General features: G+C 47.4%; 5 protein-coding genes, 1 non-coding gene and 2 pseudogenes across 8 annotated transcripts in view; 5 read left to right on the forward strand and 3 right to left on the reverse strand.

Annotated features, from left to right (window-relative positions):
• Window positions 1–4,013: 4,013 nt before the first annotated feature.
• On the forward strand, window positions 4,014–5,573 carry LOC142574536 (putative ATP-dependent RNA helicase DDX5 pseudogene; annotated as a pseudogene).
• Window positions 5,574–17,728: 12,155 nt separating this feature from the next.
• LOC142574537 (putative ATP-dependent RNA helicase DDX5 pseudogene) lies at window positions 17,729–19,177 on the forward strand (annotated as a pseudogene).
• Window positions 19,178–36,825: 17,648 nt separating this feature from the next.
• On the reverse strand, window positions 36,826–38,296 carry LOC142575702 (protein D3-like). Its single transcript, XM_075685267.1, has one exon. The coding sequence runs from the start codon at window positions 38,143–38,145 to the stop codon at window positions 37,477–37,479; it is 669 nt and encodes a 222-aa protein (XP_075541382.1). The 5' UTR covers window positions 38,146–38,296; the 3' UTR covers window positions 36,826–37,476.
• A 3,241-nt stretch (window positions 38,297–41,537) lies between these two features.
• Window positions 41,538–41,610, reverse strand: TRNAT-CGU (transfer RNA threonine (anticodon CGU)). The gene has a single exon. It is a non-coding gene; the product is annotated as a tRNA-Thr (tRNA).
• A 6,656-nt stretch (window positions 41,611–48,266) lies between these two features.
• Ssl1 (general transcription factor IIH subunit 2 Ssl1) lies at window positions 48,267–83,117 on the forward strand. Of its 2 annotated transcripts, none has more exons than XM_075685269.1 (15): window positions 48,267–48,358; window positions 49,664–49,775; window positions 51,231–51,317; window positions 53,878–53,983; window positions 59,009–59,114; window positions 61,419–61,509; window positions 66,691–66,778; window positions 67,185–67,261; window positions 72,187–72,217; window positions 72,304–72,355; window positions 73,165–73,271; window positions 77,048–77,156; window positions 79,041–79,080; window positions 80,018–80,175; window positions 82,900–83,117. In XM_075685269.1, the coding sequence occupies exons 1-14, from the start codon at window positions 48,285–48,287 to the stop codon at window positions 80,138–80,140; spliced, it is 1,203 nt and encodes a 400-aa protein (XP_075541384.1). In that variant the 5' UTR covers window positions 48,267–48,284; the 3' UTR covers window positions 80,141–80,175; window positions 82,900–83,117. The 2 variants fall into 2 exon arrangements, with proteins under 2 accessions (XP_075541384.1, XP_075541383.1); XM_075685268.1 differs by having other exon boundaries at window positions 80,018–80,169.
• A 16,072-nt stretch (window positions 83,118–99,189) lies between these two features.
• On the reverse strand, window positions 99,190–183,483 carry LOC142575704 (cationic amino acid transporter 2-like). 2 transcript variants are annotated; one of them, XR_012826704.1, is made up of 6 exons: window positions 182,854–183,483; window positions 112,077–112,285; window positions 104,018–104,257; window positions 102,356–103,481; window positions 100,285–100,600; window positions 99,190–99,327 (listed from the first exon to the last, which is right to left on the reverse strand). XR_012826704.1 is itself a non-coding variant. In XM_075685270.1 (6 exons), the coding sequence occupies exons 1-5, from the start codon at window positions 183,194–183,196 to the stop codon at window positions 100,368–100,370; spliced, it is 2,151 nt and encodes a 716-aa protein (XP_075541385.1). In that variant the 5' UTR covers window positions 183,197–183,483; the 3' UTR covers window positions 99,192–99,327; window positions 100,333–100,367. The 2 variants fall into 2 exon arrangements, 1 of the variants encoding a protein (XP_075541385.1); XM_075685270.1 differs by having other exon boundaries at window positions 99,192–99,327; window positions 100,333–100,600.
• On the forward strand, window positions 126,997–130,066 carry LOC142575705 (uncharacterized). Its single transcript, XM_075685271.1, has 3 exons — window positions 126,997–127,214; window positions 128,710–128,960; window positions 129,670–130,066. Exons 1-3 carry the CDS (start codon window positions 127,113–127,115, stop codon window positions 129,929–129,931), a joined length of 615 nt encoding a protein of 204 aa, XP_075541386.1. The 5' UTR covers window positions 126,997–127,112; the 3' UTR covers window positions 129,932–130,066.
• A 60,992-nt stretch (window positions 183,484–244,475) lies between the features above and the next one.
• Window positions 244,476–288,358, forward strand: part of LOC142575707 (putative cationic amino acid transporter) — a 164,895-nt gene continuing 121,012 nt past the window's right edge. Inside the window, exon 1 of the mRNA XM_075685272.1 lies at window positions 244,476–245,339. The gene's annotated coding sequence lies outside the window, so the exon portion shown is untranslated. The remainder of the gene's footprint in view (window positions 245,340–288,358) is intronic.

The raw sequence follows: 288,358 nt of genomic DNA on the forward strand, positions 1-288,358 counted from the left end.
CACTCTTAAAGACGAAGCTTAAAAGGAAGCTTTAGCTCGGGTGCAACTGTCTAAATACATGTACAAGGAGAATTCATTTTTCGTGGCAACCACAGCACCAAATTTGACGACGTTTGTAGCAATTAAAATAAAAACTTAAAACGCAGCGACTGTTGGCTTCGAATCTTAGATTTAGGTCGTCAATATTCTATTAAAGATTGGCAAAATTCGAAAATTTTCAAACAACAAAACTATCAAGTTCAGAACTCCGTAACTCAGCAACGAAAAATTATTATACAATTCTGTGAATTGCATATCATAGTACATCTAAAGTTATGCAGGGACAGAGGTCGCCTTATTTCAATTTGGAGAACACCGCGCACTTGAGGTCGATGTCATGGGTACGGCTCCCGCAGGTGGCAAACTTGCCTTTTTCTATCACTTTCATTCCTTCTTACTTCTAACAAAGCGAAGCCTTTGGCAAAGTTTTACCACACTTATTATTTACTATATAGTCACAAAACAAGGAAAGAATTTTCCCTCAGATTCGCTTGGTTTCCTTTCCTATCAAAAAATCTCATTTGACACGTATGCCATATATCCAACAATCTTGTATGATCATATGAGATAAGATGTTTGGTATGTATTCGCATATGGTCATACGAGATTACTGGATATGTGGTATACGTATCATATATTTCTTGATAGGGAATTGACGGAGAATGCGGGAGATGGAAATTCAAGACGATGAGCAAAACGTGAACAAGGTGAATGCAGGAGCCAACGTTTCGACAAGTGGACTTGTCTTCTTCAAGGCAGCCTTGAAGAAGACAAGTCCACTTGTCGAAACGTTGGCTCCTGCATTCACCTTGTTCACGTTTTGCTCATCGTCTTCATAGGGAATTGACACTTGAATTGGTTTAGTCGATCTTAAAGGAATGCCTTTCTTCACCTTCTTCCTCTGTTTTCGCCCTTCGCCAAAGTGCCGAACGATTGAGTACGGTCCCCCGATTCGGCACCACCGATACGTGACGCATGTCATCCACGCGGATCTCCACGGGTAGCGCCGGCCCGCGAAGCCACGGACCTCAGCATAGCGCCCTCCTGCACTGCTCACTCCTAAGAGGTGTAAGCAGGACCTCAGGACGTGGACCTATGTGAGTGCGACTTCGACCAGGGACCGCAACTGGCCACGCGGGTCTGGAAACGCTGCGAGCGACGTGTGACAGCAAGTTGCGGCGACGCGGAGACTCCTCGGAGCCCTCGGCGTCACAGCCGAGAGATCATGAGCTCGAAACATCTGGTGACCACGCGACGCACTGCGAAGCGTAAAATAAAGACCTGCGATCTTTGTGAAATTATTTATTGCCGAAGCTGAGAAGCCATGTGTAAATTTCTCATTCTTTTTTTTCCGCTGGAACTAAATGCATGATAGTTGACTCGCGAAAAGTCTGTAGACGTTTCTTCTGTTCATATAAAACTTCACGCCAACCTGTTCGAGAGCAGTGGTTCCTTCACTTGGTGTAGTAGTAGGCTATCATCTACACTGGAATGACACCATTGACGTCATACGTAGTAGACATTTAAACAGGTATCATTATTTATTGCAAGATCGGAATTACTTTCACGGCGAACCTCTGTAGCGACTATTTTGCAACCACTAAATCCTAAAGTCTGACTATTTTCTCCCGTCTGCTAAACAAATTGTTGCCAATTATGAGACGCAGGAAAACAACCAAAAGTTTTCGAAGCAACGCCGAAACAAAATGGGTAATGTAAACATTGTTTCCCGTCCAGCGACAGAGACCTGCACGCGCCGTGGTTGCTTAGTGGCTATGGTGTTGGGCTCGAAAGCACGAGGTCGCGTGATCAAATCCCGGGCACGGCGGCCGCATTACGATAGGAGGGGGGGGGAGGGGGAAGTATTTACACTGACTCCAGCGTAAATGCCATGTAAATAGTTTCTATTGTTTGTGTCTTTCCACACGTAACAATATCTTTACCAAGTCAAGTCTCTCGTCAGACCGACCGAAACATCTACGGGATTCATTCACCGGAGGAATTCTACCATGTGGTAACATATGTGCCCCACTTGTACTCCCTCACTGCTTCTTTGGCTCGGCGATTTTCTGAAAGCAATGAGAAGAGCTTCAAACTTCTGTAGCTGCCTCCAGCAAAAATGAAGTACTTGAGCCGTTTTGAGTTTGCTGCTCTTGCTGAAGAACTCCAAGGCTTTTACTGCATCACAAATTTCAAGCAAGCGGGCATCTCTTGGTACGAGATGTGGTCCAACGAAACTGGGGACACCCGCCGTGTTGGCTCAGTGGCTGTTATGTTGGGCTGCTGAGTGCGAGGTCGCGGGATCGAATCCCGGCCACGCAGGCCGCATTTCGATTGGGGCTAAATGCGAAAGCACCCGCGTGCTCAGATTTAGGTGCACGTTAAAGAACCCCAGGTGGTCGAAATTTCGCGAGTCCTCCACTACGGCGTGTCTCATAATCAGAAAGTGGTTTTGACACGCAAAACCCCATAATTTAGTTTTTTAAGTTTGTTTTCCTTTTTATTTTTTTAAGGGGTTTGCTAATGCAGGCGTTTCCGTGATTTATTGATATACGATGTATATAATGTTTTCACACTATTTCATTCATTAGTTACTTAGAGGACGTAAAAACTCGCTATAATAGATAGCAGTACGGAAAAGGCATGATAACGGAAGGAAATAAGGACGTTCTTTGTCACGCTTTTTCCGACACGCATGACATTGAGCAAAACAAACACATGAAGGGGACACTATGCCTAGTACTTCTGTATTTCGGATCCCGTCATTATTTACATGATTTGGGAGGAAGGTGTGAGTTGTGCAACTACTAAATAGCGTGAAAAAACACAACATATGCGGGACATTCGCAATAATGGAGGCCGCGAGGCTCTCGCTTCAACTTTATATACGGATAAGGAAGCCAATTGGAGATTAATTACAACGAAATTACTTAAGCCTAACGAATATTGACCTAATTAGGCTCTCAGGAGTAATTTAAGGTAAAATATTGTCTCATCAATAATTATTAAGGGCACTCGGGATTAAATAAGCCTAATTAATGATCTATTAATGCAGAAAACATCGTACTAACATCACTAATTAAACCTGCATATTGAAGTAAATATTTAAAAAAATAATCAATCATGTAAACGTCGTACGACCCGGCGGGTTCGCATACGTCAGAAACGTATGTGTAAGAAATGAAAAAATGGGAAGTATTTTTTCGCACTCTATGACATGTCCCACTAACGAGTTTCTGGCGTCATATATTTTTTGAAGTATCGGGATGCATGTTTCCAGAAAAGAACGCTGCTAAACCAAGCGGCGCCACCATCCGGATTATACGCTTAGTGTGAATTGGGCTTGTGGTTGTCTGCTGGGTAGCAGTGTGTATACGTGTACGGCGTGGGAATATTGAAATTCCAGTTCAGTGGTGGTAGCGCACTCATAGAAACCTTTAGACGCCCCTTTTTAACGATGAACTGTAGCTTTTAGCTTTCGGATACCATGTGTGTGCGCTGTAATACATTTCCTGTCTGTATCTGTAGCTCGCGCTTCCTATTACCACGCACGCTCCGTTGGCCACAGATCTTTCAGCTTTGTTGCCCCTCCGCGCATTAAGCATATCACGTAGGGCGTTTGTTCTCATTCTCAAGAAATGAAGTGTTTGCTGCGACTCTTTAGCTCATCCACTGATTCTTACTTACTAGAGAAAATCATGCTAGGTTTTATTCATGTAAATCACGACGTTTTCGTTTCAACCAGCATCCCACGACATGAGAAGGGCGGACGGTTCTCGTTCCCTTTAACAGAAACATTCAGCGTGAAATGGGCGCTGCTGCGAATTTTCTTCCTTTATTTCTTTTATCGAGCAATTAAAGTCTGTTCCGATAACGTATTTTCCTTTTCCGACCTCATTTTGTTTTTCAAGATTTAGATGCAGATGTAAATTCTTGGTCTATTGTTACCACTCAGTGGGTATGCGCCGCAGTCTATGACGTCATCATCATCAACACCAACGCTCCAACGACGACCGCCGGGCCCGTACGCCGCCGACGCCGAAATCATAGAAGACATCCTGTTGAAGGCGGGGAAAGAAATGATGTGGTTCTGGCCACCACCACCGCGTCTAGCGAGACCCCAAGGCGACTTTCTCTACAATAAGCTTTATAGTTTGCGTAATTCAGCCAATAACTACCGGAACAGCCAGGTTGGGTGGTTTTTACGCAAGCCTGACTGGACAAAGATCAGGCTGCAGCCGTTGGAGAAGAACCTGTACGAGGAACACCCGGCCACGACAAGCCGGTCGATGGCCAAAGTGAACGCCTACAGAAATGTCAACGGTATATTGGTGAACGGTAACAACGTCCCGAAGCCCATCCTTGCTCTGGAAGAGTCCAACTTCCCGGACTTCATTGTCAAGAGCATCGAGGCCTCACGTGACCACGCTTCGCCCACGTGCATCGAGGCACACTGCTGGCCCATCGCCCTCACGTGCAGGAACTTTCTGGGCATCGCGGAGACGGGATCACACAAGACGCTCGCCTACCTCCTACCGGCAGTCATCCACGTCAGCCGGCAGCCGCCCCTGCAACAGGAAGATGGGCCCATCGCTGTCGTGCTGGCTCCGACACGAGTGCTGGCCAAGCAGATTCACAACGTAGCCTTAGAATTCGGTGAACACGCCGCATTGCGCAGCGTCTGCGCCTCGAGCGGTGAGCCCAAGGAAGGTCAGTACGACGAGCTGAAAAAGGGCTGCCACATCTGCGTGGCCACGCCTCGACGTCTCATCGACTTCCTCGAAGAAGGCAAGCTGAATCTGCACCGCTGCACGTACCTCGTGCTGGACGAGGTAGACCGCATGCTTTCAATTGGTTTCAATCGCCATGTCCTCAAGATTGCCGAGCTCTGCCGGCCGGACCACCAGACGATAATGTGGGTCACATCCTGGCAAAACGAGCTCAGGCCCTTTGTCGACGATCTGCTCTACGACTACATCGAAATCGAGTTCGGAATGACACAGCTGCCCGCTGAAAACAGCGTGGAAATGACCGCCGACGTGTGCCAAGAGGCAGAGAAGGAAGCGAGGCTGGCCCAGCTCTTGGACGACGTGCTCAAGGAGAGGTCAAACAAAGCCGTTGTCTTCACCGACACGAAGAGGAAGGCAGACGAGCTTGCGTGGCAACTGCGACTCCGTGGCTGGTCCGCCATCGGCCTTCACGGCATGAAGACGAAAAAGGAGCGCGACTGGATCGTTTCCATGTTCCGGACTGGTGCGTCAAGCGTGCTCGTGACGACGGACAAGGTCGCGCAGGACTTGCTCCTCGAGAACGTGTGCTTGGTGGTGAACTACGACCGCCCGGACTGCTCGGAGCTCTACGCGCGCAGGTCGAGCCACGTCGCGCGCTCAGGTGAACCAGGCCTGGTTCACACGTTCATCATTCCGACCCAGCAGCTGTATGCCGCAGAACTGATAGCAATATTGGAGGAGGCCAAGCAGCCCGTTAAACCCGAGCTGTACGATACGGCAAAGAAAGCTCGTGCTAAACGATGACGCGTTTAACACCGGCGGTCGACGAGGTGCCCGGGGTGCCGGCGGCCCAGGGAATGAACTCCGTGTCTTGAAGAAAACCTTTAAAATTGCCAGCCTTTGCTCAACTGGTGCTAGAGGCAGTAGTCTTTCTGCTTAGCTTATGCGAAGTGAAAATTATGTTACAGCATATAAACTTCAGTCTTTTTGTTATAAGTGTAATTTTTATTATCTCTAATCATAGAAAGATTGTGTACTAATGTGAATAACAAAATTTAAATAAAAAATTTGCGCTGAAGTCGGTTGGAGTTTTCTCACAAAATAATTTATCGGGCTAGGGGAGTTCTAGCACGCTTGTTAAACGCGCTAGAGGAAAAAAACTTCGCGATACATGCCAGTGCTGCCACGAAAGATGAAGTTAAATATTTCTGTAGTGGTTGCAGTGATACTACACTTTTGGTAAAAAAAGAGTCTACAATGGCCTCCAGTTAGGAGGTCCTGGTAGCTCCTCAGGATTAAATAAAGTTCGTTGTCTGTCTCTCTGTCTGTCTGCTCCGTCCTTTAAGTCCACAAAACCCCCACAACAAAAAAGTGCGAAAAATTGCAACATAGATGTCATTAACTCGCGTTTGTTCCCTCACCCAATCTGCCCTTTTCTTAAACTTTAACTTTACACACATCATTCTTCTTTCCATAGAGTGTTGCGTGGTTCTCAATTTAAGTACAACCCTGTTCGTAAGCCTCCAGGTTTCTGCCCCGTTAGTGATTACTGGTAAGACACAGCTGTTATACACTTTTCTTTTGAGGGATAATGGCAACCTCCAGTTCATGACCTGAGAATGCCTGCCAAACACACCTCAGCCCATTCTTATTCTTCTGATCATTTCAGTCTCATGATCCGGATCTGCAGTCACTACCTGCCCTAAGTAAGCAACTATAATATGGATAGAATGCAACATGACCTCAGGAGCGGAGGAAGCATAAAAGCAGTGAAGACGAAACTAGGAATAGACAAAAATCAGATGTTTACGTTAAGAGACAAAGCCGGCAATATCATCACTAATATGGTTGAGATAGTTCAAGTGGCTGAGGAGTTCCATATATTTTATATAGTTTATGTAGTACCATTGACACCCACAACGGTAATGGAAGATAGAATAGTCTAGAGGAATTTGAAATCCCGCAAGTAACGTCGGAAGAAAGCCTTGGGAGCTATGCAAAGGGGGAAGGCAGCTGGGGAGGATCAAGTAACAGCAGATTTGTTGAAGGATGGTGGGCAGATTGTTGCAGAAAAACTCGCCACCCTGTATGCGCAATGCCTCATGACCTCGAGCGTACCGGAATCTTGGAAGAATGCCAACATAATCTTAATCCTAAGAAAGAGTACGCCAAAGACATGAAAAATTATAGACCGATCAGCTTACTGTCCGTTGCCTACAAAGTATTTACTAGGCTAATCGCAAATAGAATGAGGAACTCCTTGCTACTTTTGTCAACCAAAGGACCAGGCGGGATTTCGTAAAGGCTACTCAACAATAGACCATATTCACACTATCAATCAGATGATAGAGAAATGTGCGGAATATAACCAACCCTTATATAGAACTCTCAATGATTACGAGAAAGCGTTTGATTCAGTCGGAACCTCAGCAGTCATACAAGCATTACAGAATCAGGGTGTAGACGAGCCTTATGTGAAAATACTGAAAGATATATACAGCGGCCCCACAGCCACCGTAGTCATCCATAAAGAAAGCAACACAATACAAATAAAGAAGGGCATCAGGCAGGGAGATACGATCTTTTCAATGCTATTCACAGTATGTTTACAGGAGGTAATCAGAGACCTGGATTGGGAAGAATTGGTGATAAGAGATAATGGAGAATACCTTAGTAATTTGCGATTCGCTGATGACATTGCCTTCCTTAGTAACTCAGGGGACCAATTGCAATGCATGCTCTCTGGCCTGGAGAGGCAAATCAGAAGGGTGGGTCTAAAAATTATTCTGCAGAAACCTAAAGCAATGTTTAACAGTCTCGGAAGAGAACAGCAGTTTACGATAGGTAGTGAGGCACTGGAATTGGCAAGTGCATAGCTGCCACCTAAGCGGCTGCAGACGGATGAACAGTGACTTCTTGCTACAGCGAATTTGTTTTATTGTCAAATATTGATTCATGATTTTGTTGTTTAGCGAAATGGCGGAAACCACTCTGGGTGAGCGGTCACCAGTCTGGCGGTGAAAATACTTATTATCGTTATTTATTCTTGAGGAAAAAGCGAAACTATCTTCATTATGTGAAGTAAAATGTGTACTGCGACAGATATCAAGGCTCAAACATTTATATAATGCAGTACACATTATGTGAGCATAAAAGGTCAACAGAACAATGTTGGCAATGAATTATTTTTTGTCTCTCGCAGAAAATTGCAGAGGGCTTATGGACTTTAACGTTCCTGTTGCTATAAACTAGTACGGTAACCCCAAAGGAAGGAACTACTGGTGGAGTCGAATTTTATATTTATATTGTTTATATTACATGTTCTATAGTGTTCAGTATTATGAGTAATATGAAAGGTGGCGCAGACCCAGTGACACATACCGAGTGACCAAAGTTGGCATCAAAAGGTTAATTGAAGAGCAGCAAACACCCAATGGCAAATACCCAGTGATTTTAATTGCCGTGGATATGGTTATGAGGATTTGGGGAATTCGACGCGCCATTGCGCGGGGGCATTGAAGAGCAGAACATACCCAGTGTCACACACCCAGGAACACTCGTTCGTTGGATAGTGGATTTTCAATCCAGATCCGTCAGCCCAGCAGCCCGTTGCTGACTTTGCAACAAATTCCAGGAAGGTTTTTAAACATTTAGCAGCGTGTCAATAGTAACCTAGCTGCGAGTAGCCTGTCAACAGACATCAAAAACATCAGAGACTTAGGGCCAACACGCACTTACGAATGTCAAGTTTAGCTGGTGCAATATTACTTGCGCATACCACTCAATTGCGTTTACAGATATGTTCACGGAAAGTGACCAAATAGTCCTGGAATGCACTCCCACACGTTCATCCAGCCACTGCAGTGAGGCTCATTGAAGCTCTGGCATTAATTAACGTGACAGCGTTAAGGGCCCCAATCGCAGAACATCCGGTGTCGGCGTCGTCGGAGTTTTCTCTGAGCGAAAATTTCCCTACATAATTAGGTATACGCACGATTCATGCCGTGCTATATTGCATGCGGTATATGAGGGTTATATTGCCACACCAGTCCATCACTGAAGTTGCTCATATCCTGTCTTAGATTCTTGCTAGTGGTACTCCTCGTAATTTTGTGAAGGAGAGACCGGAAACAAATGTCACGAAAGAAAACACCGACAGCGCATGCTTGTTATGTTACATCTTCTCAGACTTAAATATTAAAAGTGCGAAGCATTAACGCAAACCTGCAAATGACGTAATTTTTTGAAGGGGCTGTGCACTACGTCCGGAATCGTCCCACGTAAGAGGCCGCGTTTCTACCAGGAAGCTCGCCATCGTTGATGGCTTTGGCTACTCCTTTTCACATAAGGGTGTTTATGAAAAGAATATATCATAACAAAAGTAGTGAAATCATAACAACAGAATTTCCGGTAACAAGCACACTAATGCCACATTAAAGCTGAAAGACAACTCCAAATCATAAAAACCAAAAGTCCAGCCACGTAAGTAGACTAATGCCACACTAGAACTGAAAGTAGACTGAGAAACATAGCAACACAAAGTCCGGTCATTTAGCTAGACTAAAGTAAGGGCACATAAGAAATCACGGATTAACTTCTTATCAATTTATAAAAAGGCAGGCATTGGATTGGCTTAAGTCGGGTAGAAAAACACAAGAGTGCGCTATCGCATTTAAACCCCCCCCCCCCATTCTACTCATTACTTTCCGAAAATATTGCTCGCTTCTAGAAATCTTTGAAGCGGCAGTAACGCTCGTCTTCGCAATGAGTATGTTGGCCAAGGACCCAAGATCTTCCCGAGGCTGCGATATAATGCCACTAAATCACGTGCTGAGCGTTGTCTCTATGTGTCTTGTCGCAGACATTGTAGCAGAATATGCTGTACATCTTCATCAGCGTGCCACAAGTACATAACGCACTATGAGCTCTTGAAATTGTATGTAGAAAGTGTTTTGTGTACGTGGTACCGAGCCGCAGACGGTAAATCAGCGTTTCAGAGGCTCTGGTTGTATTTAATGTGGGCGGGACTTTAAAATGTAGTCATGGGTCAATGTGAAATAAATCTGAAGATTCCAAGTTCGTATCAAACCGTGTCACTTTGCAACCACGGGCTGATATCTGTCTTAGTATGCGGTGCAATTTCGCTTGCGTTAGAGGGAGACCATGTGTGGCGTTATTAACATGCCTTATCTGCTGCAACATTCCCAGGAATATTGCAGTGGCCAGGTATCCATTGAAACGTTGCTGTGCGATTTTCTTCACTTGCCTTTGCGAGTTCTTTAGGTATTTCGTTAACTGACGCCATGATTTGTGAATTGCTGATGTCACTATGAAATGAAAACAAAGCTGCATGCGAGTCACAAAGGATGACCCATTGTTCCCCGTTTTGCAATGAATTTATGTAGTGAAACAAAGACAGTATTGCAAAAAAACTCTCCTGTGGTTGATGCTGTCGGATGAGATATTTTACACTTTTGTATTTGGTTCCATTCTGGAATGACAAAGGCAGCTGTAGGAGAATTTATTTGGCACTATCCATCTGTATACGCTTGAATATAGGCAGGGTATCGATAGTATATTTGGTATAACGCCAGTTGTTGTTCTGATAGCATTAACGTATATCGTTTGCGTATAATTCCCTCACTCGAAAGTTCAATTTTTGCGGCTACGAGTCGCCATGGAGGGTAAGAGATCGCTGAAAACTGCAATTCGTGATGAGGTAATAGATATTTCTGCACCTGAATCAGCGAATTGATGTTCGCCCTGTGTCTGTCAATTAGTGCACTTGCTAGTGGGTGCCTTTTGCGCTGCACTGAGACGCCAATGTAGTGTCGACAGGTTTCAACCATCCTCATAAAAGGAAATGGAGGATGACGTGCTTCTGCAATTACTGAGGAACTTGAATTTGCTCGAGGAATGCCTGAGCATACTCTAAGGCTCCTAGCTATTAATCGTTTGAATCTCTCTTCAGATGAGCGGGAGATTCCATGCAGAACAGGTGAAGAATATGCTATCTTTTGCTTTCATCTATATTTTAAGTAAATATGAAACCGACCCTCCCTTTGTAGTACCTGCAACGCGGCGAAGAACCTTTAATAATGAGTTTATTTGTTCGTCGAGGGCGTTAATGTGAGAATTCCGAAAAAGTTGCCTGTCTAATATAAGCCCCAGAAATTTGTGTTGTTTCGCTATGTCTAGAAATTGTTCCTCATGGCACAGCTAAGAATCGTTTAGATGTCCTCTGGTGAAAGGCAACACAGCGATCTTACTGAGAGATAGTTCCATTTCTCTTTCCTTTAAGGATTTGTCCGCAATGTTTAGGCGTTCCTGCAAAGTTGACTCAACAAGGCTGGTACTTGAACCAGAGGCCCAAATACAAGGATCATCCGCATATATAGAGTAGTGTAATGCAGGTGGAAATCTCCGCGGTAAATCCGCCATTACACAAGGAAAGAGAAACGGACTTAAGGCACTGCCTCGTGGGACTCCTTGAATTATAATTTGAGAAGAGCTTTTTCCTTCGCTTGTTTGAATAAATATTGAGCTGCCGTTCAAGAAGTTTGATACCCACCGCAGCGTCCTTTCAGAGACTGCCATTTCTAGCAGGCCATATAGTATGCCAGCATGGCTGACTGTGTCGGCGGCTCGCTTAATATCTGAAAAACTGCTATTGTGACATTTCCTCTAGCTCTTTGGTGTTCAACATACGTAACGATATTCAAAATTTCATCCATGGTGCATCGCCGACTTCGAGATCCTGTCATGTGTTCGGGAAGTGCTTCTGTTTGCTCACACCACCATTGTAGCCTAGTGTCAATAATTTTCTCCATGACCTTGCATAAGCAGCTCGTCAGACTCACAGGACGAAAAGATTCAAGAGAACGAGGTGTTTTTCCAGGTTTCAATATATTTATCACGCGTACCATTATCCAAGAGTCAGGGGCAGACTCATTTTTTTCACAAGTCATTGAGTAACTCCAAAAGTGCCAATCGATCATTAGGTCCCATGTTTTTGCAACGCACCGTATGTAATGAAATCCGGACCTGCAGCAGTCTTTGCTTTGCAAGACGCAAGCGCACATTTTTAGCTCCATCATGGAGAATTCGTTGTCCAGTTGTACATGCTGCGACTGAAAAAAATTGCAGGGTCTCTTAAGATCTCTCTTAAGAGAAGAACGGCGAAAGCCTACTCTTCCTCCTTTTATCATTTGCCTCTTTCGCTTTGGTTCTTTCTCTTCTTTCATGTTTAGTCATTTGTAATCAATTGTGGTCAATACAAGCCGTTGTTACACATGTTGGTCGTATCGTAGTCATTAGTAGTCATTACAAGTCATTTCAGTCGTTAGTCATTACTGGTCATTACTAAGCATTTTTAGTTATTTCTAATCAATTGTTGTCGTTACAAGTCGATAGACATATTGGTAATTTCATAGTCATTACTAGTCATTAAAAAGTCATTTCAGTCATTCTTATCCATTACTACTCACCAATAAGCATTTTGTGATTTGTAATCAATTGTGGTCTTTACAAGCCGTCGTTAGATATATTGGTCATTTCGTAGTCATTAGTAGTCACTACAAGTCATTAGCAGTCATTTTAGCCCTTACTACTCATTACTAGACATTTCTAGTCATTTCTAATAAATAATGGTCTTTACATGCCGTAGCTAGACATATTGGTCATTTCGGAGTCATTAGTAGTCATTACCAGTCATTAGTAATGAAGGGGGGAAATGAGACATCCACCCAATCGTAGCGATTTGTCTAGTTGTCGATAAATTCGACTTCGCCCTGCCATCTGCTAGCCGCCTGGTTAGCTCAGATCGTAGAGCGGCTGCCCCGGAAATGCGGTGGTCCCGGGGTCGAGTCCCGGACCAGGACGAATTGTTCAACTGCTAGGCTTTTCTTTCGAAGAAACCGTATGGGTTTCCTTTGTAGCGATTGCTGCGATTGGGTGGATGTCTCGTTTTCCCTTTATTAATTACTTGCCTCCACCTTGCGGGTTTCCGCAGAACTATTACGTCACAAGTCATTTCTAGTCATTATCAATCTACATTATAACGTTATCATTCGCTGTCAATCATTTTTCATTATTTAACCTGTCTTCATATGGCGTGATGACGCTTCGGCGGTCACTCCGGCGGTCAGCTCTGCTGACGCAAACTTCACCATGAGCCAAGAAAGGCTTTCGCCTTAAAACACTGAAGAACGTTTAGTTTTGCCATTTCAACCGAACATGGAAACTCAGCACTTGTAACAGATACGCTTCTTCTAGTTATATATTTGCACAATTACTCAGCAATCACTAATTCTGAAGTATTCTTGGCTATTGCGAGAGCACGAAATGGTTGTGTTTGAAAAGCAGTGCCCCTTAATGCACGAATAGTCATTCATACTTGTGGAACTGCCGTCAAGGGAGACAGCGTATCGCAATATTCACGCCATATTTTCCCCTAATTTTTATAGTCGTCTCCGCAAGACTAGGTGAATTTAATGCGAATTTCTTTATGCTTCTATATTTCCACTCCTGTGATAAGCTCTTTCTGCTTTCTTACAGCTCTCGAATGCTCATATTCTCCATCAACGGATGTGTACTAGTCAGTAATGGGCACTTGTTTCGTACACCATTTCATTGTTTCTTGTATCGCTGATGTGAGTTTTCCACGTCAGCTGCAAAATCCCCTCGACTGGACAAGTGTTGACGAAAGAGCTGCCAGTTTGTTATATCGACATATCTTCGTTTCGCAGTACGTTATAAACGCGCATATGATACAAGAATTGGGAACCGATCGCTCCCGCGTCTTTCTTCATCTGTCGTCCACGCAGCGTCGGGAACACGATCACTAGAGCACAGTGATACGCCTATGCAACTGGCGTAGCGATATCCCATCATAAATGTGGGATATACATCATTCAGTGCTGACAGGTTGCATCTTTCCGTGGTTCATTGAACGATATTCGCACGAGTATCACAGTGATTGCTCTCCCATGTTAAGTTGTGTACGTTAAAGTCCCCACATGTGATAATGTTTGATCTTGTGATGCTACAAATATTTACCAAATTATCAATGGTAATATGTCTCAATGCTTGCAGGTATGTGATTACGACTGTTAACATAGTTTAGCGAGATATACTTCGCAGGCTACATATGCAGAAAAATCTGAACTGTTTGATTGAATGAGGTGAAAGGGCAAGTCTTTTGGAACGCAGAGCATTTTTCTAGTGTTTTCAGCTGTACTAGAGGATTTATATATTATGTAATTAGCAAGACGGAAGTCGTCACGCACTACATCCTCTTGTATGTACAGCACAGACGTTTCATATAACTGCGCGAAAGAACGAGGACACGAGAAACACACACCACATCACGAGCGCAGGGTGGTGTTTGCTTCTTTCTTGTGTCCTCGTTTTTTCGCGCAGTTATAGGAAACGTCTAAAGCAATGAACCAACCTACACACCCCGAACGTCCTACTAAAGCACAGCACAGGGAAGCTGTACCGTGCAACCAACTTAGGAAAATCAGCATATTTGGACTGAAGGCTATCAGCGTTCCACTGAAATATTGCGACACTTTCGTAAAGACTATTCAGGATTGCCATACGATAGTACCGATGTGGACAGCTGGCTCATTAATGGCTCCATAGACAACAGTGCCTTTACCTCTAGAAGATTGTTCGCCTGAGGTAGAGCTGTGACAATTGCTCGAACTGCAGCTAACAGCATGGGTAGAATCATCTGTGCAACACTGAGGCGCGGCGTTATCCTGGAATTCCGATGCTTCAGTCGCCGTCTGCGGTGATCGCTGAGGGGTGTTCTGACAAGATCGCTGTGATTGTCCTAGGTTAGGTAGGTGATATTGTTTTCATGAGCGGCCTTCCGTGGCCATAGCAGAATGTTGACTCCGCGGTCTCTGGGACCCTTGCGCAGCTTGCTACTTTAATGCCGCCTAATACGATGATTGTTTTGATTGTTTTTGTTGAGTCGCTGTAAACTGGCGATTGTTCGCTGGTCTCACTGCTTTGAAATTTGGAAGGGGCTCTCTGTGTCGTGGTTGCTTCCAATGAATTAATTAATGTTTCCGTAGCATAGATGCGGCCTTGTTCTGTTGACATACTGAGAAAGAAGCCGTATCATTGCCGACACAATTTGGACATTTAGGCTGTCTCACAGACTTGCATTCAGCATGCTGATGGTTCTCGGGGAAGATTTTACATCGACGTGTCCCACGACAGCTTTTTGCCAGCTATCGAAACCATTGACAGTAATAACACCTCAAGGTAGGACCATGGTATTCTTCCACCGGGCGACTGGTGAAGCCCAAGCGGACTCTCTCAGGCATTGGCTTATCATCTCTGAAGTGAACGATTACACTATGCAAAGAGGGAGATTCAACTGTAGCATCATCCAGACGGTAGTATCTTGCTTGTCGGAGGACCTATATTACTCCAAAATCTTTCAGAAAATCGATCGGTTGCCCTTCAGTGTACTGAAGCGGCTCGTGACGAATCTTTGCGACATTTCGAGTGTACGAAGCCGGTATGTATACGGCTTAACGCTTAGTCCTGCGACTTTGTGCAGTAAAATAAGGTTTTTCGGAAACGCCACTGAGGAAACACTCAGTCAAAGACTGCCGTCTCTGTTTACTCTGAACGTTTGAACTTTTTCCTTTGCCGCCGAGACAATTTCTTATACAGCATGATTTGGATTCACTTGCCAAAAATTGTGTCCTTTTTCTGATGGTCGGAACACCACCGGGATTCGTTCACTTGTTTTCTTTTTGTAGGTGACGAATTTTAAAGGTTCTTCGTTACACTCAATGGCTTTATCATCACTCAGGTCATAGTTTGAATTACTGTCGTTTTCCTGATTGGGGTGTTTCATCAAGACGAGGTCGCTTGCCCTCATCTTCGCTGGGTTCCACCTTGGTCACCGGAGCATTGATGTTCAAAGACTAGCCGTGCCGGATTGATGAGGTCATGTACATGGTGTGTATTGGTAGAATCTTGGATGCGTTCCTGCGGTGCACTCATGTTCCTCAAGATAAGCTTGCGGTCATATGGGGCTTGTGCCGCCGTTCTCTGCTGCCGACCTCCGTAGCGGCTGGAGACACTCCGAGGGAAAAGGCAAAGATGGCTTCGTACCTGGCTTCAATACGCTCGCAGGTCGCTAAACCTCTTTTCCCTGAATTCCAGAGCAATGAAGTCCACGCACAATGTAAAGAAACTAGTTAAAACTGAAGTAAAAAGCGAACAGAGTGGAACAGGGCCACCGCCTCGGAGCACTTCTTCTTCTTCCTCCAGTATTTATTTGATTTTAATGTTTATGTATTTTAGTGTTTTATGTTACAACTTGTGATGTTTTATTTGCAACGCAACTTTCTTGATGAGTTCGGCACACAAGTTCATCAGCAGTCCTTCATTCTTTTTCTTAAACAACTCGGGATTTTTTTTCGCAGACATGCAAGTATTTGGCGTTATAGAAAAGCTAGTCATACAGCAACCGCGTTTTTTTTTCTCCAAGAGTTTGTTTGCAACCAGGCTCTATAGTTGTCGTGTGGCTATTCGAAAAGTCTTTTTCGATCAAGACTGATCCGGTGTCCCTGATTGTTCTTCTGATAGCCTTCTTTGCCCCAGTCACTACAGGCCTGATACCTGCATATATCTGCAGAAACTGCAGATATTGAAGGACAGAGAAGATATCTACAGGCATTCGCTTCACCGACAAGGTGGCAACCGATGCCTGCGTTCGAGAGCAATTTATGCAATTTGTACAGAAGGAGCAAGTGAACTCCGCTTGTATCGCCGCTATGATATTAAAGTTTTTGACGGATACCGGTTGGATTCTTTCGAACCTCCTTGGACAGGCGTAAGATGGACGCTCTACAATGGCTGGAAAAGAAGCTGGAATGAACAGAATAATAAGGAAACCGCTTCTAAAGGCACTGTTTTTCCACTGCGCAAGTCACAAACTCAATCTCGTGATCAAAGGTTTGAACGAAGTATCTGAATTTCTAAACAGAGTAGGGATCATCAAACAAATCACAAACTTCTTCCGTGAGAGCGTGCTGCGAAAGAAATTGGTGTACAACACTCTGGTGTTTTGTGAGACAAGATCGTCTGCAAAATTCAAGTCATTTAGCTCCTTCTGTCAACATTACGTGACCATAATATAAGCGCTCGCATCAATGGAATCAGTCTTGAATGCTGCACCTAGGCAACGAGCTCACATCCTCCACTTTGCAACAAGTTCATCTTTCAACGTCTGTTTACATATGTGCTAAGCTACAGCGCACGGCTGGAACCAGCTACGAACGTTCTGCGAAGTGAATCAGTGCGCTACCGTTTGGTAAACGACCACATCTGAATTACAGATTATTTTTTCGCGGCCACCGGATTAACGCTGAGGAGCTCTTCTTTGACATCATGAAAACAGCAAGTGAGACAGCGTATCGGTTAAACGTGTTGGCCTTCGTGAAAAACTACTCTCCTGTTACGTAGGCCCATATCGCGTGGTCCACCAAGTGACCAATGTCCCCTATAATATCGTTCTACGCATGCCCACTATGTCCCCTGCTGTGACAACCAGTGAGATCGTCCACATTTCCGGACTCAAGCCTTACTACTCTTACGCAACTTTAGATATTTAACAGCACTGGGATGGCGCTTTTACCGCCAGGGAGGGGGGGTCGGTGGGGGGAGGTCAGTTGTATTACGATACGATCCACAGATGCTCAAGGGAAGAGCCGCCGGGAGAAAAACCTCATTGTTTTTGGTTCTTCAAGATTTAGATGCACACGTAAATTCTTGGTCACTTGTTATCACTCAGTGGGTATGCGCCGCAGTCTATGACATCATAATCACCATCAACAACAACAACGCTCCTAGAACGACCGCCGGGCCCGTACGCCGCCGACGCCGAATGCGCAGAAGACATCCTGTTGAAGGCGGAGAACGAAAGGATGTTCTTCCATGTACCACGGCATGCAGCGAGATCCCGAGGAGACTATCCCGGCAATAAGCTTCGTGATTTCTTTAATGGAGCCAATGCCTACCGGGACAGCCAGGTTGAATGGTTCCTTCGCAAGCCTGACTGGACAAAGATCCGGCTGCAGCCGTTCGAGAAGAATCTGTACGAGGAACACCCGGCCACGACAAGCCGGTCAATGGCCAAAGTACACGCCTACAGAAATGTCAACGGTATATCGGTGAGCGGGAAGAACATTCCGAAGCCCATCCTTGCTCTGGAAGAGTCCAACTTCCCGGACTTCATCGTCAAGAGTATCTTGCGCTCACGCGACCACTCTTTGCCCACGTGCATCGAGGCACACTGCTGGCCCATTGCACTCAGGTGCAGAAACTTTCTGGGTATCGCGGAGACGGGATCACACAAGACGCTCGCCTACCTCCTGCCGGCAGTCATCCACGTCAGCAGGCAGCCGCCCCTGCAACATGGAGATGGGCCCATCGCCGTCGTGTTGGCTCCGACACGAGAGCTGGCCAAGCAGATTCATAACGTAGCCTTAGAATTCGGTGAACACGCCGCATTGCGCAGTGTCTGCGCCTCGAGCGGCGAGCCCAAGGAAGGTCAGTACGACGAGCTGAAGAAGGGCTGCCACATCTGCGTGACCACGCCTAGGCGCCTCATCGACTTCCTCGAGGAAGGCACGGTGAATCTGCGTCGCTGCACGTACCTCGTGCTGGAAGAGGTAGACCGCATGATGGCAATGGGTTTCAAGCCCTATGTCCTCAAGGTTGCCGAGCTCTGCCGTCCGGACCACCAGACGATAATGTGGGTCACATCCTGGCAAAACGAGCTAAGGCCTCTTGTCGAAGACCTGCTCGACGACTACATCGAAATAGAGTTCGGGACCTCGCAGCTACCCGCTGAAGAGAGCGTGGAGATGACTGTCGACCTTTGCCAGGAAGAAGAGAAGGAAGCGAAGCTAGCCCAGCTCTTCGACGACGTGCTCAAGGAGAAGTCAAATAAAGCCGTTGTTTTTACCCACACGAAGAGGAAGGCAGACGAGCTTGCGTGGAAACTGCGACTCCGTGGCTGGTCCGCCATTGGCCTTCACGGCATGAAGACGAAAAAAGAGCGTGACTGGATCCTTTCCATGTTCCGGACTGGTACGTCGAGCGTGCTCGTGACGACGGACAAAGTCGTCCAGGACGTGCTCCTCGAGAACGTGCGTCTGGTGGTGAACTACGACTGTCCGGACTGCTCGGAGCTCTACGCGCGCAGGTCGCGCCACGTCGCGCGTTCAGATGAACCAGGCCTGGTTCACACGTTCATCATTCCGACCCAGCAGCTGTATGCCGCAGAGCTGATAGCAATTTTGGAGGAGGCCAAGCAGCCCGTTAAACCAGAGCTGTACGATATGGTAAAGAAAGATTGTTCTAAACAATGACGCGTTGACGCTGGCGGTCGGCGAGGTGCCCGTGGTGACGGCGGCCCAAGGAAGGAACTCGGTGTCCTGAAGAACCCTCTTAAAATTCCCGCCTCTGCAGAACGGATGGAAGAATCAGCCGTCTATTCATTTAACTTGATGGGATTAAAACTGATATTTTATCAGTTTGTAATTTGTTAATAATGAATGATTGGGCAAGAAATGAAATAAAATTTAAATTTACCATCAAGTCCGAACTAGGTAGGAGTTTCCCCACCATGTAATTTATTGGGACATTGGAGTGTACGTGCTAATCGTGGTAGAAAAAAAAACATGCGCAATCAGACGCCAGTGCTGTCACGAATACCGAGTTAAATATTATTTCTGCAATCGTTCCATTGACACTTCAGTATTTCGAAAATTATGTGCTCCTTCCTTTGATCCCATGAAACCCCCTTCACTTTTCATATATATGGATGTCATGCAGGCTATAATGATGACACCTTTTTACTGCAAATCGGTTTTATTGTGAAATATTAATTACTTTTTGTACCTCGTGAAACGGTGCAACCGACTCGGGGGATCGGCCATGAATACGGTGGTGAAAAGACTCATGATTTTTCTTGAGGAAAATAAGGGCAAATGAAATAAGTGTCTTTCATATGTGAATTTGAAATCTCTACTGTTACTGATATGATGGCTCAAATATCTATATGTTACAGTAAAATTTACATGACCGTCAGAATAAAAAGAACAATTTTAGCATAAATTTTTTTTCCTCTTGCAGAAAGTTGCAGAGGTATTCACAGGCGTTCTTGTGAGTATGGTCCAGCACGGTAAACCCAAATTAACAAGTTACCGGAGGAGTCAAATTCAACTCAACGCTTCGGAAGGATTCTTCTGAAAATATTTTTCTTTTAATAATCAACCTTGGACATGTTTAAAAGGAAGGCTGCAGAGGTTCTCTCTCATTGCGTAAAGGACGCAAAGGTGATATAACCAGACCAGACCTGTGAAGGTGAAAGTTCAATGGGCCGACTCGGCATCGTGGTCTCGCAATCGGTACTTCAAGTTGTCCAGTGGAGCACCATTTGTAGTTTGAAGGAAAACAGAGATGCGAGAAATCTGATGTTGACAACGATGATGTGGCGAAGTTATCTGTAGTAGGATATTTCCCGAATCTTGCCGCAGTGATGATAGCCGACGTCGGTAAAATGTGAATTACAGGACCACAGTGCATCTGCATATTCGTTTAACGCTAAACCTCTGTGGCTTGGCACCTACTCTGAACGAACGAATCGTAAACGTCATGGGACGAGAGAATAGAGTGCTCCTAATGAATTTGACAAGTTGAACGTGGTTAGCAAAGAGGAGATAGACAATCGGTTAGAATTACGGCTGATGACAAAGATGGCGGTAATTTGCATAAAGCTCAAAACAAATGCCAGTAATTCAACTGGAAGGTAGGCGTCAATCCAAGTATAGTCAAATGAAAAAAGTCCGATTTTTCGGACTCCCTAGGGCCGCGAAAACGTCCGAAAAGTCGGGCAGTCCGAAAAATTGAATGGATGTCTTTTACTGCCTTTAAGGACTCAAATCGCCACAGGCACGTCCGAGAAAGCTCTGAAGACCTACCAGTACATTTATTAGGGATATCTGTGTTTGTACTGCGACAGGAGACGGCGGGGGCACGCGTGTATAATGAAGAAATACGTACTGTGCCCCGGGACAACTGCCCTCTTGCCTGTATTGCGGCGAAGCTTGTTAAGCTTCGCCGCAATACTTCGCGTATGCTTGACCGCATAACACTGCTGTATTGAGGCGAGGCTGACTTTTGGGGACCGGCATTTGGCAACGCGCCGTGCTGTCCGGGCTTCGAAGCCAACCGCGAAGATTACAAAAGCGGAGTCGGTGCCATTGCTGACGGCGGTGAATTTTTCCAATGAAAATACACGGCACCGAATGGCAAGAAGTTTAATAGCGAACGTCGAAGCAGTTTGGCCTAGCGCTGCTGCGGGGGTAGCTAATGCTGACAGCGGATCTGCGTTTGAGAACGCCGGTTCGAGGCGGCGAGATAATCAAAATGACGGCGTTGGTGGCTTTGATTAACGCCGTTTCGGACCTGCGGTCGCGGCAAAAAGTCCGGAAAACCGCACAGCGAAGGCTTCTTGAGTTCGAAACTTAAAATGTTCTTATACATTGACTCTATGGAGTGCATGGTGGTGCCGCGAAGCCGTCCGAATTATCGGGCATGTACCAAAAGTCGGGCATCCGGAAAATTGGTTGTTGACTGTACACTGGCAACTCCTCCAGCCGACGACGTGGCGTCAAAGACAATTCGTTATGACTCCTCTGTTACTTTAGCCAGCATTAGCACGAATTTAGTTCACTTTAAATAAAATTGCAGCTAATTTTCCCTGATAGAAAAACAATTTCCCTTAGCTGTCCCTGAGCGTTTCCAGACTATTCAACATTCCTAAGAAATCCCGGTTTTCCCAGTTTTCCCGGTTTCCAGGTTGGTGGACACCCTGTATCTAGGTGTGTAAGGAGCTCCTTCCAATACCATTCAGGTATTGGTATGGCAAAGGTGTAGCATTCCTAGAAAATTATTATGAAATTCAGTTTTAGTGACTGGAACAGAGTAGTTCAGTAAGACCACCTCGCATAGCTGAAGGTTTAATGGGTCCTATAGTTTTTGTACTAAAAACTTTCAGGGCAACATAAGCGACACAATTTATCGTTTCATCATCAATGATGGTATGATGCTACGGGGGTATGAGCCATTCCTTCCGCGGGTATGAACCATTGATGATCACAGTTCTCGATATGCTGTTATCTATGTTGTATGCGTGAATTAAAAGAATGTAAGCATTGTTCGCTTCACTTTGCTGAGTGCTTGTAGCCTCCGCCTTACGGGACTATGAACCACTTCACCCTTTGCATGCTTGTGGGGCTATGATCCGTTGCAGATGATGATAGTTTTTTGCTTTCGCACACACGAAAATTTCACGGAACCTTAACCATAAACAGCTTCACTGTAATAATAATAATAATAATAATAATAATAATAATAATAATAATAATAATAATAATAATAATAATAATGTTCAGGTGCCGTGGTGTTGGAGAAGCGTGCTCTTCTCGCGCTCTTGAGGCCCGTTTCGATTCCACCCAGACCGAATGATAATAATAGTAATAATAATAACTTCAGCGGTAACGTGGTGCTATAGACAGCTCGCAAGGCTAAAAAAGTCTCAGTTTCGCCCGAAAGACTCGGTTGCGATAGCAAATTAGTACGTAGCTATACGAAGTAACGAAAGTAGTTTTGTCGGCCGTATAAACTTGCAAGCTTTCGCTTACTAACTAAATTAACTAGCGTGGTAAACCCGCAGGTAAACGTCAAACCATCGTGCTCGATGACCGCGGAAACTCGCTGTGAGGGCACTAGAGTGAGGAACCATGTGCACGGCAGAAGCAAAGAGCGAATTGACCTTCGTGTATCTCTCGCTTCAACCCGAACGAAACGTCGAAAGCACAGCACATACGAAGCTACCGCCACTAAGCGTACTCTGCAAACCGCAGATCGCTTTGAAGGTGAGGCTGGCACGAGGAGCACTTTCGCCACGTCGCAGATCGATTTCAAGATACGGCGACCGCACGGCCGTGCCGCAAGCACCCCTCCCCCCGCCCCATTCTTCTCCTCACCCCCACGCGTCGCGCGTGACAGAATAAGGCGCGCTCCAACCACGCATTTCCCGCTCGCGCACTCAAGACTGAGACGCGTTCGCCGACTCATCCTCGCACGCATTCACTCACACACCCAGAATACGGCGCGCGGCGGCGATTTTATCGCCCTTGAAATTTATACGGAACCTTACGGCGACGGCAGAAATGCGCCTGGAGTGTCCATATAATTTCCATTGCAATAAAGAACTGAGGCCCATACGCTTGAGCCTCTGATAGCGAGCCATCTAGAGCAAAGGGGACGTTCATAACATCCGTCCATCCGAATTACTGTATGATCTCCCCGTCACGCGTTGGAGCTGTAGGAGTTGTCGGACGGTCTCGCCGCTGCTACCAGTCGTAAGGGTTGTAGGTCGTAGGGAGTAACTAGGCGTACAGGGTTTATTTACATGTATTTACATTAGAACAAGGGATACATTCGACAGTCTAGCGTGGCTCTCAAATGGAGCACGCAAGATGAAGCGTACAGCATACGAGCACGAAGCTCCAAACACGCTGCCTGTCGAGCACGAACACACAGCTCACGAGTGCAGTCCGAGCACGATGACGAGCACACCCTAGCAGCCGACAAACAGCTGCTTATAAACACTCCGTTCTCCCTAGATCCCTAGGTGAGGGAAAAACGGCAGTTTCACCGCCAGTTCGTAGCGTCCATCGTCATCGAAGCTGACCCGCCTTTTTGGAGGAGGAGGGCTCACACACACACGTACGCACTTTTGATTCCCAGAACCGGAGTTGAGCGCGTCCTCGTAGCCAGGTGGTCACGCCTGACCCCAGCCAGCCTCTAAATTCCAGAGCTGGCTTTGTACTGTAGTCGCCACGAGTGTCAGCAGTCTGGGACGAATCCTGGGGCCCGAGGAAAACGTACCGCAAAGCACTTTTGTTAGGGGAGCTCTTCTTGCTGCAGAGAGACCATGAAGACCCGGCAAATCAACCAACTATACACGGGGCGCCAAACGGGGCCAGCCCTGCTGCCGTCGCCGATTCTCCGAACGAGGCGCACGGTGGATTAACGCTGCCGTAGTCTCCAGTTCTCCGAAGGAAGTTCATGGTCGGCTAGCGCTGTCGTCCTCGCTGGTTCTCTGAAGGGCGCCACCACCGCGGGTCGATCGAAGCACCTGCAGCGGGCTGAAATAGTTTTGCAGAGCAGTGCCCCTGCAGGCCGATCCTAACAGAGCAGAATAACCACCTGCGGCCAATGACGGGCTCCCGCCTCTCACGGCGCAGCCAATCAGGGCAGGCGCGCACCGCGACAGCTGCAGCCAACAGGACGCTGCGCTAGGCCGCAGTTGCGGCCGGCTGGGCGAAGCAGCGTGCGCGGTTCTCCTCGTTTCACAGATTGTTTAGCAGCGCGTCGGAAGTTCAGCACAAGGCGTTTAGCAATTCTACGGAGACGGGCTATGGATGAGGCGGTGCGTCTATCAGGGTTGGTCGACGCGGAGCGCCGGGCTCGACGGAACGCACAACTACGGCTGAAACGACAGCGTGAGCGTGCGTCGACTGATCCTGACATTATTGCTAAACGAGAGAAGTTGGAAGCAGTCAGGTTGAAAAAAAAATGTAGTGAACGTGCAAATGGAACTCCTGCGTAGAGGAAGAGCTATGAGGAATCGACGGGCGGAAGAGACTGCTGAAGAGTACGCCGCGTACTAGGTCAGTTACGTTCGCTGAAGAGAGGCACACGCTTATACTGACACATACCCAATAACCCAAGTTGGCATCGACGAGGTTCACTGGCGACTAGCACCGACCGAGTAGCACATATTCATGGTAGGCAAAGACAAACTATGCAAAACTAGGGTTGGCGGGGCTAGAGCACACTAGTTCGGGCGAAGCCCGAAGCATAGCATAAGAAATCAATTCAGAACGACCTCCCCGCATACCTCCGCCAAATCATGGCGTCTTTCGGTGGGTACGAGATCGAGGTCTACTTTAAAGACGTTATATAAACGTAATTTATTTCTTTTTTAATTTACGCTGCGCCTGTACCCTCTGCTAATGAGGTATTCCCACGAGTGCTATAATGCATTTTAGAGTGCGTTTATCAAGGATACGCATCCGGGGGTGAGACGGCTTCTCATATCTCTTGGGCGGAACGCCAACATCCGCTTTCCGGACTGTTTTCTCTCAGACTTTCGCGAGCGTCGTTCCCTTTCACTGAATGCCATTGGGGTTTGTTACTCCGTCGCAGCCAAGGCTTTGTTGCCTGGACATATGCATGAGCACTTTGCCTTCCTTTAGGCGGACGCATTAGAGCAAGGAGTCAGTTTCAGACTAGTCGACCGTTATTCGATCAAAACTTAATTTGCATATATTTGGCGGAAAAAGGTTACCAGAGAATTCTAAGGTAAAACTTCCCGGTATACGGCTGGCATCTTTGATTAGCCATCGCGCAACTAAACAAAACAACGAAAGAGAAAACAATTATGTTTCCCAGTGCACTGCAGCGAGATCCGCATGCTCTTACAGTGTACACCGCCGCGATGATGACGACGACGACGATGAAGGTGAAGACTGTTGGGGGTACATATTAAATGCGCAACAACGCGGGTGAGAAAGAACAGACACAAGCGCGGCGGTTGTGACGCGCAGACGACCCTGCGCTTGTGTCGTTTGCCCCTCTTTAAAGCGAAGCTTTCTTTGCCTCTTCCTTCGACTTTCCCACTGCTGCTGCTGCTGCTGCTGTAGCTGCTGCTGTCTGGCACACCGCGTCGGGTGGTGGTTCAGAGCGTGTACGCACATGGAAGGAGCGTGGCAGAGAAGAAAGGAGACACGAGAAACTTGCTTGGACCGCACCGGGGGAGTAGAATGTGCACAATGTCCTCTGGATCTTCCTGGGCGTCGCCAATTAGCCTCTTGACAGGTGTAATTATCCGTGATCGCCCCCTCCCCCGTTCGCAACAGCAGTGCAGACATTACAGCGCTTACCTTTCTACCAACGTGCAAGTCCAGAGGGAAGCTAGTTCCCACACAAGGGGGACAGAGAAAAGGTAACGTGAGAACGGAAGGAAATGCTACCACTGTAAACACGACAGCGGTTGCGAGCAAAGGGAATAAATTGAAACTCAAGGTACGGCGCGCTGCGTTTCTGGTATTTCTGAAAAATGAACACCATGCAAATTTCTCAGACAACTTACGCGGGGCAGGCAGAAGCAGAGCCGCATTAAAGCGCACCATAGGGTCAAGGCGACACTACGGAAAGATTAGAACCCAGTGATTAACACAGGGGCCGCACGTCTCAGCTTCGCTGGTTAACCATCTGTACGGAGTGCTTGGGCGGTGATTTTTTTCTTTCTCTTGAGTGCAGATTTCTACGTGATTTCTACGATTTCTTGGGCTCATAACTAGCCATTCGGACGCACTGTTCATGTGATCACATTGCATGCTTTGTTAACTGAATCCGGAGTGAGTCGTTTCCCGGTGACCTGCACGCTAAGCAATGGACGGGTGTTTAATGACAAGTGAAGGGAACGGATTTGTTTCTAAGAATGCTTCGCACACCACTGATTTCCACATGACGTGGTACCTGCAGTCCTAAATTGTACAATTCTGGAATTTTACTTGCCACAACCACAATCTGATTAAGAGGCACGTCTCAGTGAAGGACTGCAGATTAATCTTGACCACCTGAGGTTTTTGAACGAGCATCTATAGCCGGCAACAACATAAGAATTACAAAAAAGCTAAAACAAAAAAGTCTTGAGCCATTCCACTGTGAAGGTGGATGATGAGCGAAGCTGTTAAGCACAGAGGTTGCATGTAATTTTGAAGAAAGGTACAAACTCATTTATCGTGTTGATCGGTGGTCATCGTGACGAAAGGTAAGCACACACATTTATTGTCTTGATCGGTGGTCATTATTTGTCTAACTATACGTGGTCTTCCCATAGCAACATAAGAACAAAAATGAAATGCGCTGTTCGGGGGTATACATTGCTTACAGGGTATGCTTGCGGGTGTATAAACCATTGCTTACGGGGCTATTAGTCATTGATGATGATAGTTTTCGACATGCCGTTTTGTATGTTTATGCGTGATTAGAAAGAATGTAAGCACTGCTCGCTTCACTTTGCTGAATACTTGTAGCCTCTGCCTTACGGGGCTATGAACCATTGTGTATTTTTTTTTTTTTTACGAAGGTATGGGTTCTTACGGGTGTATGAGCCATTGATGACGATATTTTTTTTGTTGACGCACACGAAAAAATACATGGAATCCTGTCGCTGTAAAAACTCAGTACACCTGGCCTTCACCTCTGAAAGAGAGGCGAGGCAGCTGGAGTCCGCTCATAGTTTACTGACTTTCCTCTTCAAATGTAAATGCTAGGCTAATTGGAATATAAAAGCTCGTTGTTCCAAGCTAAAATATTAAATTTGGCTTAAAATTGATAGCAGGATCATCCATAAAATATACCTAGACGTTGGTGTTTCATTCTGAACCAGTTACACAACGACAAATCTGCACGAAAAAAAAAAAAAGCAGCTGCTGTAAACCCGTAATACCGCTTGACGCCAGGGAAATGAGTGAACCTGATTGGCTGTGAATAATTTGTGTATAATCGTGAGTAGACTCCAGCTAGCTTGGCTCTCAGGGGTGAAGGGCAGGTGCAGTGTGTTTTGAGGGTGGAGGTCACGTTTACCGGAATACCGCACAATCATAAAGCTATCTGTGCCGCATGTGTGGAGGAGGAAGCGCAGTAAGGATAAATAGAAGTTTCGGTATTAGCAAACATACACAGCTTTGTGACCCATCGGGCTGTAAATTTCATGGAGCCGAATAGCTAGGTACTACCAATGTAGCTGTTCATCATTCCATGGTGAAAACCGTCACCACCTTCACGGAGCCGAATGCTTAGGTACGCCAATGTGGCTCTTTACCGTTTTAACAGCAGCAGTGACACAGGGTTCTTTTAAAACTTTTCTGATTATTCTCATCCAAGCTGCAAACATCTTGTGGTGGTAAGCAACGATGAAATTACTTTTTACAAAAAGCATTGAACCTTACTTTAAAATCTTGAATACAGGAAAGCAAAGTCGGGTTAAAATGCAACGATTACCGCATATAAAGGAAAGATTTTTTCGCAGTTTGTACCTTAGCCGCGCAACAGCGCACCGGTTAGGTTAGCGTGACGGGCTCCAAGCTACATGTTCTCCGATCGTCAGTGATAAGCCATGAGCTCCGAGATCGGGTGCGAACCTGCACGCGCAATCCCGGAGGCCATGGGTAGTGAAACACTCGTGTTTGCCGTACGAGGCTTGAGGCTAACGACCCGCCGCGGTTGCTTAGTGGCTGTGGTGTTGGACTGCTAAGCACGTCCTCGCGGGATCGTATCCCGGCCTCGGCAGCCGCATTTCGATGGGGGCGAAATGCGAAAACACCCGTATACTTAAATTTAGATGCACGTTAAATAGCCTTAGGTAGTCCTAATTTCCGGAGTCCCCCACTACAGCGTGCTTCATAATCAGAAAGTGGTTTTGGCACGTAAAACCCCATAATTTTTTTTAGGATAACGGTGGCGTAACGGAAAGGAAGGACGGATTGCGGACACGGCGTTGTAACTAACACAATAAAGTGTTAGAAAAACGTAAACATGTCACGCGTACCTTGTATTGCTTTTTTGCCGGTGAGTGTTTCTCACCCGACTATCACAGTTGTCATGTCATCGCTCGGTGCAAGACACGCCTGTGTATACGAAGCTGTTGAATGTCGTCGCCGATCCTGCATCGAAATAATACTGTCATATCAGATATCGTGCGCGACGTTTTGCTATCTTTCTGAGCAAAATTTTGCCGAATAAAGAGATACATTTTAAGTCACGCTCTTGGCAGGGTTTGGTTCTTCACGTTCACTACAACGTGACAATATACATAACAGAAGGCCAGAAAAAGTCATAATTTGGTTGTTATTATTATTATTATTAGTAGTAGTAGTAGTAGTAGCAGTAGTAGTAGTAGTAGTAGTAGTAGTAGTATTCAGTTTGAAAACGTAGAATGGAAAGAGAGGAAGATAAGGGGACAAGTACGCTGCATATGGAGTGCCTACATTTTCAGAAGGAGCGGCTGTACACATAATACATATAAATTTAAGAAGGGAAGAGAAAAGAAAAAACTGACAACCATTTCACTCTGTGAAGATGGAATGGCAGCGAAAGCTGATGACAGTCAAAGCTCTCAAACGAAAAGCAAAGTGATTTCGCTGCCATTCCACCTTCACAGAGTGGAATGGTTGCCCGGGCTCGCGATTGTCGCTTTCGTTCAGCATCGCGGGAACGTTCTTCATCGGTGGTCGTTTCGCGCCGGCGCCGTTTACATTTTCGTTGCTGTACCCTCCGGCACTCCTAGTACGCATGTTGTCCTTCAGGTGTAGGAACCATATGTGTCCGCCTCGTCGATAGCGCAGCTGTTTTTAGCACCGGTACCTCTCCTGCTTATATAATACGATAACCTTGACGTCACACTATTGTTCACGGCGAGCGTTCTAATCCGTTCCGCATTTTGACATCTGCGCTGACGCACTGCACCTGTGTAGGTTTGTTGGAAATCGCTAAGTCCGTTTCTGTTGCCGGGTGCCGAAATAACTACTGAAGGTTAGTCATATACAGCTTTCGCCGTAAAAAAACAAGAGTATAGTCCACGAAGACTAAATTAAAGCAACGAAAATGACTACAGTGGAAATAGGCACCCCCCCCCCCAAAAAAAAAAGAAAGAAAGATCACCGCAGATGTCGCAACGATTGCAAAAGAAACTGTAGGACTCGCGCGAGTCAGTCTTGTCCGTTCTTTATCTTGCCACCACCCGTGGCAAGATAAAGATATGCCCGTGGTTCTTGTCGATGTTTAGCTTATAGCGGTTAAGCGCGCTACCCAGAAGCGCTACCTTCTTGCGTTGCTCCATTTTGTTGCACTGATGTTCCCCACATGTCTCTCGCGCTCAAACTGCACGCAGCGACGTGTCATCAACGTGGCGTCATGGATTTTATGCTACATTCCCGCACGTGGGCTGTGCAACGCAATGCTGGAATCTAAACGAAGCAAGGCTTGCTTGTGTTAGCGAAATATAGCCTCGTCGCCTGTAGCCGCCACCGCTCACTCTGTCACGAGGTCGGAGACCACCTTGGCCGTGTATGACGCTTGTCGAAGGTACAATGTTCATGAAAGGTGTACGCACAGGGAAATACGATACAGACACGTAAATACATTTGAGGCTTTTTTTTTTGTTTTTGTTAACTAATGTTGTGCTAAAGGCACATACGCGTTCTGGAGGATTGGCCAAGAATGGGAAAAGACTGCAGTGGCCCTACTTCGTCTATTCGAGCTCGTATACTCAGTGGCACATAGCCAGAGGCACATAGCAAGTATCTCATGTTGTTTTCTCTAGTATAGATGTATAGGCGACGAAACGACGACGAACGGCAAAATCCGCTGGAAAGGCGAAGAAAGCTTCGCTGCAAAAGGATTGCGAATCTCGTTTTAGGTCGATGTCTTGGTTGTTTCCTTTAGAATGCGGTGTAATCCTTCTTTGTCGATAAGAAACTAACTGACCTCGTCGAAATCTCTGACGTCACGGGCAGCTGGCGCGGAGCTTCGAAGTGGTGTCGTCTCACTACTGCGTCCTTTCTGGCTTAGCAAGCCCCTGTATCACGCCATGACTTGCCTTCTAAACCAGTCTAAAAGTCTTCTTTACCATGCCAAAATGAAAGAGTGTTCCTCTTTGGTTGAGTGATATTTATTCATGGCGTTCAACGTTCCCGAAGCGTCATCCTGGATCGTGTGAGAAACGTCGTAGTGAAAGGCCCGGAATAATTTGGACCACCTGGGGTTCTTTATTGTGTATCTAAATTTAAGTAGACGAGCGTGTTTTCTTTTCCATTTCCCCCCCATCGAAATGCTGACGGGAATGGAACCTGCGACCTCCGCGCTGAGCAACAAAACGGCATATGTCACTGTTAAATTAATTTGTGCCCTTAAAAGGGAATAAGGGTGAAAATTATTTTACAGGGCTACTGCGGCTCGTTTTGCTATCCTTTAACATTTTACACTCATATATGTATACTGCCTCCGCAATACTTATCACGGTACACGCTTGAGCTTTCATTTCTTCAGAGTGTAATTTCCAGTGACAGTGCCGTGAAATTTTATGCCTGCCTCTTTCCGCCTTTTTTTTTTTTTCTGAAAGCTTTACCGTTAGCTTTTCGCCTTCTGTAATTGTTGACCAAAAGCCACCGCGAACAGTTTCTCGCGTGTCCCTGTTACAAGTCAGGCGGCGACTGCTTTCCGTGGTAGCTTAAGAGGAAGCTTTAGCTCGGGTGCCCCTATCTAAATACACGTAAAAGGAGAATTCGTTTTTCTCGGCAACCACTGCGCCAAATTTGACGAGGTTTGTTGCATTTCAAAGAAAAACTTAAATTCTAGTGACCGTTGGTTTCGAATTTTTCATTAAAGATGAGCAAAAATCGAAAATTTTCAGAAAATGATATTATTAAGTTTACGACTCTGTCACTCAGCAACGAAAAACGATATCACAATTCTATGAATTCCATCTGATACTACATATAAAGCGGAGAAAACTGATATGTTACACATGGAATCTGACAAAATTCAGTAATATGTAAGTACATCTTTTGCAGAACCCCCGTACACAACGTGACAAATTCATGTAAGATATAAATTGACCTATCGAATAGTCTGCTTTGAATGATCTAATGGATGCTGTTTACAGAACCGCGATATCTGTTCTTGATGCGGAGCTATTAATTTATGAACTTCATATGTCTACTTTTTTTTCGAGCTTGCGAAATTTTTAAAATTCTTGTAACAGAATTCAGGCCGTAAATCGAAATTCCACTTCCGACAGTCACTAGAATTGAACTTTCTCTCTCAAATGCAACAAATTTCGTTAGAATCGGTCCAGGGGTTATCTCATAAAAGCGTTCCTACGCGTTACATGTATTTGAATAGGCCGCGTCGGAGTTGGGCCCGAGCTAAAGCTTCCTCTTAATGGTGATGGCGTCGCGCTGCTGGGCTCTCGAGGTCGCAGGATAAAACCCGGCCGAGTCGGCCGCATTTCGATGGGGTCGAAATGGAAGAACGCACGTGTGTATACATTGATTTAGGTGCGCGTTAAGGAACCCCAGGTGGTCAAAACTAAACCGGAGTCTCCTCCCCCCCCCCCACCCCTACTTCCGTGTACATCGTAATCACATCGTGTGTTTCTGACACCGCATTCCTCCAGAACTTAAAACTTATATTAGAACTGTCACTCTTCAGCTCTGCACGAGTAAAAAAAAAGAAAAAAAAAGAAAACGAAAACGTGTCTCACGTGCTCGGGTTAAGTCTGACAGTGATGGCGCAGTCCTCAACGAATGACACGAGATAATCTCGGCGCGTGCCCTGATCCGTACACAGTTTGACCCGTTCTGAAGGGCACACAATTTGATCGACGGCAACAACAACAACAAAAAAAAAAAAAAGAGAACTCGCGAGCGCGTTTTCGTACATTCCACCATAATAGAAATGTTCGTATGCACGCAAGCCAGGTTATTGCGTCTGATTCCGTAAGAACCCGGATAAGCTGTCTGCGTTTCATTATCACGTTCTTCATGTCTGCACGCATTTCGCTTAATTTAATGCACACATACCCGCCTACCTTGGTCGTGCATGTTTCTATAGGCACACTCCGTTTCATACGTAACACGCAACGATGCGGGAGCTTCGCAAATACGTGCTGTGCGGCCATATATAAGTCCCACTATGCGCATTTCGCGATGGAGTTGTTCTTTAAGCGCGGCGCTCAATTTCTATCGAATAACTGGCTGCCTTGTACTCGAAAACTACAACTTGCGTGCGTAAGGGCACGTAGCATCAAGTATTATTTGCTCATCTCTCTCTCTCTCTCTCTCTCTCTCTCTCTCTCTCTCTCTCTCTCTCTCTCTCTCTCTCTCTTTTTTTTTATGCTTTCAATATGCGGCGTGATATATAGATTCGATGGCGAGCGTAAATCCGTGCGCTGAGGGTGCTGCTAGGTCGCAGAAGACATAAAGCGGGAAAAGTGCCAGTCTGCTCTTTCGGCTGTGAATAGTTTCAGATCAGGGGCGTCTTCTGTCTAAGATTTACGTCGTATTTGGCGACCTGAAGAAACGTGAAACTTAATGTTGCAACGAATCAAACGATGCGTAGCTTTGTCTCTTTTTGTTTTCATTATGTGACGTACTTATTTCTTAGTCGGGACTGCGAGCGCTGGGAGGAGTCTCTCTATATAGCCTTCGTACCGTTGCCTACTATACATGAAACCGCGTGTAAAGATTCCACCGGCTGATTCAAGTCGCAAGAGCCAATTTCTTGATGCATAAGCGTTCTGCAGCAAGAGTAGCGGCTCCCTGTAAACAAATTTACACCCTTAAAAGGGAACAAGGGCGTAAATATTTCTATATCTTACACCCTTAAACTCTTTTGTGTAACGGTGCAACTATTCTGCAGTGTGCTTCGCGATGGGGGTATACTAAAATAAACGCCTCTCCTATCTCGGTGTTGTGGAGAGTTAGGAGAGGGAGAGCGTTTCCGGCTTTCCTGTCAAAAACGCTATGTCACGCTGACGTGCGCATGATCCGTGCGCACGCGCGTCACTACAGTGTCATGGTAAATTACACTAGCTAGTAAATTAGACCGTGTACAATTGCTGTACTGTAGCTGCGAGGCGTTTACCAGTCGATCACTGAGCGCTCACTCAGATGCAACAATTTTCCAATTTCAATATGTCTCGCATACGAGCTACAGTTTACTTGGGGAATTATACTATTTTAAAGTTCAATAATTAATTAGGACTAAATATATAGTAAGGTAGAAGAAAAAAAAATGATCCGAGTATCTCCAAGCGACGGAAAACAACATTACCTTGGCTCTGTCCAGCTATACGTGACATTCGCATGTTTTTAAGCTCTGGCTAAAGTTAGCGGCGACACCATGTATAAATATCTTGGATCATCGGCAAGAGCTTTTGCGCACGGTGGAAAACCACGTGGCGGCTCGGGAAAGGCACACCATTGTACCACTTAGCGGCAAAACTTAATGCGAGGGAGGAGAGAAAAGGTGGGGGCGGGTCAGAAAAATCGATAACGCGGTTTCTTCGATTTCGGTTACTACGGCAACTCTATCTGACTGCGTAAAAAAGCGACCTTCAACGTTTCCGCGCGCCCCGGGGCACGAAAATCGCACAAAAAAAAAAAAGCGGCCTTCTCAGCGGCTGTTTTCCAGGCACTATTTGCTCTGCGAAGCATTTTTTGCTTGTTTAGCCTCGCGTTTCTTACGGCGCTTGATGATTGAAATAAATGGCCAATTCAACAGAATTGCCATTTTCGTTCGTAAAGGTTCAACTGCGGCTATTTCAGAATTAGAGTGATTACATTGCCTTGAACAACACTTCAGAACAATAACAGCTAGATTAAGTTTAACAGGTTATGCTCCCGTCACATATGCAATTATATCTGCATAGAAATTAATTTGCATCGATATTTCTTCGCGCAGTCGAATTGTGAAGCACGGCTGTCTATAGCAGGATCAAAGTCAAGCGCGCTTGAATTGACTGTGTGGAACTACTTTATCTGTATTGAGTTTTCTCATTTTCGCACGCTCACGTTTGATTCTCACTGAAGTCAACTTGCATTGGGATCTTCGAACGCGACCATAGCATTAGTTCAAGGGAATCGAATCATGCTTGAAAATAACAAACATCAGCACTCAGTCTGCATTGAAAATAAACTAGAGCGTGCTATAGAGTGCGCTCGCAACAGACGCATCATCTGCATTGACTCAAGCACGGTCTAAATCACCCCTAGAATGGAGGTATTGACCAGCGCCACACTGGCAGTTCCAAAATAGAAGTCTGCCTACGTATATTGAAATTTTCTGGGAGTGCAATAGAAGCGCGAAGCGTGATTGCCTTATAAGTGGGCAACATTGAAGCTTGCTTGAATTGGTCGTGTGGACGCGCTCTGCTTTCCTCTAGCCTAATCTTAATTGACTCAAGCACGCATGAAATTGCTTTTGCGGCAGTGGTTATTATGCGTCTGCCTTGTGGGCACTTTCGAGCCTCACTGAAGTTCATGTGCGTCGAGTTCTGCGAGCGATATTTAGCTCTAGATCTGCATTGACCCGAGCACAATTGAAAGTGTTCGTGTCGCAATCCGAGCATATCAGTGTAGAAGCCTAATGTTCGGAAGCCTTGGAGCTTCTTTTCTGCTAACCTACATGGGGAGAGGAAATCAGGAAATCTAGAAGAATGAATGAACCGCCTTTTATTATTATTATTATTATTATTATTATTATTATTATTATTATTATTATTATTATTATTATTATTATTATTATTATTATTATTATTATTATTATTATTATTATTATTATTCTGTAGTGATGTGAGAATATTAGAGATATCAAATACGGATCGAATAGTCCTTGCTATTCGATTCGGGAATGCACTATTCAAAATTACCGAATATTCGCTTGTGTTCGAACATTCGGAACCTCGAACAACACTTTCGAACTTTCGAGTGAGAGACACCGAAGGAAGTGGCGACTGTTCTGAATGACGTTTTCTGCAGGAGAGAGCGACGCGGCTGTTTTTTGCGAGATGCATCACTCGATCCTGAGCGAACGTACAGGGCAGATAACTACAGCCGAATAATTTGCAGTCATTCAATAACAATGCATGCTTTCACTTTTAAGCAGCCTATATACCAATTAGTTGCTTCAATTTAGGCAATGCAATTCATTGCTGGGTCTGCCTCACCGCATTTTCACACTGGTTAAACAATTTGAGGTGCTCCTCTCCTTCAACGAGCACACACGTCTACGTGCATCTACTGAAGGACTGATTCCTTGTTTCATTCCTGTCAGCGTCACGGTGATCCAGTTAGCTGAAAGCAGTTGTTCGTCATTTACTAGATCTAGTTGCGAACGGCCCCATTGCGCGCATTATACGAAATAAATGACTCTTGTTTGTCCTTCCTTTCTTTTCTTTCATTCGCTATTTCCCTCTCTCACTTTCTTCTTTTTCCCCAGTTGAATTTGACGCATACTTTGTATTTCACTTTGTTTAGAAATGAGAAAATATAATAATAATAATAATAATATTTGGGGTTTTACGTGCCAAAACCACTTTCTGATTATGAGGCACGCCGTAGTGGAGGACTCCGGAAATTTTGACCACCTGGGGTTCTTTAACGTGCACCTAAATCTAAGCACACGGGTGTTTTCGCATTTCGCCCCCATCGAAATGCGGCCGCCGTGGCCGGGATTCGATCCCGCGACCTCGTGCTCAGCAGCCCAACGCCATAGCCACTGAGCAACCACGGCAGGTGAGAAAATATTCGCAGGTTGTTTTGCTCGAACATTCCTATTCGATTCCAAATTTACAACACAGTATTCTATGACGTACATTATATTTTCTGTTTTTAAAAATCTTTATGTCTTAGTTTACGGCTATGTTTCCTAAACTATATCATATTTTGGTTTGTCAGTTCTCTAGTTGACTAGCGTCCGATGCTTTCACGGCTGATAAATGTTACAACTTTCGTAAGTATGTCGCTAACGTCGCACACGCTGATGTAATCTGTAAAAAAGACATTCACCACTCCTTGCTTGTATATTCCGCGACTAACCGTAGGCGCTAAAACAAAAAACATGGTTCGGGCAAACCGAAAAAAAAAAAAAAGAAGTAAGGTATAACGCAGTCTTCTGCCGATCGCTATTTCTTTTTTGTGTGTATGTGTTATTAATGAATATACGTTACCAAATAATAACCCGACCACGAACTCTATCGAAGACAACACGTAACAACCATATAGTTGAAGTCTTCATACCAAAATGTTTTTCACCGAAACCCTGCGACTTATGTTGAGTGCAGAAGAAACACACGTTGTCACGCTCATGCTCTCATTCGAAAATTATGTGCTCCAGCACTTTATTGACTTTTCGTTTTACAGCGTTATCCAAAACGCAATGACACAGCTTTTTCAAAAGTAGCACTTCGTTTCAAGCAAAGCGGAGAACAGGCTTTTTTTTATTAGTAGCACCTTGAAGTTGAACATGAAAGAAGAAGAAGAAGAAGAAGAAATGAAGACAGGCTGGTGTAGAATGATATCCTATCCTGGTGAATGACTCGAGGAGGCACACAACGTCTGCCTGTCTGGAATAGGAGTGTTTACAGAAGTGTTTGCAGGAAAGGAAACGCGTTTACGTGCGATTGTTTGAAACATAAAACAATAGTGCGTTCGGGGAAGCATGTAAACTGTACAGGTATAGTTATCACAGTGAGCGCTCTTGTGCTGTCCGTCCGCGTTTCTCGAAATTGTGCACGAAAAACGACGGGAAGCGTAATCTACGCCGAACGTAGATGGCTGACTATATACGAACTCGATGCACTGCTATAGCTTCTAAATACTTTTTTACATGACATCTTCGCTTGTCCGTTCATCGTTCAGCATTCGCATCGTAGCACCGCTTATGAGCACTTTCCAGAAAGAGAGGTCGGCGGGCGTTCGAAGCATGCGAAAAAAAAAAAATAAAATAATAAACACTCTCTTCACGGATTTTCGGCGAAAAAGAAGTTTCCGGCCAGAGGCGCCCCGAGCTCCGTCTTGTTGACGAAGTCGGCCAGGTTGAAGTTGTTCCGCTTCTCGGGCGCCAGCTCGGAGCCCTGAAGTCGTCTGCCGCGCTGACAGTACAGCAGGAACACGTACCGGTGAGGACCCGAGCCCTTGGGCGGAGCAGGGCCGTTGTACGGCGCGGCCTGGTCTCCCTCGTGAAGCTTGTCCGTGCCGTTGACGTTGACCACGATCCAGTGGAGCCAGCTGCGGAACTGCGGATTCTGGCGGCTCGTCGCGTCCGGGTCGACCATGAGCAGCGCGAACGGCGGCTCACACTCGACGCTGGCGTTCAGGCACACGGTCGGAGCGGCGCTGGCCTGCTGAGGCGTCAGCTTGTTGCCCAGCGTCACCTGGAGCGGCCCGTCGTACCTGACGTCGAGCGTCGCGTTCGGCGCACCGGGCAGCGAGAGGTCAGCGACCAGCTCCTCGGTCGTCCAGACGGACGACGGTTGCTGCTGCTCGGACGCGGCGGTCTGGTTCATCGGCATCGGCGCGGGCGGCGGCTGAGCCGCGGTCGCGTTCGTGATATTCGAGTCCTGCGCTCGAATGCTGTCGCACAGCGTCAGGAGAAGGAGCAGGGACGAAAGCCGCTGGACGAACTGCATCGTTGTGCGTGAACTCCGGCGAAGCGACACTGCGTGGCACAGGCAAAAGCGGGGGTTGAAGTGGAGCGCCAGAAACTCGAACACGACTCGCGGACTCTTCTCCGTCGATGCACAGAGCCGCGCGCGGACACACTCAGTGATTGCGACGCCCTCTCGCGTCTTTATATAAGCTCTTCCCTGCCCGCTGGCGAAGCGGTTGCCACGGCGATATCGCCGCCGGAAAAGCCGGTCCCCGGCGCGTTCCTCTTTTGTTTGTGTGTCGGTGCAATGGTCGGTGGCGGCCGTGCTTCTTTCTTTTTTTTTTCTTTACTTTCGGCCGTTCACGACTGACAACTCAACTGCGACGGCGCTGCAGCGGTGGGGATGGCTTGGGGCGGCTGTGTTAGCTGTATTTTTCCGTACGTCTAGACTACTCCTTCCACTGCCAGGTGACGCAAGAGGGAGAGGAGCGCTTGTTGGATCGTTCGCTTAATTTTCTATCGTCGGCTTCAGTGAGTGACTGGAACAGCTGTAATGTGCGGATGATTGGCAGTAAATGCTGGCTTCGAGGGCGTGTGCGGGAATTTCGTCCCGCCGTCTTCTTTTTTGCCGTCCTTGGCCGCGAATCTGTCGAGCATATATAGTGAAGATTGAATTAAGGATGCACGTGCCCTCTAAAGGATAACACGCAAAGAGATAGAGATAGATAGATAGATAGATAGAGAGAGAGAGAGAGAGAGAGAGAGAGAGACCCCTTCGTGACTTGGCAATCAAGCGGAGCGTGCGCGACCGTGTGTTTCAAAGTAGTCGTTGGGCGCACAGAAGTTGGGCGTTGTTGAAGCTTCCTTGCCATATTCATGTTTCTACCCTCATGTTCTAGACACTGCCAAAGTTATACTGAGTGGTCGACACACTCGACTTCTCGAATGGCGACTGCTGGTCCCGGGGAAGCAAATTATACCCGCCCTGATGGCAATTTTATAACAACCAGGGTCCACGAGTGAAACCTGTAAAAGGAAAAGCGAATAGGTCGACGCGGCAGTTTCGCTTGTGCATGTAAGGTAGCCAAACGTACGAGGAAGTTGTGCCTGCCGTGCAACGCGCAAAGCGACACGCGCGTCCTCTAGCTGTGCCATAGATTTAAAGGCTGCACCGTGCTGACCACTGCTGTTTAGTCTTATACGCTTGCTCATGCGGGTCGCTGTAAGCACCACGAGTCTGCAAATATGAAAAAGGGAGCATTTGTTTTTTTAATTTGTAGATCTTCAGAGCGCCATCATCGCTACAGAAGACTGTCTGCGCGTTCACAAGCACTTTCCATAACTGCAAGGATGTCCTTTAAACATAATGTAAACGAGTGGCCGTGACGGTCACCTTGGCAGCCTTCACGACAGAAGGCGGGCAGGGCCTGCTACTCAGCTTTCCGAAATCAACGGAGTGGTGCAAACGACTCCGGCCCACCGGCGTACCTTATTTCGTGCACCTACTCCCGTCTCCTCCTATTTGTCCAAGTCGATGTCTCCCCTTGCCCCTTCTCCAGTACAATGCACAGCAAACCGCATTTGATCTTCCGGTTAGCGTTGCTTCCTGAATTACGTCAGGAGCAGCTTCTCAACGGAGACGAATTTATGTGTGGCGCGATTCTGTGCTACTAAGCCACGTGAGGTTCAGCGCACGCAGCGTGTCGCCGAGTCTGCCGATCGTGTAAATCCAGTAAGGAGTGCATAAGCTTGCCGTTTGTCGGGCACTCCTCACTTCCGTGACGCAATCACCGAGTGCTCAACCGGCTGTCTCGAAACACATGTCACGAGGCTGTGTTGCGCACTGAAGCCGTGCGACACAAAACCCCGTCAAATTATTATTTTCGTCACATTTAGCTGAGGGTCAACTAATTCCAGTTACTCAAAATTCATGCCGCTGTGGCTTCAACAGAATTCATGCGTGCGCTTGCACGTAACAGCGTTCTTCAAAGCTGGCTTCTCCGCAATAAGGCTGCTTACGGGGAGAAGCCTGTTTCACAAGTTCTTTTTGCCTTGCGCCCATTGGAAACATGGGTGGGTGTGTGTGTGTGTGTGTGTGTGTGTGTGTGTGTGTGTGTGTGTGTGTGTGTGTGTGTGTGTGTGTGTGTGTGTGTGTGTGTGTGTGTGTGTGTGTGTGTGTGTGTGTGTGTGTGTGTGTGTGTGTGTGTGTGTGTGTGTGTGTGTGTGTGTGTGTGTGTGTGTGTGTGTGTGTGTGTGTGTGTGTGTGTGTGTGCGTGCGTGCGTTTTGATTTCTGATCTGCAGGTTAACCAATAAATTGAGCAATTGAGGTTTTATGCGTACAGGAAGCACGTACTCGAAAATGTGAACCAAATGAATTCGATTCTGGGGTTTTACCTGCCAGGACGGCGATCTGATTACGAGGCACGCCGTAGCGGGGTACTCTGGATTAGCTTGGAGCAATTGGGGTTCCTTCCGTAGGAATTAGGCCGCTGCGGCCGTGGTTCAACCACCGACCTCGATCTCAGCAATGCAACGCCATATCCACGCAGTTACCACGGCGGTTGTACATTAACGACCATCGTCGGTGGTGGTAGAGGACCTGCCGAAGGGGTGACCTTGTTTTGTTCGGCGAGGCGTGGTTTCCTAAATACGTCTCCCCGAGTTCAATGGCGCGTGGACAAGCGTCTTCATTTGATGATTGCACAGCGCGTGCTGCTTCCTTGGCGCATATATCCTGGGCGTTCCAATAAAAATGGTTTCTATCCTAGCATTCGGAGCTTTTGCCGTTGCTTGCATGCGTGGTTGCAACGACGCTGTTTTGCTCGCTGAGGTCCCGCGGTGACTCGTGGTTGTGATTGCGCACGCCCAGGTCCGCCGAGGAAGACGCTTGTCGGCTCGTGTGACCGTTTCTGCAGAAATATACCGGACGCTGTGACTGGCGCCGAGGCTAACCTGTTCTGTTCGCTGGGGCTCCCGCGAGAAGTGATACGTGCTTGAGCGATTTTGTTTCAGGTCTGCGGTCCCGCGTCCCACGATTTGAAGTGGCGCAGTGAAAGCATGAAAAATACCACGGCAATCTGTACCCACACGCTATTTCACTTGCGATTGTTTTCGCAATGGTTCGTGAAGCGCCATTTTTGAATCTTTTTGCCTGTCACGTCTGCCTCAAGGATGTCTGTGAACGAGAAGAAAAGGGATTAACTGAGGGGCCCGATTTTTATTAATCACATCATGAGAACGAAGACGGCGCCGAATAAAACAACACACGAAGAATCATGCTTAACCAACTAGCCCACCAACACATGCTCAGTTACATCATGAGAAGCCAACAAACAAAGAAAAAGGACAACATAGGGGAAATTACTTGCACTTACAAATTGAATTAAAGAAATGATCAGGTAATACCAGTGAAGGTGGATGAAAAAACAACTTGCCGCAGGTGGGGTACGATCCCACGTTTTCGCATTACGCGTGCGACGCTCTAACCGATTGAGCTACCGCGGCGCCGTTTTCCTATCCACTTTCCCCCCAAAAGATCACGTACTCGTGACGCCTGCGGCAGAAAGGACGTTCCACATTCGCCGCCAAGGTCTGCGAGCGGTGGCGCTGGCTAACACTCCCAAGGTTAGTTCTAATGGCAAAAAAAAATGTCCAAGTACACCTGGACTTGACATCACAAGTCCTTGCGGAATCGCGGAATGCGATTATTCACGTAAAGTTGGGGAGTAGGAATTACAAGAGATGTATACTTACAAAGGAGCTAGGTCCCGTAGTTATGCAGTACAAACTTAATTGGGAACTCTCGCGCATTATGACGAGAATTGTTTAAATAAAACAACAGTTATAACACCTGAAACTTGTAACTATAAAATCATATTTGAATGTAATGTAAAAAATGATCAAAATACAACGTATGGCGGCGAATAGATCTTTAGTAACGAAAAAAACCTCGAAGATATAACATTTCAATAAACCGCCAAAAAATATCAACGCAAAAAATGCAGGAAAGGAAAAAAGTTATTAAAGACGCGACGAATGAAATGTGCCACGCGATAACATGGGGAATACAGTGGTATAGAAGGCTAAATAGTTGTATGTAGTTAAAATAGTCGCAGTTTCTTGTGATAGTTTTTAGTTCCTTTAGGCTATCAAAATTATTTTTGACGGTTTTAACTCTACGAAAATTATCTAATTACATACCACCGCGTACGCGGCCTCGGGTAGGTGTAAATCTCTCCAGATATTTATTTATTTATTTATTTATTTATTTACTTATTTATTTATTTATTTATTTATTTAGTTAGTTAGTTAGTTAGTTAGTTAGTTAGTTCAATTTCTAATTTCGTTCTAAGTAAATTTGAATGGCGGCAACATAAACATTTAGTAGCACCAAAACGGCGTGATGTACAGTCAGCACCACGCGGCGCCAAGGAAATGGTTCATGGTTCGAAAATCACCAGCGTATACATGCTGCTGGTGCATAAGTGCTGCATGCATAACTTATTCTGCATATGCATGGCTAATACGGAAAACAAAAAAAGTTCAGGTTTACAGGAACGCTTTCGGATAACAACGAAGAACACTTCAGAATGACAAGAACGAAAGAAAAAATTCAGAGCCCTTCTACTATGTGAAGATGGAAGACCAGCGCAGCTGTTTTGCCCACGACACAAGAGGTGACCCAGAATACTGAACAAAGGTACGAACATAATTATTGTCCTAATCTGTGGTCGTCGTGGATATATAGGTACGCACACACATTCGCGTATCCCCTCTGTTGTTAAGTGCGTCCGTCAAGTAAGAAAATGAATGTCTCATACCCCCTTAAGCAACGGTTCATACCCCCTTAAGCAATGGCTCATACCCCCGTAAACGCGGCCTCCCCATTACGACGACAGAAGAGGAGTGAAATTCTGCGCTGGAATGGTGAGGGACAGCGGAGCCAGCTGTGGAAGACGATGATGCTCGAGTCATTGTTGATGATGATAGTTCCTTTTTTTTTTTTTTTTGCACAACGGGGCCAGCTGTGCAAGACGACGACGAAAGCCCGAGCAGGGGCACCATCGCGCTCCCGCTGTTGGCACCGAGAATTTTTTTAACAGTACTTTTTGAAAAAGTACAAAACAATTTTCTCAAAAACATCCGTTCTCTACCCTTGTGTCTGGGACCTCTTTAAGTCCCACGTGTGACAAGGGCAGTTAAAGGGCGCGTTACAGGTCCCCGAGCTCACAGGGATATATGTGCCGTTGTGTTTGAACCCTTTCTGCACTATCACCAGGATCGGCCCACATGAGGATTTGTTTTTATCAACATCTCGGAAACATTTTCTTTTTCTCTCCAGATCCTAGCCACAGACAGCTTCGCTGTAATGAAATCAGGAGTTCGACGAAAACTCGTCTGGTCAAGATTGCTCATAGTCAATGGTAAAACGGAGGACCACCAAAAACATTAAAAGAAAAGAAACCAAAGGCGTTTCGGCTCCCATTCGGCTCCCATGTTTACAGCTTCGCTGCAAAAAAAAAAAAGAAATAGAGAGAGAGAAAGGAAAGGAAACATCTAGACCGCGGGAACAGCAAAAAAACGTTTCAGCGCATTGGAAAATGCAGAATCACTCGGAAGTTACAGCAGCAGAGTCTGGCCGTACCATACCGACCTGCGAGCTTAACTTCGGTAGCGACGTGTAATCAGGCGCACAGAAACTCCGGAGAGCTGAGCACCACCGGTGCGTGATGGGCGACAGTTGGGCGGGCTGTATGGGGGGGGGGGGGGTGGGGGGGGGGGGGGGGGGGGGGGGGGGGCGTCCCGTAGTGCGTAAACACCGCGGCCAAACGCGCGTACACTCTTCTTGTTAGCACAACTTGCACTTCGAGCATTCGCGGGCAGCTGTTCACGCAGTGGATGCCACAGAACGAGGCTGAAAGCACGCCCACCAGTCTGCGCACACGCATAGTGCTTGGACATTCCGTCCGAAATTTCGCGCACATCCGCGCACGCTTGCGTACGTTCGTATTCACGTACGCGTCAATGCATAAACGTGTTTCGCGCATGTGTGCACGCTCATTCACTTTCTTTTTCAGGAAAAAAAACAACTAATTAGTATTCGAGCGCTCGCATAGCAGAATACGTTTGGAATGAGGGCCTGTCAAAGTAAATTTTTCCGTAGTAAATACATCTGCCTCCTACAGGCCACACTGGTGATTGCGTCTGCAGTTAAAAGAGCACGGAACTGGTTCTCTGTGTGTTATGGCCGCCCTTCCTACAGCTAAACCAGGCTTTATTAAAGTTCAGTGGACAAACACTACATTCGTCCGGAGGACGTCCTTTAGTTAACAGAAACTGTCGCATGGACAGCCTATAAGAAAGTTATATTAAATTGTGCCAGAGGACATGCCACGCACGTGGCCTATATTGTCTATGCACAAACACTTCGTCCGACTGCTTCTCCCCACCGGCACAGAGACAAACCTTAGTGCAGACTGGTTTTTGACCAGGCAGCTCTATCAGCTAGATTAAGTCTTAACTTTAACGTGTTGAACTTTAACGCGTTAAGCGTTATAATTCCGCGACTTCTTACTACTGTGCGATGAATTTGTTACATACACGTGTTTCAATGTTCATTAAAAATAAATTGTGTACCTATTTGGCTGTCGTCATGCTGAAACATGCCACAGTTTATATTCTCAATCGTTTAACTATTTCTGTTCCCATTCTGAAAGAGTAGCAGTATTGTAAATGAATGAATGAAATGAATGACGTTATTGGCGGTGCGCAAGTCTCAGTTAACTTTCCTCATAACGCGGAAGGTATATGAATCGGTATGATACTGTTCATTTTGTTATTCGAGTTCGTCAGAATTTAGAAAACACGTTTTTTTTTTTTCGTGTGGACGTGACTGACCCAGACTCGGAGTCGTTGCATCTATGCTATGTCTTCGGTGGCAGCCAGTTTCCTATCGAATTTATACACGCCCCATGCTGTCGGCGTCACATATAAGCTAATCATTGGTTGCTACATTCACGCATCTCCAGTCAACCATGGCACACAGGCTCTTCAGAAACCTGCGTGTACAGGTCAATGCCAAAGCGTTAGCGCTTGGTCACAGCTATGATTCCCCGGAAATATAGTCATCGATGATTTATTTACATATAAGCAGAAAACTTCGTGTGTGCATGCATGCATGCAAGAAAGTGAGCGGGAGATGATCGAGATGAAATTTCTTGCCAGGCGTATCTCGCTAAAATTAGACCTCCGAAGCACGTTTTGTTTCTCTTCGAGTAGCACACGTTTGACACGTGAACCTGGCGCACCCGCGAGCGAACTATTAGAGGGTTTTACATTAGGGGACGCAAGCGGCTTTCGTTCGCAAGAACTAGGGACGACGCTACTGCGCATGCGCAGACCATGACGTAGCGGTCTGCGCATGCGCAGTACCGTCCCCTCTAGTTCTTGCGCACGCAAGCCGCTTGCGTCCCCTAATGTAAAACTCTCAATTGGCAATCGGAGGTCCGGTGGCCTTTTTATAGACTCCCGCCAAGGACTCCGCGTCCATAGCATGTAGCACAGCACGCGACACGGACCACCGTGTACCTATATTTAGCGTCTCCCGAGTTCTGTGACGCGAGACCGCGGCAGCGGAAGTCGATAGAATACTTAATAAGCCTCGTTCCCCTTCGATGCTCCAGGACTATGCCCTAACATAAAGCACGCACTTACAGCACGCAGAAAGAATCGCGTCATCACGCTCCGCTGGATACCCGTTCGTCGCATCTTTGTTGCAACAACAAGCTTGACCCTCGACTTCGAGTAGAGTGGGACGTTCAAAAACATGTGTCGTTCCCTCACGCACGGCTTCTTAAAACCAAATACGCGTTTCTCAAAGTGGACATAGAAATTGCAATTAAGCACATTTGAAATATTTTGCGGTGCACTTAACTGTTCTCTACACCCTGCTGTCGCATGAACTAATAATAATAATAATAATAATAATAATAATAATAATAATAATAATAATAATAATAATGTTTATTTCCCATCAAGCAAGATGAGGATGGAGATGGCGGGAGAATCACTGTTTTCCAGCGGACATAGAAAGTTGTGGCACTAGCCTGGCGTGGCGTGAGCACTGACGTCGAGCAGCGCACAGAATTTCACTGCGAGCAAAGAGCGCAGTCTCACTACATGCTTCAGCGCAGCACGACTGGTGCGTGCGCATATAACCTGCTGAGTGTAGCACATCGCACGTGTATGTATAGCACACTGCGCGCGACCACAGCTATCATCATCGGCATCCGAGCTTTCTCTCGCTCCTTCCTCTTCTCCCTATACGTAGAGTAGCAGCCCAGGCATAGAGCTTCTCACTATAACACCTAGAGGGTAATCTGGCGCCACCGTCTATGGGAGTTTCTTAAGGGGGCACCGTGCCGTCATGGGAATGACGTCATATGTGTCTGCGAGGCTCGTGTTGGCTGGTGTTGTAAGAGGCTTCGTCTAAAACGTGGATATGGCTACGCAAATAACGCGTTCTCAAAGTAAAATCTTCATAAAATGTTTCCATTTCCGCATATTACATCTTTACTCACCTACAATGCATGACCATGCGAAGAAAAGCAAGAACAGACGACCAACTGTTTCAAAGCGAGCGCGAACCTTGTCATCTGTCCTCCAACTTTAGCGGCCCGCTGATACTTTTTACGTAACATGTAGTCGTACACACAATAACAAGTTCTCATAGTTAAACAAAACATGTTTTCGCGTAATAATAAAGCTAAAACAGCTTTTCACGTGCTGTTCTAGTAGAAAATGAATCATTGTGACAGACGGAACGGTGCTTGCCAAGCGCGTCTTCAAGGTGTCCTGTCTCTACGAGAACGATGCCAACCCGAATCCACAATATACCGGCATTCCCATGCATACCACAGCGCAGCAGCGTCAGATTTCCCTCTAGGTAATGTAGTGAGAAACTCCATGAGCCCAGGGACAAAGTTCCTCCGGCCGAACTCCGCTTGCACAAAGAAAAAAGTACGTCAAGGAACAGAGACGGCGACCGCGAACCGAGCGTGGTGAACAAAGTACATATGTTAAGAGGAACACTATATGACTAAAGAGAGCTACATATTCAGTCGTAAATTGCGCTTCTGCACTAGTAAAGTGGCCGTCCTTACCGTCCGAGCAGGCTGGATAAGCCAGAGAAATCGTAAAAACGAAAGACTGGTGTGGTGATCGATACCGCTTTGAATTTCCCGCACGCCCCACTGATGCTCGACGCGTGACGTCGTGGATTTGAGTTTTGACTGATTCTACTCGGGTTTATGTAATTAACTGTTTATCGGTGAATGACTGCATCGCATTCTAAATGAATTATGAAGGTTAAACCTGGTTTGAAATCTCTTACGTCACGTTTGTCGTACACCGTCGCTAAGATTTGGCGCGAAGCTCAGAAAATGGAAATTTGGCGCTCATTCCTTTTTTAGTAGTAATAAACCTTCTACCGTTGCATGAATGAAAATACAGTTATATGTGAGTCGGTCGTAGTCCTGCTGAAGAGACATGCATGCAAGTGGCGTAGACATTATTTTTTTTCGGAGGGGAGGCGGGGAGGGGGCTGCTTGGTAGGGCACATGCTAACACAGAAATATTGCAGGGGAAGGGGGGAGCAAGTACCCGGTAAAACACCTTAGTTCCCTGTGTTGCCCCTCCCCATCCCCCGGCCACGCCATTGGCATACACTGGGGTAGGGTGGCTAGAATGTCATTCTAGTCACCCTAACTGGGGCAAATGCTAACGGCGCCTAGTGCCAGGGGTGCTGTTCCATACGTTTCATCAAGGTGACACTTCAGAGATCGAAAATGTGCTTCCCATATGTTAGCAGAGTAAGGGTCCGTACTGTAAATGATCAACAACATATGCGCCTTGCGTTAGACACGACTCCACACGAAGGTTGTCGTGCGGCGATGGCAGTCGTGTGCCACAGACTGCCATCTAGTTGGTTGGTATGACTCTATATTTGTGTCTAACTTTACAAAAATGCCCGGTTTTCAATGGTACCTCGGTAAGCTCGAGCTAAAACTGAAATAACTGTAGAGATAACCAACAGCCAATTCAAACGTGCCGCTTCGTGACTTGACTGACATGTGGCGTCCTCTAGTGCTAATTTATAGAGGCCAGGCAGCGCTCCACTCATGTTTGGCGTCAAGATGGCGGACGAAGAAGAAGGCAAAGGTTATCGGTGGGAGACCGAATATGAGAGAACTTGGTGAGTTAATTTTTCTGCCTTCTTGTGTTTCACGTGGAAGAGGCGTTTTTGTCGCTGAGCACACATTAGACTCTAATACGAGCGTCTTGTCTTGGGATAATACGGCGAAAAAACTAAAAGCCGGTTCACGTGAGTGCCGGTGCGCATGTTTCATTGCGACTTCCTACATCTCTGCAAATTATTTTCTACATCCCATTTAGACGCACGCTTATGACGTTCTTTTATTCAGTAAGAGGACGTGTAAGGAAGATTTCTCGCTAGACAATAATAGTGAAGTTAACTCTAGCGTTGTTTTTCTTCAGAAAGTTGCCGGCAAGTGTCTCGCGCGCGCGCGGTCGCATGCAGTTTAACATACGCTTTATGAACCGAAAGCCGGTTCATTTAAATTTCTTCTCGGACCGGCGAAATAGTGAGCGTTGAATATTCTGCCCTTATGTTTACGTAGTATAATGCGTTGATGTATTCTCTGCTGTCCTTTGCAAATATATTAGCACCATCGCTCTGTTTATTAATATTTCTCGGCTCCCTTTTCACCTCAAACATGTAAAAGAATACACGACTTTCACGATTTGGCAGCACTGTGCTCTCTATTTTCTTAAAGAGAAGAAAAAAAAATTCATTTGTTGGTCACTATTGTGATGGTTTCATATCATTTCCCATGCGCGCATCTTCCGTGGTTATGTTTAAGTGAAACCGAACTTCAGCAGGCAAAAACAATCCTCAAATCAGATTCTTCTAATTCCTTGCCGGTAGTTATAGGGCACATCGCGAAGAAGAGAAGAAAAAGAAAAGCCATTTGTGAAGTTGCCCTTTTTAACTTTGGTAATGTGTGTAACATGTTTATGTTTAACTTCTTTTAGCAAGACAAAGTAAGTTTTCTTGTGTTTAGTCCTCTGCTCTGTATAACCTTAAAAAGAGTTCACTGGCCGTGTTGCAACTGAGCGCTCATTCTACTGTATCCTTATGTGTTTCTCTTGGTTATGAATAAATTTCATGATGGAACATACGTGTGTGCAAAGTTTTATGGTTGCCTGCTGCAAACATAAGCGTTAGTAACTTGAACCACTTACTGGGCTCATTTGCAACGTGCGTACCGTAATTTAATTTTGCAGGCCACATTAGCAGACTTACCTGCTTATGTGACAATCGAACTGAGTATAATTAAACATCAGGAGTGTCTTTCGTTGCACTTCTGACAGAGCATTTTCGTGATGTGTCGTGTTATTAGCTTTGCCGTTTGCGTATCTTTCATTTGACAAGTCTGAAGCCTGTGTTAACATCGAGAATGTTGTCTGTGCACTGCAGGGAAGCCATTCAGGAGGATGAGTCTGGCCTCCTGCAGCCCAGCGTGCTGGACTTTGTCCACAGGGCCAAGCGCAAACAGATGCTGGCCAAGAAAAATGTTCGACTCGGGATGGTCAGTCTTTGCCCAGGCGCCTGCTAAGTGCTTGCATTAATCTGAAAAATCCCTTGAGTGTTTTCCAATTTCTTAGTATCGTATATGTTTCTGGCTTCTGGGTGTTGGTCAGCCTGCATGTGATGCTACTAACTTGCGTACACATCATGTGCATAATAGTGCATAAAATTTAAGGCCAACCAGCTGGCCCTTGCTTTTTCCTGTGATTGGGTGATACACTATTATTAGGAATGAATTCGATGAGAGGTGTTCATGCTTTTTAGGCTAGCTCACATCTTTTACTACGTTCTGGCAGTTGACACATTGCATTTGTCCAGTACATGCTTCTGAGATGGTGGTAGAATGATCAACTCGTGTTCATATTATGTGAACCCTTTTGCAAAAAAGAGGCTGAGCAGCTATAGCTGGCAATGGCTAGCTGGTCCATACATATTTTGGTATGGGTGTGTCCGGTTATTAGGAATGAACTGCATGAAAAGTGTTACTACCTGCAAGGCTAGTTCACATTATTCATTACATGCAATATTGTAGCTGACATAGCTATTAATCAAAGTTGTGCTTCATGTTATTGACAAGCTTTTGTTTTCAATGTGTTGTTCAGTTTGTGCACTCGTGCACAGAGCCAGCAATTGATCAGAGTTTTGTAAACATCCAGACGATGGTCTGGTTGAAATGAACCAAGCACCAACAGCATATAATTTTGTCATCTGAACTTTGCCCAGCAGCTGCTATAGAAACTATAGTGTCAAAGGAATGCTTGCTTAAATCGTTTCCTAGCGTATGTTGTTGCACTTTGCATGCACTGCCTGTGTCAAATGTTTACAGGACATGACACCTGAGAAAGAGCTGTGTATGGAACCTGTGCACTCGGCCTGCTATTTGGATTTGGAGTGTGTACTAGTATATCTTCTAAATAATGCGCATTTAGGCAAGATCTTTTTAGATCCTTTGTCCACCACCGTGCATAACTGCTTTCATTCTTTTCATAGTTAAACCAGGAATGATGAGCTAGAATAATCTGGTGTAACGTAAAGCTAGGTGCAGGTGACACAATATGTCAAGAGTGTAATAACTTTGTAGCAGCTGGTTTTCGAGAACATTGATACTTTGTGTGAGGCGTTCTAGTGGCATCACCACCGACAACTAAGAATGCATGTGTTGTGCATTTCAAATGCCACCAGATGATGCGGCAATTCAGTATGAAAAGTGAAAGCGTGGAACCTGGCGTTTAACCTGTGTCTGTGGTTTTAGGAAAGCACAAGATGCTTTTATTTGAATGAACTGGAGAAATTGACTCTCTATTCACATGTATAGAGGTGCTGATGCGGGCATGCTATTCAGAAATTAAACTTTTTCGTAGAACGCTAGCCCTGTAAACATTTGCCATTGTCTATACCTCGGAGTGCACAGTGCCGGCAGGCAAAAATTATGTGTGTGCTTTTTTCTCATTTGCAGATGAGACACTTGTATGTTGTTGTAGACTTCTCTGAATCCATGTCTGAACCGGATCTAAAGCCTACACGCCTCATCAGCACACTGAAGGTAGTGCTTTGTTATCAGAGTTCCCAGATAACATTTCTCACAAAAGCTGAATGCTGAAAATGTTTCCACTGCCTCTGGTGATTCTCATCAACTGCCAGTAACATTTATTTTGATTCCTTTAATGCTTCTTCTCGAGTTATGGCTGAGAAGTGATTCATACCTGCTTCCACCTGCTGTGTTTTTCTTAAGGCAGTTCAGTATTGTAACATTACAAATGGAATTGTAAAAACATTTTGGCGACACTGCACTGTTCTTAGTGTTTGAAATTTATATGTATTACATCTAAAAATAAATTCAGGGGCTTTATGTGCCAAAACGTCAATCTCAAGACGACAATATGATGATGAGACACGCTGTAAAGGAGGGGCTTCAGATTAATCTTTACCACCTAGGGTTCTTTAATATGCCCCTATATCTAAGTGCACGAGCATTTTTGCATTCTGGCCCCGTCAAAATATGGCCGCTGCAGCTGGGATGGACCTTGCGGCCTCGAGCTCAGCACTGCAATGTCATAGCAACCGGGTATATTCTTCACATCTCATTGATATTGATAACACATGGGATTTGTTATACCCTACATAGCCACTTCGGTGTACACGGAGTGGTGGTGCTTGTCACTGCTTAGCAAAAGCCAGACAAAGATCTTGCCATGTACACTTTCATACTGCCTTGCTTTTAACGTTTGGCCACTTCTGCTTGACCACTCAATTTTGCCCGGTTGTGTTAACCTGCGATGTACCGCATGCCATAGTTGCGGTTTCCAAATTAATTTTGGCTGCTTGGTTATTCCAGGTTACAAAAATTATTTTGGAGATGTTCGTTTTGGCGCCTCTCATATTCTACCAGATTAATAGCGATCAAGAAACATGTGATCACTGTTTAGACATTCCCAAATAGCTGCAGGTGCAAGAGCATCTTTAGTGCCTTGTAAGTTATTTCCGGTCCACTTCACTTCTAATCACCCTTTCTTTTTAAACTTTTTCAAAGTCAACTCCATATCTGCTTTAAAGGAGCCCTGAACTGCACCTCAGGATTGGTCAGAAAACACACTTCACGCATAGTCCATGCAACTATGAACATCTCAGCCAAATTTTACAGCTGTGCACGGGGCATGCAGTTCACAAGCGGAGTGCTATGTTTTGCTCTCTCCAAACTCCCTTTTTTCACACAGAGGCCTGCTGCTCACCCTTTTCGAAGCTGCCGGCAGCTGTCGTGCATTGTCATGGAGCATATTTCTATAAAGAGTCGACATAAAGCAAGCCAGATGTTTGGACCAGTGTGCTTCTTCCTACTCTTACTCCATACATATTAATTGATGCAATTAACTAAACAGGCTCAAGTAATTGAAAATCTTTGTTTTGGATTTTGTATAAGAAATGCACACTAATGGGAAAAACTGCTGCCGTCTTCTCGCTCTTGGCTGTCCCCACCTACGTAGGAATGAAATGTGATGCAATAGGAGGGGCCCTGCCTCGCTACATTTAGAACGGAGGATGTTGAGGGGGAATGGGAAAGGTAAATACTTCGCTCATAATTGCTCTGCTCGTCATCATCATCATCAGCCTGGTTACACCCACTGCAGGGCAAAGGCCTCTCCCATGCTCCGCTCATGCTGGGTATTTAAAAAAAAAGATTGTTTTAGTAATATATTCCTAGGAAGCACATCACTGGTTCCAAAGCATTCTTAAGGCTTCAAAGAAAGGGGGTTCTGGGCCCCTTTGATACACTGGACAGGCAGTTGCGATTATCTTGCTGGATTTTGCTAAGGCGTTTATGCACGCAATATTTAGCTTGCTAATGTACTTTCATTATTCTGTTTATTCCCTACTGCACTGAAGTGGAGCTTCTGTCCACTCCTGCTACCAAAATGTGGTGCACACAAAACAACTCCCAAACAGCAGAAGAAAAAAAGTGGGTTTTGAAATACATTCAACGACGCATTAACTGGGGTTATGGTGTGACATAATTTGGTTTAGTGCGCTGGTATTTTTATGCAAAAGACAACAAAATGAACAAGGGCATTTGCACGTGTTTGCCCTTATCCTTTTCATTGTACTTTGGGTGAAATACTAGTGCACTAAACCAAATGTTGAGTACTACATACTGACATGTATATATTGTTTATCTTTTTCGGTGACCGTTTTTCACCATCTAACCACTGTTACAAGTTTGCCGCTTGGTGCAAGACGCGCCTTCTTGTATAGGAACTTCCTTGAATGTTGTTGCCAATTATATATGAAAGAATCTTGTTTAATCAGATCATATGGTTGAAGCGCTTAGTGGTTAACGTTTTGACACATACACTGCGCCAGTGATTGCACTGGAATATACAGGAAGCCATGTACAAATAGTTGGTGCACTTGAACTGAAGACCAGGTTTCAATGGCTGAGTTCTGGGCTCTTTGATTGTGCTTTGAGTGTTTCACTGGACACAAGATTGCCCCATAAAGAGTTTGGTTTGTGACTCACCACCTTGGCTCTGCCTTGTTCTTCACCATCACCACAATGTGTCAATAAGTTGCAATTTCTAAAAAAATATGCATTGCCGCTTTGTTTGCAGATGCTGGAGCTGTTCGTGGAGGAGTTCTTTGACCAGAATCCCATCAGTAATGTTGGTGTCATTTCAACATGTAACAAGAGGGCACAGAAACTTTGTGAATTGGCAGGTTAGTCTGTTTTCTTCAATATATGGATGGGCCTTCGTCAGAACCTATTGCTGCTGTTGTGCCTTGTTTCTTTTGTACGATCCATAAATAACAGTAATTGAAGCTTTGTTTTAAATTTTTTTTGTTAATGGAGAGTTTGTTATGATTTTAAATTGTTTCACAGTTAGGTACTTGCTTTTGGAATGGTATGTATGAGTTTAATAAATGCTTTATTTCTTTGTCTTGTAAAATGCTGTTATTGAAAAAATTTCCTTAATGCTGTAGCGGGTAAACATTGCTGCTAAATGTTTTGTGGGAGCAGTTGTACCGATATACGCATTGGGCATGGTGCATGCATAACATTTTATTACGCATGCAAGTGCCTGTACAGGGCTAACCAACCCTTTCAGGCACTATGTACACGGGGGAGGAGGAGGAGGAGATTTTAATGAAGAGAAAGGAGGAGTGGTCGGTCTGGAGAGCATGTCTAGCCTGCTACTCCTAACTGGGGAAAGGGGAAGTGGGAATGTAGGGAAAGGTAGGTGGCAGGTGATTATGTTATGGTACAATGAGATACTATATACATGTTGTCCAATATGGGGATGCGCACTGTAGACACAATGCACTCAAAAGTAACCTTGCCCACACAAAAAGTTATCGCGTAAAGACATTTCCCACTGTCTGCACATCTCACAGGTTCTAGAGGCGATCGTTTAAACCACTCTCACATAGAAAGTACAAAAGTGACTTTATGGCTTATTGGGCATAGTCAACTCTTCTCCATGCGCCCAAAATCTTTTCTTCCGAAAAGGGGTGGGAGTCCAAGCAGTCAACACTAGACCTAAGTGTTCTTCGTTTGGCCGCATATTGAGGGCACACGCAAAGTATGTGAGCTATTGTCTCGGGAGTGTGACAGACGCTACAGTCAGGGTCCCGTGCTTGTCCAATCTTGTGAAGGTATCCGTTAGTGTAGGCCACACCCAGCCGCAATCGATGGATGAGTGTTTCCTGGCCTCTCCGCAACCAAAGTGGAAGCCGGAATAGTAAACCAGCGTCAAGTCTATGGAGGCACTCTTGCTGATGTTCGGGGTTGTCCCTTTGTTGTGCCATAGAGCTTTTGATGGAGTTATGGAGCAAAGTGTTAATGTCATACCGGGAAAAATGAATTTTTATAATGTTTCCATCAGTGTGCGCCTTTTTTGCTTCCACGTCAGCTTGTTCATTTCCAGCTATTCCACAATGGCTAGGAATCCACTGCAGCACGATGGTATGCCCGGATTGAGATGCCTCAGCTAGCAGAGACATGATATCATAAACCAGAGGACTATATGCTGTTCTGTGATTCATATAATTGCTGAGTAGTTGCAGTGCTAGTTTTAAGTCACAGAACACTGTCCACTTCTCGAGGCTTTGTTGCACTTGTGCAGTGAATTGCTTCACGAACTCCAGTCAACTTGGCTGCTGTAGACGACGTTCTGTATGCTATCTTGAACCATTGTGCGATGCCCATTCCAGGTACCATGTAAGCCGCCGTGGAAGAGGTCTGCGTTATAGAACCATCTGCAAAAACATGGTCGGTGTATCCATACATGTACCGTAAAAACCTGCATATAATACGAACCCGCATATAGTACGAGGTGAAATTTTTGGGACGCGAAATGGAAAAAAATATACCCGCATACGAGTTATGAAAACTCGAGGAAACATTTATTTATCACTCCGCGCTTCAATCGCTGTTTTCCTCTGCTGCGCTCTCTTCGGATAGTTCCTTGTCAGACATATCTTCCCAGAGGTACTCATCCTCTGTGCCAACAAGCGCGTTTGAGATGCCGCACTTCTTGAATGCGCGAGGCACAAGGTCCTCTGGTATGCTGGCCCATGCATCCACAATCCACTTGCATAGTGTGGCTGGCGAAGCCCGCTTCAGCCACCCGGTTGGCGTCACTGCAGGCTCACCTGAGTGCATCCAATATGCGTAACACCGCTTGACCACATTCTTGAACGACTTTTTCATGCAAACATCTAAAGGCTGCAGTTGAGGCGTCATCTCACCTGGGATAACGACGAGTTCAGTGCCGGATTCGCGCAATAGCCTCTTCACTGTGTCGGCCAAATGGCAACGAAATGCAACCGGCACGAGGATGGACAGGAATGATAACAGTGTGCCGGGCCGCCTACACCAGACGGACTTTATCCAGTCGTGCAAAAGATTCTCGTTCGTCCAGCCTTTCTGATCGCATCTCACAACCACATTTTTTTGGCAGCTCCTCACCTCTAGGCACTGTCTTGTGTTTGAAGACAACATAGCAACATAGGGCGGGAGCTTGCATCCGTCTGCCATGCACAACAACATGTCGGTAACTCGCGTTTTCTCATTGCCAGTGGACCAGACATAAACTTGTTTATAGCCCTTTTTGTGCACGGGGAGGGGCGATGGCATGCCCAGATAAACCGGCGTTTGGTCAGCATTGCCGATTTGCCCTAGCTGGAAGTTCTTGGACTTGCACAGCGAAATAATCTGGGGCTGGAAAGCCACAAGCAGCTCTTCAAACGATTCGGGCAGCTTTTGCGAAATCGAAGTTCGGTGGCGTAAGGAAAATTCAGCACGGCACATGTGATAAATCCAGTGCTTGCTTGCTTTGAAGGCAGAGCTCGGTAGCTCTTTCTCTCTTGCAAGCTCCTTAGCTTTTGCCTGCATAAGCTCCACATTCGCAGCTAGATGCGCGGCTTGATGTTGGCATACGAACTCCGTCAGGGCGAGTTCGATTTCCGGGAATGTCCCACTCTTCGGGCTGCGAGAGTTTCTTTGCGTTTCACTGCACGCGAAAAGGGCTTCCTTCTGTCGACGCCGTCGCAAATGCTTGCCTCGTTGACGCAAAACTGCCTCCCGGCCACACTCTTGCCGATGTCCTGTGCGGCTAAAGTAACCTTTCTCTTGAAAGCAGCTGAACACTGTTTTTGTGGTCCGGACATCTTGGTCCTTCAATGTGGAATAAAAAAGATGCACTTCGCGAAGTGTGGTTTGGATGTGTGCTGCCAAGGTGCACACTCAATAGTAAAGAAAGGGTGCTGTAGTCGCGCAGCAATAACGAAACCAAGCCGTAGCCATGCAGCAAAAAGGAAGCCAAGCCATATCCATGCAGCACTAACGAAACCAAAACTTCTAGCCCAAATTTCTGACTTGAAATTATTGTTCGGATCCACATATAGTACGAAGCGAAAATTTGGGACGCTAATAATAGGAAAAAAACCTCGTATTATACATGGGTTTTTACGGTAAGCAATGTAGGATAACGCAAAATGCTTGAGTCCTGCAAGTGGCATTTTCGACTTCTTCGTTATTCCGTTGGCTTTGCCATCGTCCAGAGTGGAACTTCTGGTATGTCATGCGGTTCGAAATTCGATGGCAATAAGTCTTGCTGCGACAATACGGCTTCTGAGTAGGCGGCAACAGGCTGTATGCTTGTGATGTTTGTCAGTGGATGATTCCTGTGTCTAGTCAGTAGCCTTAGATGCACTCGCAATGGCTCATGTTGCAGATAAACTCGAGCTGGGCATGCGCATGCCTCTGCTATAGTGCCCCAAGTAGACGCACTTCGTGGGAGTCCTAGGCAAATTCTCAGTTCACGAGCCTGAGCACTTTCAAGTGTGTGTACAGCAGTTGTACTAACCCGAGAAAGTACAGGCGCACTGTAGCGGAGGTAGCCAACAAAAAGTGCCTGGTAGAGCTGCAGAAGAGATGATTTGGATGGCCCCCACGATTTTTCAGGCATATGTCGAATGATTTGAGTAAAGCTGTCCAGCTTTTTATTAATGCAGAGATGTGCTTCGACCAAGATAAGTCACGGTCGATGATGACTCCGAGAAACTTGTAGTGGGTTACCGAAGGTATAATCTTCCCATGAATCATAACCGGGTACCAGGCCATTGACCTCCATGTAAATTCCATGGTTACACTTTTTGTCGGTGAGAGCTGCAGTCCTCGACTGTTTAGGTATGCTGACCTTATTGACACCCCACACTGCAGCTTCGTTTGTACTTACAAATGCGTTAAGCTCATGGTCCATATACATATGTCATCTGCATACACAGAGACCGAGACTGCGCCTGCAACTTCTTTGACGAGTCCAACAAGAATGACATGAAATAAAGTTGGGCTCAGTACACCTCCTTCAGGCACCCCACGATAGACTGGATGCTTCCTTGTTTCACCGTTTAGAGTTGTCACGAAAATCGTTCTCTCTTGAAGATAGCTGGCTATCCACTGATAAATACGGCCACTGATGCCATGTTCTTCAAGGGCATTTAAAATGATGTACACTACTGTGTACACCAATATAGTGCATCAACAGCGAAAGCATTGATGAAAGCAAATATATTTAAAATCTGTCGCATACATTTTAAAACACTTATTATTGGCATTGTGCTGCAGTTTTGTAGAACACGTGCAAAATGTTTTGACAAAATGAGTGGGAAGGTAGGTGGTTGGGTGTTCTTACTTGGTGTCATTATGCTGTACGTATGTGGTGGGTTTACTTCTTTCATTGTTTTTCACAATGTCATGCACCAGGCATAATTTTCAACTGGCTGGATAAGTGCTTTTCAAGCTTTTCGAAACACAAAATATTTGATGTTCCTGTAGTGAGTTCTCACGGGGAGGCCACATTGTGTAACCTCGACAAAACTCGCTAAACAATTGAAAATTCTTAAGCTTTTCTGCAGCTGTACGATTTCTGTGATTCTGAAGATAAATGCGGTGAAAGTAAGTTTTAAATCAACAGGATAAAATGACATCTGAAAGGGTTAACTTGAGCTGCAAGGTTTCCAACCTGCTTCAGGGAAGCCTTCTTTCAGTGAATGCACATTGTAGATGTGCCAAGCATTGCACAGTAAGAGTTCTTGCTGTTATTCATAGCTGTTAAGATTTGTTACACCAGTGTTTGATGCCTTGTGCTGGCAGTCCAGTGCTTCTGAAGGCAGTGCCCTGTCACCAGAACCCAAATCATTTGCATTCTGAGCTGCTGCTTTCATCTTGTCTAACAACAGGGAATGCTGGGAAGGTGGTAGAAGCGCTACAGTCTAGCAAGACGCAGGTTCCTTCAGGAGAACCCTCTCTGCAGAATTCTCTCGAGCTTGCAGCTGATGTCCTACGGTGAGTGTAAATGCACTTACCATTAACTGAAATTGGCGGTTGTTTGACTTGTGGAGTCTAATGTCCCAAAGTGACAGTTAAGCTTCGAGAAAGGCTGTAGTTGAAATACAAGTTCAACAAATTAATGATGATTCATTGATTAATGTCTAAATTAATTATGTTGCAGCACATATTGCAATTTACAAATTTACATTTCACCAATTCAAAACAGGATGTCTTACATCATGGAATAATGTGCAGGCGCTAATTCTGTGGTTGCCATTTTCTTGCCTACAAAAGGTTTGTTTTTAGTGAAAGTGATGCTTTGGGTTCCCTTGAACACTTATCTACTGCTTTACCTTTACCTCGTATTTGTCTTTTGTGACCTCTGAAGGGTAGGCTCCACAGTGGTGGAACAGTTGCGCCAATTGCGCCAAACTGCACTGAGAGCGGGTCTTTGTGCCATCCTATGCGAAAACGACATTTTAGCGTAAAATTGCGCCGAGCCTCTGCCAAAGCACGCATAAGAGCGAAATCTCCTTGTGTCGATGCGTCGCAGCTAGCGCAACTGAAATCGAAACCCACAGCATGGTGTCATCATCGTCATAGAAGGAAGCAGAGGGCCACTCTTAGAGCTTCTCATTATATAGCGAGAAACTCTGTGGGCCCACCGCAGTCGTCCGGTTCGTCATTCACACATTTCTGATGCGATAGCGATAAGGGCCCCGTGTCTGGGGCCCTTATCTGGTGTTGGCGCCTTGCGTCAACTGTCTTTTGAGCGAAACATCGTTCTGAACCATGCATGCCTAACGGCGCAGGCCCTTTGTGTAGTGCAGAAGCGTTACTGAACTAACTTAATTTCCCAAATAAATTGCTTCAGAAAAATCGTAAAGTAGGACTTACACACAACCTACAGACATGATAGTGTCGGATTGTAATTTGAATATACAAGAAAACATAATTCTGTTACGCGGACGCTCAAGCACAAACGCCTTTTCCTGCATTTCTACTATACATGGAGTGGCGCGCCCGGATTTTCGCAACGCCTTCCAGATGGCACTCGCTTCGATGGCGCAGGCAAGAGGCCTCATTTCTACCAGAAAGCTTGCCTTCGTGCATAGCATTACGATTACGTAAGCTGCAGTTGCCGGGAATCATGAGAAGCAGTCGGGAATCTTTGGATGCTATCGCATTCCACTCTTAAAGGTGAAGCTTAAGCGTGTTCCGAATTTTTCTCTGACGTACGTGCAATGTAGTGCCGCTGCGCCATCTTGCTGGTACTTTATTAATGCAATAGTGTTGAGGGCCCTGTGTTGCACAACTTTGCCCCCATGAGCCATGACTGTCGCACTGTGTTGCATCCTGGGTTAATAAACACGCATTTGTTGACGATCTGTCTGTGGAGTCTTCTCTGCGCTGTATCGTGGAACCCGGCCATAGCGCCCTTTGTGCGTTGCAGTGTGGAGGAGTGTCTTGTCCTTTCCTGGCTGTGCTTGCAGGGTAGGCCTCGCGCAGGCCTGTCTTCACAACATATAGACTATGTCAGTTAAAATTTGCATGGTATATGGTAAGCACACTTACATTGGACTCTGCACCAATAGTACTTGCTGCTGTGCCAGGACCTGTGCCGAAAGGTGAAATGGCTGTTCCACCACTGGTTCCGTTAAGCCAAGTCCTAGCTTTGTAAAATGTGCTGTTCTTCCGCAGTGGCTTTGCTATAACTCCTAGTTTTCTCTTGGATACCAGTATGACCACTACCAAACCTATTGCGAACCATATATTTTTGCTTTCTTTTGGCACATTTGTGATTATTGTACAATGCTCAAACACTGAAACATGAACAGCAACAAACATTTGTTATGTGCAACTACATGAAAGTGGGGCATGTAAACGCTCTGTAGCCAGTTTCTAAGCATGGAGTAGTCCGAAGCATACATTTTGGGGTCTGAATTAGGCCACTGTTACAAATATAGGTGAACCTATAAATTAAACAAAGCATTGGAGTAGTTTAGGAATTGTTCACATTTCAAGTTTTGAGCCCTGCACATATGGCACCATGTCACATACATATCATAAGAAGCCAACAAACACTGACACCAAGGACAACATAGGGGAAATTACTTGTGCTTAATAGATGAATCTCTCCAGGTCACATTCAGTGTGCTATGCATTAGCATAATAGCTAGTCCCTTCTTTATGTGTGCATATAAGCAGTAAGGATACGGATGTATTGCAGATTTTGAGGAAAGTTTTTCAAGGGACTGGCATAATGCCATCCGTGCAGATGTCAGCTGTTTTGTTAATGGTGCAACAACCCTCTCCCAGGCACCTGCCCGTGCACACCAGTCGGGAAGTATTGGTCATCTTTGGAAGCTTGACCACTTGTGATCCTGGCAACATTCATACAACCATTGAGGTAGGTTGTCTTGCTCACTGGCATCTCTCTTTCGTGGTGGCAAAAGCTGTAGGATATCTTGCTGGCATATGTTCAAGTAGTGAAAATTTGTCAAATGTCGTATAGTAGATTACGAATATTCCAGAAGGTAGATTATCGAATGCCAGTCACTCATTTATTCCCTGAACACAATTGTTGGGAACATTGGTTATAAGTCCCCAACTCACTGATAAGTTTCAAACACACTCATGTAATCTTCACGACGACGTCCTCGTTCCTCCTTAAAAACTTTGAGAAAGTTCTAGCGCCACCTGAAGAACTTCTGGAAAGTCTAGGTCTACACTATGAGGCTCTTTCGCAATCTAAGAAGGCATTCAGCTTGCATGGAGCAGCATGTATGCTCCGTCTGCCACACCATCCATTGGCAAGCTCCTAGGACATCAAGACACATCTCAGTTAAAGAGCCTGCTATGAGGTGGCCTCTAGTGACTTTTCCTTTTACTCTTGGCACAGTTAAGTGTTCTTACGCAATGGCTTCACGAATGCAAATATTATTGCAGGTAATAATAGTAGTAGTAGTAGTAGTTGTAGTAGTACAGTCAAACCCGGCTATATAAAACTCGCAAAAAAATGCCTATCAGTTTGATGTAGGGCATAATTCGATATACGCCTGCTAGACAATTGGACGTCATAAAAGCACATGCCATTTATAAAATCTCTTTATTGATGGAATTAGCTTAGTTTCGCATGAAATAGTCCTGTATTTTCTTTTGCTTGGGCAATTTCGCAGCCTACGATGCATGCACTTCTTCACATTGTCTAAAGAGTCTCAGCAGATGAGGCCACAACCTTCCACGTTCGCACAGAAGCGCCAGTCTTGTGCGAGTCCACCAATCACCTCGCATGATGTGGGCAAAGGATCGTCGTTGCTTTCCTAATTGTGCCCGCTTTCACTGGTGCTCGGTACGATGTTGGCAATGTAATCTTCGTTTTTGGGCTCTCGTGTGGTCACGACACCATCATCCGCACTCACAAACTCATCAGCTGTTGATTCGTCAACAGCTTCCGGAAATTCTGACAGCTCGCTCCAAACTTCGGCAACACCTGCAACAGCTTCGTTGCACACATCAGAATTTTCAGTCACCACCAGGTACGTGGAATCTGGCACGTCTGAAGCAATTTCGAATGAACCATTTGTACACGGCCGTGCGTATGCGTTGAGCGCCACAGGCACCAGGTCGCGAATTTGTCTGCTTTAGCACTATAATCTCCCCCTTATTCTTCAAGATTGTGCTGAGAGTGCTGCTCAGAATCTTGCATGCTGTGGCGACATCCGACTTCTCACCGCGTTTGGTTCGATTCATGATTTCGAGTCTCGCGGCAAAAGGCAAATTCTGCTGCTACATCACGGCAACACTACAGGAAAACGCCTTCAAGGCACAAACACAATGAATCAGAAAAGCAGCGAGACAACTCACACTTGAGCCGTCTTGCATGACCAGGGCACAGGAGCCTCTGATTGGCTATTTGAGCAAGCGGTTTGGGCAGGCCACAATCATTTTTTGCAGGGGGGTGTTGACGGCTCGCCCGACGCAGCGTGTTCACAGTAGGGAGAGCGGTTGGATGGAGCCGTGTCGCCGGGTTTCCCCACCGTCGTGAAGGAAAGCCAACTTCTGGGGGCACTTTTGCACAGCTTGATGTTCGATATATAGGGAGTCGCAGCTATTTTTTGTTCGATGTAAGTGTAACTTTTGCTGTATATACTCCTTGTAGCTATACCGTGTTCATAAATTGTTCGATATACAGAATAATTCGATGTAAATGGGTTCGATATAGTCGGGTACGATTGTAATAATAATACATTTATTAACAAAAATACAAAAGTTCGTCCTACCAAAGCCACACAGGGCTTGAACTGGCAGCGCCTGGCAGACAGTGAAAAAGCAAAGGGATATTTGTGAAAAATTGCAACACATTTATCAGCAGAACAATGAATGAAGGGACACAATACAAGAGTGTGTGTGCCAATGTTCACAAAAAGACAGAGTGAGCAATGCAAACTCCACTGGCTTGAAGAAAGAGTACAGTGTAGTCCACATGCACCAACGTCGCAGGCACAGTGTCCCTGTCAGCAATGTGGGTACTGTGCATCTCTCAACGGCAAAAAATTCAGCGATTGCATAATTGCAGCATTTCTACCGGTATTTCAATAGGGAATGCGGCCTTACACTAAAGCTTCCTCTAAAGCCAAGTCTAGGTAATGTCACTGCATGTAAAAAATGCTGTTGAGTGCATTATTCTGGCAATCAGCTTCTTCGTTGCTGTTTTGCTGTAGTCAGCACCTGCTTGCTCAGGTGCTTGCTGCCCCTCACATCTTGCCAGCAATGTAACCTAAAGGGGTGCTAAAGAGTGGTGTTAAGTTAAGCTGGATTGCTAAATTAAATTTCCAGTATGCAGTCAACGTCCGTTTTTTGGACTCCATAGGGTCTGCAACAACATCCAAAAAATCGGGCAGTCTGAAAAAATGAATGCATGCCTTTTACTGCCGCCAATGGCTTGTATCGCCATAGGCACGTTCGGAATAGCTCTGAAGGCTTGCCAGTACACATATTAGGCGCATCGAAGCTCGTACTGCGACAGGAGACGGCGAGTGCACACGTCTATAATTAAGGAATACATACCGTGTCCCGTGACAATTGCCCCTTCACGCTCTTGATATGGTACACTGCAATACCTTTGTGTATGCCTCACCGCGCATAACACTCCTGGAAGCTGACTTTCGGGAACCGGCATTATGCAACTCGTGCTTTCCAAGCTTTGAAGCCATTGGGTAAAATTACAGAGGCGGAGTCGGCGCCATTGCCGACAGCAGTCAATCCTTTCAATTAAAAACATGGCACCGAACAGCAAGCTTGGTAGCGAACATAGAAATAGCCAGGCCTAGCACTGCTGCAGTGGTGGTTACGGCTGCCAGTGGATCTGCTTGCGAGAGCACCGGTTTGAGGCGGCAAAATAGGATGGCAGCAGTGATGGCGTCGATTAATGTCGTTTCGGACTTGCGGTCATGGCAAAAGTCAGGAAAATCGGATGGAGAAGGTCTTTTGCGTCCGAAATTTTAGACATTCTTGTACATTGACTCTATGGGGTACATGGTGCTGCTGCGAAGGTATCTAAATTATGAGGGAAGGCTCTCAAGTTCCTGCCCTAGTTCGTTGTGAGGTCAAAAAATTTGGTTGCCTATGTGCGACTGGTTGCGAAGGCACCTAAATTATTAGGGAAGGCTCCAAAGTTCCCGCCCTAGTTCGTTGTGAGGTCAAAAAATTTGGTTGCCTATGTGGGACTGGTTAATTTCATATCGATAAATATGGGCTACATTGCATTGCAAAGGGTCTAATTATTGCACCTAGTGAACTTTAAAAGCTTTTTCTCAGAACAAGAGTGGCTTAAACATGTGAAAGAAACTTTGAAATCTGTGTTGTCGTACTACAGTGAAACCTCGTTAAACCGTAGCTGGCTGGAGCTCGAAAAAAGTACGTACTAAACGGTAGTACTGCTTAACCGAAATAGCATGAGATCACCCACTTACCTGTCAAAAACGGAAGAGAGATTGCGATGAAAGGGGAAAAAACATGTAGTATTTATTTATTTCATGCGACAAAAGTGTTATTTTCATTTGATGCCGCGGCAGCCTAGCAGCGACAACAGCAGCCTGAAGCTTACTGAAGCTGCGAGCCAGCTTTTCAACCAGCCCCCTCTTCTCGGCAAACACTCGCATTGCAGATTCCTCGTTGTTGTTGCATATTCCCCATGTGTGGGCGTGGTAGCGGTGCAGAAGTCGCGGGGCACCTTTTCATTTACGGGGTGCTGTTCTCGTCGCGACGATTGCATTCGTGAGTCTGATGTAACACCGAGCTTCTGCCACTGTCAGGCCTGAATCACCCGTGCTGTCGCTTTCCGTGTCATCCTTATCACTGTCACTAGGCGAAACTTCGCCAAAACAGAGGCAACGATGGCGAAAAGTCGAACCTCGCAGCTGAAATCACTTCGTGGTCGCAGCAGCGCTGCTGAGCAACTTCTTCACAAACCAAGTGCCACACACCGTAGTCAACAGTAGGCCCTGACTTCTTCGGGTCACAGCGCTGACTTATTTGGGTCACGTTTAACAGCATGAACAATGTCTAATTTTTCTTCTATGTTGAGCACCTGGCATCTTTTTTATCAGAGCTTCGGCATGACGCGAGTCCTCGCATACACGATGCCACAACGCTCTCTGGAGACGGTGCCGAAATGATGTTGATGTTGATGTGGCTTCACGCGCAAACGCACAGGGCGCTTGGAGGCCATTGTTCAGATCTCTGAGGCTTGTTCTGCCAGGCCGCCCGATGGAGACGAAGTACCGCCGTGTTTGCGCGATGAAAAGTGGAAATGCTACGTGTTAACTGATACGTATGAAATAGGCTGGTATGGTCTATGTGGATACAGAACGCATTATGTTCAATGGGCGCTGAGTTGGGGATTTGACTTTACTACTTTTGAAGCGAAACTACTGTTTAAGCGGGTACAGTTTAACGAGGTTTTACTGTAATGTCTCGGCGGTGGGGCTCAGACACAGAATCCAATGAGGGGAACTCTGCCCTTCAGCTTCTCCGCTAGTAGCCAACCTTTTCCTACAATATAAATGCATGTCGAGCCTTGAAAAAAAGCACTTTACCAAACTTTGTCCCTTTAACACACATTGTACTTTTGCACATGCTGGTGTCTATGGGAGCTGCAAGCATGACAATTCAACTAGCATGGGAATGATGGGTAATACCTGGATTTGTCTAAACTTGATATTTCTTTCTGTCTTCAAACGGCCTTGTGACTTTGCGAATTGATCACTTTCAGCAAAATGCTATTGTATTATAAATGCAACAATTTGCAGTAAATATGGATGTGCACAGAAACTTCGGACCACGGTGCATTTAGAAAAGTAGGATTTCTTGGAAATGTAGGAACATAACTTGTAGTGAATACTACTAATGCCACAAGGAAGTCGTAAGTCACAAGTGCCAGGATTAGAAAAATACATATATGTATCCATGCTAGGTAAATTATTGCAGTGCCACAGTTCTCTGTAGTAGTAATTTCAAAGCAACTTCTACACCCTGTAGCCACTGCCTACAGTGCACTTTAACGATTTGTTCTTTTGTCATTCCACAGACCATGCGCAAATGCAACATTCGTTGCAGTGTTGTTGGCTTGGCAGCTGAAGTTCATGTGTGCTGCAAACTTACCAAAATCACTGGAGGTACGTTGCCAACAGAATGTCTGTTCCCCTTGATACATTACCCTTGTTCCTGGTAATTACCCTTTAGCCTAAATAGAAAACTGTTTGGCTACAGTTAAGAATTGATGAAATATATACGCTTTTTTGACAATCAATGTTGGAGCTCAAAAGGCTTTGGCAGTGTGTTTTTACTGTTGCTGCCTCGTTACCGATTCTACTTTGTTCTACATTTGATTTGTGGCATATTGCAGTATATTGAAGTGCCTGGTTTCATGCTGTTAGTGCAAATGACTCAGCATTTGTGAGAACCTATCTTACCAACTCGTTAGTTTGTAGAATATACTTAGCTCTCGCAAATAAGTTGTTGCCTTTTAATTAATTTGCCTATTTATTATTATCTTTCTTTTTTTGTTGCTGCTTCTTTCAGGCACATACAATGTTATCTTGGACGAGAACCATTTCAAGGACATTCTCTTCCAGCATGCCATTCCTCCACCAGTCACGGTAATTAAGTTTTGTATTTTGGCCGCGCTTTGGCGATTGAATGGAATGTGAGAATGTGTGAGCACTATTGGTTGTTTAATGTGTGTCGCTAGTCGTCGGTGAGTTCTCCTAGGTGACTCGCCAAGCACACTTGAGTAACCTTTTGGAGGTTGGAATGTTGGTTGAAGGCCTGTACAGTAGGACCTTAATGATACGATCCTGTTTCATATATTTTCTCAGTGCCAACGTTTGGGGCTGAGAACACGGAAGAATCACCTAATACAGTTACACTTTATTTTTTTACTGCTTCATACGTTGCCAGAAAACATGATGCTAGCGCCAACATCACCACACTATGATTGTATGATACGCTTTCTGGCCGAGAGATCTCGTGTGAACAAGAAAAGGCGCGAGGCAAGTGCGATTGAGAGCAGTAAGCGCCCGTCACGGCCACTTCCCCGCAGTAACTGCCCGCCCGTGCCACGTGAAAATGCCGGCACACACTCAATCCTCGCGGGTCATCACATGTCACATTCATAGCTATTCAGTAAGCATCCTTACTTATCTATTTCACGGTGCATGTGGCGCAGTGACACTGGTAGCGAATTCCACACCTTCAATAGGCGATAACCCAAACACGCTGCCATTCCCTGCTGCAGGCAGCTGAAGTGAGCATCATGTTTCTCTCTGGCAGCATTGTGTTCCGGCACCAATTGGGAGCTCGATTTCGTTTCGGTTTCCCATCACCATCTCAAAACGCTACACGATAGGAAAACGACAACATGCGTTTCGGGCCGCTTGACCCTCACCAACTCGACGTGAGTTGGCATCTCGTGCCATAATAATTTTCGCTGAGGGAGCATCTCAAAACTTCCTGCCCAAGGAAGCTGCTGACTCGAGCTGAATTCGAGGAGTGCGAACATAAGCTTGTCGAAGCTGCAAATACGACAATAGAGTCGAACCCACTTATAACGATGCCAGTTTTAACAATATATCATTTATAACGATGAAAAGCTGCTGCACCGTCAGCTTTTGTATGTTTTCTATGAGAAAATAACCTGCTTACTACAATGTCCCCATGCCGCATTATCGGTTATAGCGATGAAGTCTGGCTGCTGGGTGTCCGTGCCGAAAAGTAATGGAATGCGAAATCCTTGAAAAGAAAAAAGAAAAAGTGAAATGCGAGCCGCTGCACGATCTCCCGCCACCCCAACTGCCGCCGCGTGCTTCTCTCCGTGAGAGACGCACGCCAGCCTCACGTGTATCTCTCTCGTCGCCCTTCAGTCCCTCTGAAACTCGAATAGGCTGCGTCCATAGCTCTGCACCACACCACCCTCTGAAACACGAATGGACTGCACCAACTACGCTGATAACGCTGCCGGCAGTGCTCCCAGATTGCTCGCTCGGCCAACACAGTTGGTTCTTTATTCTCTGGCCCTCATTCTGTACAATTCTGCTAACAGGTTAAGTCACTCGTGCTTCTCCTTGTTCATTGCTTTGAAGTCATTCCTGGCCACGTTGTTTCTCAGCCTCGTTTGACTTGCCACCGAAATGGAAGATGGCTGATCCACCCACTGATCACCGGCAATGCACGATGTTGCCGGTGAAAAGAAAGCACATAAATATAGATGTGAAAGCGATAGTGACAGTGATAGCAACAGTGACAGCCACAATGGCAGCACTGATGCGGTAGGGCAGGCTGCCTCAATTTTGTCTCCGTGGGAGATCCTGTCGATAATTCAGTCCCTCGTGGGCTTGTTTTCGCGAGGGACATTCCCCTTCAGTATGTGGAGCACCTGGATGCCTTGGAGAAGGATGTCAGCAAGCGTCGCATAAAGCAAGCAAGGCTGACGGACGTACAATTTTTTCGTGCAAGCCAGTGGGAGGTACATACGTGGTGAGATGCTTGTGGTGATCTCGCTCCAGCGTTTCTTCTAGATTTCTCAAGCTGAGATGCTGCCGTGGCAACCTTGCCACATTTTTTAAAAGGCACCTTTTGGGGCCACCAAAGCAATGCCTCGGCATAGCTCGTATGTCACTTGCCGCGCGTGACCCTTCTTTACAGTTGTTATGGCAGTGCCATTCTTGAACGTCGACAGCCACAGCTTGTTAACAACACGCGATCGGAGCGCACAGGCAGCAGAGTTCAACAGTTACACGAGTCAACTCAATCAGAAGCTGGATGGAGGAAGGTGGTGGGGAGAAGAACTGACTTCCCCACCATTATAGTTTTTTCAGAACATTTACGTCTCCCCCATTCTGATAGCAACCCGCTGTTAACAGTTATCGGTTATAACAATGGAATTTTTGTGGCACTTGAATATTGTTATAAGTGGGTTCGACTGCATGAGCACGTCTTGGGCCTCCCGGGCCCCGCGCTCATTGGCATCTCGTGTTGCAATGATTCACACACTGCTTTGCATTACAGAGATATAAGCTGTAGTTGAGTCTGCCAAATTTTTTAGTAACCTCGGATTGTACATTTTCCTCACATTTTTTCCCCCCTGAGACGTATGAACAAGGTTCTACTGTACTTGGTGACTGTTGGGATTGCTGTGATCTGAGCGATGCGAGCCAGTTGAATTTCCAGCGAAGCAATCCAGTGCTTCTGCTTATTGTTTCTTTATCCAGCGCCCAAGAATTTAGTGCAAGCTGTGCTCACAAGCCATACTGCTTGCTGTCACTGTCTCTGTGCTCCAAAACGTAATTGCCTAGAAATGCCAGTATCGAAAGAACTTTGCATCTGTCATGGCATTATGAAAATGAATTAATGTAATTAGCAGGCACTTCTGCAGAAATTTTTCTATTGTTGGACTGAAAATTTGCCTTTGCATATTTAGGTTGTCGCTGACGGTGGTCATTTGCAGCTTTCTTTGCTTTCATTTTCTTTCTTTTTTTCGCATTGAATTGCAGAAAGGTCACTGCCCGAGAAGGAGCTTGGCAAGAAATTCTTTAAGCTATCATGTCAAAATCTCTTTTTCCTCCTGATTGGTTTTCACTTCAATTTCATGTTGCAGTTGGCACACTACCTAGCTTTAATGACTGGTTAAACAGCAACACTCTTAAGCATTCGGTGTTAATTGTGCAGTCTCAAGAATATGGTGATGCCTTGATGCTTATCCCTGCCTGCTGCCCATGTACATGTGCAAGCTTTTTTGCCTGCTGTGTGCATCATAGAATTCATATTTGTGTACACTAATGTATCTATGCATCTGAAGTGAAATGTCAGTGGCACTAGAGTTTGTTATTAAGGAAACTACACCATGTTGTTATGCAATGCAAGCGTTGTTGCATTGTCCTTTACTCATTTTTGAATTCCCTGTGGCGATTTACAACTGGTCTCTTCCTGGGCAGTACACTTGGGTGGAAACAAAATCAATTCTGCATTTGAAGCATTTTTGCTTGTCTAACATAGTGCTCATGCTGTAAAAAACCATATAATTTTGTACTTCAGATAATATTTTTACAAAATAGTCATATACAGTATATTTTTGACTACTAAACCTTGCTTTCTTTTTCTCATTTGAACTCATAAGATTCTTTGCTTAAAGGGACACTAAAGGTTAATATTAAGTCAACGTGGACTGTTGAAATACCATCCCAGAAACCCCAAAATGCTTGTTTCGTGCGATGAAGAGACTTATTTTAAGAGAAAATGCATTCTGAAGCGTCCGCATACCTCTAGCGCAGTTCAAATCACCCGCCCTCCGATCGAGGAGTATTGACGTCATGGTCTCATAGTGACGTTGCGCCGTCGGTGAGTAAAACAGCTCCCGCAGATGGCACTACGGCTTTTCTGCACAAAACGCAAACGCATGGCCAGAAACAGAGCCGAGACAGAGCCGACAGCAGCGCGAAAGCGGAACTATGGTGGCTAGCGGAAGGGAAAGCGCATGACGATAAGCTGGTTCTTTATTTTATGACGCAAACTTCGACGCTCGTTACAATGGATGACCCTGACAACGACACATTAGCTCGCGATGCTCGGCTCTAGTTCAGCGATTTAAGCACTCATGAACGTGACCTGCTGTTGAGGGCTCGTGCTGCCAGCGTCGTTGCGTACTACTACGACGACGGCCTGCTTTGAAAGGCACTTCACGCGACTTCAGTAGGTCGGCGTTGAACTCGTAATCCTCTGGACAAAAGTGCAGCGAGCACGCTGCGTGATTTTTGGCTCTTTGCCAGCGCGCTGTGGCAGAGGTACGGCACTTAACCACTTCGAACGGAGAGGTTCACTCGTTGGCACACAGTGATAAGTAACACTGGATTCGCCGCTGCAACTGCCCTTGGCCAAGTTCCGCGGACCGTTCGCACATCCCATGACATCACATGGACGTGGCATTCTCGCCACTTGTTCCAAATGCAAGATTTGCGAGCCAGCAGGACCACCGCAGCACGACGCGATAAAGAAACAACTGAAACTCCAAAGCGCGCGCGGGGCAAAGTCAAGCGCGCAAAGTCGAGTGAAAACAAAACCTTTCGATCACCCATACTACTCAAGGTTAACGTCAAAATGTTATTTTTTTTCTTAGAATCGAATAGAAGTAGACAAGTAGCATTTTCTTCCATCTTATAATCTAATGAAATGATCTTTTTAATACGAGTTGTTGAGTACTAGTGACATAAATTATGATGAGGAGTGCTTTCGTCATCGGGCTAGTACCGGAATGTCGCTGGGGGGTCTCAAATCGTGTTGTGCGTTTACCTCAATTTCTCGGTTACTAAAGCTCTGTTTGCGATTATATTGACACCTTAGACGTTCTAGAGCATTGCTTTATCACTGTAACTTGACTTTCTGGTAACCTTTAGTGTCCCTTTAAGAATTTTTGCTTGTCTTCATTAAGTTCTGCCAAATATTAGAATTGCATATATTGAGGGGAGATGAAAAAGAATGATGTTGCATAAGTTGGCGCTGATTTTTACTAATCACACTCTTCTTGTTATAGGGCAATGCAGAGTCATCACTGATAAGAATGGGTAAGGTCACAACTATCAAGCGGCCATCTGCTTGTTATGAACATTGCTTCTTGGTGTGCTTGAAACGCATTTTGTCACTTTCTCAGGATTTCCTTACCACCGGACGGAGACTGAAGGCAAACCATCTCTTTGTTTCTGGTAAGCGTACCTTGTCTTGGAACAAAGTGGTAGTAATCTGTAGTGCTAGCCATGTTATCCTAGCCATGTGATTACACTTATGATTTGGTTGTCATGACGGATTTGTGCTTCCTTTGATACCGATCACTCTTTGTGAAATGCTTACCAATAACAGTGATTGGTATTGTCTACAACATGTTGTATCGAGTGTTGTTATTGATTGCATCGTATAGTATTCAAGGTCTACCACAGAGTTTTGTTTTCTGAGTGTTGTATTACATCATTGTTGCTGATTAACACAACCTTTGTATGATGCTAGCTGCTACTGTTTGCCGCAATTGTTCCAACCTCCATTTGTTTCTTGTGAGGAGGTCCCCCCAACAGTTCCTGCTTCGGGACCTCCGATGATGTATTTATACTCCACCTTGGCGTGTTTACACTCCACCTGTGTTTTACGTATCGTACTAATAAAAATAATTGGCAGTGAAAGTATATAGGATAACCTTGTATTCAACATTGTACCGATATGACTAAAGGATTTTCCAACTCTTTCATCGTATAGGTAAGGGTTCTCAAACTTGTGCCTGGCTGCGTATATGGCACAGATCTCCCTGTGGGATGCACTGTGACATGTTAGGCTAAGGGGTTGAAAGTGAGGAGTCTAGATAAGTTAGTCGAGAGGAGAAGAACACAGACAAGAGCTCTGTGGGTATATATTTGAGACTTCCGTTAAACATCAACTACAATGGATACTCACATATTAATGGCTCATGATTGACAGTCATGTCTGTAGATTTGGTTTAATAACTTGATTATGCATCTGTTGACAGCCACCTGGACAGTGAAAACCCTTCGGATGGACTGAGCAAGGGCGGCTACTTCTGTCCGCAGTGCAATGGAAAATACTGCTCTCTACCTGTGGAATGCAAAGTCTGCAGTAAGTTCAGGATACTACTGGATGAATTTTTCTCACATGTAGTCTGTGTTGGCAGAAGCAACATTCTGCACTGGCATCAAATACATACCTGCCAGCTCTCCCAAATTTTCCATAATCGTTAACAGATTCGGACTCATTCTACAATTTTACTATTGTTATGTCAAATTTTATAGAAAGTAAATTTGTGCACGAAAAAAATTCAGTCTTCAACCATTTCTCTGCAGTATTCCAATTGTGAAAAGACACCAAAGCAAGCTCAGGCTTGCTTGGAGCAGATTTATGTAGACAATTTTCTGAAGGAGGCGAAATCGGAACAACAGAATCATTGAAGAAGTGACTGTGAACTAAAAACAATGTATTACTTGTTGGTTTGTGCTGTCCCAAGCTTGCTACTGCTGGTGTTCCGTCAAGACGTAATTCATCACTAATAACATGTTATGTACACTGCAAAATGTAAGTGCTTAGAGCACACTTCAAAATAATGTTTGCTACTCCCTCCCTTCCAGTATTGCGTCCATGGGATTTTTAACAGTTTGAAAGCTTAACAGTTTGAAAGTTTGGTAATTAAATTATCAGGTATGATAATTAATATCTTTCCTTCTACAATAGGCCCTTATGAAATCTGATTAATTGAAAAGAGACCTTGAAGCTACTTCATAGAGTGCTGTCCTGTCCTTGTATAAGTCCGAGACTGTGGTTGTAATCGCTTTATGAGCATGGATTGCAGAGTAGTTGGAGTTAGCGTTAACACCAACCGTGGTGTTTTACTACCTGTGTTAAGCTTTTGCAGACCCAAGTTTGGTTATAGTAGACCATAATGTGTGCTAAGAGTTTCGTTTTGCCAGCTTCCTGTAGGCAGTGTAGAAGTAATCTGAATGCTTTGTCTGCTAATAATCATTCACCTGACAAGGTCATGTAATGTGTGCAAAAAGTGACAAATTCTTAAATGGTGCAGAATTATCTAAAAAGTGTCAAAGCTCTTGTTATGTTATTGCTGGTATTTGCTTTTGGGGCTGCTTTCATGTTGTTCCTGGATTAGTTTGCTTTATTGATGGCAAAGTCATACTACCTATGCCAGTGAGCGTGATATGGGAACCAACCCTGGCCAGAAGGCGCTACGGCACATTTAGTGTCCTACTAAAATATTCTGATGCCATCCGATAGCTACACCATGAAAATGGTAGGACTCGCCTCTGTATCAACATCTGATAGTGCCCGACGTCTCTGGCCATACTCTGTCTCTTGCAATGCACGTCTCAAAGAGCGATTCTATGTTCGTCGAAGCCGATGTAAAGTCAGGTCAGATGCTGGACACATGGACCTCAAGAACAGCAGGGAACTTGCTGATGTGAAATCTAAACATGTCCAACTAAAAACTGTTTTCTATACCTACTAAGCTTTGTGTGTTGGCACTGCTGTTGGCACGCAAAGTTTATGTAATGGTTGCCTATTATAAAGGCTTGTACAGTGTACGGATAAGTGATTGGCATAGTCCAATAGAAGTAGAATAAAAGGTAGACCAGTATAGTCATCCCATTGCCTCGCTATACGCGTAGTGCACTGCCTATAGAAGCACCACTGATAGCCACCTAGCGGGCGCTTCCAACAGTATGCTCGGGAGCAGTAGCAGACGACAACCCTTTGCAGCAAGGATGGCTGAAATTTACAGTTGCAATTTCTCCGTTGTTCGGGTGCCTGATCGCTTCTTCTGCAGTGACAGCTGTAGGGAAGACGCTGGCCTCTGTGGGAGCAGGTATAAACACGATGTTACCAGTGTTTCAGACAACCCAGTCCACATACGTGCTAGGTGCGGCCCGCAGACAAACACCATGAACCCCATTTACATGAAGTGGAGCTCATGTTAACTAGCCGCTAAATTTTGTTGAGTGATGCAATGTCTCGATAATACTTTTTATTAAATTCTACCCTTGCCGCCATGCTGCTGCTGTACCTCAATAATAAGCACCCGTCGTTAATGCAGACTTATATCTCAAACAAATCCGCAAGGTGCGATGTCTGCATATGCCGTTATGATCTTTCTGCCGATGAATACATGTGACATCGCCAAATAAGTGCAGTCAAAGTCGCCTCAAGAAGAGTAATTGCGAATTTATTGATGGAAACGCGTACACTAGTCAAGGAAGTTACCAGATGCACGGGTTAATAAGAGCGCATGTTAGCGCTATACCGCCGATGCAATTCTGCTGCAGACGCCGATGAACTGCCGTTCCCGCTGCAGTTTTTGCAATTTTAAATTCCCTGAGAGAGCTGCTTGGAAACGTACTAAGCTAAAGTCTGACCAACGTTTCACTACTTTTTTTTAATGTTACTAGAGAGAGATGGGACACAATATATTTAAAGGCAGAGCAGTGCCAGTCAAAGTAGATGAGCGCTGGCGGCAAGGCCGGGTTTAGTCCTCTGCGGCATAAGCATAATAAGAAAGAATTCAGTTGAGTACAAAATTCGCATGCAAAAAGGGACTACGTTGTGAAACAAACAAATCACTCGGCTTGGTAAGTCTTCTCAGGCAGCATCGAGGTGTGATGACTTCCTAAACGTGACGTAAACTTTTGAGTGAAAATGGAACAAAATACCATATGCAGCAACTACTAGCAATTCTCATCCTGAACTACCTATTTTCTAAGGACACTTCCCAAGAAACACAATGTCTAAGATGCCCTCAGGTGAAAGACTAAAGCTGTTAAAGAAGCAGTTGCTTGGTATCATTCCGATAAGACAAAGCGTGATTTAGACCCTTTACCAACGAGGCAGGGTGAAAACCTCACACCTCAAAAAAATCAACAATAGTTATGCATGAAGCAACAGTTCGTCATGCGTGAAGCCACACATAAGATAGATGCAAAAACATGAAGTGCACAACAGCTAGTGCGAGGATTTACCAGGCCGCATAAAACCAACAATTTCAGTTCTTGCAAGCTTCAGTACCGTTAACACACAACACAATGCATTCATGCAGTCGTTCTACCTAGCTAGCGCAACGTGGTAAAGTGGAAAACAGTAGAAGTAGCAAACGGCATTCAGAACTTTAGCGAAATGCCTTTAAACCGCATGCTGCACTGTAGATGAACTTCGTCGCTTGCCTGTCTAAATATGATCGATTGTAAAAAACACCAACAAGACAAAGGAAAGGACGAGAACAAGAAATTTCCCGCTGAATGGCGGCGATCCATCATTACCGTTGCTCTCGCTAATGAGGCTTTCTGAGTAATGATTAGAACCGTATCGCTGGCACGTTTTTGCCGGTATTGGAGCCCTCTGCCGTGCAAGAATTCTTCTTCGACATTCTTTGAAGCCTTGGCTACCCCACACATGTGAAGGGCGTTGCTTATTTTGCTCTGAAAACGTGAATAAGATAGAGAAGCACGATCAATGACGCAGCAAACAACGGCGCGTGGCTGGCTGCTTTCCTGAGGTCAATGTCAAGCCCTTCCCAAGGCCAATGGTGTGTCCATCGGCGCGCACTACGCGCAGAGCTCTCTAGTTAGCTTTGGTATGTTGCCTTTTAGAGCCACAATTCCCTTTTTTAGTACAATGATGCATTCTTTAATTTTGTTCAGACAGTGAGAGAAGAAAACTAAATGCTGTCTTGCAGTTTTCTTGTTCTTTCTGTGTGACCTGTTTACATAGTTTCTTTTGCATCAAGAAGGCTGTTCGCGTGCAACCTCTGCTCAAATTATAATTTGTAGTCGCTTCCTGTTCAGTACGCTTACATAATGCTAAAAAAAAAGAACCTGTCATATTTTCTTCCTGTGCAGACTTGACTTTGGTGTCGGCACCGCACCTTGCACGTTCCTACCACCATCTTTTTGCCCTGGAGGCCTTTGAAGAGGTACCCTGGGACTCGCTACCAGCAGACACACCTGTGTAAGTTTTTCCTCGTGACTCAGCATTTTATTTACTGTCGAGCGAAGCTTTCTCAGAGAACCCTCCTGAACTTCCCTGGCCGTGGCTGCTGTTGCTGGTGTCTTGCAAAATAGGCACGTGCCTCAAGTCGCATAGCATGTGTGCGTGAGGCCATGTGCTCGCTCCAGTTTCCGTTAGGCCGTGGACTCAGGAATAAAACAGGAAAAGTAATTGCCAATGTTACCTCTCTTTTTCGTGTTGTACTACTCTCAGCGTTCATCTGTCCTCACCATTCTTCCCTCGACAAACGTCACCTCTTCACCCATGTGACGTCACTGCGTCGATGTCTTGCCTTCACGTGAACTGCTGTTTGCATTTCAGCTTAGATTGCTAAGCATGAACATAAGCGTTGCAAAAGTTTACTTGTTGCGTAGATGACAATAAAGACAATTATAGTAGAACCTCGTTCATACATTTCTAAAGAAGAATGCAGAAAAAAGAACATACCATAAAGAAGAAAGCGCACGATCGGAAATTGTTAAAAAATTGATAGGCTCAACTGTAACTGAAAGCTACATCATGGGAAGCATTGCACTAATCGTTGCAGTGTGAGACGCCCACGCAAGAAAAGCTGTTGGGGCTCGACTGGCATCGTGGCACACATTGTTATTTTTACGCCTTCGATAAGCTTGTGTCTGTGCTCCTCGAATTCAGCCTGGGTCAGCAGCTTCTTCGAGCAGGGCATATTGGCGGGAAGTTTTGACTCGCTCACTCGGCTTGAGTCGTTGCGGCATGAGATGTGGACACGTGTTGAGCTGTTAGGGCCCAAGCAACCCTGAAGTGCACATTGTCGTTTTCTTATTGCGTAGTAATGAGAAACAGAAGCGAACTCTAGCTGGTGGGCAGCACCAGAATGCGATGCCGCCAGAGCAATACATGATTATCCCTTTGTGCTGCCTGGAACAGGGAACGTCAGGACGTTTTGATTATGGCCTGATAAAAGTCTGCAGTATGCTTCCCATGGCACTACGGCCCATGTGCCGTGAAGCAGGTAAATGAAGATGCTTAACTCAATAGGGTTGGCAGCGATATCTGTGAATGCGATGTGCGACGACCTTGGAGGAGATGATGTGTTTCAGGAATAAGAAAATTGGTGCACACCAGCGTTTTCACATGAAACGGCTGGGCGAGTGTGGTGAGGAAGCTGCAGCGGCAGGCGGCTACTGCTCTCAGTCGCATGCACCTCATGCCTTTCTTTGTTTACGTGGGATCTAGTGGCTGGAAAATCCCAGTTTGAGAATCTGCTGAACGTGCTGATCACGTTTTCCGGGATCATATGAAGCAGGAAAAAAATAAGCATAAGTGTATTGCTTCATTTTTAGTTCTCGATTGTGAACATTGGCACTGGCAAATCGTACATAATGGGATCATATCTACAAGGCTCCACTTTATATGCATCGCATTTAGTTTTGCAGCATTGAAGTAACCGCTTCAACAAATTCCAACATCTGTGTTAAATTGGCTTAATTTTTTTGTTTGTGACCATTGTTATTTCATAATGACTGTGGCATTCTACTGCAACGATGTTGAGTAGTAGACTGGATTTCAAGCCACGGTGGCCATGATCTGACGTGTTCGACTTGGTCGGGTGATTGCGGCTGGAGGTCTGTCACCGATCATACAAGCTCGACGGGCCTTCAAGTTAATCTGTAGTCCTCACCTGCAACATTCTCTTAGGTGTAGCTTTGAAGCAGGGAGATCAGTCAGAACTTTCCTTTTTTTTCTTCTTCTTTTTTGTAGAATTTCAGCATTTTGCGCTTTGCTCAGAATAGTAGCATCGATAGTTTGTCAGAGCCCTGTGTTGCTGGCTTATTTACTATAATAACCTGACCTTTCTGTTTCCAGAATCTGCTCTTCCTGTCAATTGACCATATCAGACAAACATGTAAGTGTTGGGGCATCTGTAATCTGCTCTGAAATCATAGAATGTTACACATTGTGTACATCTTTTATCACATGACTGAACTTGTGGCAGCTCAAGTGCATTGATCTCGCTAAAAATGTCTGTATTCATGAGTTACATCTAACAAAGACTCTGGTCTCATGCATACAGCTAAAACCGTGTTTTTAGCTGAAGAATCGGAAGACCCTGCTGTGGCGAAAAGTAATGCTTATCTCATGATACATACAGTATGTACATTATAAAAAAGTTCGGGCCGCTTTCTGTGACCAACGATTCTGCTGTCCTTTATTAAGCCTTGTTGAACCGCTGATGCTTCAAAAAAAAAAAGATAGTCATCTTGCCTGTAGATCAGAGTATTCTGCGTGCACAGTTGAAAACTACTAGAGGCAAACTTCTAGTGAATGATGGCATATGATTTCAAGTGTGCAAATTGTGAAAGTAACCTGTTATGAAGTTTCTGCTCGTCATTCGACCAGCTGCCTCTATACAATATTTAAAAGAAAAAAATATACGAAGCAATTAATTTTCAAAGTCATCTGTATTTGCCACTTTAACACATAGGAAGTTCTTAGCACATATGGGTCTGAAATTTTTTATGTTGATTCCAGTTGCATTTGTTTGCATTATAGATGCATACGGGGGATAAATAAATATTGCAAACAGCTGACTGCAAAAGTTTGTAGTGTTAAAGTTCTGGCTCCCCCTAATTTATTTGCTCTCACAGAGCGAACAATACTAAAGATCGAAATTGTAACTCTGCTAACTATTGTGGTTTGTCTTTTTGTTTGTCATATGTTGCACTGACTCAATGGGTTTCTGTCGTGCTCTGGATGCGACACCTAATGGTGCATTTAGGTGATGACTGAAATGTCTGCAAATTAATTCCTTCACTTGCGGTCTTCCCCATGTTCTCCTCTAGGTATACCGTTGTGTGAAGTGCAAGGAAAACTTCTGCCTAGAGTGTGATCTTTTCATTCACGACTCGCTGCATACTTGCCCAGGGTGTGCAAGCAGGTTGCCACCACCCGAGACACCCTCCTGACATTGACTAAGGGTTCCCAAAGGAGTAGTGTGAGTGTGTGTGTCCTTGCACATCACATTTCAGTACTGAGGGGCTCATTTATTGATTGGCTTATTGACTGACAGATTGATTTATTGTCTGAATCATCGACTGAAGGACGATTGCATTGATTTACAGATTGTTTGACTGACTGCCATATTGATTGATTGACTCTTAGGCTGATTGACATGTTGTTTGATTGGCTGAATGATTTGGTTTAACATCCCAGAGGTAACACCAGGGCTGTGGGAGACACTATTGTGTAGAGGTCTCTGGAAAAGTTTTGACCATCTGGGATCTTTTAGTGCACCTACGAAAAATTTATTTTTAGTCAGCTTGGGCATCATCATCCTGAAATCGTCGAAATCCTCCTCGAAATCAATCACCTTGATACTGATTGATTTCGAGGAGTGATCTGGTTGGTTGGGCAATTTTGATGCAGGCTTATGGAAAAACTAAACAGTGAAAACAAAAAGGGACAACAGAGGCTCAAGCCAGCCCTGACTTGCAGCTTTAATTATGTATTTAGGAACTACAGCAACTGCTTACATATTCAAGATATCAGGCTTACCTGCTACAAGCTGGGGACAGTACAACATAAGGGACATAAAAAAAAAGTGTGGGTTGCTTTAATGGCTGGCGCAGTACACAAGCCTTTACTGTGTAGGAAAGTATGATGTACATTGGGCACATGTGCATCTAGGCACTTGTTTTTTCTGTTGTTTCTAATGTGGTGCAACTCCATGACTGAGCCATCACACTTCTTTATGACAGTATTAAAGTCTGTTCTATCAGAGAATTATGTGAACCATACTAGGACTTGCTCATCAACTTGAAATGCTTTGAATCCAGTTCGTTTTTGTTGAAAGAATGAATCATGGGTCCAGTTTATGAAGCCCTTTCTTTCTTTTGTGCAGCCCGCAAAATGATCGTACACTCTAAGGAAAGTTTGTACCCCATAGGGCCTATCTTGTTTTTAAACAATAATCAGCTGTCTTGCTTTCATTTCCTTTCTTGAAAACTCTGCACTCATGCTTTTTTTTTTTTTGTCAAAAATGCTATGTCACGTTGATGATGTGTATTTCGTTGTTCGTGACCTGGAAGTACTACTTATGTGCGCAGCATTAAAGAAAGGAAAGGTATGCAAACCAGATGACACTTATTGTTTGGGGACAAGTTGAGCCACAAAAGCTGCAAACGTTTCTTAGAGCGTTGCATGTCTGTAACCCAAAGATTGTCAGAAAACAAACTACTACAGGGTGCGATAAGCAGCATGTAGGTATCATTTGAGCAAATAGCTTTTTATGCGCAAGCGCAAGAAGCCAGCTAGTGATATCAGTAGTGTCTGTCTGAAGCCACGAAGCAAGTGCGCTGAGGAAAGTGTGAAGGAGCACACTGAATGCGCTGCAATGTAACGCCACCTAGAGGAATGTGTAGGTAACGTTGAGCGAAGTTGGGAGAAGCGTCGCAGAGAGTAACGTAGGCAGGAGTGCTGGGTTGACCTCTTTGGCAGTTGCTACAGGTTTTCTTTGCGAGGCATGCGTACCTGGTTCGTCTCGTGATAACATCGTCCTCGCGCGCCGTATGCTATGTGTGCGAGTGAAAGCATGCGATGGTGAGCCAGCGATGGTGGCTCAATCTCACGTGCGCAAGGGGAGGAAGTGCACCGTATTCCGTTGCACGCATGGCACTGGGGGAGGGGAGGGAGGGGGGCATTGTACTACGGCTACACGCAGTCGCACGGGCATTATCTTGAAAGCGTGAAGGTCACATTGCTCGCTGCTGCTGCCACAATTCCTCACGCCAGTGTCTTGACAGCGAGTGTCCATCCGTGGTCATCGAATGTGAAGTGTTCACGTTTCCCTGTGCGCACTGACACCATACTAGATAATTTAGATAGTAAGCGAATCTTTACAACGGGGTGCTCTGCTCCAGCAGTTACTGCATATGGCGCGGCCGTTCCTCCTTCACTGTGTCCGTGTGCGCTTCCAATCAACCATGAAGTAAGAGCACTCCCGAAGAAAAGGTTCCACATTCTCAACCACATAAGTTTAAGCTGAAGGAGAGAAAACATTAACATCTTACTACAACAGCAAAGTAAAACAAAATAAACCACCGAACATTAAATTTTGATTGCATTTCTACTTTTCATTTCCGTGTTTGGGTGGGCATGAAACTGTTAGACAGGGAAGCTATGCCGATTAAGGTATCATTTCCGACCAACCAAAAGCATTGTCAAATGCTACTGGAATATTTGCCACAGTAACATAAGTGCAGAAGCTCCACTCCTGTAGCTTTCAATGATACAGTATGTTATCTGTGTGTGTACCATGTTTACCATTCTTATACCACATTTTTCAACAAAAGTCATTGTTCCTTAAAGCCACCTGTTGTTGCACAACTGCAACTCCAGTTTATAAAGACACTGTGTCTTTTATACTGACTCATAAACTGTAAGATTAGCATTTAAATCTTAGTTATTTGACCATTTCTAATTAGCTAGATAGACCAACCACAAAAAATACCAGCTCCTCCGAATGGCTCCTTACAGCATAGAAGTTCCACCCAAATAGATGGCTTATACTGTTTTTAAAAAGCTTGCCGTATGTCAGCTGGAACACAAAGCGTAGTATTAGCAGTGTGATATGGCTGCACTGTGCCTGTGTACCAGGCAGACTAATTCTCTGGGTCACGAGGCAACACATTAATGTAATTAGTGCTACAATTCTCTGCAATTCCAGCATCTGAATTCATCCCTCGCCGGCATTCGTGACGCATTAACCATCTGGCTTCCTGGCAGAACTGTCTAGTAGAGCTGCCTGGCGTTACGGTTCTGATCATCAGCTGCATCTGGTTCAAGCCGAGGCCCATGGCCGAGGAGAGGCAGCGCCGCACTGTTTCTGTTATTGTCATGTTGACACTTAAACATGCCATTAAAACCTGATTTTGTTAGCAGTACTGTACGTTCACTGTTTTTCGGCATTCGGCACGCTATAGTTAGTGACAAGTCATGAGCACAGCTGCAAACGCCCCTGGGAGAGAACTGGCATTCGTCTGCTGGACATTTGTCCCAGATTTGTATTGTCACAGCATGTACGTACTCATTCATTGTGTGGCAGCCAATCACCGTTGCCTCGTGGTATGTACCTCTGTGCGTTTGTGGTACCATTTCACTATGTCTGCTCAGGACTCTTTTTTTTTTTATGCTGGCATGCATGTCTCACTAGCTCGCTGCTGGGTGAGGACCACACCATTTTCAAGACAGCAACCTGCTGCTGCTATGTGTATTACTTAAATAATATTGCGCGACAAAAAAAATGACACGGACATGAGAGAAGACGACACGTCCGTGTCGTTTTTTTGTTGCGCAATATCATTTATGTAATGGACTACCAACTTGCCCGGAATGCTGCTCTCATTAAGTGTGTGTGTATGTTTGTGTAATATACTCTGTGCTAAGCACCAGTACTGTCCCAGCAACATACCCATTTTATTTATTTATTTAGTTATTATTTATTTATTTATTTATTTATACTTCGAGGGTCGCAAAAGGGCATTACATTGTATGAAGGATGGGAATGTAAAGGGGTCTGTTCGCAGTTGCAATGGTTCTCCATGCTTTGTGCATCAACTTTGGTCCTCAGCATTAATGCCTCCTGTTAGTTCTGTCCTTCCTGGTCTGGGTGCCTGACCATGGCATGTTTGTTTACTGCTAAGAGACACAAGAGCATTTTTGTGCCTGTGAAAGACTTAAGCGAGCACGGAGAGATGAAAAAACCAGGATTGGGACGCTGTAGTGACAGGAGCCTTTCCAAGTTTGTTGACTTGTTACTGACTACATAGGGCATGTAATCCAGCTTGGGTAGGCCCTGATGTAGGTGCATTAGCTGCAGCTTCCAACTTAAATGCATCAACAGTGTCTGCCCGCACCCAGTGGGATCAAGCCAGCGCATGGCATAACCAAAACTAATGCTCTTCACTACACGAATGCAGCCAAAAGACGAGCTTCTGGTTTCTGCACCGCATGCTCATGTACCCTCACTGATAGTGCTGGATGTTATTAGTGGATGGTACTACTGGTCATACACCCATGTTTTGCTAATAACATATCAGAGCTCTGTAGCCAGAATGCCTTAGACGCGCGTAAACCATGCCTGCACAGTTTGCAAGCAAACTGGCTGCAATGTATGCAACAACGTTACATTGATTTGCGCTGTTGCACCACCTCAGACGGCCAGTGCATCATGATAAGGACTTTGAGGGCAAATATAAATCATGGTGCTTGGTCAGGCGTCCTTGTGCCCACTCTCAGGCAGTCGATGCAGTATCAGTTGTTTGCACAAGTGAGACTCATTTGTCCGACGAAGACGAAGGAATGCTCGTGTGTTCAAGCGGATGTGCACACCTACAGTCATGGTTGAACTTCCCAGGAATGCTTGAATGGTGTGTTCCAAATTGCAGTTACCGTATGTTTGCAGACATCCAGCTTTAAAACAGCCTGTCACTGTTCAGCTTCTAACATTTTTACCCAGAAGGTGGTATTATATATAGCCGCCTTACTTTGGAGCACTGGATGCACAGCTATTTGTGATCGGAATGACTTTTGTAGGCACAGTGAAACGATCATGCATACGTATTGCAGTGCACTCGGGGTATGAAAAAGCAGCTGTAAAAAAACAGGGACACATATACAAGTGACACATTAAAATTAAATTATGGGGTTTTACGTGCCAAAACCACTTTCTGATTATGAGGCACGCCGTAGTGGGGGACTCCGGAAATTTGGACCACCTGGGGATCTTTAACGTGCACCTAAATCTAAGTACACGGGTGTTTTCGCATTTCGCCCCCATCGAAATGCGGCCGCCGTGGCCGGGATTCGATCCCGCGACCTCGTGCTCAGCAGCCCAACACCATAGCCACTGAGCAACCACGGCGGGTCAAGTGACACATTCGAAACATCCAGGTACTAGTTCAATTATTGAAGAAAGATGGGTAATCCTGACATTTGCTTAGCTTTCAATACGGACTTTGGAGAACTATACTACCCTCTGGTGCATTATGGGTTTTTTAAGTGTGTTAAGTACTGCATGTTAATGAAAGTTCAAGACATTTATGAACTTTATGGATGAATGTTGGTGTGGTTATGGGGTTTTGGTAGAAATAAAATGTTACCTATTTATAAAAGTTGAAGCTAGTGGAGTCGTGGGCTTTCTATTCAAGTGAAGAATTTGTGTCACTTTTAAAAGTTGGTTCTCTTCTTAGTGTTGTATACTTAAGCAAGACTGATCGCAAATTAGATTGCTCTCTGGGTGACCATGGCATCCATATTTTTTGCTATGTAGTCGATTACTTGGTTTTCTGCTTTAGGTAACTTTGACACTTCTGTGACTGGAATTCAGCACAAAAGGTGGAAGGTGGAGCTTCACTAGAAAATTGCCTATACAAAACGGCATCCAGTTTCTAGACATTACCTCTGACTTTCCTGAGTGATCATTTGTGCTGGCAATACTGTTGGAGATTATCCAAGCGTCTGCTGAACTTTCCCCCTATGATTATAAAGTTGAAGAAAGCAGAATAGCTATGCATGCTTTAATAGGCCCCTAAATAAACCCCCTCAGACATTTTGCACACGGTTTAAATAAGCATAGGCAATGAAAGCTTTGTTTTATAGTGGAACAATGGTGCTGCCTACTTATGACTCAAGTAAGGCATGTTGTTGGGCTAGTTGGTTCAGAGATTCAGTAAAATTTTAAACTGTGCGAGGAAGACAGGATATGAACAGATATGTGTGTGCGCACCTATATTTCTATTCATGTCCTGTCTTGCTCACACAGTTTAATATTTTGTTGAATTTATGGCTTAAGAATGACCAGGAAACAGCTTGTTTCGATAGCATCACTGCATTTTGCATGTGTGGCTGAGAGCCTTTTTACATGGCTTCCGAGATTATTCCACCAACTGCGCTGGCAATCTTGGAGGCCTTGCTTGTTCTCGTATCACGTCACAACCACTAGGTAAGCACAAACCGGAGGTGCTATTCTGGACACTAAAATGTAGCCATTTTGTCTGTTCCAATTGGCTTACAGTTTTGAGCCCTCTTTGATTGGCTCAAAAGGTCAAGATGGCAGAATTTGTTAACGTGACTGAATTTAGTCTCCAAAATAGCACTTGGGGAGTGCTAGTCTAGGGTGCGATCTTATAACAGTTTGCTTTTTTAGGAACCATTATAAGATCGCACCCCTGGACACTGAAGTTCTGCCATATTGTCAGACTTGCTATTTTATTGACCCTGATTGGCTCACAAAAATGCTATGCTCTCTGATTGGCTAAAGGTGTGGACATGGCTGAATTACACACTGTCCGTGCAGACCAGCACCCCAGGTTTCCATGGGGGCACAAACCACGGCCAAATCGAGTGCTCATTGCTCGTGTCTGAAAACATGTTTATTTCACAAGATCTTGTCATGCTGTCTACATATACATTTCGTGTCTGTGCAAGACAAACCAATTCACGAAGTGAGCACAAACTGCAGTTAATGCATACAGTGGAGTTAAAAATACTTTGATTCATCTTGGAATCGATGTAGTCCGCAAGACCTCACTGAAAACTGGGGGGGAAAAAACAAGGAAACGTGCTTGCTGCTGATCTACGTAATAGTAGTTAGAAACAACATCGCTAAAGCAGACACACCTCACAAAGATCGTTGTTGTTGTGGCTGAGCATCTGACTTGCACGCTCGGCCTGTCTTTTTTTTTTTCCTAACTTTTGTACAATATAATAATCTTTTGGCACTATCACAGATTAGAGAGACAAGACGTCACGAACAGAATCTCGAGCTATTAAAGTGCAACATTATTTTCATAACAAGCAACAAGCATACCATGCGCACACTGCTGTCGCAACAAGAATCTATCTGCACTGTGCAAGAGATAATGGTGTGTAGTACCTACAGTCAACTCACATTAATTAAAACTTCGGATGTGTACGTATTTTCATCGGGATTATCACAAGTTGTCTAATATGTAGTTCAAGACATAATTATTAGGTGGCCGGATAATGGTGTTTCAAAGGTGCTTCTAGCAATCTCAAGGAATCAATCTGACCATCAAAGTAAAATGTGTTTCAATCTAATTATGCTGTTGTGATGCTTCCCCGGGCCACGTCACATGTAGGAGACTGAGCGAGTGCCAAAACGTCACGATGTTCTCCTACGACGTGACCACCTTCTGCCTCATGACGTCATGACATACAGCCCCTCGGAAACGAAACCAAAAGTAATAATAAGAATAATAACTTTATTTCCATCGATAAAAAAAAAGCTGAGTTAACAGCTTGACCAGTTCCGTGCTCTGGTTTGTAGAAAAAGTACAGTAAATTATTTATGCCGCTTCGAGGCTTGCCAGTACATTTTCGGTTGCGTTGAGCTCCAGAACCTTTATTTGACACAAAAACTAAAAAAATCACAAAAATACACAACAATGTATTATATTTGAAATGTGGTGTCCCAATCGAAATTTAGGGATGCCTTTGAACAGAGCAAAATATTTCATCACTGTGGGTCGGCTGTGCTCGGTTAAATACATAAGTGCAGATAGTTAGAAGTGATGTTAGGAGGATGTATAGTACTACAGCTGCTTGAAAAATGGAATGAAACGTCTTTCTTGGAGCTTTTGTCCTGATACCACATTCAGATTGTCTTCAACTGCTTTCTACAGTCAACATACTTTCTTAACCTTTCTTTATATTACTATATTTTTTCATAATACAGATGCTTCATTACTCTAGTGCAGAGATGACCCTTGTTTAGGTGCTTCTTTAACCTAACCTTGTTGGTCCTAAACATGCTGTTCGGAATTTATTTCATAAGGAGTAGCATACATTGTTACGAAGCTGTGTCAGCACTGATTGTCGAGAGGAAAGCAGTTATATTGTTTAGAATTAAGGAGTGACAACGTCCTTTCAAAATCTAGTAAGAAAAAAAAAACGTGGCTGTGTCCACCTCCTCTCCAGTCTTCTATGGTGATCTTAATGTTTTGTAACTTACTTTACTATATACATGTATTGCAACAAATTATTTGAAGCAATGACACTGTGAAGAAATAATGTATTTGACAGCATTGATATCTGGAATCCCAGAATACAATGGTTAAATCTAGAGTTTTACTTCAGAAGTCCAATTGCAGTCCCATATTTTGAAGAAATTAATCGTGTTTATTTTTATTCTCACCATTTCCAGATTCCAAGAAACTAATGCGAGCTATCATAACATCAACCACAGATCACGAATGTTAATTGCATGTGAGCAAATGAACTACAATTGAAGCGATGCAAAGTCTACCGCTCTTAGTTTACGAGTGGAAGCATCATAAAAAGCTTGCAAAAATTGCTCTTTTTGATACCGAAAGTAAAAAAAAAAAAAAAAAAAACAGCCGTTGCTGCTCACCAGAAGTGACACATGACCTATAGCACGCGGGTCTTCAGCATGACCTCCGAGATCAGGAGGTCCGCGCTAAAAAATCTCGGAGGTAGTGAGCTGGGACTTATGTCATAGTCTATTGATCGCAACAACCACCAGTCTGCTTAGGTGCTGTTTGAAGGCTATTAATAAGAAAACTGCTATTAGCAGCTCCGCGGTTCTGCCAAGATTGCTTTGGTGGTATATGTACTAACTTATAACAAATATAGCCAAAGTGAAATTTAATTGCAATTGGCCTTAAACAGGTCTTTCTGTTCACTCAAAAGTCTGTACTAGCCCTATACATAGAAGGCGCGAACGTTCAGCAGACGCAGCAGTGACATACAGGTGTTGTCTCAGTGGAGGTATAGCGTCAGGTCTTCGCGATGAGAGGGAATCGATCCCCCCAAAAACGCAAGTGACAGCAAACATGCAATAAGTATACCATGTTGTACACACTCCTGAAACATTTCTCTATAGAAAAAAGGTTTCTGAGCTCATAAACAGCGTAATGTAATTTGAGTATCTCTGGCGCAACAACATTCAACTTGTACCGTAATTTTCAGATAAATTGTCTATGAGATTTCTCTATAACGGCTCTAAGACACCATGTTCACGGTTTAGAAGAGTTTAGTATACAGGGTGGCTATGTCCAACAGTGGCTTTGGGAACTTTAGTGAAATGCAGCATACCGACGCTCTTTCGAAAGCGGGGTACAGCGGCATTTAAATATATGCTGGACCACAGCGCAAGTTGATGCAGAGGGTTTCTTAAGAAGTACAGGTTTTACATGTATGAGCGTCGGTCTTTGACGCATCCAGGTGCCATCTTGTTGATTGCGGTAAAGGCGGCAGCCAGCGCTGGGGTTGTTATCTAACGGTCTAAAGCTCTAAAGTACAGTCGCGAGAAAAAGTCTGCAGACCACATGCATGCAGACCTAAGTCAAGTGGTAAAGCCTATGCTCGCCTGTTCGACCAACGCAATGCACTGAAACAATTCCATGTTGCACGGCTGAAATCTAATGTTTTTGCTGAAGCTGTGGTCTCTAGACATTTGCTCCCGACTTCATATATTACGTATACTGCTCTGGCACTGACCAGCCTTTTGCCATGATAGCAAGCGTCTGGGAGATTATACAGAAGGTTACAAGATAGGTCGTTTCAAGCTCGTAGCACACATATCAATGAGAACCATTCACTTCTGAAACACACACACATTCTTTTTCGAGTTAATTGACTCTTATACGCATTCGCCATGCACTGTTTGCTACTGGGCGCTGAAGGCCGAAGTCATAGATACGCAAGACACCGATCGAGTTGACTCCTCACAACAGTGCGTCGAGAGTGTAGTAAGGCCGAAATAAAGGGCACAACCACATGAACCACGTGACGTGGCAAAAACAGCGCACAAACGTACGCGAAAAAATTGTATATAGTATAATAATATGTGCAAACACAGCATTATCGTGAACAATTGAAACATGAACAAGACCAATGAAATTGCGATACCATGGCTAATTGGATTTGATTAATGGTGCAGTTTGTTTTCCTGTATAGAATAAACTAGAGGGAAGGAGCATGACGTCATTCGGCTAGCCACATCAAGGCAACAGCTTCTGACTCCGCTCTTCCCTCTTTGTCTCTCCCATCGGCACACTGACTCTTAGGAAATAAGCCTGCACATACTAGCCGAGCCTTTCAAGGCATTTTGATGCAGGAGGCTTTCCCGTGAGACTTCCTTCACATATTTATTACTAGGCACTACAAAGAACGGAGTATGGCATATGGAATCTATACATATTGAGTCTACTTATGTGTCTGCTATATATGGCAATTAAAACCTTGCGATGTTGCTTACATAATCCTGTTGAGGTTTCACTTGTCCACAATAGTGCGGTGAAGCCTTATATAGGCTATTCCTTCTTAACGTTGTCTTCCGAGTGTGCTGTGTACACAAAGTGAGAGATATGTTAGGGTTGAGGCGAGAAAGTGCCGTCTCAGCGCAAAGTGATGCTGGAAGACGAATCGAGAAAATGGAGGGGGCGGTCGTTTATTTAACGCTGTTTGACGTCGTCTTTAAGCGCAGACGTTCGATTAAGACATGTGAAGAAGGTGTCTGGAGTGACTAGGGCAGTTGATAACACCGTGTGTGAGTTATAAGTTAATGTCCACGTTTCTGTCATGGTCTTACTGGGGACATCGCAGTTGGACATGCTGAGATCAATGCGTACATTACAGGAAGCACATGGGATGAAGCGCATGCTTGTAAGCCAGGCCAGAACTCAAGTTTGTGCATTCCGCAACAACCCTGCATGTTTCGTCTTCGATGCGAGACCGTAAACTAGACCTTGGGGCCCGTATTTACGAACGAAGTTCTTACACAGGAACTTTTCAAAACGACAGATGGAAAAAAAATTATGTTGGCGGCATTGTCAGCAAAGGCGACCGGCAAATTGCAAGCAACACTCAGAACAAAAAAGTTTGTGAATTCAGCCCCGTATCCATGTTACCGTGCATTTAAATGTACAGCCATTGCACGTTCAGCCAGTGAAATTTCTTAGAACCGTGTCAGAACGCTTTATTAAGGAATGGGCTAGTCTCACGGCTGGATATGTAAAAAGTAACGAAGCGTAATATCATAATTTTTTCTTTCGTTTCTTTTCTCCTGCCCTCTTTACATGGCGGCAGCTCCATTTGTATACCCTGATGCGATCCGAATGCGCGTCTGTCGAATGTACGACGGTCCAGGTGCGTGCCTTAACAACCGTACGGTCGCACGTCTGCGATATCGGTCGACTTCATCATTACTATCGTTTAAGTGTACTATCATGGCAAAAAGAAAGAAGAATGGGTGCATAAGCGATGGAAACGTGATGTTAAGACTTCCTTTATGCAAAGGAATGGGTGGATTTTTTTTCCTTTTATTTTTCAATAAATTCGTCTGCTAGTAGTCAGTATACATCCCGCTTTAGCTGTCAGAGAAATTCAAGGTGCCAGTTGTCACCAGATTGTTTCAATTACACTTAATATATCTGGAGAAAAAGCTTTCTTTTCATTTTTTTTTAGACAAATACGGTGCTCTTGTAATTCCAACTTGGTACGCAGTGTCGCTCTTGTAGATACCCGTTCAAGGATATCACGTATTTGTGAGGAATTCCTCGTTCCTATAACGTCTCGGTAATGGGTATACCGATGTAATTCGCGTTGGAATGCAGACGCAGCCCCCTGACGTTATTTGTCATATGTTTGATGGGGCTGTGCTGTGTTTTGTTCAGCGAAAAGGGGTGAGTGCATGTTTGGAAAAAAAAAAAGAGATAGAGAAAAAAAATAAGGGGGGGGGGGGGAGTGGCTCAGAAGGTAAATTTGATGACTCTCAAGTAATGGAGCACTCGAGAAAACAAGCGGCTGCAGAGCAGGGAGAGAATAACAGATTGCCCGCGAACCATATAATCACGAGTGTTTGGAATGCTCGATTGAAGGCTCTCCAGGATCGGGGGGAATGCAAGGGTTGCTATGGAACGAGGGCTGAGGACAGGCTGGGGACGGTGGGTTTAGACAGATGGAGGAGGAGGGATGGGGGCGAACAAAGCATCCGTTGTGTAGAGCTCGGTAGACACTCGACTATGCTTTAAAGAAATAAAATGTACTTCACAGTAATGTAGACGCGGATTGCAGTATGGAAGAATGTGCTCCTCGAGCGAATTTAAATTGAACCGCCTTTCCGTGCAGCTGAACACACATGTGCCGTATATCAAACGCCCTTTGCTGGTGGGGAAAAGAGTGCGCGAACGCTGGAGTAAGAGACGTTATATCTAAGAAGTTTTAAAAAACAAAAAGATGCTGTAGGAAAAGAACGAAAGGTGCTCCGTCTTACCAACTACACTCTAAGAACAGTTTACACCCTTTGGCGTGCCCCTTCTTCCACACAACGATAATCGTCATCTGCCTTGATGCGTTTCCTTTCTTTATCGCTGCGAGCCCGGAACTTTCCAGTAACGAAGGGTACGCGCGTTATCAGAAGGGGCACTCCAAAGGGTGTAAACTGTTCTATGCTGATAACGCGCGTGCCGTTCGTTACTGGAAAGTTCCGGGCTCGCAGCGATAAAGAAAGGAAACGCATCAAGACAGATGACGATTATCGTTGTGTGGCAGATGGGGCACGCCAAAGGGTGTAAACTGTTCTTAGAGTGTTAGTGCAGTGCAGTGCAGCGAGCGATATACGGGTGCCATGAGCGAGCCTACAGAGTGTTCGCATGATGTCACGTACGCCATTTTGTAGCCCTATTCACAGATTCCACTGTGCTACTGAAGATAAGCGGATCTAGATTACGCGCTGCTTGTCACCGTGCTGGCTTTACTGCAATGTGGCGAACTCGATGACGTCATTGCATACCCATAGTACTGTTAATGTTTGGCGCGAAGGAACAGCGCAGCAGCAACTAGACTGGGCCTATTTACGACGTATATCGGGCGTTGCGTCACCCGCCGTCGAGCAGGAAGACTACGGATGGTTTGGTTCGCGCGGTAACGACGTTGTTAGCGCGAGTGTACGCTATACAAGTGCGGCCGTTGAATGGGCGTGGCACGAGGCATTTGCGCCGACGTATGACGCCACTGAACTAGCTCCTGCCAGGATTATGCTAGCAAGCGGTCACGCGCTCGACGTGAAAAACTGACGCTACGCCGCCGCGCGGGTGACGTCACGGAGGAAATACGCGGCAAGCTAGAGGATGGACGTGCCCTTGAAAGTCGGTGCTGGGCGATAAGAAATCATTGAAAGTATGAACAGCCACCGACTAGCCCTTTTCGTCCTTGATATCCACGATTCTCGTTTCTACATGGCGGACGCCTTTACAGGAATTATCTTGCATGAAAAAGAAAAAAAGCTTGCTGGAGATTTAGTAAAACTGCTAAGACTTAATTTTAGACAGGCAGTATACTAATTAGCGACAGAAGGGCCGGTACATCAATCTTCTTAACGGGTACTTACGGGCCTATTGGTCATTCACGATTTATATAAAGCAGCGCACTAATAAAAGAAATAATGGACGCATTTATGATAAGGACACGAATAAGCTCTTGCGTGTTCTTATTTCGCGCTCGTTCGTGTCCTTCGAATGTCATGCGATTTAATGCGAACACATGCCACTATCCCGTGCGATCATGCACGTGCGGATGCCACGCACATACGGGCGATCATTGGACCTGATAGTTACGGGGCATATGGGATACTTCGATAGGGTTTCCCTGTGTACTGCACAGAACTGGCAAGAGGGAACATATAGTCCTAGCTGTGTCGCTACGGCGCAGTGCTCTGTATCCGTGTGGAGAAGACAAATGAACTGCTACATTGCTGGGCGGGTTGTAAAATCTGCGAAGAAACGTAACCTTTCTCTCTTCTTTTTTTTCTCTCCTACTTCGTACCGCGTCACAGGATCGTTGCGAGAATGAAAAACGACTCGCGCGCGAATCTATAGATCGAGCGAGGGCTCGAAAATTCGGGAAATCGTGCCCGTAAAAAAAGAAAGAAAGGAAAAAAAAAAGCAGGAAGCGTTAAACGAACAAGATCGTGAAGCTCTGAGCTGCACGAATACTGAACTACGGAAAGGATTTTGTTTCGAGATTCTTTAAAATTCATTTTTTTCTGTAAAATTTGAAAGGATCTCTATATGGAGGTGTCGGAGAAGAGCCATGGCAGGCGTTTCCCCGCCGGAGCAAGTGCCCACCCTAAAGAAACGGGACAAGGTGCCGTTAATAGGTGAAGTTAGATTTGTAGATTACGCTCACCGTTTCAAGTGAAATAGTCTTTTTGTCGGGAGAAGCTTTATAACCCCGCTAGGATGCGATAAAGAAACAGACGGGTGGCGACGCCTCCGTAACATTTCCGCACTGTGTCTCCGTGACGTCATGAATTTCCAAAGCGCGACCGCTGAGGGCCACGAAGTCAGCAGACAAGGATTGCACTGACGTTCTAAATATAGCGAAGGCTGCTCACCACGGCAACCTGACCTGGCACAGAAAATGACCCGAATACGCAAAAAAAAAAGAAAGAAAAAGCGGATGTATGACGTCACGGGAGCTACAGTTTAGGCGAGGTAATAAAGACGAAAGTATGGCCTTCATTTTTCTGAAATAAATTTATTGCTGCCTATGATACGTTGAAATTCAGAAAGGCGTATTGGTTACTTTACCACATCGTCACTTTTCACTATCGATTAAAAAAAAAAAAGACATTATTTCTTGTCATATACATATTATGCTTGCAAGTTTCATCATGTGTTTACTGTGTAGTATTGAAAAAAATTCTCTTTTTTAATTACTTGAGCTTTTGTAATTTCTAAACGCGCTTACGCTGTATTCCACACTTTTATTGCTTATATATTAAATCCAGACAAGAGGTTCGTTGCAGTCTTGTGTTCTAGTTTGGGACCTCCTCCTCTTGTAAATTTATCAATGTTCTTTTTGTTCTACCCGTTAAAAAAAGGCAGTCCTCTGAGTGATCGATTGACTTGCTTCACTAAAATCGAGCTTTTCCTTCCGTAAAAGTACAAATACAACTTTTGAAATAATACTCTGCAATGTGAACTGACTCGGACGGTTTTCTTTATAGTACCCCTTAAACGGATGTGATAACAATACAATAAGAAATCTACAGTACGAATAGGCCGGAGCTCGGGGCTGCATTTCGGAATGGCTTTAACGCGAAATCGACCCGGGGGTACATCGCTTTGGGCGGTCAGAGAGAGGAAGGATAAAGAATGGAACTGCATGTAGAGAACACAGAGAGGAAAGGGAGATAAAGAGCGAGGGAGATTAGGGATGAGAAAGGGGGAGAGAGGGGGGAGGGAGCGGGTTGAAAGTGGCGACGGTCTTTTGTTTGGCTTGGACACCGCGGTGTCTTTCGTACCGGTCGGTCTCTTGTGCTAAGGTGTAACCGATCAAAGAAGTATTCTATACAGACCGCGTCCCCAACGGATGCTTGGGCCAGCAAGCGAGCGAGCGGCCATTGAGTTCGATTTCGCGCACAACGGAGCGGTGTTCCCGTGCGTGGATGCCGTTTGCTTTTCGAAGGTATTCGACTGTCGCCTGCATACTGCACAGCCCGCGGGGATATCATGCGATGTAGGGAAAAAAAGGAAAGGGAAAAAAGGAAACGCGTCGTCTTCGCCGCGGCTTTGTCGGTCAAACTGATTTAATAACGCGCCTAATTGAGAGAACAGGGAAATGAGGAAAAAATGAACTGTTCTTCTCGCCCTGAAAAAAAAGAAAGGGAACGATGTCATTATCGCGATTCGATTCGCGTTGGCTTTTGTGAAAACAGAGGGATCGCGCGCCTCCGACTTTTCATCTAGATTCGGATTCTGCGCGCTCTGTGTTGAATACGACGCGTACAACGCCGGGAGAGGCTGCGTCCTTTCGTTCTTTCTTTTTCTTTCTTTCTTTCTCCCTCTCTTTCGATTCTTTTCGCATGCGGGACATCGTTCTGTCGCCTTGAAGCGATCACGTAAATCGACAGCGACGCTTGCAGATTCGTTATCGATGATGATGATTTCCCGCCAATGTGGCATAAATCCACACACCATGAGGGTTAGACCAAGCAGTCGGGTGGTGGTCATCATCATCACCAGCCTATCTTTATGTCCACTGCAGGACGAAGGCCCCTCCCGGCGATCTCCGTTTACCTCTGTCTTGCGCTAGTTGATTCCAACTTGCGGCTGCAAATTTTCTAATTTCATCGCCCCGCCTAACTTTCTGCCGTCCTCGACTGTGCGTCCCTTCGCTTGGCACCAGCGAGGTAGTAAGATAACAAAAAATAAGGATAAATGAAACTAGAAGAGAAACCGATCGTAAGTAAACTAAAGGAATGTGCAATACAGTAAAGTAAGCCTCGCGAAAGTGAAAGAAGAAGCAAATTGCCGTCGCTTTCATGGGCTGCCGAAAATAAGACTACGAGGAGAAAGATTTAAAGAAAGAAATGGAGTTCGCACATTCCTGGAAACGAACATTGTCGGCTTTTTCGGGAGCAAATCGTTTCGTCGGGCGGTTGGAAGTTTCCTGTATACGCGACTGGGACGATCTGCAGAGGCGCGGATAAGATTTTGGTAGAAAATTGAGTACTTTCGTTTTTTTTTTCTCTCTCTCGCGAATGAACAGGAAAAAAAAAAGATGGAAGTGAAAATTTAACTCCGCACTGCGTAGCCAGTCGCCAAAGCGACGCCTGCGCAGACCCCAGCGGTTTGGTCGATCGACAGCGATTGTCGTTTTGCGGCGTTAATTCGCGCAGTGGCACGACTTTCTCTCGGTTGGAGAAGCAGCAAATGAAATAACGCAATGAAATGGCATTTTTGTGCAGGCTTGACAAGTTCTGAGTGCGTTCACGCTGAGACTACAACTCGCACACTTCAATTTTTTCTCTCTTTTTTTTTTGCAATGCACAAACATCCACATTTGTTTTGCTCAGAAATGCGTCTTCTTTTTGCGTACACCAAGAGTCAAATTATGCGCCCGCCGCATTAAGCCCAGCGGATACATAGCCTTGTGCTGCTCGGCTGAGGTCGCAGGTTCGATTCGATGTGGGCCTCGGTGGCCGTATTTCGATGAGGGCGAAATGCAGGAACGCTCGTGTACTTAGATTTTAGTGCGCGTTAAAGAAACCTAATCCCCAACTACGTCATGCGGCGTAATAAGATCGTGGTACTATGGCACGCAAATTTACCTCAGTTTTCTTACAGCGAAGCTGTATATGGCTAGCCGATTCTTCCTTCCGTCCGTCGCCTGTACGCCGAAAACTCCTGGCGCAACCCCCATGTACACGCGCGAAGAAGAAAAAAGGAGAAAGAGGGGCGCGCAATTGGCTGCGCCAATATAGTGATGTTGCGCTCCGTCGCAGCCGAGCGGGCGCGCAGCAGTTTCTCTCCGGCTCCGTAATGGGCAGGCCACGCGTCACACGTACTCCTGAGGAGCAGGCAGCTTTCGATCAGCAACGCTGCAAGCAGGCTCGTGCAGCCGAGCGCATGCAGCAACTGCGTACCGAGGACCCGGCGGCCTACAAAGCCGTCGTTTAGTGAACCGTCGGGATTAACCCAGTGATAAACACCGGGGCCCCACGTTTCAGCTTCGCTGGTTAACCACCTGTAGGGAGTGCTTGGGCGGTGATCTTTTTTTTATTAAGTCGTATTATGGGGTTTAACGTCCAGAAACGAGCGATGCCATTGTGGAGGACACCGGATTAATTTCGACGGCCTATAAGCGTGCACCCAAAGCGAGGTTCATGAGCATCCTTGCATTCTGTCCCCATTGGAATGCAGCCGCCGTGGCCCCGAAACGAACCCTCAACCTCGGTGGTGCACCCACTCAGAATCATCAAATGGGACGACGCGAGAGAGAGAGAGAACTTCAAAACGGAGTCAAAGATGAAAAACCTGTTGTTAGTTAGGTTAGGTGACAACACAGTTTGTTTTTATGCCTGAAGCAGTGGCGTAGCAAGGGCGTAGCACACCGTGCCCGCGCTCCCTCTCCTCCTCCATAAATATATGGGTTAGTATGGGGTCTGCCCACGGTGTAAGAAGTACCCGTAGGTCTGCCCCCCCCTCCGTCACTCACTCACTCACTCTGTCACCAGTCAAGTGACCAGCCACGCCTGACGAGATATTTGATTTTTAGTGTCTACGGATCTCAAGCACTGTGCCATGTATTGTTAGGTAAATGTTTGAGTTTAACTCGGGAGGGAAGTATATATGGTAAATGACTGCACTCGACAGGAGGCATAACGCTGGCGTTAATTATGAAGACGTTCGCAGCGCCTTTCGCTATGTAGAGGTGCGAAACTCGGCAAGTTCGTTCCAGACGAAACACGGGAGCACAAGAGAGAGAGAGAGAGAGCTCAAGAGTGATTGCTGAACTAAACCATAGCGTATTTCCAATAAAAAAAAAACAAAAAAAACGTGAAGTCGTATGTGCACATTCGCTTTTTTTTCCCCTGTCTTTCACAGTATGACCATCTCGTAACAATCAGAGCAGGGCGCTCTTTCTTCTTTTGTTTGTTTGACCCATTTCTGGAACGCACTTCAAACGCAGCAGCTATAGAAACAGTCCCGCCATTTGTCAGAAGTCACCGAACTTTGTCCTTCGCTGAGACACGTCCCCTTTTTTTTGTCTTCTCCTTCTGCTTACACGACCTCTCTGTCTGTATGTCTAACTGTAATAACGACCTCTCGTCGTGTGTGTGTGTGTGTGTGTGTGTGTGTGTGTGTGCTCGCGTATGTGTGTGTCAGGGACGGGACAACGCGAAACAGTCTATAACATGTAGTGATGGCGACGCAGCTGCATGCGTGATTATAACGTCGTCGTTCCAGAGCACAACTGACATATATATATATATATATATATATATATATATATACTATTCGGACGGCGCTGTCGCGACAGGAAGAAACGGGGACGAAAGTTCGGCCCCTCTTTCGTTTTCGTTGCCCCCCCGGGCTTCCCTCGGTTATTGCTGGTCGGCGGCGGCAGTCGTGGAGGTCGCCGGAGAGCGCTGGCTCAGCGGGTCCTGGGCCGTCGCGTCCCCTTCGTCGGGACCGCAGGTGGAGGCCCGAATCGCGCAGACCGTTTCTTCCGCCGGAGGACGTTTGCCGTAGCTCCTCGGGAGAGGGAGGGAGACCGCCTTGGTTCTCTCCCGGTGACGCAGCAGGTCGGTTTGTTTTGTGCTCTGCGCAGGAAAACAGAGACACGATGATGGGTATAGGATTGTATAGGATTGTATAGGATTGCTGCGCACGCGTGCGCTTTTCATGACCCCTCTTTTCGACTATTCGTGTCGTTGATCTGGTCAGTCACTATATCATGGCGAGTTGCTATAATTCGTGTTAAGACTTGCAAAAGCGCGCTTGTAGACGGGATAGAGGAGAAAGAGATCGAGGATCGATCATTCAGTGAATCAATCAACCAATCGATGGCAACGCAGGATTTATCAACGCGAAATTAATAGTTTATAACGGCCTCTACAACTCTTAAGTTCATGATATAGAGTTCAGTTTACTCCGTAGCAGCGTGTCATCACAAGATGGATGCAGAAATTCTGCGTATGGGGTCGGGTTAACTTCGTTAACTTGACGCTCGAGGGACGTGAAAATGAGCGCGCTCTCTACAAGACAGTGGGGAATGCGCAGTAAGATTTTTCCGTTTCTTTCCTTAATTTTTTTCTTTCATATAGGACGCTCAGTTTGAACATACCACCACCGGCTTGCGGTGTCACAGTGGGCGCGCGTTCGGCAAATCAATTCCGAGAGTATCACTTTCTGTGCGCTTTCATCGCGTAAGCCAGCAAACAAGACGATCATCGCTCTAATGACACGCCGCGCTGAACTTTACGTCACGCGAGGGTAAATGTATCCTTGAAAGTAATACACAGAGAATACGGCTTCTACAGCTCTATTGTGCTGTTTTCCAGCACGATTTCCCCTATGGGTTTTTTGTGTTAATAAATATCGATAATTATGACAACTAAAGCAATTGCGACGGCTTGCCGCTTGCTTAAGCAAGTGAAACGACGAACAGGCGGCAACGAGCGTTTTTCCTCGTCCTCGTACGTTTAGCGCTTCAGTTACCTACTTCTTCGCGTTATGCAACAAACCCCAAACGTATCAGAAGCGATCTCGAAACGTACGAGAGCTCAAGAAGGACGGGGCAGCTGGGCAGCCGCCGCCGAACTAGCCTTTTCGAGGCGGATGCGCGGCGGCCTCGCCGAGATCAGTGCTGGATGAAGACCGTGTCGAGCTCGGCGAGCCTCCGCTGGCTGCCCGGGTGACTCCGGTGCGAGGGCACGATGTGCGACACGATGCTGTGCGGCTGCAGCGCCAGCGGCTGCAGCGAGATCTTGGGCGACGGCTGCCGGGGAGAACCGGCCGCGGCCGCTGTCGGCAGCGGGATCTCCGAGGCGGCCGTCGAACTGTGGATGCCGTACAGCAGGTACAGGGCCACGCCTGGGAGAATCGAGCACACGCGCGATGTAGGAGGCCGCTCGTAGCGCGAACTTACTGGTGCCGAAAATTGATGTACGGGGGAGGTATTCCGTAAGAGTCGGCCTGGTGTCCATTTCGTCTGCTGCTGAGGCGCTGATTGGCTGTCGCGCCTGCGTGGTTGCTGCGGACGCGCAGCCCAGCCCAACCGATCAGAACTTCGACAGCAGACGAAGAGGACATGTACACTAGGTGGACGCTTGCGGACGCTACCTCCCCAGTTCTTGATTGACATAGGCGCGAGCGAGCTTGCTAAAGGAGAAAATTATTTCAGCTGCGTGAGTAAACTAGACTTCCACAGTATCACAAAAGGCACCCTCACTGCAGGAAGACGCTTGGTAAGCCAGGAAAGAAGCATAAAGGAGAGACGGGTCGCGACGGGCCGCCTTTAAGTTCCCGCAAGTGCATGTCGTGACGTCATGGATTTTGACGGCGTCTTCTTGGGCCAAAAGAAATTTTCATCGGTAAAAATCACTACCTATACATTGCATTCTAAAGGAACCAAAGACTAATAAACGTTCATGGGCTTTTACCGAACCACAACGGCGCAAACGTGAAGAAATGCTCGAAGTAATTCGTGACGTCACACTGTCGCACCGTCCCTAAGATTTCGCCGCGAAATCTGACAAAAAAGAAAGGTGAAATTTGTCCTACGTTTTCTCATCTAATGAACAACCCGTCGCCGCGAAATCAACGAGAACAATATTGTTTGCGCACACTTTATCAATATAAACTGATTTAGCGTTGATCTTTAGTGACCCTTTAAACGTGCTGCTCTATTGATTGTGACCCGATTGTGCGACCGACTGTGACTGTGTGACAACCTGAGGCGCTGTTTGCCTCAGCGTGGCACCTTGACAGGCTGCTTGAACGAGGGAAAGGGGTCACTGGAAGGTGTAGACTTGAAGTGATAAGCATTCGTTAAAAAAGAAATGATAACTTCTGCCTTGAACTAACGTTCTGACAAGGGGACTTGTCTTCGGCAGGGCTCCCTGACATAAGGGAATTCCTTTGTCGAAACGTGTGCTCCCAGAAGAAGTTTCTCTTCTTCTGGCACTTGATTATGTCGGCAGACTGTGTGCCACAACTTCCACGTATAGCCTCGGGCACCTCTCGTCTTTAATGCCTCTATATACCAAGTGGACAGGGTTGCGTAAAATGTTGCGCAATCCAACCTCTAATATACAGGGTAGCCATTCCGAAATGTCTATTCTGAAATGTTCTTCAGTTAGCCTCCCTATCTCTCCTTTCCTTATCACGTGCTCTCTCTGTTGGAAAGGTCCGCAGCTGTGGACATGGGTAATACACGAAACTAGTAGCCCCGAGGCTCCTCTGGTTTATAAAGTTCTGGTACACTCAATCCTCAGTGACCCCAGGACCAGGACGTACTGGACAACTAATCTTGTACTCTTTGTGTACCCGTGGGCATGCCAGTGGTTCTAGAACTCGCACTGTTTCAAGGTATTTTACGTCATGATACTGTGTGACACGACCACTTCCCTCTAGGGTCTACAGTTAACGTCAACCTTGAGCAGCGTAGAGTCATGCATTGTTACGGTAGGCCATGGAGAATCGCGGCGTGCACCATGACTAATTGAACCCGGAACCGATATTACTCGAGAGCTGCTGGTGTCCTGTTGCCACGTTCGTAAATTCTTTTCTCCGAGGATCCATCGACAGGTTCTGGAGCGAGAACGTTCTCAGTGACCTGGTACTGACCTATGGCCAGCCAGCAAACGAACACGAGCCAGGCCGAGACGAGCAGGTCGACCAAGAGGCAGACGTTGAGAAAGGCCCCGATGCAGGGCAGCCAGGGCACCATGGGCACGCGGAACGCCGCTCCCGCGTGCAACAAGCTGGGGCCGAACTGGGCCTGCGGCTGCCGCGACAGCAGCACCAGTAGAGCGGCCACCGCGACCGCGCACAGCGTCGATATCACCGCGCAGACGGAGGCCGTTCGACCCTCGAGTCTCGAGCCGACCTCCATGGCCGCCGAGAGGACCACGAGTGCCGCGACGACGCCCGAGACGGCCAGGTCCGCTCGGCGCGCCGTCGCCGACGTCGGCTCGCGCAGCGAGTTGCCGCCGTTTCCGGCCAGAAGTCCGTCGGTCAGCGCCGCCACGCGTAGTCGCTCGCGGTACTCGCGCACCAGGGCGTCGATGTCCTCCTCGTCCTCGGACGAAGACGAGCAAGCCGAGGAGCTCGGGGAAGTCGTCGACGACGCCGGTAGCGAGCTGCCACCGCCGTTGCCGGCGGCGGAACCTTCCTTGGCCGGCGGCGACTCGTCGCCGATCAGGTCGTAGGCAGTCCGGCTGGCCGGGTGGTAGCGGGCCAGGAGCAAGGCCACGCACACGGCCGCATTCAGGGCCAGCGGCCCGATGGCCATGAGACCCAGGAGCCTGGGCACGGGAGCCACGAGCGCCGCCCCGGCGGCCAGCGCCCCAGCGACCAGGATTGAGCCCACCGGTCGGCCCGCGTTCGACGTCTTGGCCAGACCGCGGAAGAGCAGTCCGTCGGCGGCCAGCGAGCGCACGGCGCCGCCCAAGGGAAGCAGGCCGTACAGGGCGAGCCCCACCAGGGCCAGGAGCGACGCCGCGCTCATGGCGGTGCCGGCCCACTCGGCCGAGCACGAGGCTAGCATGGCGGCCAGCGGGCGGGCCGTGTCGTGCCGCGCCTGGATGGTGACCACGACGGCCATGGAGAACGTGAGCAGAAACGTGAGCGCCGTGCTGAGACCCAGCGCCAGGGGGAGGTCCCGCCACGGCTGAGGGCTGTCGGGGGCGCGCCGCAGCGCCGTGTGCGGGCCGATGAAGGCGTACGTGCAGAGTGCCGCACCGGACAGGAGCTGGAAGCGAGAATGTACGCGGTCACTCATCTCTTGCAGCGAGAACGATAGGCGACTGTAAAGGCTGCAGACAACTATAAAAGAATGGCGGTAAGGCCAGGGGACGTAACCACGGTGGAGGGGGGTGCTCCCCGCCCGAAGTTTATGTGTGCCGAATACCTGGCATAAGACGACACCCATGTTCACCTCCCACTACCTCCCCCCGAAAAAAAAGATAACCTTCCTGAATACGCCACTGTGTGAGGCGCCATCAGAAATCTTGTGACAGCATCTTGAGTGCGCATGGAGCGCAGTTAATATAAGCTTCGGAGAAAAGCTAAACAAGAGTTCGTAGGAGCATGGAAGCTCGACGTGGTCAACAGTGCCAGAACAGTGCCGAAGCTCCCCTTGCTTAGGCTCTATTCGGGAGGCTGCCCTTGTTCGGTCATTGTTGATCACCTGGACAGATGCACTCGCCTTCTCCCGAAGACGCATCTTCGCATCGCCTACAATGACAGGTTATGAAAACGCAAATGGTTAGGCTTTACTCAACTGACCCCCGTGGGCGCACTGTCGCTGAGCATGAGCATGGCGAAGCTCCAGGAGTTGCCCGGAGCGGCGGTGGCGCCCACGGATCCCATGGCAACGAAGAAGAGAGCCGACAGCAATGACAGTGCGATGAGCGCCATGCCAAGCCACGTTGGCTCACGTGAGGAGGACAGCAGTCGGGGTGCGGCGGCCACGGAGGCAGCAACCAAGCCTAGCGCCAGTGCTACCGGGTCGTAGGAGCCGAGGGCCTGACGGAAATAAATAAATAGAACACGCTTTAGAATTACGTTTTGATTCGGTCGAGCAGTGCTAATGAGAGAAGCTGAAAAAAACCTTCAATGCAAACACTGCATCAAGCAAGGCTGTCCTACATTACCCTCCTGGAACTAGCTGAAAGTATTGTTGTTGTTGTTGCCTCAAAACATGGCTCGTACCTACAGGGGGGATTGGTCACACTGGGTTGATTGAAAAATGCATCTAATAAAATATCAAAAGCGAGTAAAGGCATACATTCAAAACGAAGCACTAGGCATGCTAACAAAAATTTATAGAGGGCCTATATATAGAAATTTACGATACGTATATTGAAAATAAAGTAAAGCGTCCCACAGTCGGTACTCTGCAGCGAAGTCTTCCTGACGCTTCAATGAACTTGTGTACAGCAGGAATCATTGACCCTTGGCTTGTGCCTAATTGACAGGCGCCGAAGGACAAGATGTCTGGTGTAGTAAGCGCTAAGCTTAGCTTACTAGTTGGAAACAAGAGAAACATTCTGCGGAGGGCAGAGAAGCGGCGGCAAGAAAGAAATAAATGGTCCATAGTATCTGGTTCATTGCAAAAAGAGCAGATGATAGTTAAGGACAAACCAGATCTATGAAGGTAAAAATTTAGGCGGGGAATTCTACAACAGAAGCTTGTTAAGGTCACTTCGCATGGTCGTGAAAGGCATTTGCACGTGTTCCATAGAAAATTTAGGTATTGGAAATCATCTGCGGAAAGTAAGGATGACTCACTACAATTTCAAAATAAGATACGTTTGAATCTAGCTCCTGTTATAAAAGTGAAACCAGGAATAATATTTAAGACTGGACCATTTACTGGTAAGGATGCAAGCCAGTCAGCTGATTCATTTAAAAAGATTCCCCTGTGACCGGGTACCCAGACAAAGCGGATTTCAGACGAATTGTTCGGGGCGAGCGTCGAAAATATACTCGGAAGGTGTGACCGATTATTAGAAGTTAAATGAGTACAAACCGGAAGCGCATCAATAACAACTATCACCTTAGAACTCTCTGCACCCAATTTTCTCATAGCTAGAATAATTGCCAGAAATTCTGCAAGAAATATTGGGGTATAATCAGCGAGACGGAGAGCAAGAGACCAGTTAAGCTGACATGAAAAGATGCCAACTCCGGCCTTTTCTAAATGTTGCGCTGCATCCGTAGAAACAACCGAGTGAGACGGAGGAAATAACTTTACTGAGTCATGAGGAATCCCTCCCCACCCACTCTTGGTTTAGTGGTCAGCAGGGGTCGCGGGCCGCACCCACGTTGGGACGGGAAGCCCGCGAGCCTCCACGCTTCCGTGAGCCCTTTGGACGGCCCGGAGCTGGGTCTGGTGGTCGTCGCTTCGCAGGGCGTCCACCCAGTCTTCTTCTTTACTGAACACGGTGCCGCTTAACGCGGAGCATTGCCAGAGCATGTGCGCTAGCGAGCAGTACGATTCGCCACAATCCGGACATTGCGGCTCTACTTCTGGTGAGTAAAGGCTCAGTCTGCCTCTCGAGGCGAACGACCCTGTCTGAAGCATTCTGAATATAGATGACTGTGGTCTAGTGCGTTTAGCGTGGGGGAGCGGGAAGGTCCTCCTCGACAGATGATAGTGCGTTGTTATTTCGTTGAAGGTGAGCAGCGGCTCTTGGTGCTCCCCGCCCTCCCCGCCACTTCGCTCACCACGATCGCCGCAGTGCGTGAGTCCTCGCGCGCGTCCGTGCGCCAGCTCTTTGGCGTTGGGAAAGTCGGGGTGCACGTCGGCTCCCATGTGGGCTGGAAACCATTTGACGATGTGATGACCCGCGGCTCCCTCGCTGCCGAGGACGGCCGCCACTTCCCGCGATATCGAGCCCGAGGTGATTGCTCTTGCCGCCGATCGCGAATCTGTGTACACGTAAGGACGTTCGGGGTCCCTCATTGCCACCTGTTCGGCCACCTCTGACGTTACCCCCTTGACCGGTGCTGCGTTAATGATCGTACCGTCCCAGCGTATCGAGACGGCCGCGTACCGGTCGCTGCGCCAGTGCTGGGCCGCGTCTATGAATGCCGCCAGTCCCGGGCAGTTGGCGGTCGATTTCAGCAGTGCTCGGGCCCTCGCCTTTCGGCGCCCCTCGTTGAATTGCGGGTGGACGTTTCTCGGAAGCGGTTCTACCTTGAAAGTGCTCCTGACCGCGGCGCTGAGCGCGACCTTTTCGTGCGTTGCACTCTGCCTCTGCATTTATCCCTGCTTCTTCTAGGATGCGTCTGCCGGCCCTGGTGGTCGACAGCCGCACGGCCTGTGCCTTGGTCTGTGCTTCGATGATTTCTGCTAGAGGAATTGTGGACCCCTAACCGATCGAGCCGCTCCGTGCTTGTAGTGATCGGAAGACCTAGCACCCTTTTGATGCTCTTGCGCATCAGTGTCTCTATCTTGGCCGCGTCTCTTTTGGTCCATTTTAGCGCCGAGGCTACGTCATTTACGTGACTCATGAGGAAGGCGTGGTAAAGTCTGATGAGATTGCTCTCGCTGAGCCCTCCCCTGCGGTTCGTCACCCTGAGGATCAGCCGTAGCATGTTCTCCGTTTTCAACGTGAGTTTCATGACAGTTTGCCTGTTACTGCCTTTAGCCTCAATTATCAGCCCCAGGATTCTTATAGTGTCCACTCTGGGAATCGGCTGGCCGGCACTCGTGTGTAATTTGATCGGTATTTGATCGATCGGCGTCAAATTCCTCATGCCTTGTTTCGAGGGCCTGTACAGCAACAGTGAGTGAGACGGAAATTTACTAAAATGATCTTGAAGGAGACCAAGTATGCGCGCCGGAAGAAGTTTTGCTTGTTTTGGAAAAATGTCATCAAAAATCAGTTTCACCTTTAACGAATTAGTTTTTGGAGAAATCAGGCACTGTAGCCGAACATCAAGTTTTGATAACAGCGTCTGAACAAAAAACAACTTGTGGTTGTCGATTACACCGCCAATGTGTTCTGAAAAACGAATCGAGAGAATTGATGATGATGGATTGGAAACTGGAGAAGGGTGCATCGTATAGCTTCAGAAAGGTCAGGACAGTGAGTTGCTTAAATCTGGACTGAAGAGGAAGAATCCCTGCCTCCAGATAAAGCATGTCGTTAGCCACAAAACGTGACAGCCCAAGACATGGACGCAGCGCTTGCCTTTCTATTAGTATTAAAGGTCTTAGCTTGTATGCAGCACATCCTGAAAAAAGAAAACGACCGAATTCTAGAATGGGGTGGACGTAAAACTTATAAATCATCAACAACGTAGCTCTACGCATAGCCGTATTTTTATTACTGAAACGGCGCAACAATCCCATAGCACGTTCACATTTACTAGTATCTGTTTAGATTTCCTGCGGCCAGTTTAGCGTACCATCATATGTTATTCCTAAGTACTTGAAAGCTTCAACTTGCGGTGTCGGCTCATTTCGATAACGAAGAGAAATGAAAACGGGATTCGCCAATGGAAACACAAGTAATGAGCATTTCTTGACGTTAAGGGAAAAGGACAGTCTGTTCAACCAAAACTCGAGTACAGACAAATAAGATTGCAAAACTTGGCGTAACATATTGATATCCTGTGATGAGGAGAAAAATGCAATATCATCAGCACAGAGATAAAGTTGCACATCCTGATGAACTGGGATAGCCGATAACAAAATATTAAATAAGAGCGGAGAAAGAACAGATCCATGTGGTATACACCTCTCGTCTGTTTATATGTACCCGATGTAACCCCATCTTTGAAGCAAAAGAATTGTCTGTCGCTAAGGAACTCTTCTATCCAGGCCACTAGGTAGTCTGGAACAGCACAGCACGCTAATATATAAATTAAAATTCTATGCTCGACACTGTCATATGCTTTCGCAATGTCTAAAGTTACGAAAGCTGAAACTTGTCTTGACAGTCCTGCGAGTCGAATGCGGCTTTCGTTTATCTCTATGCTGATGATATTGCATTTTTCTCCTCGTCACGGGATATCAACGTGAGCTGACCATATGGAGCATTGAGGCCTAAATCCCATTTGTCTCACGCACAGAATACCATGGGAACAAGTAAATTCATTGAGCCGGACATAAATTATATTTTTTCTGTTATTTTGACTGGACTCGAAGTAAGGGAAATTGGCCGAATGTTGTCCAAGACATATCCGAGGTTTTGACTTTTAAGTAAAAGCACAATTTTTGCAATTTTTCAGGAGTCCGGGATCCATGTATCTTGAAGTGAACAGTTAACTATATTCAAAAGCTCATTAGAGAAAGAGTTAAATAACAGTTTAATCACAGCTGTTGTGATACGGTCTGGTCCGGGAGCCGATTGATGTGGAGTTAAAATGACGTCGGATAATTCTGTCATGGTTACTTCTACAAATTCACATGTCGAAATGTTAAGCCTCCTAGGTCTAGGGCATTGCGAAGAAATGCGTGCTTCAAGCCCTTTAGCGATATCATCTAGTGTATCCGCCGCTTCTTTGGGTGACAGAACAGCGGAATGTGACCATACGAACTGCTGGAGAGATTTTCTGCTGTGTAAGAACTTAAAGAGTGCCGATCATCTTTCTGGCCTTCACAAAAATGAATGCCGTTCGTTTTTTTTGTTAATCTTTTGCTACTGCCACAGTTCTTTGAAACAGAGCTGCGTAAGATTTATAGTCAATTCAATTTTTTTGTGAATTATTATGTTGGAGACTTTTCCATGCTGCTTTTCTTCGCCTGTAAGCCCCTGTACATGCTTCATGCCACCAAAATGAGTTTGACGGCGAGCTGCCAGACATAAACGTAAATTCAACGGGCTGAATCGCAGAATTCAAAAGTAGTACCACTGAGTCAGGCCTCCGCGGATCATCATGAGTAGTCAAAGATGATACCCGTGAACTTATCGCTGACTTATAAATTTGATAATTAATGAGCCGTCTTTGCCGTACAATTGGAGCCTGACGTGAAAGCATAATTTCAAACGTAATGGGTAAATGATCGCTACTTGTTACATTGTCAAAGGTATCCCACGATGAAATAGACATCCGAGCAGACGAGAATGTCGGGCCTAATTCAGATGAGAATCGCCCACGTAGAAAAGTAATTCGACCTGAATTGTGACATTGAAAATTGTTGTAATTCACCCAATTCCACAACCTTTTTCCACAAACATCCGTTTTCAAACCCCAAGAAGTGTGGTGAGAATTAAAATCTCCTGCCAGAAGCATTACAGTTGAACGAGTTCGGTACAGCGAGTCCAGGTGATGAGTGCAGTTGACTTCGTTCAGGAAGTACGTAATAACCACTGTAAACGCAGTGCAACCAGGCAGTAAAAAATCTCATCCTAATAGTTCGCAGTCTGGACACACATGTTCAAAAGAAACAGTTACCTTATGATACATTTTTGATGAAACTAAAGCTAACAGCCCTCTGCCTCTACCAGGGCGATCAAGAGGAAATGTTCAAAAATTATTAATAGTAAATCGATGATGTGACGAAAGCCACGATTCTCGAAGTAAATAACATCTGGAATTAGCTTATGAACTAGATGAAGTAGGTCAACGTAACCGGAGGAGATGGAGCGGAAATTACATTGAAGCACTTTTACTGATCCAATGATGATGATCCTAGTAAGGATGATTCCACGGCAGCACGCAACGCATCCTGCTCGTGGTGTTCATTGTTTTTTTCCTTTCTTCGCTTTATATTTAGAAGAATCAGTCGGAGACAGTGGGGAACTCTTGCATCTATTGTTAATGGTTCCTAGCGTCATGTGTCCAAATGAGTGGCAGGGTCCCGCAGTCGCGGATGGCGGAGTACACAGGGAAGTACCGTACCCGATTCCTGTCGAACTGTCAAAGTTGGTTTCTTTTGAATGATGAGCAGAAATACCAGTTAAAGTTGGGGCAGCAGCAGAAGAGTGAGATTGTAGCAGGTGTTTGAATTTCCCAGTTAGTATCTCGGTAATACCTTCGGCAAACGTATTGAAGAGATGCTCCATAACTATTGGCATTGCTTTGTCAACAGCTGCGGCTACAGCGGCCGAAACTGTGGCTTCTAGAGCCGTGGACTGACGGGATGCAGCGGCTGCGTAACCGATCCCCCCCCCCCCCCCCCCTCATCACGTTCTTTACTTTCTGATATTGCTTCCGCACGGGAACAATGGCGTTTCTCGGCAATCTGAAGCACCTGAATCTCGCGGCCTCGCGCAGGACAGTTATTATCCGTAGCCCTATGTGTTCCTTCACACAAGCTACACCTTCGTGCATCTACGTCGCAGGCTGCATGATGCGGAGTAAGAGCTGCCACAGTTGCAGCATCTCACTGAAGATCTGCAGGCATTCGCACTGTGCCTATATCTCCAGCAGTTTCGGCACTGCAGTGGTATAGGTGTCAACGCCTCCATGCGGAATAAATACGGCCATGCCTTCACCTGAGACGCGCGCGTTAAACGGGCGAACGATACAATAACACTCTCAGTTGGAACACGGTTATCACCCACTGACCTATTGCATCTGTAGACAGAAACAACACCCGCCGAAGAGAGCATCTTCAAGAAAGCCTCAGGAGTGATATTGGTGACTATCGCACGAACAATGCCCGTAACGCATGCGAAGTGAGGTGGCACGAAAGCACGGACAGCGATGTTGGCGAATCTCGTGCAGTTAAGCAAATCATTGAGGCACTGAACATTAGACGACTTACACAGAATGCCAGTCTTATCAAAACGCCTCACCTCCGGGATGTCAGCGAAATGTTACGTCATAGCACGCAAATCCTCCTGGAAACTTTCCGATTCAGTCAACCGAATGGATCGACCATCTGTGGGAACGAGCGCCACTGGCAAGGTGTTCACTCCATTCCGAAGGAAGCACCCCAAAGGCATCGACTCTGTGGGACGACTAGCCGACCACATAAACAGGCTCGACCAGACCATGTTACAGTCTATGCCACAGGAAAATGTTTCTGCGTCCGTACGTGAGACGAGTTATATGCAATTGTACGCGTTCCCCTCGAGTTGATATATACATATATATATATATATATATATATATATAGGGCCTCACGCGTCAAAAATCACTGTCTGATTATGAGGCACGTCGTAGTGGGCGACTCCGGATTAATTTTGACCACCTGGGCTTTTTTAACAAGCACCTCAATCTAAGTACACGAGGGCTTTTGCATTCCACCTCCTTCGAAATGCGGTCGCCGCTGGGATTCGAACTCGCGACCTCGTGATCAGCAGCAGAAGGCCATAACCACTGAACCTCCAAGGTGGGCCTTTGAGTTACTCACAATGGGCTTCATTTCCGGCATCGTGACCCTGCACGATGAGGTAGAAGGGCAAACTTTCTGCTCGAAATTCTGTTCAGGACACCTATGCGCTCAGTATACATTATCCGCGGCACTGGCATTTCGTAAGACGTGTACACGTCTTACGAAATGGTGACTGCCATTCTTACATTCAACGTTGAATGTAAGAATGGCAGTCACCGTATACAAATTCAGCAGACAGTTTCAGCATTGCGACCGCTTTTGACTGTTAACAATTTGGCCGTTAACAATAGTCGTTTGACCGTTTGACAAGCTCACCGCACAACTACATCAGCTTCGCACGCATAAGCACACATACTTGGCGTGCTTGCACCTCCAGCGACTTACAAGCAACGCGGGTAAACGCAGGCAAATGGCCACATCGCTACCGGTATACACAGGGCGGTGTTGTTAGGCTACAGAGCGTCCTGTAAGAAAAGGTATCGCGACTTCGCGAACTTAAGTTTTCCAATGACATGCAGGGCGTGTTTGTCGACGGAAGAGCCTCACCTGCCAGGCCCTGGCGAGGGCGCCACCGCTGAGTGCGTCGATGGCGCTGCTCTGTAGACGGGCCACGCAAGCGATGGCGGCCCCCTGGTGCAGGAGCGACAACCAGCCGGCCGCAAAGGCCGCCGCTTCTCCCGCCCACCGGTAGAGACAGGCGTACAACGAGTCCGGGCAGGGACGCTGCCACGTGACCAGCTCGATCAGGCACAGACCTGGTCGTGGGGAAGGAAAAAAAAAGGAGAGCAGTGAGTAGTCAGGCCTCTAAATAACGAAATCGGAACGGACACACACAGACCTGGCCGCGGGAAAGTGGAGGCGGGAAGGAGAGCAGTGAGTTGTCAGAGGCCTCTAAATACCGAGATCAAAATGGAAAGCGAAAAGTCTTCGATGTATGACACCCCCGGAATTAGATGTGTGCCAGTCAGGCGTCGGGCTGCACCATAAACGGCGAGGGTAGAGAAACAACGCTATATAGGATTTACTATCCATTATTTTGTACGTTTCCCTTATCAGCCTGCGTTACCACCGGTCGGTCGCGGGTGCTAAAAGCCAGGAGAGGAAAGAAATCGAGAGAAAGGAACCGCTACGTTATGGTCGCCCAAAGAAAGCAGAAATCCGCAGCGACGAGGAACTGTGAAAGTTTTAATGACGTTTCGCGAGCCAAAGTGCCGATGACACATTTTAAACGGGAGCCGAAACAAAACTTTTGCAGTGCTCGGTTGGTGCACATTTCTGCTTTCTTCTGCTTACGTGCTCCCTTTCCCCCCTGACAGACGTATTGCCGCCAAACCTCGCGTTTTATTTAATCGGCTGGTAGATCACATATCTAGAGTCCGAAATATATGTCTCGAAAAACAGTAGTGAACTGGGCGAGTTGATATCGGCTCGTTTTCGAAAAGGCTCGCAGATTGAGGGTCGACGCTATTGCCGTTATCTAGTAAAAATATGGCTCATATGCCACTATGAGGGATTTGCCAAGAAATGGATGGATTATTCCAATTTATATGGGGAAACATTTTTTGTTACTGATGTATAGAGTAAACGATTCCGTAAGGCGAAATTGCATGTAAAAATTTGAAGAGTACAAAAGGAAAGGGGGGGGGGGGAATGATTCACACTTAACAAGTAAATCGGCTGAACTCAACAACGGATCGTTCAGCGACGGAGTAAGCATCCCTGTAACTGAATCCCAGAGTCGAGGCTCCCTACGATAGAACAACAGCACCTGTAAAGTCCAGACCAAGCCTATCAAGGGGCAAGGCGAAGGGCATGTGCGCCGGTGTGCTGTCTTCCTTCTTCACATTGCACTTCGATCCGCGCGCGTTTTCAAAAATTATTTACCTCTCTTATGGTGGCCCGAGGCTACGGGAAACGGGTGGGGACGTCCCGATAATATTCCCGGACCGCCTTTAGATCTGTGGCCTCATAGCTTTCGACAGTGTCTGCTCGGCACTGTAGTTAGCCTCTTTCTTTTTTTTTAAGTAGAGAAGTATTGGAAAGTGAGTAAAAGCCCCAACCTGACTTTTCCGAAATTTTCCTGCATGAACACATTCCCAATGCGCCAAAACCTCGTGAACAAAAATTATATATATAAAAAAAATCAATGACGCCGTTGTGACATCGTCAGCGTGACGGTTTTGGGGGCGAAATTCAAGAATAAAACGTTTGGCCTCCGTTTTCGCCGCTAACGGTCAACTTTGTCTCGCCAAAGAATGGGAAGTGTTTTCATAGAATATCCTATCTGTCTGTGCTATTTCATACTAGTTCAGTTCGGCGGAAGCCACAAGGTGGAGGAAAGCTCGTGAAAGAGAGAAATTGAGAAACTTGTTGAGAAAACTCTATCGGTTTCCTTTGTAGCTTCGTGCTACACTCGGGTGGATGACTCGGGTGGATGGGGGAGGGGGGGGAGCAACAACGCTACAGAAGGAAAACGGGAGTCCCGAAGAATATCAGTGGTGACAATAAAAAAGCATTTCAAGTGCACCAATTGAGCCTTGGAATACGGGGTAGACTTTATATGTACGAGGGCGAATCAGAAAGTCTTTGCCTCTGTTTTTTAATTGCCAAACTACGGCTGTGAATGCAAAGCCAACATATCCATTCCCAGCGGTGGCCCTTTCTTTTACCGGCCCGACCTTATCTTCCGATAGCTCCGCGGCACGGCGCTGCACTCAAGTCGTTGAAGATGCCGGTTGTGCTTCGCACGTCCACGGCGTACCAGCAACGAAGTGCGATTCGTTTTCTATGGAGCAACGGAACGAACGCCCACCGAAATCCACAGGGAAATGCAGCCCACGTATGACGAAATGTGTCTCGCTTTGAGAAGTGTGCGGCGGTGGTGTTGCGAGTTCGCGAAAAGGCCGTGAAGACTTGCATGACAATGAGCGTTCGGGGAGGCCGCGTGCCTCGCTGACTGACGGCAGGAAGCACGTCAAATTTAGTGCTGCGACGGGACAAGTGTCTGAACCAGTGTGGGGACTATGTGGAAATATGGTGTAAAAGGATCGACGAAGAATAGTGTGCATATTTGTAATTACCTGTACGTACCTTACCTTCGCTAATAAAAACATAGGGGCAAAATACTTTCTAATTCGCCCTCGCATTCTCGTTCAGCTGTCTTAACAGCTCTTAGTACTCGTTGATGTTGCTACATACACTCTCCGCATATACACTGCAAAAGACTCAAGAGGCAGAATATCCGGCTTGGTCCTCAGAGGAACGCCCGTTCAAATCCGCAGAAAACGAACTCAATTAGTACTGCACAAAGCACGTGGCATCCTCTGGAACCCAGCTTGCGCATTACGCTGCAGTGCGACGCTGCAATGTAGTACAGCGCATCGTTCCCGTGGGCAGGCTGATATAAATGCGCAGATAGGATTTGTCAACTTTCGGTACGGAAGATGTTGCCGGTGTCGCTGTTGTCGTCCGTGTCGTCGTGCTGTCGTCGTCATACCGCACTCGTCGTGGTCGTCGGCGTCGTGCTGTTGTCTGCTTTGCGCAATATATATGTGCGACTTTATAGGGTGCAGAGTGCGTCTGTCTTTTTGTTAGGGTTGAGTTTTCTTTGTAACTCATCCCGTCTTGGACCCAAACTTGGACCCCAACTCGTATTAGCTTACACGTCAAACATGATGTGACAGTTGTGACATGATGTGACATGATGTGACAAACAGTGACATAGATTGTGGGTGCTGAAAGAAGAGTGAAAGAAAGAAAGAAAGGAAGGAAGAAAGAAAGAAAGGAAAAGAAAGAAACGTCGGGATATGTCCAGCCATTGACTGCCGCGTCGCGTAAAAACTAACGTGCTCTCGAAACAGTCAACGGCACCGAGCATTTCGCGCTTGCGCACCAAGTGGCCACACACTGCAACCTTATTCGCGTTCCGATCCGCGCGCCACGATTGGTTGGCCGCATACAGCTGTGTCCGCTACCGACGACGACAGACGCGCCGAATTCGCTCGGAAGTGGGTCGTTCCGAGGTATTGAACTGACGCGACCAGACGGCGCGTTCTTGAACTCTGGCACAGATTGTCGTGCCGAGTTTAGCTATAGCGCATCGAGAGCCGGCGCGCTATTCGGACCAAGGACGCGCGTACTTAACAGCACCTGCAGGCGCTCTGCGGGGCATAATGTTATGGCAGCTATTGCGAGAGGATAGAAACAAAAAAAAACACACACACACACACACACAGTCGGAAGAGCAGCAGCTGTTAGACACAAAGAGGTCACTCTGCATATAAGAGCTGTTTTAAAGGCATTGCGAAGCAGACGTGCAAATAAAACGCAGTCGTCTCGCTATGTGTTTTTTAGACTTTCTTTCTTCGAAAGATCTATGCACGCGGTCGCTCGGCTCGTTTTCAGTTATAAAATAGGGCGAAACGTTCACTTCAAGATGGCTGGCCGAGTGATTCAGTTGTATCAGTAGTTTGTGATTGCGACGGTCTATGATAATTAATGGCATTCTCTTTAAATACGAGTATACCGACAAATAGTTCACTGAGCCTCCGTCACATAGTCGGGTTTTAGTTATTGATATTTATCCTTCTGAAAAATTACACGTGCCTGTGACTATCCCTTCATTATCTCTTCTTGATTTTTTTTTCTTTCCACAATGACTCAAATCGTTGCCTTGCCGATATCCATCACAGGCCAATTAGCGCTTCCGTCGACGCGAAACCCAGCGCTTCCGATCGGCGGACGCTCCCTCCAGTAACTGGCAGGATGGATATGTCAGCGTGCTATTATACAACAGGCTCAGTGGCGTCCCGCTTTCCTCTGCGGCCGACGTAGGCCTAACCTTAGCCGTTGCGAACGTTTGCTTCCCGTGCGTTCTTGTTCTCGGGAAGCCGGATTGGAACTCGAAAAGCGATTGTTAATTCCTCCCCCCCCCCCTCCGCCTTTGTGTTCACGAAGTGCAGCTTTGTGCTGCTATCGGGTGGATGACAGTTTTAATGCAATAGCTTTCTTTGGCTCTTCTGGCGCACTTTGCGCAATGCCAGTTTCTAGCCGTTTGCTGCCAACTATACTGGGTGTCAATATATATATATATATATATATATATATATATATATATATATATATATATATATATATGAGAGAGAGAGAGAGAGCCCTTTAATGAAAGGCAGAGATGTTAGCCGGTGTATATAGAGGCTGCTACAATAGCCGCCCAAATAAAGTACCAGAGAAGTCGCTCTGTGTATGCTGACTCAAGTATGCCCACCTCTGTTCTGCGTAACGAAAGAAAGAAGAAAAAAGAAAGGAATATTCTTCCCGCATAAAAGCTGGAAATGTAATGTCGGCTCACGGGTAACTCCGAATGCAAAGATCTGTTAATTTACTTTATTATTCGACGATTTAGCCATTCGGTATGTGCCAGGGGGTGGTGTGTGCTCGTTCTTGGCCAGTCCTCAAGAATGAGCATTGCCCCACATAAAACTCAAACCAAGCCAAGCCAGTAAACCAGTCATTGCATAGCATCAAATAGGCATCGCCAATAAATAAAGCTTGGATTCACGTAGACTCCAACTGGTGCGTCGAATCGGCATACGATATAGACAGCTCCGGATCGAAGAGGTATCGGAGCGAGAAAAAGAAAAAAACGCGAATTTTCGTTGACGAATATCTCAACAACAGATAACGTTTTTAAAACCGCGTAAATTGCTGCTGCCTCCTGTAGCGTACCCCTAATTAAAATGCTAATTAATAAATCCTAATCCGTCAGCGAACGGACTGCGACCGCTTTTCGACCATCCAGTGCCCGCCGTGCTGAAAGAACCAACAGTGAAAAAAGCACCATCGGATCTCTTAAATCCTAGTTTCAAAAAATCTGTTTCCATTAATATGGATCACACGGTATACAGTTAAAAATAATTGTTCGCTTAACCTAAATAAATATTCACGAAAAGAAAAGGTTACCTTGTTTTTACAAAAAAAATCTCCATTTTGTGTGTGTGTGTGTGTGTGTGTGTGTGTGTGTGTGTGTGTGTGTGTGTGTGTGTTTGTGTGTGTGTGTGTGTGTGTGTGTGTGTGTGTGTGTGTGTGTGTGTGTGTGTGTGTGTGTGTGTGTGTGTGTGTGTGTGTGTGTGTGTGTGTCCTGTGACCGGACGTTATTTGCGTGTGTTACCTTAGCCACGAAATGCTTTTGCGTCGAAGTTTCGAAGCTTGCAGTCAGTGAAGGCCGGTTGGTTAGGGTTTCATATTACGGTGCGTACGCAGCGAATGCCAAGTAAGTATGTACTACGACGTGCAGGAAAAGTCGCGCCCGTGTGTGCAAAGATGAAGGCCACATATATACGGCGACGCACAAGTCACCCTCGACGCCAGGTCTATACAGCAGTATACTCACGACGCCTGAACGACGCATAGACAACACGCAATGAAGCCGTGCTGCCAAATCCGCCCAGCCGACTGCAAGCAACCCGTTGAACCCGGGATTACAAGCACCCAGCTGGGCCAGTTTTCGTACAACTCATTTCGTAGTTGAATTTGTGCGCAAAAAAAAAAACGAAAAAAAATGCCACACTGAAGCGTAAACATAAACAATAAACTATAGCGATACGCTCATGGAGAAATCGATAGGCGGGATTGTTAATTGTTGAAGATACTTGAATATATAACTGATGTGGCAAATAATTGCTGCGGAACCCCGCTAGGTGAAGGAAGGTACATGAAAAGAAAAAGAGGTGTCATCCACCGGGCGCAGGCCACCACCCTGCGTCTGCTACAAACAAACACGTACCCTTCACCCGCCCGCCTCCCACCTTATATTCCCAGACGTTTACACTACACCAACTGCCGGTGCTGTGGCACTCACCCGGCTACGCTTCCGCATATGCTGTGGGAGTGCCCAGCACAGTACACACGCATTAACACTACGATCCTCTCGTGAAGGTGCCTGGGGCTCTACGGAGCTCCGCCCTCGACGACCAAACCTGGGCGACCCAGCACGCCCGTGAGGCGGCGGCGAGGCAAGCCCTCGACGTCCCTCCATGGGAGGCTTAGGCCCGGCCATCGTAAACTGCTGGTTGTACAATAACAGTTTATCCCCCGCCCCCCACCCGAATGTAGCACTAAGCACAAAGGAAGCCCGCACGGGCCTCTCAGAAAGAAAGTTTCGTATTAGAGGGAATATTCATCCTGATCCGAGATCCCAAACCAGAACTGCCAAGCTTTCCTTCTGAGAAGCCCGTATACGGGTTTCCTTTGTGGCTTAATGCTACATCCGGTTGGATGACAGTTTTCCCCTTTCAATAATTTGAAGTATGTGCGATCAGCTATACCCCACCGTGAAATTTTTTTAATTTTTTCTTTCGGAGCAGCATTAGGGTGTACGTGGCGCGGCCTCCTATTCACCCGTGACTCTATGCGCCGCGGTGACGTGGCATTTGTGGCGTTCATGCTGCTTAGCACGAGCTCTCGGTTTCGTTTCCTAGTCGCGGCGGCCGCATTCCGTCAGGAACGAAATGAAAGAACGCGCCGTGCACTTGATTTCGGCGAACACGTTAAGAAACCCTTGGGGGGTCGAGATTATTGCAGACTATGACCTTCGTCATAGCCGCAATGTTGCTTTGAGACATTAGGCCCCCGTAATATGATTAGATTTTTTTCCACCTCTCCAGCCACAGACTCAAACCTTCTCCCCTTTCCCGCGTCATCAATCATCAATGATATTTTATTATTTGACGTTAACACAATCGCAAAGTAAATGTAATACAGAAGGAGGTACCAAGGTAGGGCCAAGAAAGCCACATTCCTTGCGCCATTAAAACGTTTAATGCGCCAAGTCTCGGCGATCGCAGCCAGCAGGAGTTGCGCGCGAGCGGCGGTGACGTCACGGGACCGCAGCCGAACCCGACGTCTCGCTAGAAGGACTGCCAGTCGTAGAGCTGGGTGGCCGAGCGCATCTGGTAGAGCAGCATCTTCAGCTGCTCCATGGTGTCGTTGTAGAACTCGGAGAGGCTGGGCCGGCGCCGGATCAGCTCCATGATCCAGCTCATGTTCTCGTCCATGTTCTTCAGGATGTGGTTGGGCCAGTAGCGCAGGTCCTCCTTGGAGATGCGCTCCGCGCTGTAGTTGACCACCGTCGAGAAGTAGCAGTCCAGCTCGAGTTTCAGCATCACGTACCTGTGGCGTGTGCGTCGCGTGCCTGTTTACACGCAGATCGCCGTCTGCATGCGTCTCTAAATAGTGCGCTTTTTCTAGCCAATTTACTGTCGTTCCGATTGCATCTTTAACAAAGCGCAGTTTTATACATTGAAGCACAATAGTAACTGGACCGCCACTGTTCTTCTTCGCAGAGTTTGGGAACTGCGATGACCTAGAAACTTGCTTCATCCTGAGGCTGCGTTTCGAGTGAATCCGCCTTGCGAAACTCCCCGGCTACAACTTGTATACTGCAAATACTTGCCGCAATGTAATCACTCAAAAAAATTCGTTTAATGGATTATTTTTAAGCGATCGATTATGCATTTCGGTTTCTTGTGCATGTCCGCCTCCTCGAGTATAGAGCAGCTAAAGGTCTAGAATTTGCGCAATCTGCCACAGGCGATTAAAAATGAAAGGCTGTTTACCGTCTTCACAGGAGCAGCTGATATATTGGCGCTGCGAATAAAAATAACCTTGTACGCAACACATACTAAAAGCACACGTTACTGCAAACACTACATGCTAGTCAATGACAGCAATGCACGCTAATAGAAGAAGACACAAAAATAATCGCTGCTATTTACAACTGCGTGACTGTGCACGATGTCGTCGCACGGTCGTTGTAGTTATATTGCAACACCGCGAAGGCATGCACGTAGTGTGGCGAGGCCTCCCCCCCCCCCCCCCCCCCCCCGATCGTACCTCTTGAAGGACGCCTCGAGCAGCTGCGCCACCTCGGGCAGGTCCCGGGGCACGCGTTCGCGCATGTGCGCGATCATGGACTGGCCCTCGGTGTAGTAGCTGTACATGAAGTCCCGGAACTCTTCGAGCGAGCCGAAAGGCGAGTCCATGTTGTCGTGGGGCGCGCTGAACGCGATGGACGGCTTGCTCTTGGACGTCTCCCGCTTGTTCACGTCGTTCAGCAGGCTGTCGTACATGTCACGCGGGGTGCCCTATAGTCGGTTCAGGGATAGTGAGCGGGTGATGTGACTGAGTGTAGGACTTTATCGAAAAACAGGGTATTAAGGTGGGTGGGCCTTGTGGCTAGGCGGGCACGAACCCCCGGGAGAAAGCTTTCAGGTGACGACGGATCGTGAATGGCGCGCGGAAACGGCGCACAAACCATTCGGCATACTCAGTCGGAATGTCAGAGTAGATATAATCTGTCCAGCGATAAGTATGGGAGCGGCATAGGCTTGACCGAGGCGTTAGGTTTTAAGGACAGTATACAGGGGGAACGTAAACAAAACTGCAGGACTGTGGAGACTAGTGAAAGAACACTCGAACACTGGTGACGCAAAGAAAGACATAACGTACGTGTAATAAAGCGAACTTTCCTGCTGTGGAAAATGTAACTTACTTAAGTACCACTTCAATATATTTCAATACACTAGAAAGTCAGAAAGAGCAAGCTTAGTGGTGTTTGCCGCCACTCCGCTTCAGATTGGTTGTTCATGTAATCATAATTATCTTCGTATTGCTCGTGGCAATCGGGAAGAAACAAACAGTGAGCTGTGTCATTTGTCCGAATGTCGCACAGCACCCGTCCAGAGTCAGCCTTCCAAAAATCAAGGTCTTCAATAATTTTAAGACATCTCCAGCACGTGCCTCTGCGCATAAGCGAACATATTAAAGCTGAGACCTCGAACAACAATGATCGATACTTTAAAAATGGAGTACGTGTGCCAGGTTCGTGCACAAGCACACTTAACGAACTTCTTTAAACTACTTTACACCACTACTATACATCTACTTAGGGCAGGTGGTCACTGCGGATCCGGATCATGAGACTGAAATAATCAGAAGAATAAAAATGGGCTGAGGTGAGTTTGACAGGCATTCTCAGATTATGAACAGCAGGTTGCCATTATCCGTCAAAAGAAACGTGTATAACAGCTGTGTCTTACCAGCACTGAGCTACGGGGCAAAAACCTGGAGGCTTACGAAAAGGGTTCTACTTAAATTGAGGACGACACAACGAGCTATGGAAAGAAGAATGGTGGGCTAACGTTAAGGGAATAAGAATTAAGAGAGCAGATTGGGTGAGGGAACAAACGCGAGTAAATTACATCTTAGATGATATCAAGAAAAAGAAATTGGCATGGGCAGGGCATGTAATGAGGAGGGAAGATAATCGATGGTCATTAAGGGTTACGGACTGGATTCCAAGAGAAGGGAAGCATAGCAGGGAGCGGCAGAAAGTTAGGTGGACGGATGAGATTAAGAAGTCTGCAGGGACAACATGGCCACAATTAGCACATGACCGGGGTAGTTGGAGAAGTATGGGAGAGGCCTTTGCCCTGCAGTGGGCGTAGCGAGGCTGCTTTTGCTGATGATGGTGACACCACTTTTACAACGTTTTGGGCCGTCCCCAAATAATAATCGTCACCTACCTTGCATATATTTCCTATCTTTAACACCCTTCGCATGCTGCACAGAACACTAATCCAACTCAAATTACAGGGAGAGCCGCGCTGAACAAAGAAAATGCACGCAAGGTAGATGGCTATAGTTGTCTGGGGACAAGGTTAGTTCCGACGGCTGCAAATTTTTCTTAGAGTGTAGCTTTTGCAAATGGAGTGAAAAAGAATCGCCGGTGCCTCCTTTCTTAGAGTACCCATATGCGTTAACAAGGTAATTTTTGCGACAGGAGGGAATAGGACACCTATGGAGAGGTCTCCAAGCATATAGCGATTACATCCTGTGTGCTCACAATGCCCGCTTAGGCGCTCTAGTACCGTGGGAGGGTGCCACCTTCGCCCACGCTGAATACAGTTAATCCTTACAGTCACGGTAATCTATTTTTGTTGTTCGGGTACAATGGCGATATAAATAAAACTGTGAACACATATGTCTGGGCGTAGGTGTCACTTTCTGCAAATGAAAGAAAGACAGGGAAAAAAATCGTCATAATTCAGTTATCTGCGGCGAGTAGCGCGAAACAATGTTTTTTTTTTTTTTCAACAGACGCCTGCCAGGTGTGACGAGAAGATCGAACAGTTTCTCTGCGTTAGTGCTGCTGACAAGTGTTCTTTCCTGTATCACGAGGGCCCTCTACCCATTACTAACGGGAGGTGAAGTCGTGACGGATATTTTACTGCTACTCGGGGAAATTAGTCTGGGAAAACGCCGGTGTCGCCGTGCACTTGTTTACACCAGCGCATCTGGACGCGACTAGGCAGACATTGTCGAACAGAGACAGGAAACTACGACCGAGCCTTTTAGGCGCAGTGCGTCCAGGCGGCGATGCGGTGCACGTTCGAGTGTGTGCGCATACCGCCTCTGTACCTGGGGAAGCTGCTGGGACTCTCGGAAGTGGGTGCGGCGGCTGCCGGCACCCGCGCTGCCTCCACTGTCGCTGCGGCTGTGGCCGCGGGGGCTGGTCGTCATACCTGACGACGCACCGCTGGTGGAACGACGGACGGCTGCTCGGGGACGCAGCGGGTGCGAAGCGAGGCCTTGCTGCTGCTGCCCCTGCCGCCAACGATGACGATGGCAGTGGCCGTACCCTTTGTCACCGCAGTCCGAGCGGCTACACAAGGATGATGACGGTGATTTCGATGCCGGAAAAACGAAGTGAAGACGCGGACGCGCCAACATGGTGACAATCGAGTCGAGATTTGGTCCACACAGCGCGAAGTGAAACTGCGTAACTGAGGCCGCAGTTTGCGGGGGAAAAGAAAGAGAAAGACGATGGTAACTGATACGAAACCACTGGAACTGGTCATAAAGGTTTGTTTTTTTTAATGAAACTGCCGATTCACTGGCAAATGCGTCACTATCCGGCCCCGTTATTCCAATTCTACCAGTGAAAGCACAGATCACGGCGGCAAGATTTCGGATGCGATCAATAATAAGATTAACCTTATCAAACGCACATTTGACTGCTTCTCCAGAGTATAAGCACCTGGCATTTCCCTGGCATAGCGACTCCTGTACGTGACACAAAGATGCTTGAGGTCTGCCTCACCAAATTACTCTGCCGCATTCCCTCGCTGAATTTCTATTTACACAGGTCGGGTTTGGTTCCCTCCCCCCTCTGTTCTTTTTGCAATGAGGAAGAGACGATACAGCACTTTCTTCTATCTCGTCGCCGCTTTACTGCGGTGAGAAAAAGATGGTTGGAAATACCTTTTCGAAGAATTGGCGTGGACTGGACAGAACCTGCAATTCTTTCTTTTGGAGCCTCCGCTTAGGGATTCAGCCACAGGGATGCATGTTTCGCTGTCCAAACATTCCTTACAGAATCTAAACGAGTGCACTGCTAAATTCTTTTCTTCTTGTTTTACTTTTAAATTAGTTATTACTCATTCAATATGACTTTCCTGATTTTATTTAACAGGTAATTCTGCGCTAGTCAATGCTATTTCAATAGCTATTGGGAAAGTTATGCTCCATATTAATTTCGAATAATCCACCCATTTCTTGGCCAATCCCCCATCGTGGGTAGGAGCCACACGCATCACAGGCTACAACAACAACAACAACAACAACAACAACAACAACAAAAGCATCACTCCGGCCGTTCGGCAGAACAGTTGTTTCTGTGATGTGCAGCGTGTTTTCTACGGAATAACTACTTCGCATATGACAACTTGCGAACGCGAGGTTGTGACAAATCGTGTAATATTTGCGGAGAATTGTCGTCGCCCTCGTCGTCCCTATTTCTCGAAGAGCCAGATACCACCGTGCTGGGTTGGATCTCCAAACTTTTCTGCAAATGACCATCCGCAGTCAGCGAGCGATAAAAATAGTTGTCGCTCGGAGGCCAAATCTCGGAGGCCACGGCCGCTCTATATGAATGGTAGAAACGCTAGCAAAAGGGTTTATGTTTTGAGTTTCCGCGTAGCAGAGTTATGTTTCCTCGTATATTCAAATTAACAGTCCGCCGCTATCATGTCTGAACGTTGTGCGTAAGTCGTATTGTACGATTTTAACGCGATAGCGTTACGGGCGCTTTGTCGCGGAAAATCGGGCGCCGACATCCCGCGTCTAGCGTCAACCGTCGTTTCGGCAAATAATCATTCCGAACACGCATATCAAACCACGCAAGTCCTCCATGTAGCGCAAAGAAGTTAAAGAAATAATTGAATTTGTCAAAGTAATATACGTCAGAAAAATCGTAAAGTACGACTTGCATACAACCTACAGACATGATATCGTCGGATTCTAATTTGAACATACGAGAAAACACAATTCTGTTACGCGGAAATTCAAACACAAACCCATTTTCCAGCGTTTCTAAAATTCAAAGTGTGGCCATGTCCTCCAAGATTTGCGCGCGATGGCGGGCGCAAATCTCAAAGGCCATAAAGAGGCACGCCCTGTTCTTTGCAACAGCGCCAGATGGCACTCGCCTCCGCCGCCTCGCGGTCCACGCAAGAGGCCGCGCTTCTACCAGAATGCTCGCCTTCATCCATGGCGTTCGCCGCCAACGTACCCCGCTAGACATTACGGTTACATAAGCTGCAGTTGCCAGAAAGCGTGAGAAGCAAGTTTGGGATTATGAATGCTATCGCGTTCCACTCTTGAAGGCGAAGCTAAGCGACCTCCACATTTTTTTTCTCTCACGTATTTCACCTTGATAATTCAATTAGTTCAGTAACCTCCTTGCGCTACATGGAGGGCTTGCGTGGTAGGGTATGGTTGGTTCGACAAGATTCTTGCCGAAAAGCCGGCGCGGGACGCCGGCTTTTCCGTGACACGGGGCCCTTAACGTTATAGCGTTAAGAGAACTAGAATTCCTCTCCGCTATAGTTGTGCCGTACAAGGTTCTATTCCTGACGTTCGCGAAGTCTTCCCCTTTGTTGTGCCACCATCGCCACCGTAACGCCGTCACCATCGCTGTCGTCATTCCTTCGTCGGCCGTCAACGTTGTGCCGTCGCCCTCGTCATCCTTGTTTCTCGTCGAGCCAGTGTTTGACATATCAATTTTGTCCGCTTTAGATGTACTATTAGATGCAATTCACAGAATTGTATAATCATTTGTAGTGGTTAAGTTACAGAGTTGTAAACTTGATAGTTTCGTTTTTGAAAATTTCCGATTTTTGCCAATTTTTAATAAAAAATTGACGACCTAACTCAAAAATTCGAAATCAACAGTCACTAGATTTGAGGTTTGTCTTTTAAATGCAACAAACCTCGTCAAATTTGGTGTAGTGGTTGCCGAGAAAAACGAATTCTCCTTTTACATGTATTTAGATAGGAGCACTCGAGCTAAAGCTTCCTCTTGTTACGTTTCGCCTACGACGCGCGGTATAGCCGGCGCGGATGCAACGGACGCCGGGGCTTCGTTCAAAGCGGCAGACATTTTGGCCCGTTCGGCGCCGCCGCTACGCCTCCCCGCCAAGCGCGTCCAGGCATGTTCCGATGCCACGTGTCTTCATGTGCGTGTGTGAGTGTATGTGCATATTGGTGCCCACGCTTGTCGAAGCGCGGCAGCCGGGGAGAGGAGCTCCCCCAACTGTGAAGCGAGGGGTCTGACCGGCGCCGGCACGACGGCTACGCCACCTTCTCATACCATTGTGCCCGAGCGGCGCGGCCCGGCGTATGCGCCACCTTCTCTTCCCAACGTGCCCGAGCGGCGCCGGCACGACGGCTGCGCCACCTTCTCATCCCATTGTGCCCGAGCGGCACAGTCACGTGCTCGTCTATAGAGGGGTTCCTTCTTGCCCTCAACTGCGAGAGTATAAAAGCAGCTGCCCCCGGACGCCAAGAGAGGCTCCGATTTCTTCTGTTGAGTAACGTGCACTCCCGTCTCTCTACTTCGGTCGACCTGACCGCCAACTCTTTGCGATGTTAGAATAAACAAGTTGTTTTGTTGTTACCAGTCGACTCATGCTTTGCCGGGACCTTCGGATGCTTCCAGTTGTGCCCCAGGCCGCCAGGCCAACGCTACCCTTGGGGCTTGCGACCCAGGTGCAACAACGGGCGTCAGCGCCGAGTTCCCAACACCAGCTATACCAACGTCCAGGGTTGCCTTTCCAGACTTTTTTTTGCCACTGACCATCTGTAATCCTCGAGCTTTAATTACGACGTGTTACTTCTTCATCATCCTTACGAGTTCCAGTGGTTTCGTGTCGGTTACCCCTTCGTCTTTCTTTTTCCCCGCAAAATGCGGCCTCAGTTACGCAGTTTCACTTCGCGCTGTGTGGACCAAATCTCGGCTCCATCGTCACCATGTTGGCGCATCCGCGTCATTTTCACTTCGTTTTTCCGTCATCGAAATCACCGTCATCATCCTTGTGTAGCCGCTCGGACTGCGGTGACAAAGGGTACGGCCACTGCCATCGTCATCGTTGGCAGCAGGAGCAGCAGCTGCAAGGCCTCGCTTTGCACCCGCTGCGTCCCCGAGCAGGCGTCCGTCGTTCCACCAGCGGTGCGTCGTCAGGTATGACGACCAGCCCCCGCGGCCACAGCCGCAGCGACAGTGGAGGCAGCGCGGGGCCCGGCAGCCGCCGCACCCACTTCCGAGAGTCCCAGCAGCTTCCCCAGGTACAGAGGCGGTATGCGCACGCACTCGAACGTCTACACCGCATCGTCGCCGGGACGCACTGCGCCTAAAAGGCTCGGTCGTAGTTTCCTGTCTCTGTTCGACAACGTCTGCCTAGTCGCGTCCAGATGCGCTGGTGTAAACAAGTGCACGGCGACACCGGCGTTTTCCCAGACTAATTTCCCCGAGTAGCAGTAAAATATTCGTCACGACTTCACCTCCCGTTAGTAATGGGTAGAGGGCCCTCGTGATACAGGAAAGAACACTTGTCAGCAGCGCTAACGCAGAGAAACTGTTCGATCTTCTCGTCACACCTGGCAGGCGTCTGTTGAAAAAAAGAACATTGTTTGGCACTACTCGCCGCAGATAACTGAATTATGACGATTTTTTTTCCTGTCTTTCTTTCATTTGCAGAAGGTGACACTTACGCCCAGACATATGTGTTCACAGTTTTATTTATATCGCCAATTTACCCGAATAACAAGAATAGATCACCGTGACTGCAAGGATTAACTGTATTCAACGTGGGCGAAGGTGGCACCCTCCCACGGTACTAGAGCGTCTAAGCGGGCATTGTAAGCATGCAGGATGTAATCGCTATATATGCTTGGAGACCTCTCCGTTGGTGTCTTATTCCCTCCTGTCGCAAAAACTTCCATGTTAACGCATGTGGGTACTCTATGAAGGGAGGCACACCGGCGATTCCTTTTCACTCCATTTGCAAAAGCTACACTCTAAGAAAAATTTGCGGCCATCGCAACTAACCTTGTCCCCAAACAACTATAGTGATCTACCTTGCGAGCATTCTCTTTGTTTAATGCGGCCCCAGCTTTACGTTGGCTTGTATGCGGAGGCACGTGCTGGAGAGATGTCTTAAACAAAATTATTGAAGACCTTGATATTTAAAAGGCTAACATTTACCTCTCGACGGACGCTGTGCAACATTCGCACAAATGACACAGGCTCTCTGCTTGCTTCTGTCCGATTGCCACGAGCAATAGGAAGATAATTATGACTACATGAAGGACCTATTTGAAGCGGAGTGGCGGCAAACACCACCAAGCTTGCTCTTTATGACTTTCTAGCGTATTTAAGAACGTTTAAATATCTTTATGCTCGAAGTTACATTTTCCACACCGGGAAAGTTCGCTTTATTGCGCGTTATCGCTTCCTTTGTGTCACCAATCTTCGAGCCATCTTTATCTATAGGCTCCACAGACCTGCAGTTTCATTTAAACCAAACGCCTCGGTCAAACCTATACCACTCCCAAACTTGTCGCTGGATAAATTATATATACTCTGGCGTTCCGACTGAGTATGCTTAATGGCTTTGCACTGTTTCCGCGCGCCATTCACGATCCGTCGTCACCTGAAAGCTTTCTCCCGGGGGGTTCGTGCCCGCCTAGCCACAAGGCCCACCCACCTTAATACCCTGTTTTTCGATAAAGTCCTACACTCAGTCACATCACCCGCTCACTCTCCCGCAACCGACTGTAGGGCACCCCGCGTGACATGTACGACAGCCTGCTGAACGACGTGAACAAGCGGGAGACGTCCAAGAGCAAGCCGTCCATCGCGTTCAGCGCGCCCCACGACAACATGGACTCGCCTTTCGGCTCGCTCGAAGAGTTCCGGGACTTCATGTACAGCTACTACACCGAGGGCCAGTCCATGATCGCGCACATGCGCGAACGCGTGCCCCGGGACCTGCCCGAGGTGGCGCAGCTGCTCGAGGCGTCCTTCAAGAGGTACGAACGGTCGGGGCGAGGTCTCCACACTACGCGCATGCCTTCGCGGTGTTGCAATATAACTGCAACGACCGTGCGACGACATCGTGCACAGTCACGCAGTTGTAAATAGCAGCGATTCTTTTCGTGTCTTCTTCTATTAGCGTGCATTGCTGTCATTGACTTGCATGTAGTGTTTGCAGTAACGTGTTCTGACATTCTGTGCTGTGTAAAAGATTATTTTTATCGGCAGCGCCAATATATTAGGTGCATCTGCGAAGGCGTCCAGCAGTCTTCTTTTTCTTTAGTTGCCTGCGGCAGATAGCGCAATTCTAGTCCTTTAGCTGGTCTACACCCGAGGAGGTGGACATAAATGCATAAAGAAACAGAATTGCATAATCGACCATGGAAAAATAATTGAATAATCGAATTTTTTGAGTGATTACATTGCGGCAAGTATTTGCAGTATACAAGTTGCCGCCGGGGAGTTTCGCAAGGCGAATTCACTTGAAACGCATCCTCAGGGTGGCACCAGTTTCTAGATCAGAGTTTCCAAACTCTGCTAATGAATACACTGGCGGTCCAGTCAATTTCGTGCTTGAAAGTGTAAAACTGTGCTTTGTTAAAAATGCAACTGGAACGGCAGTATAAACTCGCCAGAAGAAGTGCGCTACGGAGAAGCATGTAGACTGCGATCCGTGTAAACAGGCACACGACGCGCACGGCACAGGTACGTGATGATGAAACTCGAGCTGGACTGCTACTTCTCCACGGTGGTCAACTACAGCGCGGAGCGCATCTCCAAGGAGGACCTGCGCTACTGGCCCAACCACATCCTGAAGAACATGGACGAGAACATGAGCTGGATCATGGAGCTGATCCGGCGCCGGCCCAGCCTGTCCGAGTTCTACAACGACACCATGGAGCAGCTGAAGATGCTGCTCTACCAGATGCGCTCGGCCACCCAGCTGTACGACTGGCAGTCCTTCTAGCGAAACGTCGGGTTCGGCCGCGGCCCGTGACGTCACCGCCGCTCGCGCGCTGCGCCTCCTGGCGGCGACCGTCGACACTCGGTTGACGCATTAAACGTTTTAATCGGGCAAGCAATGTGGCTTTCTCGGCCTGACTTTGGTGCCTCCTTCTGTATTGCATTTACTTTGCGATTGTGTTAACGTCAAATAATAATATAACGTTGATGATTGATGACGCGGGAAAGGGAGAACTGCTATGTTACCGCGGCGCATAAAGTCATGGGTGAATAGAAGGTCGGGCTACAAATTCCCGAATGCCAGCTAATGCTGCCACGAAAGAAAGAACTTGACAGCGGGATATAGCTGGTTGCACATACTTCAAATTATTGAAAGGGGGAAAACTCATCCATCCGAATGTAGCAATAAGCTACAAAGGAAACGCGTACGGCCTTCTCAGAAAGAAAGATTTGCAGTTGAGAAAAAAATTCCTTCTGATCCAGGATCCCGGATCAGGAGGAATTTTTCCTCAACTGCGAAGCATTCGTTCTAAGAAGGCCGTATGGGCTTCCTTTGAAGCTTTGTGCTACATTCGGATGGATGATAATTTTTCCCTTTCACGAACATTCCTGCAGTTTGCGGGATTCCGCAGACGTGACTTGACACTTCGGTTATTCAAGCATGTGCAAAAAACAAGCCTGGCTATCAATTTCTGCATGAACATATTACTAGTTCATCGGTCCTTTGCCTTTGTTGTCTTGTGCCCGTATGCTTAAGTGTGGCATTTTTCTCATACATGCCGAACGCGCACTTCCTTGCTCCCATTACTTTTCCACTGCTCGCTATATAATAATAATAATAATAATAATAATAATAATAATAATAATAATAATAATAATAATAATAATAATAGAATTCACACCCTGTGGTGCTTATATAGGTTGTCTCCAAACAATAAACGTCACCTAACTTGTGTGAATTTACTTATTTTTTTTATCACCCAGTGCTCCCAACTTACTCGGTTATGGAGAACGATATGCCACGCTGATATGCGCATGTTGGCGACCTAAATGTATCGAGCGCGCAGTGTTAGAGAAAGCAGAGACGGCCAAGATAGACGGTGATCGCCATCACGAAGAGAAGTTAAGCCGCAAATGGCGCAAAATTTTCTGAGAGTTTGGAGACAATACACAGCCGGAACACACGCTGCCACTGTAGAAAGGCTTTGTTTAGCGCAAGATGGTTATACCTCAGCCACACCCTACTTCAGGGCGATGTGACAGGGTGTGCGAGCTGAGCCAATAATTACTTTTTTTTTTCCTTTTTTGTAGTATACACAACCAAAGTTAATTTGGATGTGGCGGATAGCGTGATTATAGTCTCTAAGTTGGATTACTCAAAGAGGCGGACATTCCTTGCACGAGGAAGCGAGACGCACAATCGACTAATTAACAGCAACAACAACACCACCACCACCAAAAATCGCGAATGAAGTTTTTAAGCTATCCAGTAATTATACTGTAGTATACACGCTGCAATTTACGCATTGCAGCCGGAGAGGTCGTAAGGCGTAACCACTGTAACGAATTTTCGGAATGACATGCTGGTTTCGATACACTCATTCCCCAAGTCCGCAAAGAATTACATGGGCGTTCCAGTTAATTTAGTGCTTCAATGCATAAAAAGGTGGTTTATTAGAACGAAATAAATGAATTCTTGTTACTCAGTCGAACACGCATCTTGATATTTCTCGTGCAGGCATAGTGAACGTCTCTTCGGGTAATTGGGCTCGACAACCTAGGGTATCGACAACCTGGGGTATATATATATATATAACACACACAGGACGATGCGCCGTGTTCGCACAATCTGCGATGGTGTGAAAAAAAAAAGAGCGTAAGGGAGATGCTCCACGAAAAGTCGATAGCTTATTCACAAGTTGTTTATTACGAATGTCGCAGCCCTTTATGCACACGTCGGTACTAAGTGCCGGGAGGGGGAAAAACACACACAAAAGAAAGGAAGAGCTCAGAAGATAATGCAAACATGTAACCAAGGAAATCAATCATGAGTTCAGCTACCGACGTTTCGAAACGTCACGCACTTTTTTTATGGGAAAGCGCGACGGGAGGTCGCAGCTTACCCGTGCGGTATATATGAGGACTACCTAATAGCATGCCTTTCGTGATGAACAAATCTACGGAGCGCTCGCCTAGTAGTCTGTTTCCTTCTTGTTCTTCTTTTGCCTCTCTTTTTTTTTTATCGCGTTCTTTTTATTTAAGATAAACAAGATCGACTTGCCTAATGGGACTCCAAAAAGCTACCCTATAAGGCCGTCTTCCAATAATCGCTGTAAACGGCTCAATAGACAGCTTAAGCGGACAGCGGCCATCTTGAGTCTCGTTATACTTCTTACAAAGTCGAAAAAAGACAGTTTTGCGAACACAGTATTGCAGCAAAAAAGAAAAAAGGAAACGATGCAGGCTACTTTGCTTGTCCAATCGTGATGGCGGCTGAGGAGAAGGGTTGGGAAACTCGACGGGCACGTATTTCTGGCTCACAGCAAAACGTATTCACGTTTTCTGACGCGCTTAATGTGTAAGCGATCACGTGTTTCTCGTACGTTCGCACACCCAAAGTGTTAAATTACAGCGATAAACCGTGTGCGTGTGTGTGTGTGTTTCTTTAGCTTTTTGTTGACGTGAGGTGGCGTCATGTTCGCAGAGCTGGTTGCCCCAGGACAAAAACATACCGGAGAAAATATTGCCACCAAGATGACACATGTGTACGCTGCAGTAAAAAATCCGGAGACCACTTAGCGCATCCTATAATGGAATGCGAAGAGATTCATCCACTTAGACGCATGGTTAACGTACCGCTTCCAGAAGCGCTTGGATTTAAAGCGGACGGAAGTGTCAACCGATCGGCATTCGAGATAAGCAAGATACCTTTAGAATATTCGTGGAAAGAAAAAAAAAAGGGAAAATTAAGATCGAATCCGTTGCAAGCACAGGCAGTGATGCAAGGTAGATTGAGAACTTTTGAGGAAGAGAAAAAAAAAGATTAAGGAGACGTTTACGAAAATGCTACAATGTAAATCATGTACGGCACACATGATTAGCTGAAGCAGGCTACGTGACTATTTGTCACGGCCACGTTTTGAAGGGGATGCGAATAAATGGTCGTGATCGTCTTCCAGACGCGGTTCCAGATGCTTTCCATTGCTTGAGCTCGAAGCTATCTTTTTAGCTGTCGACGTAAACTGCTGATACTACGCTGGCCAGAATGGAAACACACCTTAAACCACTTTAGACGGTTAAAGTATCGTTTCAGAATCCGATTTTTGTTCACTTAGCGGGAAGAAATAGCGTGAATATTAGTGTGTAAATTGAAATCCAGACTTGCTGTTTCTTGAATCACGCGCCGAAATATCAGCCTCATAGTGGCGGAAAGTTCTAGTAATTGAAATCTTACAGCGAAATTAACGAATATGGAGTCTTGAAGAACGCACCTTACCAGTCTAAATCGATTTAGCGCTTCTAATCAGCGTCCACATACAGTTTGCTTTCCGTTGGAGTGCGTAAACCAACGCGTTTGCTAACGAGGAGTTCAACTCGAACGTTTTCGCGAGCGTCTTAGCTGTGTTTTTCCAGCCTGTTCTCCATTTATTCGCGCATTCAAGGTAACAGTTCCGTTATGTGCCGACAGAGGGCATGCTGGGCGTCAAGCTATACTGCAGCGGTGTTCAGCTGATACATCATCCACACTTTCGTTCCGCGCTGACCGAATAACTACTGCATTATAGGCTCCGAATGGAAAAAGAAATGTTCGTGTTCGTCTAGTCGAAATGAGTGAATTACGAAGTGCAGTTTTGACGCGTTAAAACATAGTTATGGAAATCAGATGGTTACTTGAGTCTGAGGCTACCGTTTTTTTTTATTTGTTTGTTGCTGCTTAGTGCTTTCCATTCATAAATATAGCGCCTCGTTCCTACTATAGTTCAAATGCCCGGCGTAATAGTCTGTCTGAGGCTGCAGGGAGCTGCAGCAGGCAGTGACCTGCGCCAACTACAGGGGCTAACAATTGGCAATGCAGCCTCATCTCCGTGGCGGCGAGCGTTTCTGTGAGCAAGCTTTCCCTTGGCACGGCGCCACGGGCTCGAAGTCCACTCATCGGGAAGGCGTCGGCACCAACCCCTTTGTTAACGTCGTCTCAAACCGAAGCCTGGCCGCCAAGCGTTTGAATTCGGCTCGTTACGAAATAAACGCGCCGCGAGCCTCGAGTGCACGCACAGGCGAAGCGCCGCAACGAACGTCCTTCACGACCTGTATATATGCATAGCGCACGCGCGAGCGCTCTCTCCTCGTCGTCAAAGGTTTCCCAGAGTGCAGTATTGAAAAGCAGGAAAAGGGAGAAGTAGAGCAGGGCGGCCGCAGGTGCTCGTGCGCGCGCGTTGCGGCGCTTATACAGCGAGGCACCCGCTGACGTGGGAACACTTGCAGCTGGCAGCTTCGCGGCTGCGACAGTTCTCAGCAGGCGCGCCTGTATCGCGCCTAAACGGCGCGCGCGGTTCGTCGTCGTCGGCCGCGCGGCGGCGCGTTCGTCGGCGGCTCGGCTCAGCACGCACCGCACAGCTGGCGGCCGCTCACGCGACTAGCAGCGCGCGAGCGCCTGCAACGTCACCCAGAGGCCACTTGTTGCGGCCCGTCGGCGGGCAGCAGCAGCAAGGCGCCTGTCGGCCGGACTAGACCGGACCGGTTCGCGGCAGTGTCGCATGTAGTACATGCCGTGCGGACGCGCGAAGCGAAACGCGCTGTACCGTCGAAGCGGTGCAACCACATGGAGCGTATTGCCGGCGTACTCTCGGCGTCGCCGGGCGTCGGCGCGCGTCCACCTGGCGGTTGCAAATTAATTGTGTTTCAATCGTTACGACGGCAAGCGAACGCGGACGAAGGAAGACACGAGGGCGCGGCGCGGACTTAAAGAAGAAAAATTGTGGGGTTTTACGTGCCAAAACCACGATCTGATTATGAAGCACACAGTAGTGGGGAACTCCGGAATAATTTGCACCAGCTGGGGATCTTTAACGTGCACCTAAATCTAAGCAAACAGATATTTTCGCATTTCGTCCCCATCGAAATGCGGCCGCCGTTGCCGGGATACGATCGTGTGCGCGGATTTATCTCCAGGGTGCTGAACTCCGGCGCATTCGCTCAGGCTGCATGGCTTTCTGCTTCCGAGCAAAAAAGTCCACGGTTCGATTCCGGGAGCTACTGGGCGCATTTTTAGCACCGCGCCATTACGGCACCTATCATAGCCACTCACTCACTCACTCACTCACTCACTCACTCACTCACTCACTCACTCACTCACTCACTCACTCACTCACTCACTCACTCACTCACTCACTCACTCACTCACTCACTCACTCACTCACTCACTCACTCACTCACTCACTCACAAACTCAAAGCGGGAGAAGATGTACGAAGGAAAGCACGAAGATAGATATACTTCACGTGACACAGCGATAGTCATCAGAACGTTGACAGCTGATAATCGATAACCCACCAATGCACTGATGAACTCTATTGTCACCAGTGATGACACATAACATAAAAGCAGTGCATATATATATATATATATATATATATATATATATATATATATATATATATATACACCCCAAGAGAAAGAAACATTACAATACTGACTGACGCAAGCAACCGCGAAATAAAAACGCCTAGTCGAAGAACCTAAAATCGGCAACAACAAATGAAGTGTGATACAAGCAAGCAGCCTCGCAAATAAAACGTACAGGAAGAGTTCAAGAAAAAGAAAAAACACACACACACACACACACACATGCGGATAACTGCAGTCACGTAGACCGGCCTAGAAGCTTCCGGACTTAAGTGCTCCTTCCTCTCGCGTCTCTGGCACGTGGCTCCAGCCGTGGGCGCCTTCGCAGCGCCATGCATAATTTCCTGCGCGTCGCCAGGAAGCCTGCCGTGCTAAATTTCTTAGCATCTCCGGTCCGTCTTTAAGATTCAAGGAGGCCTTCCGCGCTGAATTCTTCAGTACTGTGCCTCCGGTTTATCTTTAACTATTGCAAGCTAATTTGCGGCTTGCGAGCTTGACTGCTCGCTCAGGCGCTCTCTTTGCCACACTGCCACTTTTTAGTGTGAAGAAATTCTTGATTGAGTGATTGATTGATTGATTGATTGATTGATTGATTGATTGATTGATTGATTGATTGATTGATTGATTGATTGATTGATTGATTGATTGATTGATTGATTTAACTCGCGCCATAATTTAAGTACACCAGCGTTCTGACACTTCGCCACCACATATAAACGCTGCCGCCACGGCCATGTGGTGAACCTTCGACCTTTCTGAGCAGCAGAGATTGGACTGTTGAGCTAAGAGTAGTGTAAAACGGGCTTTTTTGAGCAGGATCTGTGTGCAGAGACCGAGAATGTGCGTCATAAAGGGGCCGCGTGCTTGTTAAAAACGCTGCTCGGCTACCCTTCGATTGTGTGTACGCGCTTGACGTCCTTTTTCCTCTCTCTCTCTCTCTCTCTCTCTCTCTCTCTCTCTCTCTCTCTCTCTCTCTCTCTCTCTCTCTCTCTCTCTCTCTCTCTCATGCACCTTGCCTTCTCTTCCGTGTAGGGTGCGTGCCTAACCAGAAATAAATCTGGCCAGGCTCCGCGGCCTTTCTGTGCATCTTTTCTCTGTTCCCCTCTCCCGACGTGTGGCAGCCAACGATACGATTTTCTGGCTATATCGTCCCTGGCTTCTGCCTCTCATTTCTCTCTCTCTCTCTCTGTCACTCGAACCTTTCCTGCTCGTCGGTTCTTGAGCAATCTTTCGTCGCATCTGCTGTTTCGTGGCTTTCTCTCTCGCGTTGTTGCGTCACTGAAGATGAAGTCTTCTATATGCCGACGACATTACCATCTGGTCGTCCACAGGGTCCATCGGGGAAATGGAGAACCGCTTGCAGGAAGCTGCAGCCGTGGTGAGCGACTATGCTAAGTCATGCGGGCTCAGCTGCGCCCCTCAAAAGTCGGAGCTACTCCTGGTCTCACCGCGAAAGAAGCACACATCCGACTCGCCCACTATCAACATACAATTGGAGGGACAAACCATCGTTCCGTCTCAGAGCGTAAAGATATTGGGAATGGTTTTCCGGTCGGATCGCACCAACATAATATTAACTCACAAGCTTAAGAATACAACAGCCCAAGTTACCCACATGATACGGCGAATAACAATCAAGACAAGAGGCATGGGGGAGGCGGACACACTTCGGCTTGTCCAAGCCTTCGTCGTGTCTCGAATAACTTACGCTATTCCATACGCACTTCTCAACGCGACGGAACTCAAGGAAATCAGCACAATGATCAGAAAAGCATATAAGCAGGCGTTGGGACTGCCAATCAGTACGTCCACAGAACGCCTACTACGACTAGGTGTGCACAACACGGCCGAGGAGCTGATCGAGACACATTTATCTAGTCAGCGAGCAAGACTTGCGGTTACGGAAGCGGGGAGGTCCATCCTCTTACGCCTGGGGCTCTCTGCCCCTCTGAGCCATCCGCCGCCTCAGACTGCGAGCTTACCCCATGCCATCCGGAGCAACATCACCGTACGTCCTCTACCTCGCAATATGCACCCAGTGCACCACGCAGAGCGAAGGGAGGCCCGGGCCCTGGCCATACACAAGCGATATGGGACTTTACCCTCTACAGCCTACACGGACGCGGCTTCTTACCCCAGACGCGCAGCCACAACAGCCACCGTAGTCGTCAACAAAGTACATCGGACCAGCATTTCGCTCACACGATACAATCCCCTCCAAGCCGAGGAAGCGGCCATAGCCCTCGCGCTCTCCGAAACAGAGGTTGAAGTCATAGTGACCGACTCCCAACAGGCGTGCCGCGACTTTGCTAGCGGCAGAATTCATACCACTACGCTCCGGATCATCAATCAAAAGCCGCAAACGAGATCAGTCATGACCATTTGGGCGCCAGCTCATCAATGCATTCCTGGCAACGAGGTCGCCAACCACGTGGCTCGAGATCTGACCCACCGAGCCGACGCCGAGGAATCTGAACCCGAGCGCATGCGCCCTCTAGTCTCGTACCAAGATATCACACAACACTACAAGCTGACCCGCAGAACATATGCACCCCCACACAAGTCACTACCTAGAGAGCAGGAGCGATTCCTCCGAGCTCTACAGGTTAATACACTCCCCCACCCAACCAGAAATCACCTCATAGCACCTACACAATTCTCTCCGCAATTCCGCTTCTGCGCAGAGCCCGGGTCTCTCAGACACATAGTGGGGGGTTGGAGAGCGGCACCGTTAAATCCTCCGAACCCTTACCCCACTAACGAGCTTTGGGAGAGAGCCTTGGCCAGCTTCGACCTCGAGGATCAGCAACGGCTGATTTCGAGGGCCCAGGATGCGGCCCGAGCTCAAGGCATTCTGGAATGAGGACGCCTCTCCAAAGCTGCATTCACCCAATAAAAATGTTCATTCTCTCTCTCTCTCTCTCTCCCTCTCTCTCTCTCTCTCTCTCTCTATTCGACAGTTTCAGCGTGTCGCAAAATGTGGCGCCTTCACAAGCACCTCCAGAAGGGTACGGATGGACGGATGAACGGATATATATAGGGTCTCCACGCTAACGCTGGCGAAGCTCAGCAACAATTAGAAAAAGAAATACAGAAAAATAAAGAACGATATTTAATTTAGCATGGCGCTCTTTGGCCACACCTGGCCCTTGCGCCATTAAACATCAAATATTCATTAATTCATTCAACGATATTTAAAAAAAACAGTGCAAGACACGATTTCAAGACATATACGGTTTTCGGTCGTCAGACCTCTGACGACCATACCGTAGGTCTTATAATTGCATCTTGCAACGTGCTTCTTTTTGTAATCCTTTTCTTTTAATTTTTCTTTTTGTTTCGTTGAACAGCTTGCTAACGTTAGATGCAGGAAACTCTACATATATCTATAAACTGATAAAAGTGCAGGTGCACGTAGAAAAGCAAGTCCGGTCTTCATCGCTCTCGATGGTCATGGCCTTGCGTGGCGCCAACTAACGCTTGTAATACTCCTGAGGTTAACCGTCTATTACATGTACAGCCGACAGCAAAAGTTTGAAGACCATAGATGGCGCCGAATACCTTATTATTTTGTTAATCAAGTGGCGCAGCGTACGCGTGCCTTTTTGAGCAATGTAAGGAAGCGAGACAATTTCACCTTGCAAAGCTGTGCTGCAAGAAATTAAGAAGACAAAGAAAATGGGCTGGTGCCGTGTCTTGCAGACCCAGGAAACTGGACGGACTACCCAAGCCGCTGCCGCCGTTGAATTGGTTATAGAGGGTAGGTCACGTCATGCGAAGGTTGTGGGTTGGAATCCTTCCGGCAGTACATTGTCTTTGCGCCCCACTTTCATTTTCCTTTTCCTTTCGAACAATGTGAAACCCCACCGGAAATTTAACTCTCGTTGATGAATAATTATACGTTTTAAGAAAGAAAAGATAATTTGCTATATTAACTTTCAGTTGTTCGTTTTAGGGTTCCCGCACTGCGGAAAAAAATAATTGAAGTTCGGAAAAAAGAACGAACAAGAAGAACGACGCATTTCACAGCACGTGTTGAATATGTACTCTCGACAATGGTGCTACAGTCGCAATCTTTTTTCTAGAAAAAACGTTACGCATTGAGTACGTGGCCCGTTTCTTTCCTACAGTCGCCACGTGTCACCTAATTTCATAAATAAAAAAATATTTAGTGAAATATACTCAATGGTGTAATCGCAACGACGATTATCGCACCAATTCTTGCGTCCGCCACTGCTTATACACCAGGCTTGATCAGCAAAAAATTATCACCTTTTCCCCAAATCCGGTGTTTTTATTAGTGTAATACAGTCGTCGCAGAATTGCGCGGTATTTTTCGAGAGAAAAAAAAATAAAATATGATTGACATGAATTAATCGAGAGGTTGGCGCGTCCGGTGGTGGCGCCGGTTGCTCCTAGTCGCAGGACAAACAAAACTAAGAGCGCAAGAAAGAAAAAAACAAACAACAAACAAACAGGAAAACACCGAAGACAGGCAAATATCGCGAACATTTATTGAGAGCGCGGCACTGGGCCAACCACAAAACCGTTGTCAAGCCTTCGCGAATTCCGCCGCAGGTCCTTTTATTTTCATTTTAATTCTTACAATTGTTTTTTTAAATTTTAATTTCCGTTCACTTTTTTTTATGCTCATTCAGCATATTGCAGCGAAGCATCGAATATGCCCCGTGTATCCGTTCTATGCACTTTTACAGCGCGTTCGACCACCTCTTGTTGCTGCTGCGCTGACCCTGCAGTATACGAGGCGTGCGGCAAGCAACAAAGGAGCAAGCGACGAAGTTCGCGTGCTGTGGAAAAAAAAAAAAATCGCTTAAGCCTTGCATTGTCCTGCGCTTTGACAGGGCGCAGCTGTCCCGCTCAAAAAGCGCGCACAGCTCGGCCATCTCACCCCTCCTTCCTCGCTGTAACCCCACCATTTCAGACCGCCTTCGCCCCCCCCCCCCCCTTACGGTGCTCGAGAGTACAGTGCGGCCCTACCGTTGTGCAATATTATGCCCGATGAAAAATACCCGGTTTATACGTCGGTCGATTGCGCGGAATCGAAACGGCGGCGCGGCTGAGTCCCTCCGGCATTTTGTCCTCTGTGCGATCCTTTCCTGGTTCTTGCGAACCCGACTTACTTCTTTTTTTTTTTTTTCCAATTCTGCGTGGCGTCTGTCCAACTGTCTCTGCCTCGTTGTTTCCATTTTTTTGGCCTCCGGTTTGGTCTTTCTACGTCACTTGTGACTGGCGAGCTTACTTACGCCGTTCAAACATCCTTTTTTCTTTTTTTTTTTGGGGGGGGCAAAGTAAGATTGTAACTTTAGTACATTTGACGGTCGTGTCAAAGAAAAGCCCTATTATATTCTTACGTTGAAGTCTAGTAGGAAGGAAAATATTCCACAATTTAGAGGCCAGCACGCAGGCACAAACGTGGGTCGTCGATCGTCTTCGCCGATGTCTGTGCATAACCTACGCCTGTAACGGTTTCCGTCCTATCGGGTTCCTCCCCTGCGTTTTTACTACAAAAACTCTAAACGTTTCTTGTTTATCTCGAATGTCTGACCGGGTAATACTTCCATCCGCTTTGAATCCTGGTGCTTCTGGAAAGTGTACATTACCCACGGATCTCACAGGGTTAATCCCTTCGCATTCCATTAGGATGTGCTCAGTGGTCTCGGGATTTTTGCCGCAGCAGACACATGCATCATCCTATTGCGAATACTTGTTCCGATACGTTTTTTTTGTCCTTACGCAACCAGCTCGAGCCTCAAGTAGCAAGACACTCCCCTTTGCGTTATATTTTCCTTCCCGATTTCTTTCTTGCCGATTTTTGTAAATCTCTATGATCTTTTTTTTTTTTGTCCCCGTCCTCTGTATCCAATTTACAATCTCTGTTTCTCTCATTTTTTGTTTTCATGACCCCCGGTTTGTCCATTTACACTTTCAATTACCCTGTGCTTGGTTGCCAACTTTCTTGAACCTCTTCCCGTATATGACTAAGCACGACCCCTTGGCGGCAGAAGCGCCGTCCTGGCGCGTGTAAGAAGCGGCAGGAGGAGGAGAGGGAGGAGATGGAGGAAGACGGGTATACCTCTAGTCTGTCGACATGAACGACGACGTCACGGTACAACGGGCATCCAGTTCGTAGCGAGTCATGCGAGCACGATGCCGCACGCAACCTCAGTCCCCTGTCGAAGCCCACGATTACTGACCCGTGTAACGAGACAGCAGCTTTTCCGAAAGCTCCACGACACGGATCCGGCGTCAGCATGTTTACAGAAGCAAACTTTATTAGCATTACGTATAAACTTTTTTTCGCTTGATAATGATTGATGATTCTAGCATAGAGCGCATCACAACGTGCGTATGGGAGTCACTGACCGAATGTGGAGGTGTAAAAAAAGAAATAACTGGGCCGTATTCTCAATGCTCTTAGGGCTGTTTGTCACTGGCCAGCCGCCTTCGCTATAACGGTATGTTCGCAATTGCGTGTGTAGGCTGGCATTCGCTCTCGCAAACTGTTCTGCCATAAGAACAACGTTTGTGAACGAGGGCCCGGTCTCCTGTATTGTATAGGTGTTCTGCTCCGCGTGGAGTTGTCGAGAAATTCTCCGCATACGTGAACTTTTCGCGAACTGATATCGCAGATTGGAATTTCGTCTTCCAGACGTTCATCTTCTTTTTTCTTTTTCTATCTCCGAGAGTGTCACTACGCAAGGACCTAGTGTCTACATGCGTTACATGCGATGCGCGAATTTGCTTCGTACTTGCCACTCGGGGATATGTCTTATACTAATGGTACAATCGACTGGCGGCTTTCTGGCACTCTGTTCTAGAGCGCTCTCGCGGTGCGCTTTACATTCAGCTGGTCGAAATTTAGCACTCGGAACACATTTACCGTGCTCCATTCGGAGTGCTATAGGAGGCGAACGAGATCCGACGGTAACTCAAACACGTATGGCTACTCAGATTGTTGCGGCGAGCAGACTTCGCGTTCGGACGGTTCAAGCTCTCTCTCCCTGCCTTTGATCTCGACAGGGCTCCGCACCTCTGCAGACCAAGTTGGAAGCGCGGTATATAAGAACCAGTCGAGTGTACTTTAAGTGGGCCTGCCTCGAGATTTTACCAGGTTTGCAAAGTTCATCGGTGCAACTTAGATATTTGAGCAATGGCAAGTCCGGACTTGTTCTGAAATGCCAACGACAGTCAGCCTCTTGAAGTCATCCTGTCCAGGAGGCGCCACCGCGCTGTATGCTACAGCCGATGTTTTTTTCTAAAAAAGTGTCTTTAGATGTTCTCCAAATGTTTTTGACGCACCGAACAGTCAATTTCACACTTTCAAGGTTTCATCCCACCCTGTTCTTGTTATTATGAGATGTACTTTGTGTTTCATTCGAATGTATTTTGTTATCTCGAATTATATATATGACATGTTCTTCCTGTATTAGGCATGCACCTGCAGAATCTGTTATGCGCCACGATGCGCGTACGTATCTATCTTTAAGCCATGGGTCATTTCCTCGATTACGCGCGATGTTCAGTGCGTGGCACCATGACCTGCAGGTTAGGCTGCGTGTTCTTTTGGTGCAACTAAGCATTTAAGTTCCTCTCCATCATCCTACTATGCCTTCAGAAGGCAGCATGCATGCAACTAACTAACTAACTAACTAACTAACTAACTAACTAACTAACTAACTAACTAACTAACTAACTAACTAACTAACTAACTAACTAACTAACTAACTAACTAACTAACTAACTAACTAACTAACTAACTAACTAACTAACTAACTAACTAACTAACTAACTAACTAACTAACTAACTAACTAACTAACTAACTAACTAGCCAAGCAAACAAATAATGATCCTCCGCACCAACGATACCGCACTGCTTGTAAAATGTAGGCGCACTTTCCCCTCATGTATTATTCCAAATAAAGTCCCCCATTCCCATCTCCCTGTGCTTTCTTATTTTGGAAGTTCTTGAGCAAGACCAGATGGTGTTTTAGAATATACTCCTTACCAAAAAATTCATCAGCCCTTTCACTCTGTAAAGAAGGACGAGCAGCGAGCTGTGGTAATCGATGCATATCTCTCTCTCTCTTTCATATATATATATATATATATATGAAAGAGAGAGAGAGATATGCATCGATTGAGGTAAAACCATTATTACTATTAAATTATATATATATATATATATATATATATATATATATATATATAATTTAATAGTAATAATAATAAACACGATTGCTTGGTTGATTGATTATTTTTATTATGAAGGACACAGACTCCGTATGCATCTTTTGACTGTGGAGTGATTTATTCTTATTCTTTTATGAAGTAGTGACGCGTGCAAGTACTGTAGCATGGCGGACGGGAATTCCCCAATATTTACAACTTCACTGCGAACTGCGTAGTTACGAAAAGTAGATGGTACTCGGCGTAACGTTAGAGTCGTCTTACCGGTTATTTGTCATATAATTTGTTCCGGAATAGTTTCGATAAAACAAGATTTACGGCCGTTTTCCGCAACCGTACTCCTTCCGTAGACAGCCATGCATGGACAGCAGACGGGAATTCTGTAACGTGTACAACTTCACTACGAACTAACTAAGTCAAGTAAACGAAACTCGGCGTAATGATAGAGTCGTCTTAGTGGCCAATTTCGGTATGAATTTTTCCCGAGATACCTTCATTAAATTGAGAGCTACAGAGCGTGCGCGAGAAAATGGAGAGGAAAAGTTCTTTTTTTCGTGTCGACGCGACGCGTAGACGCACGGACATCGACCACGGCCGGAGGGGCCAGCTATATAAAGCTTCGCCGTAAAAGTTTCGGGTTGCTGGGAAGTTATCCTCCCTGCGCACGTCCAAATACGCAAGTTTTCGTTAAAACTTCCCTCTGGGCGCGTTGGTGCATACTTGATTTGAAAATTATAGCAGCGCTAACACGTGTGACCACAAAAGAACAAGGACGAGAGACACAGCGGTTGTGTCTCGTCCTTGCTCTTTTGTGGTTGCAGGTGTTGGCGCTGTTATAATTTTCAAATCAAGTGCGCAAGTTTTGGAGCTGAATAGATTTACATCGCGGTTTGTCGGAAGTTAACTACAGACGTAACGATTGACAGTAAACGAACGCATCAATAACGCCGAAATCAATTTCAGTAATCCAGTGAGCGATCGCATGAGTCAGGGCAAGCAAACGCTTTCAAATATACCCTCGCACGTGCTTCATTCATTCATTGTTAGATGAAGTGTTGATTATGCGCAAACATTTCTTTTTTTTTTTTCTAACGACGCTCCCGCGCGTCGTTAATGGTAGCACTTTCGTTCGGATCAATCACTGTGTGCGTTCGAGTAACGTGCGTCAGTAATTGACACTGGAAACGAGATAAGATCCCGGAGGCGCAGCGTAATAACCACTTGCAATCGATTAGCTCGACGGTGAACAAATTGTGTCATGAAGGGCGTAGTTCGAACATTCTTTTTTTTCGGACGAGATGGGAATGCAACGTTCGCACCACAATTATTAGGTAAATATCATCGTATCGATGACTATTCACATCAGATCTTACGTTTCAACTCCCATCACTTGTCCCTCTCGAAATATTCGAGACTGCTTTCAACTGACAACAGTGTCATGTTCGGTGAATGTCTATATGGAGACGATTCTGGATCGAACACGTGTTCGCTTCGAATTCCTGTGCGCGCTTCACGATGACAAAGTATGTTTTGTCATCGTGACTCTGGAAAACCACAGACGCCGTGGTGGCTCGGTGGCCTTGGCATTCTGGTCGCGGGTGCGACTCCAGGCTGTGGCGGCCACATTTCGCTCGGGACGAAACGCAAAAAAGAGGGGAAAAAGAGAAGAAGGAAGCTTGTGTACTTGGGTTTAAGTCCGCGTTTAAAGAACCGCAAGTGGCCGAAATTAAACCGGGGCCCCCACCACAAGACTACTTGTCATCTCTCAGAGTTTCAGTTTTGCTTTGTTGGGACGTTCAAACCCGTGAGTAAATAACGTATAAACGAGTATCGCCCTGGACGCCGGTTTCTTTTTTCTTTTACTGTTTTTTTTACGCCTCCAAATTACGGTATTGACGCATTAGCGAACATTTTGCAGGTTCACGTTTTTTAAGAGATTCCTGGGTGTTGTCGAAACAAACACAACACTTAGCGCTGTGTTTGTTCCAACAGCACAAAAAAAAATGATATATAAACGTGAACCAGTACAATACTGAAGAGATTGCCGAAAGAAATAAAAAGATACAACGAATTCCTGACAGCTACGCGTTCTTGCTGTAATGGGACGCTGCTCAGGTTTGTTTATTTGCTTACTGATCTATTGATTTATTCATGAGTACTGTCAATCAGATCGTAGAAAGCTCATTATCAAAAGAGTAAAAATTCAGATTATGTGGAATGCAACGTTAGGGACTGCGATATGGTGTACAAGTGTAGAAGTGTTAACTGTAACAACGTCTACAATATCGAACTATATGATAAATTAGAACATAATGAAAATATATAGTTATATAACAAAATGTACAAGACAACATCGGTGCACATACTTCTAGAAATTGCAACCTAAGTGAGCGTAATTTGTTCTCAGCTGTTGTTAGAAAGTTTTCTAGTGCTGAGCTGTGAGTAATCGCGTCGGTAAACAGTTGTTGCATTGTCAGGGAAAATGACGAATGCTTGTAACGCTTTGTGTCAAACACCTGTGTTCATTGAACGTTCTCGGGCGTTTATGGCGTGACTCTCTCGTTTATGATTTATTGATGCACCGTGATCTGTTCTTAGTTTAGGTTGGATTAGGCGCATCAGGCGTATGTTAAGTGTATGTTGTCAATCAATTGATAGATCAATCAATCGGTTAATCTTTATTTTCTCTCTATCAGCAACTATGTCTACGTTATGGTATGGTTTTAGGTGCATGTACCGTGACTTCTTGGAGGTTAGGTTAGGTGTGCGAGTTGGTACATATGAGTTTGAAACCATTTAGGCAGCCCATGCAGCCGAAAATTTTCAGCTTCGAAACGCACTTCTACCAGTCGCTTAGAGGTGTCAAATAGCCTCCTTGCTGGATTCATTTCTCGCGCTGCTATAATGCGAAGGGTGCAAACGACGGTTCCACGTGCAGCGAACCCTAAAGGACCGGACACACACATTGTCGGTCGCAGAAGGACGCGAAGCACGAAAGCTTCGTCATAACAAAATAATAATCGCAACAACAACAAAGAAGAATACCAATTCTTTCTCAGCCAACGCATATACGCTCGACAATTGAAAAGTGCGCAGTGTGTATATACAGACCTACGTGCTCGCACTAAGCGGTGCACATTTTGAATCCAGGCATCGCGAAAGCTGGGACTTAATTTATAGCCTTTCTTCTTTTTTTAACGGCAGTTCACCAGATCCGCAAACATTTGCCGTCGGGTTGCACAGACAGATTGTGCGCCTAGCCCCTATATTCACAATTTCACGTCCGCGCTGGAGTCCAAGTACGTGAAATATTTTGCTGTTCCCGTTTGTCACCTTCAGCTCCCCGCAAATCTGCAGGCTGTTCTTTTTGATTTAACTGCACACAGGTGGTGCGAGATCGGCTCCGCATTTTCGACTGCCGAGAATCCGGTATCTGTGAATACCTCCTGCTGTAAATATACTGTGCACCGTGTACGGTAAATAAGAAAATAAACACGAAGAGTATTGCGATACAGAAATACGAAATTACATCGTTCCCTCTGTTTGCCTGTGTCTGCATGTGTGTGTGTCTGCGTGCGTGTGTGCGTGTGTGCGTGTGCGTGCGTGCGTGCGTGTGTGTGTGTGTGTGTGTGTGTGTGTGTGTGTGTGTGTGTGTGTGTGTGTGTGTGTGTGTGTGTGTGTGTGTGTGTGTGTGTGTGTGTGTGTGTGTGTGTGTGTGTGTGTGTGTGTGTGTGTGTGTGTGTGTGTGTGTGTGTGCGCGTGTGTGTGTGTGTGTGTGTGGCGACAGAATGCTTCTGGACACTCGCGTCTAATCGGCTGTTCGTCAGCCCGCAAGTGTTTTAATTTACAGCGGAGCGAGCAAAAAAAGAGTGCGGGACAGATATACTGATGGTGATGCGGGAGGAGAATGACCGTGCATTGATCCAGTGCAAGATTATATATATATATATATATATATATATATATATATATATATATATATATATATATATATATATATATATATATATATATATATATATATATATATATATATACAAAACAGGAAGTGACCCGAGAAGTGACAAAGTTGGCGTATGATGAAGGCAGGGCGGAAGCAGCGCAGTCGGGCGCTTAAAATAGAAAACAAAAACACACGCAGGCACGCAGTAGTAAAACACACAAATATTTGACAGTCTTAGCACGTCCGTCGTATACACATTGCAGTTTAGTATAACAGTACTATACCACCGTAAAATTGGACGGCAGTAACGATAGTAACGACATCTTCTGGTGGTATGTTGAACGAAGCGTCAGAAAAGTTCTTATTTTCAGTGCCATTTATTTTTGAAAAAGAAAAAGAGAATCCACAAGCCAATAATGATTACCTCACCGCAAATGCCAACAGCTAAATTAGAGGGAGCCTGTCAGTGCAACTTATAACTTTATATGCGCTCCACTTGAACTCAGTGAACGAGCTCTGCTGTTGACCGCTACGTCACTAACGTTTGGGTGTTCTGGAAATAGTAATACGCTCGCGGGAAAGCTGTTACGATAAGAACGAACGAAAGAAAGAAAGAAAGGAAGGAAGAAAGGAAAAGAAAATAAATAAATAAGGAAAGAAAGAAAGGTGGTGTTTCATTCTGAAAGCAGCTGCAGCAATAACGATGATGCGGGCACACATGCGGAGCGTTCAAAAAAACACCAGAGCGCCTGTCTTGTTTCACGAATCGCACGATATATGCCTATTTCTTTGGTTTCAGTTGCGCCTGTACGTCTGCTCGCGGAACTTGACATGTGGCGCTGGAGTTGCGCGCGGGAGCAGAAGAGCCGAGATTTACGCGAAGCGGTCGACGCCGCCGGTTATGTGGCAGCGATGTGTGGAGTTTCGTGCCGCGCGTAACGTATACAGCGTCGCAGTTTCAGGATGCAGCGAGCGACGACAGGAGTGGAGAGAGTGTGCGAGTCATTGTGGGGACACGCGGAGCTATGGATGCCCTCCATCCAGGCCCCGGTACCGCAGATTATGGCGCAACTTAATGTTGTACGTTAAGCTCTACACGTCGGACTTCTTCCTGTGTTCAAAAGCCAAGTCGACATTAGTGCCGTCACATGACCATGCTGCAACATAACCGAACCGCCGTCACAGTTTGCGTCAGTCCAATATGCTCTGTCGCACTACGTAAAACATCGATCAAGAGAGACCGAACGAGAGACACCTTAGTCAGAAAGTTGTAGCGTTTCGACTAGCGGCCGGAATTGTCTTCTTCAGCGCCCCGTTCCTTGTTCTAGTGTTGACAATCAATCAATCAATCAATCAATCAATCAATCAATCAATCAATCAATCAATCAATCAATCAATCAATCAATCAATCAATCAATCAATCAATTGATGAATCAATCCGTTGCTAAAACGTTTGGCTACGTCTCCCACTACTGGCGTACACGTTAAAGTATTCATGATCCTGGGAGAACCTTTCACGTCTTATTTGCGTGAAGTTGTTTGTTATATGACGAGAACGCGGGAAGGTATGCCGCCGAAGGGCGCAGGCTGCATCCCGATTATTAAATATAAACTCCCGCGACTAAGGGATGCAGGAAAAAAAGAACAGAAACACGAAAGAAAAAGAACGGAAACGAAGAAATCGCGGAGGAATATATGCAGCATCACTTAGGTCTGGCATACACTGCTATACAGAATATATATAATCAGAGCTCGCTGTATCAGCGACGTGCGAACGTCCATGTCACATAGCGTACGTTGCCAGAGACGATTTTCATCTGAAAAGTCGTTGCATGAAGAGCGAAAGGCAGCGAAGAATAAAGCGCACGACGAAACTATAGCGCAAGTTCACATAAGCGGGCGCGAAGTCACATACCGAGCACATTCGCAATGGATTGTCTTTCAAGTGAACTGCATAAAGTCACCATCTATCAGAAAGTCACGAAGAGTTGCGACGGTGTACGTAAAGGTGCATGAGGCATCGATCATTATACAGCAACGCAAATCGTAAGGTAAATCATCTTTTACTGAACCACAGAAACAATTATGGGTGGTGGGTTAATTTGGGATAAACGTCATAGCGTCAAGGATGGCTTGGTGGACTATAGTTGGTATAGCGTCTTAAAGGGTTAACAGCGCACACAAGACGGGGACTGAGTAAGGAACAACAGGACACGTTCAGCGCTGTGTCCTGTTGTTCCTTACTCAGTCCCCGCCTGTGTGCGCTGTTGACACCTTAAGACGCTATACCGAATTGAAAAGAAAAAAGAAAAAGTTGTAATCAAAGTGGAAGTCACTAACCTATAGCTGGTGGGAGTCGAACCCACGACCACTGCGTAACGCGTGACGCGCTCGCTCTGTATCATTCCGGCTATATAGGGCCAAGGTCGTGTGTGCTTCCGTGGAAACTGCAGCCCGGTATTAATTGCCTACACGCATTTATAAAGCGTTCCTCGTATAGGAATGTCAGCCAGCGCCACCGACGGTCATGGCGGGAACTTGGCGGCCGGCGACGTAACGAAGCACCGCATCGATTATCACTAATTTCCATTTTGCCTCGGATAGGCACAGGCTTGCTACGGTCACGCAATGTTTGAAAATTAGCGAGGTTGTAACTCGCTCGGCCTCTGGCGCGCGCCTTCGTTAGCCTGCGCTCCATTGCTCGTTCGTTTGTCTTCGCGCCGCAATGCCGTCGATTCTGACGCCGCGTTTTTTTTTTTTTCTTCTTGAGCGTCAAACGCGCCATCCAGCAGCTTGCGGAGTCGGCAAGAAACGTCAGCGTAAGGGCAAAAAAAAAAAAAAAAAAGAAGAAAGCGGATGTTGCCGCAGGCTTCATAACGGTTTCTCGAGCCTCTGGCGCATACACACGTGAGCTGTGTGCAGTCGGCGGCGCAGGCAAACTTCACGACCGCTAAATTTCCTGCCTGTCAAGCGGGCGCCACTAATTCGAGGGGAAAGAAAGGACTCCGCGAATCGCTATTAATCAGGGCTTCTCTGGGTCGCCGCTTTTTTATTTTTCTTCCTTTTTTTTTTTTTCGAGCCGTGGCGCGACACAATTTATGTGTTGTAATATACTGGCGCGAGTAACAAGGACTGAAATTGCAGCAAAGGCCCGCGCGCGCCAGCAGGTTTGCCTTTGTTTTGTTGCATGCTGTTGTTGACTTCCGTTAGTATTTCAAGAAGGGCGCGGATTCGTACTGGAAGGCGCGGGGGGGCTGCTGCTGCTGCCAGGGTGCTGGAATTTATGCGTTTAATTTTGCGCCGTTGCGAGTAGGGGCCTTGAGGTATATATATATATCATTAAACGAGCAAGTCGATGGGCCCTGCCTAACCCTTTATATATGTGCTCTGATTACGTCGAAGTTTCCGTGCACTGATGGGTGCGGGTGCCTCGTACCACCCAGCGGGCAAAGAAGGGGGCGCTCCTTTAATCAACGCGCTGCCTCTTCTATGTGAATATAGCGCGTCAAGAAATAGCGTGCGCTTTCTTTGTGAGAAGCACGAGATGCTTATATAGGCGACTGGGGCTGCTTTGTAGGCAGATTGCATCTCGCAAGATGCGAGGAAACACTTATTGCGCAAAAAAAAAAAAAAAAAACAGACGACAGTGCTCTACTGGATTAGCGGTAAGGTTAACGTGCGAATGGAAACGCTGACAGGAGCGGAGAAGCGAGGACCGGGTTAGGTAACCAGGCACTGGCGACATTTCTTAAAACTATAAGCATGTGTGCATGTGTTTCTTTTTTTTTGTCATTTTGTAGCAGCCGTTGTCTGGGATTTCGGGGCTAGACATGGTTGAACTTTGACTTCTGTTTGCACCTAGTAGCACTTCACGTGGTTCGGGAGGCCCGACCGCGAAGGCTGCCGTAAGTTGTGCGAACTTGTTTGAAAAAATAAGTTCATTCATTCATTCATTCATTCATTCATTCATTCATTCATTCATTCATTCATTCATTCGGCGGAAATTCTAATTGAATGGATATGGCTGCGTTCGACCTAGGATAAAGTAGTTAGGACAGTTTCCCATTGTTTTCTCTGTTTGAGAGGATTTTGCCCCGAAGTGGAATAATTGGACTGTAGATGACGACAATTGTAGTAATTATGACGGCGATGATGGTGGAGGAAGAGAATGAGAACGTGAAGGAACGTGACTATTGGAAGTGGTTGTCTAGGTTTTTCGCGTATGCTGACATCAGCAGACTTCACCCACATATCTCCCCGCATTTATAAACAGTGGAGACTACCCGTGAGATTTGAGCCGGAGAGGGTGAACAGACACAAGTCTTGGTTAAGCAGCGCACTTGAAAAAGGAAAGAAAGAAAACATGGGCGCGCAAATATGATTAGGACATACAGAAGGAGACAATAAGCGCTTGTGTATGTGCTCATCATTTCTGTGTATCCGCGCTTCTTTTTTATTTGTAAGGCGCTGCCTAATCATGTCAGGAATTACAAACTAGCCGATCAGCAGCGGCTAAGGAAAGGCACGCAGTGGCGATATATAAAGTGCAAATGGGAGAGCGAAGAAGGGGAAAGTTAGGCAGATCACAAACAGTGTGGGGGAATCAGTGTCATAAGCGAAGCGTTTTACAGGTAGCTGTCTATCTAGCCTCGTGTGAGGCTGCGAAAAGTGTTGCCAGATGGTGCAACGTGTCCGTGTGATGCGAGAAATTGTGCGCGATGTGCGTGACCTGCGTGGGACAAGAAGATCACGGCTTGAGCGGCGAAGCCAGACAGACAGACGCCTAACGATACATCCCGCGCATCGCTAGAAGTCACCAAAGATGTTTCGTATTAAAACGCTGGTTTTGGTCAAACCTCAACAGCTGCGCGCATAATAGCATTTAGCATATTGCGACGCAAGTCACTTTCGTGCGCCCACCTTCCGCCCACTCAATCTTCAATGGAAGAAAAGAAAAAAATAAATAGAGAAACGTAAGAAAGGAGGAAGGAGAAGTGGGCAATCAAACAAGCGCACGTGCAAACAAGTTTGCCACGGTTAGCGCCAGCTACGAACATGGCCGCATACTGTACAAAAAAAAAAAAAAGGAAATAACAAGAGAGAGCTAGAAAGAAAAAAAAAGAAGGAAACGATCAGAGAACCAAACAAGCGGTACAAGCACTTTCCACGGCATACTGGCTGCAATAAAGTCGACGTTCGCCGCTGATCGCGCGGGCGGGAACCAAATAGGCAAGAGAGAGAGAGAGAGAGAGAGTAATAAGCGGACCATCACTCAAACAAACAAGCAAACAAGCACACTCGCCATGGTTCGTGGCCTCGCCATAGAGGCTGACTTTGCACGGTCGCGCGGGCAAACAAGGCGCGGTATTTTGGCTCGCGAGCAAAAGCGGCGCGGAATTGGTTTAACGGCGTACGCAGGAAGGCGACGGGAAAGCGCGCGCAACGCATTACGGCTGCGCCGGAGCGAGCGACGAATTACGCTCCACCGCGACAACTCGGAGCAGTGCGGGAAAAGCCACGGGTGGCGTCGAACCACTTGGAGAGCAAGAGAAGCGTTAAGAATTAACCCCGGGAAGCCCGACGTACGATTTTTTTTTTTTTTTTTTGGTGCGCTGAAGTTGGTTGCCTCGAAATGCTGAACGAAGCGCGGGAAACTGAACGCAAGACCCATAGTGGTGTCTTTGACATGCTGGATCAACGTTTCAGTTGTGGATAGCTCGTCAAACGATGCACCAATCAGTTAATTATTTAATGTACTACCCAAAGCAACATTTCGGCTTTTATATTTTTGGTACTAATGTGTTTCCCGTGGTGAAAAATAAACGTGATCAAGTTTAGTAAAGCAATGTACGGGGCTAGTTGGTGGACGTTTGTGATTGCGCGGCGCTTTGCATTACACTAACGGAAGAACTAAAGAACCAACAACAAAAGTTTCACTGGAATGGGATGAACACTCTCAGAGAAAAGGTACATTGAATTTGAAAAATTCATAAAAATGCAATTTGAGAAACCACGCGCGTCTACTTCTTGTTCTCTTATGTTCATTCTTTAGTTCTTCCGGTCAGCGTAATACTAAGCGCAACACAATCGCGCACGATACAAGTTGCCTTAATTTTCGTTAATCTGGAACAGTGTTTCGACTTTGCGGGGTTAAGAGCCCTCTCCTTTGTCCGCCTCATATCGCGCTTCGTGCGACGCCGACTGAACATGCGCGAGACGCAAACTGCGTTTGGGTTTTGCGTCGGGCACGCTATTTCACCGATTTAGCGGCAGCCCCGAAAGTTGCGCCGCAAGATTTGCGTAAACAAACATGGCGGCGCCCATCGAAGCGACGGCTCTAACCTAGCGCCAAACTGGGCTCGATTCGGGGCAACGCGTGAAATTCGCAAGTTAGGAGAAGTGACTGCGGTTATCGCTTTCTCTCAACTAGCGTGTGTTATGAAGATTCATGCATCAGACGCCGCTGATTCCGAATTCGATTGTGCATTTCATGGCTCGTAGGCCTAACACGGCTTAGCCTGGCTGGTGAAGGCACGTAAAGTTGGTTACTCAAAACTAAGCGCAACTAATTGTTTGCTGCTTATAGAATAACTTCTAAATTGCAATTAAACGCGGACACGCGAAAGTCAAAATTACCATGCTTCTCATAAAATGGTATATTTTATTTAATTATTTCTAGTAGCTTTTCTTTGATGCCGCAGTGGTGCTGACAGCGTAAGACGCTATCCGCAAACGCGAAGTCCTATTTTAAATCTCTTCACTCCTGCGTGCCCCAATGCTGACACCCGCGAATCTCTTTTGGGCACGTAACCATTGGGGCGCCTATTCTATAGCTATCTATTCTGTGCATGTTTGCCAGTCGCTCGCGCCGTCTTCTGAGCCGTTTATATTAAGGATGTTGCCGTACTAACTATGGCCTGGATTCGGAACTTTGTGACACTGGGAAGCCTGAGATTGCCTTAAATAATTTACTGTATAATAACATTGCTGCGAACGAGTTGCAGTTTCCCAGGAGGTGTATTTGTCGTGACGCAGAAGGTGGTCACGTGGGAGCACGACATCGTGCACGTTTCGGCGCTCGCTCGGCCGTCTGCTACACCGGGCCGCAACAAGGAGAGAGAGGGACAGAGAGGGAGATAGAGAGAGAGACTGCCTAAACGTCACGATGTTGTGCTCCCACGTGAGCGCCGTACGCCTCACGACGTCATCACACGTACAGGGATCCATACAATTCCTAGAAAACGAAACTGAATTTTGTTCGTAGAAAAGCCATTAGAGTGAGTACATTACGGGCACTACGAGGACCGTCAGTGTTTATTCTAGGGTTCGGAAGTCCAGGACCTTATGCAAAAAAAAAAAGAAGATATGAAAAATCGAAAACCTAATAATTTCTGCACTCCTTCAAAAGGTGCGCGCTTGTTAAAACCCGTGCGCGTGAGCCAACTGTATCAGAAATACGTTCCAGCGCTCCTTCCTGCCTTCTCTGGTGCACACTGCCGCCTCTCTCGTTAGTGATTGGCCGACGCGGGCCTTGTAGCCTTAGCTGCACTGCACGGAACTGCACGGTGAGGATAGAGTGCAGGGAAAAAAAACAAAAAAAAAACCCAAAGAGGCCAAAGAGAACCGTTCTCTGTCAACATCCGCGCCCGCCGCCACCAAATCGCTGTTTTCTTCGCGCAGTGGGCGGGGCGTAGCGCTGCGGCACCGCGACCAGACACAATGAATCCAATTAACATGAAACGCGCAAGCACCGTCGAAAATAAGAACCAACTACTGCCGCGCGGGCGCAGTGCGCTCCTTTCATTTTCTTTTTAATAGAGTCGCTCTTTCTTTTTTTCTTTTGAGGCCCCGTTTGTTTTTCTTTGGGACACAGAACAGAAGAGCAATTTCCCGCCCGTCGGTGCAGCCATGCCGTGAAACGCGAACGAATTTGCATTGGCTCGCTGCGGAGCGTACGCGTTTTTTGGTGGTGGTGGTGGTGGTGGTGGTGGTGGTGGTGCGGCGTCGGCGCCGCCACGGCGTTCGCTGGATTGCGCGCGGTCACCCCTAAGCACGCCGCCGTCGTCGTCGTAGAAGTTCGTGCTAAGACCCAATCTGATCGGCGCGCCGAACGGCGTTGCTTATTATTTCGCCGCGTCTATTGGCCGCGCCGAAAATTGCGCGTCGTTTGCGGAGCGACGAGAGATATATAGAAATACGATGCGGCGACTCAAAAAAAAAAAAAAAAAAAAACGGTGCTTCGAAAAAACATTTGTTTTTGTTTATTTTATTGATTTACGATAGCTGCAGTGCCACTGAGAGGCATTACAGCAGAGGGGTCAGTAGAAACTGTCCAAGATTGCAAATGAGAAACAGCAACGTGAGCAAATAAGACATAGCAAATACAGGTACACCGCAAGAAATGCGAAAGGCGCACATTATAGATTGAGCGACTTTGTAATGTAGAGACGGTCTTTTCTATCTGCCTAGGCAATTTTTTTTTCACCCAACTTCATAATTCACCATCGCTTGCATTGACTCGATCATTCTGAGCTCGTTACCTGGCCTTCCTCCACCAGGAAAGAAACACTACATTGTGTCGCTTACGTACATCCAGGCATTGGGACGCTTTGTGGTTGCGAAGAAACCGTAAACTCCTTCCACGCTACTGCCCTTCCAACGAAGATAAAGTATATTTGCATATATTACAATATAGCCTATGGGAGGGTCCCGAAGGCTCTGTTGTGAAATATTCAAATGTCAAATGTGAAAAGTTGCGCCTCTTAAAATACGGAGCAGGAGAACATCGAGGCACCCTATAGCAGCCTCCGGAGAAGAACGACCCTCCTGCCTCACCTGACCCCACTTCCTCGCGCGCGACAGGAGAGAGCACGCTTCCGGTCCGCGTTCCTCGCTCGCACACGCGAGATTGAACCGCGTTCGGCTCACCATCGCACGCTTTTCACTCACACATGCAGCATGCGGCGCGCGACGACGATTTTATCTCTCTAAGGCTTCATACGGAACCTCGCGGCGACGGCGACGGCATGAAGGCGCCTGGGGTCTCAATATAATCGCTATAGCAATAAAAAAAAACGCGCAAGAAAGGTTGCCGTGTTCAGAGTGCATAACTCTTCACTCCCACGAAAATGCGCGCAGCGCCCCATAATTTACCTTCTCTCCGTTTCTGCACAGGACGGTACTTTATTTGTTTCATTCTGGGTTTCCGCGCGGTCTGTCCTGCGCCATTGCAGCAGTCGTCGTATGTATAACGTGTACACAGCGCAGTGCAAACGCGCCCGAGTCGGCGACGGCGCCTGCGCGAGACTGCGTACAATACACTTCACGGCGCGTCGACGCGCATAAAGGCCCGCGCGTCTCCGGCTACGCGCCAGCCGCGGACAGATGACGCCTTCTCGGATTCTCTCGCACGAGACACACGCAGGGAAAGTGGAGAAGAGAAAAAGGAGAGGAGAAGGAAAAAGACACACACACACACGCAAGTAGAAGTGAGCCGCCTTGCGTGTGACACGACGACGCACCGGCACGGAAGACGATTACACGCAGCCGCGGCGCGAGAAGATCAGTCTGAAATACGCCAGTGCCGCACATTCAAAGACAAACACAGATCACGCCACCCGCAGTGCGAAATAGACAGAGAGGGAGAAAGAGAGAGAGAGGGCGAAGGAAATAGAGACGACGACCTATTCACAACGGCATCAGTTCAAGCCGTGCAGGCACATCGACCACTCCGCTCTATCGGTGCACACTAGAGAGGAAAAAAAAAAAAAGAAAAGGGGGCGCGTGTAAACGACGGTGTTTGCGTGTGTGCGCGTGCGAGTATACACAGTCACCGCGTTTGCGGAGAAAGAGAGACGCTGCATCGACGCGGCGCGACCACAACCGTGTTGGCCAGCGTCAACCGCATTAACACCGCGTACTGCTCCTACACGTTGGTACTCTCTCGCTCGCGCTCTCCACACCAGCCTCCGCTCAACAGTTCCAGCAGCAAGACAACACCAAAGGGACTAGCAAGGAGTGGGAGGGGTGGAGGGAAAGGTACGGGAGGGGGGAGGGGAGGGAGGTGCAAGGGAAGCGTGCGCGGAAGAAGTGGGAGAAATGCTAGCGGTATTATAGCGGTGTCCGCGTAGGGATGTAGTTCGCCGACAGGAAAGCCGACTTCCGGGGTGAGGAAGGCTGGCGAGACGCATACTCTTCACGGCTTCCCATTGTTCACGCACTATTGAGCCGATCGGTAGCGGCGACGGCTTGCGAGAAGAATGGCGACGCCGGTGGGCAAAGGGGAGGTCGCATTAAGAGCAACATGAAAGTGCACAAAGAACAACATACAAGCGCTGGGGAGGTATAGGCGTGGCTTCGACGACTACGTGGTGGCGGTTGATGGCCGAGTGGCAAAATACAGAAAGCAACAGCAACAATAAGAACAACGACGACAACAACAACAGCTCTCTCTCTCTCTCCTTCTACTCCAGTGGCCTCTCTCGTTTCCTATTTATTCTCTCTTTCTCGGTATCCGCGAAAAGCTTGTCTGGGAAGGCGCGGCAGCATGCGTTGTTTGCGTTCTTGCTGCTGTCGGTGCTTTGAGCACAAAGACGCTCTGCCCGACGACGTACGTACCGTTACCCCCCCCCCCCCTTTCCCTCGCATCGTCGCCGCGGCGGCGATCGACTCGTTGGCTACCGCGATCCCGGCATCTCCGACCCCCGAGCTCGGCGCCGGCCCTTGTTCGACGAGATAGCGCGTGGAGTACGCGGGAGCGACGGAAGCAAGGGTTGGCTGGGGGGCGAGAGGGGGTGACGTAATTCGGAGCAAGGAAAGGAATCGAGCGCGCTGCGCCGTGTGTGATCTGTAGGGTGCAGCGCTGCGGAGAACAGCGGAGAGATGGCCTGCGTACTCGCACTATAACGGAGAGCCAAAGCCCGAACTCGTTAAACGTGCTCGTTAAAACGCCTCGCGGCTGACTGAACGTACCATTGTGTGACGCGTGTCTCTGGCTGTCCTACAGCCCTATAATGGGCGAACGCGAGACGAGCTCTTGCATGGCTGATCTTCGGCCCGGATGACTATGCTGAGCGTTCGCGTCACTTCCTGCAGTTTATGTTGCTCGCCTTTCGCGAGTATAAGTCTGCCGGAATTTTCAGTATGTTCCGCAAGCGTTATTATTATTATATGTTTTTTTATTCGTGACCTCAGGTCCTTCTTACATAAGAAAGCGCGCCGAGGAACGACAAAGCAAGAGTGATGTGGCAAAAATAGAAGAAAAAAAATAGTCCTGGTGCGGTGACTCGCGGTATATCGTCTTGTGATCTGTTCACTCTTCTAGAAACCGTTGATTGGCTGCCTTAAGTGTCGATCGTTGTAATGTATCTTTCTTTTAGGCGCGTTCACAATAAGGAAGAATCGCGCTGTACGATTTCTGTCTTTTATTTGTGCGTGCGTTTTTTCCCCTCCCTATTTTCTGCCTTAGTTGAATGCGTTTACGGCCTCCTTGTTGAACCTGATCACTGTTTACTGCATACCTTCCTCTGTAATGTGTCAGGTACGACGTGTTTCGTGTTCTTGTGGCTGTGTTGCGAAGAATCTAGGTGTTTTAGCAGCAAGTTTTATTTCCCATCGTTTGCAGCCGCCGTGAGGTTCGAAACCACAACACGCCTGATTCCTTCACTGGTCGATTGACTGACCGATTGGTTAATTGTCAGCGTTTAATGTCCCACTGCGACGCAAAGGTTACGAAAATTTTCGTTGTGGAGGACGCGGGGTTAATATCCACCACCTGGGGCTCTACAAATATTGCCCCGTGCTCAGTACACGACAACAACATGCATTAAGCAAAAGTGATTAAAAAAAAAGACAGAAATAACTGTGAAGTGAAAATGGTATTCCGGGAATGAAGCCGCACAGTCGCCATCGTAGGAAGGACACAGTAAAACGTTATATATTATAGTGGAGAAGAAAGAGCTTTCCTCACACTCGCCACAAGCCCCCAGTTTTACCCAAATAACCTTTTAGTTCATTGTTTGTTTCTTTTTTGTTCATTCGCCGCCTTACGCCCGTCAAAAAGGACTTGAAATAAGTTTAAATAACGTTTGTTTCACTCCCAAGAGCGCCCTTCCTCAATTTCTCGCTATATTCGCTGACCGCTCACAAGTGAATATAGTGGTCTGAAAATGGAATTGTTTTACACCGTCTCGAACACGAACTGAATAGTACCAGGAGCGATTCCAATCAAATATTGAACGTTTTACAGCGAAGCTGGTAGTCTCTCGGTGGGCGGCGTTTCTCATTTCCGTCCGTGAGTAGGAATTATCATCATCAGCAGAGGCTCATACCCCTTTAAGCAAGCAAAAATGCAATGGCTCATCCCCCTCGTAATGCTGAGGCTACAGGCACTCAGCAAAGTGAAGTGAACAGTGCATACATTCACTTGAATCACGCATACAACGTACAGAACAGCGTGCGTTTCAATAAAGAACGTACTCAAAACAAGCCTCTATAATCGTCAACAATGGCTCATACCCCCGTAAGCAATTGCTCACACCTCCAAGGCAGAGCGTACAAGCGATCAGCAAAGCGAAACGAACAGTTCACATTTACATTGAAATCACCCATACAAGATGCAGAATAGCATGCGTTTCAATAAACAAGCTCAAAACAAGCATCCGAACCATCAGTAAAATATTGCGTACACTCTTCAGCAGTTGTAGTGGCGGTTTTGCTACAGCTTCGCGGGACATTCACCTTCCCCAGGGCCGGGATGGCGAGTTAGCTTTTTTCTTGCGATCTTCTTGCAGAGCTGTTCGACGGAGTATGCAGTCGTGCTTTCTATTGCTAGGTCGGAGAGTATCATCCGTACAGCTGGTTTACACAAACACAGTGTCAGCGGAGGATTAAGATGACTGCCATCGATTAAGCGCCATCTTGATAGCCTGTAGTTCGAGCTTGGCAAACGCAGGTGAACATTCGTACTGTAAGGATCCTAAGTTTCCTGCTTTATGTTTCCGCCGCCGGCCACCACTGCCACCGGCGCTAACACTTGTGTCAGGTTTCGTCCCATGACGTACGTGTTAGAGTCACATATCACGTTGTCAATGCCAGTGTCATGACGTAGGTGTCAGTGTGTTTTCGACCTCCCTAAGCCTTATTGCTTCTCGCCTGGCTGTGGTAATTGTTACTGATAGCACTGATAGCAGAACAGCATATGTTTCAATGAAGAACAAGCTCAAAACAGGCATCCAAACCATCAATAAAACATTTAAACCCCCTCCCCCCCCACCCTTCAGCAGTTGCAGTGATGGTTTTGCAACAGCTTCGCTATACATTCACTTTCGCAGGGCCGGAATGGCAAGTCAACTTCTTCGAATAGTTTTCGAAAAAATGAACAGACGTTGTCACCATTAACATAAACTTGCCGATGATCACAAGCCAGCTTCTGTCATTGCATTGTAGACGTACATGAAGCGTTGTTAACTAAAAGCAAAAAATTGGAACATTAAGATCAAATAAGCAGTTTGTTCGCGCATTTAAGACTCTTCGACGGGTGTAAAGCGATTTAGGCACAAAAATGTATGTTTCCCTGAGCAACGCACAGCGTGCGCCATTACGTAACTTCTCGCGCTTTACGTCCGCTATGGCGGTCGGGGTCACATTTATCTCACCTTCGGCTTCAATTTCATATTCAATAGCGCACAGCCGACGAGCTAAGATATTCGAAAACGTATTCGTTATATATCCATATTTACGAATATCGGCCATTCGATGAGAAGGCGCAATCGAATCGGAGAAAATTCGATCCCTTCTTCGAAAGTTTCGAATCTTCGCAGAACCGGCTCAATGGCAACGTAAACGACAAAACGAACCGTTACAAAATACAGCCTCAGCCCTTTAGCTTCAGCGACGATTCGAAAGGGGTGATGAGAGGGCCTATACTTGGGGTGGCTGCTTTGATTCTTTCTTCTGGTGCTACGTAACACGAAATGACTGGGAAAAAGAACTGATGTGGCGATGCATGCGTGAATGTCGATGTATGTTAGAGCGAATCTGCCTCGATCACTTGAAAAAGAAAAAGAAAGAACGAAAAACAACCCACATACACGAATGGTGCGCACGATTCGTCTGTCCGTTTTTCTTTCTTTTTTCCTTTCCCAGTCGTTTCGTATTATGCCTATAACGCAAGAAGAAAGGACGTTCAGCAGCGACGCACGGATTTCGGCGACGCAGATGACGGGACAGTGGCAGAGAATATATGGGGTGGGAAAGGGGCGGCGTAGTGAGAAGAAAGTAAAAGGCGAGGCGGAAGAGGATTCCGCGATCGAGAGAGAGAGAGAGAGAGAGAGAGAGAGAGAGAGAAATATTGTACTGACAGACGACGCTGGGCGCTCAGCCAGCGGAACATGTAGCACGTATAGCGGTTCTTGGCGTCGCCAGTCGCTGCACCACTCGAACGCGTGACGGCGGCTTCCGCGCAGGAAGGAAACGAACCGAGAGATTAATGGGCGGAGAAACGGAAAGGGGGAGGAGGGCTTTGTTTTCCTTCAGTTTTCATTGATTTTGCGTCCTTTCTCTCTCGGTTAAAAGGGAGGAGAGAGACAGAGACGACCCGGGCGTCTCCTCGCCGGCTTCGAAGAGGACGGAGATGGCGGCGCTGATTCTGAAGGGAAAAGATAGACCCCCCCGCTCTATCCTCCCAGAGTTCGCGTTCGATGGGGTGACGAAGTGTCGCTGCCCTATGACCTTTGGAGCTCCTGTTCATTTGCTGCGCGGCCATGCAAAACGCGAGGCAACGAGAAGGCTACGCTGGGCAGTCAAGGTATACGTCGGTCGAGCGCAACTTTTTTTCTACACAGCGGACTCGTTGGGTGACTGAAGGAAAATGAAGAAAAGAGAGAACGAAATCAGTGAACGCAGAGAGAGAGAGCGATATAGGTAGAGGTAAGGAAAAAGAGAAAGATGTAGACAGATATATGGATAGAAGGAGAGAGGCGTAAATGTATATATACATCGTTGCCTCATGTGCGCAATTCTGTGTGCGTGAGAATTATTAGGAGTAAGGATAAACTGAAAAAAAAAAATCTTTTTTGCTTTCTTTGTAAAGAAAACGAAAAAAAAAGAAGTAATTGAAATAGTAAAACGTAGAAAGACTAGCGTATACGCGTATACAGGGAAGCCGAACGCAAACGACGCGTGACCGAGATATTCGGTGGGGTCGATGACGGCGTTGAGGTAACATCTGTAGAGGAAGGTTGCTTTCGAATGGGGCTTGACGTCATAGGCGGGCTCTAAAGAAAGATGGTGATTTGAAGCAAGGCGGCTTGCCGCAGCCCGTGTCGGATTGAAATTTGAAATTGATTACAGTGATGCTTCTAAAGAACAAAGCCTGCAAAACTAGACTGAGGATATACATATATATATGGACTGGGGGCATAAACTGCATAGCCACCCAGTATGGTTATTCCGTTTTTATGTACATAAAGCATGGACGTGCAGCTGACGATGGTTGTTTAAAAGTTTGAGGCCACAACGCTATTAATTGTTTATAGTAAATCTACAGACTTACGGCGCCATAACCTATTTAATTCTCATTCGCATTTCATTTAACATATTTAGTTTCCGAAAGCGCCCAAGAACAGCTTCCTTAATATTGGTGCACTTGAGTTACACAAAGAATATGAAACCGAAAAACAAAACATAACAATCAGAATATAGCTTATATAGACAGGCTATAGTGATCGCTCGTAGGTAATCTATCGTTTTCAGATAAATGTTTGTACAGTGCCGAAACATAACATCGCACAAGTGATAATGTTTTGTAAAAAATATTCGCAGAGTTTTGCCATAGGCCTAACATGTAGCAGTAGGAACTAAAAATTTTAATAACGATGTAAACGCTAGCCTATGGAGTGATATTTACGAGAGAGAATGCGCACGGCTAATAAAGAAATGGAAACAGGCTAGAACTTTCTATCGACAATATTGGGGCTGTGGCCCGTGCCGAAGGGACTAGGGTAATTCCGGAATGGGAATGGGAGGAATGAGCACATGAAAAAAAAAAAAGAAAGACGTAAGGCAGTTCGCTACCATTCGTCAGAACATGCCTATAGTGCAACTGAGGCACGGCGAGGTTGGGGAGAAAATGCGTGGGAAAAAGTCTCGTTCGCTCCAGAACTTCAGATCTCACTTAAAGCAACGGGCCTCATACACTCTATGAACGAAGAGAGTTGTTGAGAAGTTAGCGCTTCTTTGTACGGACTAGCAGCCTACCTTTTAATCACATTTTCGGGAGTTTTTCTGCTCTGAGATGTGCGAGTTTTGGAAACCTGCTCATGGGCAAACTGAGTGCACGCATTTCGCAGGGGAGTGGAACAACTCGTAGTGATGGAGTTGAATGCAGAACGAGGCAGCGCCTCCCGCTAAATGATTTCAGCAAATCTCTCTGTCCGCAGAGTGTAAGACACTCCCGGAGAGACGGGGAATTTTCGTGCTGTGCGATCGAGTGCGCTCACCCTACTTGTGCGTGCCCACACCGATTGCTAAGCTGCCCTTGTGCTGGGGATCGGAAGGGCACCTGTAGATGGAGTTGAACGTGCAATGAATACAGAGCGAGTATAACGGTTCCCGCAATTCCTTTACGCTTATATTTTAAGAGAGAGAGAGAGAGAAAGAAGGGCGGAAGGAAAGGCAGGGAGGTTAACCAGACTGAGTCCAGTTTGCTACCCTGCACGTGGGGGAGGGGAATGAGCGAGCGAACGAGAAAGCACGAGTCTGTATCGCACTTTCACATGCACTAAGTTAGGTGCAGGATGTCTATAGCCGGACGCCACTCACGTCTGTTGCCTTCAGGTAGCGAAGGATCACTCGAATCGCACTGTCGGAATCGACACCGCGAAACTGCGTTGGAGCGCCGCAGGAGAAGAGTTCCTTCCGACGCCGCATCGACAAACTTTGATGCTACTCGAAATTCCGGCTGACATAAATAATGCTGGCAGACATAGAGAAAATAAAAAAACAACATCGTTTTGGTCTGCCGCGAACGAGCGTTTCGTGCACGCTGTAGCACCGATCTTATGGTACAAGTGCTGCTGGCGTACGCCTATGCGTCTGTGGCCTTTCGACTCTGCACTCGATCCACGGACAGCGACGATTAGTTGTCGCGCGGTTTTAAGCGAGTGTCTTCACTTCCAGGCGAACCGCGCCTCGAAGCTCTTGTTGTATACTCTGGACAAGACTTGAGTCTCGCTCTCTGACGTTATATATCCGAGGCTGCTGTCAACCTTACGGCGTTGTCTCGAATACCACGACCGTACATGCGAAATCTCATTTTCTGGTATATAGGCGGCGGCGAAGCGTACGAACACGGCCGGTTGACGTGCCCGATTCGTGAAGAGAAGGCACCCTCGATAACGTCAGTACGCATCCAGCAGGCGTGACGGGGTGTCTCGCTGAACGTGTAGAATAAGAACAGAATGAAAGGTAAGAGGAGAGAGAGACAAGTCTTTTGACTTTCTTTAAAGAATTACGCCACGTGTATGCTCCTGCTAACCGCGACTTTTACAGGCCCGTCCGCGCAGGTGCATACGAAGGGCGTCGACGCTGAGTTAAGTTAGCTCATCGGCGACTTGCAAGCGGTTAACCGCTGACGTCACGCGCAGCCTCTCTCAGTCTTCTTTTTTTTCTTTTTACGAAGGACACCGCTTACGACCTTTCTCCACTTCGCAAGACAATCGGCGTCATCGAGCGCAACGGGGAGCACACTCGCGCCACAGTTTCGCGCAGTTTTTCTCACCCGCCGCGATGGCTCGGTGACTGCGCGTGACGCATCTTCTCGCGAGCCCGTGGTCGCGAGTGCGACTCCTAGTCGTGCCGATCGCACGGTGAGAGGCAAAAGCGCTCGCGTACCCAGCATGAGTATACGCGTTAACGAACCTCCATAACCCATGGCCCTCCCGGCTACGGCATCTATCACAGGCGAAGCGGTACTTCGGAACGTTAAGTAAACCTCAGGAATTGACGGATCAAACAACTTTCTGCTTCGAACTTCGCGCCCTTACTAGCGCTGCCGCATATGGTAAAATCGTTAAAATCCATTTATATGACACTAGGGTTGAGGATTGGGCGAGTTGGTATTCCATGCTAAAACTGGTACAGCACAACATAGAAAGGAAGAAAGAATCTGAGCCGGCCTAGATGAAAGATCAGAGCGCTGTATGCTTTCATCAGGCCGGCTCGGCTTCTTTCTTTATTTCTATGTTGCGCTGTACCAGTTTTAGCATGTATATGTCGTTACGTTTTCAATCAAAATTTAGTTGCGAGTTCAACGCCTGTGTGTGTGTCTCCATCGCCTATCAGTCTGCGTAAAACTTTCGCTGTTTATTTCCATCCTGTACATCGTGTATCTACTAACACGACCAAATAGCTGTTCTCATGCACCTAACACCTACGTCAAGGATTTCGTTGCTCGCATATTTCGGCCGTTTTCCTGCACGAAAAGTTTCCGTAAGATTCGAGGTTTATAGTCTTCGCGCGCCTTCGAGCATATATATATATATATATATATATATATATATATATATATATATATATATATATATATAGTGTGTGTGTGTGTGTGTGTGTGTGTGTGTGTGTGTGTGTGTGTGTGTGTGTGTGTGTGTGTGTGTGTGTGTGTGTGTGTGTGTGTGTGTGTGTGTGTGTGTGTGGCTTCGCCACGAATCCCCGGTTTTTCTTTTCTTTATTTTTAAACCTTTTCTGGCTTATCATGCTTCAAGTCCGTGATAATGATGACCTGCTTAGTGTTTCAGTGAGCGTAATCTGCATAACTGTAGCGCCACTCACTGTATTTCCCTCTACACTCAAAGCTTTGTCCACGCGTTACATTGGTCGAGCATGCACGAGTGTGCTGCATCACTTCATTTCAGCCCGCACACCCAGACTACGACTAAAAAAAAAAAAATCGCGGCATATGTAATTCGTCTCCAGGCTCTTGCTCGCCACTGTAACGCATTCTCGCGTAGTTACCATGCATGGTGAATGTATGCATTGTCCGTGTATATATTAACCAGCATTTGCGCTAGTGCCCAACATTTTCTTTTTTTTTCGTCGTAAGACCCTTTCTTACCAGCGCAACCGGTCGCTCTGTTTTCGGAGAGCACTTGCGATGCACGGGCATTCTCGATTGTAGTGTCGAATAAACGCCATCGAGGTGCAAATGCGAGCAAATTGGTGACTCTTCCGTCTTCAGACTGTTGCGCATCCTCATGAATAAACGCGGGCGCGCGAAATTACCCTGGCTCCTTCCTCTTTGGCACTTTCCCGGTAGTTTGATGTATCTGCATTCTTTTTCTGGAACCTCACTATACGTGCCGCAGGCTAACGTTCCGAGACAGCAGGACGAATTAATTGTTCTTTTTTCTCTTTTCTCCTTGCGCGAGTTTCGACTCCAGGGACGCAACCCACCCTCCCCAGTCCCAATCTCCCCGAGCGATGGGAGACCTTGTTGTCCAGCCCCGACCTACCGACCCAGCTCGCGCTGGCGGCTAGGGGCCAGGAACTGCTGGACGCATATGGGACCTGAGAAGAAGGTTCCACCCCATCTGGCGCCAGCGCGCACCAACCGTCACTAAGGGCTCAGCACAAAAGTTGATTCTCTCTCTCACTCGACAGTATACACACCGCCGCAACTCTGTGACGCGGCGTGACTCCCGTGTACGTGGCTGATGGCCGTTGTCATGCGCCCGCTTCCAACTTCCGGAGCCTGTGCACCCGCCCTCCCCGTTCTTCCTTTTAATTGTTGCCATTATTTTTTTTTATTGCCGCTTTCCTAGGCTGAGCGTGATCCAAAAGGATAGAAAGTTGGGCGAGTTGGTACGGTAACATGGTGTTGGATTGTAGCGCGAAGGGACACGGACACAGGCTAGAAGTCCTGCCCTGTCTGCTTCTAGTCTGTGTCCCTTCGAGCTACAATCCAAGACCATGAGTGTGATCCCCATAAGCCGCAAGATAGAAAACAGGATGCCAACAGTTATTCCCCATATCGTCGGCGTATGTATGTATGTATGTATGTATGTATGTATGTATGTATGTATGTATGTATGTATGTATGTATGTATGTATGTATGTATGTATGTATGTATGTATGTATGTATGTATGTATGTATGTATGTATGTATGTATGTATGTATGTATGTGTGTGTGTGTATGTATGTATGTATGTATGTATGTATGTATGTATGTATGTATGTATGTATGTATGTATGTATGTATGTATGTATGTATGTATGTATGTATGTATGTATGTATGTGTGCGTGCCCGTACCTGTTTGCGTGTGTCCTTCACGGAACACGTTCACGTGCCTTTTCGCGACGACTGCGTGGGGAGAGGGCGTAAAGATAACGCCGAGTTCCACCACGTTAACCGCGGCGAGCGTTAGCCTCGTTTCGCTCACGTCTGCGCTGCTTCGTTTTTATTAGCCTACCCTATGTGCTAATACGCGACGAGCCGTATTCCCCGGAAATGCTTCTCTTCGCGAAAGAAGTGCGCTTCTGCTCAGTCGGCACGAAGCGCTGATTAGATCAGTGTTAAGATATATATATATATATATATATATATATATATATATATATATATATATATATATATATATATATATATCGATAAATAGAGAAGGGAAGCCTAGGGAGAGCAGGAAAGCATTAATGGTGTGAAAAGGGAAACAGAAGCACAATCAGGTATAAGATAAATGGAGGAGGGGGGTGGGTGGAGACGATTCGACGTTGCTAAAGCTACGTCAGAATGGGCCACGGCATGTATGTGGCTGCCACATCTCCTGAGACCGAGTTTCCCAATACGAGTCGATGCTCTCCTTTGTTTGTTTTCTTTCGTGGACCCCCCGGGGAAATTTGGCCGCCAATGTTTACAGATCGGAGACTCCTCTCACGTGCGCACCGATGAGCCGAGAAATAAGAACAAGAATATATACTTTCAAAGCAGAAAGACGGAACTGAAGAAGACTGTCCAAACAGAAATGAAGTTGCGAGAGAAGAGTTTCGGGAAAGATTAACAATGTTGCTGAAACAAGCTAAGTGAATTGCGAGCGTGCCGGCGACAGTGGTCACGAACGAACGTGTATCGCAATTCACGTTTAACTTCCGAACGCGGAGATGGGCTCCGGTCTACGAAAACGAAAGCGCTGGTTGGTTCAATATAGCAGCGTACGTGCATGCGCTTGCGCATAATCGCGGCCGCGATGTAGACAATACGATGAACGAAGTGCCGCGTCGTAACGTTACGCTAGCTTTGACCCCGGCTTTCTGCGGACAGCCGGAGATCTCCCACCATCTGTGTCACACGTGCTACAGCTCGGCGAGAAACGAGAAAAAGTCGCAGTTTCGCCCGAAAGGCGAAGCATCATTTGCGATAGCAAATTAGTAGACATCCATACGAAGTAAGGATAGCAGTTTTATCGGCCGTATAAACTTGTAAACATTCGCTTACTAACTAAATTAACAAGCATGGCGTCAGTGCGCACAGGCAAGCGTGCACACATCACACTCGATGACTGCGGACACTCGCTGTCAGAACGTTGGCGTGAGGAAGCGCGGCAGCAGCAGCGAGCGTGCTGTTTATCGCTTCAACGCAAACTCAGCGGTGAGAACACAGCACACGCAAAGCTACGAGCCGTTGGCCCATCTAGACTCTGCCCCCCAAAGAAGATCGCTTTCAAGGTAAAGGCAGCGTGCAATCGCGCGTTGCTGCCGAAGTACAATGCCCCCCCCGTAAGCCACCTCCCCCCGATTTCTTGCGCGTGACGGAAGACGGCGCACTTCCTCCCCACTTTCCTCCCTTGCTTGCGCGAGATTGAGCCGCGATCGTCAGCTCAACCTCGCACCCTTTTACTAGCACATAATGTTCCTCTACTCCATCTCTCTCTCTGGAGAATACGGCGCGTGGCGACAGTGTTATCGCGCTAGGATTTTATACGGAACGTCACGGCGACGGCGACGGCAACAATGCGCCTGGAGTGTCCATATAATTGCTATCGCAATAAAAGTCGAGAAACTCAGACGCCCCCAACGTGACACAGCGGCGGCGCTATTCCTGCTTACACGATTGCGCAACAGTCAATGACGGGCGCAATGCTTCCTAGCGATGTTCAAGTCGACCCGCCATCTATGCGAAACGTCACGACTCTCCTACTGGCCCTACCGGGTCGGGGATGCTTCCACGAAGGTTTTGTATGCAGTGGTGTTACAACGTCGGGTCGCGGGAAAACGGGATGTTTGCGCCCTTCGGGTATAAGCGTGGCGTCTGCTCCATTTAACGCCTATAAGAACATCCAGAATGGGGAAGTGGGAAACAAGGTTGCCTCTTTTTACTAAGGCTTCGCAATCGAGCTCTGCGAGGCTCTCGCACGGCATTACAATAATCAATGGCGCCAGAGGACATTACAGGTGAAGTCCACGGAGCTCCCGTTGGAAAGGTCTCTCCTCATCGACAGAGAGAGAGAGAGAGAGAGAGAGAGAGTCGGTGCTGCCTCTCTCGTCCGCGCTATAATTCCGAAGCCGCGACGGCAGCGTTCCGCTCTGTTCGGAAACGGCGGCGAAAATTACGCCGCGGACCACGCAAAGACAAACACACACACACACATACGCGCACGCAAGCAGGACAGGAGGCGACCGTGCGAATAAAGAAAGTGGCGGAGGTCGCCCGATTGCCGAAGGGAGCGCCTCCCCGTTACTCTCGTCATCGAAAACAAAAGGCGGTATACGACAACGACAGTCGATGGACGGAACAGTCGGAGCGAAACGAAATAAGCACTCGGTGTGACCCGAGTGCAAAAGCTCACTACACTGGTGGGCGCAGCTGCCGCTCCCCGAGCAGCCCGCGCGGGAGGTTGTACGTATGGTTTTGTAGTCCGCACGCAGACGCGCGGTTGCGACCCTCCCCGCCCCCCCTCGTCCTCCCTACACACACAGAAGCCATCATCTCTGGCTTTCTCTCCTTTTTTTTTTTCTGGAATGCTCGCCTTTGGGAAGGGACCCGTTACGAGCTGGACGTGTTCCGCGTACCAACACTGTCCCCCTTCGCGTTGCTTATAGCTTATTTTTCTTTCCCGTCATTGGCTCGTATATACATGCCTCTGTTCTTTGTTCTTTTATTTGCAATTTCTGAAGGCTGCAGCGGCCACGCTATTTTGCCACTCTCCGAAAAAACGCGCGCGGAAGAGCGATTTCTCCCCTAAGCCCCGTCTCAATGTGTTTTCGCTTTCAAAGTGTCGCTTTTTTGCAGTATATATATATATATATATGAACCCTGTATAGTGTCAGTATAGTGGGACTCGCGTGAAATGACGATCGCGGTACATAATATAAACCGACGCCGCAGTCGTTCCGCCCGAAGTGCACCACGACAATTTTATAGGGCGCGTCGAGTAACGCACCGGAATTCACGAATAGCGACATGAAGCCGAGTTCTAGACGCAATTTTCTTTCTTCCTTTCTTTCTTTCTTCTTTCTTTCTTTCTTAAAGGTCTACCAGAAGGGAGACGAATGACGTCGTAATGGCGGCGTTGTAGAATGTCGAACGAAAGGGAAAGAGAGAGAGAGCGTGTGTTTGTATCTGTAAGCGCGTAACACAACTGCCTCGGCGGTATAGCTATCACAGCAAATAGAAGGAAAGAAGACAGTCGGGGCCCGCATTCATGACGCGGTCTTTACGTTAGATTAGGTCGTAAGAACAAGCACTAACCAATAGTGGAAGCGAACGGATCTCTGGCGAAAGCCAGCCAGGAATGACAAGCCGTATACTTACGGACGGAAAGCTTTGTGAATTCGGCCTCTGACGTGTTCTGTGGGAGTAGGCGTATCGCAAACTGCGGAACGGGCGACAGAACGAAAAAGAACGATAAAGAACAACAAGAACAACAACAGAAAGACGATGGAGTAGGCAGCGTTTTTAAACATGTTCAGATCTGCAGTGCGTTCGACCAGGGGAGTAGAAAACCGCTTGCATGCATGCAGCTATGGTTAATGACTCCAGATTATTGTTCTTTCCCCGGCGATATTAGCGAACATATTGTACTAAGGCAGTAAAAATCGAAATAATGAGTGCGTGACATGATTTTATTGAAACGAGATAACAGGAACGGGAAGGACAGGTATGTTGGTTAAGTAGGAGAGAGAATCCGGTTGGCTATCCTACACGGGGAGTAAGGCAAGGGGAAATTGAGAAAGGTCGGCGGAGGATGGGGATAAAAGAACGCAAGCTGCAGAGCACGAGCAGCTCCACTCGTTCGCCATTGTTTTCCAGCGCACCAGACAAGGACGTACTAGAAATGACACAGCGCTGAACTAAATGAAACGTTGTTTTCCTGAGAGCAAGTATAAATATACGCTTCACACCAGGGGGAAAGAAAGAAAGAAAGAACAGAGAAAGGGGTGCAATCTGCGGAAGCAACCCGCCGCACGCGTCAGTTACGGCGCGATAGGAATACGCACTGACACACCTGTGACGATCCTTTCTCTGACGAGCCCTTTGTCTTTTTGCTTTCGCGATTACACGCGCTCGATCGAAAAGGGACTGGCAACCACAATCGCGACAATGTCTTGCCAAGACGCCCACTAACAATATCCTTTCGGCATTACGCGTAACCTACAATTATATTATCGAAGCCATTAGTTTAGGCATCGAGCAAGTTGCCCAACATACTCACTCTTGCCCAATAATGGAACCGTGTAAACGATACGCGCCTTCGCAACGCGCCACGAACTTCTTTACGCTCGGCCTCGCAACCCAAGAATTCCAGTACAGAGCTTCGTCCACAGAACCGCACTGCACTGGTCCAGCCTGCGCTTCTGCGCCCCGGAACAACTGAGCGATTTATTTGAGTGAAACGAGAAATGTCGGCAACATATTGTGTCGCGTGGCTTATCTACAAGCTATAAATTATTCGACGATCACAGGATGACGTGACGTGAAATAAAAAAAGTGTTTCGACAATAACGCGCATTTCGTAAACTTGCTTTAACAGCCAATACACACAGAGGAAAAAAAAAGAAAGCAGCATGACTATTTGCATTAGGCACGCAGGTCAGTCGTTCAAATTAATCAAATAATACAAAATAAATTTACAAAACGCACAAGGATATACTAAGTTACGATTAGTGGTGGAAAAAGCAACGTCGCTGGAGCCTAGTACACGGTTAAACAAGGGGACTTGTTCTTCATCGCCCTGAAGATGACAAGTTCCTTTGTCATAATGTTTACTCCAGCGACGCTGCTTGTTCTACAACTATTCATCACTTGAAGCCTCCACCTTCCTGCCAACTTCTATATCGTGAGGACATACTAGGTATTACATAGAGAGAGATAGAGATACAAGCTTTAATGATACTCTAGAATGCGCCTGACATGCTACTAGACAAAACATCACATTCCATAGAGAAGTACACGGACATACCCCTACTGTAAATAAAGAGGTACAATATATGCTTCCTCGGGGGACTCCGGTATTAAAAGAAGTTCGCCTTCGCCGCGACGTCACCGAAACGAGCGAGCGCTATTGACTGGCGCATCTCTACAAGTTCTTCTTTAGAGCTCGACAGAAGTGTGCTTACTGCCACTACAATCTTAGTTTGTCACCGATTCACAGATCGCAGGAAGTGCCTTGACCAACTGCTGATGTGAGAGCTGTGCAGACAAGATGCATGTTGGCAAACAAAACAAACTTCATAGACCTGCCGACTACGTTTCTCAATCTTCTGAGAACGCGTCGATAGCGCCGCTGCACTTTTGTGACGTCATGCTGTGAAGCAGGCTCCGCGAGCAACCGGCCGGCATCGAAACCAATTAACGCGGTCGCGAGCACGGTAGTAAGCACTCCATGGTTGAGAGCAAGGAAAACGGTAAAGAAGGTGCTCGACGGTTTTTCTCCCCACCTCAGAAGTCACAGGTGGCGTTGTTGGCCATTACGATGTCCGACGCAGTAGGCGAAAGCCCATTTGTAAGACGTCGTTTCGCAAGAACGTAGACGTTACGAAAGACGCCGCAGAGGCGCGTTTCAGACTAAAGGTCAACTGCAAAGAAACTTCACTCTTGCTTAAATGTGTAATAAATTAGCATAAATTAGCGTCTATTTTGCAAGACTCCGTCTTCAATCTACGTTACAATGTATACTACCGAAACGATCTTGCCGAGACTGCAGCGCGGGTAACTGTTTAATTATTTCATCAACAGCCTTCAAATAGCGGCTTAGCAGGCGATGCGAGCATTTGGTAATCAGCGGCAAAAAAAAGAGAAAGAAAGAAACTAGGAGGGAGGGAGCGTCACGACATAAAATTGATGCCAGAAGTAGTCGTTCCAACACGTGATCACGCCGCGACAGGCTTTTAGTGCGTATTCCATTCCGCGCCAACGGCGCTCTGCTGAGAAGACAAGTGGGTGCGACAGGCACCTTGCGGTTTCCACAGTCGCGCGCGTTGCAGCAACGGCGATAAATGTTACACGCATACCAATAAACGATCAAAGTCACGCAAGCCCGGTCGTTCGCTCCCGCCGATTCGCACCGGAGCCGCATTGACGTCAGCTGCAACCCGCCTATGCGCCCCTGACCGCCCGACCAACCTTCGGCGCGTCTTGTCCTTGCCGTCCTTCGCCCAGCTGCTCTCACACGCACACTGCGCCTCCTGCGGTGTTGTCCTGGACTGCGCTCACCGAGGCGCCACTACCTGTCGAAAGTGGGGCTACGCTATATAAGCTGCAACCCTAATTACCATCCTTACGTATACAGTCCACACTATAGGGTCCACGCTGAACTTCACTGAAAAGACCATCCTAAAAGATGGCTGGTATTAAGCGACTCGAAAAACGCAGCCGCAGACTTTAGAATCAGCTTTGCAGCACGGACCATACGAACAACTGGTGTTCGAGATCAGAGAGCTCTTGCATACCTTAACGGAGAAAGGGCATTATGGCATTATGGGTAACGTGCACGCCGATAACGCCGCTCGGACAAGCTCTTCAAGACAGGACGCAAGAATTGACACCCATGCCCCGCTAAGATGCAGCTGTAATAATACTTCACGTGCTGGTATACGAGACGTCACGCCATCCGAGTGGCACAAACGAAGTTTTGAAAACAACCAACTGCACCACTTTGACTCTTCGCTCTGCCTTTCCATCCAGCTGGACTCCGCCGACGAGATGTTACCCTGCTTTGTCGGCTATGGTTATAGGAGTAGTCTTTGCAAAATATGTTGCATTCTGTATTAGAATGGCTGACAACGCTGCCTGCGATGACATGTGGTCTCGAGGAGACACTTCAACACGTCTTGTGCAACTGTCCTCGACGCCGTGTACATGAGACGAACCCTCGCGGCTGCCCTGTAGCTCGTATCGACAACAGACATCAGAACGAATAAATTTAGAATACCTCACAAGCCATCGCATCAAAGGGTCACGAATGCCTTGTTGCAGTTCTTGCGGAAAACAAACCTACGCGAGCGACTCTAGCACTGGCAAGTGTGTTAACTGTTGTCCTGTGCTGTGGACGGCAGTGATTGTGTGCATGCACTCACTTTCTGTCTGTTTGCAGCATATTTTTCTACGTTTTTATTTGTTATAATAAATGTTTTGCGAGATTTCACGATGTCTCTACTGGTATATTTATTTCAAACATAAAATTTTCGATGGGGGCGCCTCAATATCTACGCTATTTGAAACGAAGTTCTTTACTCAATCCAACATTCCGTGCAGTTGGTCCTTTATCAGCCACCTGGAGTTCAATTATGCACCCCGAAATCTGAGTGCACGAACAAGCGCTCTACCAGTTAGCAGTTCCTGGTGAAGAACCAGAGACGACTCGTACAAAGCAAATATAGCTTACGAAAAAAATTAGCGACGGTTACTCAGATAGTCACTCGTGTGTAGTAGCCGCTCAACTGTACATTGATGCAGATACGTGAGTTCGACTCCCAGGGGCGGTGGTACATAGCTAAATCTTTATTCTCGACGTATGGTGAGGTTATATGATGATATAAGTTGATTGAATACACAGCATGTAATATATGAAGAAACTGCTAACTGCAGCACCGTTCTTTCCGTGAAATGGCAACCCTGTGCTCCCACGAACTCGCTCGGCAACGTTGTCTTGTTCGCCTCAAACGATTCAGTCAGTTCTTTTTTCGCCCACCATAGTGCCATAGTTTTCCCAGCACAGGGTAGCCAGCCGGCACTTACACTGGCTAACCTCCCTGCATGTCTTTCCTCCCCTTTGTCTCCTCCTCCTCTCCTTCCTCCTCACATACATAATAATTTATAGGATGATATGAACATGACCCTGATCATGACCCTGGCCATGATAAGGAAATTTACAGAAGAACAAAAGTGGGTTAGAGTGCATACGTTAGGCGTTACCAAATCCTGTCAGGAAGCTTACCACTGTCGTTGAAAAGAAAAGTGTACAATCACTGCATTCTACCGGTGCTAACATATGGGGCAGAAACGCGTGGGGGTCAATAAAGAAGCTCGAGAACAAGTTAAGGACCGCGCAAAGATTGATGGAACTAAATTTGTTAGGCGTAACGCTAAGAGAGAGGAAGTGAGCGGTATGGATCAGTGAGGAAACGGCGAAAGGAGATATTATAGATGACATTAAGAGAACGAGAATTGAGCTGGGCAGGCCATGTAATGCGTGGGGCCGATGACCGGTAAACCATTGGAGTTACAGAATGGGCGCCAAGGGAAGGCAAGAGCAGTCGAGGACGGCAGAAAATTAGGTGAAGTGATGAAATTAGGAAATTTGTGGTCGAAAGTTGGATTCAGCCAGCGCAAGACAGGGGTGATTGGAGATCGCTGGGAGAGGGCCTCGTCCATCAGTGGACATAAAGAAAGGCTGCTACTGCTGATGATGATACAGGATAGTATGATAAGGATAATAAAGGATGTAGCCTAACGAGGAACACTTGACCACAGCTTGATGGACAGAACAGACGCAAACAGGAGACCCGTTTTTTTTTTTTTTTGCTTTTAACGGATGTCGTATGTATAAATAAACGCAGCTATGGCTGCGTACAACATCATGCTAAAGCAAACTGGCGGTGATGGTAAAGTTAACGACAAGCAAAGAAGGAAGCACTACGTTTAATGAGTCAAATAACTGCCATTCTTCGCTCCAAGTTTCGAGCGAATAAACGAGGGCGAATTAGTCCTTCAGTGAAAATACCGAGCGCTTGCAGTCGGTGCCTCTCGACTTGTTTGCTCAAGCCGAAGGCTATAGACATGGCTGCTCCGAGTTTGAGATTCGAATCAGTTCAATACGACTCGATTCCGTTCGGCCCCGCTTAATTCGATTATACGCGTCGACTCTATACAACGGCTAAGTTGGATATACTGTGCGCTGCTGGCGTGGGCTGGACGCTAAATCAAATACACGGACAGTCTACACATCCGCCTACTTCGCATTTCATTTGTCGTTAGCTACACATTTGTTCATTAGCTAAGTGCACGGTGTGATTTATTGCGCAAGTAGTGCATAGTTGTTCAATTAGTCCAGCTGGGGAGGCGAAATATCGACCGTCAATATATATATATATATATATATATATATATATATATATATATATATATATATATATATATATATATATATATATATATATATATATATATATATATATATATATTAGTACTAAGGAAAAATAAAGAATGAAAGAAAACGCTTGAAATAATTACAGCATGCAATGCGGTGAATCTGTATTCGTTGCGTCAAGCTTCAACTTCGTATAGACTTGCAGGACATCATTGACATAATTGCCTGTGATTTTTGTCCGATCTTTTGTAACTTATCGTAAACCGCCTGAAAAACATTGCTGCGTTATAGGGGCCGTCGACAAAACGTTGCAAACGTTTCCGATGCGACTAAAACCTAGATCAAATAGAATTCCAGATCGTAGGGCTGAAATTGAAATTGTCATAGCCACGACTTTTCTGCGGAGCTTCCGTAAAGCGGAGGAAGAAGACAGGAAGGACACATTCAAAGTTAGTTCCGGGTCACGACGCAATGAAAGTGACGCTAAAAATAAGCTCATTTACAGGAACCCGACAAAAACGGTGCCTAGTTCGCTTGTCGGGCAGATATGTATATTTTTTTTTCCTGTCGGGGTCGTGTAAAACGCTATAACCGGTAACGTTGAGCGAGCGTCGAGTCGGGCTGAGCCAGTCCGATTGCACCCCGGGGTGGGTTGACCCAACCCGACCCATCTGAAGCGCACATGTAAACGGGACTGGTTGGGTCGGGTCGACCCGCCGTGGTGGCGTAGTGGCTTTGGTGTCGCGCTGCCACAAGCCCCAGGTTCCCGGTTCGAATCACGGCCGCAGAGACCGCATTTCGATGGAGGCGAAATGAAAAAAAAAAAAAAGAAAACGTGTACCGTTCATTGGGTGCACGGTAAAGAACCCCACGTGGTCAAAACCAGCCCGGATCGAGTACTCCGTTACGGCGTGCGCGTCACGATCATATCGCGGTTCTGGCACGTATAGAAGTCATGTATATTTAATATTGTTTGTGGTCGAGTCGGTGAATCGCAGCCAGCAGCGATTGACGGAACGCGCTGTCTTACCTCAGAAGGCCTCAACGCAGGCTGTCGCAATAATCTCGCCCCCCCCCCCCCCCACCCGCGCCCTACCAGGTAGAGTCCGACTGTCTCAGCCGGACTGCTGGGCCGACCCGCTCCTGTTTGCGGTCCTGTAAATGTAGCCGACGAACTCCTGTTTATGCGGACGATTCGTACCCATTTAACACGTCTTAGATACGTGCGCGGAGGTTTAATCTACCACTACTTACAATCTAGAAATTGGCAACGTCACGACAATGTTGTTCATTAAAGACTCACTCGTTAAGTTAATTACTAAAATTCAATATTTTAGTAGTTACTATACTATCATACAATTTTGGATGTCCACGATCGGCACGAATTTTCACCGGCCAGAAGACTCTGTCGTCTTGCCTGAAATTCCCTGTTCTTTGGGCTTTTCTTTGTTTGCAGCAGACAAGGTGTCTAAATAAACGAAATAAAATAACTAAATAAATACATTAGTTTGAAATGGTGTACACGATATAAAATTTCCTACAATATTCCTACTGGAATCTCTGGCGTCGGTGTTTACGGGAACTGCAAGTATGTCGGTTCAGCCAGCGTCGAATTGATGGCTAGTATACGTGAACTTGCGCTAATTTCATCCTTCTTGTTTCAAACTGCTTTTTCAGAGGTGATCACTTACGATAAAATATTTCCTCATAAATGCAACAATTAGGAATGATTATGCGCGTGTGCAAACTTACTGTCTTCGTGCGTTTATAAGAAATACGATTTATTGGAGATTTAGGAACATAATGCGCCATAAACAACGCCGCATCAAGTTATGAAGACACTATTCCGAAGATCAAGATAAACCCATGTACACATTCCCATCGTAGATTTACGATCGCTGCGTCAGGGTTCCTTCGAGAAGAGAGAGAGTAATATAGGAAGGCAGGGATGTTAACCAGTCAATAGTCTGGTTGGCTACCCTACGCTGGGGGAAGGCAGAAGGGGAATTTTGTAGAGAACTCTATAATGTAAAGTTGAACCCATTTATAATCGAAGGGGCTTATGCGCTGGAAAGCATCTCGATATGTAAGGTAATTAGATGAAGCGAAGCTCCTCTATAACGAACACGTAAACTGACTTTGGCGATGCGTTCGTTCTTATTCCGATTTGTTAACTACGGTGGAGACAAGAAGCAAGCGAGAAACCAATTTATTGATAAAAAAAAAAGCTACGAGTAGTAGGCAATAATTTTTTGCCTGTGCCTTGCAGTGGTCTTCAGCGTCGCTAAGGATGGCGTGCAAGCGACATTATGGCACTGCCAAATGGGCGTCCCAAGTTCGAGATTATACATATATATATAACACTGCTCACCGGTACTCGTGTGAAGTAACTCATTATAACTAACTGTGCATTGTGTATATATATATATATATATATATATATATATATATATATATATATACTGCTCACCGGTACTCGTGTGAAGTGACTCATTATAACGAACTGTGCATTGTATATATATATATATATATATATATATATATATATATATATATATATATATATATATATATATATATATATATATATATATATGCAATGCACACTTCGTTATAATGAGTCACTTCACACGAGCACCGGTGAGCAAGTTTTCACGTGTTCGATATAGAGAATAATTCGCTTTATCCGGGTTCGACACATTCGCGTTCTCGGGCGAGACGACATGTCACCAGCCCCTACAACAGGCGCGCACAATAACCACGGAGCCCCTCACGTGTGCCTGACGGATGACCAGCTGTGTCTGCCTGTCTGGCCTGGAAATGCGTCTTTCGTGCGAAGTACTGACATCGCTTGACCGAAGCTCGTGTGTTCGACCGTGGTGGCGTCAGCGCAAGCAGAGATGTCGCGAAATGTCACCGGCGTGTCAAGCCAAAATGACGGCCATTCCGCTTCCTCACTTTTTAACCCCCCCCCTTTTTTTTTTTTACAATATCTCAGTCAGTATTTTTTTTCGAACGCGTTCCACTGTGGGTTTCAAGCTTCAAACGTCGTCGCAACTTTGATTCGTGGCTCTTTTGGTATACACGAGTCGGACCGACAACCACAGCTTCCTTTCGTCATTGTGCATCGGGGCCTTTTCAAGCGCAAGAATGCATAGGTCGGTATAGGCTTTGTCGATTGCAATTGAACACCACACAGTTTCAACACGGCGCCATTTTAGTTGCAGGGAGCAGAAGAAAACAGCCCAGAAACGCTCTTCGTTTTACGTCTAACTGAAGAGATGGCGAACAATAATCGCACCGAGCGCATTTAACATTATGGTTGCATAAATGTTGGGATGGACGGTTCGCGGCCTTTTAAAAGATGCGAGGGTGGCGAAAGAACAAAGTGTCGGAGACCTGGCGAAACACCGCGTGTATAGCAGGAGTTGTCAGTATGTGTTATAAGTCATGAAATTGATCGTTTGACGACATCTCGTCTGGTCGGGTAGCAAATTTATGTCACACGGCAAAGAACATCGTCTAGTATTAACACCTCTAGACCGTCGTCTTTAATGGTGGCTGAAAACTACAACGTAAAAAGTCGTCGTTGCTGGACCTCGTCCGGCAAGTGACATTGAAGCGTGAACCACGTATCCACCATATAGTCGATGACAACCTAAGAATGCAATGGCAATACACTGGCTGTCCCAACACAAAGATAATTTGTACAGACGCGCCAGCCAATCACGTTCGTTCGTTTACGTGACGTCGTGACAGCGCAGGTGGATTGCGGTTCCGTGGGCGGAGCTTGTACCAGGCTTTTTACATCAGGTTATCGAACGTTCTCCACTGAATGTAAACCATCGGATGTAATCCGCACACGACGCTCTTTCCAGCGGTGCCTTACGCTAAAGGAAAAAGAAATAACATAGAAACAATGAACACGACTGTGTTGAAAATGAACGTGGCTCAATTTCTACGCTGTCACGTGCCTAGCGCACGTATGTACGTGCTAACACTCGCGTCTGCGTACTCCCGCGGCAGCTTGACCACTTCATGTAAACAAACGCAGCTCGTTGACAGCACCTGTCACAAAGGCTGAGCTGAACTTTCGTCGCATTGGCGCGTCAGCGGTACGGATTGTTCTCTCGATAGCCTTTTACGAAAACGAAGAGCGATGTCGCGCCCATGTCATAACGACATTCTCAGCTTGCGTTGTATGACTGAGGAGAAACGTAGGCCTGCGACTACATCACGGGCTGAAATTTGCGAGATCCACCTCCCAATTCGAGGACGTTTCCGAGCACCTAGATGACGAATAACGAGACGTGAGGTGTGGGGGTAATGTCCCCTACAAGCTGACGCGCCTGTCATTAGAGTACTGCAGATGTAAATTACTCAAACTATTCCCTGCATTTCTTCTTTGTGTCTGACCTTTGTAACGTTTGCACATTTAATTCGGTGCCTCAGTGTAATTGGCGTCTAAGTTGATGTTGGCTTCAACTAGCAACTGGCTTGTTACTTTCCCCAGTAGCTTTTTAATTACCACACGCCAGCCATGACGCGGACTTAGTGTCGCATCTTCTGTCGCACCATGGGGTGACTTTCATCGCGTCATGGGCCGTTGCGGGATTGCTTTTGCTGAATCCACACCGGCATTTGCTCAAAACGGGCGTGTAATTTTTATTTATTATTTATTTATTCACAGGCCTTCGAGAAGGCATTGTGTAAGGGGGGAAATACGGTAACATATTAGTATGGAATCGGGAAAAAGAAACACCAGTATAATGAAAGGAGTATGCATGCAACATGGAAATACGATGTTTGTCTTTTTTTTTTTTTTTTCAGAGAATCGCAGTAGCAGACGACGCGTTCACGCCACCTGTTTTTAGATCGTAGGTCTGGTTAATGACCGCACTACCTACGAAGCGGACAAGAGCTTAATTCGTGCCGCGTTACTGTGCCAAACGTTGGTTCGATGCGCATCGAGAGAGACAGCGGGTGAAACCGTGTTTTCGATCGAAACTTGTCTCGCGGCATTGCAAAAGAAAAAAAGTACATTCTTTACGTCTGGAAAAAAGAAAAAGAAAGAAAGGAAGATGACGTCTTTTTTTCTCTTTGTTTGCTTCTTCACAGTCTTCTGCTTACGGCTCGTCCTACCTCTGGCTCAAGTGTGTCAGACGATTGATTGCACAGCTCTACTACAGCTGGTGCGAGCAACGCCTGGACGCTCGAAAACGAAAGCAGTTTATATCCCGCTCACGCGCAGGGCGCGTCACGTCGAGTGTAAAGTTCAGCGCGTGACACAGTTTACAAAGGAAAGCCACCTGATTAGTACTCGTAAGAAATTTGCGTACGCGCTCCATCATTTGCGTTGCATAAAAACAACACGCCAGTACGACGTGTCGGGCGAGATGTCTAACTTTTTTTTCTTTTCTTCAATAACGCTAGTCTGCAGGTCTGTTCCGAGCTATAAATTTGAACTCACTCGCACTCACTGCTGCAACAGGAGGAGCCGTTCTGTCTCCGAGTGTGACGCCCACAGACTGCAGCAACAACAACAACCGAAAGAAAAACGATGTCCGAGCTTACCGGCCAATAACGATGCCACGGCAGCCACGAGCAGGGAAGGTACCACTGCACCCGCGGACACTACGGCCGCGGCGTTGCCCACGACGACGAAGACACCAAACGTCAATCCCGGCGCAATCGCCGACACTATGAGGCACAAACGAGCCCGGGACGGAGACTTGGACGACGACGCGTTGGACGATGACGACGACTTTTCGCTCGACTTCTTGGAGGAGGCTTTGGATTTCACTCCGGCCGAACCGTTTTCGGTTCCCGAGGAAAAGCGACGCACCTGAAAACTGTGCGGCGACTTTATCCGGGTCATCAGCGACCACAGGATCTCCCTGTTCCGACGACGTGCCATTGCTCGGTTTCCGCGGATCGCTTCGTCGGCGCGTATCTCTGTTTTGCCTAAGACATGCTAGAAACACGCACAAACACGCAACCGAACTTCTTCTGCGAGCGCACGCTGAAAAGTGCTGCTATTACGTTAGCGAGGCAGAGCGCAGCGCGCTGGTGACGCGAGCCGAAGAAAGCGCGAGTTCATGTTGTGTCCGGAGCGCACTATCACCGCTGCTGGCGGAGCAGCTGCGTCTGCGGCTCCTGCGGCGGCAGTGGCGGTGGCGGCCATCTTGATTTGCTGCGTCGTCTGCCAGTCGAGGGAAAATTTTTCGTCTGCTTCCGGCGCCATCCAATCGTGCTTCCGCACCGGGGCACGTGACTTGCCCCTCTCTTCAGAGCCAAGAACGAGAGAGAGAGAGAGAGAGAGAGAGAAGTGAGAGAGCTCGAGTTCGCGCTGGCGAGCGTAGATCGATACATACACGTCGCTGTTTTCTTTACATATTTCTGTCATTTTTTATTTTTTGCCATTATTTTTTCATACCTGTTTCGGAATTACAGTTTCTCATTTTGTTCTTGTGTGCAAGCTCTGGCCTAGTCCCGTTGGCAGCCGCTTTAATCGAAGGAAAAAAAAATATAAAGCGCAGAGAGCAGTTGAAGCGCCTGTTGTTTGTAGCTTCGCGCTTACCGGGATTCCCCGTAGGGTGGTAGAGTTCACCGAGCCTGGTGCCGCCATCTGTCGATCGAGTGTAAAACGCTTTCGTTGTATAAGACGCGCTACGCGAATGGTTGAGCGCGCGTCAGAGAACTGTGTCATTTTTTCCCTCTTCCATCATGGCAGCTCCAAGTGCCGAGAAAGAATGGAGAGGGGAAACGTTCGATTCCTGCCGTGTAAGGTTCTAAGACGCGGCCTGGTACTAAAGTTCTCCCAGCATTCGCGTCGTGGTGTTATTGTTCGCGTTATTTTTTCTTTCTTTAGTGCAGCATAAGCTTGGTTGTTTTTTGGCTCGATGAAATACCGCATGCTGGCTTGAATGTGTCGGCAGTTTCTCAGGTGTTCGTATAATGTAGTCCCAGGCTTCAAAAGCGAAGCAGCCTTTCGTGACATTAGAACCTGTCTGTTTATTCGTGAAACCTTTCCGTTCGAATTTATGTGTTTTATCGTCTCACGTTACACCGATGTCGTGCCTCGATTGCTCCGCCCACTTGAATAACACGACCTTGCTTTTATATATCTATATAAGTACACATATACATACCGACGAAAAGTAGCATTGTAATCCAATGCGATTATTTATCTCGGGAACACATCGTGGTGCGTCGTGTTGTTATGTTCGCGAACAGCGCGTAAGAACAGGACGTGCAGAAAGTCGACGCAAGAATGCGCTGCATTATCGATTGATTTTAAACGCGTAAGCGTTTCTGTGCTGACGAGAAAAACCGTCCGTCATGGTAACACGATCGCTTCCGAGACAGAGCCCGCAGCAGCGAGCTACTTGACCTTCGTGCTGCCTGTCGCTTCAATGCGAACGAAGCGGCTGGAACACAGCGCTCGCGAAGCTCTTTGCAAACTACGGTGGCGCCGACATCGTGAATGTCCATCATGCTTTTGCATAATTGCTATCGTAATTGCTAGCGTCGCTCGGCGCCAGCATCGTGTCTTCTCAAAAATCCCTAAACGATGCTGTCCCTAGGCACTTAGGATCAGGTCACGTGAGGGATTTTTGTACGACAAATAGACGCGCGCGTCGTTGTTTCTAACGGATGGATGGATGAATGGATTGATGTTATGAGCGTCCCCTTTGGAACGGGGCGGTGGGTTGCGCCACCAAGCTCTTGCTTTTATACTGCCTAATGTCCTATGAAGTATCTAGGTTAAACAATAAATAAAGGCTGCTGCTTACGGCACGCCCCCGCGCGGCTGCCTTATCTGGAAAGCGATCTGCGCTGTGTACAAAGTGCATGTGCCGACTACCGGCAGCTTCGTGTGCGCTGTGCTTTCGAAGTTTAGTTCGCGTTTAAGCGAGAGACAGCATGAAGGTTAATTCTCTCGCCGCTACTGCCGCGTTTCCTCGCTCTAGCGTTTTGACATAGAGTTTCCGCGGTCATCGAGCACGATGTGGTCACGTTTACCTGTTCGCGCGTGACACCGTGCTTGTTAATTTAGTTCGTAAGCGATATGTCTACAACTTTATACGGCCGATGAAGCTAATATCCTTACTTGGTATAGCTGTATACTAATTTGCTATCGCAATCGCTGCTTCGTCTTTCGGGCAAAACTTAGAGTTCTTTTTTTTTTTATCACGTTGCAACGTCGCAATTGTATTGTCAGCGGGGAAAAAACTAGACATAGTGAACCTTTGCACCACGAAACTGTGTATTTTGCTCGCGTTAACTTGGGAAAAAGATGTCTAATTTCTTTTAGCTGTCTTCTGGCCAACCTGTGCCTTACTGTGCAGTCATTAAATGTCCGTAAATGGAAAGGCAGTTGACTCTGTGCCAGCCGTCAGTCATCGCACTTGATGCCAAGCAATAAGCTCGGGATTTGGGGTGGCGCTGCTAAAGTAACAAGTGATCAAGGCAGGAAAAAGCTGCACTTACATACAACCAGAACGAAGTGGATCTGTACTGTTTGCTATTAGCTTAGGGGTGGCGCTGCTAAAGTAACAAGGGATCAAGGTAGGAAAAAGCTGCACTCACATACAACCAGAACGAAGTGGATCTGTACTGTTTGCTATTAGCTTAGAAAAGAACTCCAAGAAAACTGTCTTTTTTTTTTCTCCCTATGTCACATTGCCACATGCAACATGCAAGTAGTACTCCTGCAGCACAGCTTGTACAGCAAGCCCTTTCAGCTGTTTTCCTTCAGTTTGAGACATCTGACCGACTCACTGTTAAGCACTGCATTTACAAGAATATAGCGCAACTACCAATATGATTCTAGGTATACCACACTAAACTACAAGAAGAACGGATAGTGCACCTTCGATTGCACGAAAAAAAAAACAAATGTTTAGGTCACAACTCCAAGTAAGCATGTGCAATGTATCCGTACTCGTTTAAAATAGCGCCTTTTAGCAAACCGCGATGCGCTCCGGGCATGCTAATCGCCTGTGAGATCTGTACTACAAGTCCCGGGACTAGCTCGGACGCGTATTGTGGTAGCAGCGGATCGGCCATCGGTCTATCCTGAATAGTTGTAGCACGCATGCGATACGCTGCACGTAGACGCGACGTGGGCGTGCAGCGGGAAGCTTACATATTTGCATAGTGAGGCCGCGCGCACGGACGTCGCTGTTGAGGATCGGCCCATTGGACATGCATTCCTGGAAAGAGCATTCTTATTGCAGTTGGATTATCTCGCGCAGTCAGCACCATCCCCTTTTGTTGCACTCAAGAGTGTGCAATCGCTGTCCGCAAACCAGTGGCCCTTGCGATTGAGAGGCTGGCTTTTCCGCAAAGCTTAGTAGTCATGTGGCTGAGCAAATCTTACATGCTGAATTTCGCAATCGGCAGGAAATCATCACAAAATTCAGCCTAGGATTAGACGTATATTTCTAGATTAGACAATAACAAACGATAAGAACCGTATCTGCTCCCGCACACTCAGAAGTGTGCCCGCTTTGTTTCGAATATTCTTATCCCACGGAATATATCGAGAATTTTCGTATACCTAACTTTCGAGTCGAATACGTATATCAAAAATATAATATTAGCTGGCATTTAGAATTTTCGAATATTTGCGAACCCCTACTCTCAACATGACGACTCTATAGCAAGCATTGTCCTTTCGTGATTTTACATAAATGACATTACCTTCTAACATGACCCTTGCATTGGACTATTCGCTGATGACTGCGTCATATACCGTGCTATATCACCTTCGACCACGGTCAGCGCCTAGGTAAGTGTTAAATGGCGTTGACTTGTTGCGTGCTGCTAAAACCACATTATTGATGGCCATGTCGTCCTTCAAAACGGTTTTAACCTCGCGCTTTCTTAGTGCGATAATTTTTCGATGAACTAAACCTATCAAAGTGCAAAACAGTCGCCTGCACTTAAGAGTGATGAATATGTAGCTTTCCATGTCCCACAAACGAAACTGCAGCTGCACCAAGTGCTGTCCTATAAGTACTTTGGTCTGTACTTAACACTCGGCCTCTAGCGGAAAACGAATGAAAAAAAATAACACAATAGGTTGTTTTAATTTGCAATTCATTCACGTCACTCAATTCACGTCACTCCCCAGCTTGTAGGCGACACGGACCTGAGGAAAAAAAATACGAGGCCTCATTTTACGACGTACGCTTCGGTCGTATGGTTCTCACATTCCCATGTCACTTCTATACATTCAATTAAAGTAAGAATGGCAGACAAACCAATATTTCAGTTTTACGTAATTGTTCTGCGGGAACCCGCAAGGTGGAGAGAAGTATTTAATAAATTTGGGCGGATGTCTCATTTTTCCTTTATTTTAGTTTTGGGTGAAAATAAACCTGAATGTTCTTTCGAAACGAGTGTAGTGAAACTGAAACTTTTTTTTGGCCATGTCATCAAACACCTAATTTCTGGGGCTCTACGTGCCAGAACCACCATGCGATCGTGAGGCTTGCCACAGTGGAGGGATTCCGGATTTATTTCGACCACTCGGTTCTGGAGCAATATTTAAAAACTCTCACAGCTAAGCCCCAAATCATCACTATTCAGGAAGTCTCAACTAGTACCCCTATCAAACTCGCGGATTATCTGGTAGTATCATCACATTCAGGAGGTAGGGGAGTTGCTACCCTCGTCAACAAAAGGTACAAGTGCCTCTCTCGCGACCTCGGCGCAGTGGGTGATGGCATCGAGTACGTCCAGACCGAAATCCTCATGAGCCCACCCAGACAGGGACTCAGAAGAAACAGCCTCTTTATCCTCAACGTATACTGCAGCCTCACCTATCGCAGGGCGAGGCCGAACTCTCTCCTCAAGAGGGCCGTCAGCCTGGCTGGTGGGCACCCCTTTGTCGTCGTCGGGGATTTCAACGCCCCACATAGGGTGCGGGGGGTACACCCATGACACGCCCAAGGGACGTTTCATGAGTGTCAGGGCTGTGGCAGACTGCGATGGAAGTGGACTTGACCCTTATCACCGATAAGGATTTCCCCATTAGGAGAGTGCGCGTCATCTGACTGGCCTTCCGACTGTCGGGTTATCCTTGCTTCCTTGCGTCCCTTGGTTCTTCCTTCCCATTAGGAGAGGCAACTCCACATGCCGGGACGCTACCCGAGACCTCTCTTTTGTCAAGAACGTAGGGGAAGTCAAGTGGATAAACACGGCTCTAGACCTCGGAAGTGACTGCTATGTCATCGAAGTCTCCCTCGCGATTGCCCGCTATAGGACGAGGAAATTCAAGTTGATCGACTGGAATGTTTCCCGCAAGATAAGAGCCGAGCGCGTACCAACGGCCGAGACAGATTTTGAAGGTTGGTGCAAAGAAATCAGGGATGACGCCGCGGCGGTAACCGAGGTCGTCACTGACCTCGACGTTGAAAAGATGGATAGCAGGTTGGCGCACCTTCTGGAAGCCAAGCAAGCCCTCCTGACGAGATTAAAGGGGCAGAAGCATAACATGAGGCTCTGCAAAAAGGTTTCCGAGGTTAGCAGGGAGGTAGAACAGCACTGCAAGAACCTGTGTAAACAACAATGGGAGGAATTCTGCGCATCCGTCGAGGGTCAGCTCAGACCAGGCAAGAGCTGGGGTCTGCTCAAACACCTTCTCGATGAGGGCAGCACCAGATCCAGCCAGAGACGATCCGTCGCGCCAGCCATCCACCTCGCTACGGACTCTACCCCGGACGAGTTGATTGTTGACAGGCTCATAGACAAGTACCTGCCAGTCGCGGATAGCTCTGCATCTACCCAGTTCCCAGACTACGCGGGGTGTGCGGTGCCGGACTTGCACAAGCACTTTACTGCGGCCGAGATCCTAGATGTCCTCTTCTCACTCAACGTCAAATCTGCCACTGGCCCGGATGGCGTCACTAACAGGATGCTCAGGAATCTCGATTATGAGTCGATCGACTTCCCCACTGAAAGGATTAATGAAGTCTGGCGCAGTGGACAGGTCCCCACACAGTGGAAGGCGGCCTGCACGGTACTCATCCCCAAAACCGGTAAAGCACCAGGAATCGACAATCTTAAACCAATTTCTTTGATGTCCTGTGTCGGTAAGGTCGCAGAGTATGCCGTGCTCAACCGGCTCAAGGTGCACATCGAGACCAATGTGTAGACCCACAATATGATTGGCTTCATAGCCGGCCTCTCAACACAGGACGCCATGATGCTGAGAAAGCATCAGATTATCGACCGGAGCACGGGAGATACCAGAGCCATCCTTGGATTAGACCTGCAGAATGTCTTCGACAATATCTCACGCGAATTCATTCTCCAGCCTGTTGCCGGCCTCGGGCTCGGGAAGATGGCCTACGACTTCGTGCGATCCTTCCTTAGCCAGAGAACTGCCAAGCTCAAGATCGAAGGATACCTCTCGCAGGAAATCACCCTCGGTTCACGCGGCACGCCTCAGGGCTCAGTCATCTCACCAACATTATACAACATCGCAATGATCGGGCTTTCCAAGGAGCTCGCGAAGGTTCAAGGAATCAACCTTACCATTTACGCGGATGACATAACCATCTGGTGCGTCGGTGAGAGAGACGGCCAAGTTGAGGCCGCCATGCAGAGCGCCATCGATGCGACCGAGCGCTTCCTCCGCCACACTTGGCTCGGATGTTCTCCATCCAAATCTGAACTACTTCTCTACAAGAAAAGACCCAGAGGCGGCGGCCATCGTGATTGAAAACCGGCGTCCGAAAGCGAAATACGGCTTTTCACTGGTGACGGGTCCCCGGTGCCCAGAGTGGACTCGCTTCGAATATTGGGGATGTATATCGAGTCTAACGGAGCCAATGGAACTGCACTCAGAAAGACCACCGCCAAGACCTACAGTGCTCTCGGCCTCATCCGGAGGATCGTCAACAGGCACCTGGGAATCAAGGAAGACAATCTCATCCGCATTAAACATGCTTTTGTTCTCTGCCAGCTGTCATACTTCGGGGCCATGCATAATTGGCATGTTGCAGAGAGGAACAAGCTCAATTCCCTCATCAGAAAGGTCTTTAAGCTTGCCCTCGGCTTACCTGTAAGCACCCACACCGAAAACCTGCTCAAACTCGGAGTCCACAACACGCTCGAAGAAATAGTCGAGGCACAAGAGAGTTCACAGCTGCTCAGGCTATCCAGCACCTCGGCGGGCCCCAAGATACTCGACGAGATGGGCCTCAACCTTGCCGACTAGTGCCCCGACGCAGTGCGGATTCCCAGCGACATCAGGTTTCAACTGGACATCGCGCCCATTCCCCTCAATATGCACCCCGTACACAACGTCGCAGACGTCGGGCCAGGGGTACAGCTCTACTCGAGCATGTCCGCAACAACCACATTGAGGCAAGCTTCGTGGATGAAGCGTCATATGTCCAACAAGAGGTATTCGCCGTCTTCATCGTCGACTCCAATGCTAGGCTTACTTGCTGCGCTACGGTACGCACTTCGAGGTCCTTGGTAGCGGAACAGGTTGCAATCGCGCTGGCTGTGCTCGATGGTCGCAGAGAGGCAATATGTAGCTATCCAAAGCCGCCCTTAAGGCCCACCACACCGGTATGGTCTCCCCTCAGGCCCTCCGCATTCTCTCACTTGGTTTGCGGCTCACTTCGGGTCGAGTGAGGGCTCTCTCTCTAGCGCTAACGATGGCGCGCACGAGGCCGCGCGAGGACTCACTGACCGCGCCGCCTCCACAGTCCCCCTGTCCCGAGGGGAACCTTTAAACACGTTCCGTGAGGTTACTACAAAATATTATCTGTCAAGACGGGTATTCCCCCTCCCGCACCTTCCCTTATGCAGGGCGCGGTCGGGGCCCTTCGACTTCTACAAGCCCGTGCGTATCCTAACCTTGTGGTTCTTCATGCAATATACCCTGAAAAGTATCCCATTGTGGACTGCCCTGCCTGTGGACTAACGGCAACATTGGATCATATGTTGTGGGAGTATGAAGCCATCGGCTCCTCCTTCACCGAGGATAGGTAGGCTGCGCTCTTGGGCAGCTCCGAACTCAACGACCAAACCCTGGCCGTCCAGAGTGCCTGCGATCGGGCCGTCAAGCTCAGCTTGGCGGTCCCTATGTGGGACTAGCCGAGTGGCACGGGGTCTCCCCTGCGCCTTCTCTGGACCTAATAAAAATATTTCACTCACTCACTCACTCACTCACTCACTCACTCACTCACTCACTCACTCACTCACTCACTCACTCACTCACTCACTCACTCACTCACTCACTCACTCACTCACTCACTCACTCACTCACTCACTCACTCACTCACTCACTCACTCACTCACTCACTCACTCACTCACTCACTCACTCACTCACTCACTCACTCACTTACCCGGTTTCTTTAACATGCACGTAGGGCTAAGCACACTAGCGTACTTGCATTTCGCCCCCATCGAAATGCGGCCTCTGCGGCCGGGACCCAATCCGCTACCTCCAGCTCAGCAACGCAGCGTGATAGCCACTAAGCTACCGTGGCGAGTAGGATGATCTCAGGCGGACTACGGGTTCATTGCATCATTCACTGAAAAGAGACTAGGGAGAAACACCGAATCACTTCAGATTGATAAAACAGTGTTTAAAAATTCTACTTTGGTTGATTTTGCGGCAACATGTTGATTATTAAAGGAGAAAATAAAGATCAAAGTTCATTTTTTTTGCTCAAATTTCGCGCAGGAACTCCAGCGTCTGTAGGTGAGTGCGACGTCATGGATTTCAAAGCACCTTTCATATTTGAGCCGTTGTTCGTCAGTAAAAGTTCCATTCTGTGGGATCATCTCCCGTAGCCTATTGCGCAGGGCGGCATATGCGTCAGCTTGCTCACGATCTCAATCGGACGCGCAGAGGAGGGGGCAGGTATGGGTTGTACTGCAGAGCGGGAATGCATCAAGTACACGCTCGGGCCAGCTAGCGTATGAACATCCTCGTTGCCGATGTTGCCCACGTGTCCCAGTACCCAATCCACCCAAATCCGAGTGCCAACTTGTTTTTCTGTGATCTTCTCGCAGAGATGCTCGATAGAGTACGCAGTCGTACCTGCTATTGGTAAGAGAGAGAGAGAGAGAGAGAGAGAGAGAGAGAGAACAGCTTTATTGAAAATGCCTGCAGAATCAGTTAGGCTCCCTCCATGCAGGGAGGACAAGCTTTTACCGCGACGCGGCCACTACGTCCGTCTCGTGCGTTGTGCTCCTCGAGGTCATGGTTCCTCGCTACATCCACGGGTCCGAGAGGGCCGCCGCCCTTTTCTTGGGGGTGCTGCCCCCTTTCTCCTCGGTTTCGCGCGGTCGCTGCCTCTCTAGAGCTGCCGAGACCTGCTGGACGGCCTTGAGTTGTGTCTCTTGATCATAGCTCCTCGTTGCAGCCTCTAGCTGCGGCGGGATCGTCGTCTTCTCGCTGGCTTCTCGCGGATTTACGCTAAAGTCCCAAAGGATATGAGCCGCGATGGCTCTCTCCTTCGCGCACAGTCTACACACGTCACTCGCGTACACGCTCGGACACACGTGCTTAGCTATCGCCGGGGTGAGCAGGGACCCCGCCTGTAACTGTCTGTATAACACTGCCTCCTTCCAGGTATACGCCCCGGGTGAGATGCCAACCGCGCAGCTGCAAGCATGGCCGACTCGGAATGTTGGTCGCGGTGCAGCGCCAAGGACAAGATGACCACCTTCAACGAAATAGTGAAGTGGTACAGAGAGAGAGAGAGAAAATAATGCAGAGAAAGGCAGGGAGGTTAACCAGAGGTAGTTCCGGTTGGCTACCCTGCGCAGGGGGAACGGTTAAGAGGGATAAAAAGAGAAACAGAGTGGAAGGGGGAGATAGAAAGAAAGGGAGACAAGCACGAACAAAGCGCGTACGCTACAGAACGGTAGGGGGCGGCATTCTTAGAGTCTGTCGTGAAGCCCCGTAGACCGCAAGAACGTTAATAGCGCGAATAAGGCCTTCAACGCGGATGTTCTTTCGGAGCATTGGCCTAAAGCTTTTAGTTCTGAAAGTGGACGATTGTCCAGCTGGTCCAGTACCCTGCACATCACTTGTCTCTCAGCACTGTATCGCGGGCAGACACAGATAACGTGTGCGAGCGTCTCGTCGATGTTACATGTGTCGCACGTGGGGCTGTTGGCCATTCCTATGAGGAAAGCATAGGCGTTTGTAAACGCAACGCCTAGCCACAGACGGTAAAGCCACAGACGGTAAGTGGTACAGACTGAACATACAGACTATGCTTCTATTGGTAAGCCGAAGAATATCATCAGTAAAGCCGCACAGTTAGTTTACACAAACACAGTGTCACCGGAAGATAATGATGACTGTCATCGATTAAGCGCCGTCGTGATAGCCTGTAGTTAGAGTTCGGCAAACACCGGTGAAAATCCTTACCGTAAGAGTCTTAACGGTTTTCTACTTTGTGTTTCCATCCTCGGTCGCCACCGCCGCGAGCGCTGCCACTTGCATGAGGTTTCGCCCCATGCCGTGTCACTGTGGCCGACAACCCTTTGCTCTCCACCACCCTTAGCTACGTTCCTTCTCGCCTGGCTGCGGTCACTGCAACTGGTAGCACTGGGTCGCGTCTTCGGCAGGCGTACTCGAAAGTTTGCACAGCGAAGTCCTCCTCGTGATCACACCCGCGTGGAAGAACTAGACTACCGTGCCCACCTCCCAAGGCTTGAATAGACCAGAGGCGCTCGAAACCACGGCCCTGACGTAAAAAAAAGAAAGAATGGACGAAATAAAGTCGTGAACTGGCCCTATAAGCAACGCTTCCAGGCAAAGCGCGTTCCACCTTCCGTGCCTTTGTGCTCGAATGGTTAGAGTACTTTCTGCTGTTCTGGAAGACAGATTCTATCCCACCATCGGTCACATATTCCTCGAATCGAAGAGACCAGGAACGAGCTCAGAATGGAACCTATATATACCTACCGAGAAGTGCCTGGAATGAGGCGAGGTATATGCCCCACAATAAGAATACGCACATTTTGTGCACATTTGGAATCTGCGCGATGCGAAGCTTTCGTGAAGCGGTTCGATAAATGCTGTAAAAGACAAGGAGGAAAGAAATAAACCGGAAGAAACTATTGCACGCCGCCTGCCTTAAGCGACCAGAGGAATTTAGCATTATTAACAAACGCCTTACAAATGCCAGAGCTCTAAACGTGGTTGAAACGCTACCCAATGATATCTTGATCAGGAACGCCATGCTGGGTATTGGTATTACTATCACTAAAATTTTAGCTGTTTCACCCGACGGGTGAAACCCTGACAGCGATAGAAAGTTAGAACGTTGAGCTTCAACTTCTCGGACGGTGTTCTAACTACACGCGGGCATGAAACGTTGGCCCGACGCACCACGCGAGACAACTGCCACAGGAACAGCGCCCCGGCAGCTGCCAGGCATCTCAGTATGCCGGCGCGATGAGCGCGCCGCCGGTGGCGTTGCGGTGTTCTCAACCTCGGCGACGCACGACGTGAAACCGACGGCAACTATAGTCGGCGTTAGTGAGCGCTATGGTGTCAAGTACTAAATTACCTTCGACTGTGATCAGCGCCCTGGTGAATAGTAAATGGCGTTAGCTTGTCGCCTGCTTCTCAGACCAGTGCCCACACAACAGTCAAGCAAGAAGCTTCGCTATAGTGAGCTTGTCTGTAGTGCGCGTGCGCATGCTATTGCGTGTATACTGTGCGTTGGGAGGACGTAACCCCGGGTGGTCAAAAAAAAAGTTAATCCGGAATCCCCGACTATACGGCGTGCCTCATAATCGCGTTGTGGTTTTCGAACATAGAGCCCCAGAATTTAGCAGCCCGGAAGTGTAGAACGCGGCCCTTAATCCGCCAGCGAGGTGATTGGGCACAGCATTGCAACGGTACGTATACTTCGCCTGGTACTTTTTTTTTTCTTTTCTTGCAGTCAAACGCACTCTGCATGCCTGAAGACCTTCCAAACCTCCACGCGTGATTCACGCATGCGCCGCGATAATATTTTTCGTCTATATACAAAACACTGCAGCACGAGTGGGATTCCATTTTAGAACCAAATCCACACTTCTTTTTTTTTCTTCCTCGCCGTTTCGTGTTACTCTATAGCGCGAATGCCTGTATAGAGAGAAAGCAAAAGCATTCCGCGAGATATTGTTACGAAACGAGATTGGAATGTCTTCGAGGTATAAGCCTGGCCTCTCGTGTTTTTTTTTTTTTTTTCACCGCGCTGTTCGAGTCTGTCCTCGCAGCACGATGCTCCGCGCGGCTTAACGCCATTTTGTTCCGAGGCTCGCTCTGTAGCCCCGGCGAGAGAGAGAGAGACATTCGTTTCGGCTCTCCGATTATGTAAAGCGCCAGAAACAGAAATATTCGGACCCGCCGCGTGTGGCCGTCCGAAAAGAGAATTAGAAGATGGAGAATAAAAGAAACCGCACCAATATTCGTCCTTCGTTTTCTTTTTTCTTTTCTTTCGTGCCACGTGTCGTTCGCAGAATACGGCTGATCGGATTTCGAGAAATGCTTTCGAAGGATTTCGGCTTCCTCGGTGGGCGACTTAGAACCGAAAAAAATAAAGAAAAATGTCTCGCCTTCCCTTTGGACAAGGGTACCAATAAATTAAAGAAAAAAAACAGTTTCCTTTTTTTTAGCTGTAATAACACGTGCCACTGTTATTGCTGGTCGGTTCTTGAAACATTCGCTTTTTTTCTATCTCGACAACGTGAACGCTCCAGCGCACCCGGCGGTAAATTCTCAAGTCGCTCATTCGCTTCGAAATTTCAGGGCGCCTAAGAATTCTCGCTTCTCTAAAAGCTCATAGTTTTCACTCTTGTTTTGCGAGGTCTTCATAAACCTTGCACTAGAGCAGCTAGAAACCGAAAGCAACCGACAACACAACGCCAGTAATGTTGACGCCTGCGAACACGCGAAATATCTGCGGAAAATGCATGCGTCAACAGACGCCACGTCTCCCGAAAAGCCGTGTATTTTTTTCGGGAAGGTATTCGAAGCTAAACAATCTGAGCTGGGTGCTTATTACACAGGACTAACATACACCCGGCTTTGCGTGCGCCCTTAGAAGAGAGCAATCGGCTGCTTCAATTGGAGCGAACAGGAGCTCGGTCCGATCGAAACAGCCTCACGTAATTATGCATTTATAGACGCAGAGCTGTGGAATCGCACACAATGACACTAAACGTGTCAAAGTTTGAGACAATGTCTTTCACCCGTAAGTCCGTTAATTTGCAGTTTATCTACCACATTAACAATCGTATTATATCCCCGACTGCACAATCTAAGTATCTGGGCATGCACCTTACACCTAACCTATCATAGTTAGAGCACATTACGTGTGTCTCTGGCAATTCATTCAAATCATTAGGCTTTTGCGCCCGAACTTGTGCAGTGTTCCATCTGCCTTGCGGAAACAGGCTTAACGTTCGTGCGAACCTAGCTCGAGTACGCGTCTCCCATTGAGTCACCGCATCAGAAATACCGAATTGAAGATTTGGAAATCATTCAGAATGGGGCAAGTCGTTTCATTACTCATGATCACAGCGCCCAGTCTAGCATAATGCAGATCAAAGCCGAACTATCGTTGCAGACAATTGCGTACTAGCCGTGACATTGCATTGCTGTCTTAGTGTTTCATAAATTCGTCCGCTCCGACGGATTATCACTACCATGCTTGAAACACCACGTTTTCACATCGCGCATGTTGGACAATAGTTTCCGCTGTGCCCGCGTATACGGTGAGACGCAAGCATTTAACTTTTCGCCACTGTCTCGCGCTATCCGTCTCTGGAACAGCCTTGAGGATAGCATTGCTTCGCTCAGAATTCATGGTGCCTTTTGCAGTAATTTGTCCAAACATTTTTCTCCACACTGCGCGTAGGGTTGAGTTAGTATATGTGTATTTATCAATCCCATTATGTTTATGTTTCCAATGCATTGCCACGCGTCGTGATATGTTTTTGTTTTGTTACTGTTTTTCTTTTCTTTTTAACATTACGCGATGTGTAACGTGCCAACGCAAAGTAACTTTTTGCTTTTATGCGATGCTTTATACTGTTATTGCTGTGCTTGCTGTTTTGACGCAGGGCTTATTTATTCATTTCTTTTCTTGACATCTTTCTGGTTTCTGTAGTATGCAAATTTCTTCGTTTCGAGCCAATATTTCGATCCTTACATGCATCGACGTCTTTTTACCGATTGTATCTTGTGATAAATTCTATCATATGCCCTTCACCCTGTGCCTCTTCATAGGCCGGTGAGGTCTTTCTAAATAAAAAAAAAAGTAAGATATAGCTCAACAGACAGCGTGAATAGTACCGAGATATCTCTAAAGCCTAAATGACAGATTTTTCTTTTTTTGTCTCCTATCCTCAGCGTAAGCTGAAGACTGAACATTTCGTGTTTTGTATAACGCCGGGAGCTAACGTAGGAAAAAAAAAAAGAAAATTATATGGACGTCTCGTAAGCGGCTAGGGAGTGTTGCATAACTTTCAATAAACGAACCCTATAACGGTTTCGCAGGAAACTAGACGCTTGAAATGATAAGTGGGCGAATGAGGGTAACGTCAACCTGGAGCCAAGCTTTCGAAAACGGACCTGTTCTTAGTCGGGGCAACAATTGATTTCCTTAGCAGCGTCCTCATAGGTCACTTTGCCGCCAGTAGTGAAGCGCACATAGGCGGGCAGGAAAGTGGAAAGCGGCGGCAAAGGAACTGGAAATGTTCCAATGGCGAGATTAGTTAAAATAATGAGATAAGTAAAGGTTGTGTTGTAGGTTCTTGAAGAAGTTGGGGTGAGAAAAAAAAAAAAGACATGCAAGAGTGCCGCCCCGTGTAAAATGCATTGCCCATTCGCTCGGCTTAGCTTTCTCAGAAAACAGAAAGTAGGCGGAGATAAGCTTTGGGCAGGTCACTAAAGGATTTAAAAAAAAACGCTGTGTTGTGCTAAAAGGTATGTAGTTGAAAGTGTAAAAAAAATGCAAATATAAATAGAAAGAAACTGTAACGAATAGAACACTTGTCGGAAACTGATAGAAAACTGATAGAAACTGATACTCAAAGGTTGAGCCAAATATGCAGTAACTAACTGCAAAAATAACTGTACAAACAGGAGATGGCGTCTTGCGTACAAAGCAGCAGAAAGCGATGGACCAACAACATTATGACAAGGCCACCACCAAGAAGAGACCAAGACGCGACAAACTTCTTCCAGCCTCGCTCGAACGGTGAACGCGCGCCGGCTTGGTTCGTGCAGCAGCTAATGGCCGCTCGCTCCATTTTTAACGACGCCGCGGCGCTCGCGCGGGGTCGTTTGTAAGCGCCACTTTCGCCTCTCGGAGGAGGTGGCCTCAGTTGCGTTATTTTCGTTGTTATTGAACGAGTAATTCTCTTCTTTGCTATCCCAGTCTCTCTCTCTCTCTGTCTCTCGTCTTGTTATTGTCCTTCCTCTCTCGTTTCCCTTCTTTCAACCCCCGCAACCCCGGCATAAAGTAATTTCGTGGCTCGGATCATGATCTGCTCGCTGGAGGGCGCGCGTGCGCACTGTATTGCCTTTCCCCGGGCGCTTGGCTCGTTTTGCTCCGAGCGTTATAGCTCGAGCTGGCGGCGGAGAAAGCGTTTCCGGAGCTCTCTATAAAACAAACCCCTCCTTAACAACGTCTCGCTCCTTGCTCTTCTTTGTGTGTCCTCTATAAAAAGTGCGGCGCGCCAGGATGAGCTTTGCCCTGTTCCCTTTTCTTCTTTGTCAAACGCGTACTTTGCTCCGCCGTGGCCTAAATTTTGTGTTCTTCAAGAAAACACAGGAGTGTGTGTGTGTGTGTGTGTGTGTGGGTGTGTGTGTGTGTGTGTGTGTGTGTGTGTGTGTGTGTGTGTGTGTGTGTGTGTGTGCGTGTGCGTGTGTGTGTGTGTGTGTGTGCGTGTGCGTGCGTGTGCGTGCGTGCGAGAGAGAGAGAGAAAGAGAGAGCCACGTGTCTTCGCGTCCTTCTCGTCTCTTGACGCGGCGGTGGTAATTTTTTACGCTTTCCTTGAGCCAGTTCCGGGAACGCAGCCACAGGCTCTGCGGTATGCAAGCCCGAGTTTTAATAGCGGTCTGGCGATCGGACTTTTACACCGATTGGCTGTTGCCGGGGGCAGCCGTATTCCGCGAGGACTCTTGCCAGCATCGACGCCATCTTCGCGATTTTCTTCTAAGACGATTGCTTCGGGAGACAGACAGGCAGACAACGAACTTTATTTGATCCCGAGGAGCTACTGCCAGGACCCCTAACGAGAGGCCATTGTAGCCGCTGGCCGCGCCCACGTAGAGGAGCCGTGACGTTCCGCCCTTTCCTGGGCCCTCTGGATAGCCTGGGCTTGCTTTCGGAGGACCGTGCTTCTGACGGCCTCCTCCCATTCGTCTTCGCTGGAGAGATGGTCGAGATAATTCAACTTTTTACGCAGCCTGGATTTCGATGCGTGGCCCGCGCAACCTGTCGTCTTCGGTTTTGTCGCCATGGCCCGTTCAAAATGTTTTCATTTGAGCAGTCTCCTCCAGTTTTTATGGTGACTCTTTTTTTCGTGCACCTGCTGACAGTCTGTCAGCGTGATTAATACGACGTGTTTGTCGACGCGTTTGCGCGAGTCTTGTCTCAAGCGGCGAAGTGGCGTAGTGGCGTTGTGGCGTGTACCGGCACTCGTGACAGGAGTTAGCTTTGAACTGCCTGTCCGAACGTGAAGAGCGCAGTGAAGCGAGAGCTAGCAGCTCACGTAGCAGCAGTATTACGACTGATGCATTTTACACCGCGGCTAAATGCGAAAACAAGGAGGCAGTCAAGGTGAGGGAGATTGATCCGTTCTTTAAGAGGGAGGTTGCTGGTGGCGGAGACAGCACAGGCACTTCGAGGGCTCCGAAGGAAAGAGGGAGAAAGCGGGACAAAAAGAAAGAAAGAGAGATTAATGACATAGATGCTGTCGCAGACAACAGCGCGGAGTTTGCGAAGTCCATCACTCAGAAACAGAAAACTTCCGGCGTACCCTTAGTGTTGCGGGGGAGAGCTGCGTTGCGCAGCAACCGTGTAAAAAGCGGAGCACGCTTTACAGGAGAAAAAAGCTAATGTTCCGGACGCGGAGGAAGATCAGTTGCCCGGCGCGAAGCTTGCCTCCGAGGACTTCTGCGTAACGCACGGTACTCTTAGGTGAGTTGTGTAGTATTTATGATTTCTAAAAGCGAGGGATTGCTCGGGAAATGTTTACATAGAGAGCATTTTCCAGAAGGAATAATGCTTATTTATTTGCGTTAAACGTTATAATACTAATCATATTGTCTTTGTATTCTTCACACACGTAAGTTTCTCTTCGAATAGGAAGTTTTGCCGCTGGCATGTCAGATTAGGTGTCCACATCCAGGCTATTTCTTACAATAACGGTCAGTAATGCACAACCTTAGAAACGATGGAGAAAGGATTGATAGAAAAGTGGCCTTTGTAGCTTGAAGGCTCATTGTTAGGAAGTCGAACGTGCTTTATACATGGTGTGGTCGCAGTAAATATTCGTAATAGATTGACAGAAGCCAGAATATGTTGGCAGTGTGTCGCTGTCATGGGGAAGAAAATGATAACTAAGTCATTTACATGTGACAACCTTAAAAAAGACACTCGAACAGGCACACAAATGTATTCAAAGTGCTAATTACATTACAAACATCAGTGCTAATGTTCGCACTGAATGTTCATCAAGGGCTGTCAGTCCTTGAGCTATGACACGCACTTGCCCCATATACTAACATTGCTTGTACATGCCGCGCAACGAAGATTCCTTTAACTTTTCCAGTAGACAGTACTTTAGTTTGCCGAGTGCAGTGGTGCGTTTTTCGGTATCTTCGGCGTGCACTGTGCGTATAATTTTATTTTCACCATGCCCATCTGGAGTAGAATTCTGGGCATGAATTCTCAGCAAACGTCTCCAGTTCTTAATAAATAGCTCTCTCTCTCTCTCTCTCTCTCTCTATCTCTCTCTCTAAGTGCTGAGAGATTCAAGTGCTACGGCCATTGATGTAACTATTATGCTTACTGTCTGCTCTCAACGCCCAGGCATTTTGCCGCACTCTGAAAACACCTGCGCTTTCTTTCGTGGCAAGAAAGCTTAAGGATGACGCCCTAAAACGACAGTCGGTTGAGCACGTCCCGTTACTCTGTCGTCATGGTTGACTGCACGCAAGCCAAATGCGTGTAGCGTGATGACTTCGAAGATGGAAAAGCGCGACAGCGATAGCGTGACACTCGCAGGTAAAACATATTCAGAGGACCGAAGCTAAGAAGAGCGCGCCCAAGTCTTCGTACCTGGCACGCGTCCGGTCTCGGTTTGTTGTGGTTTGGTTGCCTGGTGTCAGGGTTGGTTCGGTTCAGCCGTTTTAACTCATTCGAATGAGGGGAACGTGCATGACATGTTGAGAGGCGCGCGCGACAGAATATGAAATACAAAGGTGTGATGAGAAAATCGATGACAGTGCGAAAATAGAACGGCATTTCTTCGCCGGACGAAAACGTGCGAGTGATATCCTGTATATATGCGTCTTTCTTTACTCATTCTCTGTGCACTCGTACCTGGGCATTAATAATTCACGATCTCCTTTTACAGCGAAGCTGTCTATGGCTACCCTCCGGAAAAATCATGGTGGCGAACAGAAAACGCCTTGCGGCAAAGCCAACTTTCTCGCGGATTCTCTGTACGTAGCTCTCAACCTTACATATAGTATTTTTGAAAAAGAAAATCATACTGAAATTGGCCGCTAAGACGACTCTATCGTTATGCCGAGTTTGATTTACCTGTCGTAATAAGTTATTTCGCAGTGAGATTGTAAATGTTACAGAATTCCCGTGTGCTGTCAATACATGGGCATCTACGGAGGGAGTGTAGCTACAGAAAACTACTGAAACTCTTTTTTCATCGAAACCATCGCGAAACGAATTACATGACAATTAGCCGCTAAGACCACTTTAATATTGCGCCGAGTTTTATTTACTTTTGGCTACTAGGTAGTTCACAGTGGAGTAGTAAATACTGTGAAATTCCCGTCTGCTGTCAATACATGGGATTCTACGGGAGGGAAGCGGACAGCCCCATGTTTGTCCGCTTGAGTAAAACTCTAGTCCTTCCAAGTTTCACTCAGCTGATTAACTAGGAAGTATGGTCAATCGCGAATTACAAATAAATGTGGTTTGTTTAGTGTACTCATTTTCACTGTGCCTCGGTCAACGCATATCGTCTCTCGGGTCGAGGCTCGGCTTAACGGCCACCTGTGTCCTAACGGCGCTCCATCGCAGCTGCGTCGAGAACACCTACGTCTTCAGAGCGTCGTCGTAAAAGAGCCATTGGCGGTGCATCACAGCCAACACAAAGCCACCATCACTTGCGTGACAAGACAAATATGAAATAAAGAGAAACGAGACAAGACGACAAATCAATGTGTATTTCTTTGTATTTGGTATAAATGACATAAACATAATTACATGTATAGTTACATACCAACGAAACTCTATACTAACATAATTTGTGCCACCATAGTAGCTTCGCTGGTCAACCACCTTAGCAGGGTGGAATGGCTCCTCAAATTTTTTCTTACTTTTGCAACTTCCATGAATTCGGCCTAAAATAATGAATAAGGTCTGATAAGAACGCTGCTTTATGTTTAGGGCGGGCGGATGGGGAGTGTATTGCATCCACTGATGCTCTTACGTGCCGGTATTCGAGTCTGCTGACTACTCAAAAGACTCAGATTATAGACTTTTCCAACGCGTGCTTCCCGGACGTCGCCATGATGCTTTCTGGGTTTAACAACGCAATAAATGGGACACAAACCAGACGAACAGTCAACACCGGTGGCGTGCCGCCCGTGTCAGCTCCCATATTTTCTGTTACTCTACTCGCAGTGCAATTCTTGCAGCTGTTTGCAGTATTGTGTCGTTGTGCCCAACAATCCCGGCAAACAATCATTTTGCAGTACTTCCTGGAATGCTGTGAGCATGCGGGAACTCCGCTGAAAGGAAGCACCGCAAAAGTTGCAGCGTGAGCCCGTGTAGTGGACCAGGACGAATTGTTCTTCAACTGAAAGATTTCTTTCGGCGAAGCCGTAAGGTTCTTTTTTTTTTTGTAGCTTGGTGCTGCACTCGGGTGAATTCTGCTATGCCACGGATCAGATCCCCTTACCCAGGGGGGGGGGGGGGGGGGGGAGGGGGCGATGGCTTCGCTCTCCCCCGATGGAAACGTTAACACCCTCGCCATACTATGGTGAAACTGTAGCATATAGAGATATCACGCGGTTATCTCGCTATCAGTTATCTCGCGGTTATCTAGACGCCGGCTGTTGCTGGTCTGCTTGAGCGTGTTACGTCAGATCTCAGGGGAAACGTGTAGTTTCACTCCTCGCTGATTTATACCTGCATGGACCTTTTTCAGTGCCACGCGTGCGAGAAAGATGGTTCACAATAGCACGAGCAAAACTAAGCGTGTCTCATGTTACCGTATGTGAAAGAGTGCCATTCACACTGGAGTGAGTACGTACATTGACTCAAAAGCGAACTTTCTTTGAAGGCAGTATAACGCTATTGGCGAAAGAGCAAAAGAAGAACGAATTTTTTTTCCTTTACTATGTACACGTGGCAGATATATATGTGGCCTCGCCCCTAAAGTGACTGTAAGTTAGTATAGACCAGATTTTTGTCGTCTCATAGCTATAGTGCAAGTGGCGCGGCTACTCTCCACACCAGGTGCTGCTTTGTGGTGGGGACTGCAGGCGATGGGGAAAAAAAATAAGAAGGGTATACCTGCGATGGTGCGTTCGCTTGTTGCGGTGTCGCTAGACCTGTTCTCGCCGCACCTGATTAGCTGTTTGTTTTATGCCTATTCTGAGACGCGACACCTACAAAAGTGATTCGCCCGAGCGTCACTGTGCCGTCGTTGGGCTGCACCAACAACCAGCGAGAGAGGGCGCTGCTGGCGCGACGGGCCCCGTGCGACACACGCTGACGAGCGAGAAGCTTGCGTATTTGTGAAGCGTATTTGCGGCAGGTGTTTTCCTTAGATCCCGAAAAAGCAACGTTCAGTAGTGTGGCTTCGCACAGAAAAGCATTCGTGTCCCAGTGTGTTTGCTCGGCTGGGTACTCGTTTTGCTGCTGTTTGGATCGCACCGCTGGTACGATCTGTTGGGAACTCGGCGCTGACGCCCGTGGTTGTACCTGGGTCGCAAGCCCCAAGGGTAGCGTTGGCCTGGCGGCCTGGGGTACAACTGGAAGCATCCGAAGGTCCCGGCAAAGCATGAGTCGACTGGTAACAACGAAACAACTTGTTTATTTTAACATCGCAAAGAGTTGGCGGTCAGGTTTGACCGAAGTAGAGAGACGGGAGAGCACTTCACTCAACAGAAGAAATCGGAGCCCTCCTTTTGGCGTCCGGGGGCAGCTGTTTTTATACTCTCGCAGTTGAGGGCAAGAAGGAACCCCTCAAAAGACGAGCACGTGAATGTACAATGGGCTAATGGTGACGCACACTGTCGTAGCGCTGCCGTAGCACCATGTCGAGCACGATCTCGTAGCACCCTGTCGTAGCGCTGCCGGTCGGGCACAATGACTGTAATGAGAGGATGATCCCTGCTTTCGCATCGCCTGGTTCGGGCACAATGACTGGAATGAGAGGGTGATCCTTTGCGGTCGCATCGCCGCAGTCGCGCCTGGAAACACCTGCCGATGAGCGTTGCGGCGACGACGATCGGGCCAAAATGTCTGCCGCCCCGCCGCAGTCGCGCCGGCAAAACCACGTGTCGCAGGCGACACGCAACAGACCGCCCCGCCGGGGGAAGGAGATCCCGATGGACAGGGGACTGCATCCGCTGTCCGGAGGGATGTCGCTCGATGATGCTCATAACCGAAGTCGGGCGTCCCTCGACGTTTCTTGAGCGCAGCGCACAGAGAAGGCCTCGTTCTCTCGTTCAGGTTCGCACGGGACACTGCAAAGTGACTTCGGGAGAGTTCACATTTTTGTTCTCGTTCCCGGCAAGCGTTAGAACTACGCGGAAACTCAACCGCTCAGTCAGCAAGCACGGCACAACCCTCACTAAGCCCTGCCAGGCTCTTTCCCCTTTTTATACCCCTGCCTATTTCCTTACAGTAGTCTAGCATCACTCAGAACGCGTCCACAAATTGAAAAATTGCACTAGAAAGCATATCATCACTTTGAAACACTAAACAAAAGCAATATGTTAAAAAAAATCCTGCCTCAGGAAGAAAAACATCAGTAACAAACAATTTTGAGGCTGATTCCTACGTTAGGGGCTTCGACTTAAGCCATCGGCGTTACCGTTGAGACTCCCCTTTTTGTAACGCACCTCAAAGGAATATTGTTGTAAAGCGAGGCTCCAGCGCAGGAGGCGGCCATTTTTGGGAGAGATGGTCTGCAGCCATTGGAGAGGGCAGTGATCCGTCTCAATGATAAACCTCGAGCCGGCTAGATAGCATGACAATTTCTGAACGGCCCACACGAGACACGCACACTCTTTCTCGGTGGCGCTATACGCCTGCTCACGACTGGACAGCTTACGACTAGCATACAGGACGGGGTGTTCTACTTCTCCATTTTCCCGTTGGCACAGTACAACGCCCATGCCTCGCTCACTAGCATCGCACTGAACAACGAACCCTTTTGTATAGTCTGGCGATCGTAGCACAGGCTGGTTTGTTAGGGCACTCTTTAGGGCGCTAAAAGCTCTTTCCTTTGTCTCGTCCCAGACGACTGTTTGAGGCTCTGTTTTTCTTAGAGCATCCGTCAGGGGAGCCGCGATATCAGAGTACCTAGGGATGTACCTCTGATAGTAGCCGGCGACACCCAAGAACGACCGAATATCGGTCTTGGTGCGCGGTTGCGGAAAGTCTCGCACAGCGGCCACTTTTATTTCAGAGGGGCGGCGACGACCCTGACCAATCACGTGACCGAGGTAGACAACCTCGGCCTGTGCTAACTGGCACTTAGGAGCCTTGACTGTCAAGCCCGCTTCGCGCAGGCGGGTTAGCACTGCCCGCAAGTGTGCCATATGCTCAGACCAGGATGCGGAGAATATCGCTACGTCGTCTAGATACGGTAAAGCGAATTCTTGCTGTCCCCGCAACACTTTATCCATGAGACTTGAAAAACAGTATGGCGCGTTCTTCAAACCAAAACTCAACACTTTAGGACGGAATGTTCCCATTGGTGAAATGAACGCCGCATACCTACTAGCCTCTTCTGTAAGTGGAACCTGCCAATAACCCCTGACAAGATCTAGGGTGGAAATAAACTGAGCGCTACTAACTTTCTCAAGGCGCTCCTCGATGTTAGGGATCGGATAAATTTGATCCTTAGTGATGGAATTAAGCCTGCGGTAGTCGACGCAAGGACGAGGTTCCTTGCCCGGTACCTCAACTAAAATCAAAGGGGAGGTATAATCACTCTCACCTGCCTCAATAACACCGAGCTGTAGCATTTTCTTTACCTCAGCCTCCATAATATCGCTCTGGCGGGGTGACACCCGATACGCCTTGGATCGTACTGGCTCTGTGGAGGTAAGTTCTATATCATGAGTAAGTACAGAAGTCCTACCAGGCCTCTCAGAGAACAGACCTTGAAACTCTTGTAATAGCTGGTGTAGTTCGGTTTTCTGCTCGGGCGACAGCGGTGCTTTACTGATAAGGTCACTAATGACTTGACCGGTGTCTTCCCTGTTCGTCACTGAGCCTAGTCCCGGAAGCTCGACCGGAAGCTCTTCAGGAACGTTTACCATCATGCACACCACTGCTTCCCTTTGTCTATAAGGTTTGAGCAGATTACAGTGGTAAACTTGCTGTGCTTTCCGCTTTCCTGGCAGACTTACCACGTAGTTAACGTCCGACAGTTTCTGAACAATTCGTGCTGGGCCCTCCCACTGCACGTCTAGTTTGTTGTTTAGCGATGTGCGCAATATCATGACCTCATCGCCAACCTCAAAACGACGGGCCCTGGCTGTCCGATCATAATAAACCTTGGCCCTCTGCTGGGCCTTTGTCATTGCTTCACCTGACAACTCCTGTGCCCTTCTTAAGCGTTCGAGGAGCTTAAGCACGTACTCCACCACGACTGGGTCGTCGCCCCTACCTTCCCACGATTCTCGAAGCATGCGAAGCGGAGATCGAAGCGAGCGACCGTACACCAGTTCAGCTGGCGAAAACCCCGTAGCCGCATGCGGCGCGGTCCTTAAAGCAAACATCACCCCAGGCAGACACAGCTCCCAGTCAGTTCGATGTTCAAAACACAACGCTCTCAACACGCGCTTCATGACGGAGTGGAGCTTCTCAACGGAATTCGACTGTGGGTGGTACACTGAGCTGTGTAACAGCTTTACCCCACACCTTTCGAGAAAAGTTGTCGTCAAAGCGCTAGTAAACACTGTGCCCTGATCTGATTGGATTTCCGCAGGGAAACCAACTCGCGCAAATATGGACAGTAGTGCATTAACTATCTCAACTGAGCTGAGTTCTTTAAGCGGCACTGCTTCAGGGAACTTTGTCGCTGGGCAGATCACAGTCAAAATGTGTCTGTACCCCGTGGCTGTTACCGGCAGAGGTCCCACAGTATCAATAACGAGCCGTCTAAAAGGCTCCGTAATGATAGGTACCAATTTCAACGGCGCCCTCGATTTGTCCCCTGGTTTGCCCACCCGCTGACAAGTGTCACATGTCCTCACGAAATGGTCTGCGTCCCGAAAACACCCTGGCCAATAGTACTCTTGCAAGAGACGGTCCTTAGTTTTCTTAACTCCAAGGTGTCCGGACCACGAACCCCCGTGTGACAAGCGCAACAGATCCTGACGATAGCATTGAGGCACGATCAGCTGATCGAACTCCACTCCTCTGCGGTCTAGATACTTCCGGTACAGGACTCCACCTCTTTCCACAAAACGCGCAGTTTTCCTGGCGATACCTTCTTTGACATTGCAGCGCACGTTTTCCAGGCTGCCATCCTTTTTTTGCTCGGCTATCAAAGCCGTCCGGCTGACTTTTAGCAACCTATCAAGTCCGTCTGACGTAGGCGCGATGAGCAAATCAGTAGATAGCTCTTCTAACTTTCCCGCGTCGGGCGTTTCCTCTCCAGTATCTGGCGCCTTTAACGTTACAGACTCAAGTTTATTCAGTTCGGGCGTGCTCGGAATATCAGCTTGCTGCGCCTCTGACCCTTTTTCGTTGTTTGATAACGTCGGCCCCGCAACTACCGCCTTTGCAGCGAGCTCCCGAACCTTCGATCTGGTTAAGGCCTGAACACTAGCTTCACCAAACAAAAGCCCCTTCTCGCGCAGGAGGTGATCGGACCTGTTTGAAAATAGGTACGGGTACTGGGGGGGCAGCATAGATGACACTGCCGCCTCCGTCTCAAGCGCTCCGAAAGGTCCTTCAATAAGCACTTTTGCTACCGGCAGACACACGCTATGAGCTTCCACGGCTTGCTTGATCCATGCGCACTCGCCCGTGAACATATAGGGTTCTACGTAAGACGGGTGAACTACATCCATCGTAGCTGCGGAATCGCGAAGCACTCGGCACTCTTTCCCGTTCACGAGGAGGTCTCGCATGTAAGGCTCGAGAAGCTTCATGTTCTCGTCAGTGCTGCCTATTGAAAAAAACACAACTTTTGGTGTTGTTTCCGGACACTGCGCCGAAAAGTGACCCGGCTTCTGGCACGTATAACAAACGCGCGCTTGCCTCATCTCGAACCGCTTTCTGCGTTCGGCTTCGGCTGCTGCCGTCTCCTTAGGTTCGGTCGCACTGCTTCCACTCGCATCCGCACTACGCGTGTTCCCCTTTGCTCTTATGGGTGTGAACTTCGGCCTCTCAAACTTCGAGCCAAATTCACCCTTTTGACCGTCCTTAGCTCCGCGAGCCCGACGCGTCACAAACTCCTCGGCTAGCTCAGCGGCTTTAGCCACCGTACAAACGTCTGGCCTATCCAAGACCCAGTATCGCGCGTTCTCCGGTAACCGACTATAAAACTGTTCTAGCCCGAAACACTGCAGAACTTTATCGTGGTCACCAAACGCTTTCTCTTCTTTGAGCCACTCCTGCATGTTCGACATAAGCCTATACGCAAACTCTGTATGTGACTCACTTCTGCCTTTCTCATTTTCCCGAAACTTCCGACGGAACGCTTCCGCAGACAGCCGGTACTTTTTTAGCAGACTCGATTTTACTTTGTCGAAATCCTCTGCTTCCTCTCTATCCAAGCGAGCGACTACGTCGGCCGCCTCGCCGGGTAACAAAGTGAGCAAGCGCTGTGGCCACGTTTCCCGAGAGAACCCCTGCTTCTCGCACGTTCGCTCAAAGTTAACCAGGAACAAACCAATGTCCTCTCCAAGCTTAAACGGCCGCATCAGGTCAGTCATTTTGAACAATACGCGTTCTCCTGCACCGTGTGCCTGACTTCCATTACGAGCGCGTTCTATCTCTACCTCAAGACGCTTCATTTCCAAAGCGTGTTGACGGTCACGCTCTTGTTGCTCTCGCTCTTTCTGTTCTTTACGTTCACGCTCTTCTTTTTCTTTTGCAGTCTCCCTCTCTTCAATAGTCTCAAGGCATTCCGACAGCTCGTCATCCTCAGCCTCTAACTCAAGAATAGCCTTTAGCAGTTCTTGTTTTCTGAGTTTGTCTGAGACATCCTGACCCAACTCTCTTGCAAGCTCCAACAATTTCGGTTTGCGCAACGACTTCAAATCCATGGCTGCTCTGAATGCTGCTTTCTCTACTGCTTACTATTGTCTTGCCGCAAACTAACCCGGCAGCAACGACAACCACAATTACCAGCTCTGTTTCTAACACTAACAAAAGCCTGGCAAAGCTCCGAAGAAGAAAGTCCCGCACTCACCAAACCTCGCAGGCAGGAATTCCGCGCAGTCGTTCCGCTGCAGGCAACCAGTCGTCACACAGGGCTCGTTGCACTGCTCCCGGATCGTCGTTGAGCTGCTCAGCATACCGTCAACTGCATCTCTTCGCTGCTGGCCTCCGTTGTCGCGATCTCACCGCTGGCAGACAGTTGTTTGGAGTCGGAGGCGATCTCACCGCTGCCAACCAGATGTTTGAATCGCACCGCTGGTACGATCTGTTGGGAACTCGGCGCTGACGCCCGTGGTTGTACCTGGGTCGCAAGCCCCAAGGGTAGCGTTGGCCTGGCGGCCTGGGGTACAACTGGAAGCATCCGAAGGTCCCGGCAAAGCATGAGTCGACTGGTAACAACGAAACAACTTGTTTATTTTAACATCGCAAAGAGTTGGCGGTCAGGTTTGACCGAAGTAGAGAGACGGGAGAGCACTTCACTCAACAGAAGAAATCGGAGCCCTCCTTTTGGCGTCCGGGGGCAGCTGTTTTTATACTCTCGCAGTTGAGGGCAAGAAGGAACCCCTCAAAAGACGAGCACGTGAATGTACAATGGGCTAATGGTGACGCACACTGTCGTAGCGCTGCCGTAGCACCATGTCGAGCACGATCTCGTAGCACCCTGTCGTAGCGCTGCCGGTCGGGCACAATGACTGTAATGAGAGGATGATCCCTGCTTTCGCATCGCCTGGTTCGGGCACAATGACTGGAATGAGAGGGTGATCCTTTGCGGTCGCATCGCCGCAGTCGCGCCTGGAAACACCTGCCGATGAGCGTTGCGGCGACGACGATCGGGCCAAAATGTCTGCCGCCCCGCCGCAGTCGCGCCGGCAAAACCACGTGTCGCAGGCGAAACGCAACACTGCCCGTAAACTACCCGATAGTGTGTGCATCCTGATTCTTTACGCTACGGGCGATCGAGAAAACAGTGCCGTTTCTGGCCGATCGGCGTCTTTATTTTAGACCTGCTCGATTCACTTTCCGAACTGAAAGTGCACGGAGGTCGACTTGTGCCCGAAACTGCGTTTTGGATACGAAAGGAAGGTGAACAGAAAGCAATACACATACGGGCACAGTGGGAGGCAAATAAAAGAGTAGCGAACAAAAATTAACAGAAAGGAATGCCAAGAGAGACACACGCTGTATGTTGTCCCAAGAGATGTTCACTACAACTCGCGGACTGCGCGCACAATTTCAATTCTTTATAGGCTCTTCCCCACCTCAGTATTCAGCGAGAGAGCAAGAAGCCGGGAAACTGAGTCACTTAATCCAGGAATGAGGCGGGGAGGGCACTGTACCTTTTTGCGTGATCAGCGCCGAATTCGTGGCGAATCGAATTTAGATGACCAAATTACGAAACGGGAGTCCACAGTGGTGGCACAGCAGCAGCTGTATAGCGTGTGGCAAGCAGCCTGTAGGCTGCACCTTATCAATGCCGTGCACTGCAGAGAAAGCTGCGGGTCGCTTGCTATCCAACTAAGAAGAAAGTGCTGCTCCATTGTACGCCTCTTATCGCGCTCCGCGCGACATCGACTAAATGGGAACTTCGTAGAAGGATTAGTAGCGTGAAATGGGCGAACCCACTCCCTCCCGTCCATGGAACACGTAACTGTTTTTGTTTTTCGGTGCTGATTGGATGACAAGACGAGTCCTATAGAATTCGCTGTACTGCATAGATTCCGTAAGAAGGAAGTGTGTGTGTGTGTATATATATATATATATAAAGGCGACTGGGAGGGAAGGTAAGAAGTGATAGCACGGAGACAGCGGCGCTCGACTACGCAAAAACAAACAAAAAAAAAATTGCGAGAGAATCTGAGCCATCGTAATGCCGGAGCGAGGAAGGGATTTCGAAACTCGCGGATGGGGTTGTTGGCGGCCAGAGCTCCCCAGGATAGAGCGGTCAGAAACGCGGGGCTACGACCGGGCGTTTTCGAAACGGCATCGTTCTAGAGGTTCTCCCTTGCGCTGCGAGAGGGTCGCAGGAGCCAATTTTCGCGGTTGGGCCGCTGAACAGCAGAAGCAGTGCAGAAGGCAGAGAGAGAGAGAGAGAGAGAGAGACAGAGACAGAGCGGAAGGAGCGTGGAAAGGATGTTCTATCGTTTTCGCTTTGCTTCGCGGCCAGCCAGCCGCCTCGGTCGGTCACTGAGCAGGGAAAGATCAGCTTCGCGGCTGCGGGACGCAGCGCCACCTCCGGCGGCAGCGGTCACCGGCCGAAGCTTGCGCGCGGAGGAGGAGACGAGCTTGCATCACACCCAGTCGCGGTAAAAGCGACGGTCCGAACTCGCCGTTATGCCGACCACACGCTATGCGTCAGCACGGTGCCCGCCGCAGCTCCCAGCGATTGATTTCGAATAACGTGTGCCTCTAAAGGAACACCTTAAGATGAGTCTACAATTACGAAATTCTCCATAGGATAGGTCCACCGTTAGCGGGGAATTCGTAATCTCTCCGCCAGCGGAGGCGATAGACCGCTGGCGACGCTTGCTTGTCATTCACGCAGCATCTTCCTGCGGCGTGTTCCATTTCGATTAGATCTGTCCTGGGATAGTTTAATAATAGCCTATAAATAGATAAGGGGCATGCACTGGATTCGAAAGTAAGCACGAACTTGACCTGGTAAAGTTTGAGAACCTCTTCAGCACAGGCACGACCCCAGAAACGCGAAAATTCCGTGAAGTACCCTGCGCCACGGTGACGTCACATCTGCTGTGCTTTGTGCGCGCAATTCAGAGGCTAAATCCTGGAGTCTATTTTGCCTCGGTAAATGTTTACCTGATGTCGCCATTGAAGTGGAGAAAACCTTAGAAGCAACACTGTGCCATTCGAAGCTTACCGTATGCATCTTTCTAGTGTCCGCTTAATAATTCAAGGGAATGCAGAGATGATCAAGATTGAGGCGTCTTTGGATTTTAGACATTTGTCTTCATTCGTGACACCGGCGCTCAAGTGAAAGAACCTCTAATCTTTCTCATCCTGTACTTAAAGTGTGCTACGAAATTCAGCATGGTTGCAGTTCACAGTTTCGCAAAAACGCCCATCTAGGTGTTACAGACTATCTTAACTGAAACGCAAGTGAATTCATTGGCAGATATTGGAGACGAATAGCTAGAAAGTAGTGCTTGCTTAAGCATTTAAGCTAAGCAAACCTATTACTAGGCTACAATTTCGAAAATTCCAGCATGTGCCCTAAAGCGAATAACAAAGAAGTATTAGTGGTGGATCTTCCTAATTACCTAACTGGACACGGTAATTTGTCGTGCGAGTATAATGTGCACCTCTTCAGGTAATTCGCCTGAACATGCCGAACTGCGCTACTACAAGCTATTTGAAAGAGAATTGTTCGAAACAACAACGAGGCCAACCGGTACAAAACGTGCACGAAACGTTTAATGCGTTAGCACCCAGGGTATCCACGCACTCCCTGAGGGCTATCTATCTATCTTTGTATCTGTTACGTTTGTAACCTAACCGTTTTCCCACCAACCTGGCTCAGTGGTAGAATCCTGGTAGGAACATGGGTCATCACTGGTAGAATCCTGGGAACCCTGGGAATACTGGGAATCCTGAGAATCACTGGTAGAAACCTGGGTCACTGGTAGAACTGATAGTCCATGGTAGAATGGCTAAAGCATCGGGCTGGCTGTGCTGAGGGAACAGGGTTCGAAAACAACCTCCGGACCAACTTGAGTCACTGAGTATGGGGCAATGTGTATATATGTGCCGCTTTTCAACGAACCTCCTTCCCGCCAACTTTGGGTATGTGTCAGTCGGTCTGTGTTCGCTGTCTGTGAGCCACTTTGATGCCAACTTGGATCGCTGTGTAGGCCGCAGTAGGCTTGCGCTGCTCTACAATTGGACAAAAAACAAATCTGTTAAATTCCTACGATGCTGGGCTGAAGCATACCCACGTTCCCCAAGGACAACAGCCCGACCATTTTGCAGGCCGCGCCACAGACTCATTGGGCATGTGCCGCTTTTCAATGGACCTCTTGCGCATCAACGCTTTAGCGAGCTGCACCTTGAAAGCACTGGATACGTGCCGCTCTTTAATGAACCTCTCGCCAACTTGGGTCACCGTGTATGTGACACTGAGTGCGCTGAAAAGAGAGGGAACAATTTACAATGTTCGAACACACCGGTGCGCCGTGAATTTCGGAGGCCATGTGCAGTCTTCACCGCGGCGCCGCTAGATAGCGCTGAGTGGCCTTAGGGAAGCGCGAAACACGAGTCCCGTTGCAGTACACGCCTCCTACATAAGTCGTTTCGACTGTGGCGATACGTTGCATTGTTATATCGATTCGAAGCTAAACGCAATACCGTCGACGGTCATCGTGAGATGGGTTCTGCCATATTTTCTTTGTTTTCCGGGGGGGGGGGGTTATTTAAAGCCATAGTCAAGTGTTCACTTTGAAAGTGGTCGCTGGCTCGTGCCTGGCTCTATATATATAATGGACGAGTCCGAGCAATTCTCACTTCCTCGAGAGCACGTTTTCAAACCAATCCCAGCTCGTTCTCCGGCTCGTTTTATGCCTAATTAACGGCTCTTTCTTCTTCTCCGCTTCTCGAACGGCGGCGCACACAAAGCCGCCGTTTCCGCCATCCCTCCGCGAGCGCCGAATTGTCACAGATGCTCCGGATATCGGCCCCGAGGCAGTGGTCTACTCCCAAAGCGAGAACAGGTTGGATCAATTAGTGGGCCATTGTTTCCTAATGTGCGCGCTGCGCTTCGCGTGCTTTGTTCTACAGGCTCGCCGCCACGATAAAGCCGGAATGGGAGTCCTAATCTATGTGGAACAACTTGAACGGCTCAAATCCTTAGCGCGTTGCTCTGTACCGTATAATTATTATTATTTTTAATGCGAGGGTAAATGCCTGAGGACATACAGGGTTGTGGGATGGGGGTGAATAAGGATGATTAAATGAATGAAAAAAAGATTTGCTGATCTGTACCTCTGTACCGTATTAACAAGGGTAAAGAAGTAGCAGAACAAAACAGCAGTCGTAGAAAGCCTATACCAGATGGTTTTAGCAAGTAAAAAATAAACACTACATCTGAGCAAGTATGGGACGGTTTGCAAACGGTACTGTGATAGGATATTAAGTGTTTAAAAAAATTTTTGAAAATGTACGAACTGCTACGTATGCAAACCTAGCAATGATTTCTGCGTTATATGCTATAATTATTATTTTTACATTCGTCACCGTAGCCATTGGTTCTTTATTTTCAAGCTTCTTAGCAAAAGAACGTTTTCTTGTGTAGCCAGGCCATTGCAGTGTTTGAAACCGTACCTGCCAACGGTTCCTCAAATTTTTTTTTCTAAACATTACGAATTTCGGACTAGTTTTACCATTTTACGAATGTCGCGTGAAGCTTTACGAAAAAAATAAATATTATTCGCGGAAAAGTATCACCCGTCTGTTCCCGATATTTCTGTTAAAAAGAAATTATCTCGCTTGCTTAAAGGACGCAAGAGGGCTACTTGCCACGAACAGCATTATGCAGACGAGTTCCACCAGAAAGCGAAATCGGCAGCAGAAATCAGGTTCAAGAGGGGCGAACTTTGGACCAGTTGGGCCGACATGTTTAAAGAGGAGGAGAACCGCGACCTCAGACGTGACGTCACAAAGGAATCAACAGGACGAGTGGTAACTAGTTACCGCTCATCCTGTCCACTCCTTCGTCACGTCTCGTCTGAGGTCGCGGTTCTTTTCCTCTTTAAACATGGCAGCAGAAAAGTCGTTAAAAATGTAACTACGACGTAAAAAACTGTGTTTCATGTCAGTATCTCCTGTTTCAAGTTTTCCTGCTGCCTGCGTGCGTCGTCTACAACTAAATCACCGTAAATAAAGTACTGATGCGTCATTCAAAAGGTGTATGTGTGGGTACGAGCGTAGCCGCGGTGTAGTGACAACTACACGCGTAGGATGCTTTTGCATATACGCGTTAATATTTATCAAGAAGCAATTAAAGAAGATTGAAGGCATACTGCTAATTCGCTGGCCCCTTTCTTGTGCCATAGTCTAAATAAAGATTGATGATAACTTTGAATCTGACTCGCTTTGACTACATTTTAAATAACTGCTGCAAGACTTTTAGCCGATTCAGCCAATTCAAGTGCTGCTCGATAGTAAGCTGTCCTAAGAAAGCTAATTACTAAGGCTTTGCGTTTACATTTCTTTATGGGGGGGGGGGGGTGGCACGAGGCGTATAACGCGAATTTTTAAATGAAATTCTGGATTATTTTTCTTAATACAATCACAGGTTTCTTGGGCGATTGAATTTTGGTCTTAAAAGAGCAAACAGCTTCATTAGGTTGAAGCTTTATCGAGGGAAGGGCAGCTTAGGCATCGAAATGGCAGCGACAGAGCGAAGGCTCGTTACCGCTTAATTTCGTAATATTGAAAATCTATATGCCAGCGGACCCGTAATGCAGCTACTTCAGCAATTGAGCTTGCGACTTGAATAAGGCGAAATCAAGAGGACCCTCGCTCGTTGTTGGACTTCACAGATAACTTTCTTTCGTGTTTTCAAATCACCAGACATCTTCCGAGTCTCAGCCGCCAATCGATAACCCTTTTAATACGTGTCGTTCAAGCGCCGCTTACATACATGCATAAGCAACGCGGACAATTAGTGCAGCTGCCCACGCAGCTTAATTTTGACTTGATTTCTCAGGTCGATCGCTTTTAATGAGCAAAAGAAAGTAAGACACGCAGTCTAATAATAAAACGTTTAGGAATGTCATAGTCAAGCATAGCGTGCGAGGAAATGTAACGGTGTTTGAAGATGTCCGACTTTGCCATTGCAGCAATTTACTTCAATCAGAACCTTGGGCGGGGGGGGGGGGGAAGAGAAGGAATCAATAAAACGAGTGAATTCTTTTGAATTACGGAAAGTCATAAATAAATACCACAAGGTTGATACGTCTTAATTGGCACGTCACTACATTTCGGGATGTATATTGCGAGTGTTTTTCTCGGAACTCGTTCTAAGGAAATTAACGTTTCCTGAATGAGCAGTCCTTCTTTACTGTTTGGCTTCATTTCCGTCATTGGAGCAAGCGCCTTGAAGGGAGATTTTATAGAATCAGAAGTGATACTTTCGTAATTAGAAATTACTTAAATATATATATATATATATATATATATATATATATATATATATATAAACGAGAGGAAAGGAAACCGCGGGGCCCGATATCTTATTATATTCATATCCCAAGGAGCCAACAAACAGTGCCATCATAGGGCATATTGAGTGTAGTCCTTCATGTAAAAAAAAAAGAATTATAAATAAATTAAACTGAAAGCGGATGAAAAAACAACTGCCTGCAGGTTCGATACGAACACACACCATCGCAATGCGCGTGCGATGTTCTTACCGATTGAGCTTCCGCGGCGCCGTTTTTCCCATCCACTTTAATTTGTGTTTACCTACAAAACCCAATCTCGGGTGTGTTAGCCAGCGCCACCACTCACGGCCTTGGCGGCGGATGTCCAACATCCTTTCCTGCCGCAGGCGTACCGCCTAGGCGTGCTTCACGTTCGTCTACTCAGGCTAACCCTTGTAGTGTTAGCCAGTTCCTGTTCACACAGTACACTACGTGAAGTACACGTAGTGCACTAACACCCCCGTGGTTAGATTTAGTAGATAAATATATGTGTCAGAAAAGTGGATGGGGAAACGGCGCCGCGGTAGCTCAGTGGGTAAGAGCATCACACGCGCGAAGTGGAGACGTGGGTTTTTGCACCACCTGCGGGCAGTTGTTTCCTCATGCACTTTCATTTACGTTTACTTATAATTTCTTTATTTCAGTAACGAAGTGCAGGTAATTTCCCCTCTGCTGGCTTCTTATGATATGACATATCTAAAATCAATGTCCTTATAAGGTGTGGTCCTTATACTGCTACCAAAACGTATCAGATGTATCGCGGCGATGCAGTTCAGGCAATTTCTATAGCGGGCCATAGCGGCACGAGACCAAATGTTTCTTTTTCATTTCTCGACTCGATCGGTGCTTGAGGATGGAATAACGTTTTGGGATTCGATTTTGATAACGTCTGCGTACCCCGCGCTTGTCGGAGATAGAGAAAGCTGTCTGCCATTCGCGTGACAAATTGCCGGGTGAGCGTATACCATTAGGGCCACAAGTTTACGTGCGTATACCAAAACGAGCATGTAAGTCGTGTGGGAAGCAGCATAAAGCGGCGGTAAATCACTCTCGGGGCATATAGCTGTACACCCTGAAGTGGCTCAGCTAAACAGTCACTCGCTGCTGCGCTGTAGAAACGAAGAAATCGATGTTCTGTGTACGCTCGAGAGCACGCCGGATCGGAGGGAAAACAGTGAGCTGCTGAAAAGAGATAAAAAAAAAAGCGTTCCAATTTTTCCACGCCTCGACGGCATAGGAACCGTCCGCTTGGCTGAGCATCGTTTTCGCTCTCCTTGATCCACGATAAAAAAAAAGCGTCCGACAATTATGATACTCACTAATGCGAGATTTAAGCGCAGCTCGATACGTGTTTTCATTTCGCGATATACTCGGGCAAGGAATTTGAGACCGAAATCACCGCACCGACTGGCTGTAGGGCCAGTGCCGTCGGCGCCTTCACTCGGGGAGGGGCGATATGGGAACGCTGGCATGACGAGCGGCATCGGAGCCAGCCGTGGAAGACGACGACGACGAACGCGCGACCATGACATAGCGCTGGAGTGTCGGCGCAGTTATTGCTAATATAAAAGGAGAGATTCAGACGGTGCCCAAGTGCTTTCACAGTTATTGTCGTTGTGGAAGCTAATGGCACGCGACGCTCGAAACTAAACGGCCGAATCGTTCGGACGTGCTGAGAAAGACGCACCGCGCGTCGGGGATACGTGCGTTTCGCATGACAGCGGCGCTCCTTTTGATTGACCGGCGTAAGCTGGAGCTTCAACTCCAATGCTACACTGTTGCAGAATGCGGTCAGCTGCGTACAAGGGCGCCGACTCGCTTCGAATTAAGCGCTTACAGAAACGCTTGCACGCGGATACCTCTCAATAAGGATTGCTGACGCGTTGTGGACGGCGACAGCACCGTCACTTCATCGATACATTCGACTGGCTCTGTGCCGCGTTGCAACTCAGTTTGCAGCGACGCGGAGCGCTCTCAAGATTGGAGGCGGAGAACGGCTGCCCCAACCGAACGTTCAACTGCTTCCAGAGCAACGGAGTAGCCGCGTGATCGGGGGATTCTGCCGGACCCCGGTCGCGCGCTCCCCGCTCGAAGGTGACGGTCCTTTAATCCCTCTCTGCGGTGGAGCGCGGCGCTCTGAATGAACTAGGCGAACGCGTTCCGAGCACTCGATTTCGACCAACCGAGTGTAAACCGCACCGCGAGAGCACTCTGTGGACCCGGTGGAAAGCGACCAGTCGAATGTGCCATATGCACCTGCCGAGCATGGTCGAAGTCGTTGTTTTCGAGACATCCTAGCCGATGTCGGGCGAGCGCTGCCGCGTGTACAGTATCAATATATATATATATATATATATATATATATATATATATATATATATATATATATATATATATATATATATATATATATATATATATATATATATATATATATATATATATTTCTCCTTCTCTCTCCCTCTCTCTCTGAGAGGAAAGGGGTTTAACCGACGGGCCCAATTTTCATTAGTCATAAGAAGCCAACAAACACTGACACCGAGGACAACATAGGGGAAATAACTTGTGCTTAATAAATGAAATAAACGATAAATTAATGGAAATTAAAGTGGATGAAAAAACGACTTGCCGCAGGTGGGAACCGAAGGTTGTGGGTTCGGTTCCCACCTGCGGCGAGCTGTTTTTTCATCCACTTTAATTTCCATTAATTTATCGATCGTTTCTTTATTTCATTTATTAAGCACAAGTAATTTCTCCTATGTTGTCCTTGGTGTCAGTGTTTGTTGGCCTCGTATAATATATATATATATATATATATATATATATATATATATAGAGAGAGAGAGAGAGAGAGAGAGAGAAAGAGAGAGAGAGAGCAATAAAAAGTTGCGCGAGCATGCACGGACGGCCGGCTATACCGAACCACCTCATCTGACGCGCCGCCGCGTCCATCAACCTGTCGCCCCCGGCCCGGAATCGATACAAGGAAAGACGGCGCGTGCGAGGTACCAGTCAGCGGTGTGCGCGCCTCCGAGTCCTTGCCACGCAACCCCCCTTCTGCCTCGCTCCATCCGTCGGGTTGCCCACCTTGCTACGACCGTCTTCTCGTGTATCTTTCCGTCGGCCACTCGCGCACGCTAGATTCGGCCCGGCCGTTTCCTGTTTTGCTCCTTGCGTAAGGCTTGATGGGCGACAACAAACGACTCGAGACGTGATTAGGTTAGTGCCGCAGCGTTCCATGCTTCCGGCCTCCACCTGTTCTCTCGGGTTCATTTGTACGCGAGGAGAGCGAATACGAGAGAGAGAGAGAGAGAGAGAGAGAGAGAGAGAGAGAGAGAGAGAGAGAGAAGCGGGCTCGCTTTGTTCACGAGTCACGCGAGCTGTCAGGTGAACGAGAGGCGAAAATGAAAGAATAGAGATAAAGTGCACGAAGAGATATATAGGCAACCTGCGGAGAAGCTGAAGAAATTAGCCATGACTTCGGCTAGGTGCGGCCTACATCAACCACATTGCATACGAAATAGTTCGTGCTGAATCAGCCACATGTGCTCGTGGCGCACGCGATGGGAACACCTCACGTGTGCTATTAATTTGTCTGATTTATGTCATGTATACGAGAGAACTGTGCGTCAAGTTTAGAAGGACCGGAGGACCTGCGCTCTATTTAGGAAATACTCTCACATCGTGGGCTTTCCATGGACATTATGGAGTTTTATAGATAGTGCACCCAAGCGTCTGTGCATTCCCAAAGACCCAAGTCCTGCTTGCGTTCTCTTATAGTCATTTTGCGTTCTTTATCATATACCTTCTTCCGTTATTTTGTACAGCCATCAGTTTGCGTCCCCTAACTTTGGATGCGCAATCCCCTCACTTTGGATGCACAATACCTGAAACTCTCTAAAAGAAGTACAAAAATTACGCAAGCAGGGCGTGGGAATTTAGGTACACAAAGACACTTGAGTGTACTATTTCTATAACTATGTTTTGAGAGATTGAACCGAAGGCAAAAAAGAACTGCATTGCTTTACAATGAAGTTGGGTTTTTTGCGTAGCTAAGCCGCTCTGTTACGCTGTTGCTAAAGCTCCCTGTTATGTGCCAGCGGGATCTTTTTTTTCAGTCTCGATGTATTGACAGTGTGCATGCGTTTAAACTATATTTTATTCATAATGGAAGAATAACAGCGCGAAATGTTGAGGACGGGACGAGAATTAAGGCCGCACTTAGAGCCGGTGCCCAAATTCACGCTCCAGCGATGTCTCCTTTATATAACAGAAACAGATCTCGAAGACCATGCTTTTGCTGATTGCATGCGCCGGAAGCAATATTGGGAGCCTGAAACACGTCGCGAACGACATGTTTCAGACAGCACCTATTCACCCACCAACCGGTGGTTCGGGTATTCGGCGACACGTCGAAACTTGAAGTTGTTCGGCGTGTCAGGCGCCCGCGTGGGTGGGCAAATCAGCGAGAACCCTTTCAATAACGTACATCTCGGCAACGCACTCAGCATTCTGCATTCTGCATAGACCCCCCCCCCCCCCCGCCCTCCACGCCGTGCTTACTATTCCTGGCATGAAAACGAAAACGGAGTTTTCATATTGAGCACTGCAACAGACCACACTACTGCGCCTGCATTTAAAAAGTACAGTGGACGCCTTTACGTCTTCACGGTTGGTTCGATTTCCTCGGCAAGCTCAGCAGGTGAAGTGCTTGCCCCGCCAGATTCATCCCGTCAAATTCAAGACGTCTCATATGACGTCATCGAAGGCGGCAGAACTCACCGTCCTCTGTGCTGCCTCTGGCTTTCCTAATTCAATAACCGTCACAGGAAGGATCCATCGGCTCTGACTCTAAGACAGCTCTACCATGTCTGATGTCACCGGTTCATCACCGGTCTAATGAACAATTAGTCGCGGGCATAACACTACTCCATCACCATGCATTCGTCAAAGGACACAGCATCGCATATTGACAGATACCAGCCTATGTGGCATCTATGGTAATGACCTCGCGGATGAGGCTGCCCGACCTACCTACGATGGTTTACTCTGCATAGCATTACCACTGTCGCGAACCGACGCAGCTACAAGGCTACAAGACTACAAGGCATTGTGCCAATGTGCGCAAGCAAGCGGAATAGCACAATGCAACTCGAAGGAACTCACAAACACTCGCCTTCATAGTTTGGATGCGTCTCTACAGCTCCGTCTTTCGCCAGTAATATCACGAGCAAAAGAAACGCTTTTGTGCCGCCTTTGGCACGGACTTGCCTTTTTATCTCGCATCTGAAGTAGCCTACAAGCCTGCGCATGGGGCAACTGTGGCAGCGAGGAGACCATCGCGCACCTTCTTAGTGATTGTCCTCGTTTCAATGCGCTTATGAGAGAACTTTCAACCGCATTATACAGGCTTAACAATCGCACTTTGCCGGGAACCAGAATCCTTAGACACTGGTCGGTAGCGCCCGCATCCCAGAAGGCGCTGAATGCGTTGCTGCGCTTTCTGAGGACAAATGAACTTAGTGACATACTTTAGGAAGTGTCGCGCGCCACATAGCAACCATGTACAGCTTTTTCTTTTTTGCGTGTCGCTTTCTACCATTTGAATTCCCTTTACTCTCTTACCACAGCACAGAGTTGCCAACTGCTCCACAATGCCTAACCTTCCTGTTTTTATCTCTTTTCCATTGGGACCAATCTCATGTCTCCCTCGTTCAGAAAGTTAATTCATCTTACTTGCAGAATTAAGTTGTTTAATCACTACTTCGAACCATTTCCAAATGTGTGTTTCCGTGGTTAAAGTAATCAAGAGGAAATAATATAATTATCTCAGCGTTCCTTACTTTACAAAATTTCGAACGCATTTCCTGAAAGACCCGGGCTAACGCGCCAAACAGTTGGCCACGACATTTACGGCGTACAACGTAAACACAAATTTCCTCTCTGGCGGAGCCTCATGACGAGGTGACGTCTGATGCGTTTCATCGCTCCTCATGAAGTGCGTTTATGGTTTAGCTTTTCAGTGCTCGACGCGTTCCGTTCCGCACGCCTTCGGAGAAATATAGGAGCGGGTCGCATTCTGAATCGCTGGAACGTACACAAGGACTTCTCTATAGAGCGCGAGTGCGTTCTTTCAAACTGAAGGCTATTATTGTCACCAGTTCGTTATCGCGAGATGAAGCTGCGGTACTTCGGCTCGTACTTTAGCATAAATTTCCGACTATTCATGGTGTACTGCCGGCGTGCTTATTGTTCCCAAATCATTCAAGTTCGCAGCCGGGGAACTTCGTGATGAATAGTCGGGCTGTTTTCGCACCCCCTGTAAGGTGCGACAGTTATTAAGGAGCCTCTTGCAAAGATGAGGCGCGTAGCAATAATCCAAGGCGTGAAGAAATTCCTGATTGACAGTGTAGATAAGCCAGCAATCTACGCATTGCAGTCGCTGGCTTTTCGGAGAGCATAATTTCAGCTTATGCGAGTATCTTTAATTACCTACCTGGTCTCGCTGCGGTTTCTCATACAGTCCCATCACTTTTCTCGAAAGCCGTCTGAAACGGTGGAACAGCTCTGTCTGATGCCAATCTGACAATCTGACGCGTCAATCTGACAATCTGACGCGTCAATCTGACAGCTGATGCGCCAGTCTGACAGCTGATCCATCCAAGACAGTGAAGCTGCATAGGCGAGTTCTCGCACCGTCTCCTGACTCGCGTCCTCTGTGTGCGGTCGCGGTCTTGATTGGCTGTTTTTATGTCTGGTGAGAACGGAGGGGACCCTCTACTCGAGTAAGTGAGCTTTGCAGCCGCAAGCTTGCTTTTAATTAAAATTATAGGGAATGTTTAAGCATACAGTGTCAGCCCGACTGCCAAATTTAATACCGTAGAACAATTTTCCGAAGAGCATTTAATCTTTGACACATTGACGTGACTATATTTTTTAGTCACAAAAGCTATCGTTCCGAAATGACAACAAAGGTTAGCGTTCTCGTGTGAAATCTAATATCAGGAATGTATGCATGCGATGCTACTGTGTGCCCACATTTGTTCTATGCTGTGCTTTTTATTGTTCTTAAATTACATAATTCGCACCACAAAAATTGCACTTCCACCCTGCAATAAAACATTTCATTTTGTCTATTAAAAAACGTAAGCGCTTATAAGATATGAGCCCAGATTAGCATTTTGCATAAAATTTTCACATTTAAAACGTCCCACAAATAAGTCTGCTTTGTATATTAAAAAAAACGATAGTTCTTTTGATAACGCAAACTTCTGTGCTCTGAAAAAAAAAAAAACGAGAACGGAGAAAAAATGGCTTCAAAAGTTTAGAAACGTGCCATTTCATTACGATTCCATGTATGATCTCTAAACTTACCCCCGGAGCACACGTAGGTGCGTTCTTCAGCGCTACCTGTTCCGTGAAAATAGCTTCGAACTTGCGTTTCTTTCTTTGTCACTTTTTGCGCTCTCAAGTGCTCTGACTCTTGCCCGTGACAAGAACTGCTGGATGCTCTGTTCTCAGTGCCTCGCTGACGTGAAATGGCGCGAAAAAAAAAAAAGGTAAGGCACTTGTCCGCGCTTGGTGGCGTGGGCATATATATAAAAAGAAGAAGGAAGAAAGAAAGAGCGTCACTGCCTTCTTGGCCTTATTGCGTGCGACCGCTACCAGAGCGCCAGCGTCGGAAGGGGCGCGACCGTTGCTCGTCTTCGTCCTCTGCAGCTGCGTGGCAGGGAACCCCGGCAAGTGTGCGAGCGTCGCGCAGCTGCGTTGTCGACTTGAGCCCGCCCTGCCCACCATCGCGGTGGGTATAACACTTTTTGGAACCGAAGGCACGGAAAGAGAGAGACAGAGAACTAAACTTTTATTTTCTGAAACGGTTATCCGAGTCAGAGCCCGGGTCACCCTAGGTGGGAGGATTACTTATTCCAAGAACCCTCTGGCTTTGGCTGCCTCCTTGGTCTGGGCGACGAGACTGCGTTGGTCGTCCAGGTCATCAGAGGAAAGCTGGTCCTCCCACGTTTCAGTTGTCGTATGGATCTGCGGTGAGTTGGGGCGCTCTTCTTGTGCTTCTATGGGGCGGCCTTCTTTGGAGTCGTCTTGTGGAGCTTGTGAGGTAGGGTCTGTGGATGTGTCGCGCAGTGGGCAATCCTGGACCCTGTGTTGCAGGGTGTCTGGGACGTCGCAATGGGGGCATGTGTACGTACTGCGTAGGATATAGTCTGTGCAGGATTACTCCGCGTACGTAGGTGTTTGTCTGTAGGCGGCGCAGGATGACTTCTTCTTTGCTCAGATTCTTGTGCGGTGAAGCGTACGTTCTTCTGCTGATTCGGTGGTGTTGCAGAAGCTCCGAGTACTTAGGGCGATGTCATCAACGTTGGTGGCCGGCCTAGTGTGGTATGGCAGGAAAGCCCGGCTGGTATGCTCGCGGGCAGCGGCGTGTGCCGCCTCATTTCCTGTCATGCCCTGATGGCCTGGAACCCAGTTCATGTGGGTGTCGGGGAGCGGGGCGCGTGCGATGTGATTTCTAAGTATGTTGAGTGCGGTTTCTGATATGCGTCCTTTTCGATAGTTGCGAGCTGCTGCTTGTGAGTCTGTTAGGATTACTGCTACTTGAGGGCAATTTGTTATTGCCAGAGCGATTGCCGTTTCCTCTGCAGTCTCGGAGGATCTTGCTCGGACGGTGACAGCTGCAAGGTCTTTGCCTTGGTGATCCGTGACGCTTAGAACAAAGGCGCTTCGTTTAATATACCGGGCAGCATCGGTGTATCTCGTATCAGGGTCTCTCCCGTATTTCTTGCTGAGTGCGCGGATTCTGCTTTGCCGACGCTCCTTATGGTAAGTTGGATGCATATATCGCGGTATAGTTGCAACGCTGATACAGTGCCGGTCTGCAGGTGAGATTCTTCCTTTCTGGTCTTTGTATGCAATGTAGCTTTCACTGTAGTTGAGGTAGCGCAAAAATACACGTCTGGTGGGTGTGAGCTTGAGCCGCTCTAGTTGGCTTATTTTATGAGCCTCAACAAGCTCTTCCCACGTATTGTGGACGCCGGGCTTGAGGAGTTTCTCCGTTGAAGCCATGGGTGCGAGGGTCAAGGCTACTTTGATTGCCTTTCGAATGACAACATTGATTTCAGCCGGCTTGAGCGTCAGGTAGGGAGTTCCGTACGTGATACGGCTAGTTAGGAGAGCTTGAATTACGCTTAGTGTGTCGTGCTCCTTGAGTCCGCTTCTTTGGTTTGTGATCCTCTTGACGAGGTGCGTAACTTGTGACAATGTGCGTTAGAGACGCCGGTGAGTGGCCCTCCTTGAGTCGTCCTTGTGGATGTGAAGTCCGAGTAGGTGAAGAGAGTCGACTGTAAGGATCTTGGTTCTTAGGGGAAATTACTTGTACTTACTAACTGAATTAAAGAAGTGATAAATTAATGGAAATGAAAGTGGATGAAAAAACCACTTGCCGCAGGTGGTGAAAGAATACACACACAAACACACACACACACATGTGTGTGTATATATATATATATATATATATATATATATATATATATATATATATATATATATATATATATATATATATATATATATATATATATATATATATATATATATATATACACGGTGTTTTCTTTGGCTGCACCAATGTTTTTTACAGATTGCTTCTGGCAGTTAGCACAATTCTAACTCTTAATCTAAATTACTCGATGAGGCGGCCGTTACCTCTACGAGTAATCAAAATATTCAATTGAAGAATTGACATAATTACGCTAATTAATTATTTATTTAATTATTTTACGGCACCCATCTCAATATACAAGTTATAACCGCTGAGTTTGCAAGGCATATTCACTGGGAACGAATTCTCCGGACAGCACCAGTTCCGAGATATTAATTTTTAAACTGTCCGACGAAATGTATTGGCGTTCCAGTTACATTTTTTTGAAAGAAACCGCTGTTTTGTGCATTGAAGCACAAAAGTAACTCGAACATCAATGCATTTCGTGCAGCAATGCATCAATGCTTTGCTTCTGAGCGTCGGGTCGTAGGTTCTTAACTCAGCAACGCCAGCGCGTTCGTGCTTTTGAATTTGCTGCGTTATTTTTGTTCTTTATGGAGCGAATATCGTTACGCGTAACGGACGGACAGATCGACGGGCAGATTTCCTGGGTGAGTCGTCGGAGTGGTTACGCTTCAAAAGCGCGTTTTTCGGCCGAAAATTGCGCTTACTCGCACATAAAAGATCAGAAAAAACTCCACGAACAAAAAACGCAGTGTACCTTTAATTCGCCTCTGAAAGGGAGCCGAGCCAGCTGGAGTCTTGACGCAGCTTAATGACTTTTCACTGCTATTGTAAATGTTAGGCTAAGTGAAATATGTACGAGTAGATTCGTTGTTCCACGATAAAATGCCACCTTTCTTGGAGCGCTCATATCAGAATCCAGAAAATTTGACAGGACGTTAAGGTTTCATCTTAAAACCAGGGACACGAAGACACATCTTCATGGAGAGAAGAACCGCTTTAAACATGCAGAATTGCCTGACGTCAGAGAAATAAGCGAACCCGATTGGTTGGTGCATCTATGCAAATTGGGTTTGAGTTGGACAGCGTAGCTGCACGTACAACGCTTGTGATGTATAGGTGTTCTGTGTCCGTTTGTATTCGTTCATTATAATAATCAACATTTACCAACTAGCGAAGCTCTGTATAACCTTTTATATAAGTATAACCTTGTGTTCTTAGGTTGTCACCGACCACAGTGAAATCTGCAACAAACAGGCTGTGTCACGTCACCACGGCGTCAGCTTTCACCGCTGCTAACGTAAACAGACATCCTCCTAGCCGACCTCCAATGCGTAGCCGGCATGCAAATCGACGTGAGAAGCTAAAGTCGCGAATTAGTGGTCAAAAAAGAAACCGCGCACGTAACTTGTTGTCTATTCGAGTGATGCGTGTGCAGGGTTATTTTCGTTTTATAATAATCGATCGTTACGTTTCAAAGCGAATTATACGTTGCACCTACGTTGCTTCTACATTTGATATCTGACACGCCGTCGCGCGACGCCGCGCGATAAGTGCTGCGTAACTACACCGTTAACCGCTTCGCCGCAAACGGAAGAAGCGCTGTTAAGAACACGAGACGAGCGAAACACGTGGACGGGGCGCTCTGTGAAACCTGTTCGAACCGAAGCGGGGCAAATAAATAATTCACGACGAAGCAATTTGTCTTCGACGTATAGGCAGGCTGGCGCGCGCGTGCGCGCGAAGCTCTGACGCAACGCTGCTGTTCGCGGAAAAGAATGCGGACTGTTTCGAACACTTGCCATTGCATTCTTTCCGCACGATGCCTGCCGGAACGCTCGAAGGTGCGCGTACAATGCAACGGCGGTATATACACTAGGCTGGCTGCGTCACTTGGGCGTTAAAAAAATATGTTTCGATATAGAATGAATGAAGAAAGAAAGAGGCGCAGGTTTTTCGCGCCTTTTGTCAGTTTCGCCGACGCTATTGCAGTCGCGTTGCGACAGTTTCGGCTTGCGTGGCTGCAGCGAACAAATGGTTTCGAAAAAAGAAATGAAAAGAGAAATGAAATAGCAAGTCTGCAAAACCAACCGTGACACGAACTTGGCAGCGCGCTCGAGTGGCGGGAAGGACGCCATTTGTGCAAGACGAAGAAAAAATAAACCCACCGTCGCAGGCTGTTAATAAAAAGAAAATAACGAAACAAGAGATGGCAGAAAGAAGCCAGCGGAAACGAAGTGGCCTGAAGATCGCACTCCATACAAAGCGAACGGAAGCCCGTGTAAACGGTGACTGAGGAACCGTTTCCGACAGTCAACGCAGTGTATACGTGGGAAGCAACGTAAAGAGTAGTATTCGGATCACGTGTGGGACCGGAGAGATTTGTGTCTAGCATAGCAGCTAAAGAAAATAAATATATAGCGGAGGGAAAAAAATATGTTTTCTTTTTCTCTTTTTTTTTTGCACAGCGTCGCAGTAGCAGCACTTGACACCAATGTGACATTTGGATATGAAACTCATCGTTCGGTTTCTGCTGCTGATAAGTGTCGCGTCCGGGAACAAGGCGAGGCAAGATGTGAATATACATTTTTTTTCAACACCAGAGGTCAGTGTTCTTCGTGACGCATGTCACGGAGGACACTGACCTCTGGTGACCTTCGCACGGAATGCGAAGGGATGCAACCAATGAGAACCAGTACGTCGCGTACAACTTCCAGAAGCGCTTGGATTTAAAGTGGACGGAAGTACATATCAGTCGGTCAGCAGTCGAGATAAGCAAGAGACGTCTAGAGTATTCGCGGATAAAAGAAAGCAGGGAAGAGACTTACAGGACCACAGCCATTGCAGGCATAGGCAGCGGTACAGGGTAGACAGAAAAGATTAAAGAGATGTGTACAAGAATGCCAGAAGGAAAAGCATTGATAGCATACCTCAGTAACTCAAGCAAGCTGGGTTTCAAAGGGGATGCCTATAAATCATCATCATCATCATTGTTGCTAAGGGACTCGAGGCCATCGTATAGGAACAAGTAGCCTGCTTCTGTACCGCTTCGTTCTCTTGAAGGGACACTAAGAATGAACTTTAAGCTTTGTTAATAAGTAATGGTTAGTCTAATAGTTTGACGGCAACGCGTCCAGCCGGGAAAGTGCATGTCGAAAAAGAAAAAGCGGGAGTCGAGGTACCGTTCAAACTAGTATCGAAATTTAAGGACGTTTCGGCTTCCATGCGGTATCCTTGTCCCCAATAAATAACGTTATGCAGATCCAACGCACAATTTTCAATCTGTGTGAAGCGGTAATCACATGCGATAAATTTGCCCATTTTATTCCTGCCTATAAAAGATCCAGTTAACGTTGGCACGATATTAGTATACGTGCGATTGTGGCCTAAAATATTGCGGCCTAAAAGTGATTGCGGATTAATGGGTAATAAATAATAATAATAAAAAAAAATTGTGGCCTAATGGTTAGAGCATCGGACTGTTGTGCAGGACGACTGAGGTTCCATCGCGCTATCGAGCACGCATATAATTTTTCTTTTTTTTTAATTTATGAGCTTATCGCCAAGATAGTACCCAAGCATTAGTTCCCAGGAGCCACAGTCTGCAAAATCCCGGATGGATCCCAAAGAAAGCGAAGCTTAAGAACTGTAGTGAAACAGACACAGCGTATTTAAGTATACGCTGCAATGTGTGACGCAAGCACCGAGCGTGCGCCATTGGAAGTGTCCTGCCATTTCTATTCATTGTGCGCGTCACAACCAGATTCAGGCTTGACGTGTGCTTGTTTTCTTATTTTCTTTTTTTTTTAGGAATGTAAGATACGTGCCCTTGTTCAATAGATCTTGTGGTCCCTGGATTCTGCATGCTCAGCCAGAGCACGTGAAGGCACGGGGTGTTCTTTTTTTTTTTAGAAGTCGTGCTTACGCATGCTCACTCGTTTTTTCTTTCGTCTTTGAAATCGCCTGTCTCACCGATATACTTGCATTCACACTCCTGAATGTTGTGATGTTGATTTTGTGCGTCACAAGCTGTCCCTGACCCCTGACGGTGAGGCGTTATTTCACGTTAAATCGCCATTCGCGAACGCTCCAGTCAAAGTGGCTGTAAAAGTGTGCAGTGCTGCCCTCGAAGCACACGGTTGGTCGGCTCGATCTCTCTCGCGTTTCTGCAAGTGCGAAACGGTCGCAGGTGAAAGCCGCTACCCTGACTGAGCATGTGTTCCAGGAACCCAAAAAAGCGTAGTCAAACGCTGCGGGAATGCTTGGCGCATTAACACGTGTGCGGAGAACCTCCGTCCCTGTAGCTTTCCCTACATTTCCAAAGACCGTCAGTAGAGAAATGCAGGTCCTGGGAAATAGCTCATCCGCAGCCACCACTGGCCCTTTGGTCGTCCCAGATTGGATCAACGCAGATGACCACCTATGGAACTCCACTTTGGTGTCCCGGTGCTTCACTGCACACAGTCATCACTTCATTCCCCCTTTTCTTCTTTCTATTCTCCCTTTCCCTCACCCCTGGTGTAGGGTAGTGAACCGGACGTTCGTCTGGTTGACCTCCCTGTCTTTCCTCTCTTTGCTAGCTCTCTCTCTCTCACTCTGGGAAATACTGGCAAGTGTTCCGATTACATTCCGCTTACATGTAGGCTCTGTTCAGAAACAGGAACACTCACACACATAATGTGGGAATGCACCTCGCTCCCGTTTTCTCATCCCTCCGTCAGCAGCGAGACTGACTGGACAGCCTGACTCAGTTCCGGGGACGTCGACCGACAGCTTGAACTGGTGGACTGGGCGGAGAAGGCCAAGCAGGCCCAGGGCCTTACTTGAGCCCAATCTCTCAGCCACGTCCCGCTTTACCCTTCCCCCTTTCAATAAAGTTTATCACCACCACTTACATTGACAACTATCGTCTTATATTTTTTCATTCTCTGTGCCTGAGAGGCGCGAAACGAGGCGAGCCAGGATCCAGCCTACCTATACACCGTTTCGTAACCAGCGGGCAACACTGAGGAAGCAACGCAAGTTGTGTGACAACAAAAGTACGTCAACTGCGCAGGTTCCGCAGCGCGAAGCTAATAGTTACAATACTTAGCATGATGCATATCTATAAACACCTAGCCAAAGAACAAAAGTAATCAGGATGTTCTTGGATACCTGCTACTTGGGAATGTATTTTTTTCCAATAACAGAAGCAAATTGCGCAGTTGTTTTTGATCTTCAGTGCTATTTCGCGGAATTGCTACTTCACATATTTACAAGTGCCACTTGTTGACGCAAGTTTGCGTCATGTCACACTCTACTTTGCGCACATGTGTGCTTCTGTTAGTCGACGTTTTATGTCTTGGTCGCGAGCGCGAATGTTGCGCTGTGGCCGCTAGTCTCTGAAGCATGTTACTGCACACATTTGCTGACAACTAGGTTCAGACCTCCAACGCCATTGGAGTAATAAAAAAGTCATATTTTGCCACTTGAAAGTATTAGACTTAATTCTGCGTCAAACATCACAGGGCGTGCCTAGTATATTTCTTTCATATGAGGACGCACTACTTTCTTGCTCCCGGATGTGAACAGCGAGACAAGTTTTTTCAAGAGCCTTCGCACTTCATAGCGTGGCCTGCTATGTATGAAAGCATGAAAATGTGCATAGCTAGCGCAAATGGTCTGCTAAGAGGCAGTTAAGCCTCCTTACGTGCATTGAGTGTGCGATCTTTCTGGGTGTGTCGACTATGTTAACGTCCATGTCACGTGACATTGCCACGACATCATCATTTGGTCATGTGACCTTGCAACTTAAGGTTCTTACTTGGTCACGTGACTATGTCACATGAAGACATCACTTGGTCATGTGCTCAAATTGGGCAAAGTCAATTTTGAGGGTTGGTAACACAAATTTTGTGAGGGGGGGGGGTCAAGTCACATTTGGTAGTGGGCCAGGTTGGTTTTGAACGTGGGTCAACTCAATTTCCGAATTGTGCTACAGTCAATTTTCTTGGGGGTGGGCCAAGTAAATTTCGGTAGTGGGTCAAGTCGGTTTTGAATGTGGGTCAACTTAATTTTTGAATTGTGCAAAGTCAATTTTGGGGGCGGGCCAAGTCAGTTTTGGGAGTAGGCTAGGTAGATTTGGAACGCGGGTCAACTCAGTTTTCTTATTTGGCAAAGCTAATTCTCGGGGTGGGCCAAGTGGACTTTGGGAGTTTGCCAGGTCTCTTTTTATTGACATTGAAACGTCATGTCATCAATTGGTCACTTGCGTTTTGGTACCATCAGATGTTAACGCCGGAAGCTTGATTTTCCGCTTCATGGGGCCATGTAATGCTTTCGCATCAATAATAAAAGAAGAGCCTGCAGATCCCACAACCTGTGGGAATTTATGTTATGCGAAGCAGTGCGCAGGGAGCCTACCAAGTTACCGAAACAACCATGAGAGCACCAAGGCATACACTCTTGTCATACCATGCCAATTTTGATACATACCAAGGCACAGGGTTGTTTCATGACCTAGGTGACACGCATGTCATGACCTATCATTTATATTCGTCATACACTCTTGTCATACTGTGCCAATTTTGGTGCCTACCAAATTAATGAAACGACCATGAGAACACCAAAACGTAGGCGGCCAGATGGATAGATACTAAAAAATGCTTCGCCTTTAAAATAAATACTACGCACCACGGTTGCAATGAAAGCTTCCCGTCCCGGCGACACTGGTTGGAGCCGATCAGTACAGCAGTGCCGCTTAGTAGCACTTTGTATAGCCTCCGTTGTTTTTCTGGGTAATCAAATTACCATCCCAGAACTATCATGTCTTTAGCTTGTATTCAAATCATAGTTTACGATTCTTCCACGTATTTTAGCTTGAGAAATGAATTAGTTGAGTAAATTTCTTGCGTCCCATGGAGGGCCTGGGTATGGCTTGTTCGAAAATCCTTTCGCCCGAAACGACGTCCGACGCCAACACCTAGTAATCATTGTAGGAGACTGTGTGGTTCTCTGGTAGGTGGTGGTGAAAACATTTATTGACAAATAAATACACAATGGGGGAGGCGAAGTACCGCTTACGTGGCACGAGGCAGCCCTTAGGAGGCCGCCCTTATAGAACACAAGAGGGCCCTTGAAAGGCTGTCTGCTTCAGGGTGTCGGCGATGATCCGGCGATGCAGCGGAGCTGTCCAGGGGAGCTTCTCAGTATGACTCCGCCGTGGTTGGGTGCGGGAAGGTAGGGAATGTGAGGAGGACGTGAAGAAAGTCTCCCCTTTTCCCGCAGAGCTTGCAGTAGGACAGGAACTGATCGGGGTACCAGGCATGAAAGAGAATAGGGTTGGGAGCAGTGCGGGTCTGGAGTCGACAACTGTAGGAGGCTTGGGTTGGGGGTTAGGTAGGGAGCCGGCGGTGCATAAATACGCCGGGAATCTCGGTGGTGAGTAAGGATGTCTCTGAAGGTAAGCAGACGCTCCCGGGACTGCGGAAGGGTCCGACTCCGGCCCGGAAATTAAGACCTCGGGCGAGGGAGTGGACCTCCTCGTTACCCGGGAGGCCTGCGTGTGCGTGGGTCCAGATGAGGCTTTCGGGCAGGTGGGGTGCCACAAGCGTAGAAACCGGGCTGTGGTGCGGGATACCAGGTCTTTGGAGAAATTGGATAGGGCGGATTTTGAGTCGGAAAGAATTTCAGTGGCAGAGGTGGAGATGAGAGAAAGCGCAATGACTGCCTTCTCTGCAGTTTCGGATGAGTCTGTGTTGATGGAGCCTGAGGCGTCAGGTGTGATTGTTAGTGACGGCGAGAACCATGCGGGAGCCCAACAAATACGTCGCCACGTCCACGTCGACTACCTCAGAACTGTCGCCGTACTGCTCGTGTGGGGCTTTGGCGGCGGCTGCCCTGCGTTTCCTGTCGTGATAGGAGTATGGCTGTTTGGGATCGGTGTAGAAAAGGCGTCAGGAACGCGCTCGGAACTCCGTCGCCTGTGGAAGTCGACGCGTTCCATCCTCGACAGGTAGCGCCGTTGGGGTCAGCCAAGCGGCCGCGAATTCAACAAAGGCTGTCACGTTTGTCCCCATTGCATTCCCTCTGACGCGGCAGGCCACACCTCTTTTTTTTAAACAGCGGCCGTGGTAAGATTAGCCCTGGGGGTGCTGGCCAGTGCAGTACACGGCCGAGGCGGCAGGCGTGGAACACCCTTTTTTAACCGCGGTTGTAACATAGTAAGTGATCCTATAGGAGCAGGCAACCGGCCAATAAACCCTCGTACGCTACCCTATGGTGTCAAGACGTACTAACTTGAGGTCCTCGTTTGAACGGATAAGCACACCGTCTATATATATATATATCGTAAGAAGCCAACAAACACTGACACCAAGGGCAACATAGGGGTAATTACTTGTGCCTAATAAATGAAATAATGAAATGAAAGTGGATGAAAATACAGCTTGCCGCAGGTGGGGAACGATACCACAACCTTCGAATTTCGCGTGCGATGCTCTACCAATTGAGCTACCGCGGCGCCGTTTTCCCGTCCACTTTCTTGGATATTTATGTTTCCTAGTCGAACCCTGGGAGTGTTAGCCAGCGCCATCACTCACAGACCTAGGCGGCGGATGTGGAACACCTTTTCTGCCGCAGGCGTCACGAGAACGTGATCTTTTCCTTTTTTCTACTAGGAAACATACGTTCCGCTAGGAAGCATACGGTAACGGTAGTAACGGTACGGTAACGTGACGATGCTGATGATGCTGATGATGATGATCAATGGCTCATATACAGGCTTTGCAGAATAACACAGCGACGTGCAGAGCGCGAAATAATAACTTTGCTGAATAATGTTTTTTTTTTCAGGCGTAGATAAGCATGTAGCATTGATAAACCTGATCAACCTCACGCTCATTATGATCGATGAAACCCAGTACGAGCCAAGCCACCTCCTAGCCAGGTCGGCGCGTATTATCTCTTGTTGCGTTGTATCAACAGAGGGCTGTTAAGGCCTTGCGTCCCAATAGTTGTCCTTATAGAGGACAACAAACTTCCAAAACGGCTTTAGCTGCACGTGATCCTCTGTTTTACTAGTGCACTGTGATAGTAGCCGATTGTCATCGCGTAGTCGGTGCCTTTTAAGTCTCTCGTTCCTTTTAATTTTTTACCTCCCTATCGTCCATTACCTAGTGCAGGGTAGGAAACCGCATTTTCGGTTCTGGTTAGCCTTCATGTCTTCCTGTCTTCTTTCCTTCCTTTAGGAATCTCAGCAGAGTGGCGCGTTACTTAAATCGATATGACTGTGATGGAAACAAGGAATCCTTAGCCCAGAGGCTTCCGTTACTCTGATAGCTTCCTCGTTTAACTGCACCGTTTTTCACATTTTCTAAGTTCCTACCTTCCTTCTCTGCCTGTTTGAGAGTGCACATGCTGATGTTTTACCGTAACCATTCACACAACTCTGGTAGTCAATCTTCCGCAAAGAATATGGAACACAGATTACTAAAACTTGTTGCTGGACGAGTTGGCTCATTATGCCTATAAAAAATTTACCAACAATTACAATACTCCCTCATGTGAAATCTGAGCACAGCTCTATACGTGTTTTCATGTCGCGATATATTGGCTGACTCCGACGATCTTCCTCGTGCGGGACGTTGCAAACGGAGCGAAGTGTAGCGTGACTGCCTCGCTGATTGGGAGATCACAAAATTCAGCGCATGGATGATGTGGGGCCGCCATTCACAGCAACCGCCGCAGACAGACCTTCGCTCAGGCAGTCGGGTCATCGGTGAACAGGCGACGGCACAGTACTTTGGCGCCATCTCGTAGCGGTCGTCGCTGCAGAGCCGTCTTGCGCGCCACAGCGCTTTTCTCGTCACCCTTTAATTTGCCATACTTTCCTACTCCACTTTCCGCCTCATGCTTTCACTGTATACCCTCCTCCTCCGCTTTCCTCCTCACGCTCTCTTCGCTTTCGCCGCCTTTCATACCCCGCTGTGCTCGCTCACTCGGTTACGAGGGACGCCAGACAAGCCGACGCTCAACGCAGTAACAGGCGCCTAAGCGCTGCGCTCTAAATATTCAGCAAGCGCTGACGAAGACGAACAGAGCAAGGCAATCCCTGCGCCACATGGAGGAAGGAAAAAAAACAAGACTAGAAAGGAGAATAACGTCAGGACACTAGTTTCGGCAAGATAACCTCTTCAGACGCAACCTTTTATTTCCGTCGGGGCCCAATTGCATGTTGACTCTTGGGAAATAGACCTTACGTGGTCACCTATTTGGTTGGCCATTATTTGGTTGGTGATTGCATGATTGACCCTCGCCGCTCATTCTCCGCTCCTATTAATCCCTATACTCCCGGCGCGCTAGGCGTTTAGAACTCACGTGGTGGCGGTCTTTTTTTTTTTTTCATAGGACTTTTCTTTATACTTCCTAAGGTGGGGCTTTAAAATTGTCATGTTGCTGTGATGCCTTCTTGTCTTTTTCTTTCCGCCACGCTGTGTTCAGTCCGTGCCTCTTCTTGCTGGTCTCCGCCTGTGCTTCGATGTGTATTTTACTACACACATACGCCTTCCAGCGCAGGGTCAAAAAAAAAAAAAAAAGAGGGGGTGATGACCGACTAAGCTTAAGTTTTCCCTTGGGCATGCAGTCAAAAACGTCACGCTCTTGTGCGAGTAACTCTTTTTCAGTTCAGAGGGAAATTATTTCTTTTAAAGAAGCACCAATCGCACAGTCATTCTTACAATGTGCCTCATGGCCTAACCAGTGTCCTTTTCTTTCTTTCTTTCTTTCTTTCTTTCTTTCTTTCTTTCTTTCTTTCTTTCTTTCTTTCTTTCTTTCTTTCTTTCTTTCTTTCTTTCTTTCTTAGGCTCGCCTGTCTGCATCACGTAGCCTTGAACAAAGAACGGTGGAAACCAAACGCATCGTAACACACGCAAACGACAATAATCACACGTATACACAAAACAACGGAGGCTGAATATAAGTCGGTAAACAAATCTCTCGCTCGCCGATTCGCTTCGGCGATTCCAATATTAAGTAAACGTAAAAGGAGTACGTAGGTCGTCATGAAGAACGTTTCCCCTCAACTCACTTTCCTCCTTCAAGCGCCCTCCCCCCCCCCCCCCCCCCACCCCTCCACTCACTTCCCCACCGCCTAGTCCACCAAAAGAGGCGAGGCACAGGAAAATAACACGCAGTTGTTGCTCTTCGCCGTCGGCGTGCGACTACAAGAAAGCCGTGTACGAGACGACCATGCTTAGGGTATAAATCCATTTTGATGGCAGGGCGACTGCAGTCAGACGCCATATCTCCTGCTTCACTACGTCCCTTTGCTTGCTGAGCACACACAGTTTATCGAAAGAAACAAGAAGAAAAAAAAAACAAAGCTAAGGACAACTGCAGCAACTGAAGAATAGCGCGAAACAGGGACTCGAGAGGGTGAAACGTGCGGGAACAAAAGGAACAAGACAGGGTTGGCCGCCGAGACGCCAGGCCAGCAACGGGCGAACTGCCGCCCGCGCCACGCACTGCACTTGCTTTTTTGGCCTCTTATTTCCTGTCCCAGGCCGAGGTCGGTTTGGCGCAATCGAAGCCAGGGATCAAGCTCTCGCGAGAAAGGGGCGGCGGCTCCTCGTCCGCCCCCTTTCTCTCTCTATCTTCTCTTTCCTTCTTTTGCTTTTTCGCGCATTGGTCTGCCTGCCTTCCGCCTTTAGTGAGTCGATACAAGGCAGCTGCTGCGCTGCTCGCGGCTGCCCACCCTCCCTTAGCTGCCCGATATCTTAAGCGCTACTCCCCACGTGGAGTGGGAGCCCCTACGCTTCGATACGCGAAACAGAGATGGCGCTCAGCCGGGGTTTGTTGGGAACCATCTGAAGACCTGTTATGGGGGCGAAAAGGAAATCCTACTTACATTTGAATTCCTGGCAATAAATCACCTGCGGCCTGCCGCTTCTATCTATCTATCTATCTATCTATCTATCTATCTATCTATCTATCTATCTATCTATCTATCTATCTATCTATCTGTCTGTCTATCTATCTATCTATCTATCTATCTATCTATCTATCTATCTATCTATCTATCTATCTATCTATCTATCTATCTATCTATCTATCTATCTATCTATCTATCTCGGCTTAATTCACCCAGTGCATAACATTCGTCATCGGCTTAGGTTGTAGCGAGACAGGTCGTAACCTTTCATCGCCGGAGTATAATAAATCAGTCATCTTGATATTACCGGCGTCGTCAATCCGTCGTCGTGTCGTCATTTTACCGTTGTCGTCACATACGCGCTCGCATCGCACATAAAAAACTTCTTGCCTTTAACGGACATGCTCCGCCATCTGGCCACACTTTGGAGAACCCCCAAACAATGCTAGTGGGTGAGCTGTCTGCAAAGTGCTTCGCATAACATTCATTCCAGCAAAATGTGAGATGGGCAGGTGAGCATAGGCAGGCAAGTTTCTTACACGCCGTGTCTCGGGCCTTTTCAATAAAAAAATTCCACTCTCCCTCAAAAATGCGAAGCAGCGACAAGAGTGGGGAATATAACCTCGGTCTGTCTGAACAACATTTCGATGCTGCAACCATTATGCCCCATTTTCTTTTGCATTATGCCACGGTCGACATGCTTGTCTCGTGCCAACTAACATTCTGAGACGACTGGCGCGGGCGTCACGTCACATAGCGCCAGCGAGACCACGTGAGCACGCGTGCCAGTTCCCGCTAAACTACAGACATTTAATGCGCCAATAATAATGAACCTTCCCACTGCTTTTCGTGCGCGCCACGTCGCATAGCAACAACTTGCTTATTAAAGCGACAGCATGCCAGTCCCTCTCGTGCTTCCCTCGTGGCATGTAGCGCTTTGAGACGCTGTGTCAGATTAGCCCCCCCCCCCCTCCCTCGCCCCCCGCGATTTCGGAGTTGGCCCACATTCCCAAGCCCCTTTAATTTCTCGCTGCACATAGCGCCATGTGTAGACGTTGTGCGACATTGTACGGGAATGGTCTATGTCGAGGAAAATCAAGTAGTATAAGGCTTTTTTTTTTTCGCCGGAGTAACAAGAAATCAGTTGTCGTGCCGTCGCCGCAATACTACAGTCGTAGCTACCATCGTATTGTTGCTGTGAGGTGACACACACAATCGCTCGCCTCACACAAACAGGCCGCCGCATCTGATAACGCTCTGCAAAACCCCAAAAGATGCCCTATAGGCACCTGCCCGCAAACTGTTTCGCATAACATCAATTTTCAGAGTGCGTGGGATTTGAAAAGTACAGCGAAGCTGTTTATGGCTAGGGTTCCGTAAAAGCTTCATGTGTGCGAGCAAAAACTATCACTATCAGCAATGGCTCATACCACCTAAGCAAGCAAAAATGCAATGGCCAATGGCTCAACCCTCTCGTAATGCAGAGGCTACATATACGTAGCCTCTGCATTTTTGCTTGCATCTTTGCTTGCTTAGGTGGTATGAGTCATTACTGATAGTGACAGTTTTTGCTCGCACACGTGAAACTTTGCTCGCACACATGAAACCGATCAAGACAAAATGTGTTCTTACCTCTGTGTCGTGTTCTAAACAGCTTCGCCGTTCATCCACCTTCACAGAATGGAATGGCTCATGAACTTTTATTTTTCTGTGTAATATAGGGCATCAACCATCAAAATCGGAAGCAGCAGGGAAAGGAAACTTTTGTTTCGAATGTATCTCAATGTCGGTGCGGTGCGCTAGAACAAGTGCTATACAATGTTGAATTGATACTGCACCACATGCCTCATTCATATATGGTGTCAGTTCTGATCCCACGCACTGGCGGTCTGTCCTTTTCACACCGATATCAGAACTTTGTGAACTCCATTTGGACTCGAGAGTCGGCTTCCGTCGCGTGGAAGCCGTGTGCGCTGTCTCGTAGCATAGCATAGCGTTGTCTCGTCAGCTGCTTTGCACGTTTTACTCTGCGCTTCCTTCGATGTGCTGGTGTCACGCACTTAGTTCTCTACATAACACGACTGCTTCTGCATAATGTTTGGCTTCCGGTTCCCTGGATCGCGCGGCGATCTGCGCAAGTAAGTCGCGCTGGGCTCGCTAGAGGCCACCTGCTGCTCTGCGCCAGTAAGGAAGAGAGAATAGATTAAGGAGAGACATGCATAATGCTAGGCTGAGAAGCATCAAGCAGGCTAGGCGACTATTTGTGACCACTCCGTTTCGAAGGGAATGCCAATTAATCATCATCGACGTCAGTGACTGGCTTCGTCTTTGTCTTCTCTGACTGGGCGTCTATGACTCTATGTGTGCTTAGCTTCGTGGATCCAGTCCCTATTGCTAATCATTGTTATTCCTGTGATGAACGCGAAACAACTGACGATTTCCTTTTTTCCCGCCCCCGATTATCCTGCTACCAGAAAATTGTTCGTTTGTCGTCTTAGAATCGTCGATCTCATATCTATGTTCGTTAAATTGGAACATGTCAGCTGAGTGCCATTCACGGGTCCATTGTAACATGCAGTTTCCGACAAAAATTACAAGAGGTGGCGCAGGGATCGTTCGGCTGGTTCAGCTACCACGGGGACGATGACTAGCGCATGGATTTGTCTAATCTTCGTGCTTGCGGCTTTAGACGTTCCTGTGGCTTTCTTTACTACGCCATGTATTCTTTTTTTTATTTCAACGCCAATCGTAGCCTTATAAACACGTCAGTGCAATAAGTTCCTGCGTGAATTGTTGCACTTATAACGCCGTATTTTGTGTGTGACTATCGATTTGCAAAGTCATAAAGCCGTTTGAAGCCAGTAGGACGAACTTTGGGCCAATCGAAGTTTTTGCCTATCATTCTCCCCTGCTGGCTTAACCACTGTTACTGCTGCCACCATTCGTTACGAGCTGGTTCCTCCAGTTCTTACGGGGACGTGGTTTCGGCGACCTTCAACAGCGCCTGCTAGGAGCTCGAACCAGAGTGAACATCGGAGAAGGTCCGGCAGGGAAGACGAGTTGATGTAAAAACAATAACAGAAGTTTTAAAACTTTTTGTGCGCAAACAAACAGGGACGAAGAATGGGGGCAACACAAGGACGAGCGCAGAAGTTTGATACATCGTTACGGGCGAACTGGACGCTCCAAGGGAAAAAGTACAAAAACGTTCGGTGTGCGTGCTCCTGCACGTAAAGGCAGAGAAGATCTTGTCCGTGGCGTCTCGCTGGCCTTCTGATGCCCTACACCATCAGGGCAATCACATTCTCTCTTGCTTCCTGGTAGAGGGCCTTGTCAGCACACAGTTCGTACAAAGGAATGCGGAGAAATACCGCTCCCTGGTCATCCACACAGAAGAATACGGAGAAAACCCACTCACCGGCGTAGAGGTGGGGGGACGTAGCTACCGTCGGGTCAACACGCTGGGCAACCCACGCACAGGAATTTGGAGGTAAACCACTCACTGGCTTAGAAGGGCTGAACGGAGGACAGCGGAGAGTAGGATTCGCACTGGTGCATAATCTCGTCGCACACGTCCAATGGCCAAGCGTTTTAATGTTGGCGAGCGTGATTAGGCGCATCGTGTCTCAGGCGCCTGGCATCCGTTTCCTTCATCGGGCGCGCATAGTGAAACGTAACACCGCCCGACTCGCATCGCTCCCATTCACTAGCGCCAGAGTTCCCTTCTGTGTTTCTTGTAGGAGACTAGAGAATATAGTTACTCGCCATAAATTCGTTAATGCGTTCGAAATTCGCGCCGAGGAGGACGGTCCCATCAACAATGGCACGAGTGCACTGTAGAGGATAGGCCATGGGAACTGAGTGGTTACTATAACAAAAATATAAATGAAGATAGGAAAGAAACCGATACTAAATCAAACAAAGGGATGCGCATTACAGTGGTTGCATAATGAAACAGAAACAAGAAGATTTACTCTGCTAAGGTTGCCGAAAGTGGTGCGCTTCTTCTCGTTGTTATTATTCAATGTTACAGCGCATTTTGGGCGGCTTCGAGCGCCACAACCACGATCTGTTTATAGGCAGGCCGTACAGCGGTGGTCTCCTTGTTAATTTTGATTATATTATTAATATAATCTCCGTATTCATTCTCCGTATTACTATTAATTAAGCTACTTTACGGGCACCTAAATCTAAGTATACAGGAGTGACCTTGCATTCCGCCCTCGTCGGAATGTGGCCGCCGCGACCGCAACCGAGCCGATTACCTCAAGCTCAGCAGCGCAACGTCGTATCCACTGAGCTACCGAAGCGGGCATGCCATGGGTATACGGTGGGTGTATTTACGTTGAAAAGAGCCCCGCGGATCAAATGAATGCAAGACGTACTACATCAATTGGAAGGTCATCATTTTCTGTTCATTCAGTACGGAGCAATGACCGAAGCCTCTCGCACACACTTCATATATCCATCCAGTGCGTCGAGCAGGCTTAATCCGAATAGTGCATGACTAGAGGTACCCGTTTGGTGCCGGGTGGTATTGACAGGGTACCCCCCGCTTGAGTTTCGCCGTTTTTCCAAGCAGAGTATTTTTTTAGCCTATAGTTGTCCTCTGAGTAATACACGCTGCAGGGCACGTAATAAGTAGTTTGTACGCCGAGCTGTTCAATTAGAACAATAATAATAATAATAATAATAATAATAATAATAATAATATTTGGGGTTTTACGTGCCAAAACCACTTTCTGATTATGAGGCACGCCGTAGTGGAGGACTCCGGAAATTTTGACCACCTGGGGTTCTTTAACGTGCACCTAAATCTAAGCACACGGGTGTTTTCGCATTTCGCCCCCATCGAAATGCGGCCGCCGTGGCCGGGATTCGATCCCGCGACCTCGTGCTCAGCAGCCCAACACCATTCAATTAGAACAAGTGACAGCCGTTTGTAATCTGTCAAGAGAGGGAGAAAGCAAGGATATAGGGAAAGCAGGGAGGTCAACAAGACGAGCGTCCCATTCGCTTTTCCACACTGAGGGAAAACGAGAATAGAAAGATGAAAGTGCACTATTCACGAAAGTTGAAGCGCCATGGTAGGCGGTTCCAACGAAAGAAACGTTTTCGGGAATCGGGGTCATATTACAATCAGAAGGTTATACGCTACCCAATTTCGTAAGAGCGCACATCTATCAGTCCTTTACAAAACACGATGTTAGCGAAGGCCGACCGGGTAATGTCATTAACGTCTTACAAATCAAAAGGCCTCGGTAAATTTGTCCGAGATTTTCCCACACCACAGGCACTGGCTCCATCTAATATATTCTCTCACCACCTACCGTCCCTAAATTTCCCTATGTAGGTCGTGAGGCCAGTCGCCGCCGCTTATGCGAGTTTCTCTTTCCCGAAACAGAAAAACCGCCTTGCCACCGATCCAGCAGAGTTGAGCGTTGCAAATAAAATGCGGCATCCGGCGCTCCGCTTTCAGAGACGCTATCAGGAGGTTTCCAACGCCGGCGGCGGCTCTTTTTTCCCGTTTCCTTCTCACCGTTCCCTAAAATTGGGGACAGGGCTTCCCCGCCAGCTCCCGCCGCCGCCGCCGCCATGGTTGCTAGCGGCAGCGGCAGCGCCAGACGCGGCAGCGGCAAGCGAGCTCGTGCCAGACGCAGCGCACGCCGCACCATCGCGAGCCTACAAGCAGCACCACTGCCGGCGGGATGCGACAGAGAGTGTGGCGGCTTCGGCTAGCGTGCTCCAACGCTTTGGTGCGTGCCTCGTCTGACGCGTCGGCGAAGCGGCGTTAGAGCAGTTCTCTCCCGGTCAGCCACGGGAGAAGGGGTCTCGTATTCCCCCACCATTTTAGTTTGCGCTCGCGTCGTGTGTCGGTGGTGGTGGTGGTGGTGGGGGGACGAGAAGAAGCTATAGCCTGCTCACACAACCGAACAAAGACCGCAGTCTCCAGGCGCCGCAACATCACCTGGTCGTCGTCTGCTCGCTTTCTTCCGTTGCCAGCGTTTTAGCCGTCGTCTGCTTCCGCTGCATCTGCGGTTGCTGCGAGTGAACGTCTGGTACATTCCTAGCGCATTTATACGTCTTTAAAGAAAGGGCGCGCACTGTGTGCTCAATCGCGCTCTATCGCCCCTGTTCCTTCGTTCGAGCCCACCCTGTGGCCACACTTTGGAGCGTGTTTGCTATAGTGAAGCAGCCATCGTCGTCAACGTCTTCCAGCGGTGTGTCTGTCTCTCGAGACGAGAGTCGATCGTGGTGTTCGTGAGAGCACGTGATTAAGAGGCGTACGCTGACTGTTGGACCGGCCCGAGAGCGAGAGAGAGAGAAAGAAAAAAGTGCCCTTCTTCGTGTCGTCTGCGCTCCGCGTGCCCTTCGTTCGCCTGCTGATAGTTGCTGTCTTCGAGGACGGCTAAAAATCCGAGAACTACGAAATATCAGCGTCGTTCCTCAAGCAGTCTTCTGGATCGGTTTATCCAACCACGCACCCAAGGAAAAGAACGACGTAGCTCGATCACGACGCATCTCCATCGGGGAAAAGGTAAGACGACCGTTTTATACTTTTCGTTGTCGTTGTCTCTCTTCTTTTTTTCATCATGACTTGTATTTTCCGCGTGGTCTGCGCTCTAAATCGATCCCTCCTCTAGGCTGTCTTCTGCGACTCCTTCTTTCCCTCCTTCTCTGCTTCGTTCTACAGCGGTATGCGGCCCGGTGCGCTTTCGAAACTGTTGCATTCCTTTCGCAAGTTGTACAGCGGCGCGGTGCCTGCCGGTGCATGTTCCGCGCAGCGCTCCTCGGACGCAAACTGCAGTGTCGAGTTCGCGCGCAGCGCCGAGGCAGCGCAGCGTGCTCGTTGCGGCCCAGTTGGATCGACTTGGTTCGGGGTTTCCGTCCAGGGTCGAGTGCACACCACTTCTCTTCGAATCCGGGGAACAATGCGGTATTTCGCCCTGCGGAATTCTTCATTTTCCTTTTATCTTGCGCGAACGCGCAGGTTATTCGGTTTCTTCATTGCGAGGTGTATTTCCTGGTCACTCTAAGCGCACATTGCTCCTTCGGTGACCAGGCAGCGGGGGAATATTTTTCGTTGCGCACATAAAAAAAGGAAGTACAGATATCATTTAGCGTCGCGCCGTTCTTACAAAACCCAATATTGGGTACACGGTATATGTCTAGCGTGCGACAACGGTACAACGCGTTCGTGCCATTTGCAGAACTAATAAGTGTACAACCGAAAACTGTAATTTACTGATAACTGGCCCAAACGTGTACGTGACTGTCTGACTTACTTCTCGTTTTTCGTTTCCTTCAGATGTTGTAAAAGTCGACACTGATGTGATTAAATGATTTTGGTAGAGTGTAATTACGGCGTTTATTATTTACCGTGGTTGGCAAACACGCCACACATTCTAGATATTTCTTCCACTTTAAGAAGATTATGGGGTTTTACGTGCCAGAACCGCTTTGTGAGGCAGCCCGTAGTAGAGGAATCCGGAAATTTTGACCACCTGGGGTTCTTTAACGTGCACCTAATCGAAGTACACGGGTATTTTCTAATTTCGCCCCCATCGAAATTGCGGCCGCCTGTGCCGGGATTCGAACCCGCGACCTCGTGCTCAGCAGCCCAACACCATAGCCACTGAGCAACCACGGAGGGTGTGTTCCACTTTTAAAACACAGTTAACGTTAGCTGTAACACCTTCGGACTCGGGGCACTCATTGGAATTGTAGAAACGCGTTCGAGCGCTTTGTTCAATGGTAGGCAGGCAGGCTGCCTGCAGGCCCTCATTTGAATTCATGAACTGGAACGACCGCTGCAGTTTCTTTCGGTGCAGTGGCGGCTAACAGTGCCAGTTCGTGGTTTTCGGTGTCGATAATGCAGTTGGTGCCACACGGGGTGCTGAAACGTGTTGCACGTTCGGAAGCGACGACTGCGCGCTAGTCGATACCCGAAATTGGGTTCGGTTCTAAGCGTTATCGTCTCATCCCGCGCTTATCAACGATAATGACGGCGATCGCCAGACACTACGACCCTCAGAAGTCGTGACTGCGCTGGAATCAGCGACGATACACGCCTCTGCGTGTCTCCCACCATGGCAGCACGTTAATCGGTGCCCGATTCGGGAACACTAAACGGCCCTCATTGCTCTGTTCCGTGTTTCGGCACAATATAATGGCTAACACGGTCTCCGTTCCCGAGGCATCGCAGTCGTGGCTGCGGTAGATTCTGGCACGTCAAAGGCGTTTGGCACGTTTCGTCCGTTAGCCGAGCGCTAATCGATGCCTCTTACTACTGGGCGGGACCTGAGAGGTTTTACTGTTACGTTTTTTTTTCGGTGGTCAGTACTTTTGGTATGATCTTAAGTTCTATAACGATTGGTTGGCGCACGTTCTTGCGGCCGGTTTCTGTGTATGCCAGGCTTTATGAACCGGGACCCTTGGGTTCTCGTGTGATTTAACGAGTGCCTTGACATAAGGGGCAACCTATATGCAGCACAAGCAAGGGTAATAAGATGCCTCAGAGGAGGAGGATCAACAGAAAGGTTAATAAGATAACGAGGGAGAGGAGCGAAGAAACAGGGTAAGAAATGGCGGTTATCCAGTGTGAATGTCGGCTGGCAACCCAGCATCTGCCGATGAAAGGGGTAAACGAAATAAAAGGTTGCAGAAGGAAAGAACATGTAGAGAATTGATATAAACATTTCGTGAACAATCTTTAAGCCTGTATTATACTTTTTTTCGTCACATATTAGTATCAACATGTTCTGGCAAGATTTCAAAAAATGAAGCGCCAACGGTAACGGCACACAAGGAAGGAACAAAAGATAGGACAAGGCGCCTTGTCCTGTCTTTTGTTCATCCTTGTGTGCCATTACCGTTGGCGCTTCATTTTTTGAAAGCTATGCACCAACTAGCCCCATAACGTGTTTTTCTGGCAAGATAATTTTTCTGTAACCTTTATCAAAGTCCTTCAACACTTACGTAATTATCCGCATAAAACGGAGTAACTGCCGAAGAATATCTTGTGATTGCCTTACAACTAAGTGGTGCCCTAAGGTGAGATGCTTTGACTTGTCAAAATAGTTCGCAGATTACTTCATTGTGCGACTTCGAACAGAGAGACAGAAATAAAAGCTGTTTAATGTATTCTAGAAAGGTTGTCTGACGGCATGCCTAGCATGCAACAGCTGATAGGTATGATTAAAAATGTAATAATGTGCACAGTGCACGAAGTGGGCACACAGCATAACACAAAACCCAATACAACTCCCTACAAATTAGGGTCTCTCACCGAGACCAGTGTCTCTGACGAATGTTAAGAGCGCCTTCGTTGCCACGAGGTGTACTGGCAGGGAGTTCAAAGTGTAATAGTATAGGTATCTTGCTGCGGAAGACTACATGACAGCCTGTGATTTTTGCTTGTATTCTGTCGGTGATTTGGCAGTCTAGTCATATATAGTAGTTTCATCTGTCCCGTTAGAACCTGTGATGTTTTCGTTGCAACGGGTACTTTTTTAAATTTACAAATGTCCACCGCACACACGTACCAGCAGCTTTTATTTTCCTTCAAATCCTATCTCGGCAATTATTTATTCAGCGTTTTTCTGGAAAGCTAGTCAGACAGCAGCCATTCTTGCTCTTGTTTGCAACCAGGCTCTTAAGATCTTGAGAGACAAATTTAATTTTTTTCTCATTATAATGAGTAGTATTGTGTTTAAAACCCACTATTGCCCGCTAATTCTTATCTGTCTTTTTCTCTCCATAGCCACTACGGGACTAAATATGCCAAAATAAATATTCAAGTTGTAAATATATGTGTACGTTTGACTACCGATATTCGATTCGACGATCGATACTCTGTACGTATTCGATTGGTATTCTGAAAAGTTTACATTTGCCCACCTATAATATCTATAGTTGTGTATGAAGTAAATATTCATTTATCCGCGACGTTGAGGTCACTTTTATCGCTATTGATATATTGAACTCCTTTCCACCGCGTACTCGCGTCCCTCCTCTGAGGCAAACACGCAAGAGGTGATTGAGGGCACCAGTTAGGACGTTGTTTTCACCGCATAGCGCGTAGCTGGGCAAAGCACGCTTGCAGGAGGTTTAGAGCGTTGCGGCCGGCGAAAGGCGAGACTGCATGTCGGTAAGCTTACTAGAGAAATCTTTTCTGGGAAATTATACACGCTTCTTGCGTGAGTTACGCCCCGCACTGAGCTTGAGGGAATTATGAGTTGGAAACATTTGGAAAGCCGCGTCTGGTCTTCGCTATCTATCTATCTATCTATCTATCTATCTATCTATCTATCTATCTATCTATCTATCTATCTATCTATCTATCTATCTATCTATCTATCTATCTATCTATCTATCTATCTATCTATCTATCTATCTATCTATCTATCTATCTATCTATCTATCTATCTATCTATCTATCTATCTATCTATCTATCTATCTATCTATCTATCTATCTATCTATCTATCTATCTATCTATCTATCTATCTATCTATCTATCTATCTATCTATCTATCTATCTATCTATCTATCTATCTAAGATAAAAAAGACACATATGCTTCCGGATGGCTTGACTGAATAACCGAATGCATTCCGCGCAAAGTTCTCTTACGACAAAAGGAGAACCATTTAATCTAACATTGCCATACCACGTCGCTATTTGCACATATTATGAATGGCATAAGTTCTCTCTGCTGTACACACGCTAATATTTGACTCGCAAATCGAAATTTGAAATGGAACCGGACTATGAATGAAAGCGGAGAGAGAGAGAGAGAGAGAGAGAGAGAGAGAGAGAGAGAGAGAGAGAGAGAGAGAGAGAGAGAGCAGCACTTTAATGAATCCTGGAGAGGTTTGCGCAGCGGCACTCCGAGCATGTTAATTCAAGTGGGAATGACGAAAAATAAAACGATGTGCACAATGCACGAAAAAGACACAGAAAATACACAAAAAGACACCGTAACACACAACCTGCAAGCTAATTAATGTCCCTCATTAAGACCAGCGTCTCTAAAGAAGGTTAAAGGTGGCGTCGAGGCGCAGCCATCTGCAGCGCTAGTACGTGAATCGAGTAGGAGCCGCGTGGCTCAAGGCATGGAAGTGTTTTATTTATACTAGGGCTTTTCTTTGTAATGTCAGTAGCCCGCAAGCGCAGGTTAAGGGGCCTACGTCTTTCGGTACGTTACGCGCAGGGACAGCGGTGATCCTATCCATTTAATTTAGGTAATACTTAATTTGTATTGACACTCAGCTGAATGCAATGTGGACACGAGCGATCTCGCCTGTTGAGGCCACACGACGTTCGGAATTCGTACATTAGATAATACGTGCGAATAGGTCCATAACTAGAAGAATGCCTGTTCAGTAATACCGGAATGAGTCGGAATAAATAACAAGTCGGTCCGGGCAGCGCGCTACGAGCATAGCGCAAAACAGGACGCGAGAGCTGACCCATCGCTTCTAGAGAAAGGGGCAAACCAGGGGTGCGATCTTGTACGCGTTCCAAAATAGAACAGAGGCGTTCCGTTCCATCGAGCCGCACACGATTGGTCAATTTGAACCCTGACGAGTGCCATGACGTCAATTGCGATGTGATATCTGCTGTCAATCATTCCTTGTCGTCTGCTATCGGACGAACGCAACGGAACGGACCGCCTATTTCGAGACGTATAGAACGGACCGCCTCCGTTCGATATTGGAACGCGTACAAGATCGCACCCCAGGTGTACGTTGCACCTAAAGCACCGGCTCACCTGCGTTTTCTTTTTCTTTTACGATTGAAACTATTACTGACAATGGCGGTCCTCTCATCCGTTGTCGGTGTGATTAACGCAGTGCCACCGCGTAGTCGCCTAGGTGGCGGTTACAATGTGTAACGCATACCGGGGAACACACACACACAAAAAGCGAATTCTGGCGTGCTGCTTTTCCAAAAAGGTACTACATTCCTTATGCGCACGAAAGCGGCCGTATACGAAAGCGGCCTATGGCTGTGCACCACATTACCAAGCCACATTCCCATTCCGGTTAGTTACTGATAGGCGCCGCCCATCAGAAAGAATAAAGGATACTTCTCATTTGCCCGGAGGCAATAAGTTACGAGCGAACGTGAAATCATTTACGACATTTCATTGACTTAAACAGACGCTTCGCACTATTGTAATAGAGCAGGAATAACGTGCATCTTGGCGAAGATTGTTTATGTTCGTGTGCACAGGACAGTCACAGTTAGCACACTGGTTTAGAATTGGTAGCTGCTTTTACATATTGCGTGCGTTGGGCTTGCGCAAGTTTACAAAAGAAGAAGGAAAGAAAAAAACTCTGGTTTCACATACCAAAACGACAGCCTAACTATGAGGCAGGATGTATACGTATAGTAGGGTCCGGACGAGTTTTGACCACCTGGGGTTCTTTGAAGTGCGCCTAAATCTCAGTACGCATGTGTTTCTGCCTGTCGCCTGCATCGAAATGCGGCCGCTGCGGCTAGGGTCGAACCTGCGACCTCTAGCTTAGCAGCGGACCGCCTTAGTCACTAAGCTACCGCGGAGAGTTTTAGTTTGAGAGCAGGGTGCCTTCAGCACGAGCTGATCCCAAGTGGCCTCCTTCTCGAGTACTGACCGGGTGCCAAGCTGTTTAGCTTCGGTGATCGGACAAGTACCGGCGTATTCAGCATGGAATGGCCGATGGTGCAAGTTTTCATCAACCGTTAGTGTGTTAGGGCTCGTGCTTTAGCCATCGTTGATCTCAAGAGAGGGAGAGAGAAGGCAGGGAAGTTAACCTGATGCAAGTTTTCTATTCGCTACCTTGCGCAGGAGTGGGGGAAAATGCCTCACTAAGAAGCGAGGAAAAAAGCGAAAGATTAAGAAAGAGACAAACAAACCAGGAACCATTAGAGACATTCGGATCTGAAAAAGCGATATGAAAGAAGCATGTCCGGTTTCAAGGCCGGGCTAACCTCCCGGGCTTACATTTAGGCCACCGTCTTGGCTTTTTATCTACCTCGAGTCATCGCCGCACCGTGTGCATGATGCAGGCCAACAGAAACCTACAGCCTAACTGGATTTCCGCCCAGAGGGTCCCGTGCTCTTAAGCGTGCATATCATACATCATCATTTATTTTCATCTTCGTGACCGGCGCTATCACTTCGGTTGCTGAGGTTCGTCGAGCGCTTGCATGTACTTTACGGCATATGGAGATCGAACGCACCGACAGAGCTGGCTAAGAATAGGCATACACGAACGATGAGGCGCTTAACCCGAGCAAGCGTCAGGTTGTCCGTCTACTTCACTTCGAGACAAATTGAATAAAAAGGTAACTCTGGCGAGCCCCTTCATATACAAGAAGTGAAAGGAAAGGAGGGGGGTTGAGCAGGTTGGGACGAGGCAGTCAATATCGTAGATCGAAGAGGAGACAGACTGGCGGTGTTTTTTGCATGAGTTGATCGTTACTTTCCCATCGACTGGGCAGCGAAATACGAAAAATAGAAAGCAGCGTCCAATAGGACGTAGACGAAGCGCATCATCGAGCGCTGTGCGGGATTAGAGCTGGGCGTCATTAAAAGAGCAGCTGTACGGCAGTGGTCGTTATTAGAAATGCCTATTAGCGATTAATACGGGACTGAGCTCCGCTGTATTGATAAACGAGCCGGAATAAATGAGCCTCTAGCGCTGAAGGGTTGGGTTTCTTTTTTAATTACTTCCATCGCAGTTGGTGAAACAAGGTCGGCGTTCCATGTAATGGCGCCGATGGTCATGAAGTTTTTTTTTTTCCCCCGTATACTGTTACAGTGAGCGCGCAGCCCTAGCTGCTTAGCGGTTGTGATAGGCAACGCCTTCTCTAAGCGTTAAACTTATAGCGCGCAAACGTTGATTTAGACAAAACATGGAGACCCCACATTTTCTTCATAACGCCCTCCTCCCCTCCCCTCTCCCCTTACGTTTCATTTATTTATTCGTAAGACTTTCAAGTTGTAAACCGAGGTTGATGGAGGAACTGCCACTACTGATTGTTAGTATAGAGAGTGAGAGATATTAATAAGATAGGAAAGACGAGGAGGCTAACCGCCCGTGGATGAATATCCAGTTTGCCATCCCGCAGTGGGGAAGAGATGAAGGCAGACAGGAATAGAAAAAAAGAACACACGCACACACACCTGGCATTGTTAGCTGGATGGCGAAATGTTTCAGACCGTATCGGGATCGATAGGTCGCGTTTGGGCAGAGCAATTGCCCGCAACTTTTGCAAGGCTAGGTCCTCGGGCAGCAAGCAGCTCCTCCTCCTCCTCCTCCTCCTCCTCCTCCTCCTCCTCCTCCTCCCCTGTGGCGATTTTTCTTCAGTGATACGAATTGTGCTGACAAATGCAGCAAGCTCCGCGGCAGTCGAGGTTGTCCGGTGAGACGTTTCAAAGCTGAATGGCTGCAGCTTTTGCTGGGTGGATCACAACTCCAGCAGATCCGCCCACAGTTACCGAACCATCAGTGCGAATCTGAAGATAGTCCTCTTACGTGTCGTGCGACGTGTTCTTTAGTATAGCTTTATTAAATGGTAACGGAGCAAAAGGATCACATAACGAATGAAACTAGAAGTGATCCAAAGGGTTTGAACAAGAAAAGTATCAACCTTAAAGCAATGTTCAGAGCAAACGGACGAGGAACAAATACAGGTTACCTTGATGCCATGAGGTAGTATACGAGTATTTTTTGGGCAGTTGCCAGCCCCTATGTTCATGTACCATACGTACGTGACGCCTGCGGCTTTAAAAAAAATGTCCCGCATCCGCCACCATGGTCGTCAGTGGAACTGTTTCGCACTTCCAAGGCTAACGTTGCCAACATACGCAAATACCCACGAAATTGGAGAACAGTGTGGCCGCCGCGGTAGCCTAATTTGACAAAGCACCGCATGCGTAACGTGGAGGACGTGGATTCGGCGCCTACCTATTCCTTCACGTTAGTTTCCCTCTTAATTATTATTCCTAATTTTTCATTGAGAATAAAACAAATAACCTCCGCGATGCTTCACTAGCTGTTCGTTTGCTTCAAGCAGTTAGCATCACCAGGAGCTCGAGCACTTGAAGCAGACTCTAGTTAATTGGTACGGTCAGTGCATCGTCACATTGGTTAAACCCCAGACTACTTTTACCAGTAATATTATACAAGAGGACAGTGATGGACTGCTACAATCCCTCGTGGTAGGGCAGAATTGTTCCCCTGTAATCCAAAATAAGTGGGCTGGTGTCAATACTTAGGCCAGGCAAGTCGCCATTTTGGCTGGCACCATTTCGCCCTATTGCCCACGTAAGTAGAATAACAAATGTAACGGAAAGAACGGCTGATAGTTTTCAGCGCAAAGAAACGCACGATACGAAAGAAGGTGCACAGCCCACATCGCTGTGTGACAGCGCTGTCTCTCTTGTGCCTTCTCTCGTGTCGTGCGTTTGACTGCGCTAAAAACTACTAACATCCGATAGCAACTATTTCATCAGTCTGGTTTGTGGAAAGAATGGCTCTTATAACAGGCCTCTGGTTGTACCCGGAGCGCCAAAATGTGCACCCTGACTCCTTGGCGGGGCTCTCGTGAAACAGTACGCCATCACTTGAGAACGTTACTGACCTCACAGCGTTTGTCCGGCAACAAAAATATATTTCTCAAGCTCCAATAAGCGACGATGTTGCCTGGCATGAAAGGTGCATACGATAATGTCGCGCATGAAGCTGTCCATCGAGTCGCTAGAGGCTGTCGCGATGGGCCGTAGAATGGGTCATTGCACCCGCGGCTAGCTGACGCGCTCTGCTTGTGCTGAACGAAGGCTGTGGACTATTGTCGAATACTAACAACATTTGTGAACTATGGCAAATTCTATCAACTGTCGAACGCATGGTGGCGCCCCTCAGCAAGGGGTACTGAGGAACGTCACCGTATTGCTTAACAACATTACTATGGCTGGCATTTTGCTGAGCTTTTCCTGAAAAAATAGTTGGCTTATCAAAATACGCTGACGATATTTGTCTTTGGTCTTCTGCGGTGGCGCGTCTTCAAGTCCAGGCAAGGATACAGCGATCAGCCAACCATTGATTTCGCTATCTCTTCAAACAAGGTCTTTGTGTCTCCACTAAAAAAAAAAGAAAGAAAGAAAGCATGCTAATCGCGTTTACACGTAAGCCTATTGCACCGTCCCGTGTCTCTATCTGCGACCAAGATGCTTCGTAGAAGAAAATTAACCTCTTCGTGGGCGTGATCATTGACAGGCACATCTCGTGCCGGTGAATTCATTCGTGGAATTTCCCACATGATCTAACTTACGAAGAGACTAACCTCGATTGCGCACCATGCTGAAGTTCCTGCACAGTAAATTCTGGTACACATCAGTACAATTCATGATAGCCTACCGCGTTTCGCAACTACAAGCGAAACGAAAATTAGTACCGTCTAAGAATCCGAAGGCCCTGTATTGCGCAACTGTCGAGGACTACACCACGATGTGCACCAATTCATGCAACGACCACGATTACTAGAGATCACCTTGCTCCAACGTATACGTCACACATGACAGAATCGGAACGCACATTAGACGTCTCTGTTTAGTCTCCAATCACCATGCTGTAGATTTGATGGCGAAAAGAGTTTAAACCACATTTTTAGAAGCTGTAACTCGACTAGGCTGCCTTTCGCTGTGTTTCGTACCAACAACGAGATCTCTGTAACGACTGCGGCACGTGCGATAGCCACAACTGCATCTCACAATTTCTGTAATTACGAAGAAGAGCGGCCATTCAACAGCGGCCCTGCGACAGCTGGCTTTGTTATTACTGAACGAGTCCGCATGGACAAAGAATGCAACCTTACTTCGATGTATCGGTCTCCGCCGCTAGCTCTACAGAAACTACTGCCGAGGAAGGCGCCCAGTCGGCCCATCTGGGTGCCCGACCAGCTCCAATCCCCTTATCAAGAACCGACGCTCCAAGACAGGTTCATGTTGTGGCTAAAGCTATGACACACAAATACTGGTCTTTTCCAAACGTCCCGAAGTGTTATCTTCATAGGCTGGATCCATCCTTAAAGCTACAAATGCCATAAAAAATTTCCAGCTCTAAGGCGACAGCATTGTGCCGCCTCTGACTCGGGGTGGCATTTACGAAGGCCTACTCATTCCGCATTGGAATGGGGGATACGCCCATGTGCGACTCTTGCGGAACCACATAAACAATCGAACACTTCCTGTGTATCTGTCCCCAATACGAGGTTGAGCGCCAAGTTCTCCGGACAGCACTGAACCAGCTGCATTCTAGACCATTTTCCGTAATGAAGATCCTTGGACCCTGGCCGTTCGCGTCGATGGCACAGAAGGCCACGAAAGCGCTCTTAAAATACGTCAGGTCGACAGGTCTTGGTAACCGTGTCTACACTCGGTGCGAACCTTTTTCTGTGCGCGAAACTGCGCTCTTTCTCTCCTCTCTCTCCCTCTTCATACCCATACCCTCTTCCCCCAGTGCATGCAGGATAGCAAACCGGACGTGCGTCTGGTTAACCTCCCTGCCTTTCCTGTCTTCTATTTCTCTCTCTCTCTCTCTCTCTCTCTCTCTGTCATCCCTGCCTTACTACTGCCACAATGAAGTCCAAGGTGTCCAATATGGCGACGCCTACGGCAACGGAACAACTATAACTATACGTCCTGCTGCTAGTGCAGCAAGTGCGACCTCGAAAGTGGGATCTTTGTTGCAACTCCGAGGCAGCTCTTCAGAGTTTGCAGTAAGCTTTATGGCGCAGTAGTTATGATCAATTGGTACCTGAAACAAGACAAGTCGACCACTTAGCCCTCTCTAATGAATGTCACATCCTTTTCAACGGCTTCCGGCATTGTGATAATGCTGCCCGGTCAGCGGGCAGAGGAGTGCAGACAGTTACCATGCCCTTGTCACGGATGTGCGCTGCGAACGGTCTTCGTTTGCTTGCTCACACCAAGACGCAAGCTTCTTGTAATAACCCCGAATGCCTTCTACTGTTGAAGCTGCAACTGACATCACATCTTTCCCGCAGTGATGCAACTGTGCCGCCTCTGGTAACGGGTGCCCTTATGAAAGCTTACTCATTATTTATTGAAAGGTCGGAAACATCCGAGCGTGACTCGTGCAGCTGTGGAAAGGTCGCACGTGTTGTATTTTCTTTCTTTTCTCTCTCATCGTTATGACGTCGAACGTGATGGTATCGAGACTGTGTTCAACTGAACAGAATACAGAAGATCTTCAAGGACAATAATTGTGGGAGTTGGGCCATGACAAACAAACAAACAAACAAACAAGCAAACAAACAAACAAACAAGTAACCAACCAACCAACCGACCGACCGACCAGCCAACCAGCCAGCCAGCCAGCCAGCCAGCCAGCCAGCCAGCCAGCCAGCCAGCCAGCCAGCCAGCCAGCCAGCCAGCCAGCCAGCCAATCAACCAAACAGACTAACTAAAGAACGAACAAGGTTTAATGTCGTTAGAAGGTCACTAAACAGTACAACACGCAAAAAAAAAAAATGCGGGAAAAGCGAGATGCCATGCTATTCAATTACGAAGGGGTTGAGAAACTGCCTTCGCCAAAATGCGCTTCTTAAAGATCCCGGTATAATTAGCCACCCACCCACAATGATTATGGCTGGCGACTTGACTCTTGGAGCAAGCATAATGCCAAGCTTATTCTAGCGACCTCATCATTTCTTGCAAGAGGGAGCTCTGCCAGGGGCAAGATACGGCGTTTTGTCTCAAGGTGTGTTCGCATTTTTGTTCTCTTTCTTTTACCTCTTGGGCGAACGACAAGTCGTCGGCCCCGCTCATATTGCGGTCCGTATTTTTCCTTCGTGCAAACTTTGCCTCGGAGATCGTGAAGTGGCCGTGGCTTAATTGTGCTGAAGTAGTCGTCTCCCATGCTACAGTCTGCATCATAATGCCTGCGCTTTTATTATCTGCTTAGTGTGTGTTGCGGTTCTCTCTATATATTTTTTTATTCGAAAGTTTGCCTTGCGGCGTAATACGTTTGGTACAAGTTATGCAGTTTATGCAAGTTATGCATGCAAGTGTAGTTGGTTATGTCCGATGAAATCAGACAAGGATCTATCTACGGTGCCGACCATGGATCCACATATGGTATAGTCATGTAGGCGGCTTGGGTGTAGCCCCACTTTCGACAGATAGTGGTGCCTCGATGAGTTCGGCCCAGGACAGTTGCACAAGAGGTGCGGCAAACCTGCGAGGGCAGAAGGGACGGTAGAAGGATCCACATTTGGGCGAGTAGGTCCTGGTCGAACACCTTGAAGGGGCAGCGCAAGATGACGAAGACAGAAAGCAGGAACACACAGGACAGCGCTGTCCTGTGTGTTCCTGCCTTCTGTCTTCGTCGTCTTGCGCTGTCCCTTCAAGATGTTCAACTAGAAGGGACAGGTCGCGCCTAGGCCTATACGGTCTGGTTGCAGTGGGCGTCAATGCCGCACCCATACGTATCCTTAATGCAACCTCCTCGCCACCTGAGAGACCGGGCGGGAGCTCTGATTCACATGGAGTTATCAATGGCCGTTCGGAGAGTCGAAGGACTTTCTTTTATTTTTATTTTTTGATAGCCATGTGAGCGCGGGTTGTTGCGGGAAGAGCGGCAGTGTATATATCACCGGACGTTTGTGATTCGCAGCGTCTGCCTGGATGTGTCCTGGTGAAGACGAACTGGGCATCAAAACAATTCGTACCGTGCACGGAAACGCCTGCATTTCACAAAGCACTTTTCTTGGCCGAAAGGCGATCCGCTCAATAAATTGAGAAAGTATTTCACCACTTGGGCCGAATCTGTGTATATAAGCTAGTTGTGATGTTTCTCGCGGCAGTTCTGATCGCAAGGTGGTCATTGCGTCATATATAGCCTGCACTTCGCTAAACATAGATGGCGGCCCGAGTGGAACTTGATAGTGGCATGTTTTAGACAAGATTAAGACAGGGCAGGTTATAAGGCAGCAGAAACTATCTGACCTGCATGCGACACTGGCGTCGGCAGTAGCCTGGACTTCTCCGATGTCTTGACTGGCCGCTGTGGAGTCGGTCGCGGGTTTAGTGTGGTGCGATTTGGATCGGTGTGTTGTCCCACGTCATGGTGTAGAGATTGAACGGGTGGACAAGCTGAAAGCATGAAAGGACGGGACGAACACCGCTGATGAACTAATTCAACTAACGTGTTGAGGCCTGCTTCCCCATGAAGAGTAACAATAGATGCGAGGCGTGGAAGATCGGTGGTGGTTCGCATTGTATCTCTGTTTGCCACCTCTAACTGGCCCCAGTCCTTAACGCTCATGTTTTAAAATTGGGCTTGACAAGAAGGCTTGACTGCAATAGAACAACGGACATGTAATGGGGGTATCTCAGTTCTAGCGCCGCCGGCCTCTGAAGAAATGTGCCTAACAAGGTGCAGCAGCTTGGTCGAGCGACGGCGGGCTTCTCTCATCCATGGCGCAGCCGAATCAGAAGCCGTAATATCGATGCCTAATGCACGAACAGGCTCCCTGTACGTAACAGCACGACCGTACAGCGCAAAGGAAAGAAGTTCTCCCTGCAGCCGGCGGTGGCCCCGACGATTATAACTGAGATCAGGGCCGTCTTTCCCAGCGAGAGCGCCAGGTTGAGGTTCTCGATTCTGTTTTCATTCACTCCACGGCATTGGGTAGTTTCATTTTACTTGCTGTCATAGTTGACCTATTCCTTGTTTCTTTTCTTTTCTTTTGTTCAATATGACTGTCATCAAGGAACCTTTAGAGTACTCGTGGCTTCAAACGATTTCATCTGCGTCGTCAGGGCATACCACAAGTAACTGTAACATGTACATAAAGAGGTGAAACATTTCAAAAAGGAAAGCAACGCGAATGCAAATCAAACATTCCCACTCGTCGCGCACGTGTTGCTAATATTGTTTCACGACAGACGGGAATAAGAGCACCTCGCAGACTTTAACGTGAAACCGATAACTCAAAAATGCTCTTACTGCATTCCCACAAGTACTTTCCTATAGATTACTGCGTTCTGAAACATAGACTTACTTATTCAACGGAGAGGTTATTTTTTTCTGGTTGTAATGACGAAAAGAGCCCGAGAATCGCTGCTGCACCACTTAGCTCTTGCAGTGGGGAAGAATGAAATCTCGGTCTCGCGCTTGCGCTTTCGTTGGCTATGTAGGAGTGCCTTACAGTGAACCTTACTTCACCAAGCTTTCCACTCAATATCAATAAACCACCGTTACACGGCCGCAAGTTATGCCTGCCGATGGACGTCAGAAACCGCTTATGCGACACAGCGCCGTGTCGTCGTTTTATACCTCCTTTTGTCCTTGTGTTACGCTGTAACGAACCTTACTATGAATCCTAACCAACTGGCCCAACTTGCCGTCTTGATACCACTTATGCGTCCTTGCTCTGGCCGGTAGCCTGCCTTCATTCCCTACCGTGTCGGCGCCTGGTCCTCCAGCCCGCTGTCCCTGGTCCTACGTGCCGTGGCTCGCTCCTACCTCGAGAGCCACAGACCACTTGTGCCAGTTTTGCCTCCTTCCATCTCGACTGACTCTCACAGCGGCTGGTTGTGCTAACAATCACTGTGTTATAGGCACTTATTGCGTCATAACCAATAACTCGTGTTGTAATCATCAATTTTGCTCTACGATCAGCGACTAACTCATGGACAGTATGAAAAGGTTATTTGATATGTAATCTTGAACGCTGCATATTGTAGGCTAGGCCCATACAAGAGAGAGAGAGAGAGAGAGAGAGAGAAAGGCAAAGTAAACACAGGGAGGTTAACCAGAGATTATCTCCGGTTGGCTACCCTGTACTGGGGGAGGGGCAAGTGGATGCGATAGGTGAGAGAGCTCAGGAGTAGCCGGCGCCTTAAATTGTGCGTCAACGTCTCCTTATATCATATCAATAATGATAATAAAAAAAACTCATTGACTAACTAAATAAATCGCTCTAAACAACAATTCTATCATTCGTTTCTGCTGGCGCGTTCCAAAGGGCGGAATTCACTCTGAGCTAGGTAGGTGTCCGTGGCGTGTCCCTGCCCAGCAAGCAATGCTGAGAGTAAACCACCAGTTTAGAGATTACGCGTTCTCAAACTTTTGTTACAACATACCTTGGCGTTCCACTAGTTACGGAACGCGACGCCTGCATTCGTTTTGCAACGAGCTCTTGGCCGAGCGCTCTTTGAGGTCGACGCGCCCCGAAGTCGCGCGTGGTCGCTGCTCGGTGCAAAAACGTTGCGTACAGCCAACTCTCCGAAAGCGTGGTTCCTCGCTCGCCGGAAACCATTAGCGTTCTCGCATTAGACGCCCGTTGATAGCATTCCGGGGCTGCAGATGTTGCCACGGGTGAAGCACCTGAATGCGCGGCGGGTGTCCTCGTGTCGCTGTGTCCAAATCTCCCACTATAATAATGTGCAGTTTTGTCGGAGCTATAGGACTGTTTCTCACAAGCTAGCAAGTTATCGTAAAGGTGTTCGCACAGTAAGAAAGGCTTCCTAGTTGGCTGCCGTTCTTGGCTAATGCCCTATTTCTTTCTTTGTTGACACGACGCCACCTTATGAACAGTGAGTGTGGCACACTTACAGTCTCGAGCATTTATGCGCGGAGTTCATGCAGGAAGACTACTTTGCTGCAGTGAACGCGCACGCAAGGGCGTTATAACATAACGCTCATAGCAAGACAATATAACAAAGCAGCTCTACTATGAACAATGCGAACGAAAGCGTCAATGCGTTACTACCACAAAACTTATAAGGCGACGTTGGGGATAAAAATCACTGACAAGAGCAAAATACTTCTTTACTAGTTTGTACATTCACTGACAGCGTGCAACAATCCTTCTCTTCACCCAAGTATTTTTTCTAGAGCAGAATTTTTCTTTTGCGCTTGTTGACTACGGGCGCATTGTCAAACTGAAATACTGGCAATATAACCTCATTAGTGCCGGTTTGAGTACTGTGCATTTTGACTGTAACGTGCGGTGTCACACGCGCGCACACGGAGAGAGAGAGAGAGAGAGAGAGAGAGAGAGAGAGAGAGAGAGAGAGAGAGAGAGATCTTTCTACACGCATGGACATTTTACTGGTGGGTCAGAATCTACGCATACAGATCAATCACGACGACGAGCGAGGAGGTCGAACGAAGGTACGGTGTCCGATTTCGAAGCGTTCGCTTACCAACAGAATCAATACTTTCATTGGCTCGTGCATTGGCTGCAGCTTCGACACGTACCGGCCTGCGCAGTCATCGCATGCAGTTATAGCGTGGGCCGAGTGCAATCACGCAGCACCCGTAAGTTGCACTCGAAACGCTCCTCTAACACACAGAGAACAAAAAGAAGAAGAAAAAAATATAGCAGCCCACTGTTAATAAACACGCTCGCGTAATGTGCGAGAAACAATCTACCGAGCATATAATTACGCCGAATGTCTCGCCGCGCCCGCGCAGCTTGCAGTGACCTGCGTGCAGCGTAATGAAAATCCACCCACGGTTTACCCGCCGCTTCGCGTCGCGATTAGTCACTGCAAATGACGTTCAGTGTCCGCGTGCCTGCATGCGCTACACGTTGTATCGCGTTTCGATTATCCCGTTGTCCAGGCCCTATGCATTCTGCGTGCCGTTCGGTAGATCGTATGCCCTTAATTGAGGCCGTCTCTAATCCCAAACTACAGCTCCATACATAGCTTTTTTTGTTTTCCTGGTAAAGACGGCCTCCGTTTTGCCGCACAGTATAAATGCCGGACTGTTGCGGGCGTGCGCTGGCGAGCGTGAAGTGACCGGCTGCCACTACTTTTCCTGAACTGCTGTATACTGTCAACCTGAACAACGCGTCTTTGTTTATGCTGTGCAGACTTTGAAGAGGTAAACCAGGGAAGAAACTCCGCTCTGTTTCAATAGCTGGCAATAGGAGGTATACCATGGTTGCTTGCCTGTGCGCGTTCTTGCCTGCGCGCATGTGTGTGTTAGCGTGTGTGCATGTGTTTGTGCGTGCTGGAGAGAAGGAGGGGGGCAGGGAGCTTTTATTTGTGCTTAGGCGCGAGTGTGTCTGTGAGTGTGCAATCATCTTTCTTGTACGAGGGCGCGCTAGCTCGCGGTCTCTCGCAAAATGACATTATTTCGCGTTTGATTATTTTTCAGTATTGTCACACGATTTGTCGCCCATACCGACGTAACGTATAGCAATGATAATAATAAAGAAAGATGTCCCCGGTTGCTCGAATTCTTTAGCAACATAGCTTTGCACAGGCCACCTTTTCCAACGGAATTCCCTCGACGAGTCTCTCGCATTAGTCCGCAATAGCGAAGATGAAAGGAAAACGCAGTCGAGAACGGGCAGGGAATGAATTACGGTAAAAGAGCGGTGCTGGTGGCGTTATTAATGGTGATTTTATCGTATAAGTTGCGATTCATTCAGTCCTCTCGCTGTTCAACTTACTATTTCAGCGGCATGTTTGGAAGCCATAAATTTAGTGGCGCCAACCAATCTCCCGCTGTTTTACCGCTCTGTACACGACAAAGGCGAGCGAAGCGAGAGTCTCCAGCCGAACCAACGTTGACTGCGTCGCCGGAGGCGCTACGGGCGAGCTGCGAACACTCCGGTTTGGCTTCGCTCGCTTCAACGAGCACGCGTCCCCGGCCGTTCCGCTGAACGATGCTCCTCCATTCGGCATCGTCAACCACCACGTATATTGTACATCCGTCGCACTGCGCACGAACGAGCGATGAAGTAATCGGAACATTCGCAGCAGGCGTGTCGGGTATTTCTTCCTTCTCTTTTTTCGCCCCCGATGTAATGCCGCCCTGAGGCAGCGTGGCTTCTAGTGAGTATACAGTGAAACGGAGCAATGTGAGCGTGCGATCGAGTGAGACGCCCCCCCCCCCCCCCCCCCCCCCCTATCCTGCTCTGTACCGGCGACGCCTGCCACAATTTCTGAGGCCACGAGCCATCGTGCCGTTTAAAAAAATCGAACTCCTCCCGTATAGTTGGTCGTTTTCCTTTCCTCTCTTCTTTTCGGTTCCGTCCGGGCGACTTTGCTCGTGTGGTGGCATTTCGAACTCTTTCGTTTATGCAGTGTGCTGCGTCGCGAGGGACGGAAGTTCCGCTCTGTCCAGCGCGAGTGCGAGAAATGTTCGGGCGAAACGGAGGAGCTTGTTCGTTGCGCAAACACTAACGTTTCAGGAGCTGCTCTTATAGGGCGAAATAAGACAGAGCTGCCGCTGTGTGTCTTCTCATACTATAGACCGCTCGTTTTGCGTAGATGAAGTAGACAAACTATTTCGATACTAAGTTTGCACACAGGTCGTTTTCTCAGGGCCGATATATATATATATATATATATATATATATGGCGTATAGGAGATCTTGGTAGCCTTACGCGGCACTGGCTACTCCATCATAGAATTGCATTCAACGAAAGACCACACGAATGCAAAAAAAGAAGGATACTTAAAACGCAGCCACACTTACAGTCAACTCACATTAGCAAGTCAAATACAGTCAATCTTAAAATCAAGGTAATGCAATTGTACTACGGACAGCTCGCACATAGCGTCACATAATAAACAGTGGAACGCAAAGTCCAGTCGCGCAAACACGCTGAACAGGGTGTGCGCAAAGAAAACACGCAGTACGCTCGCAGAAAGGCACATTGGGCCACACACGCGTCAACTTCAGGCCAAATATAACACATGCAGTTACTTTGCAGACACTACTGACTATTTGCTGAGGATATCGCTCGCTTCCAGAAATCTATTCGGGGAGAGATTGGGGGGGGGGGGGGGGGGGGTGAGTGCACTAGCCCACGCCTCTGTAATGAAAGTTCGAAATTATATTGACATTCATTGTCGGAAACTGTTATGACCATACAGGATAGGCCATAGCATCTCTACAGCTCCAAATTTAGCAAGCTAGCCATACGTTCGTCTCAATGGATGCCACATCGTGTCCGTTAGGACGAACATGGCGTAAAGTCATGGCGACGTGGGGATTTTCAGTGCCCCCCCCCTCCCCCCATTCGCTCCGATATACCAGACTTCCGGCCTGTCCCTGCGCGCGAGCTTCGATCGTTCGTGCTAAAATATTGACGTGCTCTCGTCTTGTACGCTGGCAGGGAAGCGCGCGACATCGTGTTTAATTTACCTCGCTCCTTCTCAGCGTTACGCTGTGAGCTTGGAGCTGGAAGCTTAGCGCGTGAGCCTATACATCTCCTAACGGCACAGCAACCTTTTTAAGTACTCGTCTAGCAATGGCGTTAAATTACGGGGCGTTAATTAAACGTTCGGCTTCAGATGAGCGCTGCTGGGTGATTAGCACTAACCTGCGTCGAAATAATGAATCTTTGGCTTGGGTTACAGTCGGTTCATTCGGGGATTAGTCACATACCCTTGTTGGAAAAAATGCGTACATGATATTCATTTCCATCTCAACAGAAAGTTCATTGAAAGTAATAAAAAAAAAGCCAACAGAAAGGCAACACAATCTCTTCAACCGGGATGAAGTGTGGAGCCGCAAGAAGAAACGGCCAGACACCACGGCGATTAATTTACCCGCCCTCCCCCCCTTAAAAAAGAAAAACAAAATTTTATGTCGGGCCCGACTATGCTTATACCCCATAGCTATGTGTGTCACAAAACCACGTGTCAATACATCTTTTGAGCGAAGATACCGAATACAAATTAAGACAAAGGCTGTGCTAAAGAACTTACAAAAACCGCAAACGGCCACGAAGCATGGTGATAAATTTTACCTAACGACAAACAGTTATCGAGGAATAGCTACAGGTATTCAAGTTACTTAACCGACACTAATATAGATGGCTTGCTGATACACTACTCAGAAAAAAAAAAGCAGATATGCCGAACAATTGACCTCATCATCTAAAAACTGCTTTCGAGAAAATAAATGGTAAGCGCCGTGTGTCGGTCGTCTCTGCATGGTGGTGTCCGTGTCGCCATACTGGGCTACAATTCAAAACGTACACGACTTAAACTGCACCACTCTTTGTCGTAACCGCAATAAATCGTCCGTTTGTCCACTTTCGTTTCCCTTTCTCTTAATGTATCCACATTTCAACTGAATGGAAGAGTGAACCTCCCCTATGCTTACCTGGGATTCATTTTCCTCTGGCTTTCGTGTGGGCGCATTCAGCCGCGCAGGAAGCGCGTTTTTATATTGATAAAACGTTGGGTACGCCATTGCCCCTGCAATAGCGGCGTCTGTCACTTGCCCTACACAGGCCCTCTATTGCCCTTTATACTGCAGTGGGACTAGGGGAGGCTTCTTACTTTAGACCAGAAGCGACCAGAACATACAGGGAAACGGCGCGAAGCAGCAACGTCTTTGAAGCTCGGGCCAGCGTGGTCCCGGGACCGCCGCTTCAAGCGCCCCATATTAAATCATATTTCGGCCGGATCCGGGATGCAGCTGCGCATATACCCGGGGATCGCCTCGAATCGAGCACTCGAGCTTATTGCGAGGCGTTGCGAGAAAAAAAAAAAAAAAAAAAACGTTAGCCGAAGGAACGACGTTCGAGGAGCATCCGGCGAGGTCGGGGCTTTCTCTTTGGCTGTCATTCTCCGGCGCAGTTTCAGAGCGGAGCTCCGTAACAAGAGCCTTTCGTAACGCGGAGGCAGCCGGTTTACCCCCGATACGCTCTCCCGACATGCGCCCTTCAAAAATATGTAACGGCGCTTGCGCCACAGCTGGCAGGTCGTTGAATTAGGAAGGTTTAGGGTAACAGAATGGAGGATTACGTAGGAAGAGGGGAAAAATAAAAAAATAAGGGAAGACAGTGTTCCCGTCGCATTACAAGTTCTCTCTTATGTTGCAATAGCGGCACGCGGGCGCAACACTGTGTAAAAACAACTTGTTCTAGGCGCAACTCCGCACGAAGTACGAGTTTCATGTTTTGCGGTTTTCGGCGCGACATGTTTGCTCTTCGTGTTGTATTCGTGTAAGCAACGTATGTATGTATGTATGTATGTATGTATGTATGTATGTATGTATGTATGTATGTATGTATGTATGTATGTATGTATGTATGTATGTATGTATGTATGTATGTATGTATGTATGTATGCGCTGTGTCCTCGTCTCGCCACTGTCTTTCGTCCCTTCTCGTGCGCTAAAAAACCTCAGTTATGTATGTATGTATGTATGTATGTATGTATGTATGTATGCATGCATGCATGCATGCATGCATGTATGTATGTATGTATGTATGTATGTATGTATGTATGTATGTATGTATGTATGTATGTATGTATGTATGTATGTATGTATGTATGTATGTATGTATGTATGTATGTATGTATGTATGTATGTATGTATGTATGTATGTATGTATGTATGCATGCATGTATGTATGTATGTATGTATGTATGTATGTATGTATGTATGTATGTATGTATGTATGTATGTATGTATGTATGTATGTATGTATGTATGTATGTATGTATGTATGTATGTATGTATGTATGTATGTATGTATGTATGTATGTATGTATGTATGTATGTATGTATGTATGTATGTATGTATGTATGTATGTATGTATGTATGTATGTATGTATGTATGTATGTATGTATGTATGTATGTATGTATGTATGTATGTATGTATGTATGTATGTATGTATGTATGTATGTATGTATGTATGTATGTATGTATGTATGTATGTATGTATGTATGTATGTATGTATGTATGTATGTATGTATGTATGTATGTATGTATGTATGTATGTATGTATGTATGTATGTATGTATGTATGTATGTATGTATGTATGTATGTATGTATGTATGTATGTATGTATGTATGTATGTATGTATGTATGTATGTATGTATGTATGTATGTACACGCCAGTAGGTATGATCGCGGGATCGATTCCAGACCTAGGTGGGCGCATCTTGTGTACCACCGCCACTGGTGTTCGAACTCACGTTCCAGCTCCTATGTCCACTTGAGATCTGGACGCGCTTATCACTGCGCAGCATACAGACTTGCTAACATGAGCAAGGCTTTGTGGTCCATACAAACTCCGAGAGCACTGGACTTGTATCTTGGAGGTCGCAGCTGGTATTGCTGTAGTGAAGCAGGAACACGTATGTAGGTTGTGCGGAGCGCAAAGAAGTTTGTTTGCTTGAAAACGTAGGGGCAACAACAGCAACGACGACGACGACGGCTGCGCTGTTGCACAAACAATAACATCCGCGCTTGGTAATGTGAGCAAATGTGCCACGGCCACTCAGGGCAGCAACAACATGATGCGAGCAAGGTCTAATGGTGCACGCAGAATCTGGGAGTGGTGGCGACTCTGCACGTATTTCGGAGGCCAAAGCTGGTATTACTGTAGTAGAGGAGGAATATGTTGTGTTCAGCGCAAAGAAGTGTTTTTGTGTTTGAAAGCCTTGAGGCAACAACATGAACAACAATAACGAGAGCAGCAACTTGATTAAGATCTCTAGTAGATTGCGACGTCTCCGCTGTGAAGGCCTGCATGTGCCGCAGTATAAATTAGTTTAGCGGTTCAACGCCCCGAGGATTAACTGAAGTCTGCTGATCCCTGTATTTTTCTCCCGCGCTCCAGAAAACACCACCAGTGGACAAATAATTATCGATCTGGAAAGCAAAGCTCATAGAAGAGACCTTCACAGAAGACGTTCCAGAGCAGGATTGCGTTTAGCCAGTAGCCAAGGCGAGCATCGTATATAACGTTTGACCGTCAAAGATTGCACGAAGAAGTAACAGGCGCATCAATCGCAATAGATGCTGTTTGATCCCCGCTTACTCCCCACTTCTTTTCAGCTCACAGGCAATAGGCACTTCTTTTCAGGATCAGCTCACAAGGCAATAGTAACGACTGAAACTTAGAACAGCAAATAGGAGGATCTTTATGTGCGTAGTTATCATGCGATTCTGCTGCGTTTTTAACATTATGTTTTAGTACACGAAACGTTCTTTTTTGTTACAGGACACTTAGTAGATGGCGAAGCCCAAGTACTAAAAATGCATACCTATTAAAAAAGATAGCAAGACCACGCTGGACAACAATGAAAAGAAAAAGTTAAAAACAAGGAAAAATAATAAAGGAAAAGTTGCGTGTCATGAAAGACATCGTACAACAATAAAGATCCCATAATTCATGAGCTCGCACTTAAGGTCAACTTCCATGAAAGTGCAAGAGACAGCCAACAACAAATATCACTTATTATACGCCCTGGAATACATCCTGGAATAATACGTCCACACATAAGGACACTAGAAAGAGCTCACGACACACTTCACATAAAGCTCATCGGAACGTAAAGTCAGCTCCCGTATAGATACCCCAAATGCGCATTGTTCTTTTCGTATACTATGAGAAAAAAGCCGTCGACAAAGCCTAGCAGAGCGCCGCGCTCATAGTGCAAACAACATTTGCGATGGTGAAATTGCAGTGGCTCTTAGCGGTTCGTATCGCTTTCAAAGCAGCATGCAGCAGCCACAGCGATCTCCGGGCGCGCACCGCTGTGGCGAAAGCAAACACGGCCCACGGTGTCGTTATACGCAGTCCATGACCCCGTGCATGTGTGTATACGACGGGCGAGTTAAGCCTTAAGTTAGGCTTAACGTGTTTGCTCGCGAGAGGCAAGATGGCGCAAGGCAAGCTCACCGCGCAGCTTGCGCCGCTTGTCTACCGCGAGTGTAATGGGGTGCGCCGCGCCGCAGACTGCAGCTGCTGCGCGGTTTATTATATACCTGACCGCTTGGTTCGAATTAAGTTTCAGTTTATATGAGTTTATTACTATTTTTGTGTGTGTCGGCCTGGCCCTTCTTCGTTTGGATCGGCTCTGAAAAACAAGATAATTGTATGCACGCGCATGCGGCTTGTCGCTAATCGAGTTAAACACGCTAATAGGTCAGCACTGGTTTGTATCTTGATTCGGTGGCTTCTTATAAGGCCCTCTTTTGCGTGTGTGTGCGCGGTGCCGTTATGCTTCTCATTGCTTTGTGTTGCGTTTCCTGATTTAAGCTTTAAAGCCACCCTTGTTTCGTGATAGGAAAGAAAGAGTACGAAGTTATAATTTGTTTTTTGCATTCGGTCATAAGGAGCCAAGTAAGTGACGTTATAATTTTTTTTATGTCCATGCTTGGAAAAACATACGTGAAATGCGGTGAGGGATCAAAGGCGAGTTAATGACATCTTAATTGAAATCAAGAAAAAGAAATGGGCATGGGCAGGACATGTAATGAGGAGGGAAGATAACCGATGGTCATTAAGGGTTACGGACTGCATTCCAAGGGAAGGGAAGCGTAGCAGGGGGCGGCAGAAAGTTAGATGGGCGGACGAGATTAAGAAGTTTGCCGGGACAACATGGCCACAATTAGTACATGACCGGGGTAGTTGGAGAAGTATGGGAGAGGCCTTTGCCCTGCAGTGGGTGTAACCAGGCTGATGATGATGATGACTTGGAACAACGCGTCGGCAGTGACTTTTTTCGCGTTGACATTTCAACATACGGTTCAGAAAAACAGGAAGGGGCGGGGGGGGGGGGGGCGGTGACGGAGGAATCCTTGATCGACTGACGTAAATAAAGTAGACTTCAGTATGTTTCGTTTACAATAATATTGAAACATCTAAAATATATTGGTGTTTATCGAGAACAGTGATGTTTCCTGCAAGGCCAAGCCACCCGCATTCCCGTAAATGCAGAATGCTAAGAAAGAAAAGCGTTCCTATAACAGGATTTAGCTGACCGGTAAATAAAGTTTACTCCTCAGCCCTGTGCCACTTTGTCTTAGATGCGTATTGTTTAAGACGTGCATCGCTGTCAATCATCGCAAAGTGTCGCGAAACCGAATTCAAGAATTAAACATATCCTTCAGAATCGTCTGCATTCTCCGCACTTTATACTTCTGCTTTATAGAGCTAAAGCCAAACTGCGAGTCAGCCGGCTAGTCTGGCGCAGAGCCATGCGGCTTTGAGCAAAACGCCAGACAGTCCGTGACGCTGAGCAACATTTTGTGCACGTCATTTAAAGATAAAATCGCACAGATGCTGCGTCCTGTATCAGTGTATGAGGGCGCGCAGTGTGTTTGAGATGATCCGCTTGTGCGATGAGTTTGCTTCCTTGAAACCTTTTCTAGCCCTTCGCTTGGACTCGCCTCTTGTGCGTCAGCTTCAGTCACAGAAGTTATCTCCTAACAGTGGCCACAGTTGTGCCTTTTAAAGAGACACGAACGAGAAATTTTGTTTAGCTGAATTAGTAATCACCCTTCTACAATAGGTGGTGTCCAAATCCATGCCCCAGCGACAGCTCTCTTTCTCTCTCTGGGATACAGAAACTAATCTACAAGGCCATGCTTTTGCTGACGTTATGCACCGGAAGCGTTTGCGCAGTCGGAAACACGTCAGAGAAGCCATGTTTTGCACCGAGCACATAGAAAAAAAAAAAGAAAGCAAGAGGACCACTGTTACTATGAGACAAGGCTTGGTAAGCCAGAAAAAAAAGACAAAAACGAAGGATGAATGGCGATGCCACTTTGTAGTTCTCGCACCAGATTGCCGTGACGTCGTAGGTGTTCACGGCCTTCTGCTGGGATCTAGTCGGGAGAGATGGGCTACATTGTACTTGGAAACAGTCGTAGACCGAACTCAGCAAGCTTCAGCAATATTTACGGGGCCACAACAGCAACTATACCAGAAACTTATGACGTCAAACTAACGTACCGACGCGCAGATTTCGGCGCTAAATTCGGAAAAAGGCAGTTGGACCTTCATTTGCTCCTCTAGTAATAACCTATTACCACGTAATTATAGTAATGAACTATAATGAAGTATTTAAATAGTACTTTATTAGGTTAAATCCATTCGGTGTCTGTATTTAGTGTGGCTTTAATTAAAACAGAAGAAATTCTGAGTTCTGAGTTTGTTAGATTGGCTGTTTCAGAACTGTTTCTACATTTGTAGCCTGGAAAAGATCCTTATTAGGTGAGAAATTGTGTCTAAAATATTCATTCGTAAAATTTCGCGGCGATATATCGCGAGACTTATGTAAATAATATCTCGTAAAGAAATTCAATAAATTTCAGAATTGGTTGGTCGAGGTCGGGCGTATGCGGCTTCTTGCAAAGCAGGCGAATACCGAAAAAAAAAGGCTTCTACGTTTGTTCGTCATGTATATTCTAGCGAAATATTTCACGGGTTTCCTTGGTAGCTTCGCGCTATTCCCTCCAATGGATGCTTTCCGTGAAACTTCCTCAAACTTGGTATTTCCGCACCCGCAACTAACACGCCAAATTCAGGGTCCTTACTTTTCGAGTTGTCGGTTAATTCGGTCGCGCTCTTCCGCTAGACTTCTGGTCAGCTCACACGGAAGAGCGACCACCCCTAAAGACGTTACCGGTTTCGATACCCTCTTCCCCCCCCCCCCCCTTCGTTCTACTCTAGGGCGGGTTTTAGCATCTTCCTTTCGCGAAAGTAAAAACCGCCGAGTGTGCTATCTGAAGTTCGATGCCGAAGCAGCAACATTACTTCGGAATCGCACAAGAACACTTCCCCACGCATTTCGTTTGACCCGAACAAGATGGCGAACTTTTGTCCTATGGAAGCGGAAATAAAACAGGAGAGCGCACGAGCTTGTGGCAGCCTATCCTGGCCACCCCTTCTTCATTATTTACACCCTCGCAGTTTACGAGCCTCTACCCCGCGGCTCAATGGGGCGTGACCGTGAGTTCGACCCTCTTGTGTAGATCGACTGGACAGCGCGGAAAAGCCTACTTCCTGAACTAGTGCATCTGCTATATACGCGCCGTTCTTTGCGTTCAGTGGTAAGGAACGAGGCGCGTTCACTACAGCTGCACTGTTCACGAAGGGGCTCCCGAAAAACAAGCTACGACATCCCGCACCGTTTAAAAAATTAAGGCCGGCGACGATTCGGTGTGTCGCGCCAAGTACTCGCTAATGCCTGGGGGGTGGGGGGGGGGGCGGGGGAGAAAGAGAGAGAGAGAGACGAAGAGAGAAAAGTAGTGAGGTTAACCAAGGACGTGCCCGGTTGGCTACCCTACACTTGCGGAGGGGAAGAGGGAAGAAGAAATAGGACGAGAAAAGTAAAATAATAGTCAGTCATTCACAGTCAGTCGCAGAGATATCTCCACTGTCACAAGCGTTCAAACAATCCAGTATCCTTCGCGAAGCGCAGAAGGGCTTATGTGGCCTTTTGCATGCAAGAATGCACAGGTCCAATGATCTTTTATTCCGACAGCGCTCTATTATCTAGCAGGTGTAGAACACATCGTTAAGCGTCAAAGGGTGGGCAGTGACGCAGAAGGTGCTCTAGAGTCTCGTCGAATCTGCACAAGTTGCACGCCGCACTGTTGGCCGTTCCCATTAGGAATGAATAGGCATTGGTAAATGCGACGCCTACCTACATGCGACGCAGTAAAGTTGTTTCGCGACGGTGGAGTCCAGGTGGCAGGCGAAGTCTCAAGTTAGGGTCGAGAGAGCACAAGCGTGAGTTGGTGAAATCCGGTGAATTCCGTTGTAGAAGTGTGATGTGGCGAGCAAGTGACTGAAGTTGCCACGCAGCATCAGTTCTTGAAAGTGGTACAGGAACCCGCTGTTGTTTTTGATGAGCAGAACGCGCAGCTTCATCTTCGCTGTCATTGCCAGCAATTCTGCAATGACTCGGCAACCATTGAAATACAGTCTCATGCCCTTTCTCGAGCGTGTGGTGATGAGCGTCCCCTGTTTCGTTTACTAGCTGCTCGTGTAACCCATGACGTGGGACAAACTACAGAAGTTGTTTGACTGCTTTGGAATCGCAGAGCATGGCCCAAGGATTTGGTGGCTGCTGGAGCATTTACTTGAACGCACCTTAAAGAGCGGCGAGTTCTGATGCTGTAGATGTGGTATTGTGCGAATATTCAAATTGCAACGAGACGGCGTCCCATCGAACAAATACTGCTCCGGCAGAGCTGTTCGAATTGATGGAACTGTCCTTGTAAATGTGCACGCACTCAAAATAAGAATCGTTGAGGAGAAGTATAGAGACAACTGCTTCAGGGCTAGGGGCGACACGTCTGCCTTCTTAGCAAATGCAAGGAATTGAGTGGCACACGTGAATTTGCTGGAGACACCACAATGCCGATGGTGGGATGGTAGCCGTGAAAGGTGTCAAATTTGCGCTATTATAGTCTCACCGGCGATATGAGTTGTGATCGGGTGCTCCCGTGCAATGACAATCGTTGCAGCTGTCGAAGAACATTTCGAGAGGCCAAGACATATCCGAAGTGCTGAACTTGTATGATCTGTAGTTAAAGAGATTAGTCTTGCATGTGCTGGACAACAGAGGAAGGCTGTATCGCAAAAATCCGAGAAAAAGGGCCGTGTATAGTTGCAACATGGAGCGCGTGGATGGTCCCCACGATTTTCCAGCTACGAATTTGAACATATTCGCAATACAAATGACTTCTTTCTTCATGCATGAAACATGGGGACTCCAGGTGAGGTCACGATCCACAATAACGCCTAAGAAACTGTGAGCTTCCTCGTGCGCGATGGACCGGCCCTCGATATGCATTGGGTAGAAATACATCGGTGTTCGTGTAAACGGCACCGGTGCACATTTATCTGTAGAAATCGTCAGAATCTTGTCGGCGAAGGTATGCCGCTGTCAGAGTTGTCGCTTTCTGTGTTCCGGCGCCCACTTGTGGCCTTGTCATGCCGGACGCCCAGATGCAAATATCGTCAGCGAAGAGCGAGACATTAGCGGCCCGTGGTAGCGTTTCGGCGAGCCCCCACGAGAACGAGACTGAAAAGAGTGGGGCTCAACGCTCCGCCTTGTGGGACACCACGACTGTGAGGAAGGTGACAGCGAGGAGATGCGCCAGACGGAGGCGGCGACGCCATAAGTCGCCGCGTGTAAGGGACGCCCGCCACAGCGCGGGCTCGGTCCGTCGTGAATTCGGGCGTAAATCAGGCCTAAATTGAACGCAGCGCACCTGTACGTCTTCCCGCTGCCCTCGGCGTACGTTAAGCTTCGCCGTTCGTCCGAGTGTGGAGGGTGCTTTCGAGCTTTCGGAACCGGCGCATTTGCATCTTCCATTAGGGGGCCTCACGGTTTGCGGCGGCGGACAGAGCCTATGGCGAGCGCGCTGTGCAGCGGCTGCTAAATGAAACGAGGTCCTGTCGCGGTGCGCGCCACCGTGCGGGTGGTCGGCCGCTAACGATTTCGAGGGTGTCACGCTACGATGAATTGCGCGCCAGCTTTTGCGAAGGCCTTCGAGCGTGAAATCCAGCAATCTTCGCGTCGTTCGAAGCAAAAGCTGCGGGCTTGAGAGGTTCTCTTTCGAAAGGCGCGCAACAGAGGCTCGAGAAACGATTATTTCCGCGGGAAGGATGTCGGAGTGAGCCGACATCTGGCTGTTTCGGCTTTGTTGAGTTTGGTAAGTTTACCGGAACGTTCCAGAACTGCCCACTCCCAACCCCCAACCCTGCCATTTTTTTTCCCTGTGCCAATTGTGCGAAGCGACTTGTCAGCACCTCTAGGTGGCGCCGGTTGCTTCAAATTTCGTAACATTAGTAAAATGCGTTGTACTCTACTATAAACAGTCTGAATTTACGCTGAAAAAAAAAACCGATTGCGCTTGCGACAACATATGTGACTTCAGCGATTCACATGAAAGAAAGACAAATATGAACACGCACAATACCCATAGTATCGGGACAGATAAGTTGCTCAGACCGATCCGCTTTCATTATAAACGAAAAGTCCATCGAGTACACTGCGTGAACAGCAGTGTGCTGTTCACCGCAAGGTAAGTACGCTTTGATAATGGGGCTACATGGACTTTCTGGAGCTGGGTGTATAGCCCGCGATCTAATGCCGTCAATGCGCCAGTGAGCAACGTGCTCGATCCGTGGCCGTGCCCCGATAAGCAAATGTGTGCCGTCAGTTCCCCTTCGCAACTTTATTTTTTTTTTAGTGAACAGCAATCTCACGCACTGCCTATGAGTTGTAGGTCGTCATACTGGATTACGAACACGTTGACTTGTACTCGTTTCATGCTATAGTTTTACAGGCGTCAGACCGGGCATTCGAGAGTAGCGAGGAATCTAGAGTGGGGCGGGAGTATGTATGAACAGGAGCGAGTGACGCTTAAGGCTATAGGGCAAACGAAGGTCAAATGACGGTGATTGCGACTGCACACGAGTACGAACGTGCCTGTCGGCGAGCACTGTAGTGTACGTGTGTATGCGAGGGAGTGCCGGTGAGTGGACACCGGTTCGAGCTCGAGATAGGTGCCGGCTATAAGCGTGAATAGAAGTGACTGTGTGTGTGAACGCGAGTGATTTGCCGACGAGTGTGAGCGCACGCGAGCGCGAGTACGTAGCCTGCGAGATGATTTGTGAGTCATTGTATTTGTTTATTCTGCGGACCTATGGCTCTGAGTGGTAGTTGGCTGTCATGCTCGCGACCCGAGTTGTGTGTGTGTGGTGCTTCTTTTTGTTATTTTCTCCTTTCTTAGCTTCGTCTCGTTTTCTGCTTCTCTCTCCTTTCTCTTTCCCTGCTCCCGAGTACTGCTTGAGACTTTGGCGAAGCCGTTCCTAAAGAGAACTTTACCGTCTACCGTCCCAGTTTTCATCACTTCGTAATAAATAGTAAAAAGTACATGTCGCCAACTTTTCACCTTCAATCAATCAATCAATCAATCAATCAATCAATCAATCAATCAATCAATCAATCAATCAATCAATCAATCAATCAATCAATCAATCAATCAATCAATCAATCAATCAATCAATCAATCAATCAATCAATCAATCAGCACGAGCCCGGATACATAATTATCCGTGTGGCCATGTTAAAGAAGAATACTGCCGAATCGGTGCCTCTCTCTGTGGCGTCTCGATCGCCGTTTCCTAACTACCCGGGCCTTTCTATACTATGACAGCTTGTCCTTGTCAAATACAAAATCCGGGGCTTCTGCGAAGTAAAAATGCTAAACGCGCCTCGTCCGCGCGTTTGGCTCGAAGCCGAGAGGCTAGTAGCTCTTCCAGTCATTACACCTTCGATTTACATGCCTGGCGCAAATCGATGGCTGCAGCGTGCTGCATCCGATGCCACGCTGATAACGACGCGCGCCGCCGGAAAACACGAGCCGGATTTCGTAAGCCGACGTTCGCTCTCTCCTTGCCAGTGTCAGTCCCATAGCAGCCACCACGATGGCTGAAACGACTCCGAGGGTGTGTCTCTGTGGCTTATATTAATAGCGCATGAGTTAGTGCCTTCTGCTCGAATCCATACACCGCCTCCGCCATCCATGAAGCGCTGCCGAGTGAGTGCATGGCGATATGCGAACAGCTCGATGCCGTCTGAAAGGCCTGGCGTTGCTGCCTAATTGGGGCGCGGAATTTCGGGGCTCTTTCGGAGCGCTGGGAATAATCCGCTGCCAGGAACATTGCGCACTTACGAGTGGCACGTTTGTTCCAGTTTCCTCTTCTAGTTCGCGCGGCTCGCCAGAGCTAGGTGTGGTTCACGTCTCGGAGAGGGAAGAGGCAACCGAAAGAATCGATGTACGAAGCGTGCAGCATTTTCCCTTGGACCAATTATGGCACTGTAAGCAGCCGATCAAAAACAGGAGGGATCCTGCAAAGCGATTACGTCGTTATAGTCTTCAGAGCTCTTGTTATTTCCTTTCATTTATTCCTGCACCTCCTGGAACTTTGGAAAGCAGGGAGGGTTATAGATATTCGGTTACAAAACCATTATAAAAAGTATAAACGAGGTTTCACATATTACAGAATAAAAAAAAATTGGAGGTCGCTTAAGCTTCGCCTTTAAGAGCGAAACAAGACAGCATTCAAGGATACCTGAGTGCTTCTCACGTTTCCGGGCAACTGCAGCCTATGTAATCGTGATGTTCACCGGGAAACGCTTGCGGCGAACGCTATGCACGAAGGCGAAATTGTGGTTCCTTTTTTTTTTTTGATGGTGTGCAAGGAACCGAGGTGGCCGCGCTGCTTCTACTACGACAGACCTCAAACGGCAGCTGGAAAACACTGTCGCTTAAAATTATGTTTTCTGGTATATCCAAATTACAGTCCGACGCTATCATGTCTGTAGGTTGCGTGCAAGTCGTACTTTACGATTTTTCTACGCATTTTGCCTTGAGAAACTCAGTCATTTCGGTGATTTCCTTGCGTTACCTGGAGGACCTGCGTAGTTGGGTATGCGTGGTTCGAAGCTCCTTTTGTCATGGCGAGGTCCGACACTGGACGACACTGCGACACGAACCCCGTATCGCTATCGCGTTAATAACAAGAATAAACACGAGAAAACAAAAGTTCCGGCAACATATGTCAAACGCTCGAGACGGTGCAGGGGGGGGGGGGGGGGGGGTGTACAGAAAGTTAGCTACCAAGGTTGAAAGATAAACAGGGTTGCGAGGTTAACCCGGAAGACAAACAATCCGCGTCTCCAGACCATGTGGGGACGGATACGCAGTGTTAACTTTCGGTGACTCAACTTCAACCTCGACTCGAGTACACGATGATATCGTTACTCGGCGGCGGACCGACCGCGACCGGCAAAAGCTCGGCGAACCGTTCCTATAAGGCTCGGCGGCGGAGACGTCCGCCGAGGGGAGACCGCCGGAGGAGGACGGGCAGACAGAGCGTGGGCTGCGCCCCCTCGCCCCGGCGAGTGTGCGGCGGCCGAATTAATGGCGTATATCGCCTTCTCGAGCCCTCCCCGCCCAACCTCGCGCAGGGCTCGTTTTTTTGAGCGCAAAGCGCGACACGTACTTACTCGTTCCCTCTCCGCGCGGAAAACTAATCACGAGAGAGGTGCGCGGGGCGCAACTACTCGCGGTGGAACCGTAATTCCGCGGAGAGGGCGCGGGCGAAGTCGAGAGAAGGGGGGAGAGATCGCGATGGTCATTCTGCGCATCAGTAACGCTACCTAGAATGCGCGCAGCTCCCTGCTCTTCCCCTCTATCTCCCTCTTTTCAGCTGGAAACGAAAAGCCCAGAACGCTGAGAGAGAGAGAGAGAGAGAGAGAGAGATAAATGTAGTGATAGCGGTGACTGAGGCGGTGAGTGGGAAGCTCTTATGAAGCACGCACGGCAAGCTGCGTGTTGAGAGGTGGAAAGTCGTCAGAGACGGAGAGGTGAGTTTGTTTCTAGGAAAGAGGGAAGGGGGTCGGGAGTCGATTTCTCTGGTGTATACGCAGAAGGGTGATTCGGATGACGCGAAAAGAAAACAAAAAAAGAAAAGTGCTGCGTTAAATGAAGAGGGGGGGGGGGAGGAGATGTCAATTTGCTTGTTAATAAAAGTGTGAGCGCGAAAGGTGCTCAAAAGAGATGGAGATAAAGAAGGCAAGACAAGGAGGTTAGCTGCGGTCCGACGCAAGTTGTCTGCCTTGCACGCGGAAGCGGTTACAGTTCCTGTGGGATGTTACGTTTTGCCGAAGACAGAAAGAGACGAATATATATATATATACATATATATATATATAACACGCACACGCGTCCTTCAAACGCGCAGTGGCGCACACAACTCGAGCCCGCACTCCGGCCTCGTGCGACTTAGGCTCGGGCTTCGCGCGTTGAGCGGGAGAAGAAACAAACATCGCTGCAGCGGTCATTCGCTGCAGTCCAGGCGTTGTCGGTGCAAAGCGGGAACCCCTGCGCCCACCGCCAGCCCATCAATTTTCTCCCGCGACCCTTCTCGCGCAGATCCTCATCCGCCCTCAGTCTGGCATATATAATTACACTCGCCACGCTCTGAGCCGGGTCTCGGTGCTCGGTGAGGCGTTGCTTTGATTGCGAGTGAGACGGGCGCGCCATCTCGTTTTCCGGAAAGTCCAAATGAATCGTACGACTGGAGTTCTTGCCTTTCTATTAAGCGATCCACTTTCTATTTTGTTTTTTCTCTGGCCATCGGACAATCTCCACTACAGTTGCCTCACGTGCTTTCTTAGGCGAGACTAACTGACAAAGCGTGGATTTGCCCTGTTTAATATATTTTTTTCTTCTCGCTGCTTTCGAATGACAGCGCACTAAATGCGGAAGAAGAAGGCGCACAGAGCGCAGCATTGCACTGACAGTGAGATTAGCCTATAGGGAAAGTCATATTCTTCGCTGACGGTGTCAAGCACGCTTCAACAAAACTCGCGGCTCCGCGGTATTTCACGTACTGCGTTTACGATTTCGTTTTGCATCAACAAGAGCCGGTATCGTGGAAACTGCGTGCCTTGGCAGATGGCGTAGTGGCTCCGCACACGGGGCACCGAGAGAGAGAGAGAGAGAGAGAGAGAGAGAGAGAGAGAGAGAGAGAGAGAGAGAGAGAGAGAGCAGGCGGCATTGCTGTTGACAAACGGCCCTCGGTAAAGTCTCCACGTGGACGCCTAATTACGTGGAACGTCTTGAGACGCGCACTCCTTCCGAAGCAAAAGGAAACGCAAGCTTTCGTTTCTACGTACTCCTGACGGAAGAAAAACAAAGAAAGGCAGGATAAACTAATTATAGCGCGCAAAGCTATGGCACTAATATAGATGAACCCGGACCGACAGGCCGGGACAAATTAAGGCTGCGAAGGAGGCAAAGCTGAGGGGTAGACAAGCAAGCCGGGGAGGCGAGCGAGGCCCTTGGCGCAGTGTCGTGGCACCGAGGAAAGGGACGAACGGGAGAAAACAGGGACCGAATAAAAGAGTCGGATCAGGATGTGCCCACTTGATGCAACCCGAACGGGACCGCGCATGTTAACGACACGGTCGGGACGTGAGCTCCGGAAAGACGAAATGGAGAGGCTGCAATGGCGAGGGAAGAAAAGAGGGAACAGGCCGAAGGAGCCGAGAGGGGCAACGCGGGGAGGAGGGAGGAAGAGCAGGAGGAATTGAGGCCAGACGAAGTGTACGAGGCAGGAGGATAGAAACGGGCGAAGCGAGGACATAGACGCGCGAACGAGCACGGAGAAGGCGCAACGAGGACTCCCTCCCGAGGGAGCGCTCTTCGCGAGAGGAACATCGCGTACTTTGTGACGGTGCCACTGCTCGGCGACGCCTGGAGAAACGGCGAAAGGACAAACAGGGAGAGAGAGAACAAAAAGATAGGCGGCAGGGGATAAGCGGAGCGTCTGTGCCGCGATGACGGAAGACCGAACGTGGTGCGGCCGCGACACAACGGCTTACAAGACTAGCGCGGGGGGATGAGCATGCACGCAGGAAGTGTAGGTACAAAGGAGGCAATCATGGCGGCCCTCGAATATACCGAATGGCACGAGACATGCCAGAAAAGAGAGAGAGAGAGAGAAAGAAAAAGAGACGATGAAGAAACGAGAAGAAGTTTCATGTAGAAATGAATGAACAAGAGTTCGCCACCTTCAACACCGAGTCCGAAGAACTACACAGTACGCAGCAATGAATGCACGAAGCAGGCTCAAACGGAGGCATAGAGGGGGGGGGGGGGGGGATCGTGAAAATCGTAAGTGAAGAAGGCTGAGAAGAAGGGTAGCGGAATAGGTGCCTGCAGCAGGAGACCTTTCCCGTCTCAACAACACCGTGCAGTGTGTGGGAGGCTACAGCCGCAACGCCAGCGATTCGCGAGCAACTACAAAAGAGAGAGAAGAAAAGGCTCGTTCGTGTGTCTTAGCGTCCGCAAATGAAACACACACACACGCACACACACACACACACACACACACACACACACACACACACACACACACACACACACACACACACACACACACACACACACACACACACACACACACACACACACACACACACACACACACACACACACACACACACACACACACACACACACACACACGTTCTTACGCCACAACTGTTCCTAAGTGTAAATGTCAGCCAATCGTGACGGTGACCACACAATTATTAGCGAAGGTGAGCAGCCAATGGGAAAGAGGTCTTACGACCTCGCGAGTTCTGGCCCTCTTCTCCGGCTGGCGGACGCAGCAAGTGGCTTTTCCTGTACTGCACGCATGTGCTGAGACGGAGTATAGATTTTCTTGCCCCTGCTTGAGCAGGATGCATGAGATGCGTAGTGTGCGGCGAGACTCTTAATCTGGTGGACGGTTGAAGGGGGGGGGGGGGGACCTGAGGGAGGAACTGGCCCGCATGTGACGGCTGTTTCTGTGCTCGTGGGCGCTTTTGTGTGGGGCGGGGAAAAAGAAAGGGACGTTTCAAGGCAGAAGATACGGGATGCAAGAACCGCGGGGCCCGTACTGCTGAGAAGCTGTAGATAACCAAGCGTCGGTACGTCCGCTCTTGCATATAGTACCACGTGTTCGTTCTGCGGGCGTGCACACGTGTTACGTCGGGCGTTGCTCTGCATGCGGCTCTCGGCATTCGTTTTATGCGTCGCGAGCTCGCACTCTCTGAGCCAGCCTTCTATTGAGGAGTTTGCATTCACATCTTTATACGCAGCGTCCCCGTCATTGCTTCCTCTATTGTTACGTTATGTGTGAGGGGCCGTTTTGCACGCGGGGCGACCAACTTTTCTCGACGTTCACACTTGTCTCTCGCGTGTTTTGTTTTAAAGCCGAGCTTTCTTTGCGAACGCTCCCGCACTTTCCAGACCTTAGCTGATGTCGTACCCAATATACTTGCGCGTATGTACGGTTCACTATTTTTTAGGTGCACGAAATTTTAAGTTTCCTTTGGCAGATAACACAGTTCTAACCCTTGATCTAAACTGCTCGTCGAGGCGGTCATCACTCCTGCGAGAAATCCGAACGCTTAATTGAATAGCTAACATACTTACGCTAACTGCTTAAATGATCACTTTACGGCACATGTCTACGAATTGCATCTTGGTAGTATGCGAGGCATATCGACTTAGAACGAATTCTGCGGGGGGGGGGGGGGGGGGGGGGACATCGGTTTCGAGATATGCGCGGTCAAAATTGCGCTAAAAAAGGCACTGTTGTTCCACTTACTTTTCTAAGAAAACACTTTTTTATGCATTGAAACACGAACGTAACTGAAACGCCATCGGTATTTCCTCGGACAGCTTGAAAATTAATGTCTGAGAACTGGTGTAGTCCCGAGAATGATTTTCTCAATAAATAAATAAATAAATAAATAAATAAATAAATAAATAAATAAATAAATAAATAAATAAATAAAAGCTTTATTTCAGTTTGCAATACAATGCGCAGTACGAGCTGTGGGTAAGCGAGAAAAAGCAGGACCACTTCACAAAGCTCTCGAACCCACTAAACCACATTGACAGTCGCGACAGGAGAAAAAAAACAAGGAGAAAGTTGAGCAACAATAAAGTGCAATATGTGTAGTGCGATGAAGTCTCTCGCACATTGTGACAGAAGAGTTACGTAGGTATTTATACAACGATACATGAAACTTCAAGATGCAATTATAACATGTAATGAGTACTCGCATATTAAATACACAGTACGAAAAATATTTGGATTAACGTGAAACAGTGTACAATTATGATAATAAAAGAAAAGTCAAGCACTCTAGAATATAAGGTCAACAAGAACTAAGTCACGAATGTGTATCGAATAGCCGAAAAAGACATATAGCATAAATTTTCATAGAATTCAGCGCTTAAGCATTTAGCCAATATGTATGTACGTAAATATAGTGAAACCATAGTTAGTTCTACATCGAGGTAATGTATAAGTAAGTCATTTTCTAGTTTCATATGCGTCAATATGCTCTACGTACTCACTAGCTACAATTCGTAGATTGAAATATGGGCCGTAAAGTAAATATATAACAAGGTTAATAAGCGTAATTGTGTTAATTACTGGAGACGATAATAATTACGATGACGAGGCCATGATGATTACAACACAACGGTTACTGCTGTACTAACTTACTGCTCTACTAGCATGATAAAGCTCGTTCTATTCAATCACCTTGTTTAAATGGAGATAGATAGATAGATAGATAGATAGATAGATAGATAGATAGATAGATAGATAGATAGATAGATAGATAGATAGATAGATAGATAGATAGATAGATAGATAGATAGATAGATAGATAGATAGATAGATAGATAGATAGATAGATAGATAGATAGATAGATAGATAGATAGATAGATAGACAGATAGATAGACAGATAGAAAGAAGTGATGAGGAAAAGGAAGTGAAGTCAGCCAGGCTGACCCAGTTTGTCTTATTGGGCACTGGTGAAAGAGGAGGACGAAAAAGAAGACGAGAAGAAAAATTCCACAGCACGTAATAATGTACCAAGCCGCTGTCTAACTTCTCGAAACTACGCACGGGCTGCGAGAGAGGCAGTGGTGAATAGCTCCGGACTTACTTGGACCAAACCGGAGTTCTTTCAACTACACCTGAACCACGATACACCGCGTCCGTTAATAGAAGCCGCAAGCTTGTGCTCGACAGCATAGCACGCCGTAGCTATTCAGGCAGAGCGGCGGATCGCTACGTGAGCTCGATGTTTGCATGTTATTGTTTTAGAGTCTATAGACTCTCTCGCTTACACTGTCTTAAGCTGCCTATTTATTTATTCCAGAGCGAAAATGGTCCGAGCGTGTCACAGCTGTTTGCTGACCACGCGCACCTGACGCTAATGGCCTCTTTGCGAACGAACGTTCTTGGCTGTCACATTTGTTGGCTGTATATGCCGAATCATGCGCGACTATTCTTCGTGCAAACTTGAAAACGGCGCGTTGTGCAAAAAAAAAAGAAAAAAAGAAAGTGAAACATAAACAAAAGGAAAATAAATGCCATTTTTCTCCGATTTTATCCGCCACATATAAGTTCGCGTCAAATGACAGAAAAAAAACGGTGGCTGTTACGGCATTATTAACCTGCACCTACCTGAACACGGCCGGCATTCTGGTGACGTTCTCTAGCCGGCAGCTGCTGCCTTCGAGCTTTCCGCCTGCCTAACTCGATGTTGGACCTTAATGTGTTTATCATGCCGCCGGGGATAAGAAGACGCCGGGGTGAAAGCAAGGCCGAGACGGTACACTGCGTGCGAGTATATGTGCGTGGCGCACGCTGACGGGGCCGCGTCGCATCAGGAGGCCAGAGGGAAGAGCGCGAAAACTGCGTGCTTAATACGCGCAGGTTGTTTCGCAGCGCCAGCTGGTGCCCGCGGATGGGCCCGCTATGCAATGAGAGAGAGAGAGACAGAGAGAGAGAGAGAGAGAGAGAGAGAGAGAGAGAGAGAGAGAGAGAGAGAGAAACTGTCAGGCAGCGCTTTACGTTCTCCTGTCGCAGCGACTTGACAACGAAGTTAATGTATACACACCCGTTCCACGCACCCTCGCGCACGGCGGTTCTCCACTGAAACGTCGTGCGCCATGAGCAGTGCCGAAGAGAGAGCGAATAAAAAAAAGGAAGGGGTGAAGGAAAGACAGCGAGGTTACACTCATCCCATAGCTATCGTAGCAATTAAACTTGTTCCCATGTAGCACGTGGAGCTTTTTCGCATCAGCAAATTCTCCGCTAATCTAGAGGCCCGTTATTACAGCTACCGACCCGACTGGGAGACGGCGCGCTAGAGCGTAGCATCGCATGCGCTCCTCCCAACACACATGGGGTTTCGGTGGGCCAGGGCAAAGGACCTCGGCTGGGAGCATCGGGTGAAAGCAAACATTGATATCGGTCGGAGGGTCCGTAGGAGAACGGCAAGAGGCACTACAGGAGGCAGTATAGGCGTCGTAGCTAGATACGCGGAGACAATCAGACTGCAATGCGCGCCGAAGAAGTCGGAGTGACTCGTAATCGAGGAGCGCTCACGAGGACGATCACTAACCGTGAAACCAATCATCGACCTGTGAATAGCTCCTAGACAAATCCTCCAAGGACCGACAGACTTCGTATCCTCGGCTTACACTTACAAAAGGGACGCGGGTGGAGGATAAACCATACTGAAGCTACAACACACGACCTCACAGATCTTGCGCATGATGCAACGAGTTGCCAGCAGGAAGACGGGGCTCAAGGAAAGCAGGAGTTGATCTGACTAATGCACTCTTTGATTGTGAGCCGCATTGCGTATTCGGCGCCGTATGTAAAATTTGGGCAATGCGGAAGTGGATCCTCTCGACCGGCTGATGCGCAGGACGCGTAAGCAAGCTCTCGGACTTCATGGCCAGTTTTTCGCCTCGAGGAGACAGGGGGTGTACAACAAGGCACGGAAAATCATAGAGGCCCACCTGGTAAGCCAGAAGGAAATGCAACAACGCACGATAGCGGGACGCTGCGTCTTGGAGCGTCTTGGGTATTCGGTACGGGAGACCAGTGCAATGGCAAGAGGTCCCGACACGAATACAGGAAACTGTGCACGACTCACCGATACTCAGGAAACATGCGCCAGAACTCCCACATCGGGCGGCCGAGCGCAGGCTCTGGCGAGGAAGTACGAGAAATGCCCCAATGTCTTCTAAGTAGACGCGGCCAGCACCGCAAGAAGCACTGCATCCAACAACAGCGTAGTCGACAATCGCGGGACCGAAATAAATGCGTCGTCGGTTTCCAGAACGAGAAGTTCCGGGGGCACAGGAACTAGCGAATGCGTTAGCCATCATGGCGAGACCGCACTGGCAGTGCGTCATAGTCATGACGGACTCTCAGACGGCATGCAGAGATTTTTCTATAGGGCCAAAATTTGCGGCGCCGCACATCGCATTCTTAGCGGAGCCCACCAGCTCCCACCGTAACATACAAATCGTGTGAACTTCGAGTCCTCACGCGGCAATCAGCAGGCACACGCCAACGCCTGAGTGCGTGCACACCGGTAGCCGCGAGAGGGACACACCGAGAAGTTCCACCCCGAGCCCATGCCATTAACCTTCGCGCAGATCCTACAGTACTATCGCCTTTCACGAAGAACACTTCCGCCGCCTCATAATGCTCTGACGCGAGAGGAAGCGGTGATATGGCGGAAACTCCAAAGAAACACATATCCCCGCTTGAGTCTCTGTCACGTCATACGCCCTGCGCTGTAGTCCTATAAATGCCCACACTGCGATCCGTGCGCAACGCTTTACCACACGGTATGGGGTTGCGCACGCACACAAGAAAAATTTTCAAAAAATGTAAATTATGAGGTTTTATGTGCCAAAACCACAATCTGATTATCAGGCATGCCGTAGTGGGGGACTCGGGAAATTGAACCACCTGTGCTCCTTTAACGTGCACCTAAACCTAAGTACATGGGTGTATTCGCATTTCGTTCCCGTCGAAATGCGGCCGGCCTGGCCGGGCTTCGATCCCGCGACCTTGTGCTTAGCAGCTCGACAGCAGCAAGCACACCAGGCCTCACGCCCATAATACCCTCCCCTCCACCCCCCAACCCCCAACCAGGAATGGGAGGCAGCGCTGGCCAGCTGCAACTCGGCGGACCAAAACACCCTAGTCAACCGAGCGAGAAGGGCAGCTGAGGTCACTGGACTCATGTACTGAGGCGACTACCCTCTCCAGCGCGGAGGGGCTACCTACGCTCGTGTGCTCCTGTGTATAAAGTCTATTCTCTTCTCTCTCTCTCTCTCTCTCTCTCTCTCTCTCTTGACAAAAGTGCGCGTCCGTTATCGATGAAAGTGTTGCGCCATTTCCATAGTCTCCCTATACCGCACTGCATCAGTACGTTTATGTCGCGCAGTCAAAACTGCCGTTTATAGCGCCTCCTTGCCAACATTGGTTCCCCACAGCTCACCGCTCTATCCATCGCGTCGGTTATCGTGCTACATCGGTGCGAACAACACATTTGTTTTCATCCTTTCTTGCTTTTCCTTCTTTCAATTTCCTTATTTCAAGTGTGCGAGCTGTACGGGCACAGCCTATACGTTACCCATTGCAAATGTTTGGTGCGCGCTTATGCGAAAGTTGTGGAGTCCGTCGAAACACATTCTCTGCCCATCTCCCTGCTACCATTGAGCGGATCCTTCTGTGCATGAGTGTACCTTGTGAGCACTTCGTATCGCGTTAGACTAATCGAATTATTCTAGAACGTTCTCAGCAACGAAGATTCTTTGACTCAGGCCTTGGCCGTTTGTTGGCGTTCCAAAGCCACGCGAGGATTGCCGAAGCTCGCCAATGGAACAGACAATGGAACAGAATGGAACAGTGTGGAATTTAATAATTATGTGCTGTGCAGCTCTCTGTGCGCGTGCTGTGTTAATCCCCTCTTTCCAATTTCTATCCATTCCCGCTCCTTTGTAGCCTTTCTACTTTTCTGGGGTGGTAAACCAGGCTTGTTTCTGGTTCCATTCAAGTTATATTTGCGCATCGCAACGTAGCTCTTTAACATATCATATCTGACATCTTCCCCTGCATTTAATAGACACGGTTCTGTAGCTTTAAAAGACAGCTACGCAGCGTTGTCTTCGCTTTGATGTTCCCTGTCTTGCTCTGTTCCAACTCTCACTGGCAGCAGCTCTGCACTGTCTCTGCGCACAGTACTTTCTTAAAGTGCTTTAAACTATTATCACGTTGCAAAAGACCTTCGTAGCGCCTCGCGCTGATGTTCGCGTAGGACAGTTTCCAAG

The sequence above is a fragment of the Dermacentor variabilis genome, chromosome 3 (genome assembly GCF_050947875.1).
Source record: "Dermacentor variabilis isolate Ectoservices chromosome 3, ASM5094787v1, whole genome shotgun sequence".
Classification (NCBI taxonomy): domain Eukaryota; kingdom Metazoa; phylum Arthropoda; class Arachnida; order Ixodida; family Ixodidae; genus Dermacentor; species Dermacentor variabilis.

What these genes read in the sequence shown, in the direction of transcription:
- LOC142575702 (XM_075685267.1), bottom strand. Translation starts at nt 38,145, where the DNA reads ATGCAGTTCGTCCAGCGGCTTTCGTCCCTGCTCCTTCTCCTGACGCTG.
- Ssl1 (XM_075685269.1), top strand. Translation starts at nt 48,285, where the DNA reads ATGTTTGGCGTCAAGATGGCGGACGAAGAAGAAGGCAAAGGTTATCGG. An exon ending in ACATTCATACAACCATTGAG is followed by an intron (nt 61,510 to 66,690) that starts GTAGGTTGTCTT and finishes GTCATTCCACAG; the next exon opens with ACCATGCGCAAATGCAACAT. An exon ending in TGACCATATCAGACAAACAT is followed by an intron (nt 79,081 to 80,017) that starts GTAAGTGTTGGG and finishes GTTCTCCTCTAG; the next exon opens with GTATACCGTTGTGTGAAGTG.
- LOC142575705 (XM_075685271.1), top strand. Translation starts at nt 127,113, where the DNA reads ATGACGACCAGCCCCCGCGGCCACAGCCGCAGCGACAGTGGAGGCAGC. An exon ending in AGTCCCAGCAGCTTCCCCAG is followed by an intron (nt 127,215 to 128,709) that starts GTACAGAGGCGG and finishes AACCGACTGTAG; the next exon opens with GGCACCCCGCGTGACATGTA. An exon ending in CTCGAGGCGTCCTTCAAGAG is followed by an intron (nt 128,961 to 129,669) that starts GTACGAACGGTC and finishes CGCACGGCACAG; the next exon opens with GTACGTGATGATGAAACTCG.
- LOC142575704 (XM_075685270.1), bottom strand. Translation starts at nt 183,196, where the DNA reads ATGGCACGTCGTCGGAACAGGGAGATCCTGTGGTCGCTGATGACCCGG. An exon ending in CCCTCGCCAGGGCCTGGCAG is followed by an intron (nt 104,258 to 112,076) that starts GTGAGGCTCTTC and finishes TATTTCCGTCAG; the next exon opens with GCCCTCGGCTCCTACGACCC. An exon ending in GCGACAGTGCGCCCACGGGG is followed by an intron (nt 103,482 to 104,017) that starts GTCAGTTGAGTA and finishes TCTCGCTTCCAG; the next exon opens with CTCCTGTCCGGTGCGGCACT.